At 39.7% G+C, this 288,358-nt stretch overlaps 1 protein-coding gene, 4 long non-coding RNA genes and 2 other non-coding genes across 14 annotated transcripts in view; 6 read left to right on the top strand and 1 right to left on the bottom strand.

The window, feature by feature from the left end:
* LOC145521013 (uncharacterized) overlaps positions 1-6,448 on the top strand; it is a 9,975-nt gene extending 3,527 nt beyond the window's left edge. Inside the window, exons 4-6 of the long non-coding RNA XR_014064983.1 lie at positions 2,055-2,144; positions 3,031-3,178; positions 3,781-6,448. This is a non-coding gene — a long non-coding RNA (uncharacterized LOC145521013). The remainder of the gene's footprint in view (positions 1-2,054; positions 2,145-3,030; positions 3,179-3,780) is intronic.
* Positions 6,449-18,861: 12,413 nt separating this feature from the next.
* On the top strand, positions 18,862-43,385 carry LOC145521014 (uncharacterized). The gene is made up of 4 exons (XR_014064984.1): positions 18,862-18,973; positions 24,221-24,333; positions 26,574-26,647; positions 43,203-43,385. It is a non-coding gene; the product is annotated as an uncharacterized LOC145521014 (long non-coding RNA).
* LOC145521012 (uncharacterized) lies at positions 43,184-205,447 on the bottom strand. Its single transcript, XR_014064982.1, has 5 exons — positions 205,172-205,447; positions 150,989-151,060; positions 148,410-148,535; positions 51,371-51,427; positions 43,184-43,508 (listed from the first exon to the last, which is right to left on the bottom strand). It is a non-coding gene; the product is annotated as an uncharacterized LOC145521012 (long non-coding RNA).
* A 49,261-nt stretch (positions 205,448-254,708) lies between these two features.
* LOC145521023 (uncharacterized) lies at positions 254,709-255,600 on the top strand. Its single transcript, XR_014064987.1, has 3 exons — positions 254,709-254,773; positions 255,011-255,079; positions 255,296-255,600. It is a non-coding gene; the product is annotated as an uncharacterized LOC145521023 (long non-coding RNA).
* LOC145522119 (small nucleolar RNA SNORD50) lies at positions 254,879-254,943 on the top strand. The gene has a single exon (XR_014065931.1). It is a non-coding gene; the product is annotated as a small nucleolar RNA SNORD50 (small nucleolar RNA).
* On the top strand, positions 255,132-255,201 carry LOC145522118 (small nucleolar RNA SNORD50). The gene has a single exon (XR_014065930.1). It is a non-coding gene; the product is annotated as a small nucleolar RNA SNORD50 (small nucleolar RNA).
* Positions 255,601-287,784: 32,184 nt separating the features above from the next.
* The window catches only part of SYNCRIP (synaptotagmin binding cytoplasmic RNA interacting protein), a 30,810-nt gene continuing 30,236 nt past the window's right edge, over positions 287,785-288,358 (top strand). For all 8 annotated transcript variants that reach the window (XR_014064999.1, XR_014065003.1, XR_014065002.1 and 5 more), the window contains exon 1: positions 287,785-287,880. The gene's annotated coding sequence lies outside the window, so the exon portion shown is untranslated. The remainder of the gene's footprint in view (positions 287,881-288,358) is intronic.

Below are 288,358 nucleotides of genomic sequence, written 5' to 3' on the forward strand. Positions count from 1 at the left end.
GCACTCATCTCACACACTAGCAAAGTAATGCTCAAAATTCTCCAAGCCAGGCTTCAACAATACGTGAACCGTGAACTTCCAGATGCTCAAGATGGATTTAGAAAAGGCAAAGGAACCAGAGATATGCTGAATTATCAGAAAAGCAAGAGAGTTCCAGAAAAACATCTATTTCTGCTTTATTGACTATGCCAAAGCCTTTGACTGTGTGGATCACAATAAACTGTGAAAAATTCTGAAAGAGATGGGAATACCAGACCACCTGACATGCCTCATGAGAAATCTGTATGCAGATCAGGAGGCAACAGTTAGAACTGGACATGGAACAACAGACTGGTTCCAAATCAGGAAAGGAGTAAATCAAGGCTGTATATTGTCACCCTGCTTATTTAACTTATATGCAGAGTACATCATGAGAAATGCTCGGCTGGATGAAGCACAAGCTGGAATCAAGATTGCCTGGAGAAATATCAATAACCTCAGATATGCAGGTGACACCACCCTTATGGCAGAAAGCAAAGAACTAAAGAGCCTCTTGATGAAAGTGAAAGAGGAGAGTGAAAAACTTGGCTTAAAACTCAACATTCAGAAAACTAAGATCATGGCATCCGGTCCCATCACTTCATAACAAATAGATGGGGAAACAATGGAAACAGTGATAGACTTTATTTTGGGGGGACTCCAAAATCACTGCAGATGGTGACTGCAGCCTTGAAATTAAAAAACACTTGCTCCTTGGAAGGAAAGCTATGACCAACCTAGACAGCATATTAAAAAGCAGAGACATTACTTTGCTAGCAAAGGTCTGTCTAGTCAAGGCTATGGTTTTTCCAGTAGTCATGTATGCATGTGAGAGTTGGACTATAAAGAAAGCTGACCACCAAAGAATTGATGCTTTTGAACTGTGGTGTTGGGGAAGACTCTTGAGAGTCCCTTGAACAGCAAGGAGATCCAACCAGTCCAACCTAAAAGAGATCAGTCCTGAATATTCATTGGAAGGACTGATGCTGAAGCTGAAGCTCCAATACTTTGATCACCTGATGTGAAGAACTGACTCATTTGAAAGAACTGACTCACTGAAAAGACCCTGATGCTGGGAAAGATTGAAGGTGAGAGGAGAAGGGGACAACAGAGGATGAGATGGTTGGATGGCATCACTGACTCAATGGACATGAGTTTGAGTAAGTTACAGGAGATGGTGATGGACAGGGAGGCCTGGCTTGCTGCAGTCCATGGGGTTGCAAAGAGTCAGACACGACTGAGCAACTGAACTGAAGTGATCCACACTTAGACACTAACGCTTGGCCATTTGAAAAGCTCATCCTTGGTGTCCTGGCTACTTGGTCAGGCTCTCATCTCCTGAAATGTAGCTTAGATTAATCACTGTGATAGACATAATCATATGGGTGTTACTGAGAGCTGCTTTACATGGTCATTAGAAGAGATACATCTCACTCATAACAATAAAGCTATGTGGCTGCAAAAAGATGAACAACTAATCAGAAGCCTCTGGAATGAATTAAACACACTGATGACTCAGGAATGAGACATAAGCGATCCTGTTGGGGGGGGGGAAGTACTTTGAAATTGTTTAAATATGCTTGTCTAACATGTCACTGAAAGCTGTAATCTTCCATTTTCCATTAACAACTCTATCAATTTTCCCTTTATGTTTTAAATTACTGTCTTTTCTCAAACATGGTGCTGTTCAACAGTTGAAGAAAATAGCCCCTGTTTTAAAAAAAAATTCTGGATTTAGAAAACTGAATTCATTTTTCATTTGCATTTTTATCAAAGTTTATTCTTGTTAGAAGTTGGCATGTTTCCTATTATTTGAAATTTCAGAGCAACTGCCCCCGAAATAAATGTACCTGTCCTTTTATAAATTCTTTGATATCTGTGATGCTTGAATTACAACTATGCCAAGCAGGAGGAAATTATATTGTTTTTATAAAGATACATAATATTTATAAAGTTCCATAAGTTGACCATGTTTTCATTTAACTGATCTCATGCTTATAGCATTGTTCTCATACTGAACATTCTCCTTCTTACAGCAGCATTCCTGGTAGGATAAGCACAAGGGGAAAATGTGATCCATCTCAAGCATTCTGTATTGAAGGGAATACATGTACATCTTTTGAAAGGTTTGTAGATCCCTTCACCTCATCCCAGTTAGTTGATGTAACACATTGGCTAATGGATAGGGAACATATTGGAGAAGGAAATGGCAACCCTCTCCAGTATTCTTGCCTAGAGAATTCCATGGACAGACTCTGGGGTCACGAAGAGTTGGACACAACTAAGTGACTAACATATACACACAAGGAACAGGTAGTGTTCACAGATCAGAGAATTTCCACATCAATCAACCAACCAACTACCTGTGTGCACGCTTAGTCACTCAGTCACATCTGACTCCTTGTGACCCCATGGACTGTAGCCCACCAGGCTCCTCTGTCCATGGGATTCTCCAAGCAAAAATACTGGAGCAGGTTGTCATTTCCTACTCCAGCGAATCTTCCCTATCCAAGAATTGAAACTGCATCTCCTGTGTCTCTTGCATTGGCAGGCAGATTCTTTACCACTGTGCCACCTGGGAAGCCCAAGAAACTGTGTACCAGTGGTCATATTGGGAAAGATTTCAGAGATGACCTATAAGCCCTATTGTGGCTATTTTGTTCTGTTTTTCACTTTAGATGCTTATGAGTTCATTACAACTTAAGGGCTATTTACGGAGTATCAATTCATGCAAGCACAAAGCTAGGGACTGTGATGCAAAACTAACTAAACATGGAACATACTTTCAAGGAGTTCAAAATGGTGTGAGGAAGATAAAAATCATATTCAAATTACTATACTGTGATGACATTAGACATTAGGTTGTCTTAATTTTTCACATGATGGAAGCATGGCAGAGTGATTAATTCTGCCTGATCTGGATAGGGAGAGGGGTACAAATTCCACAAACTAACTCTATTTTCATCTAACTGATTTCATCTTTATACCCTTTTTCTGTTACTGAATTTGAAGGGAAAACTTCAAGAAAGAGGTGGTGACATTTGAACTGAGTATTAGACAACTAGAAAAGGTCTACATCACTCCAAGCCTTTCCTCAGGCTTAAATTAAGGATAAAGATATGGACCTAAAGATATGGATATGGATGCTTTACTGACAAAGGTTTGTATAGTCAAAGCTATGGTTTTCCCAGCAGTCATGTATAGGCATGAGAGTTGGACTACAAAGAAAGCTACGCTTCAAAGAATTGATGTCTTTGAATTGTGGTGCTGGAGAAAACTCTTGAGAGTCCCTTGGACTGCAAGGAGATCAAACCAGTCCATCCTAAAGGAAATCAGTCCTGAACATTCATTGGAAGGACTGATGCTGAAGCTGAAACTTCAAACCAGTCAATCCTAAAGGAAATCAATCCTAACTATTCATTGGTAGGCTTCCTTGATATCTCAGTTGGTAAAGAATCCGCCTGCAATGCAGGAGAACCCGGTTTGATTCCTGGGTCGGGAAGATCCCCTGGAGAAGAGATGGGCTACCCACTCGAGTATGCTTGTGCTTCCCTTGTGGCTCAGCTGGTAAAGAATCTGCCTGCAATGTGGGAGACATGGGTTCAATCCCTGGGTTGGGAAGATCCTCTGGAGAAGGGAAAGGGTACCCACTCCAGTATTCTGGCCTGGAGAATTCCATGTGCTGTATAGTCCACGGGGTCACAAAGAGTAGGACATGACTGAACAACTTTCACTTTCACTTTTTCCACTATTCATTGGAAGGACTGATGCTGAAGCTGAAACTCCAATCCCTCGGCCACTTGATGCGAAGAGCTGATTCGCATCAAGAGAAGACCCTGATGCTGGGAAAGATTGAAGGCAGGAAGAGAAGGGGATGACAAAGGACACGATGTTGGATGGCATCATCAATTCAATGGCCATGAGTTTGAACAAGCTCCGGGAGATGGCAAAGGACAGGGAAGCCTAGCATACTACAGTTTATGGGGTATCAAAGAATTGGACATGACAGAGCAACTGAACAACAACAACAACAAAGATATGGACATGAACAAGATATTCAGGGAAATATTGGACAAATAACTTGTCTTCTGTAATAACCTCAGTTTTCTGTGTTTAACAGGTAGTGAGAAACATGGGGAAGACACCTGGATTCAGATTGTAGATGATCTGATACACCCTTCCCAAGATCATAGACTCTGACCCCTTGTAATGGGAAATAGTTGAAAAACTTTCGCAAGGGTTTCATAATCAATTTTAAATGTTTGGAGGCTTATTTTGGCAAGATGCCCTCATGGAACATTGTTCCACTCTCTTCAAGCAAACACAATTGCAAATTCCAATCTCATATGATTCCCAACCCGTTGATGGTGATCTAGGTTTCTCTCTTTGGGGCACCTGATGGATCTTTTCTTCATCCTTGGTATTCTGAAATTTCATGATAGACATCTCAGTGTCTTTTTTACTCTAGATGCTAGACTTGGGCTTTCCATTATTGGAAATGCCTTATATCACTTTTTAGATAATTTCCTATCAATAGTTTTACCTGCTCTTTCTTTCCAAAATTCCAATTAGTCAGATACTCAAACATCTGATCATCTTTCATTTAATTTTTCATTTTATTTTCTGGATAATTTCCTTATTATTACCTGCTGCTCCTCCTTTTGATTTTTTTATTTGTTGTTTTGAAGGTGGAAGATCATATTATTAAATCTCAAAGGCTTTCTCTTATGTTCTGATTATTCTTTTTCTGTATCATCTTGTTCTTGTTTCACAGAAGCAATATGTTCTCTTTTATAAACTCTCTTTTACTCTCTTATTTCTCGGTTTCCTATGAATTCTTCTGTTTAGTTATATAATTAGTTGCCTTTGTCTTTGCTTTTCATGTAGGAAGCTTTCCCAAAATGTTGAGTGGTCCTTGTCTGTCAAGTCTTATGTCCAATTAAGGAATGAAAAAGTGGGTCAGAAACTCTAGGTACATGGACAGAGCTTCTGAATGTCTTTGGAGTGAAGGGCATCAAATCAGACTTCAGTTGAATAACCTTAAAATATCAGTATCCTTCCAGGACTAAGAGAATTCTCTAGCTTTATCTAGTCTGCAGGATAATGCTTGGCTGGTGGTCTGGGAGCAAAGCAAAGAGGAGGCTGGATGTCTCACCACTCAGTGTACACCCTCCCTCCACAACCTTGAGTTCATCGCTTTACCCCTACCCTCCACTGTACCTGGGAGTTCCTGTGGCCAGAGACTCTGGGGTATTATTTCCTTGAATTTGAAGTTCAGTCTTGCCTTCCACTCACCCCTGAGTCTCAATCTTTCTTGGAGTCTGTGCAAAGTGGCAACTTGCTTGTCTTCATGAACCCTATCTGTAGACATTTAGGAGGAAATGCCCTCCTATTGCCCTGGTCTACCCAGTCAATTGACATCTCACTGTCCACTTTGCATCTTTAAGTATTTTTTTTACATTCCTTCTCCACGCTTTCTTTCTTTCAAATTCTCTTTATGACAAATATCAACCCATTCTTTGATAATTGAGTCTACAAAGCACAAAATTAACAGTTTAATTTGGTACAGTGCTTGAAAATGAAGAAGCCAAATTCAAGAACATACCTGTGAGATGAAGCAGAGACAGAGCTGGAAATGGGGGGCAGAGTCATTGAACTGCAATGGAGGGGAAGGGGGGATGGCTGGAAAGAAGGTCGGTTGGAAACATCTTACAGGGCAGTGCAATTTAAGGAAGTTCAGCTGGGCTGTCAGAGAAGTTCTTAGTTCACCAGTCAACAGAGTCCTATATTTCCAGGGTATGAGCTTGCCCTGCTACCTCTGCTGTGCTCAGTCTCTGTCTGGGATCAACCCATTGGAAACAACGTGGGAGTGGATATCAGAAGGTGGCATCTAGGGCCGTTAGTTGATAACACTCTCTATAGCTGGAGATCTAAGAGGCACATTCCCATGACCAGACAAATATTGCAAAAGATACAGGGAAAATAAATTCTACCACTGCACATAGGATTGGGGAAGTAGTTAAACCATGTGCCTATTGGAGGTATAAACACCTCAAGTATCATTCATGCCTGAATGTTAAGGTTCACCCATGGTTCCTCTGGTTTGGGGGTCAGTAAACTACAGACTGTGGGCCAGATTCAACATGCTGCTTGTTTTACAAATAAGGTTTTATTTGAACACAGCCACACCCATTCCTTCATTTCTGTATCATCTCTGACTGCCCATACACTATAACAGCAGAGTTGCAGAGTTGTGACAGAGACTGCAGGAGCAAGAAACTGAAACTATTTATTCTCCACCCCTTTACAGACAGTTTGCAGATTGCTGCTCTAATTGAAAGCTCAATGCTGTTTAATTAGAGAACTTTGTAAAATACACTCAGACTTTTCACACTTTATGTTTCCAATTAAAGTTTCCAAAAAAAAAAAATTCTAATTCAATGACAAAAGGAGAGAAAAAGAGTCCTAGAGTGCACCATCAAAATCCCATCTTCTCCAAGATAAGGAGTGTCCATGTTTCAATTTATTAAGTTGCAGAATAACTGCCAAGGTCTATGCTAGTCACTGGGAATACAAAGATAAAGACCCTGTGTCACCCTTCACAAGCCCAGAGCCCAGTAAACATGTAAATCACAGTAATGTAATGTGACATATACTCTACACAGAGTGTGACGAGCACTTAAAGAGCAGAGTTAAAGAATTACAGATTGAAACAAGATATGTCAAATAACATATGCATTTATTCACAGCCACCTCCCAAAATGCCACTAAAGTGATAGTAAAAGAGCTATATAAACACAGATATGTATACACTCATAGATATGCATATACACTAATATTAAGAAACATATACACACAGACACATATATAGGTATGGCAAGTCACAGAGTGGGAGAAAATGTTCAGAATGTGCATATCTGACAAAGGTCTTACATTCAGAAAATATAAAAAACCCTTGCAACTTAATGAAACCTAATGAAAATGAACAAAAGATTTGAACAGATACTTCACAAATGAAAGTATATGAATGGCTAATGCTCAACATCAGAGGAACCCAGAAAAAGTGCTAATGAAAACCCAAAGAGGTGGTAGCACATACCCACTGGAATGGCTAAAAGTAAAACTATTGATATTGCCAAGTGTTAGAGTAAAGCAGCTGGAACTCTCAAATATTGTTGATACTAGATGTGATGATTGATTTTATGTGTCAGTGTGACCAGGCCACAGGGTGCCCAGAGATTTGGTCCAAACAAATCTGAGTGTGTCTGTGATGCAGGAGTTTTGGATGAGCTAACATTGGAATTGGTAGACTGTATAAGATTGCCCTCCCTAATATGGGTGGCCCTCATTCAATCAGTGGAAGGCATGAATCCAACAAAAAGAGCTAATCCTCCTTTGAATAAGGGGTGCTTGACTGATCTGAGACACTGGGCTTTTCTTGCCCTTGGATTCAAACAGAAACATCAGCTCTTCTGGGGTTTCAAGTTTCTTTGTTTTTGAACTGGGACTGACACATTTGATTCTCCTGGTTCCCAGGCCTTCAGTGTTGGACTGGAACCTTACACAGATCTCCTGGGTCTCCAGCTTGCCCACAGCACATCTCAGGATTTCTCAGCCTTCATAAGCATGAGAGCCAATATCTTATGATGAATCTCTAAACATAAACACACACACACACACACACATACACATACACACATATCCTATCTATTTTGGTGCTGTGGACAACCTAAACTAATTCACTAAGTAAAATGTGAAATGGTACAATCATATTGGAAAAGTTTAGAAGTTTCTTGAGAGAAGTTTAAATTTGGAGGGTTTTTTATTATTATTATTAAAAGAAAACAACTATAGTCTCTCAAAAACAGGAAGAAGAGATTAGGGAAATTTAGTTAAAGCTTATAAAATGCCCAAAGCCAGCCAAAAACTGCAGTTGTGAATATATTTTCAACGGTCATCTTAAAAAGTAACATTATTCTATGTGCTCCAACAATCAGTTGTTGTTCAGCTACTCAGTCGTGTCCGACTCTTTGCAACCCCATGGACTGCAGCACACCATGCTTCCCTGTCCATCACCAACTCCCAGAGCTTGCTCAGACTCATGTCCATCAAGTCAGTGATGCCACCCAAAAATCTCATCTCTGTTGCCCCCTTCTCCTTCTGCCTTCAACCTTTCCCAGCATCAGGATCTTTTCTAAGGAATCAGTTCTTCACATCAGGTGGCCAAAGTATTGGAGCTTCAGCTTCAGCATCAGTCCTTCCAATGAATATTCAGGACTGATTTCCTTTAGGATTGACTGCTTTGATCTCCTTGCAGTCCAAAGGACTCTCAAGAGTCTTCTCCAACACCACAGTTCAAAAGCATCAATTCTCCCGCACTCAGCTTTTTTCCAGGCCTAATAAAACATAAAATGCCCTACAACAGCAATTATCCCGATATTCCTGAGACCAGTCCCAGCAGCTGCAGCACAGAGTTCCCAGCCTCACATTGCTTGGAGCTCAGAACGTGTTCCTCCTTTTATAAGTTTTTCTAAGTATAGTTGATTTAAAAGTTTTTAAATGTTGCTTCAATTTTTTTAATTATTTTTTTTGGTTCCATTGGATCTTCATTTCTGTGAGGGCATTCTCTAGTTGCAGGGAGCAGGGGCTACTCTTCATTGTGGTGTGTGGGCTTCTCATTGTGGTGGCTTCTCTTGTTGCAGAGCACAGGCTCTAGGGCACATGGGCTTCAGTAGTTACATCACAGAGGCTCAGTATTTGCAAATTCCAGGCTCTAGAGCATGGAATCAGTAGTTGTGGCACACAATCTTAGTTGCTCTGGGGCATACGGAATCTTCTAAGACCAAGGATTGACCTCTGTCCCCTGCGTTAGCAAATAGAGTCCCACTCACTGCACCACCAAGGAAGTCGTGATTTACAAATTTGTGCTAATTTCTGCTGTATAGCAAAGTGACTCAGTTATTCATATATATGTGTGTGTGTGTGTATATATATATATATATATTCTTTTTCATATTCTTTTCCATTATGGTTTATTTATCACAGGGTAGTTTTTTCTTTTTCGGAGTATAATTTCTTTACAATGTTTTATAAGTCTCTGCTATATAGTAAGTGAATCTCTACTGCTCACTGCCTTATTTTCTCTATCCCTGAGTCACTTATAGTCTTATTTTTTCCTGAAGCTACTCTCCACTTTCTACCTGGAAACAGAATTCTCCTATAATCTGTGATTTATCAAATTTCACTTGAAAGTATCAAGGTGTAGATTTTTCCCTTCCCTTTTCATTAGACACATTCAATCTGAATTTTTTTTTAATTTTGAGAAGTTTATTGTTATTCTTTTCTCAAATATTTCCGCTCCTTCATATTTTCTTTTCTTCTGGGACTCCTATGTTCCACACGTTGGCATTTCTACTTCTTTCCTTCTTGTTCTTTGTTATTATTACTTATTTTTTTATCTCTTTATCCTTTCCTATTCTCTTCAGAATAAATTTCTCAATCACACCTTGAACTGTGAACTTCCAGATGTTCAAGCTGGTTTTAGAAAAGGCAGAGGAACTGGTGATCAAATTGCCAACATCCTCTGGATCACTGAAAAAGCAAGAGAGTTCCAGAAAAACATCTACCTCTGCTTTATTGACTATGCCAAAGCCTTTGACTGTGTGGATCACAATAAACTGTGGAAAATTCTGAAAGAGATGGGCATACCAGACCACTTGACCTGCCTCTTGAGAAACCTGTATGCAGATCAGGAAGCAACGGTTAGAACTGGACATGGAACAACAAACTGGTTCCAAATAGGAAAAGGAGTACGTCAAGGCTGTATATTGTCACCCTGCTTATTTAACTTATATGCAGAGTACATCATCAGAAATGCTGGGCTGGAGGAAGCACAAGCTGGAATCAAGATTGCTGGGAGAAATATCAATAACCTCAGATATGCAGATGACACCACCCTTATGGCAGAAAGTAAAGAAGAACTAAAGAGCCTCTTGATGAAAGTGAAAGAGGAGAGTGAAAAAGTTGGCTTAAAGCTCAACATTCAGAATACTAAGATCATGGCATCTGGTCTCATCACTTCATGGCAGACAGATGGGCAAACAGTGGAAACAGTGGCTGACTTTATTTTTCTGGGCTCCAAAATGACTGCAGATAGTGATTGCAGCCATGAAATCAAAAGACATTTACTCCTTGGAAGGAAAGTTATGAGCAACTGAGACAGCATATTAAAAAGCAGAGACATTACTTTGTCAACAAAGGTCCATCTAGTCAAGGCTATGGTTTTTCCAGTGGTCGTGTATGGATGTGAGAGGTCGACGGTGAAGAAAGCTGACCACCGCAGAATTGATGCTTTTGAACTGTGGTGTTGGAGAAGACTCTTGAGAGTCCCCTGGACTGCAAGGAGATCCAACCAGTTCATCCTAAAGGAGATCAGTCCTGGGTGTTCATTGGAAGGACTAATGTTGAAGCTGAAACTCCAATACTTTGGCCACCTGATGCAAAGAACTGACTCATTTGAAAAGACCCTGATCCTGGGAAAGATTGAGGGCAGGAAGAGAAGGGGATGACAGAGGATGAGATGGTTGGATGGCATTGTCAACTCGATGGACATGGGTTTGGGTGGACTCCGGGAGTTGGTGATGGGCAGGGAGGCCTGGCATGCTGCAGTTCATGGGGTTGCAAAGAGTCGGACACGACTGAGCGACTGAACTGAACTGAACTGAACACACCTTCCGGGTTGCTAATTTCTTCCTTAGTTGTATCTATCCTGCTACTTACTCTTGTGTTCTTCATTTCAACTCTTCCATTTTTCACTCTTACTGAAGAGGAAAAGTTAAAATTTTACATAATCTCCTCTTCCTTCTGCCTCTGTAACTCAGCTTGCCTCTTGCAAAGTCTAGATCACGTAGGTCACGTAGTCCCAGAAAGTGGGGACTTGCAATACTAGGAACTGGAGTTTATCTCACTCACCCTTGTCCTGCTCTTTGCAATTGCCCAGCCCCTGCAAACCTGCTTAATCATGCCTGTCCAGGCCAGGCATCCCCCTCCCCATCTTGACTGCTCTTCCTGCACGTGCAAAACCCCTTAGTTTAAACCATCCTATTAACAGCTAGTGCTGCCCACTACAGTCTGTCTATAAAAACTCTGTAATCCCTTCGTTCAGGGCTCAGAGCTTGGAGTGTTAACTCCTCTGGGCCCGCCAGCGTAATAAACTTGAGTTCTCCAACTCCCCGAGTGTGGTGCTTGGTTTCTCGAGTACTGGTTTCTGCAACATTCAGTTCAGTTCAGTTCAGTTCAGTCGCTCAGTCGTGTCCGACTCTTTGTGACTTTTTAATGACTTCTTCTTCCTGATCTTGCTTCTCATTATTGATATTTCTCCATATCTCTCTGAGGATATTAGGTTTGTTTTCATTGTTTAGACCCCTGTGGGTATCTGGTTACTAGGGCTGGGGAGATTGCAGTTCTTAAAAGGTATCGATTTCTCTATCTGATCATATTCTACAGGGAAGGCAAAGATGAGATGTTTGTTTAGGCCCCTTCTCGTAAGTATAAAGACAGAGGAAGAATGAACCCTCTTATTTGCATCACTCCCCATCAGACTGCTCTATTCAGGAATTCACTTTAATTCTTTGAAAGAAGTCCCACTTGGAGGAAACAGGCTTCTTCATCTGTTACTCCCCAGCCCTGCGGATTTGGAGGCGAAGTGAGTGGGTAAAAGACTGATGCCCAAGGATACCCAGGCACTCACATCATTTCTATCAGCTTCTTGCCATTAGCAGGACTTTTTCATGCCTTGGGTTATTCATCAGTAGCCCCTGGGCAGTCTGTGTTGTTGCTGTCAATTCTGACTGCAGTGGCCCTGGGGAGATAAAGACTCTCCCAGGGCAGAAGCATGAAGTCATCTATCTCCCACCTGGCTCTGGCTGCTATTGCAGCTGCCCTTAACCCCAGACTGGCCCCACTCTTATTCCACCACAGGGTTTCTCTGCCTTTCTGCTTAGTTCCTCAGATCTCTGCTTCCGTCTCACTCCTCTAGTTTCTCTGGTGCACATTTTGAAGAGAAAGCCAGAAACTCAACTTATCAAATTCTGAAAGCCCTCTTTTCCTAATTTTTCTACCATAAATATATATTACTTGCTATTTTTCAAGATTATGCAAAAAGACAGTCTGTGCCTTTTTAGTTTTCATTAAGAGGGAAGGAGAAAGAAAAGGAGGAAATGGTGATTAAACTCGTATCATGTGTCAGACGGGTTGTTTAGTCGATAAAGTCTGGAACCATGAGGCATAATCACAGGTAAAATATACTGTTTCCAGTTGGATCTGCAACATTTGTATCTAGGCAGACATCAACATTACTTAGTGTCACCATGTCAAAGAGAAGCCATCCATATGGATATTAGTGATTAGAGCATATGCATTAGCAAAGCAGTGAATAAATTCATTTACATTGATCTCCTATCTGTAAACTCCAAAGATAAAATCTGAGTGGAATAAATCAGAACTTCCAGCGTTTGCATTTTGCTCTTTCTTGTAATTATTTCTCTTCATCGATATGTTCTATTTGATTGCCTTCATACCTTTCTTTACTTTTTAAATCATGGTTTCCTTTCATTCTTTGAATATATTTATAGTGGTCACTTTGCAGTCTTCTCTTAAATCAACATCTGGTAGTTCTTACAGGTAGTTTTGGTTGCCTGCTTTTTTCTAGTATATGAGTCAAATTTCCAGTTTTCTTGCATGTCTCATAATTTTTATTGGAAACTGGTCATTTTAGATAATGTGTTGTACCAACTCTGAGTACTTTTCTTACCTTCCAGGACTTGTTGTTATTTTCTTGTTTACTTGCTTAGTGACTGGCTGGATTACTTTAGTGAAGTACATTTCCTTTCACAGAATGAAGACTCTGATATTGATTCTCACAGGGTACAGCCTTGGGTATGCTCACAGTCCCCTCGGATGACAATGGTTTTATGGGATTCCCTTTGACGCTCTCTTCCCAGTCATTGCTGGCTGATTGCTCTATTGTTTTCAACAGTGCTCTGGGGCATAAATTATTCCAAGGACTGTTCAATCAAATTTGGGACAATGGAGTCAAACTCCCACCTTTTTCAGCAGTGTCTTGCTCAAGGTAGACCCTCCATTTCACCAGTGCAGTGGGGAAAAGGGAGTCAGCAATTCTTGGCAATACAGTAAGTCAAAAGAATCTTCAAGTTTTGAAATTTCAAAGATGCAAATGTGCCCTATATGCCAGCTGTTGTGCTGTACTACTGCATTTTTCAAGGTGAAAGTGTTAGTTGCTCAGTCATGTCTGGTTGTTTGTGACTTCACGGACTGTAGCCCACCAGGCTCCTCTGTCCATGTAATTCTCCAGGCAGGAATACTGAAGGGTGTTGCCATTCCCTTCTCCATGGGATCTTTCCAACCCAAGCATGGAACATGAGTCTCTGGGATTGCAGGCACTTTCTCTACCGTCTGAACCACCAGATGGTTAAAAATGTTTTCTTTATTTTTTGTGTTTGTTTTTAATGTATTATTTGTGTGAAAAGTATTATAAACCTATTACAGCACAGTGCTATATAGCTGATTGTGTTAGTTGGGTGCTTAGGCTAATTTTGTTGAACTTACGAACAAACTAGACTTATGAACTTGAACTCAGAATGGAACTCATATGTAGGGGACTTACTGTAGTCACCCAGAACTTATTCGAAATAGGTAGATAGGGACAAGATGGCAAATGCGGAAGTCCTGTCCCTCCAAAGAGAAGCCAGAGCTTTAAGGCAGGAGCTCTGCATTCTCAGGGGCACCAGCTTGGAATGTAGTTTCTATCTCCCTGAGCAAGAGAGGGGAGATGGGTGAGAGTCTTGACTTAAGTACTACAGATTTTCACTACTCTTATCAAGTCTAACAGATTTTCTTTAATATTTTTTTTTCACTTGCTGCATGCAATTAAGGATATTTTGCCAGGACTTAAATGAGTAGGGTTTTAAAAATTATTTTCACCTGTCTTACATTGGAGAGTGGGTCAGTGAAACTCCTCACACTGTCATGCCAAACTATTCAGACTTCTTAATTTTTCATTAGGCTGAATTATTTGGTGAGTTTTCAATAATCTTAATTTATTCTACTCACATAGATTCTATGCACGGAATATGCAGTCAGAAAACTAGAAACTGGATCAAGAGGCAAAGATAAAAGAAACAGAAATAAACTCATAGGTACTATCTTCCTGCTACTGTTTTCAACTTCAAGATTAAGAATGAGTGATGGGTACATTAGTTAACATGAGCTGCCTGTATATTTTTCTAAACTGTATGATGGTTTCTTCTTGAAGAGATAAATTTCAGGACTTCCCTGGAGGGCCAGTGGTTAAGACTTCACCTTCCAATGCAGGAGGTGCAGATTCGATCCCTAGTTGGGGAGCTAAGATCACTCATGCCATGTTGCCAGAAAAATCAAAATGTAAAACAGAAGCAATATGTAACAAATTCAATAAAAATTTAAAAAATGGCTCACATCAAAAAAAAATTCTTAGAGATAAATTTCAAACAGACAAGATCAAGGGTAAGGTGTAACAGTTGGTTTCACTGTTTAGATCTTTAAAATGTTTCTGTATTTGTGTGCGTGTGTGTGTGTGTGCTCAGTCATGTCGAATGCTTCTGTGACCCCATGAGCTATAGCCCGCCAGGCTCCTCTATCCACAGGATTTTTCCAGGCAAGTGTACTGGAGTGGGTTGCTATTTCCTCCTCCAGGCGATCTTCCCAAGCCAAGGATTGAACTCATATCTTCTGTGTCTCTTGCATTAGCAGGCAGAGTCTTTACCTCTGAGCCACCTGAGTCCATCCCTCCATTTGTTTCTGTGAGCCAGGAAAAGTTAAAGAGTTCAGAGTTCCCAAATATACTGTCTAATTTCTGTCTCAGCTGTATTCATTAACCACTCTGGAGAATGAGTGGTTAATCTGAAGCCTGACTTCTTAAAGAATGCAATTTCTTCCTTTTTTTGGAGTCAGGTTGCCTGGGGCAGTCTCCAATCAAAACTTTCATCTCACCACTGAGGTCCTGTGTGCCCTTAAGTAGCAATATTTAACTGCTTCATTTCTCTCATTTTAGATAATCTCAAATGTCTGACAGGAAGGATTTGTGTCTTTGCTGTCAGCTGTCATATGTTTTATAAAGAAAAATAATATCTCCTAAACTTTGTTAATTTATGCAGCTTTTCATTTCATTATTCTTTTGTAACTAGGTAATAATAATGAACATTCTTTTTTCTCAAAATCTTAAATTTCTGTCAGTGAAGATTCATAAATCCCCTTGAACAGCATATGAACAGCTCCTTAATTTGTCATTTTACCTTTGCAATTCCACAAAAAGCTTTACCCACAGATTTCCCTTCTAGTACATGCAAGGTGTAGTTAGAAGTGTTTGAGAAATAAGCAGTAAGCATTTGACCATGTATTAAGTTAGTATTTGAAAATAAGAAATACTTGGCTTACGAGGAGATGGACGAGGAAGATAAGGCATTCAAGCAGAAACAGAAGGAGAAGCAGAAGAAACTCAAGGAATAAAAAGCAAAGACCCCCTGGCCACAGGTGGAATTAAGAAATCTGGCAAAATGTAAGTTATTCCTTGTGCCTGAGGCAAAAATGACCCATCATTCCATTCTTGTTTAAACACCTGGATTCCCTGCTATAACATCTGTTGCCACTATAGCTAGAATGAAGTGTTGTCTTGGAATCTACTGTACATTTATGAATAAACTTTTGTTAAAAAAAATAATAATACACTGCCTCATCTTAGGTTCTTTTTAGCCATCTCTACCATAGCTATGAGATCTCCATAAACCCAGTCCAGAATCCTGTCAAAGTGTGTCCTTAAGTCTTTGCTCTATCCTGAGTTCTGTGCCACCTGGAATTAAATCAACTCATTTGAAATGGCAAAAAAAAAAAAGAGAGAGAGAGATGCTTAGTTTAGAAGCAAAAAAAAGAACATGAAACATGAATAACATAGATTGATTTGAAACACAATTTATCTTAACCACATCATTAATATCCAAAGCTTCTGATATTGTTGTGGCACTTGGGGTGTTTCTCCAAAAATTAAAAATGCCTTCACCACAAGCTCATTATTTCCACCCAGTCCATCTCCTGGCACTGATATGGATTTCTCAAATGATTGTTAACATTTGTCGGGTGCTTACTATGTTCCAAGTATTGGTCTAAGTACTTTATGTGCATTAAGTCACTCGTTCCAATCCTTTGAGACAACCACTATTATCTTTCCCTTTTTACAGATCATTGGAAACATAAACTGGCTCCAGAGCCCATGCTCTTAAACACTGAAATACAACACTTTCTAAAATAATTTCTAACTGTGGTTGAGAACACCTATCAACACAAGAGAGCAAAGCTCAGGGAACTTCCCTCCTTGATATCTAACCTAAGTATGGGAATTTGAAAGTTTCCAATAAATATCAACTCCAGTTCCTAAGTTATTCACCAATTGAGATATAAAATGAAAGTATAAGGCAGATGGGAATAGAGATAAGATATTACCTTTATTACTGGTATAGTGATATCGAAGAACGTGGCTTCCACCTGTAGGGCAAGGAGATGGACACAGCACAATTTGTCTTTTCATATTGTTGTTCAGTAGCTAAGTAATGCAACCCCATGGACTGTAGCATGCCAGGCTTTCCTATACTTTACTATCTCTTTTCATATACTCAAGTTTATTTGGTCTAAGAGGTAGTCTCTCCTTATATTTTAAAGGAAAGAGCAAAAAGAGGAGATTTTTGTCTGTCACTCATAATATTTATTTTTACCAGATTACGGTCTTATTTGGTAGAGAATGCCATGCATAAAGAGCCAAATGTTGAACGATTAATTGCTCCATTCCTGTAGGATCATTGTACTTCCATAGTTAGCACAGCAGTTCTTCTGAGATCACCCTAATTGACATTTAATTCTAGGCTGAAAGTGCAAAATGTTCACTCAAGCCATCCCTCCTTATTGTGAGTCTCATTTTTGAAAGCCAAAATGAAAGATCCTAATGCCCAATTTTTATGGCATACCGAGAGGAAGGAACTATCAGATGCCCAACTTGTCATTATACCAGAGGGAAATATAACTTGTTCTAGTGAGCAATCAAAATGGAAATCTGAGTATTATATAGCAGTTTATCACATAGAAACCCAACTGCTCCACAGTAAATACAAACCATATGGTCTGCAATTTACTAGTCTGGAAACAAGGTGGAACACTACTATCAAGCTATTCTCTTCAATATACTCTCCAAAAGTGCTAGGAAAACATGGCTTCCTGTGGTTTGTATTTCTTCTCCCCATACAAGTCTGAAGAGAAGGGATTTGGCCACCACAGGTCCTTATCCTGTTCAATAGACACTGGCCCTTGGCTGCCCAATAACCTACTCCTTCTCCATGGAGAATCAGACAGTCGTTCAGAGCAAATCTACTTTGTCCTCCAGCCTTTCACATATTTGAAAATCACCATCGTGTAGCCTGCGGAGATCTCTTCTCCTGTATGAACCTGCCAGTTTCTTTTTGTTGAATGCTCTAGACTTCTTTCACCACTTTTTTTTCTGTCTTCAGGACCTTGTTAAATGTGTCAGCGTTAAAGTGTGTTACAAAAGAAGTTAAGACAATGCTTCAGGCATGATCTGGTCATCGAGGGCTATAATGACAATAAAATCTCCTTTGCTTGAGGCATCATATTTCTGTTATTCTAATTAGAGTATTTTAGCATCTTTATGCCATCTCCTACTATTGACTTGTGTAAAGCTTAATGTCAACTAAAACTCCTATTCCAATTCTTATTCTTATAGCTTTTAAGTTAAACATCCACCATTAAGCTTTCGTGCTATTGGAGGCAGGTAAGGCATGGATTTGTTCTGCTTTATTCTTTCTTGTGAGTGTGTTAAGTAGCTCAAGTCATGTCCAACTCTTTGCAACCCCATGGACTATAACCCCCCTCGAGGCTCCTCTCTCCTTGGGATTCTCCAGGCAAGAATACTGGAGTGGGTTACCATGCCCTCCTCTAGGGAATCTTCCCAACCCAGGGATTGTACTCGTGTCTCTTTTGTCTCCTGCATTGGCAGGCGGGTTTTTTACTACTAGCACCACCTGGGAAGACTTATTCTTTCTTAGACCTAAATAAAAGCTTTTAAGTTTATTCTTATTAACTTTCGTCTTTTCTGAAATACCCATAAATCCGTAAAGTTAGAGTCCCTGTCTGCCTAACTGACTACTGAATTCCCCTTTAATTCTTGGCATATAATAAACACCTAATACATTTTTTAAAGAAAACAAATGCTTGAATAAATAGATCTGTTCCATTGTCCCATGCTACTAAGATCTTTTGGGATTCTAGTTTTAGTAGCCAATATGTTGATATTACCTTTTATTCCAAGTTGGACGGTGAAGAAAGCTGAGTGCCGAAGAACTGATGCTTTTGAACTGTGGTGTTGGAGAAGACTCTTGAGAGTCCCTTGGACTGCAAGGAGATCCAATCAATCCATCCTAAAGGAGATCAATCCTGGGTGTTCATTGGAAGGACTGATGTTGAAGCTGAAACTCCAATTCTTTGGCCACCTCATGCGAAGGGTTGACTCATTGGAAAAGACCCTAATGCTGGGTAGGATTGGGGGCAGGAGGAGAAGGGGATGACAGAAGATGAGATGGTTGGATGGCATCACCGACTCAATGGACATGGGTTTGGGTAGACTCCGGGAGTTGGTGATGGACAGAGAGGCCTGGCGTGCTGCAATTCATGGGGTCGCAAAGAGTCGGACACGACTGAGCTACTAAACTGAACTAATGTCATCCACAGATCTGATCAATATTCTCTCTACATTCTCAATGAAGTCATTCATTCGAAAACTCCACCTACTGTTTGGTCAAGAACAGAGCCCTCTGATGCATTTTTAGAGACTTCCCTCCAGGTCAGCGTAGGCCTGTTAATTAAGAGACTAAAATGAGAGAAATGAGATTGCTCTTTGACAGCTAAGCCATTAATCAATACCTACATGCAGAGCAAGGATAGCAAAACCACCTTAAAAAACAAGCCATGCACCCAGGCCTGTATGATTTGTCCAAAACCAGATCGGAGGTACTAGCTTGTCTTAAGAACATGTCAGTCACAAGTGACTGGGGGAAAGGGCAACAGTATTGAAAGTCCAATCCAATCTTGGTCTAGAGAGCAAGGCCTAGTCGGGTCAACTACAGGATGTCTGCTTTGCAGATGGACAATACAAGGCTTTGAGACCCTGAAGCCATTAAACGTTGGAACCATTTAACTAACTCCACCTGCTCTGATTTCATTATCACCAAGCTGTCTGCCAGCTACCTGGTCACTGTGTGACTTTGGGTAACTCATACAAAGGTTGTGTTACTTTGCTTCCCATCTGTAAAACCGAGATACTCATCATACCTACTTCGTGGGGGGTTTTGAGGACTGAATGGAGTAAATACTCATAAGTCTGGTTGTAAGTGCCTGTGTGTGTGTTCTCAGTCGTATACAGTTTGTTGTGACCCCATGCCCACCAGTTCCTCTGTCCAAGGGATTTCCCAGGCAAGAATACGGGAGTGGGTTGTCACTTTCTTCTCCAGAGGATCTTCTTGACCCAGGGATCAAACCCACATCTCCGGCATTGCAAGCAGATTATTTACCACTGTGCCATCTGGGAATTCCCTAGCTACAAGTACCCCTCAGTAAATGTTAGCTATGGAAGGGAGAAAGGGTATGGGTTAAACTAGAAGAGCTTTGTTCACATGAAGCAGACTCTTCTGGTTAGAAGTGAGATGCAAGAAATAGCACATTTAGAAGTTTCTTAGGCTGCATCCTTGAGGTCTTCCGAGAACCCAGAGAACAGGGTCTTCTTGGCAGCCCCTACCCATAATGGGCACCTTTCTTTTCAAATTTCTACAGAGTATAGTTTGATTTTGTGTTCTGCCCCAATTTGAGAGTTTTTGTATTTCTGATGGGGGTTTTAACTCATTCACATCAATTATCAAAATTAATCATCTGATATTAATTATATGAGCTTATTTTATTTTTCTTATTATATTTTAGCTTTATCTTTTGCCATAAGAATCACGATTTCCTTATTTATGTTCATCTTCAACTGATATAAAATATAAATGATATCTTTTTAACTCCCATTTGGGTTTCTTTGGGGATAACTGTGGGATAAAGGGGAGAGATCAAGTTTTTTCAGCCTTAAACAAGGAGAGACCTCCTGGAGCCAAGTGTTTGCTAACAAACAGGTGGGAAGCTTCCCCTTGGTGCCCACCGACACCTGCTTGCTGGTAGAACCCCAGAAGCGGCTCTCATTTTGTACAAGCAGTGCAAGACAAAGCATTCTGTACAAGCAGTGCAAGACAAAGAACCCCCAGAGTGCTTTCAACCCTCATCTCTGCCTAGTGCTGGCCTTCATCCCAACTGCAATGTTTTCTGCTTCCCTGTTGACCAAATTGCAGTATTAGGCTGAGGTTTCCAAAGATATGTAGTACAAGCAGAGGAAAGCAAGGAGGGGGCAGTGCAGAATGGTTCTGGAATTTAAAAAGCAACTCATTTGTAGGAAGGGGTAACTTCCTTCCTTTAGCTTATGGAGACACTGTATCTTTGAGGCAGGAATACCAAGAAGACCCTACCATCTCCCTGACTTCTACCGCAGCACCCCAGATCTGCTTCAGGTGCTGGAAGTACTGCTCAAGGCCCAGTAGATGATCAGTCACACACTCAGTCTCCATCACAGCTAGATTTTCTCATCTTTCTTTCATTGAAGTAGGGAGATAAGGAAGGAAGTCAGGCACATCTAGTCAGTGGTCAAATTCCTTTCTGATTTCTGCAATTTCTGAGGCTACTGTATTGTGAACATAGAGTAGTTTCTGTGTTGTTCCATAAGCCCATGAAAGCAGCATGACATAGTGGTAAAAAGCATAGATTTTGGAATCAGACTGGAACTGGCTCAAATTCCAGGCATTAAGATGTGTAACCTCTAACACCTCAGGCCCCTTCTATAAGGCTCAGTTCTCCCATCTGTAAGTTGGGCCTAGTAATGCCTAACTCAGTATTTCTGCAAGCAGTAAAGAGAACATGCATATATAACGAGTTATACTTTAAAGTCACTCAAAGAGTATATTTATTAAGGTTTCTTCAACATACTCTGAGTAGTTTAGGGGTTCCCCAGCATCCTCTCTCTAGTCAGCAAGAGATCTGGGAAGGATGTGAGGTAAACAGAGCCCAGCCCTCATGCCCGCCTCCCCAGCTAAAGCAACTCTGTTTCTCTATGACATTTCTTCTAAAGAAAAAGTCGCTAGTTAAACAAATTTTAACATCACAATTGAACAACCCAAAGACTGAAAACTGAGAAATATTTGTGTGCTGTATTATTTGCAAAACAACCTGTTTATTCACGCTGGTGATCTCTCCTGACAGTCCTTCACCCACAAGGAAAGGACGACTCCCTTCTTCCTCAATTTCTATGCAGCGGCTAAGCTCAAAGCCCATAAATCTGTTACTCTATCACTTTACTTATTTATATTCAATCTTTTAAATCTATCTTTTCCTAGAAAATTTAAAAATATATATAAAGAAAACATTTTAAGGTTATTTTTGATCTTACCATCTGGACATAAACAATACAATGTTTTTTACAGGGATTTATGCATAGCTTTTGGTTTTACTTTTTAACCAAGCTGTGCTTGCACAACTTATACAATTGTTTTATTCATCTGTTTTCACATAATGTCATAAACATTTTTCTGTGTTTCTGTATTCTTTTTTAAATGGCGGTATAATATTTCATCCACTGGGTGTCCTATAGTTTACTCAGTTCCTCCCATATAGATGCACATCAAGTTTGCTTCTGGGAGTTCCCTGATGGTCTAATGTTTAGAACTCAGTGCTTTCACTGTGATGACCGGGGTTCAGTCCCTGCTTAGGAAACTGAGATCCCACAAGCCTCACAGCACAGCCAAAAAGAACAGAAAGAAAGATTGCTTGTAACTTTCTTACATTTATCATGATGAGAATCCCCGGGTTGATTTCTGGACCTGGTTCGATTCTTGAGTCCGGACAATCCTCTGGAAAAGGGATAGGCTACCAACTCCAGTATTCTTGGGCACCCCTGGAGTCCCAGTTGGTAAAGAATCCACCTGCAATGTGGAAAGTGGCTTCAGTCCTGGGGTTGGGAAGATCCCCTGGAAGAGGGCATGGTAACCCACTCCAGTATTCTTACCTGGAGAATTCCATGGACAGAGGAGCCAGGCGGACTGCAGTTTATGGGGTCGCAAAGGGTCCAACAGGACCTAGGGACTAAGCACAGCACAGCAGATGATGAGAATGCATGTAGGACATTCTTTTAAATTATTACTTCGGATAATTTCTTTTTTATAAATTCTTAAAAGTAGAATCACTGCATCAAATAGCATAAGCAATTTAAAACTATCAATATCCATTGCTTTCTAAAAGATATACATTGTAAATTTACACTGGTGCACTCCTAGTATGCCTGTGAATACTTCTTGCCCTCATTGCTTTGGTAGCCCATAATATTATATTTTCTTATGACTAGAAGTAAAACCCAAAGAATAGAGAAAAAGCAAGCTACCTTCAGACTTTGTTTTCGTTTATAAGAACACCAACCTTTATACGCCAAAATTAGATAAAGCAAACAAGAGTAAATCTGAATGTGGAACTTCCCTGGTGGTTCAGTGGTACAGAATAATCTGCCTGCCAATGCAGGAAACATGGGTTCAATCCCCAGTCCAGGAAGATCCCACATGCCACAGAGCAACTAAGCCCATGTACCACAACTATCGAGCCTGTGTCCTAGAGCCCGTGCTCCACAGCAAGAGAGCTTGCTCACTGAAACTAAAGAAAAGCCCACATAGCAACAGAGATCCAGCACAGCCGAAAATAAATAAATAAAATTATTTTTCAAAAAGTGTAAATCTGAATGGGATTACATTGGTGGGAATTTAATTCTAACTCCCCTAGGTAGAAAGCTAATAAAGATACATCTGCAACTTAAAGTAACGTAAGTGGTTCAAGAAAAATGACCACATTACCCTCCTTACAAACTAGTTCTTTATACTCTCTTAACACTCTCTTGCATGGGAGCCTGGTGAAAAATTGGATACTTATAAGATTATGTGCAAACATTTACCCGTATCCAAAGGTTATGTTTTCAAGGTTCCATCTGTAAAGTCATGAAGATGTTCCACTGGTCTACAGAATAACATATGAGCTACCTGAAATAACAACTGAAAAGTAAATGGTAAAGAACATTGCCACGTTATTCTTTATTTCTAATGGAATGTAGATAATCTCTAATTTTTCTCCAGAACAAAGACTCGTGCCTAGTTGGCAGTTAACTGTCATAAAAGAGTAATAGAATGCCTTTCACTCTAAATACACCTTCCCACAGTAAGAATATGGAAACATCAAAACCTTTTTCACTCAAAGTAGTCAGGTAGACAAAAGTTGCACATTAAGAGAAAATGTACAAGAGCAAAAGCCAAGCTTTCTGCCCAAATAGTGAGGAAGATGGTACCAGACATGAACAATAGCAAATATGTCAGTCACTGGTGCCAACAGTGTTCAGTAACCTCTCCAGGAGAGTTCCTCTTATGTTATTTAACTTTCATTAAATCTGTGCCACATCACAACATTGAGGCCACAGTAGTGGGACAGACAAGTAATGATATTACACAAATATCTGTTGGTTTCTTTTTAACTCTAAAATGGTATGAGTTGCCACATTTTGTCTTCAATTTTAAATTAAATGAAAAATGTAGAAATTAAAAAAGCATAAAAAAGCTTTCATATCCCTCATGTTTGTTCATAGTATGCTGTGCTATGCTTAGTCAGTCAGACTCTTTTGTGACCCCATGGACTGTAGCCCACCAGGCTCCTCTGTCCATGGGGATTCTCCAGGCAAGAATACTGGAGTGGGTTACCATGCCCTTCTCTAGGGGATCTTCCCAACCCAGGGATCGAACCCAGGTCTCCTGCATTGCAGGCAGATTCTTTACCATCTGAGCCACCAGGGAAATCCATAGTATAGATTATACAATTTATTCTCTGTCACCTAATCTTAAATTGGTAGTTTTCAATTTTGTTCACCAAAACTTTTTAATCAAACAAGCAACAAAATAGACTCTTTATCCATCTTCTTTTAAAGGAACTGAAGAAAATGAAACATCCTGAAGGCAGACCACCAAGGGGAAAACAAACAAGACAGAAAGCGAATGGGTTATTCATGAGCTGAATGATCAGGCTTAGACAGACTGACAGGTAAGACCAACATTACTTTTCTTTAACATCCCCTCCTTTCTCTTCCTTTGATTATTGATGACTTGGGAATCTTGTTCAACAGATTCTGTCCCATTTAAAGGGACATAGATAGTTTCCTAAAAACCACAAGATAAATAATCTAAATTCATCATTGTAGTAGTTCATAGCCTTGGTCATGCATTAGAACCACTGGGGAGCTTTTGAAGACAATGTCTCCTGCCAACTAAATCAGCTGTCTGCTCAGGCAGAATACTATGCCGAAGCCTCAGTATTTTTTAAGCTCCCTCAGCTGTGAGCTGTGTAGCCAGACTTGGAGTCCATGTTTCTGTGGCATAAAAAGCAATAACCTCATAAGACTCCGATTGGTCACAGTTGTTTATTGCTCATATTGAAACAAAAAATGACAGGGAGAGACTAAAACGAGCATTTTAGGAAAGGGGACTTGGAGAAATCCTAATTTTATTCTCTTATTTTAAGTGTTAGCAGGGAGTCTCCTTTCCTTTAATGGGAAAATTCTAATGACTTTTGAATCACCCATGCTTGAGATTTAATTTACCAGACCTGGTTTATCAAGAAATCTCTTTCTCCAGGTACTTCTGGGAATTCTCAGACAATGTGCATACCTTCCCTGGGCCCACCATCTGCACTCTCCCCAAGTCCCTTTCCACTTGGGTCAGGCATTTGGCTCCAGATTGCTCGTCCTGCCCCTCTGCCAGTTCCTCCACTCTCTGCTCAGCCTTCTCCAAATAACCCCTTATGTATGTATTTTTAAATCTCCCCGCCCCAATACAACTCAGTCTTCATTTTCTCCATTTGCAACCTGCGACACAATCTCAGTGCTGATTTGGTCTTAGATGAGAACAACAATAAAAAAGCATTCCATAACTGCTACTTGAGGGGCCGCCCTCAGGGGTACAGCCTCTCCCTACCCCACCCCTTCCTCTCCTCCCTTCTCCTGGCTCCCTTGTGTCATCACGTGGCATCAAGAGAAGCACCCGGTTCTTAGCCACCATCCCCATCATTCCTTGTCATCCAGGTCCTCTAACCTGGACTGCCAAGTCCCTCTAGTTCTGCCAGACCTTGTTCATGCACTTCTGTGTCCCTTAGATGCTTTCCAGTTACTTGGGAGCTATGGCAGACTGCGGGCTGCCTCCAACCTTCTGTGTCTAGACATTCCAGGGGGCATCTCATACTGCTGATACTGTGCAGGGGTCTCTGGGCCTTGTTTGTTTTTAGCTCTTTACCTAGAAATCAAGCTCTGGTCTGCCAGCTTCAGATCACTAAACTTACATAGAGTTGCCCAGGGTTGGAGGTGGAGAGGGAGGGCACAGGATAGTCACTGGCACTTGATTTTTCTTGATCTCCTCTTTCTTTCTCTCCTCTCATCAGCCCGTGACTCTTAGAGCAAGAGACTGACTTGGGAATCCTCATACATCTTCCCAAATACATTGTTTAAAACATAAACTTTGATTTTTGCAGCTTAAAAGGATTTTCCTTCTACTTAATGGCTTGGTTTGTTCAAAAGTCTACTTAGAAACTCCAAAGTCTGAATTCCTTTTCTTCTTGGACACCCGCTATACCAATCCTACCCTGAGGAAAGTGTGCCAAACCCCAAGCTTCCTGTAAATGATGGGGATGAGGAAGAGAAATCACTAGGAAAAAAGTCTCATTGGTTAGTGCCAACACATCTTTCCACACTTTGGATAAAGCAAGTATAGTCCTCCACGTAAGAAAGGAGCAAGAAGGTTGAAAGGCACACAGGGAGATGTGAGAGATGCAGGAAAGATGTGGAGACAAGTGAGACTCGGTAGATGGCCCCTGAAAAAGAAACTTGGGAGAGGAGATTACCCCATAAAGATGTTCAACTGAAATATAGCCATGTACCTCCCCTTCTATCCCCTAGGAAGTCACCATTGCTAAATTTTTTTTATGGTGAATGCAAACTCTGTGTTTTGCATGAGGCTGGTGTTAGGAGGGAAATGAAATAGAGATAAGTCATACTTAGAAAACAAATTACCCTGAAGGAAAGCAATCTGCAACCATGCCAATCTGTGTGAACACTTGGTTTCATTTATTAAGGGAGCAGATTAGCTCATGGGAACAAAAACACCTCCAAAGCTCCCTCCATGAAAAAACCACATAGCTCAGATCTCCTTGATCTTAAAGAATAAGTCCATTCAAATTAACCCAACCTCAAAGGAAATTTTATTGGAAGAATAACAGGTGGTTTTATTTCACAGAAGTCAAGAATCAGCAGGACAAAGATGGGTCTCATGAGGACTGGAATCAGGAATCTGGAAAATCAAGATCTCAAGTAATTTTATCTGTTGGTTCAAGTTCAGGTGGCCTCTTTCCTCCTTTCTATGCCTGGAGACATTAGGGAGCATGATGGATTTGGGGGACTCTAGTGCTGTTTGACTATAAGGCAAGGTGCCAGCTGAGGAATAGACTGAACGTGAGGTTGGAGAAATAGACAAGGCTTGGCACATCTCAGGCATCCAATCAATATATATGAAGCAAAAATAAACTAGCAAGCATATATATATATATTTTATATATATATATAAGTGTGTGTATATATATATGGAATTAGATGTATGATGACGGCTTTGATTTGGGAGATGCTGTGGATTATTTAAGTGCTCAGTCATGTTTGACTCTTTGCAACCTCATGGACTGTAGCCTGCCAGGCTTCTGTGTCCATGAAATTCTCCAGTCAAGAATACCGGAGTGGGTCGTCGTTTCCTACTCCAGGAGATCTTTCCAACCCAGGGTTCAACCAGCATCCCTTGTGTCTCCTGCATTGGCAGGCAGATTCTTTACCACTGCTCCACCTGGGAGGCCAGATTATTTAAGAGCAGGAGACCAATAGAAAATTGACTGATACATTTGAAGCTCAGAAAGAAATACTTGGCTGGCAATAGAGATATGTATTACCAGCCTTGCACAGTAGTTTAAAAACTGAGCCAGTAAATCCCTCAAGAAGACTATGTATAGAAAAAAATGAGGCTAAGGATAGATGCCTGGGGAGACACTGGCATTTAAGGGATAAGCAAGAAAAGAAGAACCTGAGAAGGAGAATGGGCAAGACTAATCAGAACAGTAGAAGGAAAATGGGGAGCAAGTAGCATTGCACAAACAGTGGATGAGTCTTCAAGACGGGCAAGCAGAGGGACTTCCCTTGTGGTCCAGTGGCTAAGACACCTATCACCCTAATGCAAGGGTCCCAGGTTCAATCCCAGGTCAGGGAACTAGAACCCACATGCCACAACTAAGAGGTCACATGCCACAATCCCGCACGACACAACAGATGTTGACAATCCTGCATGCTACAACTAAGAACTACTGCAGCCAAATAAATAGTAAAATGGATTTTTTTTAAGAAATGAAGAGCGAGCGGAGAAAAGAGACAAAGACTGCTCTGAAATCAGTGACTGCCCAAGAGGCTCTGTCGGTACTCTTGATGACCTTTGGTTCAGAGATGAGCTAGGCAGAGGCCAGGGTGTGACCGGAGGCATGAATGGGCTGCGGGAATACAGACAGTGGGTGAGACCACCTTGCTCTCCTTTTCACACAGTCAACTCTTCTCATCATCACAGAAGTTCTGTGAATCAGAGATCATTATCCCTGTTTTATAGATTAGAAAAAAGACTTGGGGAAGTGTTTTTAATAACCCAATTTCCATTCCTGATAGTATAGCAGACAGATATTCTGTCTGCATACAACTCTTCCTATAGCAGAACTAAAAATGTTCGTTTTATTGCTGTTTCATGCCATCATATATGTTAGCTATAAATATTTTAATATAATTCATATCATCTTTTTTTTTAATTTCTAAGTTCACACAGCTAAAAGAGACATTGCCTATATTCAAACTGCAATCTGTCAGACCAAAAATTCACGCTCTTTGTTGCTGAGTTGATTTGGGGGGAATTTTTTTTAACTAAAATAGTACAAGTAACAACTTTAAAATGCCAGAAAATGTCAGGATTTTCTTCTCTGGCCCTATTCCACATCATTTTCAAGTGTTAAAATCAAAACTGAACACAGTTCTCTAAGCATAATTTGAGCGACGCCAATTACAGCTGCGCCGAATGATTGCAGATCTACTCTGAGTGGTTTTTCCTAGCATCTTCTCTGGAATTGAAGTTAACCAATTCCTTAATGTTCAAGGCCTCTGTAACTATAAGATTGTGCCTTCAGTTACATTGAAAGTTGATCCAAAGTTCAGCTAACTTCACTTTCTGATAATGCATGCTCTCAAATCTTCTTTGTATATTTCCAATGTCTATACACATTAGGACAGTCTAAAGCTGACATTGGAATCCCTGAAAAATTCATTTTGAGTCAAGCTCAAGGTTTGAGGGGTCTTATGCTGATGAAAACCTTTTCCAATGAGTATGAAGAAGGAGACAGTGATCCCTGACAGTAACCTCTGATCACTCACACCCTGCCAAGGAAGATGCTGATCAAGGTACAAAAGCCACCCAGAGTCTTGGCCATGGCTACCTGCAAAATACACCCACTGTAGTTAATCTAGAGCCTGCCTGGTCGTGCACTGGCCAGGGAAAGGAGTCCTGGGATTTGTCAGAAATAGGTTATTGTGAGAGAGAAAAATAAATGGAAATTTTCTTTGCTGTGCTTAGGAATAATCACCTCTTACTGTTTGCCTCTCCATTCAAGCATGAAAAATGGCTGTCAAGAATTCCACGCCTGCTTCAGGAGGAGAATAGAACAGGGTTTTACTCTGAGTCAGACTAACATTCAGCAGACCTCTATAGCAAAATCACTCTTCAAATTCCCCACTATGTGTTTTAAGAGGGAATACAATACTGGGCATGATCATGAAATTCTAGCATCCCAATGTAGGTAGTAATCACTAACATAAGTAAGGTGTGGAATAGGTGTTTTCTAATTTTTTCAGTGAAGAGACTGAATTTATAAATGAATTTTATATATAGAAAACAAGACTTAAAATCATGTATATAATATCAAACTGTTGGAAAACACACACAGAAGTGAAAGTCTATCAAATGAAAATGAATAGTATAATGATTATATAATAATAATAATAATAGGTTATTTAATTTATTTTTTGTAGACTACATTCCATTATAGGTGATTACAAGATAATGAGTATAATTCCTTGTGCTGTACAGTATATCCTTGTTGCTTATCTATTTTATATATAGTAGTTTATATCTGTTAATGGTAAATCACTTCAGTTATGACCTACTATTTGTGACCGCATGGACTGTAGCCTGCCAGGCTCCTCTGTCCATAGGATTTTCCAGGCAAGAATACTGGACTGAGTTGCCATTTCCTTCTCCAAATTTCTCCAAATTTCTCCTTCCCCCTGTCCTTCTCCCTTTTGGTAAACACAAATTTGTTTTCTATGCCTGTGAGTCCATTTCTGTTTTGTATATATATTCACTTGTGGGCATTTTTCAGATTCCACATATAAGTCATATCACAGGGTACTTGTCTTTCTCTGTCAGGCTTCTTTCACTAAGCATAATATTCTCTAGGTCCATCTACATTGCTGCAAATGGCAGTACTTTGTTCTTTTTATGGCTGAGTAAAATTTCATTATATATAACTGGCACAAAAAATGAAACTACACTCCAGTGAAAAAAATGACAGACTCTCCCCTTGATCCTTCAGTTCTATCTGGTGACTCCTTGTAGCCTAGCAGCTATGACATTAAAAAAAAGAACGACAACACAAAAGTGATGCTTATGACACCATTGGTGCTTGTTAGGCACTAAAAGTTACCACAATTGCTATAACAATATTGTGATTTTGTAAAAATTAGTAACTTCTGAGCCATAAATTGTGATTGAACCTTTGGGAAATGGGGTACAGTTTTATAATCCTTTGCCACTTGAAGAGTTCAGTCCCTGTATGCCGAGTCTTCAGTTGTATGCCATCAATTTTTCAAAATCTGGTCATATTTTAATTGATTTGATATTCAACTTATACTTTCTTTTATGACATTTTGTGTTTCTTAGACTATTTAATAATATTTTATCATAAAAATATTTAGGATATTTTGTAAATAAAGTTAAACATTTTTCTTTAAAAAGAAAACTGTGACTTAAGAACTAAATATCAAATTGCCTACCCACTCCTGCACCAACATCCTAATACAACGGTCAAGTGAGGACAGGATAATTGTAATAAAATGTCCCATTCAAAATAGATAAGGATTTAAAGTACATAGCATTTCCTAGTCAATAAAAAAAGAATAAATCTTGCTGGGCTGCCATAGTGAAAGCCCTGAACTCTGGGAGTATGTAAAAATCATTTACACACTGATTTTGCTCTTGGAAGGTACTCTTCTGTCCATTAGTTTCTGTGGCCACAGACACTACCCTCTGAGATTTTTCTTTGTTCATTAACCTCCAAGGCCACATCTGAAATGGACATTTGTAGGCTGTGAATCTTTCACAGCCTTCTTTCTGCCCAAGGTTGTTTTAAGGTCTCTGAACTGAAAAGTGAAACTGTAAGTCGCTCAGTCATGTCCGACTCTTTGCAACCCCATGCACTGTAGCCCACCAGGCTCCTCTGTCCATGGTATTCTCCAGGTCAGAATACTGGAGTGGGTATCCATTCGTTTCTCCAGGGGATCTTCCCAACGCAGGGATTGAACCCTAATCAGTCCCAAACTTAGAACAAGTTTGTGCTTTTTTGGCAGTAGATTACCTCAAAATTTTTTGTAGGCTGTGAGCTGCTTCTAGTCAGTTTTAAGTGTCAACATGACACCCCAAATTATTTCTCATAATTCTCAAAACTGTCTTGTTTCTTAGCTTCCCCTGAACCCATGTCTATCTGCCTGTCTCTCCCTCTTAATTTGATGATGATTACATTGAGACTATCTGAAATAATTCAATTTACTGGGAATATAATACTGTTGATCTGAGTTATTTTGTTGAACAGAAAAGTCTTACTGATCTTTTTCAGTAAAGCCCGTTTCCTCTTAAAGCTTACTATTCAAAGTCTAGAAGTAGTTGCCTTTTGCAACCTGTAAACACCTAAATATTTAGAATTTCTTCATTCGCTTAATTCTCTGCTTGAGTACTAGCCAAATCTTGCATCTCTTTATTATAATATTTTTCTCAAAACAGCCAATGACTTCCACTTATGCCAGAGTCACAGGGTGCTAGGCCCTTAGGAGTTGTCACACAACTCCATGGCACAACTCCATGCCTTCCAAATTGTCACAGGTGACATTTTTGCCAAACATTTTGCCACAGCACCATAGACCTCTCCAGCCTTCCGGGTGATTATACCACCACCTGACCATCAAACCAATGATACATATTGTAATGGTTTGTATTATGTCAGTATCCAACTCTGGTCCTAGCTCCTGTAAAAGAAAATCTCAGTGTACTCACAGAAGTTTATTTCTCACTCACATGTATTCTTAATCATGTGTTGAACCAGCATCCTTCCCTGCAGAGATTCAAGGACTCAGATTTCCTTTATCTTATGTCTCTACCCTTCACCTGAAATCAGAAAAGTCCCAAGCTTCTGGTCAGAGGTGAGAGGTAGAGAAAGATGGCTGAGTCTTGTAATAAGACTTGGCAGTACTCACATTCCAGAGGCCAGAACTTAGTCACCTACTGTGTACCAGGAGCTAGAGGAAATGGGTTTTGGCAGACACATGGCAGTCTCTGTCATCAACAACTCTAATGTTGCTCCCACCATATAACTAGAGGAATATAGATCTCACTACTCTAGAAGACATGCTGGAAGATCCAGACTATTCAGAAAGCAACAATTTTCCACTCAGGAACTTTGGAATCTTAGATTTAGCAGTGGTTACTGCAGAGATCAACATTTTGAAAACTAAGATCATGGCATTTGGTCCCATCACTTCATGGCAAATAGATGGGGAAACAGTGGAAACAGTATCAGACTTTATTTTTGGGGGCTCCAAGATCACTGCTGATGGTGATTGCAGCCATGAAATTAAAAGACGCTTACTCCTTGGAAGGAAGGTTATGGCCAACCTAGATAGCATATTGAAAAGCAGAGACATTACTTTGCCAACAAAAGTCCGTCTAGTCAAGGCTATGGTTTTTCCAGTGGTCATGTGTGGATGTGAGAGTTGGACGGTGAAGAAAGCTGAGCGCCGAAGAATTGATGTTTTTGAACTGTGGTGTTGGAGAAGACTCTTGAGAGTCCCTTGGACTGCAAGGAGATCCAATCAGTCCATCCTAAAGGAGATCAATCCTGGGTGTTCATTGGAAGGACTGATGTTGAAGCTGAAACTCCAATACTTTGGCCACCTCATGTGACGAGTTGACTCATTGGAAAAGACCCTAATGCTGGGTAGGATTGGGGGCAGGAGGAGAAGGGGACAACAGAGGATGAGATGGTTGGATGGCATCACTGACTCGATGGACATGGGTTTGGGTAAACTCCGGGAGTTTGTGATGGACAGGGAGGCCTGGCATGCTGCAATTCATGGGGTCACAAAGAGTTGGACACAACTGAGCGACTGAACTGAACTGAACTGAAGTGCAGAGATCAGCAAATCTAACTCTCTCATGTTATATATTGATAAAATGGTGCCCAGATGGGCATAAGGAAGCAGTGGTAGGTGTTGGACTAGGGCACTGGTCTCCCACTCAGGTCAGGCCTATCTACAATATGCCTTCCTGTCTTAACTATTCCAATATCATAAACTTACTATAGGTTAATGAACAAAAGAGGGAATTTTGAAACTTCTTTTACATATAATTCTTAGTAGATATAGGAAATTAAATAGCATCTTAGAAGACAAATGAAGTCCCTTAGTGAGAATTTCAGCGGGAATCAGATTCTAAAAGAGATTTTTTTTTTTTTTTTTTACTCCAATGATGAGATAAATTTGGTCTGAATGTTGTTTCTCAGAATTTTTCAAACTGTTTGGACCTAAAGGATCATCCCGATTAAAGTCAAGAAAAACTATTGTTTTTGTAAAACTAAGCAAAAAATGAAATAGACAAGTGTTGCAAAAACTCACAAAAGCAGCAGGGGGTGATGAGTGGGACATAAGCTAATTGTTGAGAGAAACAAGAACCAGCAGCACTCTTCCACTCTGAGCTCTTGTCCTTGGACTAAGTAACTATCCTCTCCAAGTCTGCAAATAACAGTTCCTTCTTGGCCTGTTTCTGGGGTTTTGATCAGGGTAAAATGAGATTATGTATAAAAAAGAGACTTGTAAGTTGAAAATCAATAACAAAGAGAATGTCATCATCTTCAAATGATCAGTAATAAATCTTCTGCTTTTGTCTTTACATCTCCATTAAAATCTATTGTAGTCTGTGCTCCTCAGAGAGCACATATGAACCTAGGTAATTTGCTACATTAACTGTTACTCTGTTTCCATAATTACTGTTTGCTATGAAATGTTCCTAGATTAAATTTCAATGCTTTCTCTACTTATGCAATTACAAGGGCAACACTATCATCAGGAGTTAGAAATACAAAACACACTTTTGGAAAGGCATTTGCAAAATACAAACTGTAGTCAGCTATCATAATTTTATTTTTTAAAATACATCAGAGCTGATTAAAGTGCAGTGAACTGACACAGGAGAAATATTTAAGAAAGAAATCTTGGTAAAATGAGTAACAGGACTGAGGAAAGATATATTTGACTATAAATGTGTAAAAGTAAAAGAAGGTAGTAATAAATAACCTGGCAGAAAGATCAAGCACAGAAATGGATGGAATCAAGAATCTTAAGTTGACCAAGAAACTTACACTTAATCAAGAAGCTTGTTTTATTGGGAAGTCAATGAGAAAATGATCCCTCTCAAGAACTGCTCTACATCAGGGGTCCCCAACCTCCAGGCCACAGCCCGGTACCTCCTGTCAGATCAATAGTGCATTAGATTAGAAACAAAGCGTACAATAAATGTAATGTGCTTGAATCATATCATCCCGAAACCACCCCTGCCACCCCCAGTCATGGAAAAATTATCTTTCATAAAGACATCAGGCATCAGTCCCTGGTGCCAAAAAGGCTGGGGACCACTGCTCTATATGCAAGTGTGGTTTGGGTTTCTTATTTTCAAAGGTTGGTACAAAATCCCAAAGAAAGTATTACAGACAACTAGCCTTCACCATCAGAAGGACAGAATGCATGGTTTTAAAAGTCTTCACCTTCAACTGTAGATTTTACAGCAAAGCATAATTTATAAAGTAGAAAGATGGATTCCATCTAGAGTCTGACTCAGAAGAGTTGATTCAGAAGAAACCTGATACTGACAAAGTTTCCTTATCATTACCCAGTAAGGCAACTCCAATATGTACCCCTATTCTTACCTCTAATCCAAAACCCCATCCAACCTGGAAGCAGGCAGGACTCTGATATCTGTCTGGATAAGACCCAGCCTTCTGCAGAACTGCTGGTTCTGGTCATGCTGGTTCTCTGTAGAAACCCCTTCTCAACTGGGCCTCCTAAGTCAGGCTTTCTATTTAATTTCAGAGACAAAGTCAGTAAAAGCAACTCAAAATGATCTTCAAGGTCTATGGAAAAGGGCCTCAACACAATGGGAACACCAGAAGGAAGTCAAGATGAATGGATTGTCCTTTTAAAAAAAAGTGATGAAAGGCCAATCAGTATTATGACTACTTTTTCCTACTTCCCTGATGGCAGGTAGGCCTCCAGTTGTCCCCTTGTCAGCCCCATGTGTGCCCATATAAGAGTGAGTCTTTTTGATAATATTGCTTGGAACTCTGTACAGAATTTTCAGTATTATGGTTGTCAAAGCTAGAAAATAACAAGATATTCTCATGGTTTTTGCACCAAAAACATAAAGGAAAACCAGAGATGAAAATAAACACATGGAGAGACCATTTCCTTTTCATCAGAGATTCAAATCAAATGGAAGAGTTTGGCTCAAATTTTGTTCAGAGGACATTCTGACAGTTCAGCTTTCTTCCAGTTCAATTATTTGGGGGAATATATATATATATATATACAGGCTCAGTTCTGGTTCAAACCAGTTCACTTCCTTGGAATAAAACTCAAGCATTTCTGATTGAATACAAAAGTAATATACAGGTTCAGTTCAAGATTTGGCAAGTGAGGATAGTTCATTCCAGTTTAATGTTTGATTCAAGTCTCTGTTTTTCAACTGTTCATTTTATCCGTTATGGCCCAAAGGAGGAAAAATATATATATAAACAATTGCCAGAGGAGAAATAGGGACATGCCATTAATGGTTTTGAAAGGAGCCAAGAATCTCCTCAGATTCTTGGTTGTCATAGCATTTAGAGTTCATCAACCCATCTTTTCCAAGAAAACTCTTAGAATAATCCTCAACTAAACATCTGCATCATCCCTCTTCTTGCAAAGCAACCAAAAATTTCTCTAACTAGTCTTTTCTATAAAAATTACAAATTAGAAATTCAACTCTTCATTCTTTTTATGGACAAAGATTATGCATACTAATTTTATATACAGTGATATACATATAGTAATTTGACATATATACAGTCACATAGATACACACACATCTGCATCCATATATAAAGGGTAGCAGAGAAGAAGTTTAAGATTCACTAAGAGCAAGAATTCTTGTGCAACATGCAAAATGGAAGAAAAACACAATAATAACTAAGATGTAGACTGAATCAAAATGATGTTGAGATTAAGAATTAGAAATGTGATATTTCTTGTTTGTCATTTTTGCACCCACAACATAAAGTTTTGTTTTTCTTCTCTAATTGCATTATCTCTCAGATATCATCACTGAGACTCATCTACTATAATCACACTGAAAATTAACAAATATCTACTAAGCACTTCTTATCTGTAGACCACTATACCAGGAAAGGCAAATCAAACAAAAGACTGAGAAAGTAGACTCTCTCCTCAGGAAGTAATATGTGTGAAACTCACAGGTGGGAAGAAGATAGAAAAGCTATGTAGCATACTAAAAGCATATTTTGCAAGTAGTAATTGTTCTTCAGAAATTGTTCTTGATCTTCCCTACATTTTATCCTCACTGAACTGATGAACTAATAAAATATGTTTGGGTGTAAGAAGGAGTCTATTGAAAAACCGTATCTAAGAAACAGACAAGCTAAGAGTAGGACTAGAAGGAAACAAACATTACAAACTTCTGCCAGGAAATGAACGGCCCAGCAAGACCATGGGTGAAACTGGACAAAGGAATCTAGAAGAAAGGATTATTTATAAACCATTCTCTCTCTAGATTTGGTGCCTGTCACTGTGGCTGGCAAAGTATTACCCAGAACTACTCCTTGTCCCAATTCTAAGACAGCTGACTTTGGACTTCCCTGATGGTCTAGTGGCTAAGCCTCTGCACTTTTTGCAGTGGGCCTGGGTTTGATCCCTCATCAGGGAACTAGATCCCACATGTAGTTCCTAAGGGTTCATAAGCTGCAACAAATTCTAGGATCCCAAGTGCCACAACTAAGACCTGGTGCAGCCAAATAAAATAATAAAATAAAACAAGACAAGCTGACTTGAGACACTACCCAAGAGAGCCATCAGGGTGAGAATGGGAATGATGGAGGAAGTGTGAATAACATAGTAAAAAGAGTGGCTTTGAATTGAAAGAAATCTGATTTGATTCAATTCGCTGTGTCAATTTAAACCAGAAGTTACTCAGCTTCTCTGTGCCTCTGTTATTATTGTTCTTTCTATAAACAGCAATAATAACACTGCAAATAACTTGAGGATTAAATACAATATTATGCCTCCCAACACGCAAACAAGACAAAAACCTTATGTTCTGTCTCTACTACTCCACACGCACAAAGGATCCTAGCTCCTAGCAGAGTGTCCCTAAAATTGTAGCCACTTAATACATGTTGGTTTCCTTTTCTCTTTTTTGCAACCATTATTGATAAAGGCCTCCCTGGTGGCTCAGATGTTAAAGAATCCGCCTGCAATACAGGACACCCGGGTTTGATCTCTGGGTTGGGAAGTTCCCCTGGAGAAGGGAATGGCAACCCACTCCAGCATTCTTGCCTGGAGAATTCCATGGACAGAGGAGCCTGGCAGACTACAGTCCAAAGGGCCACAAAGAATCAGACATGGCTCAGTGACTAACACTTTCACTTCACTTTCGTTTATAAGGAAGATTAGAACTATTAACCTCTCTCATTTCTGATACCCTGAGCAAACTTCACAAGATTTGTTCCACAGGTTGTCGACCCTTGATCCCTGTTTCTCATTCTCACTCTCACCTTCTCCCTCCTAACACACCTCCAGCTCAGGCCTTGTGATCCTAGAGGCAAAGTTAGCATTCACAGTAAGATCAAAGGGCACTGAGGACCCGATTCTGGAACCTGAATCTCAGCCATCAAAGAGGTCTGCTAGTGACAGCTAAACATGAAAGTGAAAAATTTTAATATAAGACCCTTGAAAAGACAGGTTATTTCTTTTTTCACTTCTTCAGTGTCTCCAACCTTTATTTAAAATAAAAAAAAAAAAAGAATAAAAATGTTTGGAGACAAGATATATTGAGCCAAACATTTGTCAATTTGCAGGTTTCTACCTATAAACAAATTAGAATTTAGCAAGACTGTGTGTCATAAAGGCTACTTTCAGCCACAAATACCAAAATTCCAGTACAAAGTTGCTTAGACTAAAGGGAAATGTACTGGCTATCAGTTCAGGTCTAGACACAAGAGGAGCTTCAGGGCTTGCTTTATCCAGGGGCCTCTACCCTTTTTCCCTGCTATGCTCTGAGATTTGCCCTCCTCTAAGCATCCTTTATCCTCACACTTGTAGTTCTCATATCCATACACCACAATTTTGGATAAAAACGAGCCACTTTCCAAAACTTTCCCAGAAGAATCAGAAAGATGATTCACAGAAGCCCCAGGAAATCTCTCCTCTCATTCCATTGCCCTGAACTAGGTCACATGGCAATCCCTGAACCAATCACAGGTAAAGGACATGTGATATTCTTAGACCAATCAGGCCAACAGCTAGAGCTAGAGGTTGCCTCACTTTACCTGATACACAAGGACAAAAGAATGGGGTTTTTGCAATGATGGGGAACTGGATTCTTGTAGTTATCCAAAGTGAACACTTCTGCCTTTATTTTACACAAACACACCTAATTCCACTTGAATAAGAGTATTATTAAGAACCAGACATATATATTAACACAAAGTTAAACAACAGAAAAAAGAAGTTAATGAGTTCTTTTACCAAAAGTAGTAAATACCCAAATTGTTGGCATCCTCCAATAATGTCTAGTTTAGGATATCATACACCGCCTCAACTGTTTCCTTGTTTAAAACATACCTGAAACTCCTCTTTCGGAAATTTCAACTTTTATTCTCTAAACTTTATTCCTAGGTGAGCACATCAATTCCCATGGGTTTAAATACCATCTATATACTGCTGACTAGCAAAATTTCTATCTCAAATTCACCTCTAAGCTCTAAATTAGTATTCAATTTGCCTATGTGGTAGGCACCTGCTTTCAGGTATCTCAAACCTAACAAAGACACATTTTCATTTCCTTCCTAGTTAGGTCACCACAGAGCACTGAGGAGGGTTCCCTGAGCCATACAATAGGTTCTCGTTAGTTATCTATTTTATACATAGTATCAATAGTGTATATATGTTTGTTATGTTCAATACAGCACTATTTACAATAGCCAGGACATAGAAACAACCTAAATCTCCATCAACACAGGAATGGATAAAGATGATGTAGTACATATATACAATGAAATATTGCTCAGCCATAAAGAGGAAGGAAATTGGGTCATTTGTAGAGACTTGGATGAATCTAGAGAGTGTCATGCAGAGTGAAGTAACTCAGAAAGAGAAAAACAAATATTATATACCAACACATATACATGGAATCTAGAAAAATGGTATAGATGATCTTATTTGAAAAACAGAAATAGAGACACAGACATAGAAAATAAACATATGGACACCATGGGGGGAAAGGGGAGAGGTGGAATGAATTGAGAGATTGGGATTGACATACATACACTATTGATACCATGTATAGAATAGACAACCAATGAGAAGAAACTGTAGAGGTCAGAGAACCCTACTCAGTGCTCTGTGATGACCTAAATAGGAAGGAAATCCAAAAAAAGAGGGGATATATGTATAAGTATGGCTGACTCACTTTGTTGTACAGTAGCAACTAACAACATTGTAAAGCAACTATACTCCAATAAAAATTAATATAAATAAATAAAATCATGGTATTCCTCATAGCAGACCTCCCCATCTCAGCATCTAGTCCACCATTTAAGATAGAAACCTAGGACCAGTTTTCCTTATAGGGTGTGTGTGTATTCATATGTGTGTGTGCACTCATATATACACACACACACGCATGCACATACTAAAAGAGGTCATTTTCCAGAGTGTTGGTACTGAAGGGGATCTTGGCAATCATCTGTTCTAGTCTTTAAAATGTGCGTTACTCACTCAGTCGTATCCAACTTTTTGCGACTCCATGGACTTTAGCCTCTGTGCACAGAATTCTCCAAGAAAGAATACTGGAGTGGGTAGCCATTCCCTTCTCCAGGGGATCTTCCCGACCCAGGGAAGATCAAACCTGGCCCTCCCCAATTTTCCAGAATAAGACGCTGGAGGGAGAAATGGTTGGTCCAAGTTAGATGGCCACATTTCAGTTGAATAATGACTTTGAACCCAAGTTTTAGAACCTGGCTCCAAATCTAAAAACCTCTTTCCTTTTCATCAGTTGGACTCTTGGGGTGATTTCATACTTCCTATCAGTTACCAGCCTTTTATTCTATGGGTTTTTCTATCTCTTTCAAGGCAAACTTTGTTATCCCTAGCTTACTTTTAATTATGTGACCTACAGAAGCAATTCCAAAGTTTCAGACAAGCTTGCAACTTTACCTGAAGAAAAGGGACACCAGGACAAGTGCTGTGTTCGCTCTCTAAGTTTCCAGCAGCCTTCAGATACCGCTTAATCCATCCCACTGCCTGCATTTCCCAGCGCAGAACCTGCAGATATTTTAGCCAGGAGAGATCGGTTCTGCAATTCTGAGTGCAAGCTCCTAGGAAGGTCCAGTGGCATATTACAGTGAGTTCACATCAGAGGAATGATGACTCATTAATTTGAAGTGTTGCCATTAAATTTAACAGGATCGGTTTTCTCTGGCTATAGAAAAAAGAGAAGCTGATATTTACTTAAATGGACTCTTAAATAAAATTGTCAGAGAGCAGACTTAAAAGGCTGTGCTTGTCACAGGCCCACATACGCAAACCTAGAGCTTATCAGAGTAGCACCAGCCTCATCCATCAAGTCCAGAGGAGCATGTGGCTGGAGGGTCAGCACAGGAGACTATTGTGGAGAGGAGAGCCTTCTGATCTGGGATAAGCTGACTGCTGGGCTTACTCCTGGAGGCAGAAATGAAAGGCTTCCTGTTCCCTCCCTCTGCTTAAAGGGGTCTCAGAACAGAGCTGTCTCTTGGTTCTTCTTCTGTACTTCTGGACCTCTCAGTTATCCAGCATTTTGAGCCTGTCCTTCTTGTGTGGGACTCCCTGGCTTCTCGTGAGCTCTCACAGCTACAAGATTCTGTGGCTTCTGCCACTTCTGGTTTGAGCCCTAGATCAAGGGTGAAATTGAAGATACTCTACTATGAACAAGCAGAGATCTAACTGCTCATTAGATTCATTCTGTGAGTGCACAAATCACAAGGCTCGCTTCTCCAGCTAGTTCTACCCTGCCTTTCTGACCCACTGGCTTCCCAAGTGGCACTAGTGGTAAAGAACATGACTGCCAAGGCAGTAGACAAAAGAGTCTTGGGTTAGATCCCCGTATCGGGAAGATCCCCGGGAGGAGGAAATGGCAGCCTACTCCAGTGTTCTTGTCTGGAGAATCCCATGGCCAGAGGAGCCTGGCAAGCTATTGTCCATGAGATCACAAAGAGTCAGACATGACTGAAGTGACTGAGCACACACAGCTGGTTTATGAAGAAGAACTAACATTTGTTTATTTTTGCTTTTATTACCTTTACTTTGGGAGATCATCCAAAAAAAAAAAAAAACATTGCTGCGATTTATGTCAAAGAGCTGCTACTGCTGCTGCTGCTGGGTCGCTTCAGTCGTGTCCGACTCTGTGCGACCCCATAGACGGCAGCCCATCAGGCTCCGCTGTCCCTGGGATCCTCCAGGCAAGAACACTGGAGTGGGTTGCATTTCCTTCTCCAATGCATGAAAGTGAAAAGTGAAAGTGAAGTCGCTCAGTCGTGTCCGACTCTTCGCGACCCCATGGACTGCACCCTACCAGGCTCCTCCATCCATGGGATTTTCCAGGCAAGAGTACTGGAGTGGGTTGCCATTGCTTTCTCCGTGTCAAAGAGCGTTCTGCCTAAAACTCCTTTAAGAGTTTTATAGTATCCTGCTTTACATTTAGGTCTTTAATCCATTTTGAGTTTATTTTTGTATACAGTGTTACAGAATGTTCACATTTTTGCCATTTGCAGCAACAGGGGACTTGGAGGGCATTAGGCTAAGTGAAATTGGTCAGAAAGGGAAAAACAAATACTGTATGCTATCATTATATGTGGAATCTAAAACATACAACAAACTAGTGAGCAATGCAAAAGAGAAGCACATTCACAAATATAAAGAACAAACTAGTGTTATCAGTGAGGAGAGAGTGGTGATATAAGGGTTAGGGGATGGGAAGAACAAACTATTGGGTATAAGATGGGCTCAAAGATGGTGAATTTAACCAATATTTTATAATAACTGTCAATGGAAAGTAACCTTTAAAATTCTATTTTTTTAAAAAAAAAAAGAATATTCATTGTATATTCCATGTGCAAGATTTCATTTCCTAAGGCTTCACAATAAGACTTTGTGGGTACTGTTATTAAACTTATTTGACAGATACGCAAACCCAAGACTCCTTAGGCACACTGAGTGACTTGGCCAAGTTCACACAGTCCAGGTGGTGCTAGATTCAATTCCTGCTCAGAAACTTACACTCACAAGCACTGTAATCTACATGAACCTGCTCTCTGGTTTCTGAATGCTCCTTTGGCTTCACGATCCACGTCTTATCCTGACTTCCTAGCCTGTCAGCCTCCCATCCAGATGAGCTCCAAATCTTGCCTGTCCTAGCTCTCCTCTTGGAAGTTTATAAGAAACTGCTCGGAGAACCAGCCACTCATCTTTACCTCAGGCCTCATGTTGGCTCTACACACCAGTCTAAAGACCCTTGACCACTTACCTACACATCAAAAAACAGGAAAGAAGAGTACACAGCAGCATTCACTTAATGATTTCCTGGTTGAACCTTGCCAACATCTTGATCTTGGGCTTCCAGATTCCAGAATTGTGAGAAAATTAATTTCTATTATTGAAGCCACCCAGTCTATGGTACGCTGTTATGTAAACCCTGGCAAACTAAAAAACACATTATAGGATAGACCTGCAAGTAGTTGGAGGTTTATGGCTTAGCCATTAGCAAGCCTAAACCCTATAGGCAGGTCAAATCCTGAGTCAAAGACTTGATTTGTAAGCAGGGTCCATTATGCTAATAAAAAGTTCTCTACTCTTGCTAACAGGATTGCTACCAGTAATTGCAGAACTGTCAAAATAAGTAATTTCAAGGAAGGTCTCTACTATGTCACTAGAAGCCCAGCTAAAACTGTCCTTATATGCTGAGGAATGAGCATAAATGTCTCTAACAGTGACATTGCAGGATAAATTTAATTAACTTTAGAACATAAAATGGGCATTTGTTAATGGTTGTCAGTCAAGTTTGTCTCTAAAATTCAGGAAAGTGTCTTGTAATGCAAAGATAATAGCATCTTAGAGGAAAACATATGCTTTTACTGTACGGATGTTTCATGAATTTTTTTTTTTTTTCCAGTGGTTATGTGACATCTCCTGAGACTATCAGAATATGATGGACTATTTATCAATCAAATTGAATCCAGCTTGGTTGTTGATAGTTTCTAACTTACCTGCCTTAAAAACAATGTGTGATACAATACAGCTTGCAAAAGAGGCATGGTGTGACTAAAAATACATAAGATTGAGATTTTACCACCAACTTGTAGCTTCAACTGTGTCCTCTTGGCAACACTCAGGTGAGAACAGGAGGGCACTACAGCCTTCTTGGATTTTCGGGTTTTTCTGTTCAGAGCTGCCCTAAGAGGATGTCCTTCAGCCTTACCTGTGTGAGAAGTGAGGACACAGACACAGGACTGGAGAGTCAGCAAAAGCCAAGCTTGACCTAGTCCATGTTCCTGGTGGTCTAGTGGGTAATAATTCATCTGCCAATTCAGGAGATACGAGTTAAACCCCTGGATCAGAAAGACCCTTTGGAAGAGGAAATGGCAACCCACTCCAGTATTCTCACCTGGGAGATCCCATGGACAGAGGAGCCTGGCTGGCTAGAGTCCATCAGATCACAAAGAGTTCGACATGACTGAGCACACACACACGTCACTGTGGGGTCAGCAACCATTCTCATTTCTAAATATCTGTGTTTCCTTGGTCTCAAGTTTCCTTCCTCACTTCCACCCCAAAGTCAGACATTCGCTGGTAATGGCAGACACCACATGGCATTTGTATCCCCAGCTCAAAGATCTGCTGAACAGAAGAATACTGAAGGAATATGTAACCCAAGGATGTTTACTGAACTGAATGGAATGGAACTTGCATGCCTGGGACCATTCACATACCACCATGAATCCTTTGCCACACTTTCTCTCCAAAAAGAGAAAAGAAATAAGAAAATTTAAGGCAAGAGGAGAGAGAAAGTGAGGAAGGATAGACAGGAAATATCGAGAAAGCATTTATAGCCCAAACATTTTTAGATCTGAAATCTCTTTTCAAATGAAATCCTTGTGGAATCCTGGTACCTAAAATGAATCCAGGCAGTATTGCTCTGATCTGAAAGTGGTGGGGAGCTCATCTTCTCAACCCCTACTTCAAACACTCCCTTTTCTTTTTCCTGTCACCACACAACACACAGCCTCTCATGACTGCCTGAGGCACCCCTGTGGAATACGGTGTGACAATCACAGGTAGCACCAGAAAGAGCCCTAGGTCAAAGTCAGAAGATCTGCTCTTCAGTGATGTGACATTAGCAACTTCTGTTAACATCTCATTACTTCACCTCTCTCATCAGTACAGTAGGAAAAATCATACCATCCAGGTCACTGGCCAAAACTCAATATCAAAGTATACACCACAGTAGCTAGACCTTAGATAATCCAATCATTTCTCACGTGGCACAAAACAAAAAAAGACATTATAGTCCATCTCTTCATCTGGTGGTAGTTTAGTTGCTAAGTCATGTTCAACTCTTGCCACCCCCATGGACTGTAGCCCACCAGGTTCCTCTGTCCATGGAATTCTCCAGGCAGGAATACTGGAGTGGATTCCATTTCCTTCTCCGGGGGATCTTCCTGACCCCAGGACTGAACCCATGTCTCTTGCATAGCAGGTGGATGCTTTGCCACTGAGCCACCAGAAAAGCCCATCTCTTCATCTAGGCACCATAAAAATGACTTTTTACTCAATTTACTTAAACTTTTTAAAAAATTTCACCCATTTCTCCCACCCACACCACCACCATCATATCTGGCAACCACCAATATGTTCTCTGTATCTATGAACTTAGTTTATATTCCACATATTGGAACCATCACATGGAATTTGTCTTTCTCAGTCTAACTTAACTTGACTTAGCATGATACCCTTGAGTCTACACATACTGTGGCAAACGGCAATATTTCCTACTTCTATATGACTGAATAGTATTCCACTCTATATATTACACAATTTCTTTATCTATGTGTCCATCAGTGGATACTTAGGTTGTTTCCATATCTCAGCTATTGTAAATAATGCTGCAATAACATGAGGGTGCATACATCTTTTTGAATTCATGTTTCCCTTTTCTTCCAATAAATATCTAGGAGTGGAATTGCTAGATTATATGATAGTTCTATTTTTAATTTTTTGAGGGATCTTCTATAGTGGCTACACCAATTTACATTCCCACCAACAGTGCATAAAGGTTCTCTTTACTCTACATTCTTGTGAACACTTGTTATTTCTTGTCTTTTTGATAATAACCATTGTAACAGGTGTGAGGTGATAGTTCACTGTGGTTTTGATTTGTATTTCTCTGATGATTAATAAGGTAGAGTATCCTGTTGGCCATCTCTGTGTCTTCTATGGAACATATATCTACTCAGATCTTCTGACTATTCTTTTATTAGACTGTTTGGTTTTTGTTTGTTTTTGTTTTGAGTTGTATAAGTTCTTTATTAATTTCAGAAATTAGCACCTTATGAGATGTATGATTTGAAAATATTTTCTCTCATTAAGTAGGTTGCCCTTTCATTTTATTGAAGTGTTCTCTTAATTCTGATTTTTTTGTCCAGAGGAAAAATACCATTATGAATGAACCACCATATGAGAGTAGAAAAATATTTTAAACAAAGTTTCTCCCCAGCCCCAGTCCATATCTTTGTTAGGAAATACACAGGGCTAGTAAACACAGTAGTTTCAAAATCCAGTGATTTGATTTCATATTAGATAAAGACTTGACTGTTAGTTTAATGGGATTTTTCCTCTAGAGCCAGACACTTGTCCTGAGAAAGCAAAAAACAAAAACACACCCATGGGAGATATTAACTGGGTCAGGAGGGCTTTCATAAAATGTAATTTCTGACCAGAAATTCACTGTTAATGAGAAGAATAGACTGTTCTCTGTATTTTTGAAGAGGTTTTCTCCTGACCCCCTGAAACTCTCAACAAAAAATTTCCTTATTTACCTTGAAAAAATCACCCAGGGTTGACACAAATGCAAGATTTGTAACTTTATGAGAGCATCAAACCCTCAGGCTGAGCTGCTCAATGTTTGCGGGCAAGTAACCACCTAGTGATAGCGTGTGCTGTTGATTGAGACTCTTTTGAATGGGGTTGATAACCTTGACTTCCTCAGTCCAGGAAGAATATTAAAAATGACTTTTTGCTTACTTTACAATGCATAAGAATAGAATGCTCCAATGTTTCTCTCAGCACAGGAAACAGACCTTGGTTTATTCATATTTGAATCTGTCAAATGAGCTATAATATAAACAGAACAAAAAGAATGAGATCATTTTGTCTGAGAGGATCAGTGCCACAGTAATAAGGCAAAGCAATCTTAGGAAGCTATATACTTGGAATTCATAATGACTCTAACATGAACCATTTACAGACAAAGTCTCTATCCTGCACTTAATGCTGGGATCAGAATGAAATGGAAAATAACCCTATTAAATTATAAAGCCTTATTGAAATTACTTTGTTCTCAACTAGGTTCTATAAATGTCCACCTTTATATCAGTCAGGATTCAGTTGCAGAAAACAAAATCACTTAAGACAGTTTAAGGAGGAAGGAGTTCAGAATTGAGCACTAAATTGCTTATACATCTGTGGCATCTGTGGGAAGGCTGAAGAAACAGATTTTAGATTGAAAAGTCACACTCAAAACCACACCACAAAACAGGTGCACAAAAGAGCTGCTGCCTCTTCTATAATCAAGAAACCTCTGGCTTCAAAACCACACTCCAGCTTTGATGATCACAAAATCATTATCATCAAAAGATACACTGCAAATGCTGCCCATTCCTGAATCAACTGTGCCCACTGTGATCCATGGATGCACAAAAGCTGTCATGTCCTGCATTATGACGCCCACACAGCTGGTGACTGGACAGTGGGACCTCTGCTAGAGCCATGTCAGAAAAACAAAATCCTTCACATCTGAGCTTGGCAGTAGAAACACTCTAGAAGCATCAGAGATGGAGCCCCAATCTCACTTCTGCTGTCCAAATCTCATCTAATCAGCCAAATCCAAATCACATTCATTACAGTAGCTGCAAGGGAGCCTGTATAATGTATCTTCTGGCTTTCCAGTCTCTGCAGGTCAGGAGGCACACAAGAGTGAGGGTGAAATGGTTATTAAGTGCCAATTTTCAAAATTCACAATGGTGCTATTCTGGCTGAAACAGTCATTAGTATTCCAAGGTCTATCTAGGGTCTCACTTTCAAATGGGTCTCAGATATAGAAAGGATTTTAATAATCACCAGTCCATCTCTTTTTATTAACTGAGAACCAGAGATGATGGTATTTTGCTCGATGTCACAGCTAATTAATGGTGGAATCAAGAAGAGAAATCACATTGTCTGACTCTCAGTCTGGTCCTTTTTTTATCTCCCCCAGGAATATCTACTGGGGCTTCCCTGGTGGCTCAGATGGTAAAGAATCTGCCTGCAATGTGGGAGACCTGGGTTCAATCCCTGGGTTGGGAAGATCCCCTGGAGAGGGAACCGGTGACCCACTCCAATATTCTTTCCTGGAGAATCCCATAAACGGAGGAGCCTGATGGGCTGCTGTCCACGGGGTCACAAAGAGTTGGACACGAGCAACTAACACACACAGGGATACCTAAAGACAGAGAAAGTAGTAAAAAGTGTGGCAATATGGCTGATTCATGTCAATATATGGCAAAAACCATCACAATATTGTAATTATTCTCCAATTAAAGTAAATTATTTTTTTAAGTGTGGCAATAGCATTTCCATTTCAGATCTGGTTGTATATAAAATACATATAGATGAATTATATACAATGAAGGCAATGGAAAATATATCTTTCCCAAGGTTTATACGAAATTTTAAATACTTGTATGACATGAGAAGGAAATGGCAACCCATTCCAGTATTCTTGCCTGGAAAATCCCATGGACGGAGGAACCTGGTAGGCTACAGTCCATGGGGTCGCAAAGAGTCGGACACGACTGTGACTTCACTTTCACTTTCACTTTCATATTTGTATCTCCTATATATGAGATATTGTATTTGTTATTGGAGAACTGGTGGTGACCAAAACAGGTATGAGATGAAAAGAGCTGGTCAGTAAAAAAGGAGAGGGAATGCTACCTGCCATCTACCTGAAATAAGAGAAACTCAGCAACTGAGAGAATCTCCATACAGTTGAAGCATAACTTGCAAAAGGCAAGAAAGGTAACTAGTAAAGACATCAGGAGCAAATGCTAGAGATACTTTAAAGCCACACAGAAAACTTTGAATTTCATCCTAAGGCACAGTTTCCACAATTTCAATCACTCACCTGCCAGATTCATTATTTTGCCCTGTCCCTGTATTAGGTTCCTAGGGTTCCCTTAACAAAGGTCCACAACTTGGTGGCTTAAGATAATAGAAATTTGTTTTCTTATAGTTCTGGAGGCTAGAAGTCAGAAAGCTGTCAGCAGGGCGATGGTCCCTCTGAAGACTCTAGGAAGAATACTACCTTGCCGCTTAGGTTTTGGTGGTTGACAAGCTTTGGTGTTCCTTGGCTTATAGACAAAGCATTCCAGTTTCTGCCTCCATTATCACATGGCATTCTTTCTGTGTATCTGTTTCTGTCTCTTCTTCTCTTCTTATAAGGACATATTGGATTAAGCCCTTCTTGAGCTAAAGACTCACCCTACTCTAGTAAGACTTCATCTTAATATTATATATGCATGAATGCATTCTCAGTCGCTTAAGTCATGTCTGACTCTTTGCGACCTTATGGACTGTAGCCTCCCAGACTCCTCTGTCCATGGGATTGTCCAAGCAAGAATACCAGAATGGGTTGCCATTCCCTCCTCCAGAAGAACTTCCAGACCCAAAGATCAAACCCATGCCTCCTGTTTCTCCTGCTTTGCAGGCAGATTCTTTACCCCTGAACCACTGGGAGAGCCCAACTTATTATATACACAAAGACCTTATTTCCAAATGAGATCACTTCCTGAGATTCTGGAAAGGACGTCAATTAGGAGGAGGAGGGAAACAATATCCTACACAGTACAACCTCTGATGTCATTAATCACTTAATACTTTCTTTAAATCAACTCACTAAGTCAGCTTCTAAGTGATAATATCCATCCATATGTCTGAAAGCTAGTGGTATGTTTTCAATATACACCAAAAAAAAAAGCCTTCAAAATTATGAAAACTAAAAATCTTTACCCACATAGTAATAGCGATGCCTGTGCCAACTTAAAGAAGAAATGCCCAAAAATATAGGTTAAGAAAAGCCCTTGAGATAAAGCCATCAGCTGTTTTCACCTTTGAGCAGACATTGGAGATAACCTGAACTTACAGATTTGTCTTTCTGATGCATTGTATCACTGATTCCCAACCCTGGATGTAATTTAAAAGCACTCTCTGCCAATTAAATCATATTCTCTAAGGCTAGTTTTTAATACTATCCAGTAACTTCAATGCATAGCCAGGAGTGAGAACCAATAAATTTATGATCCTTTTAAAGAGATTTTTTACTACACTTTGTAATTGGCTTTAGCAGTGGCCTAGAGAAGGAATGAACAGGAATTAAAAGTCACTTGCTAATTGAGCGTTTGCTGAGTATAATCAAGGTAGCTGAACGTTTTGCAGATAACAGAAAGTTAGCTAAACATTTATCTGTTATATAGATAAAGTTAGATCAACCCCTCTTTTTTTTTTTTTTTTTACTCTAAGAAGAGTCCTAGAGAATAATGTAGGGTAGGCAGAGAGCAGCCTACATGAACCAGGTCCCAATATTCAGAAAAAACTGTAATATTTAGAAAAACTGTGTGTTATCACAATAAAAGAAGTTAAATTTACTATTAAATTTATCATTTACTATTATTATTCCTATTTTAAATTAATTATTCTATTTTCTTATACAGCCATCCACCTGGAGTTACACTGATTTTGTGGCACATGCAGGAATCTAGTTCCTGTATCCAGCTTTCGTATTACTGTTATATGCCTGAAAGCTATTGTGTGCATGCAAAATGCTGGGTACCCTTCAAGAGCACAGCAGGTAGCTAAGTGTTCTAATCACCTATGAGGTATTACTTTCGTTACTCATTTTACAGATAAGAAAACTGAGAGCTGCAGGATTAAATAGCTTTCTCAGGATTGCAGTCAGTGTGCACTATGCAGTCCAGAGCTGGGACTGAAAGTGAGGCAGTCTGGCTGGGAGTGAGTGTACATAACCATTCTGCTGGCTCTGCTCTATCTGCCAGCTACTGCTCCTTCTGCTTCCATTTAAGAGAAACAGCAAAGTAGATGGAATCAAAGCAGCCATTTGCTTTTGGACACACCTGTATTCCTGATGGGAGTATAATTAATCCTACATTAACTTCATGGTAAAAGCATCATTTGTTGCTGATTCTCTTCTGACAACAACGATGGATATTTCCAATTATTTCCTGCACTCATTAGCATGTTTTCCAGATGAAAAATGTCTGGGATTTCTGGTAGAAATGCTAATCATTTGAAGAGCCTAAACCATGGTCTACAAACAAAAACATAATGGGCCAAATAATATGGACATATTAAATCTGAATCAAAAATTGCATAATAGCACATTTCCTTGGTTTTTGTTACCAACCTAAATCAAAATATGATTAAGAACAATAACAACGAAACAGTAGAACACAACAATTTCCAGCAATTTTAGCCATTAAAAGAAATAATGAATAAAGCTAATTCCTTGCACATACAGCAGAGCATCAACTGACAACACAAGCATCTATCAAAACCATTCAGGCACAGCTGGGTGCTGCAGCCCACTTGCATTGAATCTGTCTCCCGATTAAAATATTTACAGCCACTGGGAAATTACAGGTCTTTCTAAATATTGGGACCTGGTTCCAGTGGGCTGTTCTCTGCGCATCCTACATTATTCTCCAGAACTGTTCCTGGGGTAAAAAATAAAATAAAAGAGGGGTGATCTTTTCTGCACTAAAATCTTTTTCTACCACTTAATTCATTCTTCTTTTTCTTCCTAATATCTCAAATGCTTCATACAGAGGGAAGCAAGTACCTACGACAATTGATAAAAGAACCATTAATATAGGATGTTCGCTCCAAAAAGCACAGAAGTGGAGACACCAGTCTGGATAAACTTTGTGAGCAATCTGAGACAGTGAAGACTTTGGGGCTTGGAAAAACCAGTCCTTGGAAACAGGCCCATGGAGTCCTTGATGTTATTACCTTTAGGTAGAAGCAGGCACCTAGAACTCAGCTGACCACATCAGTGGGAAGTAGAAGCTGGAAGGATAAGAAATGAGATGTTAAAAGCTGATTAATAGCATGAACATAGCAATTAAGATGAAGTCCTGAGCTGTTACCAAAATATTGTAGAAGCCACACCTCAGGATTAAGGACCATATCACAGAACTAAGAGCTGATAGTTTGGACTAAGGGAAAAAGAAACCAATAAACCTATCCCAGCAGAGTTTAGAGCCAGGCCTTCATAGAATCAGAGTGTCAGCTAACCCTCTTTAGAAGAAGGTAATCAAGGGTCTACTTCATATCATCCACAATATCCAATATATAAAATAAAGTCAACAGGCATGCCAAGAAGGACAATGTAACATAGTCAATTAAAAGAGATGAATAGATGATCCAGATGACAGATTAACAGACAAAGACTTTTAAATAATTTTATAAATATTTTTAAGCTGATAGAAAAGGATGCATATAATGAGGGAATAATTTCAAGAGAGATGTGGAAAATCTGAAGAAGAATCAAATTGAATTTTGAGAATTAAAAATACAATATCTAAAATTTTTAAAATATAGGATAACATCAAATTGAATACTGAGGGAAAAGCATCAATGAACTTGAAGGCATGTCAATAGAAATTACTGAAACTAAGAACAAGGAGGGAAAAAGACTAAAGGAAATTTTGAGGAGCAATTATTTTCAGCATGAAATTGTATATTCACAAAAATTATAAACTTAGTGTGAGAGTAGAACAGAACATCTTTAGACCTGCAAGATCTCAAAAGACTAACCATCCATAGACTTCAAATCTACTGAAGAAGGGAGTAAGTCAAAACAAAGGTGTACATTATAATAGAGGAAGAGAAGAGGCAGAACTCTGTCAAGGGTTTGGGGGACTGCAGCAGCTCCTAAGTCACTTTAGTCCTGTCTGACTCTTTGTGACCCCAAGGGCTGTAGCCCACCAGGCTCCTCTGTCCACGGGATTCTCCAGGCAAGAATACTGGAGTGGGTTGCCATACCCTCCCCCAAGGGATCTTCCTACCCAGGGATTGAACCCACGTCCCTTGCAACTCCTGCATTGGCAAGCAGGTTCCTTACCACTAGCCACCTGGGAAGCCCTTGAGGAACTAGGGCAGGGAAAATAACTAAATCTTCATCTTCTATGGTAGAAAGTCAATAAATAAAGCTTGAAAAGGAAAACAAGAAGGAACAGTAAAATTATGAGTTTTGGAGCTGTGAGTAGTACCAAAATAATCAGCCAAAAGTGTTTAAAGTAGCTATCTTTGGAAGAAGAATTTTGACTCAGGGAGTTGGAACATTCAGAGTTCTGCTCTTTGCCGTAAGTTGCTGTGAAATACTTGATTCCTTAAATAATAGGACTGTTTAACCTTGATTAAAATAAAGACAATTTTTTAAGAAGAGAAAAAAATTTAAGAAATATATAATACCTGAATAACCAGAAGAATAAAACTAGAACTTAACCATAAAACAAAAAATGATTCTTCAATCAGAAAAGAAAGATTGAGGGGAGTTGGAGTTAAATTTAGGGATTAGGTTAACTATTAAGACTATGGTTTCTAATTTTAATTTGAAATCTTTCATAATGAGATTAACTAATTCTAGGAAGGTTGCAAGGCTATTTTTTAAAAGTAATTTCACTCACAGGAATTTGGGGAAAGAAGACAAATTATTAGGAAATCAAATGAGCGAGAAGACCTAATAAACTCAAATTGCTGGAAATCTTGTCCTTCAAGAGAGTGAAAAATAAGAGCATTTTCCTTTAGGCTGTAATTATACAATTGTAAAAAGACAACAACAAAAAAAGAGCACAAATAAATCTCCTGAGAAAAGACATAAAATGATGCCTCTTGGCAGAGCGCTATGGGTTTCCCTTCTGGCTCAGACAGTAAAGAATCTGCCTGCAATGCAGGAGACCTGGGTTTGATCCCTCGGTTGGGAAGATCCTCTGGAGAAGGAAATGCAACCCATTCCAGTATTTTGCCTGTAGAATCCTCACAGACAGAGGAGCCTGGCAGGCTACAGTCCATGGGGTCACAAAGAGATGGACACGGCTGAGCGACTAAGCACAACATAGCACAAAGTGCTATAACCTACTGTGAAGGGAACTGTCTTTTAGATAGCCTTGGGCTGACAGATGTGTTAGCAAACTGAGTGCTTTTGCACACAGTAATTGGAGGAAATGAAGTGTATTATCTTCTCTGCAAGCATTTTACTAATCCAAATCAACCCTCTGATGTATTTCAGAGATTTAACTGCGGTCATATAATTATCCCAAGAAAATACAGAACTCTCTGTGCATTATCTATTTGTAAAAATGCTTACACTTATTCTCTTACATTAAAATTTTTAGTTAAGGGCTTCCCTTGTGGCTCAGAGATAAAGAATCCACCTGCCAATGCAGGGGACATGGGTTTGATCCTTAGTCCGGAGAGATCCCACATGATGTGGAGCAACTAAGACCATGTGCCACAACTATCAAGCCTGTGGTCTAGAGTCTGGGGGCTGCAACTACTGAGCCCACATGCTGCAACTACTGAAGTCCTCACACTCTAGAGCCTGTGCTCTGCAACAAGGGAAGTCACCACAATGAGAAGCCCGTGCATCTCAACTAGAGAGTAGCCCCTGCTCATCACAATTAGAGAAAAGCCTATGCAGCAATGAAGACCCAGCACAGCCAAAAATAAAGAAATATATAAAATTATTTTTAAAAAGAAATTTAGTTAAGAGATTATAGCCACTGTATAAATCATGCTGTAGTTTACTAATAGGAGGATAATGCAAAAGACAGAAAAATGCATTTTTTTTGTTAGGTAAAAGAAGAAAGCAAAATGAGGAAAGAGAACTAGCATTTATTAAGTGTTGATCACATGTATAGACATTATCTCTTTGATCTTTAAAACAAATAGATATTTGTTCTATTTCAGGTTCCCTAGAAAACAGAGACAAAGGCAAACAATGAGAATTAATGGTTTTTGGAGAAAAGAAATTCTAGGGCAGCAAGGACAAGAAAAAGAAAAATGACACAGGAAGATAGAAAGCAACGCAAGGCATTACTGATGCGTAAATTTTGCCTTTTGCAATTTTTGCATATTGACTTTGGAATATAACCTCATGCAAATGACTAGTGCTGGGTGTGCTGGCTTCCATGCTATCCCTCAGAGGGATACAAAAGCTGACTCCTTATCCTGTGGCTTCTTTCATGAACTTTATGGAAGCCCCTGGAAATCTGCCACCACTGTTTCTGGTATGTGGGCAATGACCCTTCTCAAGCTTGCCACCCTGCACCACCCCCCTTGCCCCCTGTTTTCTGCCAGCCCACTGGGCTGACATGTTCTCACTGGTAGAGTCTCTCTCTCATATGGGTGGTTCTCTTAGACAGGGTCAGAATGTCTCAAGACCAGCAGAACTCTGTGGCTCACACCCAGGCCTCTGAAAGCACTCACAAACCCTGTAAGGGTAGACATACTCTAACACAATAGCAAATCTCTGGGATCTACCACCAGTGTGAGTAGAAGGACTGACTCCTGTGTCTTCCAGCTGGGAACTGACTACTTCCCCAAGCAGCAAGGATAACATACCAAGCTCTCTGGGTATGTGGTAGCCTTATGGAAGCCTACTTCTTTAGGCTTGAGATGAGGGGTACCACCATACCCCACTCCTGGGGGATGGGGCAGGGGACACAAGGAGAAGAGACTCATAGCATAACTTTATCACAGTAAAAGTAATTCATAAATACTCTATCTTCCCCACACTCTGATCCTTTTTTATATATGCTGAGGAGGGCTACAGTCCTAAAACTGGTTTTCACCCATTTTCTTGAAAAATTCTTTTTCTTGGTCCATTACCTTAAATTAGTATGCAACATTTACTGTGTTTCAGTGTCTTGGTGAAAACTTCAATTGTAATATCCAAATACAAATTTAATATTAAACTGTTGAATGTGATGTTGGGATGTACCTGTTTTAGATATTCTTTATTAAATTAAGAACTTTCCCCCTTCTTTTATTGTTTGCTTAAAAAAATTGTTATGAATTTGGTTGAATTTATCCAATTGTTTCTGCATCTACTGAGATAATCAAATGATTTTTCTTTTTCAGTCTGCTTAGGCAATGAATTATATCAGTAGATTTTTCTCATATTTGACCAACCTTGCATTCCTGGAATAAACTGAAGTTGGACAGAATGAATAATATATACAGTCAGCCCTCCATATCCACAGATTGCACATCCTCAGATTCAACCAACCATGAGTGAAAATACTCAAAAAAAATTCCAGAAAGTTCCAAAAATCAAAATTTGAATTTCCATACATTGGCAACTAATTGTGTAGCATTTATATTGCATTAGGTATTACAAGTATTGTAAAGATGATTTAAAGTGTATAGGAGGGTGTGCACAGGTTGCATGCAAATGACGCAGCATTTTATAAAAGAACTTGAGCATCTGAGGACTTTGGTATCTGAGAGGGGTCCTAGAACCAAGCCCCTGAGGATATCAAAGGACAACTGTATTTCTATATACACTGCTTGATTCAATTTGGTAAATTTTTTAAGGATTTTTGGCATATATTTAATCCTCTGTGTCCCTGTTGGTTTTGGTGTCAAGGTAACATTCACTGTATAAAATTATCTGTAACACGTGACAGAGAGAGCCATTTTTGTTCTCCCCTTCTTCTGTAGTAGTAAAACCTCTATTCATAGCTGGACCCCGAGATGCCCGAAATAAAGGCTATATTTTCCAACCTCCTTTGCAACTTTGTGTGACCACGTGACTAAGCTCTGATTGATGGGATAAAAGGCAATTTCTGGTATGTGAACTTTTTATTTTTCACTTTATTTATTTTGGCTGCACTGGATCTTCATTGCTTTGAGTAGGCTTTCTCTAGTTGTGGCCAGAGGAGGCTACTCTTTGTTGTGGTTTGTGGGCTTCTCTTTGCAGTGGCTTCTCTTGTTGCAGAGCACAGGCTCTAGGGCACAAGGTTTTCAGTAGTTGCACCTTGTGGCCTCCGTAGCACAGGTTCAGCAGTTATGGTGCATGAGCTTAGTTGCCCCATGACATGTGGAATCTTCCTGGACCAGGGATGGAACCCATATCCCCTGAATTGGCAAGCAGATTCTTAACGACTGGACCACCAAGGAAGTCCTGGTAACAGCCTCTGTCCTCTCATTCAATCTATCTTCTCTCTGACTAGCTGGAATGAGAATTTGGTTGTGAATCTTCTTGGACTGTGTGTTCAAAGGTACTGCTCTAAAAATGGTCACACAGCAAGGTAAAAGGAGCCCGAGGTCCTGACCTAGGAAGCATTATATCAGCCAAGTATAACGTTGAAGAGCATATCGGCCAGACCTAACCTGACCACCTACCCTAGGGCGATCATGTGAGAAAGAAATAAAACTCTGTATTTTTTAAGCCAATGTTATTTTGTTCCCTATACACACAGATAAACTTATATACTGATATAGGAAGTGTTCTTCTTTCTCAGTATTCTCTGAAAGAGATTGTGAAGGTTAGGACTGTCTGCTCCTTCAGTTTTGATAGTTCGGCCTGTAAAACAATCTAAGCCAAGTACTTTCTTTGGGGGAGAATTTTTAAATGATTATAGTTTAGTGGTTACAGGACCATTAAGATGTTTTATTTCTTCTTGAGCCCCTTTTAGCAACTTATATTTAAGGAATTTGTTTCTGTATGTTTTCACATGTGTTATCTGAGACTGTTATTATGGTTGTGTGTGTTAAACTTACATTACCTTATGTAAAACAGATAGCCAATAGGAATGTGCTGTATGTCTCAAGAAACTCAAACAGGGGTTCTGCATCAACCTAGAAGGGTGGGATGGGGAGGAAGATGAAAGGCAGGTTCAAGAGGGAGGGGATAATATGTATCCAGCACAAGCTGGAATCAAGATTGCTGGGAGAAATATCAATAACCTCAGATATGCAGATGACACCACCCTTATGGCAGAAAGTTAAGAAGAACTAAAGAGCCTCTTGATGAAAGTGAAAGAGGAGAGTGAAAAAGTTGGCTTAAAACTGAACATTCAGAAAACTAAGATCATGGCATCTGGTCCCATCACTTCATGGCAAATAGATGAGGAAACAGTGGAAACAGTGAGAGACTTTATTTTGGGGGGCTCCAAAATCACTACAGATGGTGACTGCAGCCATGAAATTAAAAGATGCTTGCTCCTTGAAAGGAAAGCTATGATCAACCTAGAAAGTATATTAAAAAACAGAGACATTACTTTGGCAACAAAGATCCATCTAGTCAAAGCTATGGTTTTTCCAGTAGTCATGTATGGATGTGAGAGTTGGACTATAAAGAAAGCTGAGCACCAAAGAATTGATGCTTTTGTACTGTAGTGTTGGAGAAGACTCTTGAGAGTCCCTTGGACTGCAAGGAGATCAAACCAGTCAATCCTAAAAGAAATCAGTCCTGAATATTCGTTGGAAGGACTGATGTTGAAGCTGAAACTCCAATACTTTGGCCACCTGATGCGAAGAACTGACTCACTAATAAAGACCCTGATGCTGGGAAAGATCGCAGGTGGGAGAAGAAGGGGACGATAGAGAATAAGATGGTTGGATGGCATCACTGACTCAATGGACATGAGTTTGAGTAAGCTCCTGGAGTTGGTGATGGACAGGGAAGCCTGGCGTGCTGCAGTCCACAGGGTTGTAAAGAGTCAGACACAACTGAGTGACTGCACTGAACTGATGGCTGATTCACATTGAAGTTTGACAGAAAACAACAAAATTCTGTAAAGCAATTATCCTTCAATTAAAAAATAAATAAATTTTTTAAAAGAGTAAGCAAAAAACAAACAAAAAAAGAAATTGCCAATTTTAGATATCTTGTAGAAGAGATTCTAAATAAAGAAAATATTTTTCCTCATGTCAGAATACCTACTGCTGTTCTCAGTCTTGTTAATATACTGGGTTTGTAAAGTGGAAAATTAATTGTCTTTGATCCAGTGTTCCTATGGCCACTTGCTTTTGAAGTGAAACTGCTGAGTACTAAGATGGGCCAGTGGTGAGAGCCTCAGTGTTTGGCTCCCTTAATTGAGTTGGTCTTTAGAGGTGAGATTCCTCTCTCACATCACTCATGAGGATCCACTGCTGCCTGGGAGGAAGCTGGATGAGCCCAGCATCACCACCGCAGTGTTAGCCAGCCTACTAGACCGCACAGGGCCCCTCCTTGTGGTGCAGTGGCAGCAAGGAACAGCTCACATCTCTCTCAGTTTTGTCTATGAAATCTGGATTTACCCTGGAGATTGAGATGCATTTAATCTTTCTGATATTTAAGGCCAGTTGATCAAGATTACACATGGAATAGGAGGCATCTTTGCGGCTACTAGCCTCTATGCCTACCAAAACAAATTTAGAGGCTTAACAATACAGGAATCTAATCGTTTTTGACTGTCTCACTATTGGTTAAATTATCAAAAGAGTGAGATAATTTGACCACTGTGTGACCTGTGTGTTAGTTGCTCAGTCATGTCTGACTCTTTGTGACCCCTTGAACTCCAGCCTGCCAAACGGCTCTGTCCATGGGGTTCTCCCAGCAAGAATACCGGAGTGGGTAGATATCCCCTTCTCCAGGGGATCTTCCCAATCCAGGGATCAAAGGAGGGTCCCCTGCATTGCAAGCAGATACTTTACCATCTGAGCCACCAAGGACACAGCTAATCCATGGTAACTAACCAGAAATATATTTTTCATGACTCTAAGTCTAGCAGATTTTCTACTTTACCACTTAATCTCCTTGCAAAGAGTGTACACAGTAATATACTGGCACTTATTCTCGCAAAATGAATTCTATAGGCTAATGTCAATAATTGATAGCCTATTTCAGTTCCCAAGGCTTTCACTTGACTCAGCTGGCTCCAAAACGTTTTAATGCCATACATTTGAAAAATAAAGACACATTCGTCAGGTGCAGATCCAAAGGTAAAAAGACAATCGTTCCCAGGTCCATTCTACTCCTTCCACCTTAGTAGACAATTGTGACAGATCTGGGCATGTTTCCACTTGGGGCATGACATTAATGTTTCCTTCTGGACCAAGGATAAACTGAAAAATTCCCCATTTTTCTCATCTTGGAGATCATGTAAATGGTGGGACTGAGTCTCAGAGTATAGTTACATCAGGCTGTATACAAATAACCACAGCGTAGCCCAGTCTCTGTTGAGTCCTAACTTGGAAGTAAATCTAACTTCTGTTCATTGGAACTGAGCTGGTTTTCACATGCCCCCAAACCCAAAAGCTCCTAAACAAATTGATGGGGAGTAATGATGAGAGAAGAGAGGAGTCCTTCTCATTGATTTGCCTCCTAAAATTAATGCAGAGAAAAGGGAGTTCTAAGGACTGTTGCTCAACTATAAAGGCAAACAACTTTACTAATTCATGATATTTTTCTCTTGGGTCTCATCGAACAATGCAAAGATTGATATTTGAACATACTTACACTCTAAATTCCTAACATTAATATTGCCTTGTTTTTGCTTTTGAACAATTGGAAAAGCATCCACAGAGGAAAATTCTCCAACATGAGCTGAAATCTGTCTTACCATTTTTCATCCCAACCCTAAGGAAACATTATAACAAACAGAACTTTAAGAACTGTCCACCACCATCAACTGCTAAAGGAAAGAAAAAATCAATAGTAACCTCAAAACTACATTATAGCTATTTTCTCAGTGAATGTTTTGTGGCTTTGTGGTTTATGTTTGGGTTTTTGTTGTTTTGGGGTTTTTTGCTTCATATATTTCTTTAATATTGCATCTCCATTCTGCTAAATGGCAGTAACTGGTTACTAGTTCAATTGTTCTGGTTCTCTAAACTATATATTGACCACTCTTTACTGCATTTGGTCATATGAGACATAGCCTTGTCTTCAGTTCAGTTCAGTTTCTCAGTCATGTCCGACTCTTTGCGACCCCATGGACTACAGCACGCCAGGTCTCCCTGTCCATCACCAGCTCCCGGAGTTTACCCAAACTCATGTCCATTGGGTCGGTGATGCCATCCAACCATCTCATCCTCTGTTGTCCCCTTCTCCTCCCACCTTGTCTTATGTTGATTTTATTTGATTATTTCTATAGACTTATAAGATTTTTTCAAACCTGAATTTCACTTCACTTGAAAATAAGATCACTAAAATCTTGTTCATTTATTGGGCTTGTATAGGCTTGTTGAGGCTTCCCAGGTGGTGCTGATGGTAAAGAACCCAGCTGCCAATGCAGGAGACCTAAGAGATGTAGGTTTTATCACTGGGTCAGAAAGATCCCCTGGAGGAGGGCATGGCAACCCCTGCCAGTATTCTTGTCTGGAGAATCCCATGAACAAGGGAGTCTATGGGGTCACAAAGAGTCAGACACAGCTGAAGAGACCTAACACAGCAGGCTTGTTTAGCAGAGATGGCCTATGAAGATTGAGAGGAGTTCAGCACAATCTGACTGCACTTACTGGTTCTACAGTCTTGCCAGAAGGCTGAACCTAAAAGCCCAGGGAAACAACAGCTTGTGGAATGGCTCCTGGACAAACTTGAAGAGTCAGGAAATAGCCTGTATTCATCTTTCCTAGCCCTTCAACATGGTTCAACTAGGAACTGAATGCCATGGGTTATCAAAGAAAATAAATGGCAATGGTCATCCTCCTCCTTATTTCCCTTCCCCTTGTTCCATGAGAAACGTAACAGTTGCATTTTCTAGAGATGATCTGCCAGAATAATTGGAACTGATGACAAAGTGGTATTAATGACTCACCCTGTTTATATCATGACGTGACTACACCGGATCTGCTCCACAATCTTATTTTTTCACTATTCTATTAGAAGTCAGTCCCAAGGAATCAAAAAAGAAGGGTGCCCAGCAAAACTCTTTCCTACAACGGGCACTCTGCCCTTTTAAAATGCCACTTCCACTCCCTTCCTATTCATTGAGGGAGAACTTGCCCCCCAAATTCAGACTGTTTCATCAGAAACAAAGGTTTAATCTTTTGTTGGTTTATTTCTCCCTAAGTACTAGTCCAGGAGTGAGGATTATAAGTGACTCAAATTCTCTATCTTATTTAGGAATTCAGAATATAATAACACTTAGGAATCAATTTATTCTTACAGACAGGTTTCAGTGACTGTAGCATACTCAATGTTTAACCCTAAACACAAACTTCATTTCTTCCCTTAGAGGACTTGACTGTGAGATCATATGAGCATAATTCTGTGAATTATCACTACTCAAACTGTGGCTCAGCTGGTAAAGAATCCACTTGCCAATGCAGGAGACACAAGAGATGTGGGTTTGATCCCTGGGTTGGGAAGATCCCCTGAAGAAGGAAATGGCAACTCACTGCAATATTCTTGCCTGGAAATTTCCATGGACAGAAGAGCCTGGCAGCCTAAAGTTATGTAGGCCTACACGTAACCCTACATGGGGTTGTAAAGAGTCAGACACGACTGGGCACACATGCATACACAAACTGCTTTAAGCTTTCCTCTTTTCTCATTCTCCAAAATAATTCTTGTAAAGAGAAATTTATAAATTTCTTGTTCATTTTATGTTATCTACTATTGACTAGGCTAATAGTGTTGGGGTAACATAAAAATAACTTCTTTATGAATATAGAACACATCTTATCATTTTCAGTGAAATAAATTTCTATTGCTATTTATTTAGTCATTCTTAGTTTACATAGCAACTTGTAGGGAATAATGTGGCTTGGATTTTTTTCACGTATCTATTGGACAAATAATTAGCTCTTTAGCAACCAGGAAATTCTGATATAAACTATTTTGCTCTTCAGAGAGATCAACAGAAAAGGCTTTTTTTAATTTATTTTTAATTGGAGGATAACTCCAATTGACTACATAGCAACTAGTAGGGAATAATGTGGCTTGGATTTTTTTCACGTATCTATTGGACAAATAATTAGCTCTTTAGCAACCAGGAAATTCTGATATAAACTATTTTGCTCTTCAGAGAGATCAACAGAAAAGGCTTTTTTAAATTTATTTTTAATTGGAGGATAACTGCTTTACAATGTTGTGTTGCTTTCTACTGTACAACAACGTGAATCAGATCTAAGTATACATATATCTCCTCCCTCTTGAACATCCTTCCCATCCCAGCCATCTAAGTCATCACAGAGCACCAAGCTATGCTCCCTGTGCTATACAGCTCTTTCCTGCTAGCTAGCTATTTTACACAAAGTAGTACACATTAGTGTCTATGACAGTCTCTAATTCATCCCACTCTCTCTTTCCCCTTCTGTGTCCGCAAGTCCATTCTCTATGACTGAGTCTCTATTCCTGCCCTGAAAATAGGTCCATCTGTACCATTCAGAAAAGGATTTTTTAAAAGGAGAGAATAGTTACCAGAGTGAATCTCCTGCCCTAATGGAAGTTTGGGATCAATATGCAGAGGGCATTTTTGCTAACTATCCAAATCTCAAATAAACATGGCCAGAATATTTTCTGTGGACTGTCTTCTTATTGTGGAATAATTCGTCATCCATCTGAAGTGACTGAGTGACTAATACTTTCCCTTTCCCTTTGGAAATAAAAGCTTCCTCATCTATAAACACATGGCAACATTGATAAGCATGATATAGATTGGAATTTTAATGAATTGTTGTTGTTCAGTTGCTAAGTTATGTCCACCTCTTTGTGATCCCATGAACTGCAGCACACCAGGCTTCCCTGTCCTTCACCATTTCCCAGAGTTTGCTCGAACTCAAATCCATTGAGTCAGTGATGCCATCCAACCATCTCATCCTCTGTCACTCCCTTCTCCTCTTGCCCACAGTATTTCCTAGCATCAGGGTCTTTTTCCAGTGAGTTGGCTCTTCACATCAGGTAGCCAAAGGATTGGAGCTTCAGCTTCAGCATCAGTCCTTCCAATGAGTATTCAAAGTTGATTTCTTTTAGGATTGACTGGTTTGATCTCCTTGCAGTCCAAGAGACTCAGCTGGGAGCATTAATAATAGCCTTTGCCCCAGGAAATCTTCACTAGACTCTGACACTAGATGTGAAATATCCAGAGAACCTCAGGAAGAAGTGGACTTAGAGCTAGAATGGAACTTGGATCCCACAAAAGAAACAAGTGGAGTCTTGGATACCATTATTATTTCTAGCCAGTGGTATTTTATACTAACATATATTTAAATACAATGAGCATTGAATGAAAGAAAAGGTAAGCAGAGACTTTCATACTTTGATAAATCAGTCTCTTACCCTCATCTCCCTCTTCCTGGCACGTGTCTATTCTATGCCGAGGTTCAGCTAAGTGGACATCATGACTTTGTTAATTAAATGATATTACACTAAGTACATTGATATTAAAAAGATGACATTGATATTAGATGTAAATCTCATGAGGTACTGGATAAATAAAATACATTATACAACACAAAAGAGAGCATAAAAAAAGAAACAAGAGACCCTAAGAAACAGAAAGTATGTGATATTAGAAATAAGGTCAAATGTGTAAATTAGAAATAAAAATTTAATTTTTACTATAAATATAAACTCTAAAGTTCGTGATAAAACTTGAAAACATACATAAAAGCAGGTAAAATGCCTTTAAAACTCATATAGCCACACCTAGAGCTTGTAATTGCTAATACTTTGCCATATTTGCTTCTTATATATAGTTTTGGTTGAGTCACTGAAAAACAAATGACAGTAATTCATTTTACTCCTAAATACTTCAACATATGTAGTAGTTTTGCATATTTTCTTGTTATACATATATTTATTTATATGTAATAACTACTTTCCTCTTTCTCCTTCTTCCCTTTATTAAACTTGTGTGTTTGTTGGAAATAAATATTTTTTAATTTATTTTACTTGTTTATCTATTTTTGATTGTTGAAGCTGAAACTCCAACACTTTGGCCACCTCATGCAAAGAGTTGACGCATTGGAAAAGACCCTGATACTGGGAAGAATTAGGGGCAGGAGGAGCAGCAGACGACAGAGGAGGAGATGGCTGGATGGCATCACCGACTCAATGGACATGGGTTTGGGTAAACTCCGGGAGTCGGTGATGGACAGGGAGGCCTGGTGTGCTGCAATTCATGGGGTTGCAAAGAGTCTGACACGACTGAGCGACTGAACTGAACTGAACTGAACTGATTTTTGATTGTGCTTGGTCTTTGTTGTGCCTGGGCTTTCTCTAGTTGGGGTGAGCATGGGCTGTCTTCATTGCAGTGCTCAGCTTCTCATTGCAGTGGCTTCTCTTGTTTCAGGGCGAAGTTTCTAGGGGCACGGACTTCAGTAGTTGTGGCACATGGGCTCCTGAGCACAGATTCAGTAGCTGTGGTACATGGGCTTAGTTGTTCCTCAGCATGTGGAATCTTACTGTACCAGGGACTGAACCCATGTCCCCTGGATTCACAGGTGGATTCGTATCCACTGTACCACCAGGGAAGTCCAGAAATACATTTTATAAGTAAGTCTTTATGTAACAAAATATTTGGTGAGACCGGGATTAAAAATATGGGATAATTGATATAGCCAGTGATTAATAAAATAACTGTTGGGGTGATGTGACTTTTTGTTCTGGGAAGAGGGGAAAATATCTTTGCTTACAGATGGATGGCTACATCTTGTAAGGTGGAAAAACAGAGCATATTATTGTAAACGGAAGTTCAAATACACATGGAAATATGTACATGGTGCTAAGAAGTCAAAGGGGTGGACTGTACCAGCTATTAACTTTTTGCCTCTTATCTGCAATTCCACACTTCTTTGTTCTGCTTCATAATACTTCATCCAGACCCTGTAAACATTTCTCACTTGACAGATGATTTTATGTTAGGCTTTGCTAAATATAATCCAACTCCATTTTTCTGAAAAGGCATTATGTAATATTTTCAAAGCTAATTACTAATCAAATCAAAAGCTTAAGAAACCTTGAATTCAATATTTTCCTGAAGTAATAAAAAAATCTATCTTAAACTAACATGCTGATATTATATTTGATGGTAATATAAAACAGCTATTGCCATTAAAACCAGGAAAATCATAATTCATCACCATTTTCCTGGGAATTCTGTTCAATAAAATGAGAAGTGAAAAGAAATAAGTATAACAACATTTTATGCCTAAGTTTAAAGACAATGTCAAATGCTCAGGGCTGGGGCAATGGGATGACCCAGAGGGATGGGATGGGGAGGGAAGAGGGAGGGTGGTTCAGGATGGGGAACACATGTAAACCCATGGCTGACTCATGTCAATGTATGGCAAAAACCACTACAATATTGTAAAGTAATAAGCCCCCAACTAAAATAAATAAATTAATAAAAAAAAAAGAAAATTAAATAAATAAATAAAGACAATGTCAACATTTACTGAGGAAACCTAAGAGAACTGACTGAAACCTTTTAAGACATTGAGTTTAAGTAAAATCTCAACAAACTGAACAAATATAGAAAAAAGGCAAAAATCTTTTCCATATTGTATGAGAGCAAGTTGTATTGGAAAAAAGTTAATTCACAATATCCATTTTTAAATATGTAGAGATACAAGTTGAGAACTATGAAATATATAATCATGTTCTAGGAGAGTAAGATGTCAATTCTTATTAAATTAATATTCTGTAAAGTTTAAAGCAATCTCAGTCACTATCTCATTAGCATATCTAACATGCAAAGTAATTCTCAAGTCCATCTGAAAGATAAACAAGTGAAATTAGCTAAAACATAGGGAGAAAAAGTAACGGGGCAAACAGCTTGCCTCATCATATGTTAAGGTGTACCTAGAACTCATTATAACATGTTAGGGCAATTCAGGGATCAATCAATAATGAAGCAGAGTAAGTAGCTCTGGAACACACTTCTTTACTGAAAGAAGAAAACTTCATATATGATAAAGCCTCCCAAGCCAGTGAGGAAAAAAAGATGAATCAATAAATGGTATTAGGAAATCAATAATTTTGGGTGGGAGTGAGAGAAGTAAATTTAAATTTTTCACTTTATTCCAAAATAATGCAAAAGAAATTAAATCAAGAACAAATTTAATCAATTAGATTAAAACAAGAAGGTAATATATACATGAATATTTAATTAATGTCTAGATGGAAAATTATTTTCTCAACATAAAAGCAAAGGAAAATATCACAAATTAAATTACAAGTCAAGTGGCATTTGAGGAACAAATTAAACACAAAAGATTTGACATCTTTAATACATAAAGAATTCAAAAATCAGTTAGAAAAATCTTAAGACAAATGAACAAAGGACATGAGCAGACTAGTCACACCCAAAAGAAACACAAATGGCAAAAAAAAATGCATCCTAAGATTCAAACAAACGGATATCAAAATAGAGGAAAGACTTTTTCATCTATTAAATTGGAAAAATATACTATCTGCGTGTGTGTTCAGTCGCTTGGTCATGTCTGACTCTTACCCTATATACTGTAGCCCACCAGTCTCCTCTGTCCATGGAATTCCCCAAGCAAGAATACTGGAGTGGGTTGCCATTTCCTCCTCCAGAAGATGTTCCCAACCCAGAAATCAAACCAGAAATCTCCTGCATTGATAGGTGGATTCTTTACCACAGAGCCACATGGGAAGCCCTGATTCTGCATCAGTTCAGTTCAGTTCTGTCACTCAGTCATATCTGACTCTTTACAACCCCATGAACTGCACCACGCCAGGCTTCCCTGTCCATCACCAACTCCAGGAGCTTACTCAAACTCATGTCCATTGAGATGGGGATGCCATCCAGCTATCTCATACTCTGTTGTCCGCTTCTCCTCCCACCTTCAATCTTTCCCAGCATCAAGATCTTTTCCAGTGAGTCAGTTCTTCACATCAGGTGGCCAAAGTATTGGAGTTTCAGCTTCAGCATCAGTACTTCCAATAACTATTCAGGACTGATCTCCTTTAGGATGGACTGGTTGGGTCTCCTTGCAGTCTAAGCGACTCTCAAGAGTCTTCTCCAACACCACAGTTCAAAAGCATCAATTCTTTGGTGCTCAGCTTTCTTCACCGTCCAACTCTCACAACCATACATGACTACTGGGAAAACCATAGCTTTGACTAGATGGATCTTTGTTGGGAAAGTAATGTCTCTCCTTTTTAATCTGCTGTCTAGGTTGGTCATAACTTTCCTTCCAAGGAGCAAGCATCTTTTAATTTCATGGCTGCAGTCACCATCTGAAGTCATTTTGGAGTCCCGAAAAATAAAGTCTGTCACTGTTTACATTGTTTCTCCATCTATTTGCCATGAAGTGATGGGACCAGATGCCATGATCTTAGTTTTCTGAATGTTCAGTTTTAAGCCAACTTTTTCACTCTCCTCTTTCACTTTCATCAAGAGGCTTTTTAGTTCTTTGCTTTCTGCCATAAGAATGGTGTCATATGCATATCTAAGCTTATTGATATTACTCCAAGCAATCTTGATTCCAGCTTGTGCTTCATCCAGCCCAGAATTTCTCATGATGTACTCTGCATATAAGTTAAATAAGCAGGGTGACAATATACAGCCTTGATGTACTCCTTTTCCTATTCGGAATCAGTCTGTTGTTCCATGTCCACTTCTAACTGTTGCTTCCTGACCTGCATACAGATTTCTCAAGAGACAGGTCAGGTGGTCTGGTATTCCCATCTCTTTCAGAATTTTCCACAGTTTATTTTGATCCACACAGTCAATGGCTTTGGCATAGTCAATAAAGCAGAAGTAGATATTTTCCTGGAACTCTCTTGCTTTTTCGATGATCCAACAGGTGTTGACAATTTGATCTCTGGTTCCTCAGCCTTTTCTAAATCCAGCTTGAATATCTGGAAGTTCACCATTCACGTAGTGTTGAAGCCTGGCTTGGAGAATTTTGAGCATTACTTTGCTAGCGTGTGAGATGAGTGCCATTGGGTGGTAGTTTGAGCATTCTTTGGCATTGCCTTTCTTTGGGATTGGAATGAAAACTGACCTTTCCAGTCCTGTGGCCACGGCTGAGTTTTCCAAATTTGCTGGCATATTGAGTGCAGTATTTTCACAGCATCATCTTTCAGATTTGAAATAGCTCAACTGGAATTCCATCACCTCCACTAGCTTTGTTCGTAGTGATCCTTCCTAAGGCCCACTTGACTTCACATGATACTGTATGCTACTGCTAAGTCGCTTCAGTCGTGTCCGACTCTGTGCGACCCCATAGACGGCAGCCCACCAGGCTCCCTTGCCCCTGGGATTCTCCAGGCAAGAACACTGGAGTGTGTTGCCATTTCCTTCTCCAATGCATGAAAGTGAAAAGTGAAAGTGAAGTCGCTCAGTCGCATCTGACTCCTAGCGACCCCATGGACTGCAGCCTACCAGGCTCCTCCATCCATGGGATTTTCCAGGCAAGAGTATTGGAGTGGGGTGCCATTGCCTTCTCCTATGATACTGTATGGTACTGGGTAAAATACTGGTGCTATTAAAGAAGAAATGTTAAAATCTGTGAATACAAATATAAATTGGTACAACTTTTTGAAGGATAGATTAGACTCAGATCAGTCTTTAAAATGTTTATATTCTTTCAACCAACTAGCCCACTTCTTGAAACCTTGAACAAATACTAAAGATGTTTTCATGTGGAAGATATAAATGTAGAAAATAGGAAATAGACTAAATTTCCAAAAATATGAGAATAGCTAAATAAATTATGGACTCACATAAAATGGAATAGAATTCAGTCATTAAAATCTTAATTTTGAAGAATATTTAAGACAGACATTTTTGAAGCATAATGTTAAACCAAAGAGGAGAATGAAAAACTGTGGTAAAACTAATCCAGTTTTTAGAGGATGTAGAGAAAAGGGAACCCTCTTGCCCTGTTTGTGGGAATGTAAATTGGTCTGGGAACTGTGGAAAACAGTATGAAGTTTCCTTAAAAAGCTAAAAATAAAGTTGCCATATGTTCCATCAATCCTACTTCTGGGCATATATAACTAGAGAAAAGTTTACTTTGAAAATATATATGCACTCCAATGTTCATTGCAGAACTATTTACAATAGCCAAGACATGGAAACAGGAAGATTATGCTGGCACTCATTTTCAGAAAGATAATTTGGCTGCAGAATACACTATAATAGCCACCAAAATTAACTGTAATCAAAGAGATCATTAGACGTTCTGGTTGCCTTTCATTCCTCAGGGGTGAGACTTCGGCAGCTCACAGCCTGACTGGAGTCAGACTTGCCTCAGTGATAAAATCAGTGATAAAAACGACACATCAAAGTTAGAAAAGAGGTTGCGCTTTATTTCCCAGACTCAGTACAGTTTGTGAAAGAACAAGGGCCAATCCCACTTGATTTTTCGAAATTATAAACTGGGTAATTGCAGTTGAATGATTTTGAAATTGCTTGGTTTCTTCTCTTCTTGCTTTACTGTTAATTCTGTTTATACCCAAATAAGCGTAAAACTGCTTTCTCATCCAATGAAAATTTGCTAAGAGATAATGGTTCTGAAAATGTGGAATTTGCATCACTTATTTAAATTTCAAATACTAACTAAATGATGAAAATCAAACTTTGCATTTGCCTCTGCTGCTGCTGCTACTGCTGCTGCTGCTGCTAAGTTGCTTCAGTCATGTCCGACTCTGTGCAACCCCATAGGCGGCAGCCCACCAGGCTCCACCGTCCCTGGGATTCTCCAGGCAAGAACACTGGAGTAGGTTGCCATTTCCTTCTCCAGTGCCTGAAAGTGAAAAGTGAAAGTGAAGTTGCTCAGTCGTGTCCAACTCTTCACGACCCCACGGACTGCCGCTTACCAGCCTCCTCCGTTCCATGGAATTTTCCAGGCAAGAGTACAGGAGTAGGGTGCCATTGCCTTCTCTGTGTATTTGCCTCAATGTTGGTAATTTAGAATAATTAGTCTTGAATTATCTAATAATGCACTTACTGCTAATGTGAAGTCAAGAATGCATTATTCCAGTTCAGTTCAGTCGCTCAGTTATGTCCGACTCTTTGCGACCCCATGAATAGCAGCACGCCAGGCCTCCCTGTCCATCACCAACTCCCGGAGTTCACCCAAACCCACGGCCATCGAGTTGGTGATGCCATCCAACCATGTCATCCTCTGTCATCCCCTTCTCCTCCTGCCCCCAATCCTTCCCAGCATCAGGGTCTTTTCCAATGAGTCAACTCGTCGCATGAGGTGGCCAAAGTATTGGAGTTTCAGCTTCAACATCAGTCCTTCCAATGAACACCCAGGACTGATTTCCTTTAGGATGGACTGGTTGGATCTTCTTGCAGTCCAAGGGACTCTCAAGAGTCTTCTCCAACACCACAGTTCAAAAGCATCAATTCTGCGGCGCTCAGCTTTCTTCACTGTCCAACTCTCACATCCATACATGACTACTGGAAAAACCATAGCCTTGACTAGACAGACCTTTGCTGGCAAAGTAATGTCTCTGCTTTTAAATATGCTATATAGGTTGGCCATAACTTTCCTTCCAAGGAGTAAGCGTCTTTTAATTTCATGGCTGCAATCACCAACAGCAGTGATTTTGGAGCCCCAAAAAATAAAGTCTGACACTGTTTCCACTATTTCCCCATCTATTTCCCATGAAGTGATGGGACCAGATGCCATGATCTTAGTTTTCTGAATGTTGAGCTTTAAGCCAACTTTTCACTCTCCTGTTTCACTTTCATCAAGAGGCTCTTTAGTTCTTCTTCACTTTCCGCCATAAGGGTGGTGTCATCTGCATATCTGAGGTTATTGATATTTCTCCTGGCAATCTTGATTCCAGCTTGTGTTTCTTCCAGCCCAGCGTTTCTCATGATGTACTCTGCATATAAGTTAAATAAGCAGGGTGACAATACACAGCCTTGACGAACTCCTTTTCCTATTTGGAACCAGTCTGTTGTTGCATGTCCAGTTCTAACTGTTGCTTCCTGACCTGCATACAGGTTTCTCAAGAGACAGGTCAGGTGGTCTGGTATTCCCATCTCTTTCAGAATTTTCCACAGTTTATTGTGATCCACACAGTCAAAGGCTTTGAAATAGTCAGTAAAGCAGAAACAGATGTTTTTGTGGAACTCTCTTGCTTTTTCGATGATCCAACAGATGTCGGCAATTTGATCTCTGGTTCCTCTGCCTTTTCTAAAACCAGCTTGAACATCTGAAAGTTCATGTTTCACGTATTGCTGAAGCCTGGCTTGGAGAATTTTGAGCATCACTACTAGCATGTGAAATGAGTGCAATTGTGTGATAGTTTTAGCATTCTTTGGCATTGCCTTTCTTTGGGATTGGAATGAAAACTGACATTTTCCAGTCCTGTGGCCACTGCTGAGTTTTCCAGATTTGCTGGCATATTGTGTGCAGCACCTTCACAGCATCACCTTTGAGGATTTGAAATAGCTCAACTGGAATTCCATCACCTCCACTAGCTTTGTTCGTAGTGATGCTTTCTAAGGCCCACTTGACTTCACATTCCAGGATGTCTGGCTCTAAGTGAGTGATCACACCATCGTGATTATCTGGGTCGTGAAGATCTTTTTTGTACAGTTCTTCTGTGTATTCTTGCCACCTCTTTTTAATATCTTTTGCTTCTGTTAGGTCCATACCATTTCTGTCCTTTATCGAGACCATCTTTGCATGAAATGTTCCCTTGGTATCTCTAATTTTCTTGAAGAGATCTCTAGTCTTTCCCATTCTGTTGTTTTCTTCTATTTCCTTGCATTGATTGCTGAGGAAGGCTTTCTATCTCTCCTTGCTATTCTTTGGAACTCTGCATTCAGATGGGAATATCTTCCCTTTTCTCCTTTGCTTTTCACTTCTCTTCTTTTCCCAGCTATTTGTAAGGCCTCCTCAGACAGCCATTTTGCTTTTTTGCATTTCTTTTCCATGGGGATGGTCTTGATCCCTGTCTCCTGTACAGTGTCACAAACCTCTGTCCATAGTTCATCAGGCACTCTGTCTATCAGATCTAGTCCTTGAGAACCCCATGAACAGTATGAAAAAGCAAAAAGATAGGACACTGAAAGATGAACTCCCCAGATCAGTAGGTGCCCAATATGCTACTGGAGATCAGTGGAGAAATCACTCCAGAAAGAATGATGGGATGGAGCCAAAGCAAAAACAATACCCAGCTGTGGATGTGACTGGTGATAGAAGCAAGGTCCAATGCTGTAAAGAGCAATATTGCATAGGAACCTGGAATGTTAGGTCCATGAATCAAGGCAAATTGGAAGTGGTCAAACAGGAGATGGCAAGAGTGAACGTCGACATTCTAGGAATCAGCAAACTAAAATGGACTGGCATGGGTGAATTTAACTCAGATGACCATTGTATCTACTACTGTGGGCAGGAATCCCTTAGAAGTAATGGAGTAGCCATCATGGTCAACAAAAGAGTCTGAAATGCAGTACTTGGATGCAATCTCAAAAACGACAGGATGATCTCTGTTCGTTTCCAAGGCAAACCATTCAATATCACGGTAATGCAAGTCTATGCCCCGACCAGTAATGCTGAAGAAGCTGAACTTGAACGGTTCTATGAAGACCTACAAGACCTTTTAGAGCTAACACCCAAAAAAGATGTCCTTTTCATTATAGGGGACTGGAATGCAAAAGTAGGAAGTCAAGAAACACCTGGCAGAACAAGCAAGTTTGGCCTTGGAGTAGAGAATGAAGCAGGGCAAAGGCTAATAGAGTTTTGCCAAGAGAACACACTGGTCATAGCAAACACCCTCTTCCAACAACACAAGAGAAGACTCTACACATGGACATCACCAGATGGTCAACACCGAAATCAGATTGATTATATTCTTTGCAGCCAAAGATGGAGAAGCTCTATACAGTTAGCAAAAACAAGACCAGGAGCTGACTGTGGCTCAGATCATGAACTCCTTATTGCCAAATTCAGACTTAAATTGAAGAAAGTAGGGAAAACCACTAGACCATTCAGGTATGACCTAAATCAAATCCCTTATGATTATACAGTGGAAGTGAGAAATAGATTTAAGGGACTAGATCTGATAAGCATTATTCCAGAGCCCTTAGCAAATGAAAACATGATAGGTTATAATATCTTTTTATGTTGATAAAAAATAAGCGTTTTCCATAGAAAATCTGTAAAATACCGAAGTGGGTAAGAAGAAACTGAAAGCTACCAAAATAAACACCCAGAGTGATATCTCAACTTTTCAACAATTTTTTCCAACTTTGGGGGTGTATTCATGTTCAGTCACTTCAGTGGTGTCCAACTGATTGTGAGCTTATGGACTTAGCCCACCAGTCTCCTCTGTCCAAGGGATTTTCCCTGCAAGAATACTGGATTGGGTTGCCACTCTCTCCTCTGGGGGATATTATCCACCCACGGATTGAACTCATGTCTCCTGCATTGCAGACTGATTCTTTACCACTGAGCTACCAGGGAAGACCAGTTTGCGGGGAGGTGGCATGAAGGCCAGTAGGAGGTATGGAACTTTTTCTCAGGGACTCAATTTGTAGGTAATGACTTGATTCTGTAACATATATTTGACACAAAATTCTCTGTCACTGGAAAAATTTAAGTAGAAGCTAGAGAGCTTGGTTTGGGGGATGAAGGTCAGGACAATGACCCCTAACAGCCCTTAACCCTTCCTCTTCCATTTGTAGGAGAAGCTTGACTAGGAAGTCAGGTGTGTGTGAGTGTGTCTCTCTGTGTGCAGGTGTGTGTTATCTGATAGAGGAGAGAACTTTAGCCAGCTTCAGTCAATGAGGCATTTGCTGTGTAACATGGAAGCAAAAGATGATTTAGAGCCAAACCTTGTGGAATATTCCCATGTAGCGGACAGGAAGGTACAACAGCTGTGGTGAAAGGAACATGGAAGTAATCAGAGTAGCAGAGGAAGTGACAATATTTATGGATAAACAACCCACAAAGAAGCATGAGTAACTGAACATGGGTGGAAATATTAGACATCCGTATTAACTAACTTATGAAATCTTACCATATCATTATGTAATTAAGTCATATCAGTCTAAATTTTAAATGAAAGGCTTTCAGTGTGTAGAATTAGGAAATCATAAATCAGAATGGCTCAGATTCTGTTCTTTTTAAGGCTTGGAACTTTTAGGAAGAAATTGCACTGGGGGGTTTTAAATTCTTTTTTTTCTCATTTTCTTTCTTTCACATAAGAATCCTGAACTTGCATGGCATTAGCAACCCATCCTTTGCATTTGATTGTCTTTATTCTACAGTTGTTTTGAGGCTAAGATTTAGTGTTGTGTATTTTTTGAAGAAACTTGTTGGTCTACCTCTGAAGCCTATGTTCCCTTTTGAATATCTTTATAACCTATAATCATATTTTAAATCCTTATTCACTTTCAACTTCTATAATTTCCTCAAGTTATGTGTTTTTGCTTATGAAAGTGAATAACTAGAACTCTAGAAGTAGCTATCCAATTTCTCCAAATCTAAAATGTAGGGCTTAGGGGATTATTAGGCTCCTGGGATATTAAGGATTAGTGATAGCCCCCAAAGAAAACCAAAAGAAATGGCATAATGTCAGTATGAGTTTGAGCTTAGCATCCACATACTGAAAGGGCAAATGTCAGAAAGTTTCTTCATAAATCTAAACATCTCTAGGAGAGCATTCTCACAACTATATATTAAAGCCTCCCAGGGGTCATCAGCTGCTGAATACCTTCTCAAGGCCTTGAGGCTGACTGATTACAATTTCTGAATCATAAAAGGATAGAAATTCAAATGTCATAATGCTCTTTTGAGGAAAGAGAAGCCAGAAAGTTGTGATTTTTCTCAAGATAACACCATGACCTGATTCTGTTTCAGTGTATGGAATAGCGATGGCTCATGGATCCAGAACAGCTGAGGAAAAACGTACTGCATCAAAGCAGAGTGTCTAGTCACTCTTTTAGTGATAGTGAAAGTGCAGCTTACTCTTTTAGTGATAGTCGCTCAGTCATGTCCAACTCTTTGCAATCCCATGGACTGGGGCTTGCCAGGTTCTTCTGTCCATGGGATTTCCCAGCAAGAATACTGGAGTGGGTTGCCATTTCCTTCTCCAGGGGATCTTCCTGACTCAGGGGTTGAAATGGGGTCTCTGGCATTACAGGCAGTCTCCTGCATTGCAGGCAGATTTCTTTACAGACTGAGCCACCAGGGAAGCCCTTGTACTGGCAACCAATTCAGCAGACAATTGCTAAGCACCTACTATGCCCAGTGCTAGCCCAACACCTGCAAAAGTAGAGAAGAGCAAAGCTATCATCTCAACAGCCAGCTCTTTTGATTTCCCTGGAGTCTTCCCTCCAGCTGACCCAGCAACATAAAACCTCTGCCAAGGCTGGCATAAGGGATGCAAGAACTGGCCTCGAATGTTTTGTTTGAGCTCCAACTCATTTATTATTGTGTTTTTATTCAGCAGCTGCTGCTATAGTGTGCCTTATTTTTAGAAGCTGAAAAATACAAGGGGAAAGAAAAGGTGCTTTTCCCTATGGAATTTTTTAACATTTAAAGAACAACCAAATTTAAAATTCAGGGGGATGTTCAGAGAAAGTGGTAAAGATGAAAAAGATAGCTTTGTGCTTCCAATGCACTTTGGAAATAATTCTGGAAAAAAATTAAAACATGTAATGTATAGACCTGGAGGGAATTAAAAGCTAAAACAGGAAGGAAATCCGTAACAGAGGAGATATATGGATACGGTATAGCTGATTCACTTTTCTGTACAGCAGAAACTAGCAACATTGTAAAGCAATTATGCTACAATAAAAATTAATTTTAAAAAAGTAAATAAAAATAAATAAAAGCTAAAACATCATGGGTATCTGGTGTCTCTAAAATTCCTACAGAGCCAGGATACTTGGTTAAGAGTTGATGGAATTTGTTTGTGACAATGAGCCAAGTCTGTTCAGATATTTATTAGAGATGAGACATGCTTTTTCATTACATGTGGGGACCTAATTGGTTGCAGAAAAAACCTGCTTTCTGACTAAATGAAACCTTATACAAATCCAGATTTTGAATATTTGTTAAAACATGGGAAATATAGACAATCTCAATAACTAAAGGGAAGGGGAAATTAGGAAATCACAATCCGTATTTAAACTTTGTAGTCTGATTATAAATCCACAGTATTTTTTAAAATTTTTGAGAATGGAGAAAAGCTTTGGTAGACTAGTGACACGTAAAATGAGGTCAGGAAACTCAAGCAAAGCAGACACTGAGAGAGTCCAGATTTCAAAGAATGCAAAGGTAGTGAGTAAATATACAGAACTGAGACAAAGTTAGAGTCTGGAGGAAGAGAAGCAATGCATCTAGGTTTTTGTGGGGCATGAGGTTCATACACCTGAGGATGGGGAGATCCCCTTTAAAAGAAAAAAATTAAAATTAAAAAATTAAAAAAATTAAAACTAAAAATACAAAATTAGGTCCAGGCCTTTGGAAGGGGCCTATGCAAGGGAGAGGTCTGAAACTTATGTTTCTTAGCTTCACAGTAAATCTACCACAAATTAAGACAGAGAGAAAAAAGTTTCATGGACCAGAATTCAGAGGCTAAGAATTCTCAACTCGCCCCTCTCATGGATACTTTATGGAGTGAGTTCTTGATTCTCACTGATCTTCCATTTCTAACCTGGGAAGTGGTACTTGCAATCTATGAAACAATATAAAACAGAAAAACCTTAGAATGATAATGGAAATGACTTGAAGGGGCTTATAGTTTGAGATACACCTATGAATCAATAAGGATAATTGGGCCCCCAACATCCTTTTTTCTATATAATTTATATTGTGTTATTAAATAATTTATATATCTCTGCATTCAATTATTTACTTAATCGTCCAACAACATTTATTGAACTCTTACTATAGGTCAGCTATTATGCTAAGTGCTGGGAATACTGAAGTCAAAAGGTAAGGTTCCTGCTCCTTGTGGGTTTTCATTTACATTGAGAGTAAGAGAATGAGAAGTGAATAAGAAACAACTACAGCATAATGCTAATGATAACACCCATGAGGAAAACAAAGCAGGAAAATGGAACAAGGAGGCATTTGTTTGTTACTTTAATTTATATAATATCTTCATTGTAAGAGATAAAAAGGTGAAGGAAATGAATTGTGACCCTCAGGGTGCTTATCTTGTAGAATAAAACAAACTGCAATGTGAGAAGGGCAGGAAGGGTCAAATATTTTAAGAGAAATAGACGATAAGTGAAAGTGAAATTTGCTCAGTCACATCCGACACTTGGTTACCCCATGGACTTAGTCCATGGAATTCTCCAGGCCAGAATACTGGAGTGGGTAGCCTTTCCCTTCTCCAGGAGATCTTCCCAACCCAGGGATCGAACCCAGGTCTCCCACATTGCAGGTGGATTCTTTACCAGCTGAGCCACAAGGGAAGCTCAAGAATACTAGAGTGGGTAGCCTATCCGTTCTCCAGTGGATCTTCCTGACCCAGGAATCGAACTGGGGTCTCCTGCATAGCAGGAGGATTCTTTACCAACTGAGCTATGAGGGAGAGATAGAAGATAGGGGACTTAAATATTCAAAGGAAAGGGGAAGAATAAGAAAGTTTACCTGACAGAGCTGACATCTGAGCTAGGGTTCAAAGGATAGACAGGATTTCTGTTTAATAATTTTATTTATTTATTTATTTGTTGTGCTGAGTCTTTGTAACTGTGTGGGCTTTTTTCTAGTTGCAGTGAGCTGGGGCTATCTCTAGTTGCAGAGCACAGGTTTCTCATTGTCGTGGCTTCTCTTGTTGCTGAGTATGGGCTTGAGGTGCTCGGGCTTCAGTAGTTGCAGTTCCCGGGCTCCAGAGCAGCACAGGCTCAACAGTTGTGGCACATAGGCCTAGTTGCTCCAAGGAATGTGAAATCTTCCCAGACCAGGGATCAAATCCATGTCTCCAACATTGGCAGGCAGATTCCTTACCATTGAGCCACCAGAAAAGCCCCAGGATGGACAGGTTTTACCCAGACAATTACAGGTGTGGGAGGAATAACATACGCCATATGAATATCTAAGACAGTGAAGTTTAAATATTCAAAACTCAGTGGGATGACATCACTACTCAGAATCAACATCTTTAAATGCCCACTCAGAATATTTTAGTATTTTGGTTTCTTAGAATGTCATCTATATATTTCACATAGCTACAGAATCTTCAGGAGAAAACTTATTACCGTTCATTTTTAACAGATGTATAAGCAAGAGCCACTCAAGTATATATCAGCATTATTTTTCATTAAATGTGACTTAGTTACACAGTTTGCTAATTAAGTTGCAGTTTATCAACATGCTGAAACTGTTTCCAGTGTCAAAAGCTCATTTGCATCGCTGAATAACCTTAATGTTATTTATTTTTGAGAGCATCTTAAAGGTTGGCGTTGCAATGATATTTGCCTGCAAGCCAAAATAATTTGAAGATAAGGTTGACATGATATTTTAAATTGAACTGAAACATATTGGGGGGAAATGAAATTATCTTTCTCCTCAAGATAGAAGGTCCCTTCCATGACCCACCATCCACAACTTTAATAAACCTTTTTTTTTTCTATTGACTATTCTTTGAAATTGAAGATGTAAATCTAATAAGTGCTCCATCATTCAAAAGGTGTGGGGGGGGGGTTCTAATTCTGAAACATCTCCCCTTCTCCATATAAAGTATGAAAAGAGAATCCATGAATAGAGTACTTTGGGGTGTTGTTACTTTTTTATTGTGATGTTGGTCATTATTGCTGTTGCTGTTGTTGTTTGGTTTGTTTTCATGACAACACAGACAAAGACGTTATCAAACATTCCTCTCCAGATTAAGACTGCTACTCTAATCTATGTTTTAGTTCCAGGAAGAAATAAAGAAAGAAAGGAAAGGAGGGAAGGAAGGGAGAGGGTAGGAAGGAAGAGGAAAGGAAGGAAAAGAAGGAAGGAAGGAAGAAAGAAAGATTAGGCAGCCTATAAACCTGCTCTAGAAACAGGTAGCAAATTAAGTTCCTATTCAAAGAAAGAAATTTTCCTCCTTTTATTTCTTCACAAACCCAACCCTTCTCAGTTCAGTTCAGTCACTCAGTCTTTTCCGGCTCAGGGACCCCATGGACTGCAGCATGCCAGGCTTCCCTGTCTATTACCAACTCCTGGAGCCTGCTCAAACTCATGTCCATCGAGTCGGTGATGCCATCCAACCATCTCATCTAATGTTGCCCCCTTCTCCTCCTGCCTTCAATCTTTCCCAGCATCAGGGTCTTTTCCAATGAGTCAGTTCTTCACATCAGGTGGCCAAAATATTGGAGTTTCAGCCTCAGAATCAGTCCTTTCAAAGAATATTCAGGACTGATTTCCTTTAGGATGGACTGGTTGGATCTCCTTGCAGTCCAAGGGACTCTCACGAGTCTTCTCCAACACCACTGTTCAAAAGCATCAATTCTTCGGCACTCAGCTTTCTTTATAATACAACTCTCACATCCATACATGACTACTGGAAAAACCATAGTTTTGACTAGACCGATCTTTGTCACAAATACCCTTCTCAGTTACTTTCTTATGTTGCTATGATGATGGTGGGGGTGCTAGTCATGGTGTCTGTTGTTCCAGCCACATTCAGCTCTTGTCATAATGAGTATGACAAAATCTAAAAATGAGGCATGCCTGACTTTAGCAATACCACCAGGGGAAAGACTATTCTACCAGATCCATGTTACATGGCATTAGGAAAACAACCAGAGCTGACCTCAGCAGTGCAGTCAAAATACCCAGAGATCCAGTGAAGCAAGGGACTCATCGGAGGGTGAGACTTTAGGGTCTCTCATTTGTTGCCGAGAGACAACCTTACAGTTTATCACTGTGCCGGCAAGTCCTGCTATCATGGCCACCCAGTGTCTACTCTTTAGCAAGCACAGTTAAGACAAAAATCCTACTTTTTATTTATGATTAGCAATCCAACTGCTAATATACTTCCTGCTTAGAAACTGTAGTGTCCTTGTCTCACAGTGGGGACAGGGAGATATCACTACATCAATATGGGAAGAAAGCTGGAAGGTGATGTCCAGAAATTTAGAAACTGATGTAGTGATATTTCACTTGTTTTCCATTTGAGAGGCAGAAGTTAGTTTAAATCAGTTCTCATCATAAAAGAGTTCACAAGCTTGAAATACTTTCTTCTCCTAAAATATTTTCTAACCAACGAAATTTCTTCTCTGGGTTAATCAACAAAGACAAAATGCTTTCCCAAGAATGAAAATGGCAAAAAGTGCTTTAGTTCTCAAGAGAAAAGAAAGGGAGTTAGGTTAGAGTTCCATTTAATCTTTTCTTGCAGTCATGGAGAATCAGTTGCAAGCAAATTTCTAGAACAGAACGCAAGTTTCCAAAAAAGTCCAACCACGAATCTCCATGTCCCAGGAGTGATAACTGGCCTCACTTCTAAACCTCCTCTCCCCACCAGTGCTCACAGCCTGCCCTGATATGGGCAGGTGGATTCTTTACCACTCATTTGCAGGATTACAGGCCCCAGAATTCCCACTCTGTCCATATCTGGGGACATTGAGGTACTTCATCTTTTTAATATTTATTTATTTGGCTGCATCTAGTCTTAGTTGTGGCATGCGCGATCTATTTCCCCGATCAGGGATAGAACCGGCGCTCCCTGCATTGAGAGCATAAAATCTTAGCCACTGGACCACCAGGGAAGTCTCCTCGATACTTCATCTTGAGAGATGTGATAAGAGGTCATTTCAGGGAACACGGAATATGGATTCAAGAGAGACACTCGGGTTTCCAGAGAATGATGGGTGGTAACTTTAGCATGTCTGCAAGGGCCAAGATGTTAGAGAAGATGGGCCTGAAGAAGGGCTGGACCAAGAAGAACTGTGTCCAGGCTAAAGAACTTACATTTTTAAAATTAATTTTTATTGGAGTATAGTTGAATTACAATGTTGTGTTAGTTTCTATTGTACAGCAAAGTGATTCAGCTATACATATACATATGTGACGTGAAAGTCACTCAGTCATGTCATAGTCTTTGCAACCTCATTGACTATACAGTCCATGGAATTCTCCAGGCCAGAATACTGGAGCGGGTAGCCTTTCCTTTATCCAAGGGATCTTCCCAACCCAGGGATTGAACCCAGGTTTCCCACATGGCAGGCGAATTCTTTACCAGCTGAGCCACAAGGGAAGCCCACATACACATATATCCTCCCCTTTTTGGATTTCCTTCCTATTCAGGTCACCACAGAGCATTAAGTAGAGTTCCCTGTGCTATACAGGATGTTCTCATTAGCTATCTATTTTATAATACATAGTATCAATAGTGTATTTATGCCAATCCCACTCTCTCAATTCTTCCCACTCTCTTCCCCTTTCCCCTTTGGTATCCATATATTTGTTCTCTATGTCTGTGTCTCTATTTCTGTTTTGCAAATAAGATCATCTATACCATTTTTCTAGATTCCACACATATGCGTTAATATACAGTATTTGTTCTCTCTTTCTGACTTACTTTACATTGTATGACACTCCCTAGGTCCAATCACATCTCTACCAATGGCACAATTTCATTCCTTTTTATGGCTGAGTAGTATTCCATTGTATGTATGTACCACATCTTTATCCATTCATCTGTTGATGGATATTTAGGTTGCTTCCATGTCCTGGCTATTGTAAACAGCACTGCTATGAACACTGGGGTACATGTGTCTCTTTGAATTATGAATTTATCTGGGTATATGTCCAGGCGTGGGATGGCTGGGTCATATGGTAGTTTTATTTTTAGTTTTTTAAGGAACCTCCATATTGTTCTCCATAGTGGCTGAATCAGTTTACATTCCCACCAAAAGGACATGAAGGTTCCCTAAAGAACTTACATTGTAACCTGGGGTGAGCTATACTAAAGTTTGACTTCTTATCGTCCCCCTCTTTCAAAGGATCAGCAAGGATGGGAGCCACCTCACTGCACATGGTCACGTATTTTTTTCACCATAGAGTGAATTTAACATGGACAGAGACCAGAGAATGGATCGGCAGGACACTGCTTATTTCAGAGAATTTTTGCCACCAAATCAACAATGTTCTGTTGATAACAGACTTTACATCCCTTAAGCCATAGAAACAGCTTTATTAGATGAAAGCTTTAGTCACTTAGATGATCAGATAACCCTAAAGCCTGCAATGATCAATGGTCAAAAATCTCAGATAAAGCTTCAGTTCTGTTTACCAAGACCCTATTAATTCAATATTCAGGTTTAAAGATCTTCTTCTAAAATCATAGACAGTGATGCCCAGGCTTTTGAATTAGTGATCCTTCTTCCCAAATTAAAAATGCTTTTGTGCAAACAAGTTTCACATAGCAAACACTGAGTGAAGATTTTTGCATATAATGTCCCTTTTAATTCTCCTGAAGACATGGTTTCAACTTTCAATTAAATATCATAAAAATCAATGATATCTTGAAAACATCAAAATATCCTTTGAGATCATCAGTACAACCCTAGAAGTTTTTCCCCTCAATACAAGAGTCATTAGTTTAGAGGAAGAGCAGTGTTCTCAGTGGTTCAAGCAATATAGAACCTTCTATATCCCTAATCTTTATTTTATTTTCTTTTTTAAAGGTTTTGTTTATGTGGACCATTTTTAAATCTTTATTGAATTTGCTACAATACTGCTTCTGTTGTATGTTTTAGTTTTTTGGTCATGAGGCATGCAGGATCTTAGCTCCCAGACCAAGGATAGAACCTACACCCCCTGCATTGGAAGGCAAAGTCTTAACCAGTGGGCCACCAGGGAAGTTGGTAAGTCCCCTACGTTTAATCCTTGAACTCCTGTTTTGAAAATGTTCCCAAATCCTCATTCATGCTGATACTGCTGTTTTCTTTCCTTCTTTTCATTAAATTCCAACAGAAATGGTTAGTCAACCCACTCAATATATAAATGCATCTTTTTTTAAATTGTATAAGTAGTCAATAGCAAAACTCGTTCTCCCATAAGTTCTGAGTTGCACTTCTTTTCACTAAATTCTGGCACCCAATAATGCCAGAGAGAAATGAATAATCCACAAATATCACTGAAATAGATCAGGGCGGACAGATGACTCAACAATAACCATAACTCTTAGGTGCGAGCTGAGAGTAATAAATGACTTTTCTTTCACTTTTTCTTGTCACCGACTTGGTAATGTGACAAGATACTCTCTGAGAATGTATAGACTTCAAAGCTTTTGTCTCTTCCATGATAAGTACATTTTTCCTCCTTCAGACACCTCCAAGTAAGGAGGTATAAAATACCAAATAAAAGGTGACATTAAAATTATCAGCCAAGTTTTCAGAAGTCAGATAAACTAAACAAGAAGTTTCCAAAATTGCTGACAGCTGACCCTGAAAACATTTCAGTAAAGGTAGCTTCTGGGGATGGTATGGTTTATAGTTTCACACTTATTGACCCTTCATAGCTTGATATATGTCTAGAGCTTTTTATTCATGTCAAATTCTCTCCATGAAGCTTTGATTACTTTCAGAAATACCTTCCTTTGGACATAACTCATTTCTATAAGCAGTTCTTTGGCCTAACTTTTTGTGTTTGTTGTAGTCAAAGTTAGCTTAGGAACAAGAAATAAACAGTTCAAGCTAATTCAAATAAAGGAGGCCTCACAGGACATGGAGCTAGAAATAAACAAGCCATCAAAAATCAAAGCAAATACTGTCAGCCTCTTGGTCTGTTTCTTTATCTAAATTTCTCTCCCCACCAATCTCCACAGTCCCTCACCTAACACTGGCTCCCATCTCTATTTCTCTTTATCGGCTATATTCTCTGGGCTGCAGATAGACCATTCACAGTTTCTCTAACTGCCTCCCCAACTTTAGCTCATGGGTGGTTTTGGCTTTAAAGACATAGACACAACCCCAACATTACATGACTTCAAGATTCAGCACCCACTACAAGTTGAGTCTTTTGATTCAAGTTCTTGAGAGAAAGAACCTTTGGGGATACTTGCCAGACAACGGGCTAAGTCCACTGGGACAGGTGGACACTACCATCCAAACCGCTTGGCCAGGGGACAAGGTCACACGAGCACTTAGGCACATCCTTATAGCAAAGTTGTGTATGATGTAGTTGCAGAGAAAATAATATAGCCAGGCAGCCCCCAAGTGTTGTATCAAAAGTATGATTAGGTCCCCTTGGGAAGCTGATGATCCATGTAATTCCCCCGCTAAAGCTTCAAAGTGGCAGGAGCTAGATGAAAATGAGTGTTTTGGTAGCACTGGGCACACTGGACCCAGCATTCCCACCTCTGACATGCTGTTGGTCCCAAAGAAAAAATAAAAACCCCAGAGTCAGGCAGTATTTTCACACACAAAAAACCTCCCCGCTTACACTAATTATGACATTGGATTTAGAAGAAATTTCTCCTGAAAAGCAAAACATTTTTTAGAAATATTGTGAAGTATTTCAGACCATTATCCAGTCATTGGATTTTTTTTCTTTTAAAAAAAAAAGTACTCACCTAGTGCTTACCTGAACTACCTAAATTACCTGAACTTTTTAAACATTTGAATTTAATGTTAAATGAATTAATCAAATCCACTAATACTTCAGGTGTAGGCTTTTGCTTTTGTTACAAGCAAGGCTGACCCCTCCCAGGCTCTTGACACACACTTGCCAGACTAGTGTTCTCAAAGTGAGCAGAAAGCCCGGAACAAGGATGGCAAGCAGCCTCTACCTGTGGGACCCTTGCATCTTCCACTAGTCTCCCTTCTCCTTCCCTGTCTGGGAACCTCATCAGGCTTCCTGAAGCCCAGCCTGAACAATAGGCTCCCAGATCCAGTAGCCCAGCAGTAGTCTGTTCCCTTTTGTTGAGGGCACCTTACTTGCATCTCAGTGCCTGGGTCTCCCTGCCCACCTTCTGAGGCTCCTGGTTTGAGGACCCGGAGGACCTTCCATGAACTACAAGTTCTTACACTTGTCACGTTCAACTCTGCGACACTATGGACTGTAGCCCACCAGGCTCCTCAGTCCATGGGATTCTCCAGGCAAGAATACTGGAGTGATTGCCATGCCCTCGTCCAGGGGATCTTCCCAAGCTAGGGACCGAATATGTGTCTCTTATGTCTCCTGCATTGGCAGGTGGATTCTTTACCTCCAGTACCACCTAGGAAGCCCGCTCTAACACCCGTCCTTGTCCAAATGCCCTGTCCCTCCACATCCACAGCATCGTCTCCTCATACTAGGTTCCCAGTTCTGGCACCTCCTGCCTTTTCATTCTGGGACTAAGTGTTGTTAATTGAGTTAATGCCTCAGAGAAATTAGTTCCTTTGCCTAAAATGAGAACTCAAAGGGCTCATTGAAAGCACTAGATGTGACTCAGCACATTTATTTACTGGGCAGAACAAAGCATGCACACCTGAACAAGGAAAACCGAACTCATGAAGAGACAGCTGAGGAAGGTTTCTATCTGCTTCTAAACCGCCAGTGTGACCCATGCTTCCTCTACAATTCCATAGGCTGTTGACAGAAATTAATAACATAGTTCACCAAATAAAAAGACCAGAGACTGAAAAGCAGAGATAAGGGATGACTTACTTTTTTAAATTCAGATTTTATACTGTATTATAAGCAACTATATTTAAAAATTGAATATCTGAATAAATATTAAAGTATGTATTTAAAACTTGGATCCCTGAACTAGTAGTTTGTACCTCTTAATCCCCTCCACCTACCTCACCCTCCTCACTCCCCTTTCTCCCTTGGCAACCACAAGTTTGGGAATACAGTCAATATTTTATAGTAACTTCATATAGTGTGTAATATATAAAAATATCACACCACTAAAGTGAAAGAGGAGAGTGAAAAAGTTGGCTTAAAGTTCAACATTCAGAAAACTAAGATCATGGCATCTAGTCCCATCACTTCATGGCAAATAGATGGGGAAACAGTGGAAACAGTGTCAGACTTTATTTTTGGGGGCTCCAAAATCACTGCTGATGGTGATTGCAGCCATGAAATTAAAAGACACTTACTCCTTGGAAGGAAGGTTATGGCCAACTTAGATAGCATATTGAAAAGCAGAGACATTACTTTGCCAACAAAAGTCCGTCTAGTCAAGGCTATGGTTTTTCCAGTAGTCATGTATGGATGTGAGAGTTTGACGGTGAAGAAAGCTGAGCACCACAGAATTGATGCTTTTGAACTGTGGTGTTGGAGAAGACTCTTGAGAGTCCCTTGGACTGCAAGGAGATCCAATCAATCCATCCTAAAGGAGATCGATCCTGGGTGTTCTTTGGAAGGACTGATGTTGAAGCTGAAACTCCAATACTCTGGCCACCTCATGCGAAGAGTTGACTCATTGGAAAAGACCCTAATGCTGGGTAGGATTGGGGGCAGGAGGAGAAGAGGACGACAGAGGATGAGATGGTTGGATGGCATCACTGACTCGATGGACATGGGTTTGGGTAGACTCAGGGAGTTGGCGATGGACAGAGAGGCCTGGCGTGCTGCAATTCATGGGGTCGCAAACAGTCGGACACGACTGAGTGACTGAACTGAATTGATGTTGTATACCTGAAACTAATATAATACTGTAAATCAACTATACTTCAATAAAAATAAACAGCAAAATTAAGATTACAATAATTACCTATATCTAGAGTAGAATGCACTCCAATGTTTATTAATCTTTAAAGTATTTGAATACTTTAATTAAAAAAGTAAAATAAAACTTAGTCCATCAAGTAAATTCACTTGGTAAAACTGAGTACATGCTTTAATGATAATAATGCTCACATCATAGAACAGAAAAAAAATGTTATGAGTTGTGAATTGAATATTGAACTTGGCAAAAGTGAACTTCTGTTAATTGTCTGAGAGAGAAAAAACTTTGGAGTATTAAGTCTTCTTACTAGGATAAATCCCATTTCCCATATTCCATTTTTTTAAGCCCTCCATGGAATAATACAGAAAATATTTGACATCGTTTGGAAAATACTGTTCCCACTTCATATAGTGAGCGAATTTTTAATATACTTTCTAGCCTTGTCTTATCTAAATGAGAATAAAGTAGTAACACTGGCTAAGGGGATGACAGAATGTAGATTAAGATAAAGAATATTAATAGCCCAAACATTTTAAAAGTCTATCTTCATCTTCTGCTTTAGGTATATAAACAAATTTAGGAATGAGAACATTTTTCAACAACCATTAAAACTGAAAAAAAATCTCTTTGTCAAACAAAGAGAATTATTCAGAGACTTGCTGCATTAGTCAATGAGGGCTGCCATAAAGAAGTAACACAGACTGGGTGGCTTAAACAACAGAAATTTATTTCCTCCCAGTGTGGAGGCTGGAGGTCCAAGTTCAAGGTTTGATTTCTTCTAAGGCCTCTGTCCTCGGCTTCCAGAGGGCCACCTCCTTGCTGTGTCCTCACATGGCCTTTTCTCTGTGTGCACACATCCCCCGTGTCTGCCTGGCCAGATTTCCTCTTCTTAAGAAGACATCAGACATGGACTAGGGTCCACCTCAATGGCCTCCTTTTAACTTAACCACCTCTTTGAAAGTCTTACCTCCAGATAAAGTCACATTCAGACTTCAACACATGAAGGGACACATTTCAGCCCACAATACATGTCAAAAGATGCTTTTTAATTAACAGTTCTCAGATGACACTAGTGGTAAAGAACACTCCTGCCAGTGTAGGAGACATAAGAGACACGGGTTCAATCCCTGAGTTAGGAAGATCCCCTGGAGGAGGACACAGCAACCCACTCCAGTATTCTTTCCTAGAGAATCCCATGAACAGAAGAGCCTGGTGGACTACTGTCCATAGCGTCGCCAGAGTTGGACACGGCTGAAGCAACTTAGCAAGCCAGCATGTAGCATGAATATCTATTAACCAAGCTGAGTTTCTAAAATACAAGAAAAACAGTGCTTCAGCTGCCCAACAGTATTACCCTGCTGGATCCTCTAAACAAACATGAGTGGTCCATGTAGTACCCACTGAAGTCATAAAGCAAATCCAAGTTGTGACTTTGACAAAGAGGCTGTCAAAAAATACCCTAATTCAGAATGCCATATTGAACTCTTTTTCTCCAAAATGGATGATGGGCATGAAATCTTTTGTCATTACAAAAGATCTGATTTTTAATTTAGAATAAATATTAGAATGATTTAACAGGTACAGATTCTCATCATAAATTCTTTTTAAATAACTTTGGATGAGTTCCTCATGAATTTTAAGCCAAATGAAGCATAATCTGAAAGAAATTAAACAGGGTACTAAAACTTCTTGCATTATACAAAAATAAAAATATACCATCAAAAAAAGAAAAAGACTTAATTAAAAAAACAAATGGGATAAAATAATATTAGTAATGCAGAGAAATAATAACAAAAATATACTAATAATTTATTGTAAGTCAGAATTAGTAATGATCACATACAGATGAGGGTAAGACATTACATTTATAAACAAGATAACATATAAAATATAGATAACAATCTTAAGTCTTAAGTATACCCAGAGAAACCTAGATTCACGAATACATTTAAAATGACTTGCACTCTGGAACAAAAAGTGAAATTACTCTAAAATATTGAAAGGATATGCCAAGAGGAAATTTAAATCACAATTAATGAATATATGAAAGAGTGAAAATAAAGAAATGATGTGAATATGATCAACAGAAGTAAATGATACTTTCCTTTCTCCTTAAAAGGAGTTCTTATGGAGATTTTAGTGGGAAAAAATTAAACAAAAGAAGTGAAGGAAAAAATAGCACTAAAGATAGTGTCAACCAAGCTATGTACATATTTGTTGCAATTCACTGGAAAACAAAGGATAATGCCATTCGTAAATGCACAGTTTAAACTATGCTTTTAAATCACTGTAGAAAAGAATCTATTGTAATCAGAACAATACACAGAACACAAAAATCTAAAGTTTAGATCCTTTCAAACAATATCATAAGATAAATTCTTTTTAAAAAGTTTTAAAAATTTAACTCATAAGTATATAGACTGCTTCAATGTTTGACTTTTTGTTTCTCTGCTACCAAAAGATAGCAACCAGATGCCACTTTCAAAATTAGGAAGCATTTTCCAAAGTAAAAAACAAAAAAACATAAGAATGGTGTTCTTGACAGGAACAAGATGGCAGAGGAGGAAGTGGATGTGGAGTACATCTCTCTCCGTGGATACACCAGGAATACACCTTCAGACACAAAAGTGCATGCAGAGCACCAGCTGAGAGTGGACAGGAGTACCTGACCAGTGGAAAAGAATATATAGAACCACGCAAAATTTGGTAGGACGAAGGAACTAGGGGGAAAAACAGGACTGTTAGTAGGACTGGACCTGCCCTCCACCGGTGGGGGAACTGAAGCAGGGGTCCAATCCCCACATCCGGGCAATTGTCTGAGTCAGAGGAGAAACATTTAAAGTTGAGAGTGAAACAGCTGACCTGTGGCAGCCTAAATGGAGTGAGAAGCAGACAGTCCTTGCCGCAGCCATACATACCCCAGACAGGAAGGCAGGTCCCCTGGAGGACGCAGTGGCTGGGAGCTGGAGTTTAGGGATTGTGGAGCAATCCCAGGGCGAGGGCTGCTGCTGACTGCGGAGAGATGGATCGAGGGGATGTGAGGGAGGTGATTGTGGTGGGAAATGCCTGTGGAGGAAAGCCAGGCAGTCATGGAAGCAAGGCGATACTGCTGAGTCATGCGTAGGGAGTGGAGCCATCACCACAGCCTCTCTCCCCCCACATGCCTGCATCGGCAGCTGAACAATACAGACATGTCCCATCAAACACCTGACACACTGAACTACAGAGTAGGGCCCCACCCAGGGTGCTCCTAAGTGACTGATGCGCCAATCTACAGAGTAGGGCCCCAGCGGGGGGTTGGGGGAGCCCTATGTGTGCCTGATGTGCTGAACAACAGAGAAGGGCCCCAGGCAAGGGAGCCTTCTAAGACCTGAACAGGCAGAGCTATAGAGAAAGACTGGCCAAAGAGGCCTTCTGATCACCAGCTACAAGAGGCTGGAAAAAAGACTCTGATAGGGCCATAACTCCTGTGGCAGAGACAGTCCGTGTCCCTGCACACTTGGCACCACTGGGGCCCCCGCAAACCAAGCAGCTGCGCCACCTTCATGCTCAACTCTCACTGGGGCAGAGCTGCCACAGGCAAAAAAGAGTCTTGCGCACAGGGTCGCTTCAGTCGTGTCAGACTCTTCGCGACCCTGTAGACTGTAGCCTGCCAGGCTTCTCTGTCAGGGAGGTGGGGTTCTCCAGGCAAGAATACTGGAGCGTATTGGCCAACCCTGGTTGCCACACAATTCTAGAGCACTATATTTCCTGCTGCCCTAGCCGCCAACTCCCCTGAGTACCTGGTGCTTCCAGAACCCCTGCAACCCAAGCAGCTGCATCACCTTCACACCTGGCCCTCACAGCGGCAAACCCAAGTCCTCCAGGGCAGCCTCATTAGCAAACCTCAGTGGACGACCCATATATAGAGGTGGAAATAAAACCACAGTTGAATCCCAGGGGCAGTGTGGCTAAGGAAGAAGACCCAAAACCTTCCCATCAGCTGAACAAGCTGATGATTAAATCCACATGATTAACTAGGCAGACTCTGGGTCTATGGAATATATATAAGGTCATTGAGAGCTCCCACAAAAGAAAATATACTAGTTCTGATAGCTGTGGACATTGGAGGCAAGAACACATAGGAGTAGGACCAGATTAGAATCTGAGCTGCCCCCACAGCAGGTCCAGAGATCAGCACAGTTGGAGGGCATCCTAGGGAGGAGAGGTGGACTGTGACTCCCAGTGAGGGAAAAGACTCTGACAGCAGTGACTCAAGAAAAACACTTATTATTCTTATGTTTTGACTTGTTCTGTAAATTCTTTTGGATTTTTTTTTCTTTTTTTATCCTTTCCTCCCGTCTGTTGTTGTTGTTGATTTTATTGGCACTATGAAATCTAACTAAGCTTTTGTACTTTTTTTCCACAGTCACATTTTTTATTGTCGTTATAAACCTCTGCCTCTCCGTTGGGTTTTTGCAGTTCTGTGGAGTTTTCCTTTTTTTCTCTCTTTAATTTTTAATTTTTTAAACCTATTATTATTATTTCTATATTTATTTCTTTGTTTCCTTCTCCTACTGTTCTTTTCCCCTTGCAGTTAATCTTTAATGTATATAAATCTTCTTCATCTACCTCTATTTAACTTTGCATATCTATACTTTCTTTCTTTTCTTTCCCTCCTTTCCTCTCAACGTATTTGTTCCTTTTATTTTCATTGCTTTATACCCCAATTGGCACCTTGCTTTAGTTTTGTTTTCTAGTTTGTCCTTTAGTTAGTTTTGATCTGGTAGATATAATTTTAGGTTTCCTTTGTTCACCAGATAAATCTATTGTACTTTATTTCCATTGGACTGTTTTGATTTTGCTTATTGGTGTATATGTGTATGTGTATATTCAGTCACATTTTTTATTGTTGTTATAAACCTCTGCCTCTACATTGGGCTTTGGCAGTTCTGTGGAGTTTTCCTTTTTTTTTCCTCTCTTTTTTCCTTTCTTCTTCCATTTTTTTCTTTTTATAATTTTAATTTTTAATTTTTTTCCTATTATATTGTTTCTACATTTATTCCTTTGTTTGCCTTTCCAACTGTTCTTTATCCCTTGCAGTTAATCTTTAATGTATATAAATCTTCTTCATCTACCGCTATTTAACTTTGCATATCTAGTCTTTCTTTCTTTTCTTTCTTTCCTTTCCTCTCAACATATCTGTCAGTTTCATCACTTTGTTCCGCACTTGGCACCTTGCTTTAGTTTTGATCTCCAGTTTGGCCTTTAGTTAGCTATGTTCTTAACTGGGAAATACAATTTTTGATTTCCTTTGTTTGCCAGGTCAGTCTACTGTACTTTATTTTTGTTGGACTGTTTTGACTTTTGACCTATATGTATATGTGTATATTCCATTATTTTAATTATTATTTGCCTGATTTTGTAACTGCCATTTGTCTGGGGTTCATCTTTGGTTTCTCGTTTTTGGGTATTTGTTTTAATCTCACTTAACGCCATAACAAACAACTTGTGGAATCTTCGTTCCTGACCAGAGATCAAACCCTGAACCTTTGGAGTGGAAGCACTGACTCCAAGACCCTAGACGACCAGAGAACTAACCCCAGGGAGAATCAAATAGTGAGAACTCACACAACCAAAACCACTTGAACACAAGACCCAGAATCATCCAACCACCACAGGCACCCTTTGCAGGACCCATCATCTAAACAACAAACAAAACAAAACTACAAGCCAAATCACCAGCAGACAGGTTTACCACCTCACTCAGCCTTGCCCATCAGAGGAAAGACAAACAAACAAACAAAATCCAGCACAAGTCTCACCCTAAATGAAGCTTACACAAACCACTAGACCAACCTTAGGAGGGCAGAAACCAAAAGGAAGAAATAATTCAACCTTCTTCAAGGAAAGAATTCAACTTTCCTTCAAGCCTGGGAAAAGGAGACCTCAAACACAATAAGGTTAAAAAAAAAAAATTGAAAAGGCAGAGAAATACTACACAAATGAAGAAACAAACTAGAAACACAGAAGTCCACATGAATGAAGAAGAAATAGGAAAACTACCTGAAAAAGAATTCAGAATAATGATAGTAAAGATGATTAAAAAAAAAACAAAAAAACCTTGAAAACAAAATGGAGAAAAATGCACGAGTCAATTAGCAAAGACCTAGAAGAATTAAAGAATAAACATACAGAGACAAACAACACAATTACTGAAATTAAAAATACTCTAGAAAGAATATCTGAAGCAGAACAAATCAGTGAGCTGCAAGATAAAATGGTGGAGATAACTTCTGAAGAGCAGAATAAAGTAAAAGGAATGAAAAGAACTGAGGATAGTTTCAAAGACCTCTGGGACAATATCAACCACACCAACATTCGAATTATAGGGATCCCAGAAGAAGAGAAAAAGAAAGGGTATGAGAAAATTTTTGAAGAGATTATAGTTGAAAATTTCCCCAGCATGGAAAAGGAAATAGTCAATCAAGTCCAAGATCCACAAAGAGTCCCAAACAGGATAAGCCCAAGGAAAAACATGCCAAGACACATACTAATCAAACTAACACAAAGAAAGAATATTAAAAGCAGCAAGGGAGAAGCAACAAATAACATACAAGCATACATACAACATAACATTCCCTATGCTTAACAGCTGATCTTTCAACAGAAACTCTGCAGGCCAGAAGGGAATGGCAGAATATACTTAAAGTATATAACTTAGTCCCCACTCAGAAGGCAGGACCTAGCAAGCAGGCTTTGGCTTTTGCCACAGAAGACTGGAGAATTCCACTCTGGAGAAACTGATCAACCCCAGAGAAAAGATTTGAAGATGCTGAAAGATGGTGGTCAGCCAATAAACAGGCCAGCTACAACTTCCCAGATCAAAATTTACCAGTTAACCTCTTCCACCCAAATATATGCTTCCCAGTCTTTTTTTTTTTACCTCTTCTATCTCGAAGAATCACTCCCTATCATGAAAGATGGCAATCAAAATGAATATATAGGGGAAAAAAATTTAAGAAAGGAAAAAAATTTCACGGAACAGAGCAGGTAGCCAAGAAAACTTCCTAATATACTAATTAATTCTCCTTAGAAGACAAGAGAAGATGCTACATTTTAAATATACATTGGAAGCTGAAAAAATAAAGCACCATCAGAGAAAAAAAAAAAAAGAAAAAGAGATCCTAGAAATTAAAAATTCAATAGCAGCAATGAGGAATCAAGAGAAGCATTGGAAAATAAAGTTGGGAAAGTCTCCTAGAGAACAGAACAAGAAAATAAGAAAGAAAAAAGTAAGAAAATTGGGGGATCACTAATGTGGGGGAGGGCATCTATCAGGTAAATAAATGTCAAGAGAACAGAGAAAACATTCTGTGTTGTATAGCTTCAGTGTATTTTTATAAAACATCTCATGTTTTAAGAGCATAGAAAGAAGACAATTTAAATTCATAATCCTTTAAGTTTGTCTGCTGAGAAGAAATTTCCTGACAAGCCAGAAAGGATCATTCATATTTTACCTGCATTTTCTTCCAATACACATTTAGGCTCATTATCCAAACCAGGAAACGACTAACAAATTAGTTTTCTCTTTTCCAAGCCATGCAGAACAGTTTCAATAACCTAATATAATTCATATGTATCAATATATTTCCTACTGTTTTTAATCAAAAGGTTTCATCCAGGTTTGTCACCCTACCTTCATCTGTGCCTGAGCATCACTAGAATTCAGTCTCTCCAAACAGAATTCTTCAGTCTTCTGGCAGATGTGGGGAGGGCTTCACCTGGCTCTAGGGAGTGGAACCAGGGTCCAGGGTCCCAGCTGTCTCTTTTAGACACTTCTAACCAATCATCCTTATTCAGATCCTCTGCTCACCACTTTCAGAATTATCTGGTGCCTGCCTTTCACCCCTGCACCTTTCTGACATGCTGCTTATTGGAATGAGGCATTAGACTCTTTATACATTTGTGTATAAACAACAAATTCCTGTGACCAATTTATGTCCAACAGACCCCCCTCAAAATTTCTAGACACAGATGCAAAAGGGTTCTAGTTACCAACAGACACTTAATAAAAGACTCATTTCTTTGTACAAAGGGATAAAGGGTTTATTGTCTCTCTTACAGACACACAGAGATGTGGTAGCCTTGGTTTTACAACTTTAGCCAACAGTGCTAAATAATTTCAGTCATGTCTGACTCTTTGCAATGCTATGGGCTGCAAACAGCCAGGATTCTCTGTCCATTGAATTCTCCAGGCAAGAATACTGGAGTGAATTGCCATTTCCTCCTCCAGGGGAATCTTTCTGACTCAGGAATCAAACCGACATCTCTTACATCTCCTGCCTTGGCAGGAAGGTTCTTTACCATTAGCGTCACCTGGGAAGCCCATCAAGAGCAAATATAGATCCATGAAAGTCCGTTATTCTATTTTACTTTTGAAATTGTCACAAACCTTTAGATACACACACTTTTCAAACTCTCCCAAACTAACCTTGGCTTTCAGTCTCTAAAGTTGAAAACAGCTGGCCAACTGGGTCCCCCAAGCTCTCACCCTACAGACAACTTCTGGCATCCAGACCAGGTTATTTAGAATGCAGGACTTTGTTAAAAAACAAAACAAACAAACAAAACTCAGCTTTTTAATCATTTAGTCAATTTTCATTCAGAATTCATGAATTATAGGAAAAGATTCTTTTAGTTTCTACTTTTAAAATGATAAAGGCAAGGAATTCTCTGGCTGTCCAATGGTTAGGATACTAAGCTTCCACTGCAGGAGGCATGGGTTTGATCCCTGATCACAGAACTAAAATCTTGCAGGCTGCACAGCCAATAAAAAAAAACGAAGATAAAGATGCTTTAACCAGAGCAGGTCGGTAGCCATCAGATTTTGGCACATGTACTCTGAAACGGAGCCCATTTGCCACTCTCTCATTAAACTCGAGGGTAGTAGTAACATCATCAGAACAACACCAGAAAACTCCTGACTCCAGGGAACATTAATCAACAAGAGCTCATCCAAAAGCCTAAATACCTACACTGAAACCAAGCTCCACCCAAGAGCTAACAAGTTCCAGAGCAAGACATACCACACTAATTCTCCAGCAATGCAGGAACACAGCCTTGAGCATTAAAAGACAGGCTGCCCACATCAAACCCATAGACACCCCAAAACTCACTATTGGACACTTCATTGGACTCCAGAGAGAAGAGATCCAGCTTAACCCACCAGAACACAGATGCAAGCTTCCCTAACCAGGAAACTTTGACAAGCCATTAATCCAACCCCACCCACAGGGACCAACCTCCACAATAAAGAGAAACCACAAACTTCCAGCCTACAAAAAGGCCACCCCAAACACAGCAATCTAAACAAAATGAAAAGGCAGAGAAACATTCAGCAGGTGAAGAAGCATGATGACTGCCCACCAAACCAAACAAAAGAGGAGATAGGGAGTCTACCTGAAAAAGAATTCGAAATAATGATAGTAAAGATGATCCTTCAGAATGGGAGAAAATAATAGCAAATGAAGCAACAGACAAACAATTAATCTCAAAAATACACAAGCAACTTCTGCAGCTGAATTCCAGAAAAATAAACGATCCAATCAAAAAATGGGCCAAAGAACTAAACAGACATTTCTCCAAAGAAGACATACAGATGGCTAACAAACACATGAAAAGATGCTCAACATCACTCATTATTAGAGAAATGCAAATCAAAACCACAATGAGGTATCATTTCACACCAGTCAGAATGGCTGCTATCCAAAAGTCTACAAGCAATAAATGCTGGAGAGGGTGTGGAGAAAAGGGAACCCTCTTACACTGTTGGTGGGAATGCAAACTAGTACAGCCACTATGGAGAACAGTGTGGAGTTTCCTTAAAAAACTGGGAATAGAACTGCCATATGACCCAGCAATCCCACTGCTGGGCATACACACCGAGGAAACCAGAATTGAAAGAGACGCGTGTACCCCAATGTTCATCGCAGCACTGTTTACAATAGCCAGGACATGGAAGCAACCTAGATGTCCATCAGCAGACGAATGGATAAGGAAGCTGTGGTACATATACACAATGGAATATTACTCAGCCATTAAAAAAAAATACATTTGAATCGGTTCTACTGAGATGGATGAAACTGGAGCCCATTATACAGAGTGAAGTAAGCCAGAAAGAAAAACAACAATACAGTATACTAATGCATATATATGGAATTTGAAAGATGGTAACAATAACCCTATATGCGAGACAGAATAAGAGACAGATGCATAGAACAATTTTATGCACTCTGAGGGAGAAGGTGAGGGTGGGACGTTCTGGGAGAATAGCATTGAAACATGTATATTATCATATGTGAAACAGAACACCATTCCAGATTCGATGCATGAGACAAGGGCTCAGGGCCGGGGCAATGGGATGACCCAGAGGGATGGGATGGGGAGGGAGGTGGGTGGGGGGTCCAGGAAGGGGAACACATGTAAACCCATGGCTTATTCATGTCAATGTATGGCAAAAGCTATTACAATATTGTAAAGTAATTAGCCCCCAACTAAAATAAATAAATTTATAAAAATAAAATAAAATAAAATAAAGATGATCCAAAATCTTGAAAACAAAATGGAGTTACAGATAAATAGACTGGAGACAAGGATTGAGAAGATGCAAGAAATGTTTAACAAGGACCTAGAAGAAACAAAAAAGAGTCAATCAATAATGAATAATGCAATAAGTGAGATCAAAAGCACTCTGGAGGGAACCAACAGTAGAATAACTGAGGCAGAAGGTAGGATAAGTGAAGTGGAAGATAGAATGGTGGAAATAAATGAAGCAGAGAGGAAAAAAGAAAAAAGAATTAAAAGAAATCAGGACAACCTCAGAGACCACTGGGACAATGCTAAATGCCCCAACATTCGAATCATAGGAGTCCCAGAAGAAGAAGACAAAAAGAAAGGCCATGAGAAAACACTTGAGGAGATACTAGTTGAAAACTTCCCTAATATGGGGAAGGAAATAGCCACCCAAATCCAAGAAACCCAGAGAGTCCCAAACAGGATAAACCCAAGGCAAAACACCCCAAGACACATATTAATCAAATTAACAAAAATCAAACACAAAGAGCAAATATTAAAAGTAGCAAGGGAAAAGCAACAAATAACACACAAGGGGAGTCCCATAAGGATAACAGCTGATCTTTCAATAGAAACTCTTCAGACCAGAAGGGAATGGCAGGACATATTTAGAGTGATGGAAGAGAAAAACCTACAACCCAGATTACTCTACTCAGAAGGATCTCATTCAAATATGAAGGAGAAATCAAAAGCTTTACAGACAAGCAAAATCTGAGAGAATTCAGCACCACCACACCAGCTCTTCAACAAATGCTAAAGGATCTTCTCCAGTCAGGAAACACAGAAAAGGTTTAAACTTGAACCCAAAATAACAAAGTAAATGGCAATGGGATCATCCGTATCCATAATTAACTTAAATGTAAATGGGTTGAATGTCCCAATCAAAAGACAAAGACTGACTGAATGGATACAAAAACAAGACCCCTATATATGCTGTCTACAACAGACCCACCTCAGAACAAGGGACACATACAGACTGAAAGTGAAGGGCTGGAAAAAGATATTTCATGCAAATGGAGAACAAAAGAAAGCAGGAGTAGCAATACTCATATGAGATAAAATAGACTTTGAAATAAAGGCTGTGAAAAGAGACAAAGAAGGACACTACATAATGATCAAAGGATCAATCCAAGAAGATATAACAATTATAAATATATATGCGCCCAACATAGGAGCACAGCAAAATGTAAGGCAAATGCTAATAAGTATGAAAGGGGAAATGAACAATAACACAATAATAGTGGAAGACTTTAATACCCCACTCACACCTATGGATAGATCAACCAAACAGAAAATTAGTAAGGAAACACAAACTTTAAATGATACAATGGACCAGTTAGACCTAATTGATATCTATAGGACATTTCACCCCAAAACAATGAATTCCACCTTTTTCTCAAGTGCACACTGAAAAATAAATGACCCAATCAAAAAATGGGCCAAAGAACTAAACAGACATTTCTCCAGAGAAGACATACAGATGGCTAACAAACACATGAAATGATGCTCAATATCACTCACTATGAAAGAAATGCAAATTAAAACCACAATGAGGTACCATCTCACACCAGTCAGAATGGCTGCTATCAAAATGTCTACAAACAATAAATGCTGGAGAGGGTGCAGAGAAAAGGGAACCCTCTTACACTGTTGGTGGGAATGCAAACTAGTACAGCCACTATGGAGAACAGTGTGGAGATTCCTTAAAAAACGGGAAATAGAACTGCCATATGACCCAGCAATCCCACTGCTGGGCATACACACCAAGGAAGCCAGAATTGAAAGAGACATGTGTACCCCAATGTTCATTGCAGCACTGTTTACAATAGCTAGAACATGGAAGCAACCTAGATGTCCATTGGCTGACAAATGGATAAGAAAGCTGTGGTACATATACACAATGGAATATTACTCAGCTATTAAAAAGAATGCATTTGAATCAGTTCTAATGAGGTGGATGAAACTGGAGCCTATTACACAGAGTGAAGTAAGTCAGAAAGAAAAACACCAATACAGTATATTAACGCATATATATGGAATTTAGAAAGATGGTAACAATGACCCTGTATGCGAGACAGCAAAAGAGACACAGAGATGAAGAACAGATTTTTGGACTCTGTGGGAGAAGGCGAGAGTGGGATGATTTAAGAGAAGAGCATTGAAACATGTATATTACCATATGTGAAATAGATCACCAGTCCAGGTTCAATGCATGAGACAGGGCACTCAGGGTCGGTACACTGGGACAACCCTAAGGGATGGGATGGGAATGGAGGTGGGATGGGGGTTCAGGATGTACACATGTACACAGGGGGTTCACATGTACACGCATGGCTGATTCATGTCAATGTACAGCAAAAACCGCTACAATATTGTAAAGTAATTAGCCTCAAATTAAAATAAATTAATTTTTTTAAAAACAGCCTTTTAATCATTTAGTCAATTTTCATTCATCATTCATGAATTATAGGAACAGATTCTTTTAGTTCCTAATTTTGAAATGATAAAGACAAGGAATTCCCTGGCTGTCAAATGGTTAGGATTCTGAGCTTCCACTGCAGGAGGCACAGGTTCGATCCCTGATCAGGGAACTAAAATCTCGCAGGCTGCACACCAAAAAAAAAAAAAAAAGATAAAGATGCTTTAACTAGGGCAGGTCAGTAACCATCAGATTTTGGCACATGCACTCTGAAATGGAGCCCACTTGCCACTCTCTCATTAAACTCAAGGGTAGTAGTAGCAGCAGCAGAACAGGAAAGTCAAAGAGACACAAAAGATCTTAATGTTATACCGATTATGACATTCCTTGACCCAGTGGCTATTCTGCATTATCTCACCTTATCTTGTACCCACCTGCATTATCAAGGTGGGTACACTTTTTTTAAACTTCAGATCAAAGAAAATAGCAAAGATGATTTTATCAGCAGTCAGAAAGGCAAATATTCAATGGCACAGGAAATAACATGAATACCTTGTTAACCCCACAGTTGAAACAGACTATTGATCTGACTAAATCAAGATTAGTGACCCTGTGACAAAGACATGGGTGTCCTAAATGCCAGGAAATAAGAGAATATTTGTTCTTATATTTAGTTTTTATTTGTTTTTATTGAAAAATAAAAACAGACCAAAAGGTCATACATAAAGAGTCATCTAGATTTCTTTTATCACCTACTCAAAGAGAAGAGATGCCCTGTCTTTGAAAAAACAAAGATAAACAGATTTCAGTGTTTCCTCCAAGAATGTGGGTAATAGGAAAGCTGCCTTTAAAGCAAAACAAGATTTAATCTATAATCAGAGGAAGGGAGGGTAATATCTTTATTGCCAGATAGTAAGATTCATCCTGACAGCTGAAAAAGGCAAATCTGGGTTCTTGGGGCCCATGAGATATGCACCTCAGACAACAGTATAACTCTCTCCTATAGTTGAACAGAGTTGGGCAATTTTATTAGGACGTGTAGCTCTCCCATAGATCTGTGGAACATCTATAGTAACTGTGCAGAGAAGACTCAGAAACAAAGGTCAGCATTTTAGAAAATAATTTTATTTAAAAATTTACATGTTATATTTCAAAAGAACTGGACTGTCAATAATAGATATAGCAAATATTAAAAAAAAAATCCTCAAGGTTTCATTTGTCTATTTAAAATTCTCAGTGGTGGAAAATAAGGTACACCACACAACTGACACAACTGTTATATCTGCAAGGATCTTACTTATCTGTCAATATTAGCATTTAGTTAAGGACGGATCAGCTTACAGGAAAGGGCTCAAGTCTTCGTCTATCTTGCAGATTACAGGAAACACAGCGTTTGTGGTTGTGTGGGTGTGGGTGTGTGGTACTCACATGCGTGCACTTCACCTTTGAGTGGGTTTGTGTGCTTAGATAAAATGGTAGCAGGGTAAGATACCTGTCTTGGTGCTTCATGCTTCTATGACCTACTTGTAATTCCTGTTGAAAGTACTTCACATGTAAGGCCTCACATCGTAGCTAATACTTTACAGAGCTTTATCTGAAAGCCAATTATGTATTAAGAACTATCATAAGTGTTGAAAATAGAGTTGTTAAGAAGATTTAAAAAATCCCTGCTCTCAACTTTGAAAGCTGAGGCCATGCTTTACTCATTCTAACATCCCCAGAGCATCTCACTTAGTACTTCACATGTACATAATATTTGCCAACAAAATTATTTTTAAATTGAACTGATTTTTTAGTTAAAACTTGACTTCTAAATGAAGTTATACTGTTTGTTGTTGTTGCTCAGTCGCTAAGTAGTGTCTCTTTGCAACCCCATGGACTGCAGCACACCAGGCTTCCCTGTCCCTCAATATCTCCCAGAGTTTGCTCAAGCTCATGTCCATTGAGTCGGTGATGCCATCCAACCATCTCATTCTCTGTCGCCCCCTTCTCCTCCTGCTTTCAATCTTTCCCAGCATCAGGGTCTTTTCCAATGAGTCAGCTCTTCCCATCCAGTGGACAAATTACTGGAGCTTCAGCTTCAGCATCAGTCCTTCCAATGAATATTCAGGGTTGATTTCCTTTAGTATTGACTGGTTTGATCTCCTTGTTGTTCAAGGGGCTCTCAAGAGTCTTCTAATAATGCTATCTGTAAATGGGTATTTGGGCGCAGTTATTGTATCAATCAAGTATGAATTGATTCAAACATTATTTTTCATGAACACACAATACACCAGTACTGCAACTACTGTTGTTTAGAAGGAATCAATCAAATTATTAGATACAAAAACACTAACACCTCATGATAGCTGTTTTTATCACAAGCTCAACTATTTCCATTTCTCAGTCATTACAATTAAAAATCCTCTTTATTTATGCTTAGATTTTTTATTCTTCCTTTTAAATTAAAGATAAATTGTTGAAGGGCTCCCATACAGTATGTGTCAGTAAAGCTTTTTTTCATCCAAAACTGGTTCACAATGAGTGCATAGGTTTTTTTCCCAATCATTAATATTGATAGATCCCTTCCAAAATCAGCAAAAACTTGCCAAGCTGTGGGCAGCTCCAAAGCACAGCCACTCTTCAAAATATTCAGCACAACACCTGACATAGGGCTAAATCTCACCCAGTGATTATTAGATTTGACCACATTTATCACTTTTGACTAGGAATCCTGTCATCGCACAACACTGCAACTGATTTCCTTTGAGATTTTTTTTCTCTAGAACCTAACTTCATACTGTCTAACTTTCAAAATGATTTGGGAACTCAAAAACATAGTATATTTTATGCTAGCCAGGTAGACTAAAAATTAAACATTTCCTCAGAATAGGAAAAATTCTTGAACACTTATGACTTTTAAAAGTAAATCTACTATTGGTTTTGTTATTTCTGTCTCCTAGATTATTTTAGATGCTTTAGGTTGTCCCTTTTCTTTTTTTAATTGAGGGACAAACTCTGAATCTTCATAATGATTCCTTTGTTCTGTTTTATATTGCAAGCAACAGAATATCATTTCTGTCCCTCATGAACATAAAAGCATATTTTTAGGCAGGAAAAAAAAAAAAGCTCCTGCCTAAAAATGTCTCATACCAGCACTTCCTTGTAAAGGAGAGACACTCTAAACATATACAGTGGAATAAACATCCATGTGTTCAGATGTACAAAAGCAATATTTCTATATTCTTCTATAGCATTATAATTTCCTCAAGCCCCCCTCAGTTTCATCTGATGAGAGATAATACAGTCTTAGTCAACTCCGCTGAAGTTAGACGTTTCAGTTAAAATTGAATAAAATTTAGTTAAAAAGTCAATGTAGGACTGTTCCATCACCATTTTTCTCCCCCATTTTGTATCTTCTAAGTTCCTGGGGCAGTGATTACCTAGTGTCATGGTGTGAAGATAAGACACTTGTTCATCCTTGACTCTGTGTCCAGGCTCGATCCTCTGCACATGCTGAATTCACTGTCTTGGGAACATCAATCACCATTCAGGCAGGATTACCTGTGCCAACTGGATTCACTTTTCAAGCCAGCTTCCTGTTGCCCTTGGATATGGTCATTTCTCCTTTACTCTGGCATCTACACATGTCCATAATCTCAAGAAGACTCTTGAGAGTTACATCTTCTACTTTACTTCCACCAAAAGCATCATTCACCACAACCTTAAATGACTGTGGATAAGCCGGCTTTCTTTCTCAGCCTGGAGTAGCAGGAACCCTGATGGACTGGACTTGGGCCCCCTCTATTCCTTATCCTGAGATTCTCTGTATCTGCTGTCCACACTGATTGTCTCTACTCGCAGCCCCCACACCAGGGTAGAGACAGGAAGTAGTGCTTTCCAGGTGAGCAGACAGACTTCTCTCTGCTCTCAGATACTCATATCTACAGATGACTGTATTGCTAATCTGAGAGGGGAGGGACAAGAGACAAAGCCCCCTTTCAGAAACCATCAATATGTTTGAAAACATACAAACATCTGTGTATCTTGCTTACTTTCCAAACGTTTTTGCCTCCTCCCCATCTTTCAGAATATTCATATAGTCTGAGAGAGAGAGAAAGAATAATTTTCATTTATGCAAAAAAAAATGATAACCTGAGAGCTCTGCTTTTGAGAAACCAAAATGCAAGCTCTTAAACCTCAAAATTATTGTCTCTATCTTGGCCTTCAAAAAGAACATTTTTAAAAACCCACAAATCTCAACTTTTCTACCTTCTGGACCTCCACAATATCAATCTACTCTGAGGAAAATAATCCTAGAATATTCCAGCTATGTAAGCTGTGAGAAATTTTAAATAGGTGCATATTTCAGTGTCCAGGTTACAGGAAGTTTAATACTGGCAACTGGTTTGAAAGGTATTGGAAAACTAATAGAACAAAAATTGGACTTTGCGTTAACCTTGGAGGCAGCCACCACTCATAGGGCTTGGAGAACAAAAAGGAAAAGATGTATGTTACCAGATCCTGGAACCTCAGAAGAGGTGCTGCTGTGCAGCTTGAGTCATGACCAGTGAAGGGGTACATGGACCTCTGGGCTGTGGTGGGCCCCACATGGCTGATACTCGGACCCCTGCAGGGACACTGCAGTCTGGTGCCTGGGCTCCCTGAGAAGGTACTGCAAACAATGGCTGGCCCTCAAACCTCTGAGGAAGGGACTGCTTGTCTGATCTTGGATTTCTGAGAGCTTCTTGGGGCTTCTTGAATAACCGATGCTCAGATCTCTGAGAGGGCACTGCCCATCTAATTCCAGACTTTCAAGGAGCTAGGCATGCTTCCCAGTGGCGCTCAGAGCTCTGAATGGAGGCTTCCAGAGGGTCATTTGCCAGTCCTCAGAAGAGGTACCACACAATTGCAGACCCCAGAGAAGGATGCCTTGCAGTTGATGTTTGGCAAACCAAAAAACACAGGAGCTGGAGGTGTCTGCTGCCCCTTTAGCTTCTTCTGCTGAAAGGATGCTTGCAGGACCTGATGACTTTCTTTAGTGTTATGCTTGGATTCCTGTCTCCTCATATTTTGTGCATCTATTATAAGCTTTTAGTGACTGGTTACCATGAAATTCATGTGTAACAATCTATAACTATAACAATGTGCTAAGTATCTTCAGCCGGGTCCTACACTTTGCAACCCTATGGACTGCGGCCCACCAGGCTCCTCTGTTCATGGGATTCTCCAGGCAAGTATACTGGAGTGGGTTGCCACGCCCTCCTCTGGGAATGACTATAACAATAGAGGTCTATTTTAAGTTGAGGGTCACTTGATTTTGAACTCTTTCTAAAATAGTCCATTTTTACTGCCCTTCCACATTTTACATTTTTGACATTATATTTTACTTTTTTTGTGTTCTTTAACTAATTATTGTGGTTTTAGTTGATTTTATTACTTTTGCCTTTTAACCTTCATACTAGTTTTATAACTGGTTGATCATTACCTTTACTATATGTTTGCTTTATCAGTGATAATTTTCATTTCTATATATTTACTTATTCCTAGTTATGGCCTTTCCATTTAAAGAAGTCCCTTTAACATCTCTTATATGGCTGGTTTAGGAGTTGTAAACTCCTTCAGCTTTTGTTTGTCTGGGAAATTCTTAATCACTTCTTCAATTCTATATGATAACCTTGCCAAGTAGAGTATTCTTGGTTGTTAAGTTTTTCTTGTTTGTTTCAGCACTTTATATAATGCCACTTTCTCTGGCCTCTAAAATTTCTACTGAAAAATAAGCCAATAGTCTGATGGTGGCTTTCTTGCACCTAACTAATTGTTTTCTCTCATGACTTTAAAGTTCTCTCTTTTAACTTTTGACATTTTATTTATAATGCATCTTGGTGTGGGTCTCTTTGGGTTTATCATTTTGGGGACTCTGCTTCCTGGACTTGAATTCCTGTTTTCTTCACCCAGTTAGAGAAATTCTCAGTTATTATTTCTTCAAATAAGCTTTCTATCCCTTTTGCTCTCTCTTTTCCTTTTTGGGGTGCCTATGGTACAGATATTAGTATGCTTGATGTTGTCCCCAAAATCTCTAAACTACTTTTTTTCGGGGGTGGGGGATTGCTGTTCTGATTGGGTAATTTTCACTACCTTGTCTTACAGATCACTGATGCATTCTTTCTTCTGCATCATCTAATCTGCTCTAAATTCCATCTAGTGTATTTTTTATTTCTGTTATTGTAGTTTTCAGCTCTGCTTGTTTCTTTTCATATTTTCTATTTGTTGAAGTTCTTCCTGTGTTTATTTTTCTCCTACATTCAGGGATCATCATTATGACCATTACTTTTAACTCTTTATCAGGTAGATTACTTCTTTCCTTTTCTGAGGTTTTGTCTTGTCCTTTCATTTGGAATATAGTTCTCTGTCTCTTTATTTTTAATAATTCTCTGTGTCTGTATCATGTAATAGGCAAATAAGCTATGTCTCCTGGCTTTACTTAGAAAGTTTCTTATGGGACCCAGAAAAGCAATCCCTGCTGGTGACCTGAGCCAGGTGCTCTGGGGGTGTCCCCTGTGTGGTCTACAGGTGCCCTCCTTTGGTGGTGGTGCCAGAGCTGTTATGGGCACACTGGTGGGAGGGGTTGACAGCTAGACTGTCTGTCTTCAAAGCCCAGCAGGAACTGCTGTGGGCATGCTAGTAGGCAGGGCTGGCCCTCCAGAGTGTGATTCACATTGGGGGTGGGGAGTACTTGTCAGTGCCAAGACTGTTTTCCAGGTGTTGTGGGGGCAGGAGCTGCTTTAGGGGGCACCAGTCTCAGCTGAGGCCACCCACTGGATGTGGCAGGGTGGGAGTCACATGGGGGGTTAAAAGCCAGATATTATGGGGGCTCATCCTCCCAGTACAATTCCCCAGGGCTGGGATGCCTAACATGGGATTCAAGCTCCTCACTCCTTAGGGAGGACCTCTGTGTCTTTTGTTTTCCCTCCTAATTGTGGGTCGCCACACTGGGGTTGTGGGTCCTGACTAGACCACATCTCTGCCCCTCCTACCGATCTCGATAGGTGACTTTTTCCTTTATATCCTTAGTCTTCAAAGAACTGTTCTGCTAGTCTTCAGATTGTTCTTAGAGAGAGTTGTTCTGGATGTATTTGCAGTTTCTGTGTGTCCACGGGAGGAGGGGAGCACAGAGTCTTTCTACTCTGCCATCTTGATCCTGCCTCCTGAGAGTATGTTTTAGATACAATTGACACTTGTAATTTGTAGACCTTAAGTAAAGCAGATTATCCTCCCATAGTGTAGGTGAACCTCACACAATCAACTGAAAGCAAAAACTGAGGTTTCTTGAAGAAGGTATTCTTCCTCAAGGTGGCAACATAAGAATCCTGCTTGAGTTGCCAGCCTGCTGCCTTGTGGAATTTAAACTCAAAATTAAAGCATTAATTTTTCCCTAAGTCTCCAAACTGCCAGCCTGCCTTACAAATTTCAGGTTTGCCAGCCCCACAGTTGTATAGCCCAATCCCTTCAAACAAATCTCTCTCTGCGTTTATACGTGTGTGTGTGTGTGTATCCTATTGGTTCCATATCTCTAGTGGATCCCAATCCATAGACTCCTCACACCCACCTACTGCCCCAAATACCCCAATATTAATTTAAGTCACCTACTGCTATTTTGAGTCCAAGTCTAGTTGTGAGCAGTTTCTGAAATACCCTTGCTGGGTTCTGTGTAAGTACATTCCTGATGTGCTCCCCCAAACACTTGCCGGGTCTCCGGCAGCCCTAACCAGCCTCCTGTTCTTCTGAGTGACTGGGAATGAAAGTCATCTATTATTATCTCCTGCCTCCTCATCACCATGGGATAGCCTGCCCAGGGTTTTCACTTTCTGGCTGAAATTGTTTATTTGGTTACTGACAGCTTGTTATGTGATCCACACTGAGCAGCTGGGGCCCCAAAGGTCTGTAAGAAAAGTAAGTGAGGAGGTTAAAAGAAGGAGGCTATGGGCTTACATAGAAACAAAGCAGAATGAAGGCCATTGCCATGATCTTCACCTGCAACCCCACTGTGTCCAGGGATAAATCTCAGGATACCTGTCATGAAGGAAATAATGGTGATTTTATATGCACATTTTAACATGACTCAAAAAATGAAAGATTAAGCATTGTTCAAATGATGAAACATCCAACTGCTAAATTGTTTTTTGCTTTTCTCTAGAAAGGAAAACAAGTCTTGGGTATTTTCAAACTGATTACAAAGGTTTTTGCTCTGGATTTTATTGAAGCGTTATGTGTCTGGCTGTTTTTCTGTGGCTAAAAGCCATGCTCATCCAAATCACAGGTATCTTTCCATCACTCTAATTGCTCCACAACCCACTTTAAGAAGCTCTTAACAGCTTTTCTTTCTATTTTGATGTATAGTAGAGAGTTAAGGCTAGTGTTCAAGCAGGTAGCCTTCCTTACAAGCATTTCAGGGCCCAGACTGTGAAATCAAAATATTTACTGAACATCCTCTCTCCAAGACCAGTAGAGACCCTTGGCTAACCAATCTCAATAACCTTTTTATTAAGTTTGTTTTTTATTTGCCTGTGCTGGGTCTTAGTTGCCACATGTAGGGTCTTTAGTTGCGGCATGGGAGATCTAGTTTCCTCACCAAGGATCAAACCCAGACACCCTGCACTGGGAGCATGGAGTCTTAATTGCTGGACCACCAGGGAAATACAGAATGCAATAACCTATCATCTGTCCATATTCTATTGACCTCCACCATTCATTCCCTGGTAGCTCAGTTGGTAAAGAATCCACTTGCAATGCAGGAAACCCTGGTTGGATTCCTGGGTCAGAAACATATGTTGGAGCAGGGATAGGCTGTGCAATCCAGTATTCTTGGGCTTCCCTGGTGGTTCAGATGGTAAAGAATCTGCCTGCAATGCAGGAGTCCTGGGTTCGATCCCTGGGTTGAGAAGATCCCTTGGAGAATGGATTGGCTACCCACTCCAGTATTCTGTCCTGGAGAATTCCATAGACTGTATAGCCCATGGGATTGCTAAGAGTTAGACATGACTGAGCAACTTTCACTTTCATTCCTTTTAAAAGGACTTTCCTGGTTGGCTCAGCAGTAAAGAACCAGCCTGCCAGTTCAGGAGACACAAGTTTGATCCTTGGGTCAGAAAGATCCTCTGGAGAAGGAAATAGTAACCAATGCCAGTACTCTTGCCTGGAAAATCCCATGTACAGAGGCTCATGGAGGGCTACAGTCCATGAAGTTGCAAAGAGTTGGACACAACTTAGCAACCGAGCACACATGCACATGAATTCATTTAAAAGACATGTACTAAGCTTTACTGGGGCTTCCCTGGTGGCTCAGACAGTAAAGAAATCCGCCTGCAATGCGGGAGACCTGGGTTTGATACCTGGGTTGGGAAGATCCTCTGGAGAAGGGCATAGCAACCCACTCCAGTATCTTGCCTGGAGAATTCCATGGACAGAGGAGCCTGGAGGGCTACAGTCCATAGGGTCCCAGAGAGTTGGACACACCTGAGTGACTAAGCACACAAGTCTTACTGAGTATCCAGTGCTACCTAGGTACTAGGACAAAGAAATCAAAAAGACATGGTTTCTGCTCCCAAATGAAGTGAAAGAAAAAGGGAGGGATAATATTAAAATATTTGTGATAGCTCCACAAACACATGTGAATTAAATAGAAAAGCGAGTGGGGATGCTGAAGTATGTATGAAGGAGCACAGATAAAAGACTACATTACCTGGGTTGGGATTTCAAGGGCTGGCTCCCTGGAGGAAGTAGCAGGAACTAACTCATACAGCATCAGTAGGAATTAACTCACTGTATGGGGGAGAGGAGGTAGCCCAGAAGAAGAAATCACTAGTGTAAAAGTAGCAGAGCATGAGAGAACAAGAAGCATTCTGAGAACTGCCGGAAGATTAACCAGGGGAAAACGAGTATGTGCAGGTGGCCAGATGTGAGGCAGGAAAAATGGAGGCGGGGCCTCAAAAGAGTTTAAAGGTGCATTCTAAGAGCAATACAGGGACTTCCCTGGTGGCCCAGTGGCTAAGACTCTGTGCTCCCAATGCAGGAGGTCCGGGTTCAATTCCAGGTCAGGGAAGTAGATCCTGCATGCTGCAACTAAGACCCAGTGCAGCCAAATAAACAAATAAGAGCAATATGGAGATGGACTGCTGTGAAATGAGGGGGAAAAGCAGAGAGATTCTTTGAAAAGTTATTGGAATAGCCCACCTGAGGAATGATGAGAACCTGAACTAAGGAAATGGCTGAATACTCCTGCCATTAAGTGACATGGCAAGTGCAAGAGACGAAAACGTCAGCTGGTAGATGGATTCACTGTGTGGACTTTGAGGAGCCTGCAGAGCAATCAGACACAAGATTCTGGCTAGAATATACATGTGGGAAATGAGTGTGTTTAAAAGGATGAGTGTGGTTAAAATCACCCAATGTAAAGAAAAAGAGGAAGAGTGACCTCATGATAGAACTTTTAGGAGTGACACTTCATAGAAGACAAAAGGTGATGAGCCTGAAAAATAGTGGATCAGCCAAGAGGAAGAAATCCAAGAGACAGCAGCATCAAAGAAGCTTTAAAACTGAGGGCTGGGACTTCCCTGGTGGTACCGTGGTTGGTACTTCGCCTTGCAAGGCAGGGGGTGACATTCGAGCCCTTGTCGGAAAGCTAAGATTCCACATACCTCAGGGCCAGAAGACCAAAACATAAAACAGAAACAATATTCTCATAAGTTCAATAAAGACTTTTTAAATGGTACACATCAAAAAAAACTTTAAAAAAAGAAAAAAAAAACTGGACTACCTACTGGAGGATCAGTGTAAAAGCTTATACAAAATGAGAAATAGAATTACAATTGGGCTTTGTTCTTTGTCTTCCTGAGTACCATATTTTACATTGGGCATCTGTCTATGGGAGGATTAAATTTGTTACATAGGAAATATAAAGTAAGGACAAAATATTAATATAACTTTGCAAATCAACTATACTTTAATAAAAATTTTAAAAAAGGAAAAAACATAGACATTCAGTTTTTTACTTCCTATGTACAAATTGGATGGGCTTCCCAGGTGGCACTAGTAGTAAAGAACCCACTTGCCAATGCAGGAGACGTAAGAGACATAGGTTCCATCACTGGGTCCGGAGGATCCCCTGGAGGAGGGCATGGCAACCCACTCCAGTATTCTTGTCTGGAGAACCCCATGGACAGAGGAGCCTGGAGAGCTATAGTTCGCAGGGTCACAAAGAGTCAGATGTGACTGAAGTGACTTAGCACGCATGAACAAATTGGATAGGTAGCAACACAATAAACCTTGCTCACCAGGATGTTGTCTCAGGAAAAAATAGACTGAAGGACTTAGAATATGGGGTTTACTAATGTGGAGGGCTGTTTCGTAGCCCTACCAACAACCACGATAGAGAAGAAAAGATAGTAAAGAAGAAATAAAAGAGACATCTGGCTGCTTCTGGCTTAGCGGGAGAAAAGAGAGTAGAGATTGGAAGCTGTAAATCTTGTGTGTCCCCATTTCCCCTCCCTAGACTTCAGGGGGGAAGGGCAGGTGTGTTACACAAGTGAAGATAAAAGTCAATGATAAATAGAGATACAGATGTAGAGAATGGACTTGGGGAGGCGGTGGGCTAGGCAAGGGTGGGATGAATTGGGAGAGTAGCACTGAAACATATACATTGCCATATGAAAAACAGAGAGCAAACAGGAAGCTGCTGTATAACACAGGGAGCTCAACCCTGTGCTCTGTGACAGCCTAGAGGAGTGGGAGCAAGGTTCAAGAGGAAGGGGACATATGTATACCTGTGGCTGATTCACGTTGTTGCATAGCAGAAATCAACACTACATTGTAAAGCAATTATCCTCCAATGAAAAATAAATTTTAAGGAATCTCCATACTGTTCACTTCTCTATAGTGGCTGTATCAACTTACATTTTCACCAACAGTGCAAGAGGGTTCCCTTTTCTCCACATCCTCTCCAGCATTTATTGTTTGTAGATTTTTTGATGAAGGCTATTACATAGGGAGCTCAAGGTGGTACTCTGTGACCTTCTGGAGGGGTGAGGAAGGGGTGGTGTGAGAGTGCAGTTTGTCATACAGAATGAAGTAAGTCAGAAAGAGAAAAACAAATATGGTATATTAACCCATATATATATGGAATCTAGGGGGCTTCCCAGTGGCACTAGTAAAGAATCTGCCTACAAATACAGGAGACGTAAGAGACGTAGGTTTGATCTCTGGGTGTGGAAGATCCCCTGAAGGAGGGGATGTCAATCCACTCCAGTATTCTTGCCTGAAAAATCCCGTGGTCAGAGGAGCCTGGTGGGCTACTGTCCACGGGGTCTCAAAGAGTCTGACATAACAGAGTGACTGAGCACGCATGAGGGTTAAGTCAGTCCGGACATGGATAGATCCCAGCAAAGAGAGCAAGTCAAGTGACACAAGCTGTAGACTGTCTACAAGAAAAGGCCAGGAGCACCCATTCAGCCAAGAGAAACTGACCTTGAGACCAGCAGATGGCTGCAAGCATACCTCCCAGGACCAGCACAAGCCCCGACCCATGGGGGTACCTTCTCAGAGAAAGAAGCAGGAGCTGGAGACGACTGTCTGAGATACTGAGTAAATATCGTCCCAGAAACAAAATCAAATTGATGATGTATTGTTTATCCATATGATACACTCAATCTGTTTTCCCGCTAGTCCATGGATAATAGCTCAGGAAAGAAGATGAGATTCATTGTAGGGAACATAAAGAACTTTTTTTTCTTCAGATTAGAGTGTAAAGCAACCTTGCTATACAGGAGGAAAATGGGAATTAACATTCTCCAGAGTAGATTCTGTGCATGCTGCATGCTACGTCACTTCAGTTGTGTCCAACTCTTTGTGACCCCATGGATTGTAGCCCATGAGGCTCCTCTGTCCATGGGATCCTCCAGGCAAGAAAACTGGAGTGGGTTGCCGTGTCTTTCTCCAGGGAATCTTCCCAACCCAGGGATCAAAAGAATACTAATTCTTCAGAGTTGTCAGATATTATACAGGCACAAAAATAAATAAAAATTAAAACTCTACAGTCCTTTAAACTGGACTAAAAAATAAACAAAAATTATTTAACGCAGTCTTCTGAGAGTATTTGCCTTGCTTACAAAACTTCTAAATCTGCAGGAGAAAAATATGATACACCCCATTTCCCACTTAGCTGTCTGAGAAATCAGTTTTCACAGACCATCTCTATCTGAAAGACTTGGAAACACTTCTAGCTTTTAAAGATAGAGCTACCGCCACATCTTAGAACTACAATTTAGACCATTGGGATCGTGAGCCCTGTAGTCCACTGCCTTTCCCTCTACTGCGGTTCATCCGTTGACAACTTGAAACATTGCTCAATGGGAAAAAAAGCAAGGCTAGCCCAGAGCAAAACTCTGAAGCAGAAGAAACTAACATTTGGTGAGCACAGAATTCCACATTTGCAATTTCTCCACTCCAGATTTATTTCTTCTCCCTCCTTTTCTCCTAATAAAATTGTTCAGGCTTTTTTGTTTATCCTAAACTACATTTACAGACAACGACAGTGGACCAGTCACACTAGTTCACTCCTCTTTCTCACAAGTGGCAGAATGGGTAAGAGTCTGGAACCAGACTGCCTAGGTTTGTTTGAATCCTGCCTCAGCACTTTCTAACTGGATGATGATCTTTTTTTTCTTTCTTTCTTTTGGTTCTTCCAAGTCTTAGTTGTGGCATGTAGGACATAGTTAATTCCCTGACCAGAGATCAAACCCAGGCCCTCTGCACTGGCAGCCTGGAGTCTTAACTACCTGACTGACAGGGAAGTCCCCTGCATGATGATCTTAGGAAAGTTATTAATACTTAACCTCCCTGACATCAGAGTCATTATCTGCAAAGTAGATTGAATAAGAGTACTTGCCTATTGTACTGAAAGTAGTTATTATATATATATATATATATATATATATATATATATATATATAAAATGTCCTAGTCAGTTCAGTTCAGTCGCTCAGTCGTGTCCGACTCTCTGCGACCCCATGAATTGCAGCACACCAGGCCTCTCTGTCCATCACCAACTCCCGGAGGCTACCCAAACCCATGTTCATTGAGTCGGTGATGCCATCCAACCATCTCATCCTCTGTCGTCCCCTTCTCCTCCCGCCCCCAATCCTAACCAGCATTAGGGTCTTTTCCAATGAGTCAACCCTTCGCATGAGGTGGCCAAAGTATTGGAGTTTCAGCTTCAACATCAGACCTTCCAATGAACACCCAGGATTGATCTCTTTTAGGATGGATTGATTGGATCTCCTTGCAGTCCAAGGGACTCTCAAGAGTCTTCTCCAACACCACAGTTCAAAAGCATCAATTCTTCGGCGCTCAGCTTTCTTCACCGTCGAACTCTCACATCCATACGTGACCACTGGAAAAACCACAGCCTTCACTAAACGGACTTTTGCTGGCAAAGTAATGTCTCTGCTTTTAAACATGCTATCTAGGTTGGCCAAAACCTTCCTTCCAAGGAGTAAGCGTCTTTTAATTTCATGGCTGCAGTCACCATCAGCAGTGATTCTGGAGCCAAAAAAAGTAAAGTCTGACACTGTTTCCACTGTTTCCCCATCTATTTCCCATGGAGTGATGGGACCAGATGCCATAATCTTAGTTTTCTGAACGTTGAGCTTTAAGCCAACTTTTTCACTCTCCTCCTTCACCTTCATCAAGAGGCTCTTTAGTTCTTCTTCACTTTCTGCCATAAGGGTGGTGTCATCTGCATATCTGAGGTTATTGATATTTCTCCTGGCAATCTTGATTCCAGCTTGTGTTTCTTCCAGCCCAGCGTTTCTCATGATGTACTCTGCATATAAGTTAAATAAGCAGGGTGACAATATACAGCCTTGACGTACTCCTTTCCCTATTTGGAACCAGTCTGTTGTTCCATGTCCAGTTCTAACTGTTGCTTCCTGACCTGCATACAGGTTTCTCAAGAGACAGGTCAGATGGTCTGGTACTCCCGTCTCTTTCAGAATTTTCCACAGTTTATTGTGATCCACACAGTCAAAGGCTTTGGCATAGTCAATAAAGCAGAAATAGATGTTTTTCTGGAACTCTCTTGCTTTTTCGATGATCCAGCGGATATTGGCAATTTGATCTCTGGTTCCTCTGCCTTTTCTAAAACCAGCTTGAACATCTGGAAGTTCACGGTTCACGTATTGCTGAAGCCTGGCTTGGAGAATTTTGAGCATTACTTTACTAGCATGTGAGATGAGTGCAATTGTGCGGTAGTTTGAGCATTCTTTGGCATTGCCTTTCTTTGGGATTGGAACGAAAACTGACCTTTTCCAGTCCTGTGGCCACTGCTGAGTTTTCCAGATTTGCTGGCATATCGAGTGCAGCACTTTCACAGCATCACCTTTGAGGATTTGAAATAGCTCAACTGGAATTCCATCACCTCCACTAGCTTTGTTCGTAGTGATGCTTTCCAAGGCCCACTTGACTTCACATTCCAGGATGTCTGGCTCTAGGTGAGTGATCACACCATTGTGATTATCTGGGTCGTGAAGATCTTTTTTGTACAGTTCTTCTGTGTATTCTTGCCACCTCTTCTTAATAGCTTCTGCTTCTGTTAGGTCCATACCATTTCTGTCCTTTATCCAGCCTATCTTTGCATGAAATGTTCCTTTGGTATCTCTAATTTTCTTGAAGAGGTCTCTAGTCTTTCCCAATCTGTTGTTTTCCTCTATTTCTTTGCACTGATCGCTGAGGAAGGCTTTGTTATCTCTCCTTGCTATTCTTTGGAACTCTGCATTCAGATGAGAATATCTTTCCTTTTCTCCTTTGCTTTTCGCTTCTCTTCTCTTCCCAGCTATCTGTAAGGCCCCGAGACAGCCATTTTGCTTTTTTGCATTTCTTTTCCATGGGGATTTTCTTGATCCCTGTCTGCTGTACAATGTCACGAACCTCTGTCCATAGTTCATCAGGCACTCTGTCTATCAGGTCTAGTCCCTTAAATCTATTTGTCACTTCCACTGTATACTCATAAGGGATTTGATCTAGGTCATATCTGAATGGTCTAGTGGTTTTCCCTACTTTCTTCAATTTAATTCTGAATTTGGCAATAAGCAGTTCATGATCTGAGCCACAGTCTGCTCCTGGTCTTGTTTTTGCTGACTGTATAGAGCTTCTCCATCTTTGGCTGCAAAGAATATAATCAATCTGATTTCGGTGTTGACCATCTGGTGATGTCCACGTGTAGAGTCTTCTCTTGTGTTGTTGGAATAGGGTGTTTGCTATTACCAGTGCGTTCTCGTGGCAAAACTCTATTAGCCTTTGCCCTAATAGTTTAGGACATAGTACATCAGACTTCCCAGGTGGTGCTAGTGGTGAAGAATGCACCTGCCAATGCAAGAAACGTAAGAGATTCAGGTTTGATCCCTGGGTTTGAAAGATCCCCTGGAGGAAGGCATAGCAACCCACTCCTGTACTCTTGCCTGGAGAATCCCCATGGACAGAGGAACCTGGAGGGCTACAGTCCCTGGGGTCGCAAAGAGTCGGACATGACTAAAGTGGCTTAGCATGCACACACACCCACTACATAGTTATTTTTCAGCTTGGCAAAGTATTAGCAAAGAAATAAAAATGGGATGAACTTACAATGACAAAGAAAAGAAGAATAGCCATCAAAAAGGTGATTTCAACAAATGTATGTAAGACACAAAGCAGATAAAGGAAAACTACAGAGAAAGCAGGGGAGAGGAACCCACAATCCAGCATCATGATTGGTGAACCTTTTCTGTAAAGGCAAGATAGTAAGTATTTTAGATTTTGTGAGCCAAGAAACAACACTGAAGATGCTATGCATCTCTTTTGCAAATACTCAATTCTCTTTCTGCAGCCATAGGCAACTCATGTGTGTGACTAGGTTCCAATCAAATTTTATTTACAGACACTGAAATTTTAATTTGGTATCATTTTCACATTTCATAAAATATTATTATCTTATTTTGTTGTGGTAAGAATACTTAACATACAATCAACCTTCCGCAAATTTTTAAATGTACATTATCGCTTATAGGTACAAAATTTTACTGCAGATCTCTAGAGCTTATTTATCCAGCTAACTGAAACTCTAAGCCCATTGATTAATAACTCCCAATTTCCCCTCTCTCCCAGAGCCTAGCAACCACAATTCCACTCTTTGATTCTATGAATTTAACTATTTTAGATTCTATTGTAAGTACAATATTTGTCATTCCATGACTGGCTTACATCACTTAACATAATGTCCTCAAAGTTCATCCATCTTGTCACATATTGTAGTATTTGTCTTTTTTTTTTTTTTTTTTTTCCATTAAGTAGATGTACTCTTATGATTTTTTTTTTTTTTTTTTTTTTTTTTTTAATAAATTTATTTATTTTACTTGGGGGCTAATTACTTTACAATATTGTAATAGTTTTTGCCATACATTGACAAGAATCAGCCATGGGTTTACATGTGTTCCCCTTCCCGAACCCCCCACCCACCTCCCTCCCCCTCCCATCCCTCTGGATCATCCCACTGCCCCGGCCCCGAGCCCTTGTCACATGCATCGAACATGGAATGGTGCTCTGTTTCACATATGACAATACACATGTCTCAATGCCATTCTCCCAGAACGTCCCACCCTCACCTTCTCCCTCAGAGTCCATAAAATTGTTCCATGCATCTGTGTCTCTCATTCTGTCCCGCATATAGGGTTATCGTTACCATCTTTCAGATTCCATATATATGCATTAGTATACTGTATTGTTGTTTTTCTTTCTGGCTTACTTCACTCTGTATAATGGGCTCCAGTTTCATCCATCTCAGTAGAACCGGTTCAAATGTATTTTTTTTAATGGCTGAGTAATATTCCATTGTGTATATGTACCACAGCTTCCTTATCCATTCATCTGCTGATGGACATCTAGGTTGCTTCCATGTCCTGGCTATTGTAAACAGTGCTGCGATGAACATTGGGGTACACGCGTCTCTTTCAATTCTGGTTTCCTCGGTGTATATGCCCAGCAGTGGGATTGCTGGGTCATATGGCAGTTCTATTCCCAGTTTTTTAAGGAATCTCCACACTGTTCTCCATAGTGGCTGTACTAGTTTGCATTCCCACCAACAGTGTAAGAGGGTTCCCTTTTCTCCACACCCTCTCCAGCATTTATTGCTTGTAGACTTTTGGATAGCAGCCATTCTGACTGGTGTGAAATGATACCTCATTGTGGTTTTGATTTGCATTTCTCTAATAATGAGTGATGTTGAGCATCTTTTCATGTGTTTGTTAGCCATCTGTATGTCTTCTTTGGAGAAATGTCTGTTTAGTTCTTTGGCCCATTTTTTGATTGGGTCATTTATTTTTCGGGAATTCAGCTGCAGAAGTTGCTTGTATATTTTTGAGATTAATTGTTTGTCTGTTGCTTCATTTGCTATTATTTTCTCCCATTCTGAAGGCTGTCTTTTCACCTTGTTTATAGTTTCCTTTGTTGTGCAAAAGCTTTTAATTTTAATTAGGTCCCATTTGTTTATTTTTGCTTTTATTTCCAATATTCTGGGAGGTGGGTCATCCTCAATGGTGAAAAATTGAAAGCATTTCCCCTAAAGTCAGGAACAAGGCAAGGATGCCCACTTTCACCACTACTATTCAACATAGTTTTGGAAGTTTTGGCCACAGCAATCAGAGCTGAAAAAGAAATAAAAGGAATACAGATAGGAAAAGAAGAAGTAAAACTCTCACTGTTTGCAGATGACATGATCCTCTACATAGAAAACCCTAAAGACTCTACTAGAAAATTACTAGAGTTGATCAATGAATATAGTAAAGTTGCAGGATATAAAATTAACACACAGAAATCCCTTGCATTCCTATACTCCAATAATGAGAAAACAGAAAGAGAAATTAAGGAAACAATACCATTCACCATTGCATCAAAAAGAATAAAATACTTAGGAATATATCTACCTAAAGAAACAAAAGACTTATATATAGAAAACTATAAAACACTGATGAAAGAAATCAAAGAGGACACAAACAGATGGAGAAATATACCGTGTTCATGGATTGGAAGAATTAATATAGTGAAAATGAGTATTCTACCCAAAGCAATCTACAGATTCAATGCAATCCCTATCAAGCTACCAATGGTATTTTTCACAGAACTAGAACAAATCATCTCACAATTTGTATGGAAATATAAGAAACCTCGAATAGCCAAAGCAATCTTGAGGAAGAAGAATGGAACTGGAGGAATCAACCTGCCTGACTTCAGACTCTACTACAAAGCCACAGTCATCAAGACAGTATGGTACTGGCACAAAGATAGAAATATAGATCAATGGAACAAAATAGAAAGCCCAGAGATAAACCCACGCACATATGGACACCTTATCTTCGACAAAGGAGGCAAGAATATACAATGGAGAAAAGACAACCTCTTTAACAAGTGGTGCTGGGAAAACTGGTCAACCACTTGTAAAAGAATGAAACTAGAACACTTCCTAACACCGTACACAAAAATAAACTCAAAATGGATTAAAGATCTAAACGTATTTGTCTTTTTTAAGGCTAAATAGTATCCTGTTGGAGATTCCCAAGTGGCTCAGTAGTAAAGAATCTTCTTCCCAATCAGGAGATGTGGGTTTGATCCTTGAATCAGGAAGATCTCCTGAGGAAGGAAATGGCAACCCACTCCAATATTCTTGTTGGGAAAATCCCATGAACAGATGAAACTGGTGGGCTACACTTCATGGGGTCATAAGGAGTCAGACACAACTTAGCAACTAAGCGACAACAACAGTATCTTCTGTTTATTTAATCTCTCACTTTTCTTTATTTAATCTGTCAACAGATATTTAGGTTGTTTCCATATCTTAGCTACAGTGATTGGTGATGCCATGAACATGGGAGTACTAAGTATTATCCATTTGATATTTAGCAAAATTCCATTTAAAGTATCGATACTAAAATGCAACTTAAAATATAAAAACTTTTACATTTAGGGGAATTGGATGAAGGTGGTCAAAAGGTACAAACTTCTAGTTATAAAACAAATAAATACTATGGATGTAATATACACCATAATCATTGTATTAATAGTTAACACCACCATAGGGTGTATTTTATTTTCTTTTTTTTTTTTAATAAATGTATTTACTTTAGTTGGGGGCTAATTACTTTACAATATTGTAATAGTTTTTGCCATACATTGACATGAATCAGCCATGGGTTTACATGTGTTCCCCTTCCTGGACCCCCCACCCACCTCCCTCCCCATCCCATCCCTCTGGGTCATCCCATTGCCCCGGCCCTGAGCCCTTGTCTCATGCATCGAACGTGGAATGGTGTTCTGTTTCACATATGATAATATACATGTTTCAATGCTATTCTCCCAGAACGTCCCACCCTCACCTTCTCCCTCAGAGTCCATAAAATTGTTCTATGCATCTGTGTCTCTTATTCTGTCTCTACAGCATAACCCTATAGCATATAGGGTTATCGCTACCATCTTTCAAATTCCATATATATGCATTAGTATACTGTATTGGTGTTTTTCTTTCTGGCTTACTTCACTCTGTATAATGGGCTCCAGTTTCATCCATCTCAGTAGAACCGATTCAAATGTATTTTTTTAATGGCTGAGTAATAGTCCATTGTGTATATGTACCACAGCTTCCTTATCCATTCGTCTGCTGATGGACATCTAGGTTGCTTCCATGTCCTGGCTATTGTAAACAGTGCTGCGATGAACATTGGGGTACACGCGTCTCTTTCAATTCTGGTTTCCTCGGTGTGTATGCCCAGCAGTGGGATTGCTGGGTCATATGGCAGTTCTATTCCATAGGGTGTATTTTAAAGTTGCTAAAAGAATAAATCCTTAAAGTTCTCATCACAAGAAAATAAAAACATTTTTTGTAACTATGTGAGGTGATGGATGTTAACTAAACTTATTGTGGTAATCATTTCACAGTAGGTGTAAGTTAAGTTACCAGCTTTTTCTACTGTAGAGATGTTTGTTTATTAAGTATAAGTGACAAACATTCATCTAAGAATTGCCTTCTGTAGCAGAACTTTTGTTTAATTTAGCCTGGCACTCTCTCTCTCACTGAGACAGTGAGGGTAGTTCAAGAGGAGAAAAGACAGCTGGCATAGATTTTTTCTGAAATCCTTATCTCCAGCCATTACTTCTCTCCTAGACCCAGTTCTACATTTCTTATGACTGCTGGGCACTTCTACCCAGAAGTCTCACTAACACCTTGACTCCATATGACTAAAACTACAACTTCTTTCCCAACCACTCATTCTACTGACTTCAAACATCCACTCAAAATCCCATCAAGCACTTCATTCAATTTGCTACTGTATTTCTTACGTTGGTAACAAACTGATGGAAAAAGCTAGACCCTTCCAAACAAACAGAAGCACCTTCGTGTTAAGCCAGCTCTATGGAAAATCGTTTTCCATCTCCAGGTGAGATCACAAGCAGGTTTCTTGATTTTACAACCTCTTGGTATCAAAAAGTCATCTGAGGACTCCAAGAAGATGGCAGGAGTGTGAAGCACCAGGAATCTGTCTCCCTATCTAGAAGATAATTGCATGGGAGCATCTGATACAGCTATTTTAGAACTTTGGAGTCTATTGAAGACTTAAAGCTTCCAGGCAAAGGCTTGGACAGTACACTGAGGTCAATTCCAGATCTTATAAACAGCTACCCAGCCCCATGGCAGGCAGCTGTGTTCCTTGAGTAACTTACAGAGAGCTTGTTGGAGTCAGAGTGCACAAAAAGGACCCTGTCCTCCAAATATTTAAGGGTCTATTCTCTGATCACTGATTTCTATCTCAGATTATAAAGCTGCAGATGAAGAGGTAGACAGTCATTGTTGTTGAAACTCCATCCATTATTTCAAGACGGTCCAGCTGAACTGACTTCCAAGGGATTTAAAGGGCCAGCATCCTTTTTTCCCTTCATTGCCTGCCCCACTTTTGGAGCCACATATTAAAGACTAGGACATTCAAAACAACTGCATATACGTGGAAAGTTAGCAGATAACCACGCATGTCCAAGGAAAGACTCAGAAACTATCTGAGACGACCCTAAGTTTATACCTCAGACTGATCCTTGACATATAGACAACCTACAAGAAACAAACAAAAAAACCCCCAGCAAACCCTTGGGAATGGGGAAAATCTGCTTTCCAGTGTTACCACATTATTAGGTTAAAATGTCCAGCTTTCAACTACCACAAAAAAAAAAAAAAATCATAAGCCAAACAAAGACACAGAAAACTATGGCCCACTCAAATAAATCAACAGATATTGTCCCTGAGAAAGACTTACTGGCAGATCCAGTATATAGAGACAAGAAAACATTGTCTTAAAGAAGCTCAAAGAACTAAAGAAAAGGTGGGGGGAAAATTCAATAAAACAACATATGAACAAAATATAAATATCAGTAAGGAGATAGAAAACCTAAAGATAACCTAAAAGAAACTCTGGAGCTGAAAATTACAATAAGTGAAATGAAAAATTCACTATAGGGATTCAAAGGTAGATTCGAGCAGGCAGAATGGAGAATCAGCAAACCTGAAGTCAAGACAATGAAAATTATCAAACCTAAGGAGCAGAAAGAAAAAGATTGAAAAGTAAGGAGCCAAGAAAAACTTTGGCACACAATCAAACAGATCAAGCACACACATTTTGGCAGTCCTAGTAGGAGAAGAGAGAAAGAAGGAAAAGGGAAGAAAGAATATTTGAAGAAGCAGTGGTTTTAAACTTCCAAAATCTGATGAAAAGTGTGAACATAAACATCTAAGACATTCAACCAACTCCAAATAAGATGAACTCAAAGAGACCTACACATTAAAATCAAGCTTTCAAAAAAACAAAGACAAATGAGATATGGGTGAAAGTGGCAAACATCACTTTTTATTAGAAGTCGTAGAGCAATTAAACTCAAGACGGTGGATTTTAGGTTTGGAAAAGTAGAGCTTTAAAGTCTTGTACAAGCCTGGATATTAATTTCCAAATTTTCCTTAGACTCCTGAACTACTTTGTGCTTTGAAGAAAAAAATATATAAATCTGTAGAGAGAAAGGAGGCTAAGCATTAATGTGGAATTGCGTTATCTCATATGCCTACTTTTGAGATTGAATTTAAAAAAAAACACCAAATAAAGACAAAGTCTAGAGATCTCCAGGTCATTTAATGGAATGAGATTTGGAGCAACATATCATCATTAGGGTATCTGAAACATTACTCTTACTTGTCTTTGAAGATTTGGGTGGAACTGGTTTCATGTAGATCTGCATCATTTTCAGCCTGTACTTTTACCTAGGGCATTTAGCTTTCACTATGTTTCACATTCAAACTCCTCAGAGACTAGCTCTTTGTCTCATTGATGACCATCATCTTGGTTGGGCAGAACTTGGAGCTTAACCACTTCCAGAACTACTCCTGCCATACATGAAAGTGAAAGTCATTCAGTCGTGTCCAGCTTTTTGAGACCCCATGGACTATACAGTCCATGGAATTCTCCAGGCCAAAATACTGGAGTGGGTAGCCAATCCCTTCTCCAGGGGATCTTCCCAACCCAGGGATCAAACTCAGGTCTCCAGCATTGCAGGATGCTTCTTTATCATCTGAGCCACCAGGGAAGCCCAAGAATACTGGAGTGAATAGCCTATCCCTTCTCTAGTGGAATTTTCTGACCCAGGAAGCAAACTGGGGTCTCCTGCATCGCAGGCAGATTCTTCACCAGCTGAACTACCAGGAAAGCCCCTGAACTTTCCTTGAATCAGTTGCTGGATCTTCCTGCAACCTGAACTGACAGTGTGTTTGGGTTATGTTTTGTAGATCGTGGCCACTTGTTCATCTTAGAAGGTGATTTACAGGTAAAGAGTTGTTCTACTAAGCAAAAATGATTCTATCAGAGTGTGCCCCTGCAAGTCTTTATGCCCCAAAACTTTCTACATGTAGTTGAAGAAAGGGGGAAATGCCCCTTACCTAAACTTGAAAATAATTAAAGCTCACTATTTGGAAATTCACTCACACTAACACACTAAAAGTAAGACTAACACAAATTCATAAACTTATTAGGCTTCTGTAAAGTTCTTTCAATATTATTTTAACAGCCTCATTGTTTTTCATGTGTGTTTGTTTTTACAAGCTCCCCAGCTGAAAAATCCTTTAAGACAACAACCACATCTATTACATTTTATCCCTGACAACATTTAAGATTCTGTGCTCACCAAGGGTGTTAAATAAATGCTGCTGAGTGACTGAACCCAAGGATCTCAGGGAGTTATTAAATAGTTGACTTTAACTGCTTCATTAACTGTCTGTATCCACAGAGAGTTGAGATCAGCTATTTAAACTCATACACAAGAAAGATTTCTGTTCTATGATAGCAATAAAAGATACTGAAATTAGAGTGGTGAGGTCCTAAATGTGAGCCATAAAGGAAGTTATTTCTATTCTATTCAAAATGATCTGAATATTCCTTCTCTCTTTACAATCTAATAAAATATTTGTTAATAGGCTAATAGCCTGAATTGAACTTTTCTGGGCCCTAAATAAATTTTGCTTAAAGTAACCCATTCTTGGGGCTTCCCAGGTGGCACAGTGGTAAAGAATCCACCTGCCAATACAGGAGACCTAAGTTCAATCCCCAGGTCGGGAAGACCCCCTGAAGGAAGAAATGGCAATCCATTCCAGTATTCTTGCCTGGAAAATTCCATGGACGAAGGAGCCTGACATGCTACCATCCATGTGGTCGCAAAAAGCTGGACATGACTGAGGGACTAAGCACACACACAACCCATTCTTGTTTACTGAGATTCTAGAGAAAAGTGAAGCGGGCAAAGGTTTTTCTTTTCAAGCCAGAGGCTTCTTCAATTACAATGAATTAAGCTTGAGTTTGGGATTTTGTGTTTTAAAAACATGCCAGTAGAAAGTCACTTTAGGCTTCCAGCAAACTCACCAATCTAGGTGAATTTGAATCAAGGAATAAACTTGGTTAAGGGCAGTAACCAACTCTCTTGGGTTGGAGCATGTATATATACCTTGTTCTCAAGCTTTGCAGGAATCGGTTTTCTGAGTTTACTGTTTTCTGAGTAAAAACAGAAAATTTTTGTATATAACACTTCAACTGTAAGGGCACATATGTGAAAAATACTCTAGTTATTTTAGGTAAAATTTTTCTGTGATAACTACTTTCCTCTTAAAGAGCTGTACATTTTTTTGTAAACTCCTGAATGAAATAAAGTTGCAAATAAGAAGTTTAAAAACAAGAAAGAAGCTGTACAGATTTTCTTGCTGCTACTGCTAAGTCGCTTCAGTCGTGTCCGACTCTGTACGACCCCAGATGGCAGCCTACCAGGCTCCGCCATCCCTGGGATTCTCCAGGCAAGAACACTGGAGTGGGTTGCCATTTCCTTCTCCAATGCATGAAAGTGAAAGTGAAGTCGCTCAGTCATATCCAACTCCTAGCGACCCCATGGACTGCAGCCTACCAGTCTCCTCTGTCCATGGGATTTTCCAGGCAAGAGTACTGGAGTGGGGTGCCATCGCCTTCTCCAACAGATTTTCTCAGCCTAATTAAAGTAGATTTTCCCTATCATTGTAGAAGATGATGGTGAGCTTCTTTACCTATCAACTGAAAAATGTATGTGTGTGTGTTATCTTATTGATTCTATTTCTCTGGTGAATCTTAATATATTAGGTGTGCTGCATGCTAAGTCACTTCAGTTGAGTCCAACTTTATGCTACCCTATGGACTGTATTCCAGGCTCCTCTGTCCATGGGATTCTCCAGGCAAGAATACTGGAATGGGTTTCCATGCCCTCCTCCAGGGGATCTTCCTGACCCAGGGATGGAACACGAATATCTTATGTCTCCTGTTTTGGCAGGCGGGTTCTTTACCACTACCACTTGGGAAACCCCAGTATATAGACATATTTGACATAGAGTCCTTTGTGGAGGATATCTACTAACATTTAGAAGGACAGCAGTGTCCTATGGAGCAAAATCTGAGAAATCTTCAGTTGTCTGGTTCAAGCCAATTTGCAGAGTTGAGAAGAAATGGCACAGGAACCAGAGACAATAATTCTGCCATCATTTGATTCACGTGACCTTGTAAAAGCTTATTGTCTCTGAGCCTGTTTCCCCATATGCAAACTAGGCAATAAGGCAGCTTTCATAGATTGCTTTTAACTCTTAAGATAATATACTATACTGCCAGTCATTGAAAAAAAGGTTTTCTGTTCTTCTCCAAAGAAAGGCCTTTCCATTTACCCTTAGGAAGAAGAAAAAGGAAAGTGGCATTCCCATTAGGATAGCAGTTGCTTAGAGATGAGGGAAAATTAGGATAAGAGTCAGTTCTCTTTTTCTAATGTTAACCCCCCAAATATAAAATGCACTGAAAAATAAAATGTCAGTCATGCTGAAAGAAGTACAATAGTAAAAGCAAAAAAAAAAAAAAAAAAGGGAAAGATGTGAAGAAACCCTTTCCTCCCAAGAAAACCTCAGAAGATTGTGTTTGGAATTTGCACATGCATGGAACATCACTGGTCCCTGACTTAAATTCTCTGAATATCTTGCACACTTCAGAGCGAGACAAACTGAACATCAGGCTTTTGTGATTTAACATTAGGGATTTAGGCCTAACTCTAATTTTTCAATTGCTGAAATCCAGTCTAACCTAGATTTTCAATTTCTTTTTTGATGGCGTTGATGTGTGATAACCTCTCAGGCCTTGACAAAGAACAGCCAGCTTGCACCGCAGAGAGGGAAAACTCAAAAATACTAACAACGGAGTGCTAGGTTAGAAAAATATAGTCACTCAACTTTCAACTCCTGCAACAGACTTGTCAGCATGTTTCACTGGGGTTTAATTTAGTAGCTTTTCAACATATGGGCAACAATATGGTCTCCGTAGTTCCCTACTACTAGTGTGGCTGAGGAGGAGGGAAAGATAATTAGACATCTGACAGGCAAGTGGCTGCTCTCACAACTCAGCCAAGGCTTTTGCAGAGGACACTAGGTATTTTAAAACCACAGTTCCATCGCGGCTAAAAGAAACTACATTTTTCTTTTGCTGACAAATAAGCATTCATTTGTTCAGAATCTGATGGTAAAGAAGTAATGGAAATCATAAATCCTCTGCTCCTAAGTCTTCCTTCCAGGTTCCTATGGAAAATTATATATGCAGCCTCTGATATGTGCCATGGAATATAAGAAGCTCAAAGCCATGGAATATAAGGAGCTCAAAGCATTAGTATTATTCTTATTCTCCTCTCCTTGAGAATGTACACATTCAAACAATTCAGTTTGTTGTTGTTACAACAATGTATTTTTATTTTAGCAGATAGATTTTTCCCTGCAATTTAAGCAATTTGTTTTTGATTGTCCAAATCTCCATCCTGCATATTAAATGAAGAGGGACCCAAAGATTCTGTATAAAGCCAGCAAAATAGACCACAAACACACACATGGGAAAAGGCTGGGAGAACAAATGATTTCCCCAACCAGAGTGTAAGTTGCTCAAAGTTAATGAACTCTCTTGATGCTCAACACTATTAGTGCTATGCAACATGATCATCATCCCAATCAGCCAGCACAGTTCTTAGTATACAGCAGAAATTCATAAATATAGACCGATAATAATAATTTCCCAATATGCAGACTCTGTGTGCGTGGCCTCTAGAAAAAAACTGTAATAAAATCAAGCAGGAGAAAAGCATGATGCTTCCTTTTTGCTGTCTTTGTGACACACAAAAGTGTCTGGCAGGAATTCAGTCCACAGGAAGGTTTGATTTGTCTGAGATCAGACACTTTTTTGGAAACAAACATCATTTTCTCCAAAGAAACCACATATAAATTTCAACCAAGTTTTACTTCTTTTGCTTGTTTTTGAATAACCAAGCATGTGTATGCTCATTTTCAAAGAAGAAAATTTCTTACTTAAAGCTGAACTTTTGTTCATATCCAGTGTTACAGACAATGTTTCTGCTTCTTATAGGTTGAAGCCCTACCCCTCAATGTAATGTTATTTGGAGGTGGGGCCTTTGTAGCTAATTAGGTTTAGATGAGGCCATGGGGGTGGAGCCCCATGGCAGGACCAGTGACTTGATAAGAAGAGGAAGAGGGACTTCCCTGGTGGTCCAGTGGTTAAGACTCACTTCCAATGCAGGGGGCACAAGTTCAATCCTTGGCTGGGGAACTAAGATCCCACATGCCACATGGCCCAAATAAATAAACAAATAAAATATAACTTGACCTTAAAAAAAAGAAGAGGAAAAGACACCAGATATCATCATTCCTCATATGCACACACCAAGGAAATGCCACATGAGGACGCAGGGAGAGGACAGCCATCTATAAGCCCAGAGGAGAGTCTTCACCAGAACACAACCATGCTGGCACCTTGATCTCTGACTTCCAGTCTCCATAACTGAGAAAATAAATCTCAGAAAAATCATCTAAGCTACCCAGTCTTTGGTAATTTCTTATAGCATAGCCCAAGAAGACTAAGATGTCCAATAAAACAATAGGGATAAATGTGATTAAAAATAGACATAAAACGTAACTTGACTGAAAGAAGTCAAACACAACAGACAAAACTAATTGATGCCATTTGAAATCATGAAAGAAAGGAGAGTGATTGAAACTGGACAAGGACATGAGGCGCTTCTCCAGTCCAACATTTCTTAACCCCAGTGGATATTATATACGTGTATTCACTGTGTGAAAAATCCATCCATAAGTATACAGATGATTGGTGTATTTTTATGCACATAGACATAATTCAGTTTTTTAAAGTTTCTTTTTAGAGAATGTGTCGCTATCACAGTCTATTACTTTGGGGAAGACACTCCACATTTTGGAGCCCCAGTTTCTCTGTTGTAAAATGCTGCATGGATTTAAAAAGATGGTCCATGGTAAAGCTATTCATAAAGTATAAATTAATTATTATGATGTACACTTCATGGGATATGTACTCAATAAATGTGAACTGAATGTTAAGTCTAACAAAAAAAAAAAGGAGCTAGTGATCATATGGGCAAGGACAGCAGTGATACGAGCACACACACTTATAAAACCAGAACGTGTTTTCCTTTTTCTTTTAAAACATGGGAGGCTGTGAAATCATCCGAGTCAGACAGGCTGTGTCTACCCTTGTGAGGAGTCTAGGCTCTACTGCCATGAAAGTTAAAGGACAGCTCCCCCAGTGGCTCAGCAGGTAAAGAATCTACCTGCAATGCAGGAGACACAGGAGAGGCAAATTCAATCCCTGGGTCAGAAAGATCCCCCAGAGGAGGAAATGGAAACCCACTCCAATATCCTTGCCTGAAAAATTCCATGGACAGAGGAGCCTGGTGGGCTATGGTCCAAAGGGTAGCAAAGAGTTGGACACAGCTTAACAACTAAACGTGCACTGTGACAAGACACGAAGCACAGCCATCGAGGTTGAAGGTGAACAAGCAGTTTGCCAGCAGCAGCCCCATGAGACAGATACACACTGACAGCATTTGCAAAGTCAGATCTTAATTTTCAGACTTCTTGGAATTTAGTGCTATGAAGGCCAAAGCCCACTCGACTTTGAATAGGATACAAACTTACTCTAGCTCTAGTCCCTAAGTTAGTAAAAGATTCCTTAGGTATTTTGGTGCTCTTCACTTTCATCCCATGTGGCAGCTTGCAGAATTATGAAGTATTTACAAGCTCTGTAACTTCAGTTCAGTTCAGTTGCTCAGTCGTGTTCGACTCTTTGTGACCCCATGAACCGCAGCATGCCAGGCCTCCCTGTCCATCACCAACTCCCGGAGTCCACCCAAGCCCATATCCATCGAGTTGGTGATGCCATCTAACCATCTCATCCTCTGTCGTCCCCTTCTCCTCCTGCCCTCAATCTTTCCCAGCATCAAGGTCTTTTCAAATGAGTCAGCTCCTCGCATGAGGTGGCCAAAGTATTGGAGTTTCAGCTTCAACATCAGTCCTTCCAGTGAACACTCAGGACTGATATGCTTTAGGATGGACTGGTTGGATCTCCTTGCAGTCCAAGGGACTCTCAAGAGTCTTCTCCAACACCACAGTTCAAAAGCATCAATTCTTCGGCGCTCAGCTTTCTTTACAGTCTAGCTCTCACATCCATACATGACCACTGGAAAAACCATAGCCTTGACTAGACAGACCTTTGTTGGCAAAGTAATGTCTCTGCTTTTTAATATGGTGTCTAGGTTGGTCACAACTTTCCTTCCAAGGAGTAAGTGTCTTTTAATTTCATGGCTGCAATCACCATCTGCAGTGATTTTGGAGCCCAAAAACATAAAGTCAGCCATTGTTTCCATTGTTTCCCCATCTATTTGCCGTGAAGTGATGGGACCAGATGCCATGATCTTAGTTTTCTGAATGTTGAACTTTAAGCCAACTTTTTCACTCTCTTCTTTCACTTTCATCAAGAGGCTCTTTAGTTCTTCTTCACTTTCTGCCATAAGGGTGTGTCATCTGCATATCTGAGGTTATTGATATTTCTCCCAGCAATCTTGATTCCAGCTTGTGCTTCCTCCAGCCCAGCGTTTCTCATGATGTGTTCTGCATATAAGTTAAATAAGCAGGGTGATAATATACAGCCTTGATGTACTCCTTTTCCTATTTGGAACCAGTCTGTTGTTCCATGTCTAATTCTCACTGTTGCTTCCTGACCTGAATACAGGTTTTGTCTTTTGGTTGGGGCATTCAACCCATTTATATTTAAAGTATAAAGTGATTCCATATTTTTATACATGACAAAATAATCACCACAATGTCTAGTTACCGTCTTTGTGACCCCATGGACTATAGCTTGCCAAGCTCCTCTGTTCATGGAAATCTCCAGGCAAGAACACTGTAGTGGATTGCCATTCCCTTCTCCAGGGGATCTTCCTGACCCAGGGATTGAACCTGGGTCTCCTGCATTGCAGGCAAATTCTTCACCATCTGAGCCACCAGGGATGCCCCAGTTGCCATCCATCATCATACAAAGTTTTTACAATATTATTGACTATAAACTCTATGCTGTATGTTACATCCCCATGACTTGTTTTATAACTGGAGGTTTGCACATCTTAATCTTCCTTGCCTATTCATCTCATCCCTCACTTCTACCAACCACCAGTTTGTTCTCTGTATCTATGAATCTGTTTCAGTTTTATGTTTGTTCATTTCTTTCATTTTTTAGATTCCACATGTAAGTGAAATCATGAGGTAGTTGACTTTCTCTGACTTCACTTAGTATGATAATTTCTAGGCCCATCCATGTTGCTGCAAATGACATAATTTCATTTTTGATGGCTGAGTAATATTTTGTTGTATGTATATAAGACATCTTCTTTATCCATTTACCTGTTGATGGACATCTAAGTTGCTTCCATGTCTTGTCTACTGTAAACAGTGCTGCAATAAACTTTATGGACCCTTCTGTTGTGACAGGGCTTACTACTGTGGGAATGCTGGTAGACAGGGCCCCTGGTCCAACTGGCTGCCAGACTCTACCTTGAAAGGCCTCTGCTGGCCTGCAGATAGAGGGCTGGTTCCTGGTACATCTCATTTCTGGGCATAGGAGGTCTTGGGACTGGTTTTATTCTACTGCTTATGGAGTTGGTCCTAGAGTGGCTAGTTGCAGGGCCTTTGGGGGTTGCCCAGGGCTGATACAACTGGGCCAGGTACTGGTGAACCTGGCTGGGGAGGTAGGGAGAGTCTGTGCAATTCTTTTACTTAACCTATACAACACCCTTCTGGGGACAATATCAGTGTTTTCATTTCTGGAGTTATGAACAGAGCTATTAAACAACTTTTTGAAAGTCATGTAAGAGGTCATAAAAATTTGCAAAGCAATGTCATTTATGATATGTAGAACTTCATTAATCTCTCTTGCTCTCTCTCTCTTCCCTCCCCCACTCTATTTCTTTTTTTGTCCCAGGAAGTTAAGAGATTTGATATACTAAGAAAACCTTTTCTGAGTACTGTCATGCAGATATTTCAAAGTACCCCTAGTTTTGTGTATTCTTAAACAGCACCATGGGCTTCCCAGGTACTCAGACCGCGAAGAATCCACCTGCAACACCGGAGACCCTGGTTCGACCCCTGGCTCAGGAAGATCCCCTGGAGAAGGCAATGGATACCTATTCCAGTATTCTTGCCTGGAGAATTTCTTGGACAGAGAAGCCTGGCGGGCTACAGTCCATGGGGTCACAAAGAGCAGGACACAACTGAGCGACTAACCCTTTCACATTCAAACAGCCCCAAAACAAGGAAAAAATATCAAACTATCCAAGGAAAAAAACTAGTGAGGACTTTATTCCATGACACGGTGTGGCCAATATATTGATTCTAGGAAATTTCTGTCTGCAGAAAGGTCTGCTGTTGAATTCAGCACTGCTAGGTGGCATGCTAAGGTTAAAAGCAACTGGAACAAAAGGAGAAAAAATGTCATTCTGCTACAATCCAATATCAAATTATACATAATTTCCCAGCAGCATAAAACCTAAAGAAATTCTGACTCACAAATACTGACTTCTTTTTTTGTTTACTAAAAAACAAAAATCAAGTTTAAAGAGATACTGCAGCTTCAGAGATGTCTGTCTTTTTATCTTTTTTGTATTTAGTAAGCAAAGAGATTAAAGATTTCATTAAAAGTGAAGACAGTCAACAATACTTGAAACAAACTATTTTCTAAACAATTCATCTTGGAAAGTATGTTGCTCCTTATGTAATTTAAACACAAACTAAAGACAACCCCATAGAAAAGAAAGCAGATTTTATTTTATTTTTAAATGTCAAGCAGTTCAATATCTTGCTTTATCTTGTAACATAAAAATAAATAAACAAATAAACTGCCAGTGGCCAGAATCACCTCATAGGTAATTTTCTTTTTCATCCATGATCATCAATTATATATATACATAGTCATGTATTGCATCATGATTCTTTTGTCTCCAAGAGGGTTTTAAATTCCCTTAAACTCAAGAACAGTTTCCTTTCATATTCCCCACTGCATAAAGAACAGTTCCAAACAAATGATAATCAATTTCTCTTAATCTAAAATTTACACAAAGGAACACGTTCTATGATATAGTGCATTTTCTTTCAAGCTTTATGCAAGATTTTTAGAAAGTTGATAAAGAATTATTTTCACAATTGTTTGCAAATTTTCAACCTTGTTAATTAATAAGAAATTTATAAAAATGTGATTAATATTTTTATCCTAGAATATAAATGTTTCATAAAGAACAATTAGTGAGTGTTCCTAATTTCCAGAACAGAGATCAAAGCTTTGTTTTAAACTCTATATTATTAGAAATATACTACTTAAAATATCAGTAGAGAAAATGTAGGTGAGATATTTATACTCTAATCATTAATGAAAAAATAAGAAGTAAATTAGAGTCTAGTAAGTTTCCAAAGAGATTTTTGGGAAAAAAAAAAAGGGATACCTATATATCATTTTGTATTTGAAAGCATTTGAAATTACTGTATTTTGACTTCTAAGAAAATATGGCAAGAGATGATGACAAACATCAAATAAGCTTTTTATTAATTTTCTACCCTGAAGACACACAAAATTGTAAAAGCTGACTTTGGGACAAAATGATAAAAAAAAAGAACTTGGAAAATCCTGGTGGAATTCTCATTAAATGCATCAATCAGTCAAGATAGACTGAGATATACATTGCTGAATGAGGTATCCACCTCTACCTTCTGAAACAGAAGAAAAAGCCACCCACCCCCAGAAAATCAGTATTGCAGATAAAAATGAGGAGAAGAAAACAATGAGGAAAGATAATACACGTGGAGGGTAGAGGACAAAGAGTCAGTTAGGAGTATAAATGTTCCAATAAAAGAAAAACTGACAATCAAGAACACAACTGACAATCAAGTAGGAAAAAAAAAAATCTCACTTGAAAAAAATACATGAGCCTAAGTATTTGTGGGATCCTAGAAAAAGAATAAGATAAAATGCAGACATACACACACATATACACACACACACACACCATTCTATAATTTCAAAGATAAAGAAAAATAGACTCTACAAGTATCTGGGGAAAATATCTGCCTTTTATTTTTCTCCAACCTAAAACATGCCAGAAGACAGTAGAATAATCAAACTCTACTGAACAATGAGTACCAGGTCAGAGCTGTGACCCAGGAATTTTATAGCCATTCAAGTAATTATTCATTTGTGACAGCAACAAAAAGACTTTCTCAAATAACACTAAAAAATGTACTACTGAAGTATACCCTTGCTAAATTTAAATAAGACAAGATTCCCAAGATCTTTGTTTAAATAAGAAATTTGCAGAATAATTTTATTTTACCTCCAGCATGTGAAATAAGAGGGAAATAACAATGATCTCCTTCAGAATTCACAGAGTTCACAAGTTTTATACCTTGTAGAAAAAAAGTGATGCCTACATCAAAATTATAACCAAGGCAGCACATTATTAACAAAAACAACCAATCATAATTACTGACCTTTCAGAGATTAAAGGCTATTATCAACAGTAGTTAGCAACAATCCCGGAAATCCAGGTATCTTATAAAAATCCTTATCCAGAATTTATATAAGCAAGAATAGTTCCTGTTTTTCTCTGCATGTGCAAAGAAAGAGGAAAGAAACATTTCCTTCTTATATGGCACTGTCTTCTTTTCTTCATGATTAGGAGGATCTGTGTTTCAAAACAAAGTACTGGGATTCCTTTGGTTACCACTGATAGAAAAAAAATAAATAAATAAAGCCTAGGAAGCTCAAAACATATTTTATGGAAAAGAAAGAACAAAACAGCATTATTAGCACTGGAATGTGGAATGTATAATGCTTGATATCTCACTCTGCCAAGAACATCAATAAGAGATTTACTCTAACTGTCTGAAGGATGAGTCAATGTAGTATGAACTTCTGCATTGCAATCCAAGAGTAAGGCTTCTCACTTAACTTAAGCAGGTTACATAAGTTCTCCAAGACTCCATTTCCTCCTGTGCAAAATAAGGGTATATAATTGAACCGATACCATTAGATCCCAATAAGAATCAAAGAAGATAGTACAGGCAAAATATTTAATCAGTGTCTGAAACACAATAATAACATATTATACATTTTAATATAATAAATATTACCTAATAAGGTTATTCATATAGAGAAATATGTTTATATTTGTTATCTACTGCTTCATTATGAATTACTCCCAAATCTCAGTGGCTTAAAACAAGAAGCATGTATTATCTCACAGGAGTTTCTGAAGGTCAGGAAGCCAGGAGCAGCTTAGCTGGATTTTTCTGACTCCACATCATCTGTGGGGTTGCAGTCAAAGTCAGTTGGGGATGCAGACATCTGAAGGTTGTCAGGACAGGAGGATTCACTTCCAGGAGGACTTACTCACATGGCTGTTGGCTGGAGGCCTTGGTTAGTCACTGGATAGTGGCAGGAGGACTCAGTTTCTCACCCACATGACCTCTGTTCAGGAAGTGTCCATGAACTTCACCCAGAGTGAGCAATTCAAGAGGAAGAAAGGAGTGACAGTGCCTTGCATGACCTAGTCTCTGAAGTCCAACATCACCACTTCTGCTTTTCTCTATTCATTACCGGCACATCACTAAGTCAACTCAAACTCAAGGGAAGTTGAATTAGGCTTCACACCTCTTGAAGAGTATTAAACTTGTGCGGAAAATGTTCAAAACCACCACAATTTTATTTGTGTATTATGTGCATAAATCTCTGAGAAATAGAAAGCTATAATATAAAACTTTCTTCATATAGGAGAAACCAACACAACATTGTAAAACAATTACCCTCCAATTTAAAATAAATCTTTAAAAAGTTTTCTTTTTTACTGATATAATTGACATAAAACAATGTGTGAGTTTAAGACATACTACACATTTATTTGGTATATTTATGTATTGCAAATCATAACAGCAATGAGATACCATCTCACCTATCAGAATAACTCTCATCTAAAAGTCTACAAATAACAAATGCTTGTGAGGATGTGAAGGAAAGAGAACCCTTGTGCTGCTGATGGGAACATAAGTTGGTACAGCCACTATAGAAACAGTATCAAGTTTTCTCAAAAAACTAAAAATAGATTACCATATGACTCAGCAATTCCACTTCTGGATATATATCTGAAGAAAATGCAAACACTAATTCAAACAGACACTTGCACACTAATGTTCACAGAAGCACTATTTACAATATCAAAGATGTGGAAGCATGCCTAGTGCCCAGCAGCAGAGGAATGGATAAAAAAGACGCGGTACATACAATGGAATATTGTTCAGCCATAAAGATAAAAAGAAAGAAATTCTGTCATTTGCAGCAACATGGATAGAACTAGATAATATAATGCTTAGTGAAATAAATCAGAAAAAGACAAAAACTGTAAGATATCGCTTATATCTGGAATCTAAAAAATAATACAAATGAATGTATTTAGCAAAACAGGGACAGACTCACAGATACAGAAAGCAAACTGGTAGTTACCAGAGGGGAGAAAGAAGAGGAAAGGGGCAAGTTGGGGGGTATGGGATTAAAACACAAACTACTATGTATAAAATAAATAAGCAACAAAGATACATGGCATAGCATAGAGAAGTATAGCCATTATTTTATAATAATTTTTTATAATAATGGAGTATAATCTGTAAAAATACTGAATCAGTCTCCTGCACACCTGAAACTAATACAACATTATAAATCAACTACAATTTTTTAATAAATTAAAAATTAAATTTTTTTAAAGAAAGGGAGAGAATAAAAATAAAGAAGAGAAAGAGGAAGACAAAGAAAGTCTGTTAAATTTAGCATGTTATGGGAGATCTGAGACATATATAGAATAGATATAACTGACTAAGCCTGAGCTGCAGATAACAGCTAGCAGACATCAAGCATTTGCTCAGGGAATACCAAGAACTGTGTTGTTTTATTTAACCCTCATAATATTTCTAGAAGTTAGTTATTATTATTTTCATTTTAGTGGGAAAACTAGGACTCAAAGGAAATAAATAATTTACCTTTAAGGTAAACAGTGATATGCATCAGCCAGATAGTGATAGACTCAAAATTTGAACCCAGGACTCTGACTCCAAAGTCTCTGCATTGCTTCTCACTGATGACTTGGGACCATGCCAAGGCCAAAATGGGAAGTCCAGATCAGTGGCTCAGCAGAAAAGAATCCTCCTGCAATGCAGAAGGCTTGCAGGTAGTGTGGGTTTGGTATCTGGATCGGAAACATCCCCTGGATAAGGAAATGGCAATCTACGTCAGTATTCTTGCCTGGGAAATCTCATGGACACAAGAGCCTGGCATCCTGCAGTCCATGGAGTCTCTGAGAGTTGGACAGGATTAAATGACTGAACAACAACAAAAAAAACAAATCTAGGTTTTGACCACTGTATGCAAGAAGCTATGGGACCAGTTTCAGATGGTGTTACATTTTGATCATCCTAGTGCAGAACTGAAAAGAGTAATTTTCCCACTTATCCCAAAATAATATTGACATGAACTGAATTAGTTATGTCTCTAGACAATAAAAGAGAATAAGCTGATTTTAAAAAGGAAAAAAATCTATTTTAAAGCAGCTTTTCAGACAAGTACACATTGTCTTTATTCCAAGGACAAGAACCAGACCTGCCTAATAATCTCTGCCTCATAATTTTGATACCTGATATGATCCTTGAAAGGAAAACTGTTACAAACCTAAACAGTGTATTGAAAAACAAAGACATCACTTTGCTGACTAAGGTCCGTATAGTCAAAACTATGGTTTTTCCAGTAGTCATGTATGGATGTGAGAGTTGAACCATAAAGAAGGCTGAGTGCAAAAGAATTGGTGCTTTTGAATTGTGGTGTTGGAGAAGACTCTGGAGAGTCCTTGAACTACAAGGAGATCAAACCAGTCAATCCTAAAAGAAATCAATATTGGAAGGACTGATGCTGAAGCTGAAGCTCCAATACTTTGCCCACCTGATGTGAAGAGCTGATTCACTGGAAAAGATCCAATGCTAGGAAAGACTGATGGCAAAAGGAGAAGGGGGTGGCAGAGGATGAGATGGTCAGATAGCATCACTGATTCAATGAACATGAATCCGAGCAAACTCTGGGAGATAATAGAGGACAGAGGAACCTGGTGTACAGAAGTCCATGGGGTCGCAGAAATACACTTGACTTAGTGACTGAACAACAATAACAAATACTTCTAAACACGCAAGTGATATCCCACACTGTCCTGATAAGGCAAGGAATAGTGAATAACATTAATTGTATTACAGTATTTTTCCTATTGTAAAGTTAATTCATAATAATGGTTATTCTGATTAGAGTTACCATTATTATTACCTTACAGCATTTGATTGCCATTTGGGAGCCAGAGAAATATGTGTATGGCATTGTGCTACATAATCACCTAGTTACCTATGAATACGTGGTGGGCTTCCAAAAAAAACATGAAAAGATAGTATTCTTTACTCAATTATTATGCCATAACTGAATAATAATGCACTTTCTCTCTGGATGATCCCATCATACTCCTGGGTTTTATATATCACTTCCATGAGGATAATTTCCAAATTCACATCTTCAGCACTGAACTCTCCCTTGAGATCTAATTATTATATCTTATTGACTAGATGTCAAATATGATTCTCAAATTTGATAATTGCAAGATAGAACTATTGATCTGTTTTCCCCAGTCTTTTGGGGCTCTTCTGCTTAGTTGCTCAAATCAGAAACTTAGGAGTCTTCTTTTCTTCCCTTTATCATCTACATCTAGTTCATTAGCTAGTCACCTCTGAAATATATTGAGAGTTTATTTCCAGCTACACTGTTACCTTTCTAGTCCAAGTAACCATCTCACCTACACTATTACAACAGAACTGCTCAGCTTGCTTATACCCATGACTCTCCTAAATTAAGTCTCATCAGAGCAAGCTGTTTAAAACTATCCAAAAGATTCTCAATGCATTTAAAATAAAATCAATACTCCTTATCTTAGCCGGTTAATTCTACTTTGAACTGTTTCTGTATATCAGTTGGGGCTTAATCAAAGAGATCTGTTATAAATGATACAGAATAAGATTTATCATGGATGCTTGACACTGAGCAATGTGAGCGCTAGTACAAGAGTCTAAGGATGTGGTTCCTATATCTGATGCTGGGCCTGAAAGGAAGGATGAATGTGAAGTGAGGGAGGGCTGGAAGCCATGAGAATGAATGAGAACTTTATCTGTCTCAATTTCAGTGATGTGAGTGACCCGAAGAAGAAGCTGACACTCTTCATCGTGGCTTTGCATGTATACCTGGCCCACGATTAGGAGGGACTGAAAGAGGCCCAGCAGCAGCTGGAATACCAGAAACTTCTGTCCCATGACATCACCATGAGCCAGCAGGTCAGAGACAATGTATGTGAACTGTAGGAGGACATGATCCTACACATGGATTCCTGAACACAGAGGTGGCTGCTGCTTTACTTACACCTTCCTAACCTCACGTCAATGTCTTCCCTAAGCAAGGGGCTGATCATCTTCACCAAGCACTTCCTGCATGCCTCTCAGTGCCATCCTCTGCAATAGCTCTTCTCTCTTAGCAGAGTCAATATAGAATTAAATCATGTAAACCTATGTGGTGCTAGTGGTAAAGGACCTGCCTGCCAATGCAGGAGACATAAGAGACATGGATTTGATCCCTGGGTCAGGAAGATCCCCTGGAGGAGGGCATGGCAATCTATTCCAGTCTTCTTGCCTGGAGAATCCCATGGACAGAGGTGCCTGGTGGGCTACAGTCCATAGCGTCACAAAGAATCAGACACAACTGAAGTGACTTAGCACAAACTTGTATTATATAAACTTACACTGTGTTTATATATTGTATAATATACCCTTACAAGTTAAATACCTGAGGAAAGGTGAATTATGAATTATGAAAGTCGCTCAGTCATGTCAGACTCTTGCGACCCCATGGACTGTACAGTCCATGGAATTCTCCAGACCAGAATACTGGAGTGGGTAGCCTATCCCTTCTCCAGCGGACCTTTTCAACCCAGGAATCGAACTGGGGTCTCCTGCATTGCAGGCGGATTCTTTACCAACTGAGTTATCAGGGAAACCCTGAAGAGAGGTGAGGGGAGCCTAATATTCTCTTGAAGAATAGCTGCTTCTCCAAGTGAGGGGAAACACAACATAATTTAGAGCTTAAAGGTCCCCAGCTTCATGAGAATTTTCCCATGTATCTTTCTCTCAATTTTCAGGGTCCCATTCTTTCCCAATCAAAGTCCCAAATTGACACAAAAGACTTTGAGAGATTAAGCATTCAATTTATCCTGTTATTCAGCCATATACAAGCTTAGACTTTGTGAATGTCTATTTTCAGAAATCTCAGTGCTGCAGCTACAGGAGATAAGTGGATTTTTTTGTAACAACAATAAAATTTTTCTGGAAATTTGAAGTCCTAAACTCATCATTTTCTTTCTATTTCTATTCCCATACATATATAAGCAACCACTCAATCCCATTTCACTCTCTATTTTCATTCGATGTTTTATGGCAGCAAATACTTGATCCCCTAGGGACTTGCCTTCTACAGACATTGGATCACAGGTAACTACAGGTAGTCGTTTTATTAACTGTTTTCCTCTGCATGCTGTGAACTACCATTGTTTCCTTCATCACTGGAAACAGGATTATTATGTCTCTATATCTAATCAGATCAGAGAAACAATTCCTGAGAATCCAGAACTAATTCAGAGAACTGATTCAGAAACCTTTCCTTAGGGTCTTATTTTTCTGGAACCACTTCCTGTACCAAATTCCATGTGAGTTAGACTTTTATCCAAAGCTACTGTACTAGTTTGACATTAAGCAAGTGTTAAACAATATGTATAAGGCTACTGCCCCCATATTTGGTACCTGGCCTGAAGTTACCAAGGCAGGTAGTCAGGGGGGAAAAAAAGACAAGCAGAAGAGAGCAAGGACTAACAGGAACCTGAAAAAACAAGCTAGACACCACAGGTATGAACTTGGAGTCCCCTTCTGTCTCTCACTACCTCCAGGCCTCCAGCTTGGATGATGTGGGTGATCTGCCGGAGATCCTCGCACCCTGACCACACATACACATGGTCCAAGGTTCAGAGATGTTTAGGGAACAGTCTTGCCAGAGCTAGAGGCACTTGCAAGCATGCCAAGCACCCCATACTATCCAGGTGAGTCATTAGACCAGTCACAGGAACATGGGAAATGCAACAGTGCCTTGGTACACCAGCCCTCTGGATATAAACATGGATTGTTGTTCAGTCGCTAAGCTGTGTCCAACTCTTTGCAACCCCACGGACTGTAGCCCACCAGGCTCCTCTGTCCATGGAATTCTCCAGGCAGGTACACTGGAATGGGTTGCCATTCCCTTCTCCAGGTGATCTTCCCAAACTAGGGATCGAACCCGGGTCTCCTGCATTGTAGGCAGATTCTGGCTAAGCCACCAGGGAAACCCCATAAACATAGATACCACTTTTCAAAGATTGTTATGGCCAACTCTAATCTAAAACTGTACAGGGAAGGGAATTCTGGCAAAAGTAGCTACAGCTTAGCTAAACTGACAAGTACTAAATCACCACATTGCTCCACCTCTGTGACATCACACTCTGCTACATATTTGCTCATAAAATATATAACAATTCATTTCTACCTCAGGGCCTTTATACTTGGTGCTTCTTCTGCCTGAAGTGCTCTTTTCCCAGGTACCAGCACACCTAGCTTCTTCTTGTCATTCATTTCTCCACTCACTTCTTCCACTATAAAGTGTCTCTTGGTCCTGGTTGCTTTCTGTAGTGAACATTTTTAGGTACTCGGCCAGCATCAATCCCTCCTTGTTTTTTGCTAATAGCAGATGTATCTTTTCCAGTATCTACCCGCTCCCATGCAGCCCCTCTCTCCCAACTCTAGGAATGGGACTTGACTGGCTTACAGTAACCAGATTTTATTTCCATCCTCAGTCACTGATACAATGATGGGAAAGAGCCCTAAGTTAATGAATCTCAGCACCTATTACTAGAATGAAGAAGCCCAGCTGCCTATGAACAAGGACACATGGTACCTGACTCCAGCTAGTAGACCTTCTCCTCCCCTGAGGGTACCCAGCTCTAAAATGAAGCCTCTTCTGTGGACTACAGAACAGAAGGGTGAGAAAACTGGGTCAGTGTCGACACTGCTTATCTCCTGGATCAACTAAACCCCAAATCATCCATACCTCTATATTTTCAGCTACCTGAACCAATAAATTCCCATGTTGTTTAAACCATTTTGATTGTTTTTTGTTTTTTGTTTGGAGGTTTTTTTTCAACAGAGGTATAATTGACACATAACTTTTTAAACAAAAATTGTTGTAAATGATGCAACCTTATCATACTGTACTGTTTTATTGGCTTCAAAGCAAGTGTTGCTATCTGTAATTATCTTGTTTGTTTACTTTTTGTCTTTTTTTAATGTCTGCTTCCTCCTCTAGAATATAAGCCTAGTGCAAGTACAGGCAGACTATTTTATTCCAAACCCTTAGAGCAATGTCCAGAAAACATAAGAACTCAAAAACACCAACAGGGGGATGTACCTGGAGGTCCAATGGTTAAGACTCTTTGCTTCCAATTCAGGGGACCCAGGTTTGATTCCCTGGTCAGGAAACTAGATCAACATGCTGCAACTAAGACCTGATGCAGTCAAATAAATAAGTAAATGAATATTAAATAAAATAATTACCTAAAAATAAAAAAAAAAACCTATGGAATTAATGAGTAAAATGGATCTAAATAGTCTTCTCTGTCTATAGAAGGTAAAATACAGGACTAGTATTAATGCTGCCATCTAGCAATTCATTGTGTATTTTAATTCAGTTGGGCCACCAATCCGAAATTTGCCTTTCTTTTGTTCTGCCTTGATCATTTTGTTTAGAGCAGAGCTCTAGATGGAATGGTTATGAGTATAACATAATTCCTAAATGACTAGCATATCTGACATTGTAAAGCACCTTGGGTGTTCAACTGAAAATTTATAGCTGAGCATTGAGATTGCTGAGTTTGAGTGAGCTCCAGGAGTTGGTGATGGACAGGGAAGCCTGGTGTGCTGCAGTCCATGGGGTCACAAAGAGTCGGACATGACTGAGCAACTGAACTGACTAACTGAGATTACTATGTAATGCAACAGCTAACTGCTTAATATTTCTCATTTCCCTAAGCAGGAGGTACTGATTTTCCACTTAAGCATACCAGAAACACAGCCACTGTTTTTCCATTGAAGAGTCTTTAAAGAGCAGTCTAAAAATTTATCAGTGGGCTGTGAGGGTTATAGTTTTGAAAAGGAAAACAACAACAGAGCTAATCCATAAGATGATAAAGAAATAAACCTGCTCACCCATCCTGAGGATTTATTTTCTAATTTTCCTTCTGCTTTTCCTCACTTGGTTTTTCACAGCTTAAAAAAGTGTGTAGTACAGAGGGTCATAGTTTCTGAAAGGCATGGTTTCTCATGCAATCTGTAATGTGCCGAAGATATGGCAACTAGAAGCGGAAAGTCCAGAAAACTGGAGGTATCCAGCTGGGTGTCTCTGCTACAGGACTCTGTGCAGAAGAGCGTTGCTTAGCTGGGTTTTTCTCTCATGTTTGTGGAGTTTTAAAGCATGAAAGAGGCACTGTGGCTCAGATGGTAAAGAATGTGCCTGCAATGCAGGGAACCTGTGTTCAAACCCTGGATCAGGAAGAACGCCTGGAGAAGGGAATGGCTACCCACTCCGGCATTCTGGCCTGCAGAATTCCATGGACAGAGGAGCCTGGTGGGCTACAGTCTATAGGGTCGCAAACAGTCAGACACGACTGAGTTGCAACTAACACAAAGCACAAAGAGATTGTTATGGAACCCCTAAAAACTACGTAACATTTGGTAATCGTTGGCAATCCTTACCAATTGGCTTCCCAGGTGGCTCAGTGATAAAGAATCCACCTGTTAATGCAGGAGATGTAGAAGATGTGGGTGCAATCCCTAGGTCGGGAAGATCCCCCAGAGGAAGAAATAGCAACCCATTGCAGTATTCTTGCCTGAAAAATTCCATGGACAGGAGAGCCTGGTGGGCCACAGTCCATGGGGTCACAAAAGAGTCAGATGCACCTGAGTGACTGAGCACACACACACACAACAACAATGCTAATCACACTTAACTGAAGGTTCAGCTAGCCCAAGAAGAATGCAGACTTTCAGGTTGCTGCATTTTAACAAATTTCCTCTTGAAACCATCTCTTTAAGGAAGTAAGATTCTGTACCCAAAATCTGAGATATAACAATGTATTTGGAGTTTTATTGAAACTATCAACCCCCTGATTTCAGACAAGGCTACATTAAAGCATTCCACACCCATGCATTTCAGACTATTTCCAAAGATTTCTGAGAATGGTCTGGTTTTAATGTCTTATTTTCCTCCCTAATCAAAAAACTTCCTAAATAACTTATAATTCTGTCCAGGAGGGTAGTTTTTAGAATTAAATTAGATGAGGTGCAAAGAAAGAGCCCTACTCATTGCCTGTGCCTGGATGACCCTTTTAAAAGAAAAACACCGTTGTCTTTGGCCATTTCTTCTCCTTTCATACTTGTGGAATTCCCTGGTGACTCAGATGGTAAATAATCTGCCTGCAATGTGAAAGAGCCTGGTTTAATTCTGGAGTCAGGAAGATCCCCTGGAGAAGGAAATGGCTGCCCACTCCAGTCAGTATGCTTGCCTGGAGAATCCCATGGACAGGGGAGCCTAGAGGGCTGTGGTCCATGGGGTCTCTAAGAGTTGAACATGATTGAGAAACCAATGCTTTTTGCTTATAGAGAAGATGAGGTACCATTTGTGTTTAAAAATATTTTCCTAAGTAACTGTTATGGAATGAAACTTTGTGTTCCCCCCAAAATTTATGTGCCCAGTATGGTCATATTTGGAGATGAATCTCCTAGTGAAGTAATTAGGATTGAATGAGACCTTAAGAGTGGGGTCTGATCAGATAAGATCAGTGTCTTAGTGAAAAGAGACATCAGAAGCTTGCCGACTCTCTTTCTCTTCAGCAGTGTGAGGACACAATCAGAAGGCTGCTGTCTGCAAGCCAGGAACAGAGCCCTCTCAAAAACCAGTCCTACCAGATCTTAATCAGGGACTTCAAGCTTCCAGAACTGTGAAAAAGTTAATTTCTCATATCTAAGCCACCCAATCTGTGGGTTTTTTTAATAGTAGCCCAAGTTAATAAATACAGTAATCATTATCACTTTCATTTTCCTATTAGGAATTGCAGCCCTGCAACTGAGTTAATATATTTGAAAGCATCTTGAATAAAGAACCAATATAAAAATGGAAAGTGACTTAATATTACTTGAAAAGTATAAACTTGTTGACTTTTCCTTTTCTCTGTTAAAGCACTGTATTTTAAGATCCAGATCCTTTAAAATGTTTTCATTAGTAAATAGTGGTTGCAGTTTCTTTCAGGTGAGCCTTGGTTCCTCTTCCTATGTGATTTGTGCTTTTATCTTGGCCCTGCAGAAAATCATTTGTGTAATCTAAAATTATCCTTCCAGGGGAAACAATAGTATTCAGATCTACCACATCTCAGCTGAAGGACTTGAGATTGCCTGAATGAAGTCATATAATGAAGGCTTTAAAGCTCAGAACACACACTTCACCAGCTTTAGACACATTGAAGACATACTAAAGAGACTTGACAAGAGTTACAGTATTCAACAATGTTCTGAAAACAGCCCATGATTTTCTGTCTGAGAGGCATTTTCAGAATTCAAAGTACCAGGTTCTTCATATGAATTGTGGTGAGGAATAAATCAGATAATGTGTGTGAGATAAAGTAGAAATCACTCAGCAGTGAAGCTACTGACATTGTGGAGATACTATTAACAGATGCAAAAATAGGCTTCACCATCAATGGTAGTGGTAGTGGTACATTACTACTCCGCCATTATTCATGGCAATAATGGTTAACATTTATCAAGCATTTACCACGGACTTCACACTTTGTTAAGGGCATTACAATTTTTAATGCATTTAATCCTCATCACAACTCTTTTGCAAATAGTATTAGTATTATCCCAATTTTAGAGACAAAGCACTAACACATAGAGAGATTAAATAACTCACTAAGTGTCATTGTGCTAGAAAATAAATATACCATAAGAAATTAGACTTCGGCATAGGGGGAGGTCAGGGAATTACTGTCCTGAAATTACATGTAGCAGATTTCACTGGTACTGCGTCACATCACCTCTACATGGGCTTAGACTCAACTACCTCCAGCATCCTGCTTCAAGCCTGAGATTCTCATCTTTTCACATTCGCGCATGGCCCTCTCCTAGGAGGCCAGAGGTCACTTGGCTCTCTTTCTAGGTCAGCTGAGAAACAAAGACATTCAAGAGGCAACCCTCAACCAATGGGGGACAGAAGTAGTGGATAAATGCCCTGGACTCCATCTTTCAGAGGGGCAGTTCTACTTCCCCACCTCATGCTGCCAACTACTCCTCCCCTGATCTGCTTGCTTAATCACCTTCCAAATAAACCACCTCTCCCCCAGGTCCTTTTCTTAGGCTTTGCCTTGGGGAAAGCCAACTGTAATACATTTGATCCTTCCAACTGAATAACTGATGTAATAAACATAGGTTTAACCTCATCACATTTATCAAAATTTAGCAACATGCTCATTACACAGTTCTGATTGTTTTTAAAATTTGTTTTAAAAATCTTAGGAACTAGCAGATTTGGGGACAGAGATTGCGGGGCTTTGAGAAAACTATTTTTAACACATGCTGAAATGTTTCACACTGAAGAGAAAATCCTTTCATTCAACAAGACACTGATTAGATCTTTAGGTAACTGTTCCTATAGTAACACTCAACTCTGCAATATTCTACTATTTTTCAAGCCCATCGCCTCAACCAGAGACTAGAGTTCATCATATATAGCCATCCTTTCCCACTCTGCCATTCAACGAAATGCTTCCTATTTGTCAGCTTATGTCTACAATTTTCCTTTATTTCTTTCACTTTATTTCAATAGTGAATTTAGTTAATTGAAAACATTTCACTAAAGCTATTCTGCATATTTAGTATAGGAGGTTTAATGATACAAGAGTAATAGGAAATTCCCAGGCAGTTCAGTTGTTAGGACTCTGTGCTTCAACTACAGGAGGCATGAGTTTGATCTCTGGTCAAGGAATTAAGATCCTGCAGCTAAAAAATAATAATTACAGCAATTTCTTATTAACCAAATTTTCAAGACTTTCCACAGATGTACTCTAAACCTACTCTTTAATAGCAGTTGCTCTTCTTGGAGGCAGGAGACGTGAGCTGTAATATATGCTAGGGTGCTGTCAGCAGCCGTATTTTCATTTTTCCATTTGGACCATAGCAGCAGAGAAAGTCAATCAGCAATGAGGAGGCAGTTGGGCAGAGGGGAGCAGAGAAAGAAGGCTCTAGGGTGTTCAATTTTGGATTCCAGTTCTATCCTAAGATTTGAGTGCAGCTCTGCTCTTGTGATCCATGAAATTCTTTGTGTCCTTTCTTCCTCGTGTTCTTTCTTACAGTATTTGAAAGAGTTCATTGCTTCAACTAAAAGAATCTTAACCTAACACAGGAGCCTCTAGGAAGTCATTAAATCTGCAGCAAAGAAAAGCATTTCCAGTGAAATTTGCCTTGGTAAATCCTGTATCTGATATGAGAGAGTATCCTATTTCACAGAAACCAAGTGCTGGAGACCATCTTTGAAGACATGGAGCTTGCAGACACCCAGAGCTCTTTAGTTTGTCATGAAATATGAGATCTTTATTAGCATTTTGTTTAAAGGAAGGAGAATTAGAAGTGAAGTGAGGAATTTAGGTGAGGGTATCACAGAAAAAGGGAGGAAATACTGTCCCAACTTCTTTCCTCCCACCTTATGCTTCTCTCAAGATTCCAAGGTATACATCTTAAATACAACTGTTCTAAAATCAGCTCTTCAGACTGCCTTACACCACTTCTTGGGAAATCAGTCATTTGGTGATTTTCAGAGAAACATTCATTAAACAAACGAAAACCCAGAGGTTTCTTCTCAATCTCCTCTGCTATGAATTTTGAAAACAAAAATACTTCATGAAGATACAGTCATATTACCCTGTTTACAGCACAAATACAGCTGAATGTAGGGCAATTCACAAAAGGCATTTGGAACTCCGTATCTGCAACTCTCTAACAATGCCATTTTATGCAAAGAATTTAAATTCTACAGAACAGACTTCCTCATATTCAAAATGAAAGCATTGGATTATATGATTTTTAAGGCATCTCCTAGCAATAAAAATCACATTCTACCTAAATTGGCCAAACACCAATCTCAGACATGATGATGCTGGAGGAGCCAATATAACAGAGAACTGACCTGTGGAGTGGGCTTCATCCTGAGAACCACACAACATTAATTGCAACACCGTAAGCGGCCACTCAGCCTGCTTTGCAGCTACTTCCGTCTACAGGTAAGACCATGCTTTAGCAACTTTGCCTGCACCTGAAAATAGAGCATTGATTAGTGTGAACTACCCAGGTCTAGAAACTTCCCTGGTGGCTCAGACAATAAAGAATGTGCCTGCAATGCAGGAGACCCAGGTTCGATCCCTGGATGGGGAAGATCCCCTGGAAAAGGGAATAGGCACCCATTCCAGTTTTCTTGCCTAAAGAATCCCATGGACAGAGGACCCTGGCAGACTACAGTCCTGGTCATGGAGCAAAGGGCATTTTGTTTGGAGAGAATCAGAGGAAGGGATCTATCTGCCTGCAGTAACAAACACAACCACAACCACAGCATTCCTCAGAAGTTTTAGTCTATAAACTGCTTTTCCAAACTCTATCTAATTTGAGCCTCACTGGACTATTATTTTTATTTTACAATGGACATACCTGAGGATTGGAAATTAAATTCATTTCCCATGATCTCACTGTTAATTCATGCTTCTCGCTTTAGCTAAACTATTCTTTCCTCTATCATCTTCCCTCATATTATCCAGCTGAATCTCAAACCCAAATTCATCTGTGCATCTACTTTCCTTCCAGAGGGCAAAAGAAGAGGAATATGGTATTTTTATTTCTTAAGTCACTTTCCTGGATGCTTTGTTTTACATGTAAATCATACCCTTAAAAAATGACATGAGTAGGGAAATATATATATATTTAAGTCACCTTTTTTCATGCTTGTGGATTTGATCCCTGTTGGCTCAGATGGTAAAGAATCTGCTTGGAATTCGGGAGGCCCAGGTTCTATCCCTAGATCAGGAAAATGCTCTGGAGAAGGGAAAGGCTACCCACTCCAGTATTCTTGCCTGGAGAAACCATGGACAGAGGAGTCTGGTGAGCTATACAGTCCATGGGATCACAAAGAGTCAGACACAACTGAACATCTAACACCTCACTTCACTTTCTCATATTTAAACAAATCTGGAATGAGGATGTGTTTTGGAATTGCTATTGACCACCCACAGTTCTTGCACAATCTTGTTTAGAGAAAGGGTATCAGTGGCTTAAGAAAGCATCCTTTTAAGAAATGTTGGGTCACTAGTGCTGTGGCATAGAGGAAAATAATACTTGCAAATATTAGACACTGACAACCCAATCAAAATACAACTCAGAATCTAACTTTTAATGTGAATAAAATTTAAGAATATCTTAATTTGTTTTCCTTATGTTTTTCTTTTATGAATACACAGTGAGTCATTGCAAGAATTGTTGTTATTGTTGTTTAGTCACTAAGTTGTGTCTGATTATTTGCAACCCCATGGACTGTAGCCCACCAGACTCCTCTGTCCATGGGATTTCATAGGCAAGAATGCTGGAGTGGGTTGCCATTTCCTTCTCCAGGGTATCTCCTGGCCCAGAGATGGAACCCACGTCTCTTACATTAGCTGCTGCTGCTGCTGCTGCTAAGTCATTTCAGTTGTGTCTGACTCTGTGCGACCCCATAGACAGCAGTCCACCAGGCTCCGCCATCCCTGGGATTCTCCAGGCAAGAACACTGGAGTGGGTAGCCAATCCCTTCTCCAGGGGATCTTCCCAACCCAGGGATCGAACCCAAGTCTCCCACATTGCAGGTGAATTCTTTACCATCTGAGCCACCAGGGAAGCCCACTTATTAGATTTATGTGGGATATCTGTAGAGTATGTGGCACATAATAGGCTTAATTCAAAAAGATACATATACACCAGTGTTCATTGCATCACTATTTACAATAGACAGGACATGGAAGCAACCTAGATGTCCACTGATAGATGAATGGATAGAACAGTTGTGGTACTTATATACAATAGAATATTACTCAGCCATAAAAAGGAGCAAAATTGGGTAATTTGTAGTGATGTGGATAAACCTAGAGTCTGTCATACAGGGTAAAGTAAGTTAGAAAGAGAAAAACAAATCTAGTATGTATATGGAATCCATATATCTGGAAATCCATATATATGGAATCTAGGGGGCTTCCCAGGTGGCACTAGTGGTAAGGAACCTGCCTGCCAATGCAGGAGACATAAGAGATACGGGTTCAATCCCTGGATCAGGAAGATCCCCTGGAGGAGGGCATGGCAACCCACTCCAGTATTCTTGCCTGGAAAACCCCATGGACAGAGGAGCCTGGTGGGCTATAGTCCGTGGGGTCACACAGAGTCAGATACAACTGAAGCAACTTAGCGCACACACACACATATGGAACCTAGAAAAACAGTATTGATGAACCTATTTGCAGGGCAGGAATAGAGTGCAGACATAGAGGACAGACATGTGGACACCAATGGGGAAGCTGGAACGAGTTGAGAGGGTAGCATTGACATGTATACACAACCATGTGTAAAACAGATGACTAATGGGAAGCTGCTATATAGCACAGGGAGCTCAACTTGGTGCTCTGTGATGACCTAGAAGGGTGGGATGAGGGGTGGGAGGGAGACGCAGGAGAGGGGGGATATATGTATACTTACAGCTGATTCTCAGAGTTGTACAGCAGAAACTAACACAACATTGTGAAGCAATTCTCCAATTTAAAAAATATCCTATAATAAAACATAATGGAAAAGGATATTTTAAAAAGAATCTACACTTTGCTGGAATCACCTTGCTATAAAACAGGAATTAACAACATTGTAAATGTTAATAATGGAATCACTTTGCTGTAAAACAGGAATTAAAAACATTGTAAATTATATATCGATAAAAATAAATTAATTAAAATTTAAAATTTTAATTTAAAAAATAAAAATTCTACCTTGTTTATGAGATCTATGTGGGATGTTTGTAGAGTATGTGGCACAAATAGGCTTAATAAATGGTCATTATTGTTGTCAGTATTGTTTACTAATTCAACAAATATGCATCTTGTATTTAGTACGCATACATTCTAGGTACTTGGATGAGATAACTGAAGGAAATACGAGACCCTTTTCATGGGGTTTACATTCAGACAGAGGAGAGAGAAACAATAAACAAAAAATGAGTAAATTAAGTAGCAAGTCAGAAAGTGATAAGAAGTGAAGGGGGGGAAAAGGCAGAAAAAAAAGAAAATCCTGTCATCTTATGCTCTTAAGCAAAAATTTTGAGAGAGAATGAAAAAAAACACACCACTACAAAAATCACACTAGACTTAAGAGTTCCCAAGTGAGGAACACTGATAAAATTCATGAGCACCTAAGACACATAAATCAAATATGAAGCATTATATCAGAAGTTGGGGCTTCCCAGGTGGCTCAGTGTTAAAGAATCCACCTCCCAATGCAGGAGACACATTTCAATCCCAGGGTCAAGAATATCCCCTGGAGGAGGAAACGGCAACCCTCTCCAGTATTCTTGCCTGGGAAATTCCATGGACAGAGGAACCTGGCGGGCTACAGTCTATGGGGTCACAAAACTAGTCTGACACAACTTAGCAACTAAACAACCAAAACAACAATCAGAAGTTGACAGCCAAAATGTTTAGGTAACCCTTAAATGTGATTTTCAGAGCTGTTAATATAATTTTACTGAAATGACTCTTACTGAAGATAATGGCCACTTTAGTTTTGTTTTGTTTTGTTTTTTAATAAACTCCCAAGTGTTGCTAACTCAAGAGTCTGAAACTTTCCTCCTTTGCTTTCTCCAGTTAACGTCTCCTGGTTCTTCTTCTATTCACAAGTACCACTTAGTGTTATCATTGGCCAGTTTTCTCTTTTACTCCACAAGCTTTTCCTGAACTACTTTATTTCATTGATGGTTTCAATTCTCTCCTATGTGTCAACGATGCCTAAAGATGAACCACTGCTGAATGTCCTACATACAGGTTCACACGGCCAAATCACCACATCTGCTGCCCCTCTGCTCCTTTCCCCACATATGTCTCACACTGGTTCTTCTTCCTGTTCTAGTTCTTTCCATCAAGCAAAGCTAATGACTTTTTTTTTCTTCTGTTTTACTCCATAAAAATCAAAGTTCTTATTCTCTAAATTCAAGAAAGGAGAAGATAGGTTACATTTTGGCTAAAGGAAGAAGTAACCATCAGAACCAGTTTTAAACATATCCCACTCAATCAATGACAACTTCGCTTCAGAAACCACACTTCTAAACGTTGAGCATTCAGTGACAGCTTCTTAAGGTCCAATCAATAACAGTCAACAACTGCCTCACTCCAGAAACTGTGCTTCCATTGCTAAGAGGCAACCAATCGCTAAAACTCCGGTCAATGGATGTTCACAAATTCATAACCTCCATGCTTCCTAAAAGCAATTTACTTTCAGGGAGACTGCATAGCATAAGCAGAGCAAACTCTTCTTTAACAAGCAATAAATTCAGCTTTTTGTTTTAGATATTAAGTGATGCATTCTTCCTTTGAACCCCAAATAGGTTTCTTAATTCTATTAAATCTACCTACAATCTATTTCTCAATTACCTCCCCATTCCTCTCCCTTGTTGTGACTCTTCTTCAGTTCAGTTCAGTTCAGTTCAATTGCTCAGTCATGTTCGACTCTGAGACCCCACAGACTGCAGCATGCCAGGCTTTCCTGTCCATCACCAACTTCCGGAGCTTACTCAAACTCATGTCCATTGAGTGTGTGATGCCACCCAACCATCTCATCCGTTGTTGTTCCCTTCTCCTCTCGCCTTCAATCTTTCCCAGCATCAAGGTCTTTTCCAATGAGTCAGTTCTCCACTTGAGGTGGCCAAACTATTGGAGTTTCAGCTTCAGTATCAGTCCTTCCAATGAACAGTCAGGACTGATCTCCTTTAGGGTGGACTGGTTAGATCTCCTTGCAGTCCAAGGGACTCTCAAGAGTCTTCTCCAACACCACAGTTCAAAAGTATCAATTCTTCAGCACTCAGTTTTCTTATAGTCCAACTCTCACATCCATACCTGACTATTGGAAAAACCATAACCTTGACTAGATGGACCTTTGTTGGCAAAGTAACATCTCTGCTTTTTAATATGCTGTTTAGGTTGGTCATAACTTTCCTTCCAAGGAGCAAGCGTCTTTTAATTTCATGGCTGCAGTCACCATCTGCAGTGATTTTGGAGCCCAAGAAAATTAAGTCTGTCACTGTTTCCACTGTTTCCCCATCTATTTGCCATGAAGTGATGGGACCGGATGCCATGATCTTAGTTTTCTGAATGTTGAGTTTTAAGACTCTTCTTCACCTCTCCTAATTATTGTTCAGTCTACACAGCATCCAATTCCTCTCCCAGTATTTAACTTTCTTCAGTGTAATCTGTTAATGGGGTTTCCCTGCTGAAAGTATTGTGTTCTCTTATTGTCTATATAAAATCCTCACCTCCTTTCTAACCTCAACGTTTTAAAAATTTTCTAATGCCCTTTATAGTTTTAGTTGCACTCATTCCACATGCTAACAAAGTGAAAGTGAAGTCTATCAGTCATGTCCGACTCTTTGTGACCCCATGGATTGTAGCCCATGGAATTTTCTAGGCAAGAGTACTAGCAAAGTAATGCTTAAAATTCTCCAAGCAAAGCTTCAACAGTATGTGAACCATGAGATTCCAGATGTTCAAGCTAATTTAGAAAATGCAGAGGAACCAGAGATCAAATTGCCAACATCTGTTGGGTCATAGAAAAAGCAAGGAAATTACATAAAAACATCTATTTCTGCTTTATTGACTAGGCCAAAGCCTTTGACTGTGTGGAACACAATAAACTGTGGAAAATTCTGAAAGAGATGGGAATACCAGACCACCTGACCTGCCTCCTGAGAAATCTGCATGCAGGTCAAGAAACAACAGTTAGAACTGGACATGGATGGACTGGTTCAAAATTGGGAAAGGAGTACATCAAGGCTGTGTATTGTCACCCTGCTTATTTAACTTATATGCAGAGGACATCATGCAAAATGCCAGGCTGGATGAAGCACAAGCTGGAATCAAGATTGCTAGGAGAAATATCAATAACCTCAGATATGCAGATGACACCACCCTTATGGCAGAAAGTGAAGAAGAACTTTCTGAAGAGCCTCTTGATGAAAGTGAAAGAGGACAGTGAAAAAGATGGCTTAAAACTCAACATTCAGAAAACTAAGATCATGGCATCCAGTCCCATCTCTTCAAGGCAAATAGTTGGGGAAACCATGGAAACAGTTACAGACTTATTTTCTTGGGCTACAAAATCACTGCAGATGGTGACTGCAGCCATGAAATTAAAAAACACTTCCTCCTTGGAAGAAAATCTATGACAAACCTAGACAGCATATTAAAAAGCAGAAACATTACTTTGCTGACAAAGGTCCATCTAGTCAAAGCTATGGTTTTTCCAGTAGTCATGTATGGATATGAGAGTTGGACCATAAAGAAGGTTGAGTGCTGAAGAACTGATGTTTTTGAACTGTGGTATTGAAGAAGACTTTTGAGAGTCCCCTGGACTGCAGGGAGAGCAAAGCAGTCAATACTAAAGGAAATCAGTCCTGAATGTTCACTGGAAAGACTGATGCTGAAGCTGAAACTCCAGTGTACTTGGTCACCTGATGCAAAGAGACAACTCATTAGAAAAGATCCTGATGCTGGGAAAGACTGGAGGAAGGAGAAGAAGAGGATGACAGAGGATGAGATTGTTGGATGGTGTCCCTGATTCAATGGACATGTGTTTGAGCAAGCTCGGAGATGGCAAAGAACAAGGAAGCCTGACGTGCTTCAGTTCATGGGGTTGCAAAGAGTTGGACATGATTGAACGACTGAACAACAAATAGTTTTAGTCCTTCCTGTCTCTCTGAAATGCCCTTCTCCATATAGATAATTCATTTTCAACCTTCAGGATCTCTTTCTATGAATAGTACTTATCTGTCTTCTACAAGGAGAAGGCAATGGCAACCCACTCCAGTACTCTTGCCTGGAAAATCCCATGGACGGAGGAGCCTGGTAGGCTGCAGTCCTTGGGGTCGCACAGAGTCGGACACGACTGAGTGACTTCACTTTCACTTTTCACTTTCATGCATTGGAGAAGGAAATGGCAACCCACTCCAGTGCTCTTGCCTGGAGAATCCCAGGGATGGCGGAGCCTGGTGGGCTGCCGTCTATGGGGTCGCACAGAGTCGGACATGACTGAAGCGACTTAGCAGCAGCAGCAGCAGTCTTCTACAAAATTTTCCCAACTCCATAAACAAACAAGTTGCCCCCTTGTCTATGCTCCAACTCCTCTATATTTCTATCTCTATTACCTATTATATTGGTTTCAAACAGTTTGTTTACAGAATTGTCTACTCTGCCTTCTCTATTTCTTCAGAGTCTGGTCTATAGTAGCATCTAAATAAATGAATGCTCAAACTTGGGCTGGAAAATTGATTTTTGTAAGTGTATCTTCTTGATTTCCATCTTTCATAAGATTAAAAAAAAACTTCTGAAAGTATGGAACTACTGAAGGAAGACTATTTGAGAATATTAAATTAAAATCGTGAAGTTTCCTCTAAATCTTAGAATTTTTAACTATAACTTTGAAGAGTAGAATGATGGAATTTGGCCACTTGGGGAAAAAATAATTTTATTGATACTATAACATGCATTTTTAATTAGTGAAAATGTTTACCTCATTCAAAAGTCTGAGTCACCTAAAATGCAGGTAAAGAAGCTATTTGAAACATGAGAATGCTATATTTAAAGTTATTTTGTGTCAGTCCTTACTTTGAGAAAAATTTTTAATATATTCTGAGAGTAAATGTTAAAAATCTCCTGAAATTTCCAAGAAAATATGCTTCAGTTTTAACCTTTGTTTTTTAAAATAAGTCAGATTCTTCAGAAATTTGTATTTCCCCAGAGTAGCCTTAAAACTTCAATGTAGCCATCTGATTGTCTATTCTCATTTTAAAGCCAACACCATCTTCTGAAGATTTGGAAAGAGGACTGTTGAAGAAATAACTTTGCACTGATTCTTCATAAAAATAAAGGGTGACATTGTCATCATGCACCTGCCAGCCTGGAGAAGCTCAGTTGCTGGAACAGAGATCATCTGTGCAAGTGTGCAAATGGGGTTAGACAGCTCAACAGCAAAGCTCAAAACAACTGAGGAGAAATCAATCAAGTTACAAGTATTGCGCTTTTCTCATGGGCCAGAGAAAAATAACATTATAAAAGAAATGAGGACAATTCAGGGCTGAAGACATCACTGTAGTCATAGACCATTGTTGGTCTATATCAGTCAATACACTCAGATTAAAAACAAAAAGAACTAACACCAAAAAAGAACATAGAAAGTAAGCCAAAGATACTATATAGTTTATACTGATCAATATTGTATCAAAATAACAATAGTTGAGGGCAAGGGAAAACAAGAAGGTGTGGGATGGAGAAAGAAGTTTTCTCTTCAATTGTTGTTATGAAGCTAGTATTTAATTTTTAACAATAAGAATTTGAGATATTCCAGCACTTAAATGTTGGCCCCAATGGCATGAAGCTAAATTCTGGGTCCTAATCAATGATTTCGTATAGATACTGTATGGCAGTTTGTGTTTTTAAAAATGGCCACAGCAATATTTCTAGTCCTACCTGCTCTCCAAGAACCTTGCACTCTCTTTGGATCTGGGCAGGACTTTGTTCCTGTACCAGTGAATGCTGTGCAACAAAAGTGATGCGGCATGACTTCTGGAGTCTACCTAACAGTCTAGCTAACATAGTATGATGAAACCCAAACTAGTCCACACAGAGAGTTCATACAGGGAGCAGCTAACAGCTTGGGACTTCAACATTAGATGAGAAAACATAAGAATCAAGCAACGTCATAGTAGTTATCCACTGCAGCATAACAAACTAGACCAGAACAAACTATGCCAGCTTAAACCTATAAATGTTTATTATTTCATGCAGCTTCTATGGTTTAGCAATCCAGGGGAGGTTTAGCAGAGTGACTCTAGCTCAAGGTCTCATGAAGTTGCAGTCATGATATCATCTGAGGTTCAATCATCTGAAGGCTTGACTAGGGTGAAAAAATCTGCTTCCAGTGTGGCTCATTCCCATTCTGAGCAAGTTAATGCTGGATATTAGTAGGGACTTCAGTTCCTTACCTGGCTGTTCCTCCACAGGGCTACTTGAATATCCTCCCAACATGACAATTGACTTCCGCTGGGCAAATGATTCCAGATGGGGCAAGATGGAAGCTATGATGTCTTTTATGACTTAACCTAACAACTCACACTTCATCATTTTCACACTATCCGGTTTGTTACACAGATCAGCCTGATTTAGTGTGGGAGGGGAATGCACAAAGGCATGAATATCAAGACTCAAGAATCATTGAGAGCCATTTTAGAGGCTGCCGATTATGAAAGAGGTTTAACATTCAAATAATAAGAATGCCTAAAAAAAGAAGTGATGGAACAAATCATCAAAGAAACATTATAAGAAAAACTGTCAAAATTGAAAACTGTGAATGTCCAGATTGAAATGATGCACCATCCACCCAACACAACAGATGAAAATAGAACCCCATCAGTAAAAACCATCATTAAATCTCAGGATACTAAGAATAAAAGCAAGCCTCCAGGTAGGGGATTGGAAGAAGGAAGCCCATCTACAGAGGACCAGGAAAAAACAGCTTCATATGATCAGCAGCTAGAAGCTAGAAGCTGGAATCCAGAAGTCAATGCCTTTAAAATTCTCAAAGAGGATTTCCTTGGTAGTCCAGTGGTTATGACTCCATGCTTCCACTGCAAGGGGAACAGGTTCAATCCTTGGTCAGGGAAGATCCCACATGTCACATGGCATGACCAAAAAAAAAAATTCTCAAAGAATTTCCAGCCTGAAATTCTATACCTAATCAAACTGCCACTTAAGTATAAAGTAAAGGGACCTTTTGAAGCAGGTCGCCATAATCTTCATTACCTCCACCATAGTGGGCCACCATTTGGCCTCAGGTCAAATAACAGGGAGGGAACACAGCCCTGCCCTCAACAGAAAATTGGATTAAAGATTTACTGAGCATGTCCCTGCCCATCAGAACAAGACCCAGTTTCCACCTCGGTCAGTCTCTCCCATCAGGAAGCTTCCATAAGCCTCTTATCCTTCTCCATCAGAGGGCAGACAGAATGAAAATCACAATCACAGAAAACTAACCAATCTGGTCACACGGACCACAGCCTTGTCTAATTCAATGAAACTATGAGCCATGCCGTGTAGGGCCACCCAAGACGGATGGGTCATGGTGGACAGTACTGACAAAAAGTGGTCCACTGTAAAAGGGCATGGCAAACCGCTTCAGTATTCTTGCCTTGAGAACCCCATGAACAGTATGAAAAGGCAAAAAGATAGGACACTGAAAGATGAACTCCCCAGGTTGGTAGGTGCCCAATATGCTACTGGAGATCAGTGGAGAAATAACTCCAGAAAGAATGAAGAGATGGAGCCAAAGCAAAAACATCATCCAGTTGTGGATGTGACTGGTGATGGAAGCAAGGTCCAACGCTGTAAAGAGCAATATTGCATAGGAACCTGGATGTTAGGTCCGTGAATCAAGGCAAATTGGAAGTGGTCAACAGGAGATGGCAAGAGTGAACATTGACATTTTAGAAATCATTTTCAAATCCTAAAAGATGATGCTAAGATGAACTAAAATGGACTGGAATGGGTGAATTTAACTCAGATGACCATTATATATACTACTGTGGGCAAGAATCCCTTAGAAGAAACGAAGTAACCATTATAGTCAATAAAAATAGTCTGAAATGCAGTACTTGGATGCAATCTGAAAAATAACAGAATTATCTCTGTTCGTTTCTGAGGTAAACCATTCAATATCATAGTAATCCAAGTCTATGCACCAACCAGTAATGCTGAAGAAGTTGAAGTGCTATGAAGACCTATAAGACTTTCTAGAACTAACATCTAAAAGAGATGTCCTTTTCATTACAGGGGACTGGAATGCAAAAGCAGGAAGTCAAGAAATATCTGGAGTAACAGACAAATTTGGCCTTTGAGTACAGAATGAAGCAGGGCAAAGGCTAATAGAGTTTTGCCAAGAGAACGCACTGGTCATAGCAAACACCCTCTTCCAACAACACAAGAGAAGACTCTACAAATGGACATCACCAGATGGTCAATACTGAAATCAGATTGATTATATTCTTTGCAGCCAAAGATGGAGAAGACCTATACAGTCAGCAAAAACAAGACTGGGAGCTGACTGTGGCTCAGATCATGAATTCTTTACTGTCAAATTCAGAATTAAATTGAAGAAAGTAGGGAAAACCACTAGACCATTTAGGTATGACCTAAATTAAACCCCTTAGGATTATACAGTGGAAGTCACAAATAGATTCAAGGGATTAGATCTGATAGACAGAGTGCCTGAAGAACTATGAATGGAGGTGATATTGTATAGGAGGCAGTGAACAAGACCATCCTCAAGAAAAAGGAATATAAAAAAGGCAAAATGGTTGTCTGATGAGGCCTTAAAAATAGCTGTGAAGAGAAGAGAAGTGAAAGGCAAAGAAGAAAAGGAAAGATATACCCATTTGTATGTGGAGTTCCAAAGAATAGCAAGGAGAGATAAGAAAGCCTTCCTCAGTGATCAATGCAAAGAAATAGAGGAAAACAACAGAATGGGAAAGACTAGAGATCTCTTCAAGAAAATTAGAGATACCAAGGGAACATTTCATGCAAAGATGGGCACAATAAAGAACAGAAATGGTATGGACCTAACAGAAGCAGAAGATATTAAGAAGAGGTGGCAAGAATACACAGAAGAACTATACAAAAAAGATCTTCACAACCCAGATAATCACGATGGTGTGATCACTCACCTAGACCAGACATCCTGGAATGTGAAGTCAAGTGAGCCTTAGGAAGCATCACTATGAACAAATCTAGTGGAGGTGATGGAATTCCAGTTGGGCTATTTCAAATCCTAAAAGATGATGCTATGAAAATGCTGTACTCAATATGCCAGCAAATTTGGAAAACTCAGCAGTGGCCACAGGACTGGAAAATGTCAGTTTTCATTACAATTCCAAAGAAAGGCAATGTCAAAGAATGCTCAAACTATTGCACAATTGCACTCATCTCACACGCTAACAAAGTAATGCTCAAAATTCTCCAAGCAAGGCTTCTGCAGCACATGAACCATGAACTTCCAGATGTTCAAGCTGGATTTAGAAAAAGCTGAGGAACCAGAGATCAAATTGCCAACATCTGTTGGATCATTGAAAAAGCAAGAGAGTTCCAGGAAAATATCTACTTCTGCTTTATTGACTAGGCCAAAGCCTTTGACTGTGTGGATCACAACAAACTGTGGAAAATTCTTAAAGGGATGGGAATACCAGACCACCTGACCTGCCTCCTGAGAAATCTGTATGCAGGTGAAGAAACAACAGTTAGAACTCGACATGGAACCACAGACTGGTTCCAAATCGGGAAAGGAATACATCAAAGCTGTATATTGTCACCCTGCTTATTTAACTTATATACAGAGTAGATCATGTGAAATGTCAGGCTGGATGAAGCACAAGCTGGAATCAAGATTGCTGGGAGAAATATCAATAACCTCAAATATGCAGATGACACCACCGTTATGGCAGAAAGTGAAGAAGAACTTTCTGAAGAGCCTCTTGATGAAAGTGAACGAGGACAGTGAAAAAGTTGGCTTAAAACTAACATTCAGAAAACTAAGATCATGGCATTTGGTCCCATCACTTCGTGGCAAATAGATGGGGAAACAATGGAAACAGTGACAGACGTTAATTTTGGGGGCTCCAAAATCACTGTGGATGGTGACTGCAGCCATGAAATTAAAAGACGCTTGCTGCTTGGAAGTAAAATTACAACCAACCTAGACAGCATATTAAAAAGCAGAGACGTTACTTGCCAACAAAGTTCCATCTAGTCAAAGCTTTGATTTTTCCAGTAGTCATGTATGGATGTGAAAGTTGGACCATAAAGAAAGCTGAGTGTCGAAGAATTGATGCTTTTGAACTGTGGCGTTGGAGAAGTCCCTTGAGAGTCCCTTGGACTGCAAGGAGATCCAACCAGTCCATCCTAAAGGAAATCAGTCCTGAATATTCATTGGAAGGACTGATGCTGTAGCTGAAACTCCAATACTTTGGCCACCTCAAGTGAAGAACTGACTTATTGGAAAAGACCTTGATGCTGGGAATGATTGAAGGTGGGAGGAGAAGGGGTCGACAGAGGATGAGATGGTTGGATGGCATCACGGACTCAATGGACATGAGTCTGAGTAAGCTCTGGAAGTTGGTGATGGACAGGGAAGCCTGGCGTGCTGCAATCCAGGGGTCACAAAGAGTTGGACATGACTGAGCGACTGAACTGAACTGAAAGTAGAATAAAGATATTCAGAGTTTCAAAAGTGTACCTCCTTGGTACCCTTTCTCAGGAAACTACATAAATAAGTTTCTCCATAAAATGAGAGATTAAAATACAAAAGAATATTCCAAGAGTTACAGTAAATAGTAAATAGCAAAAGAGGAGCAAAAGGGTTCCCCAGGATAATAGCAGAGGAAGATCAAATGAAACTTCATGCCAGAGAGAGAAGAGGGAAATGAGTCTGGAGAAAAAGAGAGATAAAACTTCATTTTCCACTTTGAGAAATCAATATATAAGGTCTAAAGACTAAAAAATCAAGAAGCATGTAACACAAGCTTGTTATTTAGAGACATGGTTAGAGACAAGATTAAAATAACAATCAGCTAAAAGAAATCAAAGTAGGTAGCCTTTGGGGAGAGGGGAACAATGGAAAGGAGATGAGCTTGCTTTTTTTTAAAAAAAAATATTTTCTTGGCTGTGCTAAACAGCATGTGGGATTGTGGAATCTTAGTTCCCTGACCAGGGATCAAAACTGCAACCCCTTGCATTGGAAGTGTGGAGTCTTAACCACTGGACTACCAGGGAAGTCCCAAGCTTGCTATTATTTAAAAAGCAAATTTTGTCAAACTATTTGACTCTTTAAACTATGAACATATGTAAGTTTGGATATCTTTTAAAAGAGAAAAATATCCTAGGAAGAGACAGTAGTTCACTTCTAGACACATTGATGCTCTGGACATGAAGTCTTGGAACTACTACAGCTGTTCCCTTGAGGGATGCAAGTCCACACACTGAGGGCTGCAAAGCAGAATTCTGGAAAGACCCAAGTCCTGGATGGCATCAGTGAACTACTGAACTAATCAACCTTGAAGAACACTGTGCTTGAAATTCTTACTTTGTGAGATGATACTTTTTATGGATGAACTTAAACTTTCACCCAAGCATCCTTATTAATAATGTATAGTAAGATTAGTAGAACAAAAGAGTGATTAGGCAACAGTGGCTATACTAGCCAAAATGCAGTAACTTTCTAAAACACAGGGGAAAAGCATACTTCAAGACTTTGCAGAAGTTCAAAACATATGTTCAAGGACTGAGAGGTAGTGTCAGATATACGATAAGTCAAAATTTATTTCCTTAATAGATACCTTTTCTGTGTTCATTCATTTTTCCTGCTTGTTTTCAGCCAACATCAGGGCACTGATCTAAGCTTGGAATCTGCATGGATGAAAGATATGAGTTCTTGTTTGTTTTTTTTTCAAGTAGTTTCCAGCCTGTGAAAAGACAACCAAGCCAAAAAAAAACGAAGTAATGAATGTGACCTCTAGCCTGGAGCATCTGGAAATGGCCTCGGGTAACCTGGAGGTCACTCCTAAGGAATCAGGAAGAGTGAGTTATGCTTGGGCTACTTTTGAAGAGGAGAAGGAGTGTCTAGTTGAAGTAGCTCAGGAATAACTCAAATGAATTGTCCTTTTCAACATGACCTAAGAAAAGAAATAAAAAGTTTATAGGTTCCAAAAAAATAAAAAAGAGTTTATGGGTTGGAGTTTAAGAATAAGTAAGAAAATGTTATAGCACACAGTGTTATATTATTCCTCTTCCAAAAAAAAATGTTACCGGGATCAAGACTCGAAAACTAGTAGTAAAAAAAAAAAGTCAAGAAACTTCAAAAATTCTAACTCTGAATGGCTTGTAATTCACCAGATAAATGTATTTCAAGCTATTTAGAAGGGAAGAAAAATCAATTCATATTTGCAGCTATAGCTAAAACTCAGCTATTGTATTAGTCAAAGAAAATCAAGAATTGGTATATTATTAACTAAGTATTACTTTAAAAATCTCCTCATGAATAATTTGGCAAATCTAAGGGTATAGTCTAAATATTTTTCAGTGCACAGTCTTGTTTTTCTTTGACTTTGAAATTATTTAAATACAACTCATTTTTCTACTGCTACAATAGTTGCAGAGAAGAACATGCAGGCTAAAGTCAGAAGACCATTTATCAAAGCTGGTAATTAATGCTTTGCTGTCTAATTTGCTTGAACCACATTAACTGTTTTACATATCATAATATTCCATTATTACTTTATGTACTCATTAGTTGCCTGGGTCTCTAATCAGTGGAATGTCAGCCAGCTTTTCACTTTGCCATCAAAATGAGTTTGCCTGTTTAGTTCTTAATTTTGTTACCTTGCAAACAAAGTCAACAAATTGGTGTAACTTATATTTTTCTCCAAAATTTCTGTAAAAAACATGTGCTTTGTTTAGAATGGCTAGAAAAGCAACTATTCTTCTGGTTGATATGATGCTTTCAACTGTTTAATAATGAAATCAGTCTTCTCAGAGGGAATAACAGGATAAATCTGAAGAAATTTAATGGAAATAATTGATTCAATGTTTCATTATCTTTATCACATCATGCATACAAAAGGTATCTGTTAAGTTACATTCCGTATATAATACTGGCATAAGCAATAATAATCATTAACTATCTTACATATAGATTGTCCCAGATTTGGTGCAACACTTCAGCAATGTCATCAAAGACCTCTAACTCTGGTATCCTCGATGATGTTAATTTTTAGGCCTTTAGACTTTTAAGATCTTGTCAACTGATAGTCACAAGATGGCTGCAGCTTCAGGCATCATATTCTCATACCAACATTCCAAGAAGAAGGGAAAGGATGGATGGATCAGAAAGCAAAAAGCTTGCCAGCAATCGGAAACTGACTTTTCTTTATGGCATATCACAAGCGATAATCGGCAAAAATCACTGGAATTTCCATAGTTGATATAGACAAACTGTGGTTCATCTTATAGGGCTGTGTATTAGTTTCCTGTTGCTGATGTAGCAAAGTACCACAAACTTAGAGCTTAAAACAACACAAATTTATTTTCTCACAGTTCTGAAAGTCAGAAGTCCACAAGGGGTCTCACAGGGCTATAATCAAGGTGTTATGAGAGCTCAGTTCCTTCCGGACACTTAGGAGAATTTCCTTGTATTTTCCAGATTCTAAAGACTTTCTGCATTTCTTATTTTATGGTCCCTTCTTCACATCACTCCAACCTCGGCCGCCATCATACTTCCTTCTCTGACTCCCCTGCCTCTCTTTTTCCCTTATAATAACTTTTATGATTACATTAGACCCACCCAGATACCAGATACTCTGCAATATTCTCTCCATGTCAAGATCCTTAACTTAACCCCATCAGCAAAGTCCCTTTTGTAACAAAGGGTAACATATTCACAAGTCCTGAGGATTGGATAGTGGATGACTTGAGGGTGGGGAAACATGATTCTGCCTACCACAGCAGAAAGGGAGGAATGGCTATGGGGTCAGCAACTATCAGTGTTTGCCACCTTCCTTCTATATAACCCCACTGCTCATCAGGTTCATCCCCTCCCCTCTACAAGTGTCAGAAAGGAAAGGAAAGTAAGTGCTTTGCATGTATTTAATTATAAATAAATATTGTCTCTAAAAGCTATTGGTGATTATAATTTCACTGCAGCAGAATGAGTCAGAAGTCAGACTTTCAAATGTATCTATTTTTTTCTATATGCTAGCATAAGAGTGTTAAAATGCATAGAAATTAAAAGTGGAACAGAAGGAAGGGGTAAGAGTTCTTTAGATAGTTCTAATTGCATTGTTCTGCATACAGACTAGTACAATCCATTCCAAATGATTGTAGATTTTTCCAGCCTCCTTTTATTTTTTGCTTTCTTTGAAGAGTACTAGTAACTTGACAGCTCCAACCAGTAGCTTAAAGGTCAAATATTGACTTTGCATCAAATCTTCTATTTTAAGAAATAAAATAATAAAATCTCTTTCATAACCAAAATAATTAGCACAGGCCAAACTTATTCTCCTTGATATATAATGAAGCCTTGAAAAGGAGATTCTGAATGTTGCTGCTAGCATGAAATCACTCTAGAAGACAAAAATATAATTTCCCACAGGGTTTGTTTATAATCATGATGAGGTATTGCCTAACCAAGATGTTCTTAGATAAACGATGCTTTAGAAGTGGGCATGCAAACAAGGTAGTAGTTTGCCACCAACTCACAATGTAGCCATGACCATAGAGATGCAGAATGCGAAGTGTATCAGGAAATAAATAAGGAAAATGTACTGACACAGCCCAATTTTTCAAAAGCAAGTGGAAAAGCTTTACTCATGGCAGGAGGCTTTTTCAACACCCTCCCTGGTATGCAGTGTTAAAAGTTGTAAATCCCTTGGGGAAAATTCTTAGAGTCCAGCAAAACTGAACAGGACATACTGATCTGGGTCTCATTTCTAAACTCACTCACTCACTCAGGTGGTCACATTTCCACACTCACTCACTCAGATGGTAATAAGCCCATTCCAAGGCCTTCCTCTCTTTGTCTCTCTTTCTCCCAAGGCGTACTGCAAAAACATTATTTTTGTCTTGTCATCATTTCACTCCCTCCATTTCACCTCAACCCACAGATCTTCTTTTCTCAAAGACTAATAGCCATCAGTTCTCCCACCTTTTTCAAGCAATTTAGTTTGATCTTCATACTGCTGGCTTAGAAGTCCCCTGGGCCACAGGATCTGAAGTGTTCCTAGAAGCTTTGAAGCAATGCTACTCTTTAAAGAGTCTTCATTTATTTTACCTGTCAGTCCTGGGTCTTCTTATAGTCCTCTCTCCCACCTCCATCTGACCCTCCTTACAGGCAGACAATTCTCTCCTTAGCAAACTCAGCAACATAACACTCAGAAGAGTGACTCATCATCACTGTCTGAAGTCACTTTCTTAAGAAGGCAAGAGTTAAGCAACATGTAATATTATATATGGGCTTCAGTGGTGGTTCAGCAGTAAAGAATCTCCCCGCAATGCAGGGAGGGCAGGAGATATGGGTTTGATCCCTGGGTCAGGAGGAACCCCTCCCTGCAGGATGACACAACAAACCATTCCAGTATTCTTGCCTGGAGAATCCCATGAACAGAGGAGCCTACAGTCCATAGGGTTGCAAAGAGTCAGACATGACTAAAGTGACTTATCACAGCACATACACAGTATAATATATATTTGCAGTCAAACTATCTATTGACAATAAGACCATGAAAAACTCATCCCTACGTACAACGTTCTAAGTTGTTTACATAGAAAGAATCTCCAAATGGCTTCAGATGGCCTTTGTGCCAAAGTACACATTCTATTCCTCAAAACTCTTAACTTTGGTTTGAATGTTTAAACAAAATTGATTTTAAAACAATTCTTCAGTGGGATGACCCAGAGGGATGGGATGGGGAGGGAGGTAGGTGGGGGGTCCAGGAAGGGGAACACATGTAAACCCATGGCTGATTCATGTCAATGTATGGCAATATTGACAATATTGACAATATTGTAAAGTAATTAGCCCCCAACTAAAATAAATAAATTTATTTTAAAAAAAATAAAAAAAAACAAAACAAACAAAAAAAAACAATTCTTAGTCCTTTGAAGATAAAGTCGCAACATGCTGAATCTGAGAAGTCGATTTCGAATATCTTCTTTAAATAAGAAATGGATATATTGCCCCAAGGGTCTTCCCAGGTGACTTAGTGGTAAAGAATCCACCTGCCAATGCAATCCCTGAGTCAGGAAGATCCCCTGGAGGAGAAAATGGCAACCCACTCCAGTATTCTTGCCTGGGAAATTCCTCAGACAGAGAAGCCTGGTGAGCTATAGCCCATGGGATCGCAAAAGAGTTGGGACACAACTTAGCAACTAAGCAACAATAAAACATATTGCACTGAAAATAATACTGGGAAGTCCAGTATTAGAGAACTGATTTCAGGTGTTGAATGAATTCAAGATAAATTTACACTTGATCATTTGAATGTACAACAAATGATCCTGATATCATCTAACTAGTCATTGGATATATGTTTAGCTTGCTATAGATTGCTTTATAGGAAGTCACTTATTGTATTCTTTGATTTTTTTCCATAGTCCTCAAAGTAGTTTGTCTAATATAGGGGTAATTCCTTAACTATCCACAGGCAGTGCTGTTTCATTAAACATGTAATGTGGAATTTGGAATCAGAATTTAGCCAGATTTTCTTTCCTGTTCTTATAACCAATTAGTCCTTCCAATATCCAAATGCTTAAATAACTTACCAACTTTTTCTTAGATTTTAGCAACTTAGAAATTTGTTATGAAATAAAAAGTGAAACATGTTGATTTTACAGTATTAACTTACATAGAAATGTTATCAAAAAACAGCTTAAAATGTAACTCTTTGCAGATGATGATATTATATACAGGAAACCCTAAAGACTCTACCAAGAAACTGTTAGAACTAATAAAAGAATTTAATAAAGTTTCAGGATACAAAGTCAATATACAAAAATCTGTTGCATGTCTATACACTAACAATGAATTATCAAAAAAGAGGAATTAAGAAAATAATCCCATTTCCAATTACATGAAGAATAAAATATTAGGAATTAATATAACCAAGGAAGTGAAAGATCTATGCATTTAAAACTATAATACATTGATGAAATAAACTGAAGACACAAAGAAATGGGAAGATATTTGGTGTTCATGGATTGCAAGAATTAACATTGTTAAAACAGCCATGCTATCTAGAACAATCTACAGATTCAATGCAATCTGTATCAAAATTCCAAAGGTGTTTTTCACAAAAACAGGGAAAAAAAACCCTAAAATTTATATGAAACCAAATAACCAAAGCAATCTTGAGAAAGATGAACAAAACAAGAAGCATCACACGCCCTGATTTCAAACTATATTACAAAGCTATAGTAATCAAAATAGTATTAGCATTAAAACACACAAGTCAAAGGAACAGAATATAGAGCCCAGAAATAAATCCCCACGTATATGGTCAATTACTTTGTGACAAAGAGCCAAGAATATGCAATGGCATATCTTCAATAAATGATAGATGGAAAACTGGATAGCTAATACAAAAGAGTGAAACTGGACCCCTATATTATACAATACACAAAAATCAACTCTAAATTGATTAAAAATTGAACATAAGACCTGAAACCATAAAACTCCTAGAAGAAAGCATAGATAGTAAATTCCTTGACATTGGTTTTGGTGGTATTTTCTTGGATTTGACCCCAAAAGCAAAAATAACAAATGTGACCACATCAAACTAAAAAGCATCTACACAGCAAAGGAAAGCATCAGCAAAATGAAAAAACAATTATTATGAAAAAAACACAAAAATAGCAAGTATTACTGAGAATATAAAGAAAAGAGAACCTTTACATAATCTTGGTAGGAATGCAAACTGGCACAGCCACTATGAAAAACAATATGGAGATTTTTCCAAAAATTAAAAGTAGAACTACTGCATGATTCAGCAATTCTATTTCTGGGATATATCTGAAGGAAATGATTGAATACTACAGGGGGAAAGGAAGGGTGGAAGGATAGGGGCAAGGGATATTTAGGGAGTCTGGGACTGACATGAACACACTGTTGTATTTTAAAATGATAACCAACAAGATCTACTGTACAGCACAGGGAACTCTGCTCAATGTTATATGGCAGCCTTGATGGGAGGGGAGTTTAGAGGAGAAAGGATATATATATATGTATGGCTGAGTCCCTTTTCTGTCTACTTGCAATGACAACAATGTTGTTAATTAGCTATACTCCAATAAAAAGTAAAAAGTTAAAAAAAAAAAACAGTCAAAAAATGCTTTGCTGAAAACTATTGGAGAGTTTGGGGTTTTGAGGGGGAGGAGTATGAGCCACTGTCTCCTTGAATGCCTCTGCAATAAGCCTTTCTCTACTCCAAAAAATAATACTATAGAGACATTAAAAGAAAACATGAAGAGTTTTTTAAACTATTCTTGAGATTGAGAAAGACTTCCAAGTATGCCACAAAATACAGAAACTGTAAAAAGAAAGAAAAAGATGATAAACATGACTACATGTCATAAAAAGTGTTCCACCCAGGAAAAAAGCATAAAGTCAAAAGTCAAATAACTGAGAAAAATATTTGCAACATATATATTACAGACAAAAGCTGCCTTCATTAGCATGCGTGTGTGTGCTCAGACGCTTAGTTGTGTCTGACTCTTTTGCGACACCATGGACTATAGCCCACCAGGCTCCTCTTGTCCATGGAATTCTCCCAGCAAGAATACTGGAGTGGGATACCATTTCCTCCTCCAGGGGATCTTCCCAACTCAGGGATCAAACCTGCATCTCTTAGATCTCCTTCTTTGATAGACAGATTCTTTACCATTAGTGCCATCTGCATTAGCTTATGTCTCTACAAATCAATAAGGGAAAAACCAACAGCTTCAAAGAAAAATGGGGGAGAGAAAAAAAAGAAAAATGGGGGAGAACATCATTCACAATAAAAGAAACAAATGGCTTTCAAAGACCTGGATTGAGGTTCAGCATTATACATTATAGACATTTAAATTTAAAAGTACAATGAGACATCATTTTTCACCTATCATATGGGTAATGATCCAAAAGTGTGGTAACACTGTGTTACCATCCTATCTCAGAGGAAACAAACATGCCAAACTGTGGTTGGTCAGTTGCATACAGTACAACCTCTGGAGCAAACATTTTGGCAATATATGTCAGAATCTCAGACTCACATACCCTGAGATCCAGCCCCAGAGAAACAAAACCAATAGGAGATATATAGATATACATATAGATACAGATATAGATATAAAAGGAGACATTATAAGAATTGGCTCACACAATCTGTAATCTGCAAGCTAAAGAACCAAGAAAGCCAATGGCATAATTCAGTCCAAGTCCAAAGGCCTGCGGACCACGGAGCTGCTGATGTAAGTCCTGGAGACCAAAACCCAAGAACCAGAAGCTCCAAAGTCCAAGTGTGGGAGATGATGGACATCCTAGCTCAAAAAGAAGAGAAGGAATCCACCCCCTTTCTTCACCTTCTAGTTCCACTTGGGCCCCAGGGAATGGATGATACCCACATTGGTGAGGGTTGATTTCTTTACTCTTCACTGAATCTAATGCTAATCTCTTCCAGAAACACCCTCACAGATATACCCAGAAGTAATGTTTTACCAGCTATCTGGTCAACCCTTAGAACAGTCAAGTTGATATATAACATTAACCATCATGTCTGCCTTTCCAAGGTCATGAGAATGTCATCATATACACAGGCACCAAATTAGCAGTGAAGAAGAGGGAAAGGAAATAATTCTGGAAGTCTTGACACTTTATCTAAGAGAGACTGGGGTTTTGACTTGCAAGCTCTCAGTTCCCCAACCAGGAAGGAATTAGACCCAGGCCCCAGCAGTGAAAGCATCAAGTCCTAATCACTGGACTACCAGGGGATTTCCTAAAAGAGATTGTTTTAAAAGAAAAAAAGAAAATTTTAACCAGAAAAAAACCTAAGTCACTCTTAATCAGGAAGTTTAAGCTATAGTTTTCATACTAGTGTGATAGAGGCTTAAAAGCAATAAAAAACCTTCATGATTTGGGATCTGTTGAACTGAAAAGATGGCAGTGAGAATGGACAGAAAATATCCAGGAATCCAGCTGAATGTAGGCAGTATAGGAAAAAAGAAATCTAGGTTTCAAGGTTTCGTGTTTGGATGCCTTACCTGATCATGGTATTAGTTCTTGATATGTGTCCTGGCCTCTTCCGAGCTCATTTTGAAGGGTGGAGCTGTTAACTGTGAATCTTCTAACTATGTGACAGGGAAGATGTAGGAAAGACAAATAGCATCTCTTTCCCCACCAAATTTACCATCCTTTCAGGACTGAATTCTGGTCTCACGGAGATGTTACTTTCTCCAGAAAATGCTGGCCTAAGCTTGAGTCTGTAGTTCATCTGTGAAAAATCTGGGGTAAGATTTTAATAATGACAAGAAACTGGAAAACTTAATCTATAAGAGCTGAATCCTTCTCTAAAGCTTGCAGAACCCAGTGTATTCTGGGTCTTGTAGTGGGTACCAAATTAGAGATCCTTCTCACTCCCTGCTAAAAAAAAAAAAAAAAAAAGTCAGGAATTCCCTGGTGGTCTAGTGGTTAGGACTCTGAGCTTCCACAGCTGCCGGCCGGGTTCAATCCCTGGCCAGCAAACTAAGATCCTCCAAGCCACACAGTATAGACAAAAAAATAAATTTTTTTAAATAAAACATTTTTAAAAGTTCATGCCTAGGTATCTACTTTTTTGTATATTGAAAAATCCCCTTCTTTTCTGCTACAGGTTTGCGGTCCATGTACTGACTTCCATTGAGAACGCACTACTTGCCTTTATAACAATAATGAGATGATCTTACCCACAAGGATGTCTCTCACTTCATGGTCTCAACCAACAAATTATATCAGAATATATCACAAGCCCCCTTACATCTATACAAGACATAAATGCACATAACACTGATGAACAGGAATAGTTTCCTTGTAGTTTGCTGATTCAAAGCAAAGAAGAGGGGAGATAACTTTGACATGTTGAGAAGAATGACACAGTACAAAGACCTGAGATAATAATTTAGGTAAGAAACAAAACAGGTCCATGAAAGAAAAGTGGATCGAATTTGGAAATGGAACCTCACGTTTACTAAGAGTGTCAAGTTGAATGTGTTAATCAGGTTTCTTGTTTAAGATCAAGTAAACTGGAGTCCTTATATACTAAGCAAGGAAAATAGGAGTAGATATGTGGGGTGGCGCACCTCTGAATTTTGCTTCCACATATTCCCAAGTGTCCAGTTTTGGTCTGAGAACAGATATGAACTTCACAGTGAAGTTATACAACACAGACGTGCACCCTCTTCATTTTTTCTGCCTCCACCCAAGTATCACAGTTTTATGCCCCCACAGACTTTGAATGCCTGAAATTACAGACAATGACTTCATTCAAGCTGATTCCATGAACAGAAACAAATTCTACCAAGTTTGCACTAGAAAACAATCATCTTAACTGTGGAATGTGATTTGACATAATTTTTCCAGTGTAGCAGTCTGATTTAACCAAGAGATAATTTAGGTTAAGTTGCCCCCTAGAGGCAGCCGGAAAAAAAAAAAAAAACTATAACAGTCAAGAAATAATAAGAGAAAGTCCAAATAAAAATGTTAGTAAACAGAAAATGCAAAAATGGATAACAGAATTCTTCCTTTTTACATATTTCCATTTTTCAGAACAAAGAATGGAGGTAGGATCTCTAATCATCTGTTGTATATAAATATTTACTCCAACTGCTGAGATACAATTTTTTTCAAATTCTGTTCTCCCAAAAAATGACCTTCTGGTAAATTTGTATCACTCAGTAATTAAACTACAAATGAAATGGGTAGAGGATAAAAGACAACAGACAATCAGAATAGATGACTTTCTCAGAAATAAATATCAATTTCCGCATCCACGTTTGATTTAACAAATGGTGTGACTTTTTTATACTGCTAAAATTTTTAAAGTTTTGTTTTTATGTCATTAAGAAACCTTTTGAGTATCACTTCACTATACCCAGTGATCCAATTTAAAAATGGCTTTTAGCCTTGGAGTACAGAATAAAGCAGGGCAGAGGCTAATAGAGTTTTGCCACGAGAACGCACTGGTAATAGCAAACACCCTATTCCAACAACACAAGAGAAGACTCTACACGTGGGCATCACCAGATGGTCAACACCAAAATCAGATTGATTATATTCTTTGCAGCCAAAGATGGAGAAGCTCTATACAGTCAGCAAAAACAAGACCAGGAGCAGACTGTGGCTCAGATCATGAACTGCTTATTGCCAAATTCAGACTTAAATTGAAGAAAGTAGGGAAAACCACTAGACCATTCAGGTATGACCTAGATCAAATCTCTTATGAGTATACAGTAGAAGTGACAAATAGATTAAGGGACTAGATCTGATAGACAGTGCCTGACGAACTATGGACAGAGGTTCGTGACATTGTACAGGAGACAGGGATCAAGAAAATCCCCATGGAAAAGAAATGCAAAAAAGCAAAATGGCTGTCTGAGGAGGCCTTACAGATAGCTGGGAAGAGAAGAGAAGCAAAAAGCAAAGGAGAAAAGGAAAGATATTCCCATCTCAATGCAGAGTTCCAAAGAATAGCAAGGAGAGATAAGAAAGCCTTCCTCAGCGATCAGTGCAAAGAAATAGAGGAAAACAACAGATTGGGAAAGACTAGAGATCTCTTCAAGAAAATTAGAGATACCAAAGGAACATTTCATGCAAAGAAAGGCTGGATAAAGGACAGAAATGGTATGGACCTAACAGAAGCAGAAGATATTAAGAAGAGGTGGCAAGAATACACAGAAGAACTGTACAAAAAAGATCTTCACGACCCAGATAATCACAATGGCGTGATCACTCACCTAGAGCCAGACATCCTGGAATGTGAAGTCAAGTGGGCCTTGGAAAGCATCACTACGAACAAAGCTAGTGGAGGTGATGGAATTCCAGTTGAGCTATTTCAAATCCTCAAAGGTGATGCTGTGAAAGTGCTGCACTCAATATGCCAGCAAATCTGGAAAACTCAGCAGTGGCCACAGGACTGGAAAAGGTCAGTTTTCGTTCCAATCCCAAAGAAAGGCAATGCCAAAGAATGCTCAAACTACCGCACAATTGCACTCATCTCACATGCTAGTAAAGTAATGCTCAAAATTCTCCAAGCCAGGCTTCAGCAATACGTGAACCGTGAACTTCCAGATGTTCAAGCTGGTTTTAGAAAAGGCAGAGGAACCAGAGATCAAATTGCCAATATCCGCTGGATCATCGAAAAAGCAAGAGAGTTCCAGAAAAACATCTATTTCTGCTTTATTGACTATGCCAAAGCCTTTGACTGTGTGGATCACAATAAACTATGGAAAATTCTGAAAGAGATGGAATACCAGACCATCTGACCTGTCTCTTGAGAAACCTGTATGCAGGTCAGGAAGCAACAGTTAGAACTGGACATGGAACAACAGACTGGTTCCAAATAGGAAAAGGAGTACGTCAAGGCTGTATATTGTCACCCTGCTTATTTAACTTATATGCAGAGTACATCATGAGAAACGCTGGGCTGGAAGAAACACAAACTGGAATCAAGATTGCCAGGAGAAATATCAATAACCTCAGATATGCGGATGACACCACCCTTATGGCAGAGAGTGAAGAACTAAAGAGCCTCTTGATGAAGGTGAAGGAGGAGAGTGAAAAAGTTGGCTTAAAGCTCAACGTTCAGAAAACTAAGATTATGGCATCTGGTCCCATCACTCCATGGGAAATAGATGGGGAAACAGTGGAAACAGTGTCAGACTTTATTTTTTTTGGCTCCAGAATCACTGCTGATGGTGACTGCAGCCATGAAATTAAAAGACGCTTACTCCTTGGAAGGAAGGTTATGGCCAACCTAGATAGCATATTTAAAAGCAGAGACATTACTTTGCCAACAAAAGTCCGTCTAGTCAAGGCTATGGTTTTTCCAGTGGTCACGTATGGATGTGAGAGTTGGACAGTGAAAAAAGCTGAGCACCGCAGAATTGATGCTTTTGAGCTGTGGTGTTGGAGAAGACTCTTGAGAGTCCCTTGGACTGCAAGGAGATCCAATCAATCCATCCTAAAAGAGATCAATCCTGGGTGTTCATTGGAAGGTCTGATGTTGAAGCTGAAACTCCAATACTTTGGCCACCTCATGCGAAGAGTTGACTCATTGGAAAAGACGCTAATGCTGGGTAGGATTGGGGGCGGGAGGAGAAGGGGACGACAGAGGATGAGATGGTTGGATGGCATCACCGACTCGATGAACATGGGTTTGGGTAGCCTCCGGGAGTTGGTGATGGACAGAGAGGCCTGGCGTGCTGCAATTCATGGGGTCGCAAAGAGTCGGACACGACTGAGCGACTGAACCGAACTGAAAATTTTTAAAGTTTTGTTTTTATGTCATTAAGAAACCTTTTGAGTATCACTTCACTGTACCCAGTGATCCAATTTAAAAATGGCTTTTAGGGATTTCCCTGGTGGTCCAGTGGCTAAGACTGCACTCTCAATGCAGGGAGCCTGGGTTTGATGCTTGGTCAGGGAACTATTAATAAATCCCACGTTCCGCAAATAAGAGTTCACCTAAGGCAACTAAAGATCCTGCATGCTGCAACAAAGATCAAAGACCCCATGTGCTACAACTAAGACCTGGCATAACCACATATATAAATAATTTTTAAAGGCTTTCAATCAAGGCCAACAGGGAGGTGTTGATGCTTTGCTTTATTTGGCATGCATAATGTAGCTGGAATTTTCCGACTCCAAGTAAGAATCTAGTGCAATCCTCATTTCCTGATAAGAGTTCTAAAGGAAAGAAAAGGACAAGTTTAATGATCACTGAAGGCAGTCGGCCTGCAATACTGTTGACTACAATTTAGATCAGGAAGCAGCCTGCAAAGGAAAGCGGGTCTGGTTCCATCACGATTGTTGATATTTTCAATCAACAGCATTTTCGTTTGTGGAAAAAAATTAATGCCGGGTATAAAAGAGGAGTTCAAAAGCTCAAGCTGAAATTAAGAAATGATTTAGAGAAAGCAGAATAAGGTTGATTTGAAGATGATGAATATTTAGAATGTAGAAAAAATAAGCCTCAGAGTTCATGAGCTGGGAGAAGGGACAGAGCTGGTAATTGACCATTTCTTGGGTAATGATTAATGTATATTAAATGTAATTTACTAACTGGTAAATATTCATTCCTTTCATAGTATAATGGTTTCCATATTCTAAAAGAGATCTCTAAAATTAAATCATCTAATGAACATTTCTTAAAAAACAAAAAGTCACTGCACATTAAAGTTCATATTCTATTGTGTTTCTATACATTTCAATAAATTTTTGAGATCATTGTTTACCTGCACAGTTTGTATCTGTCAGTTGGGATTACATATATATCACACATCACTTAGTGTGTTAAGTGATCAACAACTTGCATGCAAAGCAGCAATAAATATTTAAAAATGAAAAATACATTTCTGTAATTGTTAAAATTAGATAACTTCAAATTACAAAGAACAAAAATTAATACAATTTGTTCTATGCTTTTAAAATTTCTAAATGTAGCTCAAACTGAGATTTGACAGGGAATTCCCTGGCTGTACAGTGGTTAAGATTCCACATTTCACTGGCATGGCAAAAAAAATTTAAATTAACAAATTTTTAAAAAGTAAGATTTGGTGGATGGCAAAACTTCTAGGCCTCACATTTTATCTAAGACTTTGTTAGTAGCCTAATTGTGAATTGTTTAAGTGGTACCTGGAAAGCCCATTTCATCTAAAGTTTTCTTTTAATTTTCTGACATAATCCTTGCAACCTCCCTATTCAGACGCTGCTACTCTGATTTCACAAGGGTTTTAAGTAGTTTTCACTCATGCTAGATGTCAATTGCAGTTTAGCCAGATGTTCTGCTCTATATCTTCTCATATCTGACCCAGGCTGATGGTGGACTTTGCACTTCAAACATTGCCAGTTGTTATAGTGGAGAGGAAAAAGCTACGGAGGGTCTCACATTGGCTGTTAAATGTCTTGATCGTAAAGTGATACATATCATTTCTGATTACAACTAACTCATCCCATGGGTTGGTTGGGTGAGGGTCCTCTTCTGGGTCACAGACTTCTCCTTGTGTCCTTACAGAATGGAAAGACCTAGGGATCTTTCTGGAGACTCTTTTATAAGGGCACTAATCCCATTCATGAAGGCTCTGTCCTCGTGACCCATTTCCTCTTAAAGTCCCCACCTCCTAACACCATCACTTTGGACATTAGGATTTTAAGAGGATACAAACATTCAGACCATAGTAATCATCTCACAGTGTTTGTGAAATCTGGGAGTGGCTTAGCTGGGTGGTTCTGGTTCAGAACCTTTCATGAGGTTTGCTGTTGTTGCTGTTGTTCAGTAACACAGTTGTGTCCGACTCTTTGTGACCCCATGGACTGCAGCACACCAGGCCTCTCTGTCCCTCACCATCTCCCAAGGTTTGCCCAAGTTCATGTCCATTGCATTGGTGATACCATCCAGCCATCTCATCCTCTGATGCCCTCTTCTCCTTCTGAGAAGAAAGTTTGTTACTTTTGGTAAACTCGTTTGAGGAAAAACAAACCCACGGTCTAGAAGGAGACAATGGTCAATGCTTGTTGCCTAGTTCCTTAAGAGCTGGGCCATACACAGGACCAGCCTTCTCATGCCCAAGTTCCCCTTATGTGACCACCCTGCTCTTGAAGAAGAATAGTTTCAGTTCAGTTCAGTCACTCAGTTGTGTCTGACTCTTTGCCGCCCCATGAACCACAGCATGCCAGGCCTCCCTGTCCATCACCAGCTCCCGGAGTTTACCCAAACTCATGTGCATTGAGTCGGTGATGCCATACAACCATCTCATCCTCTCTCATCCCCTTCCCCTCCTGCCCTCAATCTTTCCCAGCATCAAGGTCTTTTCAAATGAGTCAGCTCTTCGCATCAGGTGGCCAAAGTATTGGAGTTTCAGCTCCAACATCAGTGCTTCCAATTAACACCTAGGTTGCTTGTTAGAATAATGAGGGTATGAGGGTCCTGGGGAAGGCGAAGCACTGCTCCTCAAGGAGCAGGCCCATCCAAGTGCTTCACCTTCCCCAGGACCCTCATACCCTCATTATTCTAACAAGCAAATGTTTGTCCACAAAAGAAAGAATTCTAAAAAAAAAGCCTTCAGATGAATGTGTAAGGAAGTTGTGATACATATACACAATGGAATATTACTCAGCTATAAAAAGGAATGCATTTGAATCAGTTCTAATGAGTGCATGACCTTAGAGCCTATTATACAAAGTGAAATAAGTCAGAAAGAGAAAGACAAATACCATATATTAATGCATATATATATGGAATCTAGAAAGATAGCACTGATGATCCTACATGCAGGGCAGCAAAGAAGACCCTGACATAAAGAACAGACTTTTGGACACAGTGGGAGAAGAAGAGGGTGGGGTGATTTGAAAGAATAGCATTGAAACATATATATTATCATATGCAAAATAGATAGCCAGTGGGGATTTGCTATATGATACAGGGAACACAAAGCCAGTGCTCTGTGACAATCTAGAGAGGTGGAATGGGAAGGGCAGTGGGAGAGGGGTTCAAGAGGGAGGGAACATACATATACCTATGGCTGCTTCGTGTTGATACATGGCAGAAACCATCACAATATTGTAAAGTAATTATCCTCTAATTGAAAATTTAAAAAAAGAAAAAGAAAGAAAGAATTCTGAGAAAGGGAAGACACCAGCTGAAATAAACAACATTTTTTTCACTCCTGAAGTTACTACCATAAAGCAAGATAAAATCTTAACAGCCATGTGGAGGATTTAAGTGCACAAATGGTTAATTATCACAAACTTATAGCAAGACGCCTATTGATTTACTATTTAGGTTAAAATATTATTTAAATAGATTAAACAATATAGTTTCACACTGCTTGTGAAAAATGCTAGGGGTCTCAATGAATGTCTGAATAAAACAGAGAGGGGAACTTCTCATCCAGGATTTTCAGGCAGAAGGGATCCTATCTTTAAAGCCAGAGCAAATTTGCACAGTATTAGGGCAGGACCGAAGAGAAGGCCACACTGGTGAAATCATAAGCTAAACCAACTGAAGAGGGTAAATTACATATGGAAAGTTATTTCTGTTAACAAAAGTAGAGTTTTTTTGAAGGGAAAAAAGTGCTCTTGAGAAAGGACTTTGTCAAAGTAAAAACAGCTATGCCAGAGGGTCATTCACAGGGTCACTCTTCTGTCTGGTATCAATGTTACAGATGATTTAGGATGAAAAATATTTTCTGCAGTTATATGAAAATTCAGCCCTAATATGGAGGAAAAAACTATTTTTGAAGATTGGTTCAGTCACCATTTTGTGCCAGTTTTTGAGGATTAGCTAAAACAAGCATCATCAATCCTCAGTGGTGTTCTGGCCATCAAACATCCTTGAAGATATGGATTCTAGATCAGAATGGTGTTTATATGCATCCATCCATTCATTCACTCATTCTTTCAATGACAAAAATTTGTTGAGAGCCTCCTATATGCTATAACAGGATTGGAGGATATGTCGGTGAACAAGGCACTGCCTCTGACTCCAATGTGAGTATAGCTTAGTGCAGGAAACAGACAGGCAACCAGCTAATTACAATGCATTGTGGTTGTGTTGGGCTCGGATAGCAATCATCAACCTTACCTAGCCCAACATCCCTTACTCCATGTATACATATATGGCCATGCTGAACAGCGTTTAAGATCTCAGTTCCCCAACCAGGGACTGAACTCAGGCCCCAGCAGTGAAAGCACTGAGTCCTAACCACTGGACTGCCAGGGAATTCTCCCACTATCCTTTTTTATAATAATTTGTAATAGTTCCTTTTCGTATACTGAAATAAAATTTGCAGATAATATAAACTATCTGAACACATATTTTTTAACGTACCCTTTCTTTTTTGGTGTATAGATGCTGTACAATGTTGTATTCCTTTCTGCTGTAAAACAAAGTGAATCAGCTGTTACATACATATGTCCCCTCACTCTTGGACCTCCCTCCCACCCACCTCCCATCCCACCCCTCTAGGTCCCACCAAGCTGAGCTCCCTGCCCTATACAGCAGGTTCCCATCAGCTATCTGTTTTATACAAGGCAGTGCACGTATGTCGATCCCAATCTCCCAGTTCATGCCACCTTCCTTCCTGCCCCCTAGTGTCCATACATCCTGAACACATATTTTTGAAACATTAATATATGCCCTAAATACAATTATCATAAAGGAGAAGTAAAACAGATTAAAAATAGGCATATTTAAATATACAAGTGTTCAAGCAAGAACACATTAGAAGATATTATTAGTAAGTTAGATGCTTACATATTTCTATCTATACTTAGTGCTATGGACTGAATTGTCAGTCCTAAAATTCATTATGTTGAAGCTCTAACACCAAGGTAACTATATTGCAGTAAGGAAACAATTAAGATTGAATGAGGCCGTAAGAGTGGGATTAATGTCCCTGTAAGTGGTGACACCAAAGAGCTGGCTCTTTCTACCTCTCTGCCCTGTGAGGACACCACAAGACAGGAAGTTCTCACCAGAAACCAAATCAGTTGGCTCCTTGATCTTGGACTTCCTAGCCTCCAGAACTGTAGAAAATAAATATCTACTGTTTAAACCACCCAGTCTATGGCATTCTGTTATGGCATTCAGAACTCACACTTAAAATCACCGTGAAGGAGACAGCTACATACACAGACAGATTCCAGCATGTTGTATTGGCCTCAAAAACCACAAACATCATTGCAGTCAGTAATATGATTTTCTGAAATGGTTTCCCTTTCTCTGAGGAAAGTTCCAAATGAAAAACACTATCATCTTCACTAGATTTACTTAGTAATTGTATTCCTGGAAAATTCAGAGTTTATATCAATGATGCAAAAAGCACATAGAGTTCATATGTAAAGTGAGTTTTGTTCTAGATTAGGTATGTATAAACATCTTTTAACTGTGCAAATGTTCAGCATGACATTCAAAAGTCATACAAATGCAGGACACTTCTTCATTGTGTGAGACTGTCACTTGTGCCAGCATACTAGTTCCCTTCACACAAAATTCTAGTAACACCTCATTGTGAAACAATCAAAAAAAGTCTCCATTAGTTTCATACTAACCCCCTGGAAGCAATACCATCCCCACTGAAAATCACCATTCCAGGGTTTAGAAAGAGGGTAATCTGAAACAACTCTAGGGCCACAGGAAATATCAACAGAGAAAGTCACACCAGATAACTGAGCCAGTGGGAATTGAAGGTGAGTGCACAGAGCCAATGGTGAGAAGGGTCAAAGGTGAAAGAGGGCACAGCGTATTCAGGACACTGAAAACATATCAACATGGCTGGGACATTAAGTCACTTTAATATACACTTGCCAAACAGACTCGTGGACATAAAGAACAGATTTGTGGCTGCCAAGGGAAAGGTGGAGTGAGGAAGGGATGGACTGGGAGGTTGAGGTTAGCAGATGCAAACTATTACACCCATAAGATTCTCCAGGCAAGAATACTGGAGTGGGTTGCCATTTCCTTCTCCAGGGGATCTTCCCAAACCAGGGGTCAAACCTGCATCTCTTGTGTCCCCTGTATTGGCAGGCAGATTCTTTACCACTGCTGCTGCTGCTGCTGCTAAGTCGCTTCATTCATGTCCAACTCTGTGCGACCCCATAGACGGAAGCCCACCAGGCTCCCCCGTCCTTGGGGTTCCCCAGGCAAGAACACCGGAGTGGGTTGCCATTTCCTTCTCCAATGCATGAAAGTGAAAAGTGAAAGTGAAGTCACTCAGTCGTGTCTGACTCTTAGCGACCCCATGGACTGCAACCTACCAGGCTCTGTCCCTGGGATTCCCCAGGCAAGAACATTGGAGTGGGTTGCCATTTCCTTCTCCAATGCATGAAAGTGAAAAGTGAAAGTGAAGTCGCTCAGTCATGTCCAACTCTTAGCAACCCCATGGATGGCAGCCCACCAGGCTCTGTCCATGGGATTTTCCAGGCAAGAGTAGCAAATCAAAGGTAAGATTAGCATCTTTCTTCCTATCTCAGTTGACATTAGATTCAGCACCTCTGTCATCTCTGGGGTGAGGGTTCTCTGCCTTTCTCATCAGAGCCGCTCTCTGAGCATCAGACTGGAACAAAAGGTCACAAGTGACAGCTTTGCTAGATCTGACCCACAGGCAGATTTGTTTTCCCCACACTGTTACCTACTAAGCATGTTTTTAAAGTTTTAATTAGTTACCGACACATAAAAATCCGTATTTTCAGCTTCTCTGGAGTTACCAGAAGAATTGGCAATAGTGGGTCTGCATGACCTCGTGTCAACAGTAGCCAGACCGACCAAGGGCGGGCCGCTTCAGTAAGGACTTGTGTGCTTGGTCTTCTACTCCCTCATCTCTTCTGCTATCCGACACCTAGGGCTGGTTTCCGTTGTTATTTGTCATTGGACTATGGAGTATTTTTCTTACAGCTGGTGTGGTTGCTTGAATGACAGTCCTCAGGAAGAAATGTCCACATCCTGATTCCCGGGACCTGTGAATCACCTTCTTTGGAAAAAAGAGACTTTATGCATGTCATTTAAGTATCTCGAGATTAAGCAACATCCTGGACTATCCAAGTGGGCCCTAAATCCAATGACAGAGGTCTTTTTAAGAGAGAGACACACAAAGGAGACAGAAGAGGAGAACACAGACACACAGAGAAGAAGGCAATGTGAGACAGAGGCAGAGACTGGAATGATGAGCCACAAACCAAGGAAGCCAAGAGAAGCCATGCTGGAAGAGACAAGGAAGGAGTCTCCTCCGGAACTTTGGAGGGAGTGAAGCTCCACTGACATCTTGATTTCAGACTTGTGGCCTCCAGATTTGTGAGAGAGGACACTTCTCTTGTTTTAAACCACCCAACTTGTGGTATTTTGTTATGGCAGCCCTAAGATATTTCAGAGGTAATGGAAAAGTCAGAGCTAATGGCAAAGAATGTGGCTTGCAACCACATAATTGAAGTAAAAAAATACAGCTAAGGTCTCGAAAAGAATAATGTAGTAAGAAAAAATAAAATAAATGAAGAGGTGAGACCCAAATGCTAGCATAAGGAATACCCATAAGTATTAAGAAGAATTAGGAGGAGAATGAGGATAGAGCTAAGGATTTGAGAAGCAAGAGAACACGGTCATTCTCATTGAGTGCTGACCCAGCATAGCAGTGAAAACGGATAAAAACATGGTGTAAAGGAGTTCCAGTATGTTTAAAGTGTTCAAGATACACAAGCCACTCACTTAAGAAATTTCTACTCAAGGGGAAAAAAAAGCTAAAAGTGTCTGGAAATGGCAAATAGTTTCACTGGATGAGCAATGTGCTTGCTTGTCTTCTTGTTTCTGTTTTGGGTTTTCTTTTTCTTTTTTTAAATATAAGGAAGATATAATTGAAGGGAAAAGGGGAATTTTTCTTTCCTCTGTATTGTACTTTTTATTCTCAGAGGTTAAGGCAAATATTGAAAAATTTAGGACTGATCATTGAGTTGTGGTCATTAAAACAATGGATTTTATTAAATCTTTCAAATCATTGAGATACAGTTGATGTAATTGCTTATAGTAGTTAGCTACAAAGTAAATATTACAAACAAAAATTGAATGTATCATTATTCACCAATCCAGCATTACATATTATTTACCTATTACATTTACAATAGATATTCAGACCAAGTTAATGAGCTGCATAATTGTTTACTTACTATTTAAAATAAGTGGGATACTCACATAGTTTAAAGAAAGACATGATGTCTTGTGTTCCTCAAGGCAGAAAATACTATGGGCGGATTTGGAAAAGAACTGTCACCACTATCTGGTACTGCAGTTACACAAGTACATGAATTTCTGAATCATAATTTAGTAATTACATGTATTAAATTTAACTTTGATAGCAATACATAATGTATATCTGATATCAATAATAATAGCTAACATCTGTTAAGTGTTTGCTGTGTGTTAGGCCTTACACAAATGAATTCATTTCATTCTTCATGATTCTGATAGATAGGTACAATTATCATTCCCATTTTACAGATGAGGAAATTAAAGCACAAACAAGTTGAGTGTATTACTTAAATCACACAGCAAGAGAGAGTGTTGGCGTCTGGATTAAACCCATGTATTCTGGCTTGAGTCCGCACTGGCAACCAGAAAGATCTAAAATGCAAATCTCAGAAGAAAGTATAATAATTTTCATTTACTCAAATAGAACAGCTATGTATTGATCCAAGTACTGGAATTTTCATATTAGCTTCTATATTAACTAACTAGGTGATCAGAATAAACATATGCATCAAATTTAGGATACACTAAATAAAGCCACAATTGCTTTAATGTATTTATGATTCATTACTCTCTTTTCAAAATTTTAACAACTCACTGGACTTTTATTTATAAAGAAGCCAAGAAGAGTTTAAAAGGAATAGAGCCTCTTTCATAATATGGTTTATTAAGGCTTGCTTGTATAGACTATATCTCTCAATATCTAGCAATGACACATTATCAGAAGTTACTATACATCCGTTGCTGACAATAAACAAATCAGTACTTATGTCCATCCAAACAGACACACCCAAACACAGATCTATGCTCTTGTGCAGTTAGTATAATATATATAAATGTATTTCTTATGGAAAAAATAGAGAATGGATGCAAATGCTTCTGCCAATTAACAGGTGTTCACAGTTCAAAAGACTCATGGTTTCAGCTAAGGGTGGAATTTGGCTGCACATATTTTAAATAGCATCCTGAGGGAGTACTGTCCTTGTAAATGTACAGTATGAGAGCAATTCTAAGTTCATAATTAGATCTGGCATATGGTGATCCATTATCATCTTCTGAAAGCAGGCATCTGCTACTTAGCTTTTAAGAGCTATGACAAAACTGATTACAAAATTGTGATCATTAATACAATAGCTTTTATCAAATATTCGAATAATTGCCATCAGTAAAATTAATGTGGCAGTTAACAGCAATTAGCAGTGAAATAAATGCTCAAACAAAAAACTTGAAAGAAACATCACAGTTTGTCAGAACAATTAGTTGCCAAGTCCTGTGGATTCTGCCACAACTGAAAGATTCCATTTGCTACAACTAAGACCTGGGGCAGGCTAAATAAATAAATAAATATTTTAAAAAACAACTTCCTCTTCTGCATTCTAAGCTTTCTATCTCTAGAACTCTGCATACAATACCCTTCTACTTAGAATGTCTTTTCATCTCCATCTCTAACATTCCCCCTCTGTATAAACCCAACTCGGATTTCACCCCCTCCTTGCAGATTTTGATCTCACCACATACTACTAATCTCTGCCTTTGGACACTGAGTATCACATCCACCTTCCCTGTGAAAGTTTGCTACTTTCTGCCCTGAATTCTAGTTAGAGTGGGCCCTCTCTATCGGCTAGTTCAGTATTCAGGGATTCAACCAACTGCAGATGCACAGTTGATTGAATCTGGGGACAGAGAACATGCCAATATAGAGGGCCCACTGAACAAGAAAATCTGGGGATATCTGAGTAAGATCAGTGGACTCTATCAATGTCTGTACCCTGACTGTGATATTATACTGTAGTTTTGCAAGAAGTTACATTGGGGAAAACTAGGGAAAAGTACAAAGGATCTCCCTCTACTATATATTTCAACTATATGTTCAATATGAATCACAATTATCTCAAAATAAAACATTAAATTAAAACACTAACACCCAGGGTAGATTCTCAGAGAGTAAAAATGAAAATAGCATTTTCAGCTTCTCCACAGAGCAGCAGCTTGAAACTGCTCTTGTTATTGCACCTGTGATACAGTGGAACCTCAGAGAGAAATCACTCTGTCAGGTGCCTGAAAGGAATGAGTACCGAAAGATGTGGTGCCCACTCATTGCATGAACCCCCTACGATACAGAGATTCACTTGGTCTGCCTGGTTTCAAGAAGTGTCCACTTCAGATTAAAAGCTGATTTGCAAATAAGTTCATCTGTATTGTTTTTCTAGATTCCACACACATGCTTTAATATACGATATTTGCTATTCTCTCTGACTTACTTCACTCTGTATGACAACCTCTAAGTCCATCCACTTCTCTGCGAACGGCACAATTTCATTCCTTTTGGGCTGAGTAATATTCAACTGCGTAATATGTGCCACATCCTCTTTATCCATTCCTCTGTCGATGGACATTGAGGTTGCTCCCATGTCCTAGCTATTGTAAATAGTGCTGCAATAAACATTGGAATGCATGTATCTTTTGGAATTATGATGTTCTCTGGGTATATGCCCTGGAAGAAAAATTAAAAAAAAAATAGAAAAGCTGATGTGACTGTCAAAGGTATACAGGAACTCCCTACACCATCTTTGCAACAGTAGTGGGTTGAATAGTATTCCACCAAGAACTCAGGTCCACCAAGAACCTCAGAATATGACCCTATTTGGAAGTAGAGTCTTCACAGATGTAATTAAAGACCTTAAGGTGAGATCATTCCAGGTTTAGAGTAGGCCCTAAATCCTATGACTGGTGTTTTTACAAGAAGAGAAAAGGGAACATGGAGAATAAAGAGGAAATACATGTGAGGTCAGAGACAGAGATTATATTAATAGTCATGCTGCCACAGACCAAGGAATGTCAGGAGCTGCTAGAAGCTGAAAGAAGCAAAGAAGGGTTTTCCTCAGAGCCTTCAAGCCTTCAAGGGAGCATGGCTCCTTGACTTTGGACTTCTGGCTCCTAAAATTGTGAAAGAATAAACTTCTGTTGTTGTAACCCACTAGGTTTGTTGTAATTTGTTCCAGCAGCCTGAAAACTAAAGCAGCAACTTTTCTGTAAATCTAAAATTATTCTGAAATTAAAAGTTTATTTTAAAATAGTTGATGTGAGGTCTGAAAGGCCATCAGCAACCTAGGTCTAACCCTGCAGAGAAGAGTCAGAACCAGAATCTTAGACTACAGTGGTGAGAAGAAAAGTAGGCAGAGACAGGTCCTGATCTGGCTGTACAAGTGGGCTCTGGAAAGAACGCCTGGAGTGGTACAAGTAGTGGAACTGGATGATCCAAGCCAACAGCATTGGAATCCAAGAGAAAGATTAGAGTCAGGAGTTAGAAGAGGCTTCAGCAGCAGGAAATGCTAATGTTTCTGTTATGCCCGTCCCATGTCAGACTCTTACAATTTCCCTGTGATATATAAATACTCTGGAAGGTGTACAAGAATAGAGTCCAGCCTGATGAGGAGTTAATTAGAACTAAGGTCTTCTTAACAGTCAAACTGAGAAGGGGTTCAGAACAGAACCCCAGGGAGACCAAAGGAAAGGAAACGATTGACTTGGTAAAATCAGCAGAAAGGCCGTCTTAGGATCTGGATCAATGGAGCGGGGAAGGGAGATGGGAGTAGAGAGGAGAACTGGAAGTACTGACCTCTGAGATGACACATGTCTTTAACAAATATTTGTTGAGTACCTTTTCTGCATGTACAGAGCTAAATAAGATACAGGTCTTGCCTCCACGGAGATTTCAGACTTTCAGGGCTTGACCTCAAATCCCAGGACCGTGGGAAAAGACATATGACTTTCAATCTCTCCGTAGTTTGGTCACCTCAAATGCAAATGCTCTGATGGTTTTTTTTTTCTTCAGCCCCATGGCTTGTGGCATGTCAGTTCCCCAACCAAGGACTAAACCTGAAATCCTAACCACCAGGCCTCCAGGGAAGTGAAATTCTGTGATGATTTTAACACAATTTTCTGTCATAAGAAAATAATTCCCTCACCTTATTCAGATTCTGTTTCAAGTGATTGAATGAGACACTTTGTAAATGGGAAGAAAGGAACAATCCTGTTTCATTTGAAAGGAGTACTGTGTGAATTGCACATTTTGCAACTCTCTCTCTCTCCCTCTTTAATTCCCAATCTCTTTGTCAGAAATAATGTGTTACCAGGACTTCCCTCCCTGTCCCTGCTCCCAATGCAGGGGGCCCAGTTTCGATCCCTGGCTGGGGAACTAGATCCCATATGCTGCAACTAAAACTTGGCACAGACCAACGAATAAATAAAAGTAAATACAAAAAAGAAGAAAAAAGAAATAATATGTTATTTCCAAAAATTGATAATAAATTTATTTAATCTTTAAAATATTCAGAAGGAAAAGAATGCTCTTCCAGGGTTAACCTTACCCTGGTCATAACTCAGGTTCTATATTTTTCACTTGCCTATCATTTCTATTTAAAGAAATATGTCATTTACTCCCTTGTGCTGATCCTGAACTCCTTAAGAGCAAGAGTGTATCTTACTCTTAATGATTAGATCGAAACTCTTAATCAAAAAGGTCTGTGAACCTCTGAAACTGTGTGAATTTTTAAGTGAATGTGCACTTTCCCAGTAAGAAAGTCGGTAACTTTCATCATATTCTCAAAAATTTTAAACCAAAATACTCAAGCAGTTTGGAAGCATGTACTATAAGTTTAATTAATGTTTGCTGAACAAACTAATTTATTTGTATATTCTGTCAATGTCCTACAGCCAAAGAACCCTTGGGAACACAGTTGTAGTTGCACAAGTTGGGTTTATTCTTGGTGCAGAAAGGAAGAATATGCATCCTGAGGAATCATTAAGGTGTCTTAGTAGGAGAGTGGTAGAAAGAACCAGTTACAGAATTTGGACTTTGATTCCGTGACTTGGGGAGAGAGTCTATGATTAAGCCTCTCCATCAATCTTATTTTTGGGAAAAGAGAGTAGCACAAGGATAAAGCTGTAATTAGTAAAGAAGTAGCAGTCATTCATTTTGGCTGAGAGAGGGGTGTTTCGTGGGTGGCACAGTGACCTTAGGTCTGTAGTCAGACAAAGCTGTGAAGCACCCTTGCTCTGTCTCATTTTATCACGGTCTCAGAGTGATCTCGTCCGAAGTTGGTGTTCTGTGAGATCATTTATGTCTCACAAGAGAATAATACAGCCTAGCTATGAGTGACAAACCAGCTTCTGAATGTCAGGGGCTGTTCTTTCTCCCTTTCTCAGTTGCTAATAACGTAAAGATTTCTACAATGTAAAACAAGTCATGAGGGTGTTGGTAAAGGTTCAGAATTTACTCAGCAAATATTACAACTGGAATCTAAGATAGAGAATTGTATTTATGATAAAATGTACAGATTTTCTATCCACATGATGAACTTATACCCACACAATTAGGCATTTTAGTCAGTATTTCCTTTTGTACACTTCACAAATACTTTCCTTTGGAAGGTCCATCAGGAAGTGGTTTTACTAACCACTACATAAAGTTTTACTACACAAAGCTGGACATTTTATGGGTGTGAAATTTTTTTTAAAAATTAAGGCCAAAATAGACATCTAATTGAACGTATCTCTTAAAGGTTCTTTTTTCAAACTAATAGCGAAGAGTATATTGTAATGTCTATAAATTTATGTTTATATTTTCAGTTTGTGATAATCTAAAGAACAATAGTAAAAGAAGCTTGGATGACTATCTCATTACTAAGTATTACCAGGTGATATCCATTTTCTTGTGTATTTCTAAAAGTAGAATCTCTTTTGTTCCAAGGAAAACAAGATGACAGTACAAGGTACTGTGAAACTGAACCACTACTAGCTGAACCAGAAGAAAATGGTTGGGAGAACTGAGTTCATCCCACAACACACAAGCACCAAATGATACAGGTGCAAGAAACTCCAAACAACCTGCATCTAGCTTGAGGAATAACAGATTGTAGACACTTTACAAAATCTAAACAGGAGGAGGAAGGGAGGGAGGAGGGAAGGAGATATTTACTAGAAAGTGAACAGAGATGGTTTTTCCAGTAGTCATGTAGGGATGTGAGAGTTGGACTATAAAGAAAGCTGAGAGCTGAAGAATTGATGCTTTGGAATTGTGGTGTTGGGGAAGACTCTTGAGAGTCCCTTGGATTGCAAGGGGATTAAATCAGTCAATCCTAAAAGAAATCAGTCCTGAATATTTATTGGAAGGACTGATGCTGAGGCTGAAATTCCAATACTTTGGCCACCTGGTGTGAAGAACTGACATACTGGGAAAGGACCTGATGCTGGGAAAGATTGAAGGCAAGAGGAGAAGGTGATGACAGAGGATGAGATGGTTGGATGGCATCATTGATTCAACGGACATGAGTTTGAGCAAGCTCTGAGAGTTAGTGATGGACACGGAAGCCTGGCGTGCTGCAGTCCATGGGGTCGCAGAGTCGGACACGACTGAACAACTGAACTGAAATGAACAGGAATGGTGTTGGGTGACAGGACTAACTAAAGGCTTTTTTTTAATCACTTTTATCTTTCTAACAGCACTGAATTTTCTTTAATAATCACATATAATAAAATGATATATTCAAAACTCTCTGTATTGTTCAATATAATGCTACTAATTGCTGGAAGAAATATCAATAACCTCAGATATGCAGATGACACCACCCTTATGGCAGAAAGTGAAGAACTAAAGAGCCTCTTGATGAAAGTGGAAGAGGAGAGTGAAAAAGTTGGCTTAAAGCTCAATGTTCAGAAAACTAAGATCATGGCATCTGGTCCCTTCACTTCATGGCAAATAGATGGGGAAACAATGGAAACAGTGCCAGACTTTATTTTTCTGGGCTCCAAAATCACTGCGGATGGTGATTGCAGCCATGAAATTAAAAGACGCTTACTCCTTGGAAGGAAAGTTGTGACCAACCTAGACAGCATATTAAAAAGCAGAGACATTACTTTGCCAACAAAGGTCTGTCTAGTCAAGGTTATGGTTTTTCCAGTGGTCATGTATGGATGTGAGAGTTGGACTATAAAGAAAGCGGAGCACAGAAGAATTGATGCTTTTCAACCGTGGTGTTGGAGAAGACCCTTAAGGGTCCCTTGGACTGCAAGGAGATCCAACCAGTCCATCCTAAAGGAGATCAGTCCTGGGTGTTCATTGGAAGGACTGATGTTGAAGCTGAAACTCCAATATTTTGGCCACCTCATGCAAAGAGCTGACTCATTTGAAAAGACCCTGATGCTGGGAAAGATTGAGGGCAGGAGGAGAAGGGGACGACAGAGGATGAGATGGTTAGATGGCATCACCAACTCGATGGACATGGGCTTGGGTGGACTCCGGGAGTTGGTGATGGACAGGGAGGCCTGGCATGCTGCGGTTCATGGGGTCGCAAAGAGTCGGACACGACTGAGCAACTGAACTGAACTGAAGTTACAGAGCTTGTAAATACTTCATAATTCTGCAAGCTGCCACATGGGATGAAAGTGAAGAGCACCAAAATACCTAAGGAATCTTTTACTAACTTAGGGACTAGAGCTAGAGTAAGTTTGCATCCTATTCAAAGTCAAGTGGACTTTGGCCTTCATAGCACTAAATTCCAAGAAGTCTGAAAATTAAGATCTGACTTTGCAAATGCTGTCAGTGTGTATCTGTCTCATGGGGCTGCTGCTGGCAAACTGCTTGTTCACCTTCAACCTCGATGGCTGCGCTTAGTGTCTTGTCACAGTGCACGTTTAGTTGTTAAGCTGTGTCCAACTCTTTGCTACCCTTTGGACCATAGCCCACCAGGCTCCTCTGTCCATGGAATTTTTCAGGCAAGGATATTGGAGTGGGTTTCCATTTCCTCCTCTGGGGGATCTTCCTGATCCAGGGATTGAACCTGCCTCTCCTGTCTCCTGCATTGCAGGTAGATTCTTTACCTGCTGAGCCATTGGGGGAGCTGTCCTTTAACTTTCATGGCAGTAGAGCCTAGACCCCTCACAAGGGTAGACACAGCCTGTCTGACTCGGATAATTTCACAGCCTCCCATGTTTTAAAAGAAAAAGGAAAACACATTCTGGTTTTATAAGTGTGTGTCCTCATATCACTGCTGTCCTTGCCCATATGATCACTAGCTCCTTTTTTTTTTTAGACTTAACATTAAGTTCACATTTATTGAGTACATATCCCATGAAGTGTACATCATAATAATTAATTTATACTTTATGAATAGCTTTACCATGGATCATCTTTTTAAATCCATGCAGCATTTTACAACAGAGAAACTGGGGCTCCAAAATGTGGAGTGTCTTCCCCAAAGTAATAGACAGTGATAGTGACACATTCTCTAAAAAGAAACTTTAAAAAAACTGAATTATGTCTATGTGCATAAAAATACACCAATCATCTGTATACATATGGATAGATTTTTCACATAGTGATATATCACCAGAGATTGATAGTTGTGCGTGTTCATAAAGTTTTCACCTTTTTGGGAATTCCCTGGTGGTCCAGCAGTTAGGATTCAGCACTCTCTCTCACTCCTGGGGCCCTGGTTCAATCTCTGGTCAGAAAACTAAGATTCTCTCAAGTCACACACTGCGGCCAAAAAAGTTTTCATCTTTTTTGGCCTTCAATGAAAATGTCATTTTGCTGATAAGAAGGAAACTGCTAAAATATTTTTTACATGTTAGTCAGGGGACTTCCCTGGTGGTCCACTGATCCCACTCCAAGCTCCCAATTCAGGGGGCATAGATCCAGTCCCTGGTCAGGGAACTAGATCCCATGTGCTGCAACTAAGACCCAGAGCAGCCAAATAAATAATTTTTTTAATTTTTAAATTGAAAAAAAAAATAAAAATTAAAATGTTAGTCAAGGTTCAATCTGAGAAGCAGAAATCCACAGCCCCTTCACCTTCTACCTCATAACAAAGAATTATCTAGTCCAAACCCTAGATTTTTCAACCTCCAAAATTAATATTTGGGACCAGATAATTCTATGTGTGTGTGTTAGGTGGAGGGGAGGGGGTCCACGGGGTGCTGCCATGCACATAGTGGGATATTTAGCCAAGTACTTGAACTCTGCCAACTAGCACCCCTCACACCTGCCTCTCTGCCCCTCTTACCTCCTCCCTTCTGTCATGATAATCAGAAACATCAGCAAAGATCCCCAAATTCCCATGGGGATCAAAATTGCCCTCAGTTGAGGACAACTTGAATGAAGGGATTTGATACTGCGATCGTAGAAGCTGTGGCATGTAAGGTCAGGATCTCAAACTCTGCTGAGGAGCTTGAAGTCCTCAGGGTAGTCAGGAAGGGAAGATGGACATAGAGTGGGGAAGAACAGGAACAAACTAGAACTCACCAGGATAAGTTGGATTCCCACAAAGATGGACTGACACCCATGTTTTTTCTTGCTGCCTCTGATGTTGATGACAGAGGTATCCTCCAGAAACTGGGGCTCTTGGTTTCAGAATTAAACACACACCTGGCTCAAGAGTAGAGAAACTGAAAGAAGACCTAGGGAAAGGTGGAGCAGTTGAAGTTTCAACAGTGTGAACTAGCGAATATGCAGCATGTGTGTGAGTTACAAAATGATTAGGGCTTCACTTCCACCCTACCAGTCTTCCACAAGAATCTCTTCTGTGGCTTACCCTAATCAGAAATACCTAGGAAACAGCATTGTACAAAATGGTTCAGCCTCATCACTGCATTACAAAACCACTGCAGATGCGCTCTCTTTAATGTTGTAAGGTGAAAGTGTTCAAAACGGGTTGAATAAGCTCATCATAGATTTTCTTTCTTATTTTCAAATGAGCCTCAAAATATATACAGAAACACCCTGGTGAATCTGCAGGAAACTACAACTAACTATTCATTTTCCCAAAAATATTTATTCCATTCAGTTTATAATCATATTCTGCCTCAGATATTACTTGCGCGGGCTTTTAAAATCAATTGGAAACTTGATGTAACACCTGTGGAATATTTATAATTTATAGCTGCAGAAGACAGATGCTAATGATAAGAACTAATAACAAAATATTATCTAAATGAAACTCCAATCTGCTCCCAGCCTCCCCTTTCTCTGCTAAGTATCTAATTTTATCTTTTCAAGACAGGGTAATCTTAAATGGCCTGTATTTACCTAATGTATTTGCTATAGATTTTTTCATTCCCAACTAATCAGTTTAGAATCCATCTGCTGGAGTCTGAAGGTGTTCTTACTGGGCTGGTTACAGACCCCTCCTTGTAAATGACCATGTAGATTAAGAAAGATGATGTCCTCTCTTTGATATAGAAAATCTAGATAATTTAGAATGGTTTCTCACAATAGCCTATTTATAACATTAAAAGATAAGACGTGTGTGTGCTAAGTCGCTTCAGTCGTGTCTGATTCTTTGTGACCCTATCGACTGTAGCCCACCAGGCTCTTTCATCCATGGGATTCTCCTACAAATAACAGCATAATCTCTCCTGTTGCCCCTTTGTTAGGTATAACGCGGGGGGTGGGGGGGTGCTTAACTGGGAAACATCTTAGAAGATACTATCATATTATCGTATTGGTTCAATAAAAACTTTGTGAAGACATACCTTTCTGCAACAGGATTGAACTGGGCTCTGCCCTTCTCTGACTGGCTGGACAACCATGGAGTAAACCATACCTCCTCTGAGATCCTATGAGGCAAACATCCTTGTTGTTGTGCTACCCCCAGAGCCTTAAAGGGTCTTGCCCCTCAGATGATGCATGTTCTGAGATCAGCAACATCTTTTAGAGTGATACAGATATTTCTCTCTATTAAGGAGATCATATTGTTTATCTACCTCCCAGTGAGATTGTAAACTTCCACATAAAAGTATAAAAAGAATTCCAAATTCACGTCTCGTTTCTTCAACTGCAGGAAGTCATTTCTTCTCAGAAACTTTCAGAAAGAATCAGAGATATTTTTACTAACCAGTGGGTCAGCTACTACAAATAACCAGGCCAAACCCCCACAGCTTCAAGCCTCAAAAGTCTCTCAGAAACATCAGTCTGAGATGAAACTCTTCTCCCAACGTGTGCTCCAAAATGGGTAATAAGTCTACTATGAGGATCCTGAGAGGCGGCACTGACGCTTGTGCAACATATAGAGACTATTCTTTCTGTATTACACTCAGAGAATGTGTCCCACAATAAAATTGCTTGAGTTAGCAATCTGTTACAATTAGTAACACAGACACTTTATCCAGGGATGACAATTAGTAACATAGACGCCTTCTCCTGAGATGCACAAACAAAAGTTTGACCTCTAGACTGTTGCTGAAACCTCTTCAAGGTGGACTGCCCTTCCTGAATATGACCTAACCTAGACATCCTATCTTCTGAAGAATTCTCTCTCAAGGTACTGGTCATGCTCTCAGTAGCCTAAGACCCCCATTGAGGTCCTCGCCCTCTTTTGGCCCACAATGTATATCTGAACCCTTATTGAATGGTGGGGTTTCCATCTTTTCCCCCAGAAAGAACTCAGCTTATGTAAATAGTTCAGGGGTAAAGAGGTATGTCTCCTAATTCCACCCAACAAGAGTCTGTTTGAAACCAAAATAACACAACTGCAGGGCCATGTCTAGAGATGTGCCTGAAGGTAGCTGTATGCTCGAGAAGACTTTAAGCAGCCTATTTACTGATAGGTAGGGCTCTCTCCCCACCCAGTTAGTTGTTTGGCCTGAGGTTTCCCAGCACTGGAGCCTATAGGTCTTGGTGTTAATGAGCTAGAAGAAGGATCTCACAATGGCACCCACCAATATCAGTATCCATGCAAGAAAAGGCCCTCCCAAGTATGACTGACTCCAGTGTCTATGTCCCCAGGGTGAGCCTCAGCTCACTCTCGTCTCTATTTTTCTTTGGGACTCCCAAAATTAAGCCCCATTGGGCCTCAAAGACACATGTCCTGGGGGCTTGTCTTCCCAATGCAGGACCCCCAAGCTGGGAGCCTGATGTGGGGCTCAGACCTCTCACTCCAGTGGGAGAACCTCTGCAATATTATTGTCCGATGTGTGGATCTCCCACCCAGGAATATGGAACTTAATTATATCACAAGTATGCCCCCTCCCACCCATCATGCTGTGATATTTCCTTTAAGTCTTCAGTAGTAGAAGATCTTTTCTTGTAGGTTCCAGTCTTTTTCATCGATGGCTATTTTGCAAATAGATGTGATTTTGGTGTGCTCATGATAGGAGGTGAGCTCAAGTTCTTTCTACTCTTGGGTCTTTGGCCATCTCAGCCAAACTCCCCCAATACATTCTTTAAATTGTCCAAAACACAAGAACACAGCAAAGAGTAGATGCTTAATGATGTTGGTTCCTTGTGTGATAGATGACTGGAAATTTCAATAATTTAGTAATCAATAAAATGATAATTGGGGCTTCCCTGGTGGCTCAGAAGGTAAAGAATTCACCTGCAATGTGGGAGACCTGGGTTTGATCCCTGGGTTGGGAAGATACCCTGGAGGAGGGCATGGCAACCCACTCCAGTATACTTGCCTGGAGAATCCCCATGGACAGAGGAGCCTGGAGGGCTACAGTCCATGGGGTCGCAAAGAGTTAGACACGACTGAGTGACTAAGCACAGCACAGCACAAAATGATAACTATATTTCAAAATAATGAAGACTATGCAATGACTCATCAAAAAAGAAATATTTATAGCATAGAAAGTTTGCATATTTTTATATTCTATGTATGAACATCATTTTTTATATTAATATATCAAGAATCTCTGTATTTGCATAAACAGAATCACCAATCCCAGGTCTGCCAGATAATGAACAGTTTAGTGAACCTAAAATTCCAATTTGTAGGTCTAAATTTTATTTTAGTGATAATTCCTCTCAAATCAATACCTGAAACACCACTGCTTTAAAGAATGGGGTATGAGTGCCCTCTTGTGATAGAATAAGCATTTAAATGCATTTGTAAATATTTTTCAGTTGCATATGAAGTAATTTGCACTAAGTCATTTCACAAACACAAAATGCCATCTATCGTTAGGCCAATCTAACCAGTGTTCTTAAGTGTGGAAACAATAAATATCTGAAAAACTTGGTTAATGTTAATAGACAATATGAATAAGTCACATAAAAATACTATTCCTCAATTATTCGGGTAGCTCCAATAAAAGCCAGATATGACAGAGCCTCTTTCAACTGATCATCACTTAACTGTCTCACAAATGCTCTCCATTCTTCCTTAGTAGCTAGATATGCTCCCAGAGCAAGAGGAAGTCTCAGGACCATGCAGGTAGGCTTCTGTATGCTTTCACTCTTTAGCTCTCCAATGAGTGAGGTACCTACTTTCCACAGGTCAGTTGTTTGATTCTAAATCTACTTATATCAATTGTATTTGTACTCAAATTACATAAATAAATTAAATAATATGGAAAAGAATGATTTATTAAAAGAAAAGAAAGTTTTTAGGTAAAACAAAACTAAGTTGGATGCTTTGAAGTGACTTCAGAAAATGTAATCAGGAAAAACTTTTTGAGATTGTACATGGGCAAGAAAACTAGAAAAATCAAGAATAGAAGTCATACAAATCTAGAAGAATTATAAATTCAGAATATCAGCAGGCTACTCTAAAAATAATTTTTAATAAAAGCTTTAGTCTAAAAATCAAAAGGCTGGTAAAAACGCCTATTTTTATATTTTATACTAAAATAAAACATTTTAGGTACATATGATCTTTCTGAATGATGCCCTAATTAACTCTGCTGGTTCACTGAGTCTGAAGGGTACTTTCCCCCCAACTGCTAATATTTTTTTCCAGTGGTTTTATTTATTTATTTATTTATTTATTTATTTATTTTTGGTTGCACTGGGTCTTCATTGTTGTGTGGGCTTTTCTCTAGTTACAGTGCGAGGCTGTCTCACTGTGTTGGCTTCTCTTGTTGTGGAGCATGGACTCTAGGGTGAGCGGGCTTCAGTAGTCGTGGCATGAGGACTCAGTAGTTGTGGCTCGTGGGCTCAGGTGCTCTGCTACATGTGGGATCTTTCCAGACCAGGGATCAAACTTGTGTCTTCTGAATTGGCAGGTGAATTCTTTACCACTGAACCACCAGGGAAGCCCCTGCTTATATTTTATATATATTAACTTAAAAATTGTATGGAATGTGAATTTGGCCAGATTCTACAATGAATTTGGGTGTGTGTGACCTGAAATACAGGAAATTTGTCTCTGGTTAAAAATCAAACCATAGCATTTGGCAGAAACATCTGGGAATATTTGTATAAGCTTTTGACCCCTAAAATTACACTTCCTTTACATTGCTAAAATCAATGTTTTGTATAAAGGTTTATGTACATGACAGTCATCTGGAATCTTCACCAAAGAAGGGCATTCCACACTCATTTTAAGTAAAGTAAAATGACTTGTTATCTTCAAGTCAGAGCATAACTTTTCATGGTGACATGATCAACTCATCAGCATCAGATCAGAGGGCTTCCATCTCATTTTTTATTTTTTTTTTATTTTTTTTTTATTTTTTTTTTTCATCTCATTTTTTAAATTATTTTTTTTTAATTTCCTAGGAAATTGTGAATATAAGTAGCTCAAAAAATGTAAATAGCCAATGTTTTTCTGAATTATAATTACTTTAAATTTTTAAGCACCTACTGTGTATTCCTTCTGTTTTTTCTTTGAACTTACACAGCAATCTCAGTAACTGTCTCACTGATAAGCAGATTTTGAAGCATAATTGTCTTTTTTTGGATTCCATGATAGAATGTAATGGTAATGTACCAGAATGTAATGTACCAGAATACATGTATTCACATATTATGTACTCAATTATTATTTAGCATGTACTATGTGCCAGGCTCTGTTCTTAGCCAAACTGAGAACAAAACAGATAAGAATTCCTGGCCTTGTTGAGCTTACATGTGGTGGAGGAGAATATAAAAATCAATAAACACAAAACTTAGTGTGTTAGGAGCCAATATGTATTTTAGAAAAAAAATAAAGGAGAGAGAGAGATGGGTGTGGAGTGTTGGGCAAGGGTTGCAATTCTAAATAGACTGGCCTGGAAATTCAAAGAAAAACCAAAGTGGGATATCACCTCACACCTGTCAGAATGGCTATCATCCAAAAGAACACAAATACTACTATATTTAAAATAGATAACAAGGATCTACTGTATAGCACAGGGAACTCTGCTCAATATTCTGTAAAATTAAATGGGAAAAGAATTTGAAAAAGGATAGATGTATATGCATAACTGAATCATTTTTCTGTACACCTGAAACTAACACAATATTGTAAACCAACTATAGTCCAATATAAAATAAAAATGTAAAAAATAAATATATTTTAAAATCAAAACAGGAAAAATTTTTTAAAACTTCAAAAAATAGAGTTGAAATTTTGGTAGTATATAGTAAGAGTCTAATAAATCTTCTTTCTTTCCAGAAATAAATTATTTATTAATATTAACAATTGTTTTACTTTTAGCAAAGTATACCTTCTAGTTTTAAATACTGAAAATCTTAGATTATGAATTAGGAATAATTTATGATGATCAATTTTTTCCTCTCCTTATTTTGGAATTTCATTTAAAATTTTTTAAATTTAATAAACAAATAAGCTGACCTGGAAAAACTACACTGGGAAGGTGACATTTTGGTCAGGACCTGTAGAAGGTGAGGGAACAAGCCAGGAAGAAACTGCGGGGAGAGCAAACCATGCCAGGAGGGGCACAGCCTTGACAAGCCCTAGTCAAAAAGCAGTTTCACTTACAAGCAGAGTAACAATATAACTTATGCCCAAAGCAGGACATATGTATTAGGCAGCCTGTGACATGAGTTTCAGCAGCAATAAAACTATAGGTATCTAAAATGTAATAATGCTCTCTTCTATGCTTCTTGTTATTTAAAAAAATCTACTACCCTAAAGTCATAAAAACAATGTCTTTTCATGAATTATGACAGCATGATATACATTCCATACATGAAACTCCTACTGTAATTTCTGCTCAACCCAAAGTGCTGCTTTAGAGGTAACAACAAGCTATCTAACAAGCATGAACATGGAGAAATTCAGGAGCTCTAGGTATCTGTCCATTTTCCTCCAAGTCAGGTTGTTAAAGAAATGAGTACCTACATTTTTGTCAAAGTCAGATTCATTTAGGAAAAACATGAATCATCCTTTAACCTCATTCCCTAGAGTTCTCTCTGCCTGGGAAGTTATCTGCCCAGGGTACTACTCCCTTGCATAGGTACATGCTTACCACAGCACAGCTGTTAAAGCCACAACTTTAGAAGAATGCATAAAACATATGACAAACTCTTTAAAAATATAGTAAGTTTTTGTCGAGAGAGCAGGGACCAGCCAGATCTTTGAGAAACTCTTCTGTAGGTGTGGGAAGGCAGCTCAAACATTGATTTGAATAACCTCAGATTAATTGCTTTTTCTGCATCTATTCTCCCATTTTTAAAATGTGGAAATAATAAAATATGTTTTACCCATTACACAATATTAATGTTAGATAACCTATGTTAAAAGGCTTTGACTAATATAAAATACTATACACTGTCAACATGATTTATAATTTGTTGATGAGCTACTATAATTAAAGCAATATGTGTTTGTGTGTGTGTGTGTTAGTTGCTCAGCCGTGTCTGACTCTTTGCAACCCCATGGACTGTAGCCCACCAGACTCCACTATCCATGGAATTCTCCAGGCAATAACACTGAAGTGGGTTGCCATTCCCTCTTCCAGGGCTCTTCCTTACCCAGGGATCAAACGCAGGTCTCCTGCATTGCAGGCAGATTCTTTACTGTCTAAGCCATAGGGAAGTTTGTTGGAGACAGAGAGCCAGGACACATAAAAAAAAGCAAAACCAGCGTAATACTGTCCCTACTCATGGAATAAGATTAGAATTGTACGAATAACATGTGCTTTATAGAAATGCATGCAAGTACGCACATTGTTTTAAATAAAGCCAAGCACTTTACAACTGGAATAAATTACTAAATAGTGCTGAGGTTTTGAAGACTATCTAAAGATGATGTAAGTTTTCCAGGAATAGTCACTGAAATGATTGAGAGTTTTATGATAGAAAGGTGAGTTAGAACATAATGAGAAAAAACAGAATAAACAGGGAAAAAAATAAGAAAAAATTACTTTACAGGTTCACTAGAGATAGAACCAAAACAAAATTTGAAATAATGAGGATTTTGTCACTTAAAAGGGAGAAATTCAGTCTTGTGCACGTTTAATTTAGCTTGACAAAGTGGTCACAGGACTGTAATCCAGGTCCCAGGTGGTGTTAGATCATTGAATTGGAAGAGCAAGATCAGATCTAGGTTGTAAAAGTGTTAACCTAATAAAAATTTCTCCTGGTGTTCCTGGGTAAAATGAAGTGAGATTAAAATAACCGTTTTAGGCCTGCCCTGATGGTCCAGTGGTTAAGAATTCACCTGCCAGTGCAGGGAATATGGGTTCGATCCCTGGTCCCAGAAGATTCCACATGCTATAGAGTAACTAAGCCTATGCACCACAACTACTGAGCCCGCATGCTGCAACTACTGAAGCCCACAGTTCCTTTAGCCCATGCTCTGAAAAAAGAGAAGCCACAGCAATGAGAAGCCGGTACACTGCAACGAAGAGTAGACCCCACTCACCACAACTAGAGAAGGCCCATGCGCAACGTGGAAGACCCAGCACAACCAAAAGTAAATAGAGTAGAAAAAATAATTTTAAATAACTGTTTTAGCTGTAACTGCCTAACAGTGAATAGTAAGGTCGATAGGTAAAGCATTTACAGAGACATCCCTTTCATTCCATCCATTTTATAAACACCAAGCCTCTGTTCATCTCCTGGTGCTGGAAGAATTTGGTTACTCACAGCTCCCTGTTGTCCCTTCCACCCATTGTCCACACTTCCTTCTGGACTCCATCCCATCTGTCTATGGTCTTGCCTTCCAGATGTCTGTTTTAGCTTTTAGCTCATAATTTTTTTTGGAATGTACATATTATCTCTTACTTTTCAAAATCAGCTGCCAACTGTAAAAGAAAAACTGTCCCAAACCTGGTCTGGGACAGCACTTTTTACTTGGTGTAATGGCCAGTCTCTCTCTGGGAAGATGTAAACTCATGATAAAATGCTTAAGCAATTTTCAGATAAACTTTAATAAAATTAAGATTTGCTCTAGGAAAGTCAAATTGGTTAACAGCTGATATGAATCAAGCCAGGAAGTTGTTGGTGATGAACACAGTTTCTATAGTGACATAAAGCAGGCACCAGACTACACTGGGTTGAGGAATAAAGAAGAAGTAAAGAATTGTAGACTGTAAATGTAGGTGACTGTTTCAAGAAGCTTGGCTGGGAAATGGAAAAATGAGGTGGCAGCTTGTTTTGAAGGACAAGGGACATGATTATGTTTATTGTGTTGAAGGAAAGGAGGAAAAGAAAACTAGGAAAGGAAACTAGATGTTGACTTTTTGTTCCTGAATAAAAACTTTTGCCTCTTGTAATAAATAAGGTAATGTCCTCTGATTTGGTTTCATTTACTTAGAATAGGTAAGCACTAGGAATTTAGAGCCAGAGGAAAGCTTATTTTTAGTACCTAGTATATTAGAGAGGCAGTGTAATATAGGATAGGGTCTCCTCAGTTTTTCTGCACAGTAAGCTCAGCTGGTAAAGAATCCAACTGCAATGCAGGAGACCTGGACTCGATCCCGGGTTGGGAAGATCCCCTGGAGAAAGGAATGGCTACCCACTCCAGTATTCTGGCCTGGAGAATTCCATGGACTGTATAGTCCATGGGGTTGCAAAGAGTCAGACACGACTGAGCGACTTTCACTTTCAATTTCAAACTCACATAAAGTTCTTAATAAACATAAAGATTCCTGGGCTCTATGCCAGACCCACTGAACCAGAATATCTAAAAAGAAAGACCTGGAAATCTGTGACTTTAACAAGTATCTTGTGAGCAAGCAAGGTTGAAGGAAAAAATGGTATAATAGTGTAAAGCACAGGCTTGGGAATCAGAAAATACCTGGGTTCAAACTGTTCTTCATCATGATATGGGCTTACCTTCCTCAGTGGTTATGGTATGGCCAAAGTGAAATAATACACGTAAAGTGCCTGGTATACACAAATGTTCAACCTATATTTGATATCTATTTTTAAAAATAAAACTTGTTTTAGAAAACTCCACTCCCCAAACCCAAATGACTGCTAGTGAAAACTCTAGTGACCTCTAAGGAACCAGATTTTGTTTAAAATAAAGCTGGTCTGAGGATTACATAACCAGTCTCTTTTCCTATCAAGTAGTCTTAATGAGAGTGAATCTTTGAATTAGCCTGCAAGGAGCCTTATGCCCTTGCAGCAAAATTATAATATAACTTCAACATCTCTCCTAACTAAAATTTTTAATGAGATTTCTCTATCACAACCCTTCAAGTCTGATGAATTTTCCCAAACACTGGACTGTGTTTATTTCCTGGTACTAATGGTTTTACTTTAGCACCATTCCATATATTCTGATATTGCCATAAAATGTTCTCCCACAGTTAACCCACCTGGAAAGACAGAACTGTACAGGCTTTTATTAGAGGAGAGTAGTGAATTTGAGGAGGGCCATTTTGTCCTTTCAAGGATAGGAATTCAAGACCAGGAATTCAAGACTTTGACTTATAGGTATGTTATAGCAAAGCAACAGATATAAACCATTCAGTAATCCTGATGCTAGAAATTGGTACAAACCAGAGAGAGAATTGTAGGTAGGATCTTTCCAAAATATCACATCAAACATCAGGGACTGAGTGAAGCCCTAAACAGAGAATAGAGCATAGGATACAAAAGTTGGAATTAAAGATCAGAGCTGAGCAAGTGGAGTTGATTGGATATCTCTGGCCTGAAACCACCTTGCTGAATTTAAAGGAGACTCACTCCAGGGAGTAACGCTGGGCCTGATAAATAAATTTAAAGCTTGAGGATGTTTTTGAATATCAGTAATAGACCCAGATTTTGGCTTTGATTTTCCTGCTTCTCCTTTCGTTTATTTGTATAGTTGAAATATCTGCACTCCTTTATTTTCACTTAGTAAAGAGAGATTGATTTGGTCACTTTATTAGGCTCTGCTTCACTTTGAACAGCTTTGATCTAATTGGCTCAGCTTTGGGCTAAAGTTGTTAAAGAGATGGGATGAGGCATATGGCAGCAGCAACCAGGGACCAAGATGGAAGTGCGGCTGAGGAGACAAACTAGATGAGCAGGAGAGTAGATGTGAAGCACCTTGGGAAAGGAGATGGAAACAAAGGCCTAAAAGAGTAGGTTACTCCAGTGCAGAGGTTACTCTAGAATGCAGAGGGGGAAGATAATCAGTTAGGAGAGAGATGGTGGGTCAGTGAGATGCAGTAGAAGACAGATCCAGATAAGCAGGTACTCAAAGAGGACTCCAATAACCCAAACACTGGAATCACTGGAAAACACTTTGAACAATGATTCCTTCCCTCTGCCCAGAACGTTTTTCTCTGAGACATCCACAGGACTTACTCTCTTACTTCCTTCAGACCCTGATCAGACATGTCCTTCACGGCAAAGTCCTCTCTGGTCAACTTATCTAAACTGCTAACACCTTCACAAATACACACACAAACATATACACTCTATCTCCTTCTCCAGTTGTCTTATTTTTTCTGGGTTTGCTGGGTGTTTTTATTTTTTTGGCATTAGTATAGGTATACATTTACTTCTTAAGGTTTCAATTCGCTAAGAAGATAAAACAATTCTGTATTGAGGCGGTCCTAAGATGGCGGAGGAATAGGACGTGGAGACGACGTTCTCTCCCACAGATTCACCAAAAGAACATTTAGATGCCGAGCAAATGCCACAAAACAACTTGTGAATGCTGGCAGAGGACATCAGACACACAGAAAGGCAGATCATAGTCTTCGAAAGGAGGTAGGACAAAATATAAAAGATAAAAAGAGAAGACAAAAGAGGTAGGGACGGAGATCCATCCCGGGAAGGGAGTCTTAAAAGAGAAGTTTCCAAACTCCAGGAAACACTCTCGCCGGCGGGTCTGTGGCGAGCCTTGGAATCACAAAGGGCAAAATAACCGGGAGGAAAAATAAATAATTAAAACCCGCGGTGTACCTACCTAACAGCAAATCCCAGCAGGCGCGCAGCCCAGACGTGCGCTTCCCCAGCTAGCAAGCGGAGACCGGCTAGGGAGGGGCGGGCCTATTGTTTTGGGTTAGGACTGAGCCTGAATGCCCCGCAGGCAATCTGAGAGAACTAGATAGAGACAGCAGCCTAGACCGTGGGATAGCTTTCCCGGAAAAGCCTTAACCTAAGACACTGCCAGGCCCGCTCACAGAATAATGGACTGAGCAGAGTAAACCAGCCGCAGACCGGCCCATCCCCAGCAGGAGACAGGAAGGGGAGGGCAGAGAGAGCCGGAAGGGCGGAATCCCGGCCCCAGAGAGGCATCCTACACCAAACTGCAAACAGACCTCGCTGCTAACCAGGACTGCCTGGGACTCTGGAGGGTCGACACCTGCCGAGAGGGTCGCAGCCAGAGATCAGCTCCCTAGGGGAGAGCATGGCACACTAGGGAAACCGCGCCCGTTGTACACCCGGAAAACCGAGCGGCTGGGACGGGGGAAGGGAAAAAGGCGCAGCCCCCGACGGCGCTAGCCAAAAACCTGGTCACCGGCGCTGCTCGGACCTGGGAAGGGCATAAAACCCAGGCTCAACCAAATCTGCCCCTTTGTGAAGTACCCGGGAACCAGAACCTGAGCGGCTTTGACCTGGGAAGTACAGGCAACCCCAGGGGCCGCTGCAGACAGTTTCCGGCAGTGCAACCTAGAGCCTGAGCAGTGTAGACTGGGAAAGCACACACACCATGAGCGGGGCAAACCCAGAGTGGCTGAAACATTGTGAGCACACGCCAGTGAGATTTGTTTGCAGTGTTCCTCCCTCCCCACAGCACAACTGAACAAGTGAGACTGAAAAAAAAAAAAAAGTGACCACCACCATCCACCTTGTGTCAGGGCGGAAATTAGACACTGAAGAGACCAACAGAAGAAGCTAAAAGAAACAGAAGGAATCGCTTTGGAAGTGACAGATGCAACAGATTAAAACCCTGTAATTAGCACCGACTACATAGAAAGGGGCCTAGAGACCTTGAGAATTACAAGCTGGACCAAGGAACTATCTGAAAATGAACTGACCCCACACAGTCCATAACAGCTCCAGAGAAAGTCCGAGATATATTTTTACTAGTATCATTTTTTAAATTTTTAAAACTTTTATTATTATTTTTCTGTTAATTTTTTAAATTTTTATTTTATTTTATTTTATTTTTATTTTTAAGTCCCCATTACTCCTTCAGTTTTCATTTTTATAACCTACTATTACCTTGCAAAAAAAAAAGACCCTATTTTTATTTTTAATTTGTGTTTTTTTCTTTAAGACATTTTTTTTTAATAAATTTATTTATTTTAGTTGGGGGCTAATTACTTTACAATACTGTAGTGCTTTTTGTCATACATTGACATGAATCAGCCAGGGGTTTACATGTGTTCCCCATCCTGAACCCCCCTCCCACCTCCCTCCCCATCCCACCCCTCTGGGTCATCCCATTGCCCCAGCCCTGAGCATGTCTCATGCATCGAACCTGGAATGGTGTTCTGTTTCACATATGATAATATACATGTTTCAATGCTATTCTCTCAGAACGTCCCACCCTCACCTTCTCCCTCAGAGTCCATGAGACTGTTCTATGCATCTGTGTCTCTTATTCTGTCTCGCATATAGGATTATCGTTACCATCTTTCAAATTCCATATATATGCATTAGTATACTGTATTGGTGTTTTTCTTTCTGGCTTACTTCACTCTATATAATGGGCTCCAGTTTCATCCATCTTAATAGAACGGATTCAAATGTATTATTTTTATTGGCTGAGTAATATTCCATTGTGTATATGTACCACAGCTTCCTTATCCATTCATCTGCTGATGGGCATCTAGGCTGCTTCCATGTCCTGGCTATTACAAACAGTGCTGCAATGAACATTGGGGTACACGTGTCTCTTTCAAGTCTGGTTTCCTTGGTGTATATGCCCAGCAGTGGGATTGCTGGGTCGTATAGCAGTTCTATTTCCAGTTTTTTAAGGAATCTCCACACTGTTCTTAATAGTGGCTGTACTAGTTTGCATTCCCACCAACAGTGTAAGAGGGTTCCCTTTTCTCCACACCCTCTCCAGCATTTATTTCTTGTAGACTTGTGGATAGCAGCCATTCTGACTGGTATGACATGGTACCTCATTGTGGTTTTGATTTGCATTTCTCTAATAATGAGTGATGTTGAGCATCTTTTCATGTGTTTGTTAGCCATCTGTATGTCTTCTTTGGAGAAGTGTCTGTTTAGTTCTTTGGCCCACTTTTTGATTGGGTCGTTTATTTTTCTGGAATTCAGCTACAGGAGTTGCTTATATATTTTTGAGATAAATTGTTTGTCTGTTGCTTCATTTGCTATTATTTTCTCCCATTCTGAAGGCTGTCTTTTCACCTTGCTTATAGTTTCCTTTGTTGTGCAAAAGCTTTTAATTTTAATTAGGTCCCATTTGTTTATTTTTGCTTTTATTTCCAATATTCTGGGAGGTGGGTCATGGAGGATCCTGCTGTGATTTATGTCGGAGAGTGTTTTGCCTATGTTTTCCTCTAGGAGTTTTATAGTTTCTGGTCTTCTGTTTAGATCTTTAATCCATTTTGAGTTTCTTTTTGTGTATGGTGTTAGAAAGTGTTCTAATTTCATTCTTTTACACTTGGTTGACCAGTTTTCCCAGCACCACTTGTTAAAGAGATTGTCTTTTCTCCTTTGTATATTCTTGCCTCCTTTGTCAAAGATAAGGTGTCCATAGGTGCGTGGATTTATCTCTGGGCTTTCTATTTTGTTCCATTGATCTATATTTCTATCTTTGTCCAGTATCATACTGTAAGACATTATTTTTAAAGTAAACTTCATATATATATATATATTTTATAATTTGTGTGACTTTGGTGGGTTTTTTTCTTTTTTTTCTTTCTTTTTCTTTTCTTTTTTTTTTCCTTTTCTTTCTCCTTTTTTAATATGGTATTTTTGAGAACCTAACCTCTACTCTAGATTTTTAATCTTTGCTTTTTAGTATTTGTTTATCAACTTTGTATCTTCAAGAACCCAATCTTCAGCACCAATTTTTACTTGGGAACGGGATCACTGGCTTGATTTCTCTCTCCCCCTTTTAACTCTTCTTTTTCTCTGCCAAGTCGCCTCCATCTCCCCACTCCCCCTTTTCTTCTCTACCCAACTTTGTGAATCTCTTTGTGTGTTCCGGGCTTTGGAGAACACTTAGAGAACTGATTACTGGCTGGATCTGTTTCTCCCCTTTTGATCCCCTCTTTTCTCCTCCTGACCACCTCTGTCTCCTTCCTCCCTCTTCTCTTCCCTGTGTAACTCCGTGAACATCTCTGAGAGATCCAGATGGTGGAGAGCACATAGGGAAGTGATTACTGGCTAGCTTGCTCTCTCCCCTTTTTATTCCCCTATTCTCCTCCTGGTCACCTCTATCTCCCTCCTCCATCTTCTCTTCTCCATGTAACTCTGTGAACCTCTCCAGGTATCCCTCACAGTGGAGAAACCTTTCTTCATTAACCTAGATGTTTTATCATCGGTGCTGTATAGATGGAGAAGTCTTGAGGCTACTGTAAGAATAAGACTGAAAACCAGAGACAGGAGACTTAAGTCCAAATCCTGAGAACACCAGAGAACTCCTGAATCCAGGAAGCATTAAATGATAGGAGCTCATCAAATGCCTCCATACCTACACTGGAACCAAGCACCACCCAAGGGCCAACAAGTCTCAGAGTAAGATATACCAAACAAATTCTCCAGCAACACAAGAACATAGTCCTGAGCTTCAACATATAGGCTGCTCAAAGTCACACCAAGCTGATTGACATCTCAAAACTCATTACTGGACACTTCATTGCACTCCAGAGAGAATAAATCAAGCTCCACCCACCAGAACACCGACACAAGCTTTCCCAACCAGGAAACCTTGACAAGCCACCCGTCTAACCCCACCCACAGCGAGGAACCTCCACAATAAAGAGGAACCACAAACTGCCAGAAAACAGAAAGGCCACCCCAAACACAACAATATAAACAAGATGAAAAGGCAGAGAAATACCCAGCAGGTAAAGGAACAGGATAAATGCCCTCCAAATCAAACGAAAGAGGAAGAGATAGGGAATCTACCTGATAAAGAATTCCAAATAATGATAGTGAAAATGATCCAAAATCTGGAAAACAAATTGGAGTTACAGATAAATAACCTGGAGACAAGGATCGAGAAGACACAAGAAAGGTTTAACAAGGACTTAGAAGAAATAAAAAAGAGTCATTATATAACGAATAATGCAATAAATGAGATCAAAAAAACTCTGGAGGGAACCAACAGTAGAATAACGGAGGCAGAAGATAGGATAAGTGAGATAGAAGATAGAATGATAGAAATAAATGAAACAGAGAGGAAAAAAGAAAAAAGAATTAAAGAAATGAGGACAACCTCAGAGACCTCTGGGACAATGTTAAACGCACCAACATACGAATCATAGGAGTCCCAGAAGAAGAAGACAAAAAGAAAGACCATGAGAAAATACTCAAGGGGATAATAGTTGAAAACGTCCCTAAAGTGGGGAAGGAAATAATCACCCAAGTCCAAGAAACCCAGAGAGTCCCAAACAGGATAAACCCAAGATGAAATACCCCAAGACACATGATAATCAAATTAGCAAAGATCAAACACAAAGAACAAATATTGAAAGCAGCAAGGGAAAAACAACAAATAACACACAGGGGGATTCCCATAAGGATAACAGCTGATCTTTCAATAGAAACTCTTCAGGCCAGAAAGGAATAGCAGGACATACTTAAAGTAATGAAAGAAAATAATCTACAGCCCAGATTACTGTATCCTGCAAGAATCTCATTCAAATACGAAGGAGAAATCAAAAGCTTTACATACAAGCAAAAGCTCAGAGAATTCAGCACCACCAAACCAGCTCTCCAACAAATGCTAAAGGATTTTTTCTAGACAGGAAACACAGAAAGGGTGTATAATCTCAAACCCAAAACAATAAAGTAAATGGCAACAGGATCATACTTATCAATAATTACCTTAAATGTAAATGGGTCGAATGCCCCAACCAAAAGACAAAGACGGGCTGAATGGATACAAAAACAAGACCCCTATATATGTTGTCTACAAGAGACCCACCTTGAAACAAGGGACACATACAGACTGAAAGTGAAGGGCTGGAAAAATATATTTCATGCAAATAGAGACCAAAAGAAAGCAGGAGTAACAATACTCATATCAGATAAAGTAGACTTTGAAATACAGGCTATGAAAAGAGACAAAGAAGGACACTACATAATGATCAAAGGATCAATCCAAGAAGAAGATATAACAATTATAAATATATATGCACCCAACATAGGAGCACTGCAATATGTAAGGCAAATGCTAACAAGTATGAAAGGGGAAATCAACAATAACACAATAATAGTGGGAGACTTTAATACACCACTCACACCTATGGACAGATCAACTAAACAGAAAATTAACAAGGAAACACAAACTTTAAATGATACAACAGACCAGTTTGACCTAATTGATATCTATAGGTCATTTCACCCCAAAACAATGAATTTCACCTTTTTCTCTAGCGAACTCAGAACCTTCTCCAGAATAGATCACATCCTGGGCCATAAATCTAGTCTTGGTAAATTCAAAAAAATTGAAATCATTCCAAGCATTTTTTTCTGACCACAGTGCAGTAAGTTCAGTTCAGTTCAGTCGCTCAGTCGTGTCCAACACTTTGCGACCCCATGAATTGCAGCATGCCACGCCTCCCTGTCCATCACCAACTCCCGAAGTCTACCCAAACCCATGTCCATCGAGTTGGTGATGCCATCCAACCATCTCATCCTCTGTCGTCCCCTTCTCCTCCTGCCCCCAATCCTACCCAGCATTAGGGTCTTTTCCAAAGAGTCAACTCTTCGCATGAGGTGGCCAAAGTATTGGAGTTTCGGCTCCAACATCAGTCCTTCCAATGAACACCCTGGATTGATCTCCTTTAGGATGGACTGGTTGGATCTCCTTGCAGTCCAAGGGACTCTCAAGAGTCTTCTCCAACACCACAGTTCAAAAGCATCAATTCTGTGGCACTCAGCTTTCTTCACCATCCAACTCTCACATCCATACATGACTACTGGAAAAACCATAGCCTTGACTAGACGGACTTTTGTTGGCAAAGTAATGTCTCTGCTTTTCAATATGCTATCTAGGTTGGCCATAACCTTCCTTCCAAGGAGTAAGCGTCTTATAATTTCATGGCTGCAATCACCATCAGCAGTGATTTTGGAGCCCAAAAAAATAAAGTCTGACACTGTTTCCACTGTTTCCCCATCTATTTCCCATGAAGTGATGGGACCAGAAGCCATGATCTTGGTTTTCTGAATGTTGAGCTTTAAGCCAACTTTTTCACTCTCCTCTTTCACTTTTATCAAGAGGCTCTTGTCAATTACAGGAGAAAACCATTTAAAAACTCCAACATATGGAGGCTGAACAATACACTGCTGAATGACCAACAAATCACAAAAGAAATCAAAATATGCGTAGAAACGAACGAAAATGAAAACACAACAACCCAAAATCTATGGGACATGGTAAAAGCAGTGCTAAGGGGGAAGATTCGTACCAATACAGGCTCACCTCAAGAAACAAGAAAAAAGTCAAATAAATAACCTAACTCTACACCTAAAGCAACTAGAAAAGGAAGAAATGAAGAACCCCAGGGTTAGTGAAAGGAAAGAAATCTTAAAAATTAGGGCAGAAATAAATGCAAAAGAAACAAAGGAGACCATAGCAAAAATCAACAAAGCCAAAAGCTGGTTCTTTGAGAAGATAAATAAAGTTGACAAGCCATTAGCCAGAGCCATCAAGAAACAAAGGGAGAAGAATCAAATCAACAAAGTTAGGAATGAAAACGGAGAGATCACAACAGACAACACAGAAATACAAAGGATCATAACAGACTATTATCAGCAACTATATAAATAGTCTAATAAATTGGACAACTTGGAAGAAATGGATAAATTCTTAGAAAAGTACAACTTCCTAAAACTGAACCAGGAAGAAATAGAAAATCTCAACAGACCCATCACAAGCACGGAAATTGAAACTGTAATCAGAAATCTTCCAGCAAGCATAAGCCCAGGACCAGATGGCTTCACAGCTGAATTCTACCAAAAATTTGGAGAAGAACTAGCACCTATCCTACTCAAACTCTTCCAGAAAATTGCAGAGGAAGGTAAACTTCCAAACTCATTCCATGAGGCCACCATCACCCTAATACCAAAACCTGACAAAGATGCTACAAAAAAAGAAAACTACAGGCCAATATCACTGATGAACATAGATGCAAAAATCCTTAACAAAATCCTAGCAAACAGAATCCAACAACATGTTAAAAAGATCATACATCATGACCAAGTGGGCTTTATCCCAGGGATGAAAGGATTCTTCAATGTCTGCAAATCAATCAATGTAATACACCACATAAATAAATTGAAAAATAAAAACCATATGATTATTTCAACAGATGCAGAGAAAGCCTTTGACAAAATTCAACATCCATTTATGATAAAAACCCTCCAGAAAGCAGGCATAGAAGGAACATACCTCAACATAATAAAAGCTATATATGACAAACTCACAGCAAACATTATCCTCAATGGTGAAAAACTGAAAGCATTTCCCCTAAAATCAGGAACAAGACAAGGGTGCCCACTCTCACCACTACTATTCAACATAGTTTTGGAAGTTTTGGCCACAGCAATCAGAGCAGAAAAATAAATAAAAGGAATCCAGATTGGAAAAGAAGAAGTAAAACTCTCACTGTTGGCAGATGACATGATCCTCTACACAGAAAACCCTAAAGACTCCACCAGAAAATTACTAGAGCTAATCAACGAATTTAGTAAAGTTGCAGGATATAAAATTAACACACAGAAATCCCTTGCATTCCTATACACTAACAACGAGAAAACAGAAAGAGAAATTAAGGAAACAATTCCATTCACTATCGCAACGAAAAGAATAAAGTACTTAGGAATATATCTACCTAAAGAAACAAAAGACCTTATGTAGAAAACTATAAAACACTGGTGAAAGAAATCAAGGAGGACACAAATAGATGGAGAAATATACCATGTTTCTTCATGGATCGGAAGAATCAATATAGCGAAAATGAGTATACTACCCAAAGCAATCTATAGACTCAATGCAATCCCTATCAAGCTTCCAACGGTATTCTTCAGAGAACTAGGACAAATAATTTCACAATTTGTATGGAAATGCAAAAGACCTTGAATAGCCAAAGCAATCTTGAGAAAGAAGAATGGAACTGGAGGAGTCAACCTGCCTGACTTCAGGCTCTACTACAAACCACAGTCATCAAGACAGTATGGTACTGGCACAAGGACAGAAATATAGACAATGGAACAAAATAGAAAGCCTAGAGATAAATCCATGCACCTATGGACACCTTATCTTTGACAAAGGAGGCAAGAATATACAAAGGAGAAAAGACAATCTCTTTAACAAGTGGTGCTGGGAAAACTGGTCAACCAAGTGTAAAAGAATGAAACTAGAACACTTTCTAACACCATACACAAAAAGAAACTCAAAATGGATTAAAGATCTAAACAGAAGACCAGAAACTATAAAACTCCTGAGGAAAGGATAGGCAAAACACTCTCCGACATAAATCACAGCAGAATCCTCTATGATCCACCTCCCATAATATTGGAAATAAAAGCAAAAATAAACAAATGGGACCTAATTAAAATTAAAAGCTTTTGCACAACAAAGGAAACTATAAGCAAGGTGAAAAGACAGCCTTCGGAATGGGAGAAAATAACAGTAAATGAAGCAACAGACAGACAATTAATCTCAAAAATATACAAGCAACTCCTGCAACTCAATTCCAGAAAAATAAACGACCCAATCAAATAATTGGCCAAAGAACTAAACAGACACTTCTCCAAAGAAGACATACAGATGGCTAACAAACACATGAAAAGATGCTCAACATCACTCATTATCAGAGAAATGCAAATCAAAACCACAATGAGGTACCATTTCACGCCCGTCATAATGACTGCTATCCAAAAGACTACAAGAAATAAATGCTGGAGAGGGTGTGGAGAAAAGGAAACCCTCTTACACTGTTGGTGGGAATGCAAACTAGTACAGCCACTATGGAGAACAGTGGGGAGAGTCCTCAAAAAACTGGGACTAGAACTGCCATAAGACCTAGCAATCCCACTGCTGGGCATATACACTGAGGAAACCAGACTTGAAAGAGACACATGTACCCCAATGTTCATTGCAGCACTGTTTGTAATAGCCAGGACATGGAAGCAGCCTAGATGCCCATCAGCAGATGAATGGATAAGGAAGCTGTGGTACATATACACAATGGAATATTACTCAGCCATTAAAAAGAATACATTCGAATCAGTTCTAATGAGGTGGATGAAACTGGAGCCTATTATACAGAGTGAAGTAAGCCAGAAAGAAAAACACCAATACAGTATACTAACTCATATATATGGTATTTAGTAAATTGGTAAAGATAACCCTGTATGCGAGACATCAAAAGAGACACAGATAAATAGAACAGTATTATGGACTCTATGGGAGAGGGCGAGGGCGGGATGATATGGGAGAATGGCATGGAAGCATGTAAATTATCATATATGAAATGAATCCCCAGTCCAGTTTCAATGCATGATACAGGGTGCTCGGGGCTGGTGCACTGGGATGACCCAGAGGGATGGGATGGGGAGGGAGGTGGAAGGGGGGTTCTGGAAGGGGAAAACATGTACACCCATGGTGGATTCATGTCAATGTATGGCAAAACAAATACAATATTGTAAAGTTAATAATTAGAAAATAAACTAATTAAAAAAAAAGAAACAATTCTGTATTTGCATGCACCAAATAACATGGCCTCAATTGTATATAGCAAAATTCACAGAACTATAAATAGAAATGGATAATTCAACAATTATTGACAGAACAAGCAGCCAAAAATTCATTAAGAGCAAGGTTTTTTGTGATATATTAAAAACTTAATCTAATAGCTTCATCTAGATGATGCAGAATATGTTCTCCAGTGCAGAACATGTTCTTCTCCTACCCTCACTAAGGTCAGACATACACTGGGCCACAAGCAAATCTCAACAAACTTCAAAGGACAGCAATTACATAGAATATGTTTCCTTACCACAATGTGATAGCAAAAATATGTCTAAGAAATTCCTACATGTGTAGAAACTAGAAATACACTTCTAAATAACCTATGGGGTCTATTATAATTGTTTACACTTTCTGTTCTTTCTTGTTTAGCACACCAGAGGTCTAAATTAACACTCAACAAATACTTCTTACAATAAATATTGAAGAGATTGTTAGCAAATCATGAGGATAACTTGATAAAAATAATTAGAAGTACTAGAACACAATTTATGCACTCTGTTGTGAGGAGGTGGGAGGGAAAGACAGTACTGAGAAAATAATTTAATAAAGAGCATCATGAATCTTAGAATTGAAAATGTATCTTGGAAAAAATTCTAGTTGGAAACTATCCTTGTTATGGACTGACTGTGCCCCCACCAGCAAGAATTCATAGTTCGAAGTTCTATCCTCCAGTGTGATGGTGTTAGGAGTTGGGGCCTTCAAGAGGTACTCAGCTTTAGAGATTATGAAGATAGAGAGCACGTGATGGAACTAGTGTCCCTAAAAGAAAGGAATTAGTGTCCCTAACAGTGTCCTCTCTCTATAATGTGAAGACACGTAGAGAAGCAAGGCAGGAAGTGAGACCTCACCAGGAAGTGAATCTGTTGGCCCCTGGATCTTGAACTTCCCGGACTGTAGAACTGTGTGAAATAAATATCTTTTGTTTCAGCCATCCAGGCTGTGATATTTTGTTCTAGCAGTCCAAGCTAAGACAATCCTAATGAACTTTAATAAAATATTGGTTAAATAAGTTATGGTATAGGCATTTGAATGAATACCATGCAATTGTTGAAGAATAAGGAAGCTATATGATATTATAGAAAGATCTCAAAATACATCGTATTAAAAGAAAAAAATCAATGTGAAAACAATATAGATGGATACTGGATAGATAGAAACAGTATATAGATGGAAACAGTATAGATGGATAATCAGGGAGTAAAACCAAAAATGTGTCTTTTTATATGTTAATATAAACATAAAGAAACGTTTGAGGATATGTAAAAGGGAGAAAAATAGGACAGGAAGTAGAGATGGTGGACAAGCATGGAAGAAACACTTTGCAGTTCATAATATTTTTATTTTTGAACTGCAGTAAGTCCCTCTACAAACAAACAAGTGTATATTCCAAGAGCATGTTCATTAAGTCCAATTTGTTCCTAAGACCAGCAAACTTAGCCTAGGTACCCAACTAACACAATTGGCTATATAGTATTGAACTATAATTGATTTATAATAATTTTTCACAAGACACAAATAATACATAAAAAACAAAACAAAATAGAAGGAAGGACTTCTGTGGTGATCCAGTGGTTAAGAATCTGCCTGCCAATGCAGGAGGCGTAGGGTTGATCCCTGGTGCAGGAAGATTTCACAGGCCGTGAAGCAACTAAGCCCCTGCACCACAACTACTGAGCTTACGCTCTAGAGCCTGTTCTCTGCAACAAGGGAAGCCACCACAATGAGAAGCCCTTGTATCACGACTCACCACAACTAGAGAAAGCCCTGCACAGCAACGAAGACACAGCACAACTAAAAATAAACAGATAAATTGTGCTCTGTCACTTAGTCATATCCAACTCTTTGTGACCTCATGGACTGTAGACCACCAGGCTCCCCTGTCTAAGGGATTTCCCAGGCAAGAATACTGCAGCAAGTTTCCATTCCTACTCCAGGGAATCTTCCCAACCCAGGGATCAAATCCCCATCTCTTGCGTCTCCTGCACTGCAGGAGGATTCTTTACCACTAGATAATGGCTGAGATGGAGAATCTGCCTGCAATGCGGGAGACCTGGGTTCAAGCCTTAGGTTGGGAAGATCCCCTGGAGGAGAGGATGGCAACCCACTCCAGTATTCTTGCCTGGAGAAACCCCATGAACAGAGGAGCCTGGCGGGCTATAATCATAGGGTCTCAAAGAGTCGGACACGACTGAGCGACTGCTGCTGCTACTGCTGCTAAGTCGCTTCAGTCGTGTCCGACTCTGTGCGACTCCATAGACGGCAGCCCACCAGGCTCCGCTGACCCTGGGATTCTCCAGACAAGAATACTGGAGTGGGTTGCCATTTCCTTCTCTAGTGCATGAAAGGGAAAAGTGAAAGTGAAGTCGCTCAGTCGTGTCCAACTCTTAGCGACCCCATGGACTGCAGCCTACCAGGCTCCTCCATCCATGGGATTTCCCAGGCAAGAGTACTGGAGTGGGATGCCATTGCCTTCTCCGGACTGAGCGACTAAGCACACGCAAATAAATATTTTAAAAAGTAATGAAAACATTTTTAATCTTACAGTACAGTACCTTGAAAAGTACAGTAGTTCAGTACAAGAGCTGGCATGCAGGGGCACATTTGCATCTTTGAAAGTTTGCAACTTGAAGGTTCGTATGTAGAGGACTTACGTATGTGAAAAAATATGCCTTTTCAAAAGAATAATTTAAAAAATATGAATCCCTGACCTCTCTCTTGAATTCAAGACTGTTTGCCCAACATCTCCCCTGAAATTCTAATAGGCTTCTCGAATATGACATGTCCAAAACAGAACATTTGATTTCCGTCCTCGCAAACCTCCTTCTCTCCCACTCTTTTCTAACTGAGTAAAGAACACCACCATCCACAGTCTTATTCAAGTTCCAAATCTGAGAGCTACCCTTAATTTCTCTTTCTCCTATTCCAGTGAATTTGTGAACATGTCCCATCAACTTCTGCCACCATGGCAGAACCCTAATTTGCCCACTTCTTACTATTTCTACCATTATCATCCCAGTTCTAACCACTGTCATCTGTCACCTTGTCCTCTGCAATAGTCTCACAGGTGTTAATTCAAATGACACCCACAGACAAGAACTGCTTGTTTCTAGTCCATGACAACATAAGAACTTCGTACTAAAATGAAATACAACTACTTCGCTAAGCATGATATTAACATTTAGTTCAACTAACAATTTTTTCATAGCAAAACTTTCTGATGAAAGAGGGGACACATTGGTTTGTATTCTGGAGGAAGCTCTGTATTTCTTTGCAGAGCAGCCCTCCAAGTGGTACTGCTGCTGATGTCTCTCTTGCCCACTTAATCATATACCCATTCTATGTATAGTAGCCCAAAGTTGTTTTTAAAATATTTATCACAGCAGGACTTCCCCAATGGTCCAGTGGCTAAGACTTCTCATTCCCATTGCAGGGGGCCTGGGTTCGATCCCTGGTCAGGGAACTAGATCCCACATGCCACAACTAAAAAAAAAAATCAGAGTGCCACAACTGAGAACTGGAACAGCCAAATAAGTACATGAATATTTAAGGAAAAAAAAAAAAACACTGGACTTCCCTCATGGCGCAGGGGATAAGAATTCACCTTGCAATGCAGAGGACACAGGTTCCGTCTTTGATCGGAGAAGTTTCCACATACCTCGAGGTGACCAAGCCTGTATGTCACAACTATTGAGCCATGCTCTGGATCATATAAGCTGCAACTACTGAAGCCCCACATACTGAAGCCTCTGTTCCGCAACAAGAGAAGCCAACATAATGAGAAGCCTGCACACTGCACCAAAAATGAGCCTTTCTCATCACAACTAGAGAAAACACTCTAGCAGCAACAAAGACTCAGCACAGCCAAAAATAAAACAAAACATTTATCACATCATGTTGCCCCCAGCTTAAAACTCCCCAGAGCCTTCCCATGGCAACTAAACTAAAATCTAAGCCCCTTACCAAACTCTAAACAGACTTACATGACCTGGCCCATCTCTCCTTCATTACACACCAGTTGTTTTCCATCTCTGGGCCTTTGGTCCTTCTATCCAGAATTATCCGCTCCTATATCTTCTTGTGGCTGATAGAGTGTCATCATTTAGGTCTTAGCTCAGATTAATGGTGATATGGTGAAGGTTATAAGTGATCTTATCCACCCAGCTTTTTATTTATTTTTGTTTTTAGGAAATATAGAACAAAATGTATGACTCTTCTTGAAATTGGACAATATCTTATGCTATAGCTCATTGTGTGTTATGAGCTGAATTGTGTCTCCCAAAAATTCCTACAGTGAAGGTAACCCACAGTACCTTCGAATATTAATGTACTTGAGATACGATCTTTTAAGAGATAATTAACTTAAAATGAGGCCGTGAGGGTGGGCTTTAATCTAATATGCGTGCTATCCCTGAAAGAAGAGGAGATTAAGACACAGATACATAGATGGGGAAAATGTGTGAAGACAACCAGCTACAAGCCAAGGAGTGACCTCAGAAGACACTGACCCTGCCAACACTTGATCTCAGATTTCCAGCCTCCAAAATTGTGAGAAAATACATTTGTGTTGCTTAAACCACCTAGTCTGTGGTACTTTGTTATGTTAACCATTGTAAACTAATACATTGTATATTAACACCTCCCTGCACTTGCTTTGAGTATTACATCCTAATTTTTCTTTCCCTCTGATATTTTATTTGTTTTAGTTTTATTTTCTATCTGTGTTTACCTAACCACCTCAAATCCTATTTGGAATCTATCAATCCCTGAGGTATGAGTCTAATGATCCTCTCTTAAAAAGTGGAAAGTGAAAGTCAAGTAGTCATGTGTGCCTCTTTGCGATCCCATGGACTATACAGTCCATGAAATTCTCTAGGCCAGAATACTGGAGTGGGTAGCCTTTCCCTTCTCCAGGGGATCTTCCCAACCCAGGGATCGAACCCAGGTCTCCCACATTGTGGGCAGATTCTTTACCAGCTGAGCCACAAGGGAAGCTTAAAAAGTGGGATTAAGATTAATTTGCCATCACTATTTCTTAATAAATCCCCCTGGACCCTGATCTACACTGCTTCCTTTTATAAGTGGTCATGTGTCAAATGTCTAAGGATATTTTCAGGAATGTTGCCAAGGATCCACACCAGAGTGGGGTCAAGGGAAGCATCAAAAGAGTCTGGAGCAGAGAATCTGGAGTTGGTGCTAGTACCAAGTACCAAGGACCTGAGGAGTGACTTTTGAAATCTGGGCACTGCTTTTAACAAAACTGATCAAAGAAATTGTTTTCTGCAACCAGCTGTATGCTTAAAAGTGTATGTACAATTGCTGGACACACTGCTAACCATGGGTGCATGTATACTCAGTCGCTTCAGTTGTGTCCGACTCTTTGCAACCCTATGGGCTGTAGCCCACCAGGTTCCTCTGTCCATGGTATTCTCCAGGCAAGAATACTGGAATGGATTGCTATGCCCTCTTCCAAGAGATCTTCCCCGGTCAGGGATCGAACCCACATCTCCTGCATCTCCTGCATTGCAGGCGGGTTCTTTTCTGCTGAGCCACCAGGGGAAGCCATTGGGTTATTTAATCCTCACCACAGATACTAATATCTCCATTTTAGAGATGAAGAAATTGAGGCACTAAAGAGTTCAGGAATTTTCCCAAGGTCACACTGCTGGGAAGAGACAGAGCCTGTTTGGATAATTAGGCTGCTAGATTACACTACAGACAACAAATAGACACATAGTCAGTTCAGCTGAGCAAACATTCATTGAGCAGCTACTATATCCAACCACTGTGTTTGAACAGTAGATCACAGAAAACTGTGGAAAATTCTTAAAGAGATGGGAATACCTGACCACCTTACCTGTCTCCTGAGAAACCTGAATGCAGGTCAAGAAGCGACAGTTAAAACCAGGCATGGAACAACTGCTGCTGCTGCTAAATCGCTTCAGTCGTGTCCGACTCTGTGCGACCCCATAGACAGCAGCCCGCCGGGCTCCACCGTCCCTGGGATTCTCCAGGCAAGAATACTGGAGTGGATTGCCATTTCCTTCTCCAGTGCATGAAAGGGAAAAGTGAAAGTGAAGTCACTCAGTCGTGTCCAACTGTTAGCGACCCCATGGACTGTAGCCTACCAGGCTCCTCCATCCATGGGATTCTCCAGGCAAGAGTACTGGAGTGGGGTGCCATTGCCTTCTCCCATGGAACAACAGACTGGTTCAAAATTGGGAACGAGTATGTAAAGGCTGTATATTGTCACGCTGCTTATTTAACTTATGCGCAGAGTACATTATGTGAAATGCCAGGCTGGATGAATCACAAGCTGGAATCAAGACTGCTGGGAGAAATATCAGCAACCTCAGATATGTAGATGATACCACACTAATGGCAGAAAGCAAAGAGGAACTAAAGAGTCTCTTGATGAGGGTGAAAGAGGAGAGTGAAAAAGCTGGCTTAAAACTCAACATTCAAAAAACTAAGATTATGGCATCTGGTCTCACCACTTCATGGCAAATAGATGGGGATAAAATGGAAACTGTGGTAGATTTTATTTTCTTGGGCTCCAAAATCACTGCAGATAGTGACTGCAGTCATGAAGTTAATAGATACTTGCTCCTTAGAAGAAAAGCTATGACAAACCTAGACAGCAAAAACACAGAGAAATTACTTTGCTAACCAAAGTTTGTATAGTCAAAGCTATGGTTTTTCCAATAGTTCATATACAGATGTGAGAATTGGACCACAAAGAAGGCTGAGCACTGAAGAACAGATGTTTTCAAATTGTGGTACTGGTGAAGACTCTTGAGAGTCTCTTGGACTGCAAAGAAATCAATTGACTGATCAAACCAGTCAATCCTAAAGGAAATCAACCCTGACTATTAATTGAAAGGACTGATGCTGAAGTTGAAGCTCCAATACTTCAAACACCTGATGCAAAGAGCCAACTCATTTGGAAAGACCCTGATGTTGGGAAAGACTGAGGGCAGGAGGGGAAGGGGGTAACAGAGGATGAGATGGTTGAATGGCATCACCAACTCTATGGACATGAGTTTGAGCAAACTCCGGGAAACAGTGAAGGACAGGGAAGCCTGGCGTGCTGCAGTCCGTGGGGTCCCAAAGAGTTGAACACGACTTAGGTACTGAACAACAACGACTATGTCCAAAACATTGTTCTGGAGATACTAAAGATACAAAGATGAATAATACATAATTCTGCCCTCAAAAAGCTCTTGGTCTTTCTGGGCAAAACCAAGAGCCATGCAAATAAATAAATTACAGTATTGTGTGATAGAGCATCAAAAAAAAAGAAGTTCAGGCTTCAGAAGTGTTAGAGGGGGAGGAAATTTTCCTCAGCTCTAGGGATAGTTTTCCAAGGAAGTTAACCTTTGATCTGGGTTTTGAAAAAAGAGCTGGCATTCACCATGCAGCTAAAATAGAGAAGGGAATGTCAAGCAGAGAGCCCAACATGGTAAGTCTGAGGAAGTCATATTGCTGGAGATAAAGTGAGAGGGGAGAGACAGTAAAGGAGACTAGACACATTGACATTACACTTACCCTGGGTGTCTTTCTCATTTCATGTTTACCCAGTATTCATCATAACTTCTCTTGATTTTTTTTACCATCTCATTTGGTATACTTTACCCCATTTGGATGATAAATTACTGGAGGATTGTATACTTTACCCCACCTGGAGCTACAGCTAATTTCCTTCACTGGTTGACTGGATTCAAAATGTCTCCTTATTACCTGACTGGATTCTGCATTCCTTTCATATCTTCTTGGTGCAACATCAATTCTATAGCTACTTAATTGGCAGGTTAGGAGAGATGGATATGAACAGGTAATTCCTATCCAGTGACAAAGGGTAATGTTAGACACATGTACCTACCACTGTGGTAGCAGGAACCAAGGCATGTTCTACTCCATTTGAGTAGGTGACCACTAAACTGAATCTTAAAGGATGAGCAGGTATTCCAACAGAGGTATTGTACAGAGGCATGAAGCCCAGATTGCATGGGATACCTGAACTAGTTTAACCAAAGTATAAAGTGTACCTGGGGAAATGGAGAGAAGTGAGACTGGCAGATAAGCAAATACCCACAAGGGAGGGTTATATATTTCATTCAAGGAGTTTGGTTTTTTCTAATAAGAAATTGAGCATCACTAATGAGTTTTAAGAAATAGAGTAACATGATTAGAGTTTCATTTTAGAGATTGCCTCTGGCAGCATCATGGAGGGTGAGATCAAAGCAAAGAAATCAGTAAAAAGGACTACAACAACAAAAAAAGAAGGGCAATTCAGCAACATCTGTCAGCACTAAAAATCTACATACCTCAGCAATTTCACTTGGAGGAATTTATCCTATGGGTACATTATTTGCACATGCATAGAAGGTCATACACAAGGTTATTCATAACACCTGAATGATCAATAGTCACCCATGTATGAAATAAAGCTATACAAAAAAAAATTTATGTATCGACATGGAATGAATTGTTATCATGTTAAGTTATTAAATTACAAAAAATTAATTTGCAGAACAACATGCAGTATATCCCACTTTTTAAGTAAAAAGGACAAACAAAAGTATTTTATGCATTTAATATGCATGCAGCACATGAAAAAAAATAACATATGCATAAAATATCTCTGGAAGGAAACACTAGAAACTGATAACATTTAGTAGCTTCCAGAGAGGTGAACTGGGTGGATGAGAAGAGTGGGTACAGGCATTTCACTAGAGCTTTTGAGTCTGGAATCATGTGAGTGTATCACCGATTCCTAAATAAATAAATTCAGTGTTAATTTAAGGGAAGGAAGAATCCTAGTAAATAGAGAGGGTTTCTAAAATAAGACAGTAGCAATCACAGGTGGAGGAAAAAAGGGATAGATATGAAAAATGTTAAGGAAATAGAAACAGAACTTCTTGAATCTTTTTAGAGAGAGGACATGTTAAAGAGCTTATGTGCATGCTCGGTTTCATCCAAATCTTTTCAACCCCAAGAACTGCAGCCTGCCGTGATCCTCAGTCTATGAGATTTCTCCAGCAAGAATACTGGAGGGGGTTGTCATTTCTTCTTCCAGGGGATCTTCCTGACCCAGGGATTGAACCTTGTCTTCTGCATTAGCAGGTGGATTCTTTACCACTGAACCACCTAGGAATCCCTAAAGAGGTTATAATAGCCTCTGATTTCCAACCTGGGAAACTAAATGACTATATTGGTACCACTTACCAAGTTAATGAATGCAAAGAGAGTAGCAAGTTTAAATAAAAGACAATGCATACAGTTGTAGACATGTTATGTTTTAAGTGTTGTGGAACTACATATCTAATTGCCTACCAGGTAACTTATTCATCCAGTGAACTATGTTAACTAAGGACTATGTTAACTATGTTAACTATAAATGGTGGGAAAGTGACCTGTCAGAGATGTACTGGGCAAGAGACACAAAAAGAAGATTTTGGAGTCATTAGAACATATGTGGTTGATATATGCTGAATTGTGTGTTCTCCATCCACCCCACCTTCTCACCCCTCCCACTACCAAATTCATCTCTTGTGGTCCTAATCCCCAGTACCTTAGAATGTGACTGTATTTGGAGATAAGATCTTCAAAGAGGTAATTAAGTTAAAGTGAGGTTATTAAAATGGGCCAAATTCATTATGACTGGTGTTCTTAAAAGAAGAGGAAATTTAGGCACAGACATGAACAGAGAGAAGATGGTATGAAGACACAGGAGGAAGGAAGACAACCAACCAAAAGTCAAGGAGACAGGCCTTGCAGCCCTAACAAACTAGTACAGATGACTGTAGGCAGTAGAAGCCATAAGCGTGGCTTTAAACTTTTTTAATACAAATCATAGAGGCTTCTAGGAAGATGGCAGCAGAACCAACATAGCTTTTGGACTTCCCCAAATCTCAGCATAAAAACAAATACAGCAATTAGGATAGCAACATAAAAAGCCCACAGACAACATCTACAACAAAACTAGGTTAAAGGTAGCTTTGCAAACCCCAGAATGTAAGTATGTAAGCATAAAAATCAACAGGTACACAAGACGCATGGTATCAATAACAGAGGAAAATAAAGAAAAGCAAAAGACAGTTGATTGACCCAAGAATCCAAAAAAAACCAACAGGTGTTCACTAAAAAGTTCAAATGGTAAATTTAAGAATAACAGCTAAAACAAGGAAGGGTTTTGCACACTCTAATATCAGGGGTCCATATTAAGGTCTAAAGGGAATGGAGCAGTCTTGACAATATGATCCTCCAAAACTAATCAGCTAAAAGGACCCCTCAAATACAACCTAACAAAGTCCTCTCAAATTCTTCAGAAAAGTAGAAGAGGAAAGAATACCTCAAACCCATTTTATGAGGCCTACATAACTAATACCATACCCAAACAAGGACGTTATAAATATCAGGCCAATATCCCTAATAAACTTGAGTGCAAGATATTTCAACAAATTATTAGCAAACCAAAGTCAGGGCTATTTGACAGGCTCATACACCATGAACAAATAAGATTACTCCAGGGATGCAGGGCTGTCTCAAAATTCACAAATCAATCAATGTGATATACCATATTAACAAAAGGAAGGATAAAAATAATATAGTTATCTCAATAGATGCAGAAAAAGAATTTGACAAAACTCAACATCTGTTCACTATTAAAAAAAATTCTCTTAACAAACTGGGTGTAGAGAGAACAAATGTCAACCTAATAAAGGCCATATGTAACAGAGCTAACATTATACTCAACAGTGGAAAGCTGAAAGCTTTTCCTCTAGGATCAGGAGTAAGATAAGAATGCCCACCCTCATCATTGCTATTTAATATTGGTAGTCCTAGCCAGAACAATTAGATAGGAAAAAGAAATAAAAGGCATCTAAATCAGAAAGGAAGAAGTAAAATTGTATCTGCTGCAGATGATATGACATTATATATACTCTACCAAAGATCTATTTAAATTAATAAAAGAATTCAGTAAAGTTGCAAGATCTAAAACCAATATTCTGAAGTCAGCTGCATTTCTATACATGAACAATGAACATCTGAAAAAGAAGAAGGCAATCTCATTTACAATTGCATAGCCATGGTAAAGAATCTGCCTGCAGTGCAGAAGACCTAGGTTCAAAACCTGGGTTGGAGGGTGGGACGTTCTGGGAGAATAGCATTGAAACATGTATATTATCATATGTGAAACAGAACACCATTCCATGTTCGATGCATGAGACAAGGGCTCAGGGCCGGGGCAATGGGATGATTCAGAAGGATGGGATGGGGAGGGAGGTGGGTGGGGGGTCCAGGAGGGGGAACACATGTAAACCCATGGCTGATTCATGTCAATGTATGGCAAAAACTATTGCAATGTTGTGAAGTGATTGGCCCCCAACTAAAATAAATAAATTTATAAAAAAAAAAAAAAAAAAAACCTGGGTTGGGAAGATTCCCTGGAGAAAAGAATGCAACCCACTACAGTATTCTTGCTTGGAGAATCCCACGGACCAAGGAGCCTGGTGAGCTATAGTCCATGAGGTCACAAAGAGTGGGACACTTTCACTGTCACTAAAAAAGAATAAAATATTTAGGAATAAATTTAACCAGAAAGATGAAAGCTCTCTAAACTGAAAACTATGAGACATTGATGAAAGAAACAAAGAAATGGAAAGATATCCTGCACACATGGACTGGAAGAATTAATACTGTTAAAATGACCTAGTCATGACCAAGACTTTTTGGATTTCACACCAAAAACAAAGACAAACAAGTGGTACTATGGCAAACCAAAAAGCTTCTGCACAGCACAGAAAACCATCAACAAAATGAAAAGGCAACTTACCAAATGGGAGAAAATTATTCAGATCACATATCTGATAAGGGGTTAATATCCAAAATATATTAAAAAACTCAAGCAACTCAACAGGGAAAAAATCCATTTGAAAAATGGACAGAGGAACTAAATAGACATTTTCCCAAAGAAGACATATAAATGGTCAACAGATACACGAAAAGGTGCTCAACACCACTACCATCAGGAAAAGGTAAATCAAAGCCACAGTGAGATATTATTTCACATATTCTAGAATGACTATTTTTAAAAAGACAAGTTATAATGAGTGTTGATGAGGATATGGAGAAAAGGGAACACTTGTGTTCTATCGGCAGGAATAGAAAGTTAGTGCAGCCTCTATGGAAACTCCTCCAAAAATTTAAAATAGAACTACCATATGAACCGGCATTACTTACATACTTCTGGGTATATATCCAAAGGTAATGTAAACATGATCTCAAAGAGATATCTGCACTCTTGTGTTCATTGCAGAACATTATCCATAGTAATTATGTGGCCAAGATATGGAAACAACATAAGTGTTCTAAGCATCCATCAACAGATGAAGAAAATATTGTACATATATGCAGCCAGTATAAAGAAGGAAATCCTATCATTTGTGACAACATGGATGGACTTTGAGGGCATTAGGTTAAGTGAAATAAGTCGAACATAGAACAATACTTTATGCCACCTCTTACATGTGGAATAAAATGATGGTTACCAGGAGCTGAGGTTGGGGGAAATGAAAAATGTTGATCAAATAGGATGTTTCCAATTAAAAGGTGAATAACTTCTTCGGTTCTAATGGGAAGCATGGTGACTATAGTAATAATAAATAAAACATACTTGGGCTTCCTAGGTGGCGCTAGTGGGAAAGAACCCACCTGCCAATGCAGGAGACCTAAGAGACACTGGTTCGATCCCTGGGTTGGGAAGATCCCCTGGAGGAGGGCATGGCAACCCACTCCAGTCTTCTTGCCTCGAGAATCCCATAGACAGAGGAGACTGGCAGCCTACAGTCTATAGGGTCACAAAGAGTCAGACATGACTGAAGCAACTTAGCACACATAACATACTTGAAAGTTACTAGGAGGATAAATTCTAAATGTTTTCATCACACACACAAAAAATGGTAATTGTGTGAATAACGGAGGTATTAGCTAAATGGTATAGCGGTAATCATTTTGTAAACATAAATGTATCAAATCAATACCATATATACCTTAAACTTACACAATGTTATATGTCAACTATATCTCAATAATACTGAGGGGGAGAGAAATATATGAATAAAATTACTGGACTTTGAAGAAATGGGAGAAAAAATAATTTTTTGGCATTTAGACAAAGGGCAAAGTCACTTAAATAGGGAAGAAATTCAAATTGTCGTTAGACTTTTCAGTAGTAATGTTTTATGCCAAAAGAAAATGAAATAACATATTTAAGGTACTCAAGGAAAGAAAATATGACCAAGGTTTATATTCAGCCAAACTGATTTTCAAAATTACATGCTGCAAGTAAACTGCTTTCGACATGCAAGAACTCACAGAATATTGTTCAGAACATTGAGTCTTTCCTGTCAAATCTACTAGGGAATGAGCTTCAGATATCATAATGACTAGAAAAATATTGATGGAGGAGCTATTGATTGGACTTCCGTGGTGGTAAAGTGGATGGAAGTCTGCCTGCCAATGCAGGGGACACATGTTCCATCCCTGATCTGGGAAGACCCCACATGCCGTGGGGCAACTAAACCCATGTGCCACAACTACTGAGTGCTATGCTATAACTACTGGAGCCCACATGCCCTAGAACCCATGTTCCACAGCAAGAGAAGCCATTGCAATAAGACCATGCACCACAATGGAGAGTAGCCCCTCTGACCACAACTATAAAAAGCCCAAGAGCAGCAATAAAGATCCAACACAGCCAAAAATAAATAAATAAAGAATTATTGATTAACATCAAATATTAACTTACATGTAGAACTAAGATTAGAGGAGGAATACAAGAGAGTATATCATACGTAACAGTTATATGTACTTACAATGTTAATCCCCAAAATCATTATGTACTACTATGCCATGTACCTATTTATTATAGGAGGGGACGTGAGCAGAGCATACACAAAATTTAATTTTTTTCAGCAACATGAGTGGTGGTAGTGTTGGTGTTGTTGTTCTGAGATTATTCTGTGTATATAGGAAATAAAATAAATAAGTATTTATGTGATATTATGTCATCCCCAGTAATCTTGAGAATTAGGATTATTCCTTGTGTGAAAAGGAGATTCAGAGATCACAGTTTTATAATCCTTAAAATGTTCATGGATTTAGGCATTGTTTCAATATCTGCTTCATGAAAGAGAAAACCAGATATCAGATATGCAGATGACACCACTCTTATGGCAAAAAGTGAAGAACTAACAAGCCTCTTGATGAAAGTGAAAGAGGAGAGTGAAAAAGTTGGCTTAAAGCTCAACATTCAGAAAACTAAGATCATGGCATCTGCTCCCATCACTTCATGGCAGATAGATGGGGAAACAGTGGAAACAGTGGCTGACTTTATTTTTCTGGGCTCCAAAATCACTACAGATGGTGACTGCAGCCATGAAATTAAAAGACACTTACTCCTTGGAAGGAAAGTTATGACCAACTTTGATAACATATTAAAAAGCAGACACATTACTTTGCCAACAAAGGTCCGTCTAGTCAAGGCTATGGTTCTTCCAGTGGTCATGTATGGATGTGAGAGTTGGACTATAAAGAAAGCTGAGCGCCGAAGAATTGATGCTTTTGAACTGTGGTGTTGGAGAAGACTCTTGAGAGTCCCTTGGACTGTAAGGAGATCCAACCAGTCCATCCTAAAGGAGATCAGTCTTGGGTATTCATTGGAAGGACTGATGTTGAAGCTGAAACTCCAGTACTTTGGCCACCTCATGTGAAGAGCTGACTCATTGGAAAAGACCCTGATGCTGGGAAGAATTGAGGGCAGGAGGAGAAGGGGACGACAGAGGATGAGATGGCTGGATGGTGTCATCGACTCAATGGACATGGGTTTGAGTGGACTCAGGGAGTTGGTGATGGACAGGGAGACCTGGCATGCTGCGATTCATGGGGTCGCAAAGAGTCAGACACGACTGAGCGACTGAACTGAACTGAATTCATGTACCTATTGAATCTGTACCAAATTCTAGATTCAATGAATTAAAAATACAGAAGTTCAAGGAACATGTTAACATATACTATGAGGATATAATCCACAGAATCAAGACTGTAAGAAACTATATAGGTCAAATATCTCAATTTCCTCAACAAAAAATATGTGGGAAAAGATACAGAGAGACAGATTTTAAAAAGACTTGAAAGAACTAAACAACAGTGTTTAGGGATGCACACACAGAGATAACATTATAATTCAAAAAATAAAGAATTGGTCACAGTAAAAATTAATGATGGTTGTTATGTCTAGAGCGGTAGAAAGGGGTTTGTGATTAACATACAGCACATATAAGGCATCTGAGCAGGCAAAACTCTATGTCTTAACCTCAGTGGGAGCAACCAGGATGTTCAGGTTTAATAATTCATTAATGTACATAATGGTTTTATACAGTTTTCTGTCTGTAATATGTTGGACATAAAAATGTTTAAAATGAGAAAAAGGAATCCCCCTACATTGTTGTGGGAATGTAGATTGGTGCAGACACTATGGAGAACAGTATGGCAATTCCTCACAAAATTAGAGCTACTGCATGATCCTGCAGTCCCACATTTGGGCACAGATACAGATAAACCTCCAATTTGAAAAGATACATACACTCCAGCATTCGTTGCAGCACTGTTTACAATAGCCAGGACATGGAAGCAACCTAAGTGTGCATCAGCAGATGAATGGATAAAAATATATGTGGTATATTTAAACAATAGAATGGGCTTCCCTTGTGGCTCAGCTGGTAAAGAATCCGCTGGCAATGAGGGAGACCTGGGTTCAATTCCTGGGTTGGGAAGATCCCCTGGAAAAGGAAAAGGCTACCCATTCCAGTATTCTGGCCTGGAGAATGCCATGGACTGCGTGACTGAGTGACTTTCACTTCACTTCACTTCAAACAATAGAATACTACTCAGCCATAAAAAAAGAATGAAATAATGCCATTTGCAGCACCTAGAGATTATCGCATTAAGAGAAGTAAACCAGACAAATACAAATATCATATGCTATTGCTTATATGTGGAATCTAAAAAAAAGAATGATACAAATGAACTTATTCACAAAACAGAAATAGACTCCCAGACATAGAAAACAAATTTATGGCTTCGAAAGGCAATAGCAGCAGGGGATAGCAGAGCATGGCGGAGTAGATAAATAAGGAGTTTGAGATTAACATACTATGGAAAAGAATCTGAAAAAGAATATATATATATACATATATAACTGAATCACTGTTCTGTATCCTTGAAACTAACAAAACATAGTACATTAACTGTACTTCAATTTTTAAAAAAATTTTAAAAAAACAAATTTGGATGTAAATTTTCTTTTGTTGCTCTTCCGCTGGAAATCCTCCAATGGCTTTCCCTCATATTCAGAACAAAATCAAAATTCTTTCCTTCCAACCTTATCTCCTCCCATTCTCTGCCTTTTTAAAAGCACTCCAGGCGCATTGGCCTTCTCTCTGCTTCTTGACTATGCCAACTTTATTTTGCACTGGCTCTTCCAACTGTCTGGGGACTTCACACCAACTATTTCTCCTTTGTTTTTTAGAGAAATCTCACCCCACATTTTGTAGGAAGGGTCCCTCTGCTCTCTAGAATCTTTTCTCTGTTACTTACATCATCCTGCTTTATATTCTTCCTCATATTTACAGTTATCTGAAATTACCCTACTTCACTACTTACTTTTTCTGACTGTAACTTCCAACAATAAATCTTAATGAGCATGAAGACTTGCTTGACGTATTCACTGCCAAATTGCCAACATCCGCTGGATCATCGAAGAAGCAAGAGAGTTCCAGAAAAACATCTATTTCTGCTTTATTGACAATGCCAAAGCCTTTGACTGTGTGGATCACAATAAACTGTGGAAAATTCTGAAAGAGATGGGAATACCAGACCATCTGACCTGCTTCTTGAGAAACCTGTATGCAGGTCAGGAAGCAACAGTTAGAACTGGACATGGAACAACAGACTGGTTCCAAATAGGACAAGGAGTACGTCAAGGCTGTATATTGTCACCATGCTTATTTAACTTATATGCAGAGTACATCATGAGAAATGCTGGGCTCGAAGAAGCACAAGCTGGAATCAAGATTGCAGGGAGAAATATCAATAACCTCAGATATGTAGATGACACCACCCTTATGGCAGAAAGTGAAGAAGAACTAAAAAGCCTCTTGATGAAAGTGAGAGAGGAGAGTGAAAAAGTTGGCTTAAAGCTCAACATTCAGAAAACTAAGATCATGGCATCCAGTCCCATCACTTCATGGCAAAAAGAAGGGGAAACCGTGGAAACAGTGTCAGACTTTATTTTTGGGGGCTCCAAAATCACTGCAGATGGTGACTGCAGCCATGAAATTAAAAGACACTTACTCCTTGGAAGGAAAGTTATGACCAACCTAGATAGCATATTGAAAAGCAGAGACATTACTCTGCCAACAAAGGTCCGTCTAGTCAAGGCTATGGTTTTTCCAATAGTCATGTATGGATGTGAGAGTTGGACGGTGAAGAAAGCTGAGCGCTGAAGAATTGATGCTTTTAAACTGTGGTGTTGGAGAAGACTCTTGAGAGTCCCTTGGACTGCAAGGAGATCCAACCAGTCCATCCTAAAGGAGATCAGTTTTGGGTGTTCATTGGAAGGACTGATGTTGCAGCTGAAACTCCAGTACTTTGGCCACCTCATGTGAAGAGTTGACTCATTGGAAAAGACCCTGATGCTGGGAAGGATTGGGGGCAGGAGAAGGGGACGACAGAGGATGAGATGGCTGGATGGCATCACCAACTCGATGGACATGAGTTTGCATAAACTCCGGGAGCTGGTGATGGGCAGTGAAGCCTGGCATGATGTGATTCATGGGGTCGCAAAGAGTTGGACACGACTGAGCAACTGAACTGTATTGACCGCTGCTTCTGATATTCTTGGGATTAAATCACTCAGAAAAAGTAAATAGTATGAGAAGAGATCCCAGTACATAGCCCCAGGTAACACCTACACTTAAGAGACAGGTAAAGGAAGAGAAGGCAGTAAAGAAATAATGTGAACCAGAGAAAAGAGGTGTCCAAGGAGCCAGAGAGCAAAATGTCTTGGTCAGTTTGGTTCTTAAATCCTTACATCAGCTACTGCTTAGAGCTTAGAACTTGCTCCTTGGACCTGATGCTTGATATTCTTCTGCTTCTGGACGCCCCTTGCCCCAGTTACCCCTTGAATTGAGAAGTTTCCAACCTACTCCAGTAAAAGCTGATCAAGCTCATATCCCTGAAGCCCCCACTATTAGGATAGCCCTGTGCAGCTGAAATTCCTAGCAGAGTCACCACAGGAATCTGGCCTAAATAGAACCAGACCGACTGTATGGTAAATGACATAAAAAATAACTTCTCAAATGTCTCCATGATCATTATCACTGAAACAAACCACCAAGGATAAAGATCAAAGTTAGGAGTTGAAAACACAATCCCACACACAGAAAGAGGAGCTCAACGAAGAAATCAGAAGTGACAATTTAACAAAGAAATATTTGCTGAAGAATTAGAAATGTTAAGTATCCAACAAGAAATGGGGAATAGATAAGATCTGAAGTATCATATATTCAAACTGTCAGAGTTGTCAGATTGCATACTTCACAAAAGCATATATTTCATTAGGGAAGAATTAGGATCCTAAGGAAGAAATAATGAAAAATAATGACAAGCAGAATCTATACAGAAGCAAAGGAACAAATGATGAGGGAACATAACATTGTGCAAAGACATGACAGGATAATCCATTGATTTATTAATTTGCTGTCTCAACTGAAGGTATTTTTGCCTCCTCCACTCTAGGCAGGGAGAAAAACTTTATTTTCACTTGCCATAAAGACTTTTGAATTTGCTTCTAGGAAATGACCTCAATCAGACTTTTCTAAAAAGCTAAGTCTTCTGTAAGAGGGAGACATGGAGACTAATACCTTGAGTGTGTGAAGCAGTATCAGGCGAACCAGAGGCCTGGAGGGGATTCTCTAAGACAAAGGGAAGGGACAACGTTTGGAAGTGAGATCAAATATGGAAGAGAGCTGTCCCTACATGGAAGAGCTGCACGTGAAATAATTCCAGTGTCACAGCTACAGAAGAAGACAGACACCAAGCACCACACAGTTGAGAGTGACAGTACAGTTCCTTTCAAGATAATCTATGGTCACTGTGAGAGGCACCTAAGTCATCTCAAAGAAGAACGTTTGACTTAAACCAGAGGACTAGGGAATCCCCTGATGGTCTAGTGGTTAGAACTCAGCACGCTCACAGTCTTGAGCCTGGGTTCAACTCCTGGTTAGGAAACTAAGATCCAGCAAGCCCGTGGTGAGCCAAAAAAGAAATAAAAATAGAGGACCAGCAGCAGAAAGTTGCATCAGGGCTTCCCTGGTGTTCCAGTGGTTAAGAATCTGCCTGCCAAAAGACTGAAACAGACATTTCTCCAAAGAAGACATACAGACGGCCAAAAACACATGGAAAGATGCTCAACATTGCTCATTATTAGAGAAATGCAAATCAAAACAGCAATGAGATATCACCTCACACCAGTCAGAATGGCCATCATCAAAAAAAACCTACAAGCAATAAATGCTGGTGAGGATGTAGAGAAAAGGGAATCCTCTTGCCCTGTTGGTAGGAAAGTAAATTGGTGCAGTCACTATAGAGAAGAGTATATGTTAAGTCACTTCAGTCATGTCTGACTCTTTGCGACTCTATGGACTATAGCCCACTAGGCTCCTCTGTCCAAGAGATTCTCCAGGCAAGAATACTGGAGTCAGTTGCCATGCCCTCCCTCCAGGGGATCTTCCTGATCCAGAGATCAAACCCTCGCCTCTTTACATCTCCTGCATCATAAGGCAGATTCTTTACCATTAGCACCACCTGGAAACCCCAGAGAACAGTATAGAGAGTCCTTAAAAACACTAGGAATAAAACTACCATGTGACCCAGCAATCCCACTACTGGACATACACTCTGAGAAAACCACAATTCAAAAAGACACATGTACCCCAATATTCATTGTAGCACTATTTACAACAGTCAAGACATGGAAGCAACCTAGATGACCATCAACAGATGAATGGGTAAAGAAGTTGTGGTACATATACACAACGGAATATTGCTCAGCCATAAAAAGGAACAAATTTGAGTCAGTTGTATTGAGGTGGATGAACCTAGAGCCTGTTATACGGAGTGAAGTAAGTCAGAAAGAGAAAAACAAATATCGTATATTAATGCATATATGTGGAATCTAGAAACATGGTATTGAAGAATCTATTTGCAGGGAAGGAATGGAGATGCAGATGTAGAAAATGGATTTGTGGACACAGTGGGGGAAGGAGCAGGTGGGATGAATTGCGAAAGTGGCATTGACATATATACACTACCATGTGTAAAATAGGTAACTAATGGGAAGCTGCTATACAACACAGAGAGTCCAGCGTGGTGCTCTGTGATGACCTAGAGGGGTGGAGTGGGGAGTGCGGTGTGAGGAGGCTCAAGAGAAAGGGGATATATACATATACACACATATATCTATGTGTGTGTGTGTGTGTGTGTGTATATATATATATAAAATTGGGCTTCCTTGGCAGCTCAACTGTTAAGAATCTGCCTGCAATGCGGGAAACCTGGGTTCAATCCCTGGGTGGGGAAGATCCGCTGAAGGAGGGCATGGCAACCCACTCCAGTATTTCTGCCTGAAGAATCCCCATAGACAGAGGAGCCTGGTGGGCTACAGTCCATGGAGTCACAAAGAGTCACACACGACTGAGCAACTAAGCACAGCACAGCACAGCATATGTATAATTATGACTGATTGGTGGTGTTGTGCAGCAGAAACCAACACAACATCGTAAAGCAATTATCCTCCAATTAAAAAAGAAAAGAATCCCCCAGCCAATGCAGGGAACATGGGTTCAATCCCTGGTCTGGGAAGATCCTACATGCTGGGAGGCAACTAAGACAGTACACCACAACTACTGAGCCTGCACTCTAGAGCCCACAAGCCACAACAAGAGAAGCCACTGCAATGATAATTCCGGAGGCTGGCAAACCCAAACTCTGAGGGTAGGGCAGCAGACTCAGAGACTCAGAGGAGTTGCAATTTGAGTTTGAAGGCAGTTGGCTGGCAGAATTCATTCTCGCTCTACAGAGGTCAGTCTTAAGCCTTCCACTGATTGTATGAGACCTACTCACATTATGGAGTCCCACACCAAGTCCACCATTTTGAATGTAAATCTCGTCTAAAACACAGTTTCACAGAAACATTCAGAATAATGTTTGACCAAATATCTGGGCACCATGGCCCAGCCAAGTTGACACGTACAATGAACCATCACATCACATCTTATACCCCTTGAATGCCAGGGCAACTTCCATTTATCTATATAAGGGACCTTCAGCTGTGAATACCTGAGAATCCACTTTAGAGATGTAAAACTTTAAAGAGATATAAAACAGAGGAAAAGATGTGGTTGAAAATATTTCTAAGAGATACATTTATACTTAAGGTTCTAGTACAAAAATTTAAAGGAGGTAAATGAAAAACCCTTTCAAATACTGGAAAAATCTAAAGTTGGTTTTAAAATAATGTATCTTATAAGCAGTTACTTTGTGTGAAGTCATTCTGTCTTTTCTAAAACTGAAGGCAGAGGGCAAGAAAGCAGCCAAGGGATCACAGACTGGAAAACAGACTGGAAGACTAGTAGAATTCTCTCCCACCTTACTCTTCACCAGACACTAACTCGATTCTCTCTTCTCCTCAGCATTGAGAAGCTGAGTCAGAGGAGATGAAACAAACCCACTGTACTTCACCAAGGTGGCCCCCAACTAACATTTGACAAGGGCCAAGAAAGATTTTCTGCTGGGTATAACGAACCAGCCAGAGTAGTCTCAACTATGTTCCCAACAAGTTTGGGCCTTGAAACCTGGCAAAACTCAGAATATTAAAAAATACCTTGAAATAACCCCATCTCTTCTTTCTAATGGAATAAGGGTCAGTAGATTGGCTCTTAATATATAAAATGCTCTAATAAATCAAATGGTTTCCCTGAACTGCCAAGAAGTTAGAGCCTATACTATTGTTCTTTAGTTTTTCAATCCAGATTTTGGATTTGCTCAAGCACATTTCCTAATTCTCATCAGAATGATATGTATGTGTTGAAGATCTTTGTGTGTGTGCTCAGTCATGTCTGATTCTTTGCGACTCCAAGGACTGTAGCCTGCCAGGCTTCTCTGTCCATGGGAATTTTCCAGGCAAGAATACTGGAGTGGGTTGCCATTTCCTTCTCCAGGGGATTTTCCTGACCCAGGGATTGAACCTGTGTCTCTTGCCTCTCCTGCATTGGCAGACGGATTCTTTACCATTGCCCCACCTGGGAAGCCATTGAAGATCTTTATCTTGTTAGTATTGTTTCCTATTTTTTCTGTTAGGATTAGCCTTAGTGGAATATGGGAAACCTCTAATTAAGAGTGTCTTAAACAAATAGAGCCTATTTCTCTCACACATAGCAGAAACCCAGAGTTGGACAGTTAAGGGTTGGTAAAGCTGACCCACAGTTGCTATCTGAATGTTTGTATCTCTCAAAAAGTCTTTTTTTTAAAGATATGTATATTATATATAATGTTAGTCATTTAGTCCTGTCCAGCGCTTTGTGGCCCCATGGACTGTGGTTTGCCAGGCTCCTCTGTCCATGGAATTCTCCAAGCAAGAATGCTAGAGTGGGTTGCCATTCCCTTTCTCTAGGGGCTCTTCCGGACCCAGGTATTGAACCCAGGTCTCCTGCAGTGCAGGCAGATTCGTCACCATCTGAACCACCAGGGAAGCCCCATGGTTGATTTCAATTTATTATTGTTTAATCACATTTATTTTTCTTATTTATTTATTTGGCTGAGTCAGGTCTTAATTGCATCATGCAGGATCTTTAATTGTGGCACACAGACTCTAGTTATGGCCTGTGGACTCAGTAGTTGCTTTGTAGTATGTGGGATCTTAGATCCCCAACCAGGGTTTGAATCCCTGTCCCCTGCATTGCAAGGCGGATTCTTACCCACCGAACCACCACAGAAGTCCCTCCAAAATTCTTATGTTGAAACCTAATGTTCGATGAAATGGTGCAATATTAAGAGATGGGGACTTTGAAAGGAGGTTAAGTCATGAGGGCAGAGTCTTCACAAATGGGATTAATGCCCCTAAAAGAGGTCCAAAGGGGCTCCCCTTGCTCTTTCTAACATGTGAGGACATAGTGGAAAGGTGCTGCTACGAACCAGGATGTGGGCTCTCTCGAGACACTGAATCTGTCAACACATTGTTCTTGGGCTTCCCAGCCTCCAGAACAGTAAGATATAAGTGTTTTATTGTTTATAAGCCACGCAGTCTCTGATATTTTGTTGTAGCAGCCTAAACAGACTAAAAGTCCCACATTTCTATCTTTCTGCTGCTTGATCTTGGTATATGCTTCAACGTTATCTCATGGCCTTAGATGTTTCCTGTAGCCCAAGTCATTGTGTCCACATTCCAGGCAGTAGGAAGAAGGACAAGAAAGATTGAAGGATGAAAAGTGTGCACTCTGCATTTTAAGATGTCTTTCCCAAAATCCTTCCCCCAAAATCTCCACTTAAACCTCACTGGCTAGAACATAATCACATGGCCACACTCAGATTCAAAGGAAAGTAGGAAGGCATCTTGCCACTCCAAATAAATTCAGAACTCTGTTACTAAGGAAGAAGATGAAGGAAGAAGGATAAAATAGATATTGGAAGAAAAATAACTATTTTTACACATCCTACCGCAGGGATTCCCCACCTTCTAGGGTTTCCTCCTCACCCCCTTCTTTTAAACATATAGAAAAACTGAAAGGATAATTCAATGAATAACCTTATATGCACCGAATACAGTCCATAATTGTTAATAATATATTGTGTGTGCATGTTTGTGAGTGAAAGGGGAAGAGAGAATGTGGTAAAAAAAAAAATACATATATGTCAGCGTGTACACACACATACATATATATCTCACATACACATTGCTGAACCATTTGCCATGCAGTATCCATTGAAACAAAGCAAACACATGAAATATACATGTGTGAATATTTGTCCAAACCATACGAAAGTGAGGTGTAGACATCATGAACCTTTGCCTTTTAATATTTCAATATGTATATTCTAAGAATTAGGAGACTCTCCTCTATAAATAATAGCATTAACAAATTTAAGAAAATCACAAGACTCTAATACCATGTAATGTTCTGTCAAAATTCAAATTTCTTAGTTGTGAAAAATAATGTCCTTTGATGTTTTTCAACAAGAATTTATCAAGTTTCACTCACTTTATTTGGTTGCTATGTCTAAGTCAATTTTAACTCATGAGGGTTTTCTAGTGACCATGAAAGTATAAATTATACCTGATGTCTGATGTCTGTGTTCAGAGCATGCAGTGTGTTTGTAAGTTCTATCCATGATGTATATCATGGTTCATGAATTTTGAATTTAATGAAACCGTTTCCAAATAAGTTGCTTTCCAACGTGTCTTTATTAAAAGCTTATCTTTTATTTTCTATTCTTACAAGTAAGTAACTCCCAGAAATAAACTTTTTCCTTCCATTTCAAAACCCTCATTGTATAATCATTTCACAAAGTTGACAAGGCCTAATTATCTGTACAATATGAGTTGGGAAAATTCTATGACCAACTATTAAATAACATTTCTGAGCTAAAGCCTCTTGATTCATGGTCTTGGAATGCAATGGCATTGAAAGACAGTACCTACACTTCAGTTTCCTCCATACACCTGAAATAAACCATTCCAGACATCACAGGAAAGTTCCACCGTGACAAGAGCAAAGTAAAATGTACATCTAGGAAGTCACACACTATAGTCCATTCCCAAATCCACTTTAATTTTTTTTAAGAAATTTAATTTTTTTAAAGAAATTACTCAGCAACTCATGACATTTGATACTTAATGGGTGAAACATTTCCCCATGTTGGGAAGATCCCCTGGAGGAGGGAACAGCTGGCTATCCACTCCAGTTTTCTGGTCTGGAGAATTCTATGGACAGAGGAGCCTTCCAGGCTACAGTCCACGGGGTTGCAAAGAGTCAGATACAACTGAGCAACTTTCACTTTCTTAAGCTGAAATATTTTTACAAAATACAGTCAGCCATCATATTGCTTGTATGATCAAAATAACTGGCAACACTTTGTACTATGTTGTATATTTACTTTAGTAACATGCAGAACTTTAGTCATGATTTCATCCTCTTAAAATACCTTTAAGAAATTTATAATAGCTGTCTGTCATTTAATTTTTTGTCATTTAGAGAATTATAAAATTCTCTTAAAATCAAGAGTTTTTAAATGACATATGGTTGTGTATTGTAAAGCTAAAGTGTGAAAGGGTTGTAAACCTTACTTTGAGGATTTAGGATTCTAGGATTATGTCCCTGAAGCCATTATAAAATGAAAACTAACCTATAGCAAGTGTATAAAATTTACTGAGAAGGTATGGAATTCAGTTATTATAAGCATTCCCAGCCAGTTTCTAGGCAATTATTTGCTTGCCTGCTATTCTAAACAGTGCTTAAAAATGATCCATTTAAAACTGTCTATAATTTACTTGTGAGATGCTGAAGTAAATGGGGCAGTTGTAAGGTGCTATTCACAGATGCACTGTAAGTTTTCCTTTAGACAAGACTGCATAACCGTGCAGGATGGGGTAAAAAATTATACTAGCCATTAGGGCAGGCTGGTATATAGAATCAAAAGCTTAATTCAGTCTGGCAAAATTGACAAAATAAGGATATTCTTTATCATATATATGAGTACATGTGTACTTTCAAATGTACTTAAATCCTAGTTCATTAAAGCAGGATTGTATAGGTAAATATTATTGACAGTCCCAACAGGAAACGTATGGATAATTAACAAAAAGTTCAAAAAAAAGTTATTTACCAGATGGACAACATATAGGAAAACCAAAAGGATAAAATAATATCCTGGGCCTAGCTGGGCTTTACTACCCTTAGTTCTGAAGGGGCAAAGGAAGAAAGAGAAGGGTGGAGAGAGCCATCTTAACAGAAACTATCCCTTCAGTGGAGGCCAACAGCCACTCCCTACTCCCTGTGATCTCCTTTTGGGCCAAACCAGTTCACTGATGCTGTCCATTTAGGGCAGTCCCCCAGAGCACAGAGCAGGATGGTTAAAGAGTAGATTTAGAGTGGGAAATATAAGATATTTAGCATAGCATATTTTTCTTAATGAGATAAACTGAAGTTGATATATCACTTCAGTCCATGGATGAGCTTCAGTGGTCTTAAGAATTAGTAGAAGCAGGTGGTTGTATATAAGTAGAGTAATAGCCCTGATGAATCACACCTCTCAGTACCCACACTCTTGTATATCCCCCTACATACTGACTCTAGGCTTGGCCATCTGACCTGATATGAACAATGGAACATCACCATACATCATATAAGCAAAGGCTTAATAGGTAACCTTTTGGAATATGGCCCTGATACTTCTATGTTGTGAATAAGCCTGGGATGAAACACCATGTGAAAAGAGAGGCCCAGCTAGCCCAGTCGTCCCAACTGAGCCCCACCACCAGCATATCTGTGAGCCAAATGCTTCAGCAAAAATAAGCCCTGTTAAAAACACTGTCCAGGGACTTCCCTGGTAGTTCAGTCCAAGACTCCATGCTCCCAATGCAGGGGGCCCAGGTTTAATCCCAGGTCAGGGCACTAGATCCCACATGCCACAAGTAAGAGTTCTCATACTGCAACTAAACAGGTCCTGCATGCTGCAATGGAGATGCACCATCCTATGTGCCGCACTTAAGACCCAGCACAGTCAATAAATGAATAAATAAGTTTCTTTCTTTTTAATGTTTTCAAAAAACAGTTTCCAGTCAACCTATAGAATCACAGAAATAAGAATTAATTCTGTTTTAAGGCCCTAAGTCTGGGTGGTATTATGCAGCAACAGATAACTGAACACAACCTGATTTCTCCTTAAGGAATGGCTAAACTCCAATGCTATAGGAATCAATTTGTTCAAATGATATTCTTACAACCCAATTCTCTCTGCCTCTCAACTCAGCTCTTCTTTCTTGCCTTCTGTGTGTTGACTTAATTCTCAGATTGGTTCTCCTCTTGTGGTCAAAAGGTGTTTGCAGCAGTCTCAGGTTTCGCATCCTCTATGCTCAATATGCAGAAGAAAAGAGAAAGCTTTCTCCCAACAGTTGGACAAAGAGTCAAGTCTCACTCTCATCGGCTCCAATTGGGTCATTTGCACCTGCAGACCAGTCACAATAGCTAGTGGTAGGACTTGTTGGGTGGTTAAGCCAATCAGGCCTTCCTCTAGAGCTGAGAGTACTAACTGCATCCAAATAACATGAGCTGAGACTAAAGGATGGACAGATCCACAAAAAGAAAGAGAAATGGAAGAAGGGGGATCATTGTGGATGGTAGGTGGCCAAAAGCTGATACATTTCTATTAGAAATCTTAAACACATATCTCCATTCTTCACCTTTCTCCCAAATTCTAGGCTTTGATATTCAATTGCATACTTGGAATCTTCTATTGGATGTCTGCAGACATCTTAAACTTTGTCCCAAACTGAACTACCCATGGAACTCAGACTTGGAGGTGGAGGGGCATTCCCTTTGCTCTTAATTGTAGCTCCCAAACCCTATCTCTTCTTTCCTCCTTCAAAAGCCCTATAATCTTTGAAGCAGGACAACATATTTTAACACTAGCTCTTTCTCCTTGTTACTGTCATCTTTCAAACCCTTGGGTCACACCTCGTTCATTCACTAATGACTCTAGCACGTTTCATAGTCTGTATTCCCACCACTTCTCTGTCAACTATAGCATCAACATCCACAGTGACAACCCACTAGCCACCTTAGACTCTCAGTTCCCCAACCTCCTTCCCTACAGTGATCACTTCATCCTTCCACATCAACTGCCCACTCTCACAGTAACACTGCTAACTCTGTCTTTACCAACAATTACAACATTTCCAAAATCTCAAATTCCAGAACCCTATTTTCTAATCCTCCCCTCAGTTTCACATCTCATCTTTTCTAGGCTTCCCACTGCAGCTCCTCTTTCACTTTAAAGAAATCTCCAGTCCATGGACACCATCACTTTCTCACTACAGATGATCCCCTTACCCAGTTTATAGTTCCTTATTCATTGCTCAAATCATTTCTTTGCAAACATCCTTAACTTTCTCAGCCAATCCTTTCTTCTTTTATTATCTTGCCCAGCAAAGCTTTAAACCTAATTAATCCCAGTCAGTTCCACCTACTCCATGCCTGCATCCAAGCGTCTGAATATCTCTAGATATAGAAAGGTTACAGCTTTACTCACTATAAATGTACAGCCATAAATTTCATGGGCACTCCACACTGCCCACCAATCCTACTTCACTTCCCTGATCTGCTTGCTTTTCTATTCTGCATACTGACAATTTTGTATACCTTTTTTCTTTAAACCTCTTATACTTCCCAATTTTCCATTCTCAGTTGATGACCTTGCTCATAGTTATTTGAGAAAATACAAAAAAAGAGAGAGAGAGTCAGGATCTCCATTATCTATATACATACTTCCTGCTATTGAGCAAGCGACATCTGTTGCTCACCCCAGGAACAGCCATCTCAAGATGTCACCCTACATGGTTTGCAGGTGTCGGGGTCACCAAGAAAGAGACAATTCACACAGGCACCGGATTAAACAACATATTACCCTCAGAGAGAATAGATAGAGCAAGATCAGCTTCAAGAATGAGTGTTGGTCCCCCATGGCCAGCACATCTTACCCCATAGCCAAAGATGGTCTACATACACCACATCTGTGCTGCAGGTAAAGGAGCTCCTTCTCGCCCTGACAGGTTCAGATATAGCAGTTTGGTTGGCCAGGTGCCATGTTATGCGCACATATTATTGTTGCTGTTTAGTCTCTCAGTCAAGTCTGGCTCTTTGTGACCCCATGGAGTGTAGCCTGCCAGGTTCCTCTGTCCATGGGATTCTCCAGGCAAGAACACTAGAGTGGGTTGCCATGTCCTTCTCCAGGGGATCTTCCTGACCTAAGGATCGAACCTATGTTTCCGGCCTTGGCAGGGAGATTCTTCACCACTGAGCCACCAGGGAAGCCCTGCACACACTTTAGGCAAAGAATTACGTATTAAACCCAGAACAGGGAAAGATACTCCCAGATAAGACCACATTCCCAACGACATGCAGCCATACAAGGGTCAACAGGCTATGCATGACTGTCTTTCCCAAGAGTCCAACCCCCACCCCTTGCTTGGCCACTAAAATAGCAGCTAAAACACATCAAATATGATAGGACCACCGTCTGTCACCAAACTTGGAGATGGAACTAGGTCCACTGGGGGCCCTGAACAATTCACATGGATGTTAAGGCTCCATATGGAGCTGCAGAGACTCCCTGTCATTTTGAGACAGCAATTCATCCAGGTCAAAAGGAGAACCAGACCCAGGAGGATGATCAGGCCTCCTTCAAGGGTGGTCCCTAATCAAGGACAACAAGTGCCTGGAATAAGCTAACTCAAGAGTTTTTTGTAAAAGGGTCTGGGGATCCTACAGGTGTACAGCTAATAACCATCCTGCCTGAGCATGGATCCTCTCTAGCTCAATTTTTCCTTCCCTTAATTATTGATATATACGCAACAAGAGGTACTGGCAATAAACACAAATGCCACACTGTTCCATCAGCAGGTAACTGAGGCTATTTTGTTGTTCACTACCACCACCAGCTTAGCTAGTGAGTTCAGTGAAGTCTTGTTTGTTTTGGATTGCTTGGAGAGTGTCTGAGTCATTTTGTACCAGCTAATCCAACCCAAAGGGAATATGGGATTTGAGCTTAACTTCTAATTTAGAGGGACCTCTGCCCATCCAACAGCATTAGTAGAAGTCTTCTGTAGGAATATCATCAATCTTTGCATTGTCTATCCAGTTTTTAAAATATTTTATTTATTTGGCTGCATCAGTCTTTGTTGTGTCGTGTGGGCTCTTCACTGCCCCATGCAGGCTTCTCTAGTTGTGGCATGGGGGCTTAGTTGCTCCACGTCTTGTGGGATCATAGGTCCCCAACCAAGGATTGAACCCACGTCCCTTGCATTGGAAGATAGATTCTTAACCACCAGGCCACCAGGGAAGTCCCTGTCTATCTGGTGTTAACTACCAAAGCCATATTGCTCTGTGGGTCGACCCTGTTCTCTTCTGTATTCCTCGCTTGTCAGTCTCTTGAGTTCCCTTTTGGACCTTGGACACGGCTTCCCATTGTTGGTTTCTCTGTTCAGCCCAAGTTGATGGAAACCACTGAAACCATCCTTTTGTTTTTATCTCAAACAGGACATTCAGTGGAACTTTTCTACTTCTTTCCCATAGTTCTTTTCTTTCAGAGGACAAGAGTAAGGATAATAGAGTCTTCTCCTGGAGAGGCCCTTGTCACATGAAGGCCTCCACTGCATTGTCTGACATTCCCAGGGTCAGGGCTATATAGTCAGTATAGTCAGGCTTTTACCTGAAATGCATCTATGGCTTTATGAATGTTTTTCCAGGAGCTCCTAGTCTTAGGGACGTTGCCACTGTTGGGAACACTATGCTCATACTCTGCAATCCAGATCTAGAGCAACACTGGGGAGTTCCCTGGTGGCATCAGGATTCTGAGCTTTCACTGCCATGGCCCAGGTTCAATCCCTGGTCAGGAGACTGAGATCCCACAAGTTGTGTGGCATAGTCAAAAAAAAGAAGGAGCTACATTGGCTTACCTCTGTCTCTGCCCTGTTGGTTGCCATGTTCCAAACCACACTGCAACAAGAGGTCAGTGGTTAGTTTTCCTGGACTGCAGCACTCAGTCTGAGATATGTAGGGCTGCAAGGCCTCCTTATCAAACAGGTGCCCTGTCTAAGTCACATGAGCCTCCCCTGGCCTCTTCCCTTATCTGTTTTTCAGTTTTCATATTTCATTCTCAGAGAAGGACCTCATTTCATGAGTTACATTTTTCAGCAACACCATGAGTGGCTTTGTGTTGAGTAAAAACTAGCTTTACTTGGGGCTTTTAAGAGATCTAGATTAAAAAAAAGAGAGAGAGAGAGAGACCTAGATCAAGCAGAGCTTCCTGAACAGGGCCCTTTGACTCCCCTTGGGTATCATCTACAACCCCTTGCATGTGGAAGTTAGAGGCTGGTGTGGGAGTATGAAGGTGGCTAGAAGCTAGGTTAGTTTTCCAAAGAACTTTTAGGGCCCACCTCTTGCATTCGGCCCTCATCCATCACCCAGTTTATCCTTGTTGACTGGGAGACTGTCAACATCTTATTTATCCCCAGTCAACTAGAAGGAGTCCATCTCCTGCAGGGGGCTGGCACCAGCCTGAATGGCAGCACCGATGAAATTTGTGCCATGTTGTATTTTGTGGGTAACTTTGCTCACTACACCAGACTGTCAAGCAAGTGTTGTTACCTGTTGCCTACCACCAGAAGCAGTAGCAAGATGTCAACTCACTGCAGAGTTTGCAGGCATAGAGCTGCCAAGAAAGACACAACTCACAGGCACTGGATGAAACACTTCACTCATACAGAGAACAGAGCAAGGTCAGCCTCAGGAGTGAGTGTGGCTCTCCCACAGCCAGCGCCTCTTGTCCCTTAGCCAATGGAGGCAAGATGGTCTACAAGCACCCCTCCTGTGGTGGTGAAGGACCCCCTCCTCTCCCCACGAAGAATAGATGTAGCAGTGGGGTTGCCTGGGAGTCACACAATGCACATGCTTAAAGTAGAATGAAGAAAGTACAAATCATAGCCGGCACAGGCTGTGAGGACTTCCTATTTCCATGTAAGAAAACATTCCAGGCCCAAGGCATGCTCTTATGCAGTTATGCAAGTTTCAACAGGCTACCTGTGACTGCTTTTTCCAATATCTACCTTAACTCTTCTAACATTCAAAGGCTACAAAGACCTCCATTTGTACTCTGGAAAAGATCTCCTCATCTTCTCAAAGATTTTGCTCCTGTAACTTTCGCCTCATTTTCCAGCATCATAATCCTCCACCCTCTACTAAATCAATCCCATGAACATATAAAGATGCTCAACCGTTTCCAATTTAAAAAGCAGTTCCTCCATTTAATTTCCAAATACATGGAGTTTGTAAAATATCTTTGATATTAATTTCCCATGCTGATATTAATTTCTCATTTAAATACTTTCTTCTCTGCAATCACTGTCTGTGTTTTTTCAGTCCTCTAAGCCTCTAACTTTATTGAGGCTTTCATTGGCTAAGTCAAAGATCTCTCGTGGTAGATGTCACATTGCACATGAAAATATGTGGGTTGTTTTCATATATCTTTTGATATTGATATCTAACATAATTCCACAGTGATAAGAGAACAGACTCTGTATGATCTCAACACCTTTAGACTATGACATTTTTGCACCTTGCTTTATGTTCCTGGATATGTTCCAGTGTCTCCTGGTTTATAGTCTACGGGAACTTGAATAGAATTTGTATCCTACTGAAAAGTGAAAATTGTATAAATCTGAATTATGTTGAATAGGTTCATGATGCTTTTCAGGTCTACTATATCCTTCTACTTTTCTGTATACTCACTCTATTAATTTTTGAGAGTTTGATATTGAAACTCCAAGTAAAAATCTTATTAGCTACTTAAAAAATAATTGTAATATATAATGGAACTATATGTAACTTTGTTCTGTATTTTCTAAGTCTTCTGTAAATGTGTTATCAAACTTTCATAATTTAAAAAAGAAAAAAGACAAAGAAAATAAAAACCATCCCCTCAACTTTACAATTCTCTCTCTCCGGGTACACAGCCATTTTTGCTTTATCACCTCACTTACTCCTCAGTCCTTTTCAACTGTGCTTCCATAACCGCTATTCCTCTTGAAACTATTTACTGGTGATCCTCACACTTCCAAACCCAAGGGTCATTTCTGTTATCTTACTTGACCTTTCAGAAGCATTCACGCTAACTGACCTCTCTCTCCCTGAATCTCCTCACTTTCTTTCTGAGATATCACACTCTCCAGCTTTCCCCACAAGGTGTTTCCTTTTCCAGCACTTTCATGTCTGCTGGAACTCTCAAGTGCTCCAAGACTCTGTCTTGGGCTTTCTCTTTGTTTATACTCTTTCCCTGATGATTTCACTGTCATTTTTTAAATACCTTATTCAAGCCAATGACACTCAAGCCCTAACCTCTCCTGTGGATTTCCAGCTAAGGTATCAAACTGCCTTCTTGATTTTTTCACATATATGTAATTTCCTCCCCTAATTTAGCCCTTTAGCTTTACTATTTCATGTACTTAACACTCTACTATTTCATGAAGTATTCACAAGATTTTCTTCAATTTACAGTGGTCTGTCCTACAATTAAACCTAGGGTTTACTAGTTCAGTTTTAGACACTGGAAAAAAGAATATTATACTAAGAGATAGATTCTCTAATTCTCATATTTTAAAATTTTTTACTGAGGTACAATTGACAAACAACATTGTATCAATTGCAGCTGTACAACGTAAAAATTCTATGTTTGTATGTGCTGCAAACTGATCACCACAATGAGTCTAGTTGACATCTGTCACCACATAGTTACAGAATTGTTTTTCTTATAATAAGAACTTTTAATATCTACTCTCTTAGCAACTTTCAAATATGCAATACAACATTATTAACTATAGTCACTATACTGTATGTGACATCCCCATTATTTATTTATAACTGGAAGTTTGTATCTTTTGAGCTCCTCCAACCTTTTCACCCACCCTCCATCCCCCACCTCTGGCAACCACTAATCTGTTCTCTGTCTTTTTGAGTTTGAATTTTTTTTCTTTTTCTTTTTTTTAGATTCCAGATATAAGTAAAATCATATAGTATTGGTCATTGGTCTTCCAGTATGGCCCTTCAAGGTCCACTCAGGTTGTCACAAATTGTTAAGATTTCATTCTTTTTGTGGCTGAATAATATTCCATTGTGTACATATACTACATTTTCTTTAACCATTCATCCATTGATGGACACTTGAATTGCTTCTAGATTTTGGCTGCTGTATGTAATGCTATTCTGAACATTGGGGTGCATGTATTTTTTCAAATAAGTGCTTTTGTTTTCTTCAGGTAAATATCCAGAAGTGGAATTATTGGATTATATGGCAGTTCTAATTTGAATTTTTTGAGGAACCTCCATACTGTTTTCCATAGTGGCTGTATCAATTTACCTTCCACCAACAGTGCACAAAACTTCCTTTTTCTCCACATCATCACTAGCATTTTTTACCTCTTGTCTTTTTGAGAACAACCATTCTAACAGGTGTGAGGTGATTTCTCACTGTGGTTTCGATTTACATTTCCCTGATGATTAAGTAAAGTTGTTAAGTTGTGTCGACTCTTTGCGACTCCATGGACTATACAGTCCATGGAATTTTCTAGGCCAGAGTACTGGAGTGGGTAGCCAGCCGTTCCCTTCTCCAGGGGACCTTCCCAACCCAGGGATCGAACCCAGGCAGGTCACCCACATTGCAGGCGGATTTTTTAGCGATGTTGAATAAGTTTTCATGTACATGTTACCAATCTGTAGATCTTCGGAAAAATCTATTAGATCCTCTAACCAGTTTTAAATTGGATTGTTAGGGGGTTTTGCTATTGAGTTGCATGAGTTCTTCATATTTTTTGGACATTATCCCTTATCAGATGGTTCTTGTTTCTTAAAGCGGACTTTTTTTTTCCACCCAAGAACAAGTTAATTATGTTTATACTACTTAACATAGCCAGGTGGCGCTAGTGGTAAAGAACCCACCTGCTGATGCTGGGGACTTAAGAGATGTGTGTGGATCCCCGGGTTGGGAAACCCCCTGGAGGAGGGCATGGCAATCCACGTCAGTATCTTTGCCTAGAGAATCCCATGGACAGAGGAGCCTAGCATACTACAGTCCATGGGGTCACAAAGAGTCAGACACAACTGAAGCAACCTAGCATGCACGCAAGCACTTAACATAGCATACATATATTTCCCATGACTTAACCAAAAACTGTAAAAGTGAACTTTTTTCTCATCCATTCATGATCTAACCAGATCTTTATGTGTATTGACTATGTGTTCAAATGTTATCTACTGCAGGATATCTGCACACAGTACGGTGCTGATTTTAGGCCCCTTTTTTTTCCTCCCTACACTCATTTGTGCATGACTTCACTCATCATCAACCGTTAGTTTGCCAAATGATCCTTCTCTAGCCCTGAGTCTTCTCTTGGGCTTCAGTTCTACATTTCTGATGGTCCACTGGACAAATGTAACCAGGTGTTCCCTCTAAAATCTAACACAACCAAAACTGAATCTTCTTTTTTCCTGCTCCCAAATCAGTAATATCTGATTTGCTTCTTTCTGTCAGTGAAGCTGCCATTCTCTTGGCTACCTAGGTTGCACTCCACTTCCTCTCTTTCCCCACAGATCACCACATCCTATCATTTCCTCCTTCAACACTGCCATATCATATTCCAGGGACAGTATTATATGTCTGGAGTCAGAAAGACCTGGGAATTAATTAACTGAGATTTATATGCCTCCTTTTCCTCATCTTTAAAGTACAAACCAGGACTGTCTTGAAGTTTACGGGATCCAATGCATATAAGAACCTAATGGCACTTTAGTTCTCACTTTATGACGTTTTCTTCCCTGCCTTCCATTTCTGTGGTCAATATTACAGTGGTGTCCTTCATAATACCTCAGTTAAAGGATCGCACTACATTCTTAAATTGTTTTTTTAATCTTTCCCTCCCTCCAAACACTTCATAAAACTCTATTAGGTTCCTACTAGATCCAACCAGTCCATCCTAAAGGAGATCAGCCCTGGGTGTTCATTGGAAGGACTGATGTTGAAGCTGAAACTCCAATACTTTGGCCACCTGATGCAAAGAGCTGACTCATTGGAAAAGACCCTGTTGCTGGGAAAGATTGAGGGCAGGAGGAGAAGGGGATGACAGAGGATGAGATGGGTGGATGGCATCATCGACTCAGTGGACATGGGTTTGGGTGGACTCTGGGAGTTGGTGATGGACAGGGAGGCCTGGCATGCTGCAGTTCATGGGGTCACAAAGAGTCGGACACGACTGAGTGACTGAACTGAACTGAGTGAGAATTTGGTGCATGGGAGCTCAACCCAGTGGTCTGTGACATGGGTGGAAGGTGGGAGGGAGGTACAAGAGAGAGGAGGTATATGGATACCTATCTACCACTGATTCATGCTGAGGTACGGCAGAAAGCAAGACAATACTGGAAAGCAATTATCCTTCAATTAAAAATAAATAAAATCAAAAATTAATTAATTAAAACATAAAATCACAATACACCATTTTACTGGAGAAGGAAATGGCGATCCACTCCAGTTTTCTTTCCTGGAGAATCCCATGGACAGAGGAGCCTGGTGAGCTACAGTCCGTGGGGTTGCAAAGAGTCGGACAGGACTGAGCAACAAACACATACACCATTTTATGGGACTAGAAGTAAGATGAGGACAATTAAGTTATACATATCACAAATTTAAGGGTACATAACCTTTGATTCACTTCTAGAAATGGATCCCGCAAATCTTCTCACAATTTCTTTAGGATACATCTATAATTCACTTTGGCACTATCTGAAATAGTGAAAAGCTATAAAGTTATGAAATTATGACACAACCAACTGAACACTCTGCAGGCTATAAGCAAGGTCATCTATATGTACTGACATGGAAAGAGGTCTATGATATTTACGACAGGCAAAGCAAGTTGCAAAAAAGGACACAGATCCTATTTGTATGTGAAAAAATGTGTACATATATTTATATATACTTAGAAATGTTCAAAAACCATTAATATTAATTACCGTAATAGCAAAGATTCCAAGTGATATGAAAAGGAGCTTTTATTTTGCTTTTTATATCCTTTTGTACTGGTTTAGCTTTTAAATATGAGCAATATGCAAAATTTACATTGCACATTACAGAAACCACTATTTTCAAATCTACACAATGCCCAACCACATAAACACTTCATCACTTCAGTTCCTGTTACAGAAATTTGCTTTTCACTGTTGTCTTTTAATCTGGAGTCTTTAAATTTTTTTCACTTTAATTTTCTAAAAAGCCACCTCATATATTCATTCATTGATTCAACCAGTTGTTACTGACGACCTACGTTATGCCAGGCACTATGGTAAGGCAGAAAAATGAAGAGCGGAGCACTAGGGGAGGACTATAACCAAATGCACATGTACATAATAATTAGTAGTGAGTGCTGAGAATTTTCAGATGCTGAAACGTCCAAATGTCGTGTACTCCCACGTGTGCATAGTACATATATTTATTTACTCATGTGTGCTCAGTCGCCTCCAGCTCTTTGGGACCCCATGGACTGAAGCCAGTCAGGCTCCTCTGTCCATGGCAAGAATACTGCAGTGGGTAGCCATTTCCTCCTCCAGATCTTCCTCACCCAGCCATAGAACCTCCTGCTCCTCCATTTCCAGCATGGGCAGGCGAATTCTTTACCACTGAGCCATCTGGGAAGCCCCTTATTTACCCATACATACGTGCGCGTGTGCTAAGTGGTTTCAGTCTTCACCCGTGCATATATAAATGCTAATGAATTAAAGTGTCGTTTGGATAAAATATTCTGGGAAAGTTCCCAAATTAATCTTTCTCCTGCATTCACTATAATAAATTTACTGCAAATTATTTTTTAATAGCAAAGGTTTTTTTTCTTTCTTTCTTTTTTTGGTTGTGTCAATTTAGGAAGATTGCTTAGCTACTGCAGGCCTTAGTTTTCTCCTCCGCCAAGTGGAGGATGTACTTCTCGGGTCTGCTGTCTCGGGGAGAATTTTCTGCGCTGATCAGAGTGTTCACAGCAGCGCCGGGCACCCAGCCGCGTGGGGGTGGGGCGGGTCCGGCAAAGCGCAGCTGGGCGCGGGCTGCGCAGCGGGCAGGCTCTCCGGAGAGGCGCCGCATTCTCACTGTGGATCAGGTGAGAATCGCGGCGCACTTTTCATCCAAGCATTTCTGCCCGGCGATTTCTCTTTCAGGGCGCGCAGCGGCTGCCGGGCGTCATCTCCTCCAGGATCAGCCAACCATCCAGAGCGACTTCTTCAGTGGATCACAGGCTAAGGCCGCCCTGCGCTACTAAATTCAAGTCCACAGACGCCCCCCAGCCGCCCTGCGCGTCGGGAGCGGACTTGGCTCTGGGTAGGCGGTAGCCTCGCCGCTAAAGGCGGCTGTTCGTTTAAATTCTGGCGCCACTCCCGCGCCACGTAGAGCCAGTCTCGGAAGGGACGGACAGCGGCGCGGCAGCGGGCGTGCGCCCGGGGCTGGACGTGCGCGCCGCGGAGGGGCGGTGCGCGCACCACGCCGCGGAACGAGCCCCCGAAAGAAAAGAGCCGCCTGGCGCGCTCTCGCTCCTCCCGTCAGGAATCGGCCACGCCCCCGTGCTCTCCAGGGTCCAATAGAGGCGAGAGGGAGGGGCGGCCGCCCCCTGGCTCGGGAGAGACTATATAAGGAACTGCAGGGGGCGGGGCTCGGTCTTTTACGTCGGAACTTGGGAGCAAGTCGCAGCTGCAGGGTAAGTACGTGTTGCTGGCGGTCGTGCGCGCGAACCTGGGTGGCGCAGCTTGGGTTGGGGAATGCAATACGGTGAAAAGATTTCAGAAATGGAGGGTTAGAGTGCGGCGTTGAATATTTACGCATGAAAAACACGCCGCAGGACCGCCACGTGTCCCCAGTCGCGGTGGCGACTGGCTTCGAGCTTAGGCGTGCGTAGGCTGCTGCTGGTGATCATGGCGCTGCGCGCGGCCGGGTTACTAAGCCGGCTGGATAATCCTGAGCGGCGCACGGGGATCCCGCACATTCCTGGGATTTGGGGCGGGAGTTACGCTTAACGTTGACTTCCAGGCCTTAGGTACGTCGTCATATCAACAGTTCTTTCAAAATGGGCAGCTCCTGACTCTGCGTGAGACTGAGCTGTATTGTGCCCAGGTGGCGCTATGTGCAAATCAAATTGTTGGAGGGGAATATTTTAGTGCTGATAAATCTTGAACTATGAAAACCTTGAACCTTATATGACAGTACTTAATTTTTTAATATATTTATTCTTCCGCGGGTTAATATATTGATTCTCCCGCAGGAACAATGGATTTCGGTGTAGAGGAACTGTTAAGTGGAGATGCTAAGGTAAGTGTTGAGAGCTTAGTTTTAAGCTGAAGGAATAAAACTGTTGATTTACAGGAAAGGATGCATCATTTGAAATTGTCTTCTTTTTTTTAGATGCAAAGGTACATTTCAAAACAGGCCGGACAATATTGGCTGGAAAATGACTTGGTTAAAATCTGATGATCTTACCAGGTATGTGTTCAACTAGTACTGTGAATCTCCATATGCTTAGTCCACGTGTAGATTAAGTGAGAAAAATATTTTTGTTTTTCAACAGCATTCTGCAGCTTGATGAATACTAATGAAGCTGTGGATGTCACTGAGCAGCTTCATTTTAAAGTAAGTTACCCTGACTTACAACATCTGCTGCAGTAATTCTACTGTAATACTTGGCCTTTAAATATCTGGTTTGTGGTAATGGTGTAGCTTAATGGATTTTGGTCTGATCAATGATGAAACCTATCCCGAAGCTGATAACCTGAAGAAAAGGGTGTACGGATTTAACAGATTTCTGTTATGTTATGCCTCATAGAGGAAAAACTTAATTCACAGTCTTGGGGTTCTCTGTGCCAACAGTGAGGGGTTATTGTCTGCCTGTTGAAAGAAGTCGGTGTGCTGTGACATTTCGAACGTGGAAACATTTCTGTAAGTAAAGATGTTTTGCTTCAGAATCAGTAAACATTTGTGTCCTTGGTCTTACCTGTGATGATCCTATCCCGAACCTGAATTTCTGTTGAAAAAACTTATACGGATCTGGCTTCTGAGGTGGATCATTATAAGGACAACATTTTTGAAAATTGTTTTAAGTAAGTTTTTTGATGTTGATGGTTTTGTAAACCGCAAATATTTTTTCTTTCCTAGGGCTAGTGCTGCGAGATTTACTTGTCTGTCTTATGAAAATCTGGTGATTGGGAAAACCTCCATTTTATGGATGTGGGAAGAAACTTCGAGCTGGATTATATTTTTACATTGGTTTGTAAATAGATTCTGAACCAGTGTCGAGTCTAGATAATGCATCCATAAGAGTCAAGGCATTTGTTTAGCCGTGACACTGCTGTAGAGTCATAACCTGTTAACCAGTGTATTATTTTCTAGCTATGAAACTGTTTTTAATGGAAAATTCTTTTGTAGTTATCCAGCCTTGTAATTAAATAATTTTGAATACCTTTTGGTTGCCTGTCTGTCTGAATTGAGTTTAAAACTGCATGATTGTAATTACACTAAGTTAACGTTTATACTCTTGCAGTGGAATCTTTAGTTAGGTTTCTAGGGAGAAATGATTTGGTTTGGGAAGAATAGATAATGTGGAAAACGTTAGCTTCAATCAGTATTATTGAATTAATGGGGTGAGAGCAAAGTGGGAGAGATAGGACCTGTTAACAGTGAGGGAAGGTCACTGATAAAATCTGTTAAAACTGGTCAAGCATTGTGTGGAATGGGTTAGTGTAAACAATAATAGCATCTAATCTAACCAAGGTGGTTGGGCCCTAACCCTAATCATTTTCCCTAAATAGATGCATGAATAACCTGTTCCCATATTTAAATGTTAAAGTCAGAGTGCCAATATTATCTGAATGAACTCTTGAAATGTTAGTTTGCCTGCTGAAGTGAAGAGATGATTTCGGGGCCTATGTACCTTAAGTATCTAGACACCTTAATAGCAACCTGGCACTTCGTTATCAATAAATGTTAAATGCTTAACAATGAATGCTTAATGACCCATCGAGGGGGACTTTCCTGGTTGTCCAGTGGTTAAGACTGCTTCCAGGGTAGGGGCTGCTGGTTAGGGTAGGTGAGCCCACATGCAGAGTGGCACAGCCAAAAACATATGACATTCAGGGAGAACTGTGCTTGTCAAAGTTGGCAAACATGACATCAAAACAAGGCAAGACTTGGTTTTAGAGCACTTAAGGTTTCCCATATAGCTCAGTTGGTAAAGAATCTGCCTGTAATGCAGGAGACCCTTTCCCTCCCAGTCAGTCTTAAGATTCAAGTGATGTACAACAATGAGAGTTGGATCCAAATAATAAAATGAGTAAGTTCATTTAAGAATATAAATATTCAATAAAAATGGATCCAAAACGTAACAGTTGTGGAAGTTGGGAAAGCTCATTGTACCACTCAATGCTGGGGAGTCCTAGCATGCTGCAGTTCATGGGGTCACAGAGTCAGACACTGCTTAGCAACAAAGCTAATACCAGGAACCTTGAAGCTCTGTGTGAGAGACTTAAGCCAGTAAGAATTTTCTTAACTTTATACCATGCTTCCAGGTTATCTCAAAATACAGTAGGTTCAATTCTACTGCTAGGTATTTTCTAGGAAAGTGAAGGTTGCTTAGTCTTGGCCAACTCTTTGCAACCCCTTTGACTGTATAGTGAATGATATTCACCACGTCAGAATACATTCCTTTCTCCAGGGGATCTTCCCAACCCAGGGATCTTACCAGTGTCTCCTGTACTGCAAGCAGATTCTTTCACTGAGTCACCAGGGATGCCCAAATTAGATTGCCAGAAATCCAATATCCATTGCACTTGGCTTCCTTATCAAGTGCCCTCTGAACTGCTTATACAGTTCATAATCCTTGCTGTTTGCCCAGCCTCTGCAAACTTTTGGCTGTATTTTTAAACCAGTTTCCCTATTAAATTTAGAGCCTTTAAATGCCAACCTATGTACAGATACCAGGTCAAAATACAAGCATGCTAGTTTTTGTGGATCGTTTTGAGGTGTGGAGGAAGGGTAGCTTTCCAATATGAAAACCAGACTTGGTCTCATTCTCACAAATCCTGGCCTCATCCTCTGACTGCAAGTCAATCTAAGGTCCTGACATGCTACACAGCTGAGTTATAACAGGGTATAGATTTAATCTCACAGAATCCCACACTGAGTACAGTATAATCATCCATCCTATTTGGAAACTCTAGTTATGCTTAGTTGATTTAGTTCTCTTCAAAAGAGTTAACAATGGAAAGAGCATTTCAGAATACTCAGAATTCACCATTTGAAGACAATGTTTGCAAACTGATTACTGAGGTCAGGAAACTTGAGGCACCCTTGCCTCCTAACTACTGAATATAATTAAAAGTCAATGAATGGTTCATTTTAAGTGTACAGTTTGATGAGTCTCTAAACCATTACTGCAATCAAGATAATAAAGTCCATTTCCCCAAAAGTGCATTTTTACAGAGGTTTGATTTTGAACATAGTAAGTTTGAGATGGCATGTGATACCCAAATGAAATTTTGAGTTAGATATGAAAGTTCAGAGGAGAGATCTAAGCTGGAGAAATAAACTTGGGAGTTACCAGCACGTGAATGGCCATAAAGTGAGATCACCAAAGGAGTGAATACAAGAGAAGTGATCCAAGAGTTGAGTCCCGGGACATTCCAGGAGTAAGGCATTGCAAGTTTAGTTCAAATCATAGAATTATTTTGTATCAGCAAACAAAAACTGGGAAGCAGATACCTGTTTTCAAATTCAACTACCATATCTGAAACAAACTAGGTGGAAAATTGAGGAGTTGCAAAAAGCAAGGGTGAGAACTAAGCAAATATTTGCTTGGGCTAATGGGGCTGGAGTTTGCCTTGTATTTAATACAGAGCACTGGTCAGTGTGAAAATTGAGGGAATTAATATATAAGGACAACTTTGCAAAGTATTAGGAGAGAATTAGATGAGGAATTTAGAAAGTGTGATAAAAGAGTTGTCATCAGACACTGTGGACTTAGAGAAATGGAGTTGACTACAGACAAGTTAAAGAGATTTGCCTTTTGGTGCTAAAGTGCCCAATGAGGCTGAAAATTACCAAGTATAATAGTTAATCAGCATAATTCTTTCCTGTTGTCCTATGGGGCTTATCCACATGGGAGCAGAAAGCAGATCAGTGGATTAATGCAAAATTACAGATAAACTGGCCAGAAGGAGCAGAGCCATGATGGGCCAATTGAGAGTGTAGGTGAAAGTGATGTTAAAATTGACCTTGAAATCCAGGCTGATGAGGAAAAGAAATTAGTGCTGGAAAACAGTCCCAGGTAATGACTAAGAGCAGGTGTACCACAGAGAAATGATGAAAATGAGGTAAAATAAGATACTTTACAGTTACACTACAAAATGCCCCACAGCATGTTGTGTTTCTAATTAGCGGTTTATTTCTCTCTGGTCCTAGAGTGAGTGCTTTTCAAGTAGAAACTGCCCTTTCACCTCTTATACTCTGTGCCTAGTACAATGTAAAGGCTCCCATTACAAATTTGTCTAATTATATGGAATTCAGTATGTACATTTAAGGTGGGCAATGATGATATGATCTAAATTCTCCAAAAGAGATAAAAGAAATGAGAAAAGTTGGAAACTGATGGATTCAGTATGTGTGCCCTCTCAAAATTCTTACGTTGAAGCCCTAACTCCGATGTGGCAATATTTGGTGATGGAGCTTCAGGGGAAGTGGTTAAGGTTAAAGAATGTCATAAAGGTAGGGCGCTGGTCGGATCAGATGAGTGTCCTTACAAGAAGAAACAGCAGAGAACTCACTCTCTCCCTCTTTATATGCACCCATAAGAAAGAAGTCATATGGGGACAGTATGATGATGGCTGTCTACAAGTCCAGACAAGAGGACTCAGAATGAAACCTACCTAGCTGGCACTTTGATCTTGGACTTTTCTAGCCTCCAGAGCTATGAGAAAATTTGTATCATTTCAGCCATCCAGTCTGGTATTTTGTTATGGCAGCTCTTACAGACTGAGACAGAAGCAATGGATAAATGGCCACTGTTATAATTTGAGGGCTTTATATTTGGCAGAAGATTTATGAGTAATAACTATTTTAAAAAGTCCACGCAGTGTAATCTCTCTGGTTTTATACATTTTCCCTTTAGGTTTTTATTTATTACATTGAAACGATCTATAATGCACTTTTTTTTTTTAGTGCGTTTTATTATTGACTAATAACAAACAACTGACAAACCTTTCCACCTGTTTCAACACCAATAGATAATTTTTCAATGAAATCTCAGTAAAAGAAATTAGAGATTGAAATTAAACTATTTTAGAAGGTGATTGTTGTCTTCAGTCTTGTGCTTCACAAGGAAAACTTTTTAACGTAAATGAAATTAGTTCTTTTAAAATTAACTTATAACAAAAAATGATTTAGGCTTACTGGATATCTCATAGTATAAAATTTCTTTGTTCTATATGAACATTAAGATTGTAAAAGGGGGACTTCTCTGGTGGTCCAGTGGCTGAGACTGTGCACCCCCAATTCAGGGAGGGGGGCCAGGTTTGATCCCTGGTCAAGGAACTAGATTCCACATGCTGCAAGTAACAGTTCACAGTCCAAAACTAAAAAAGATTCTTCATGCCACGACTAAAGGTGCTGCAACTAAAGACCCCACATGCTGCAACTAAGACCCAGTACAATAAAAGAGAAAGGAAGGAAAGAAAGGCAAGTGACGAATTTAAAAAATTTTTTAACTTAACATTTTTGGTAACTGATAGCTCATATCTATCATGGTTTTTTCACTGTTTAATGGAAAATTCTTAGTATAAATAATGACTGACACTTCTATAGTTCTTTTAACTTTACATCTTGGTTTCTTCTACAGTAACCTGTGAGTAGGCATTATTAGTATTTATACATTTTATATGTGAGTAAACTGAGAGATTTAAAATACAATCTGCTCAAAGTTTAGATCACTGAAAGGATGATTTCATCATCATGTGTATTTTGCACATTGTAATATAGTTTTCTTAGTTTGGGTGCCACATTTAAGAAGAAGAGTGGTGGAGTTCCCTGATGGTCCAGTGGGTAAGAATCCTTGCTCCCAATGCAGGGGCCCAGGTTCGATCCTTGGTTACGGAACTAGCTTCCGCATGCCGAAACTAAGGAGTCTACATGCCACAATGAAGATTCCAAGAACAGTGACTAAGACCCAGCCCAACCAAAATAAAGAAATAAATATTTTTTAAAAAGAAGGTGAGTGGCAAACTAGGAGGTAACCTAAGGATGAAGACAAGGCTTCTGGAAACCATGTCATTTTAGACAATATTTTAAGGACTTGGAAATAGTTAACCTGAAGAAGTAAAAATCATGGGAAAGCATAATGACTATTCTTAATTTAAAAGTATTTCATGTGGGATAATAGTAATATTACTAATAATCCCATCTGGGGACTTCCTGGTGGTCCAGGGGTTAAGAATCCACCTTGCAATACAGGAGATGCAGGTTCGATCCCTGGTTAGGAAACTAAAATCCTACGTGCTGCAACTAGAGTCTGTGCCCCACAATTAAAGATCCTGCACAATGCAGTGAAGACCCAGCAGTACTGCAGCTAAGACCCCACGCAGCCAATTAAATGATTTTTTAAAGTAGTAATAATTTTCCCATCTGGTAGGTACTATGGTTATGCCCATTTTACTGAAGAGGAAACTGAAAGTTAGAAAAGTAACCTAATGAAAGTTTCATAGGAAGTGAGGGAATTAAATTGAAAATCTGGAAGTCTAAGTCAAACGATGGTGTTCTTACCCTGCTAAATACCTTCCACAGAGGAGTAGCTAACTGAAGTGTTTTCTTTGGAAGACACAAAGGAGATCAATGAAATAAAAAGAGGCAAACTGCAATTCAACCTAAAGATGAACTTTTCAATAACAGACTGTACTGTCTCCATATCACTATCTCCCGTCAGTGTGAGCCAGAGGGAAAAGGTTAGCCATACTCAAAGACCCCTTTTAAGTCTTAAGTTCAGATTCTTGGCTTGCCCAAGGTAACCCAGCTAGTTAATGACCAAGTTGACAACCAACATCTTCTACACTCTTTCAGTCCAGTGCTCAATCCAGTAACACTGTGGTGCCCGAATTTTTCTCCAGCATAAATTTGAATTTCTTCAGAATTCATTAATCTATGGGAATTGGAAAGATCATGCAAACAAAATAATTTTAATCACTATTTTTATACAAAAGTAGAGTTTGAGGCCTGTTACTAATAGTTGATCAATTTAATTATATTAGGAGAACATGGGCCTTGAGCAGACTAAACTTCTCTGGGGCAATAGTAGGGTTTACTGATTGGGGTACATCTAATTCTGATATTTGTTTTCCTTACTGATGGAGACTCAGTTTAAATTATATTTATTTTTCAAAACTGAATGCAGAAACATTGTTCAGAATCTGACCACACACCCAGAAATGTCAAAATAGTTTTGAAATTCATGGACTTGTATCCATATATTGGAGTATAACTTATTTTCTTAATGAGTTTTGTTTGCTTGAAATTCAATCTGTTCCTGTGAAGATTAAGGCATACTGACAAGCTAGGTAGGTGTGCATCGTGATTCAGAAATATCCTAAGATTTCACTCTTTTATTCACTGGACAGATAGGTCCTGAATACCTACCCTGTGCAGGTACTGTCCTAAGCACAGCAGAGACCAAAATCTTTGCCTTTGTGGAGCTTACATTTTAGGAGGAGGAAAATAAATAGATAAATTGTAAAGTATGTGAGAGAATGAGAAGTGATATTAGAAAAGAACGTAGGACATTGGGAGTGAATTTGGGGAGGGAGCCAAATAGTGTTGTGATTTTTAAATAAATTTGACAGGATCGGCTTCGATGAGAAGGTAAGATTAAGCAAAGACTCAGAGATTGAGGTACGGACATATCTAAGCAAAGGGCATTTCCAGCAAAGGACAGCCCAAAGACCCATGTATGGTAAAGATGAAGAAAGACGACATGCGAATCATGTCGAGCCTTATGGGTCATTGAAAGAATTTTGCTCTGAGTAAAATGGGAACACTTGTAAAAAGAAATATAGAAACTGAAAGGATGATTCAAGTGTATCAAAGCCTGTGAATCCTACCCATATGGTCCAGATTGTAGTCTCTACCATTTACCATTACAAGAAAACAGGGTGGGCTTGCCTGGTAGCACAGTGGATAAGAATCCACCTGCCAATATAGAAGTCACGGGCTCAATCCCTGGTCGGGAAAGATCCTATATACCACGGGGCAACTAAGCCTGTGGGCCACAACTACTGAGCCCATGTGCTGCAGCAACTGAGGCTGACGTGCTGGAGCCTGTGCTCTGCAACAAGAGAAGCCACTGCAATAAGAAGCCCAGCACTGCAACGGAGAGTAACCCTCCCTGGCCGCAACCAGAGAAAGCCCACACGAAGCAACGAAGACCCAGAGCAGCCAAAGTAAATAATTATTTTTTTTAAAAGAAAGAAAACGGGGTTCATAGGAGAAATAATTGATTACAGAGCTGAGGCAAGAAAGGTACAAGAGGAGCCTTCTGCATTTTGCTGTATGTAGGAGAGCAAAAGGGGCTTCCCTGGTGGCTCAGATGGTAAAGAATCAGCCTGCAATGCAGGAGACCTGGGTTCGATCCCTGGGTTGGGAAGATCCCCTGGAGGAGGACATGGCAACCCACTCCAGTATTCTTGCCTGGAGAATCTCCATGGACAGGGCAGCCTGGCAGGCTACAGTTCATGGGGTCACAAAGAGTCGGACACAACTGAGCAACTAAGCATAGCACAGAAGAGCAAAAAAGCTATCAGGAGTTTGGGATTGTGTGAAAAGAACTCGGGAGCCCATTTGGAGCATCTCCTGCAGTCCATATATGGAAATGCTGAGTATATCAAGGATAATAACGACAATAGATTAAGCTACATAAAATATGTTCAGATCTGGGAATTCATAATGATACCTACAAGAAAAACAGCTGCATTTTGATGCTGTTAGAAGATGCTAGTGAACCAACTTAATTTCAGAACTGGCTAATGAGGGACTTTCCAACACCCAACTGCAGTAACAGATAATCAGATTGAAACTGAGAAAGTTTTTCTTTGTTGATTATCCCAGTTAGTAACTGAAAAAAAAAAAAAAATATCACTATTTTGTAACATCTCTTGATGTACCAGCAATGATCATCCATGGCTAAAAGAGAAAAAAGAAAGAGAAGGAACAGTGTCTAAGTGGCTGATTGGATGTTTTGGGGTTGTATCAACAACATGCTACTTGAAAATCTACTTCCACAGGAAATATTCTTTAAATAATTTTTTTCCTACGTAGATGATGTATTTATCCCAAGATATTGGCACTCTTCATTGTTTACTATAATGTCAATTATCTGCAAGATATCTGCTCAAGTTTCCCTGAAAGAGTTCCTTGGTTGAATCTAACAAACAAAACTCTAGAAGCTAATTATTGACATGAATTAAATAACATAAGATTTATCACTTCAGCTTCAGTGGCATCTTGGGGAGGTGAGCTTGTTATATACACTTTAAACACTTCTATCAGCTAGTGATATCAATCCTGTTCATAGCATTGTTGTTTATCTTACTAAATAGCCATATCTTAGGAAGTACAAAACACTCAATCCATGTTAATGTTTATTCTAGATTTATGGTTAATAGATGATTCATATAATAGTATCTCAAATTTCTTTGAACATTTTTCTTAACTTAGAATAAGTACATCTACTAAACTTAGATTCCATGAAATCCAACTGTAAGAAACTATCTCCTATGCAGTTTTCGATTTGCCATTTACTTGGTGTTTAAGTTATTCATCAATTTTTAACTTGAGTAAAGAACAAATCTCGGAAAAAAAAAAAAAAGAACAAATCTGCAGAACACAAACTTCCAGAGTAAGTAAACCACATTTTTTTTTATAGTTTTAGGCATGGGGTTCTGGGGTATTTAAATGTACCTAATTTCCTAAAGTCTATAATTTTGTTTTTCTTTTTTTACTTACTAAAATGCTTTTTTTTAATTAAAAAGATATCTTATAAAATGTAAAAATAAGGAAAATATTAAGAATAAAATTAAAATAACACAATTCCACCATTTAGTGATAAATTTACTGTAAAGAAATTAATATCTTTTTCCATGCAGATAGAACTTTTAATAAAATTTAAATTTTACTGTATATGGTTTGTTTTCCTGATTTTGTATTTAATATTCTATAATGACAATTTTTCAATGCCATTAGAAATTCTTCTACTCAATGGCAACATGGAGAACATTTCTTTTTTCTTTCCTTTTTTTTATTTTGGCCACGACAACGCAGGATCTTTGTTTCCCTACCAGGGATTGAGCCCCAGCCCCAGCACTGAAAGCGCTGAGTCTTAATCACTGGATTGCCAGGGAATTCCCAAAAACATTTCACTTTTATGGGTATTTAATTCCATAAGACTGGAAATTCCTATCACTTTGAATTTTATCATGATAATAAATTTTACAGCAATAAAAATTCGAAACAGTGACACTGCATTGGTTATCTCTGGATAGTGGGTTCATATTACCATCCAAGAATTAAATGCCTCAGATAACATATCTTCTTACATTCATGTGTAGCCATTCTAGTCCAAACTGCACTCCCCACCCAACAGGTATCCTCTCTCCTAATCTTTTCTTTCTTTCTTTATTGTTTTAATTGAAGTATAGTTGATTTACAGCGTTGTGTTAATTACTGCTGTGATTAGCAGATGCAAACTGGGATATATAGAATGGATAAACAAGGTCCTACCGGAGAGCACAAGGAACGATATTCAACACCTTGTGAAAAGGCCATAATGGAAAAGAATATGAAAAAGAATGTATATCTATGCATAACTGCATCTCCTTATTTTTTCCACTGTCCAGTCTACAGGGTAAAAAACTATCTCACGTCCTTAACCATGTTTCTGTGCTTTCTTTCCACCTCCTTGCACTAATTACAATTTGGTTCTCAGGGCACTGCTTCGCTTTGCAGGTTTCTTAAGTTCTCCTTCAGATGTGGAAGTCAAGGTCAATATTTTCCTTGATTCTTATTGCCACTTCTTGACAATTATTCCTCCATTTTTATGTACAACCCCTTGATTTTTTCAGACTCATCTTACTTGACTTGCCATCCTTTGTCCTAAGGTTATTTTCCAACTTTCTAATTGCTACCCTTTATTGATTTTGAAGAGTTTGAGACGAGGTTTGCTGTCCTATTTTATGTCATCTGTCTCTAATGTCTATATGTCAGTGTCCAATCTGGCTTCTGAGTTGTTTGACTTCCTCTGCTCTCTCCCTCCACACCCAGCGTTCTTACCTGGGATCCACTGGCCTCTGAGAGGCCATGGGTAGAATTTGAGGGGTCTATGAATGTAGATAGGGAAAATTTATGTCTTTATTTTTACCAAGCACTAATTGAAATTTAGCATTGCCTTCAATGATAAATGTAGGCAATATATGACAGATTTATTAGCAGTATCAGTGGTGTAGATAGATAGCATCACTGACTCAGTGGACATGAATCTGAGCAAACTCCGGGCGATAGTGAAGAACAGGGAAGCCTGGCATGCTGCAGTCTATGGGGTCACAAAGAGCTGAACATGACTTAGCAACTGAACAACAACATGGTGGTGTCAACAATAGAAAGCATAGTTATTTTCATATAGAATATATTATGGTTTGTATCACATAGTTTTTCTGTGTAATAGAAATTTTCCTTTATGCTTATTTCTACCTAGAAATCATGGTCCTTTTTAAGTCTGCTGCTTGATCTTGTTGTTTAATGTAAAGAAACACGTTACTTTAGCCCATTCAGGGTGCTACAACAAAATTCTACATATTAAGTAGCTTATAAATAACAGAAATTTATTTCTCACAGTTCTTTCAGCCCTTAACTTCTGTCTAAGATCAGGGTGCCAACAAGGTTAGGGGAAGGCTCTCTTCTGGATCACAGACCTCTCCTTGTACCTTCACATAGTGAAAGAGGGTAAAGAGAACTCTGAGTGATTCTAACCCCATTTTAAGCGCTAATCCCATTCATGGGAGCTCCACCCTCATGACCTAGTGACCTCTGGAAGACTTCTCCTCCTAACACCATCACATTGGTGTTAGGATTCCAGTATTTGAGTTTTGAGGAGACACAAACATTCAGATCACAGCTATATTACTGTAGCACACATTTGGTTTGTTTAAATATTTTGGTAAATATATTTTAATGTAAATGGTTTCAGATATAATCCCATATATTTTGTTTTATGTATTTAAAAATATATTTGAGACAGAGTCCCTAAGCTTCCCCAGAGTGGCAAAGTAGTCCATGCATGAATAGTTAAGAACCTTTCATTATAGGTTAACAGCATATAAAAGCATGAAAGGAGAATATTCTCATGAGTTCCCTGGTGGCCTAGTTGCTAGAATTTCAGGCTTTCACTGGTGTTGTCCAGGTTTTGTCCCTGGTTGGGGAACTGAGATCCCATAAGCCCTGTGCAGCACAGCCAAAAACAAAACAAACAAATAAGCAAAAATAAATAAATAAATAATAATGTATATATATATTCTCTAGCACCATATATAAAAATAAACTCAAAATGAATTAAAGACCTAAGTGTAAGGCTGGAAACCATAAAACCATGTTTTCCTAGAGGAAAACATAGACAGAACACTCTGACATAAACCATAGCAATATTTTTTTGAATCTGTCTTCCAAAGTAAAGAAAATAAAAGCAAAAATAGGCAAATGGGACCTGCTGCTGCTAAGTCGCTTCAGTCGTGTCTGACTCTATGTGCCCCCGAAGCCGGCAGCCTACCAGGCTCCCTCGTCCCTAGGATTCTCCATGCAGGAACACTGGAGTGGGTTGCCATTTCCTTCTCCAATTCATGAACGGGAAAAGGGAAAATGAAGTCGCTCAGTCGTGTTCGACTCTTAGCGACCCCATGGACTGCAACCTACCAGACTCCTCCATCCATGGGATTTTTCAGGCAAGAGTACTGGAGTGGGTTGCCAGTGCCTTCTCCAAAATGGGACCTAATTAAGCTTAAAAACTTTTGCAGAGAAAAGGAAACCATCAAAAAGACAGCCTACTGAATGAGAGAAAATATTTGCATATGATATAACTGATAAGAGGTTAATATCTAAAATATATCAACAGCTCATACAACTTACATCAAAAAACAAACGACCTGGTTAAAAACGGGCAGAAGACCTAAATAGACATTTTTCCAAATAGGACATGCAGATGGCCAATAGGAACATGTAAAAATGGTCAACATTGCTAATCATCAGGGAAATACAAATCAAAACTACAGTCAGATATCACCTCACATCTGTCAGAATGGCTGTCATCAAAAAGAACACAAATAACAAATGTTGGTGAGGATATGCAGAAAAGGGAACCTTCGTACACTGTCAGTGGTAATATAAATTGGTGCAACTATTGTGAAAAACAGTATGGAGTTTTCTCAAAAAACTAAAAATAGAGCTACCATATATTCCACTCCTAGGTATATATCCGCTCAAAAACAAAACAGTTATTTGAAAAGATACATGCACCCCAATGTTCATAGCAGCATTATTTAGTTACCAGAATATGAAAGTAGGGCAACTTCCCTGGTGGCTCAGATGGTAAAGCGTCTGCCTACAATACGGAAGACCCGGGTTCGATTCCTGGGTTGGGAAGATCCCCTGGAGAAGGGAATGGCAACCCACTCCAGTATTCGGGCCTGGAGAATTCCATGGACGGAGGAGCCTGGTAGGCTACAGTCCATGGGGTCACAAAGAATCAGACATGACTGAACGAATTCACTTCACTTCACTTCACTTCACTTCACTATGGAAGTAACCTAAGTGTCCATTAACAGATGAATGGATAAAAAAGATGTGATACTCTCTCTCACACACACACACACATATATACACAGAAGAATACTACTGTGTCAGCCAGAAAAAAAGAATGAAATTTTGCAGACTTGGCGGGTATTATGCCAAGTGAAATAAGTCAAAGACAAATTCTCTATGCTATGACTTTATATTTGAAACCGGAAAAGTACAACAAACTAGTGAATATAACAAAAAAGAAACAAGAGTCACAGATACAGAGAAGAAACTGGTGGTTACAAGTGGGGAGAGAGAAGGTGGGAAGAGGCAATACACAGGTGAGGGATTAAGAGGCATAAATAAAGTGAAAGTGAAAGTCGCTCAGTCGTATCTGACTCTTTGCGACCCCATAGACTATACAGTCCATGGAATTCTCCAGGCCAGAATACTAGAGTGGGTAGCCTTTCCCTTCTCCAAGGGATCTTCCCAACCCAGGGATCGAACCCATGTGTCCCACATTGCAGGCGGATTCTTTACCAACTGAGCTCTCAGGGAAGCCCTTTAAGAGGTATAAAGCACTATGTATAAAATAAATGAGCTACAAGGATATATTGTACAGCACAGGAAATATAGCCAATATTTTATAATAACTATAAAGGGAGTATAACCTTTAAAAGTTGTGAATCACTATATTGTACACCTGTCATATATTATACAGCAACAATTCAATTGCAAAGAAAAGAACCTATGATTACATATCAAGTGTGTCTTTAACTTTCCTTCCTATATAGCCTAATTCTGAAGCTTAACAGTGGACTTCTCACTACAATATTTCCAATCCTTTATCCTTGTTTTCTTCCCTTAGTTATTGCTTGGCAGTATCCCAACTATAATGAATCCAACCATTTGCCTTGCTGCAGAAATCACACAGCAGGGCAGATTTGTGCTACCATACAGTCATGGTCTCCAATCCCAACCAGCCCTCAATGCAACCAAGCAGTCTTCTTTTCTCTTGTCAGCTGTCCTTCCTATTTCTGACTTCCTTTCTCCTCCACACCTTTTAACTTTTCCCTCCTCCACCTCAACTTTCCCCTTATCTCAGCAGAGATTTCACCCTCCTCCTCATGGAGAACTTTGAGGACTTTGGATGACAATTTCTTTACACCAACCATTGTATATATCCCACTGTTTTTTTTTTTCTTCCTTCTCACTAAAATGGTATAGTGTCCCTCCTCTGATCTAAGATAAATTCCTCCTCCAGTTCTCCAAATCACATTCATTCATTCAACAGATATTGAATCAGGGTTTGTTCCCCACCCCTCCAAAAAAAAAAAAAGCTATGTTAAAGTCCTAAACCCTAGTATCTCAAAATGTGATTTCATTTGGAAATAGAGTGGTTGCAGGTATAATTAGTTAAGATGAGGTCATATTGGAGGAGGGTGGAACCCTAATACAATAGGACAGGTGTCCTTGTAAGAAGATGGTTGTGTAAAGACAGAGACACAGAGAGAATGTCATGGGGCAATGAAGGCAGAGATTATACAGTTGCAAGCCAAGGAAAGCCCAAGACTGCCCATGTATTAATACTATCAGAAGCTAGGAAGAGGCACGGAAGGTTTCAGAGGGAGCGTGACCATGACAGAACATTGATTTCAGACTTCTGCCTCCAGAACTGTGAGATAATAAATTTCTATTGTGTCCGCCCAATTTGTGGTACTTTGTAAACTTTCTTGGCCCCCAAATCTAGGTGAGTCATTCTTCTGAAGGGCTCTAATATCATCCTTTCCCTTATCATTGAACTCAGCTGACTTTTGATCTTGTGAAGGAAGATGTAATGACTGTTTTGTTCATCTAGATCTCTGCTGTCAAGCACAGAATCTGGCATTCGGGGACTTACCTGGTGGTCCAGTGGTTAATACTCCCCACTTCCATCACAGAGGTGCAGGTTCGAACCCTGGTCAGGGAAATGGGATCCCACATGCTGTGCAGCATGGACCAAAATAAAAAAGCAAAAAACAAGAATCTGGCATTCAGCAAGTGCTCACTGTTGAATTTCAAATATATTAGTTCTGTTTTCTATGTAGAGTATATGACACTATTGCTAAACATCCCCTTATCCTTAAATCTTTTCAAGGTTTATGATTATTTTCTTAGGATTAAAGCCCTGGAAGTAAAATTATTACTGGATCAAAAAATTTAACCATTTTAAAGTCCTTGACATCTATTGCTAACTTCATTTCCAGATGTCTATTGTCCTAAATTTATCTAGGAAGTATTGACAAGTTTTATAATATTCAGTCATTCTCATCCAGAGTTACACTATCTCTCTACATTTATATTTCTCATTTTTTATATTACTCAAGGCAAATGTTATAATTTTTCTGATACATGAACTTCATATTCTTTTTAAAGGTAACTATTTTATTTGTGTATGCATATGTGTATAAATATACACATATGTAAAATCATTTCCTATTGCAAATCAGAAGTCTTTTCCACCATATTTTTATTACCAGCTATTGCTGATAAGTAGGAAATCTAATGTGTTGGTGATTGCTATCTTATCTGGCTATTCATTGATTTCTCTTCCTAATTATAAATGTATACAGCTTTATCATCTGTAAATAATGATACATTTATCTTCTCTTTTCCACAGTTATGCCTCTTCTTCTTTTTTTTTAAGTGCAAAGCAAAGTTTATCAAAGCATAGATACACTCTTGGAGGGAAGGCAGGCTGTTTCTTCAAAGTGAAACCAGTCTCCATAGTTATGCTTCTTATTTGCTTCATATCGCATTTTAATTGCTAGAATTTCCAGAACTTGTTAAAAAATGATAATCAGGACAAGTTTCCTTTTGTATTCCTTACTTTAATGGAAACACTAGTATTTCAGTGTTCAGTGTAATATGACTGGACTTCACAAAAGTATTCTTTGTTTTTGTAAGACAGTTTTACTCAATTTCTAGGTTACTATTATTAAAATTCAAAAGCTGATATTATTTTTATCAGATATCATTTTAGCATCTATCTGATGAATATATAGCTTCCTTCCTTTGGCTTTTTGATGTGATATAGTAGAGGAGATGTTTGGAGATAAATTTTACTGGTTTTTTTTAAATAAATAAATCATAGAATATAATTGGTAGGTACTTATTTTATTCAGGATTTTTACATTTCTTTTCATAATGAAAATTGGTCTGATTGTGGGTATGTGGGTGTGTGTGGGTGTGTAAGCTCTGTTAGGTTTTATATCATGCTACTTTTATAAAATGAGCTAAGTTTCCTTCTTTTTCTATTCTTTGTAACAGTTTATATAACATCGTAATTATGTATTCTGTGAAAGAATTTACTCTCCAAACTATTTTGGCCAAAAACCCTTTAAAGCATCATTAATTCTTTTTCAATTTCTCTCATAGTTTTCAGCCTCTATTTTCTACTTCACTTATAACATATTTTTCCAAAAACATTTCAATTTTGTCAGTATTTCCAAATTTATGTCCAGGTATTATGAAGTAGTACATAAATATTCACCATTAAAAATAATCTTTGTCTTTGTACTATTATTCTTTATTTGCTGAACTGTGTTTTCATCCTCTTTGCCCAAGAAGACTGCCTGACATAGAATTCTTTAAAATAAAAAGATAGTTTGGGGGTATATAAATCAATTACATTTTTCTATTATTTTTCAATTAATGGTTTCTTGTTTTCCTTTTTAAAATTTGTCTTATGCTATTTCATTTTTTTTTTAAATTTCTGATAGGGATGTTATGTTTAGTTCATTTATTTTCATTCTATATTTTCCCAAAGTAGAAACATGTAAGACTATATACATTTTCCCCTAAGTGCAGCTTTGGCTGTAGTCTATACATTTTGCTGTAAACATTACACTGTAAACTGGCTTTGGCTTTGAAATCAGGCTAAAATATGCTGTTACACTATTATTACATTTTATGCTTAGCTTGTGAATGACTGAACTGTCAAATACAGACTTCAAAAGAATTCAAGGTATCTCTGAACTTGTGTGCAACAAATGACCATGTGATCAAAATTTTACCACCATCTTTAAACAGAGTAAGTAAATTAGTAAAGTGAACAAGGAGTGCCATTTGGACACAGTTTTTAACATCTGAATGTAAGAAAAGCACTCTAGATGTTTCTTGTAGTAAAAAACTATTTGATATGCTTTATATGTTTCAATTCTGTCAGTTGAAAGATATGAATATATTTATTATTGTAAAAGTATAATACTGCAATAATTAATAATGATTGTGAAAAATAAAGATGTCCAAAATATACATATTAAGTGAAAAAATAGTTATATTAATAATACTTTATATATAATAGGAAACCATTATTGTCAAATATATGAATATAATATTAGTATCTGGAAAAATACTAATATTATCAGAAGAAGTATATACCATTTGTATTTTTATACAGTAATCATCTCTGGCAATGAAGTTATAGGACATTTTAACTTCTATCTTATATACTTACATAATGTTTGAATTTTTATCAGGAGCATATGTTATCTTTCATAATAAAGGACAATAAAATATATTTAAAATAAAAACAGGACTGAAATATACAGTTTAGCAGTCTGATAAGCTATATGATTTTCTTTCAGAAAATTCTGTGATTCAGTTAGCTAGGATATTTATCTCCTCACACTTTTCTTGCTGACCTTTCAATCACTTGACTTACCACTATGCATATATAAGGAGAGAAGAACTAGTCAATTATGTCATGTTTTATTAGCTATGATAAAAAAAGATACAATAATGCAATTGATTCATATAAATTGTTAAATCTTAAATGGGTATGTGCTAATTGGCCATTTTGTGCTAGATCAAGCAACTCAATTTAGCCAAAGAGAGTATTACTTAAAGGACACTGAGGATGTGGTGGGCATTAACAGGAGGGGCCTGAGGAATCTGAGACTCAGTGATGGAATGATTGTCCAGTCAGCACTCACAAGATCTGGTCCTAGGGAGAACACAGACAAACAAGCCTCAGAGGTCTGACAGGTTTGTGCCTCCTCTCTTTCTGTCTGTGATCCTTCTCAGACTATCTTTGCCCATTTCTGAATATTTGCTTTATATTCCTCCTGCTTTCCATTGGTCTATTCCCTCCTTCTCTACTCTTTACATCTATTCTCTTCTCTCTTGTCTTCTGAAAAACCTTTCTCCTTTTTCAATTCCTCTCTCTCTTGCATCCTCAATCTTTTTCTTTCTATTGGACTTTATCCACAGGGGTGTGTGTGTATACACACACACACACACACACACATATACATATGACTATGCATCTTCCATTTTTAAAAACCAAAACAAACAAAGCAGGACATGACAAAAAAAAAAACAAAACCCTGTCTTGAACCCACATTTCCCCTTAAGCAATCAACCATCTCTCTGGGCTCTTTCCCAAATGTGCTGAAAGAGTGGTCCACATAGGCTGCCTCCACCTCCCCTCTCTCTAGCCCCTTACACCATTCTAATCAGGTCACTCCTGAAACTGCTCTTCTGGAGAACTTCTATTCCATTCTTACCCCAAATTCTTAACCGCATTCATTCAACACAGTTGACCACTTCCTCTTTACACACTCTCCTTTCGTTTCTGAATCATCAGTCTCTCTTGGTTTTTCTCCTACCTTTCTGGCCATTTCATCTCACTCTTCTTACAGGCATCTAGCTTACTCATTCTCTATAAATTGATTTTGCTGGGGCTCTATCCTTGGACTTCCTGCCCTTGCTCTTTTCCTACTCTTCTGGCTCCGTGATTGTGTCCATTCACATGGCTTTAAATTCATTTATTACAAGACAATTGAAAATGCAAGTGGATTATTCTAAATTAGTGCTGTCCAATATAACTTTGTGTGATGATGGAAATATTCTGTATCTCTTCTGTCCAGTACCATGGTCACTAGCTACACGTGGCTAGTGAGTGAGCTCTTGACAGGTGGCTAGTGTGACTGAGGAACTGCATTTTAGATTTTATTCAATTTCAATTAATTTAAGTTGTCACATGTGATTGGTGACTATGGTATTGGACAATTTGGTTCCAGGTTAAAAGAAACTGAAGGATGGACTTCCCTGGGGGTCCAATGGCTAAGACTCTGTGCTCCAAATGCTGGGGTTCCAGGTTTGATCCCTGGTCAGGGAACAAGATCCCACATGCTGCAACTGAGAGTTTGCATGCCACAACTAAAGATACCAATTACTGAAAAGAAGATTGAAGATTCTGCATGCTACAACTAAGACCCAGTGCAGCGAAAGAAAGAAAGAAGCTGAAGAAACAACTGAAAAAAAAAAAAACTACTGAAGAACTTGGTTAAATGTAGTGAAAAACAGATGCAGAAGTAGGTTTCAACTTGCTCTCTCTCTTGCCTGGTATTTACCTAACTCCTTTTGCCAAGTGTGAACCCTCCTAACCAACAAAGCCTGCCACCAACCACAGAACAGACTTCTATATGGCTCTCCACTAGTCCTCTTTTGTGGTCAAACCCAGCAACTGGACATGCCAGGCTTCCCAGATTCCCCTGCAAGCTCTTCTTATTCAACCCAGCCTTTGGAAGGGCTGATTAGTGACTTAGCTCTCAATTCTTCAACTCTCCTTTTGGACCATAGCTTCTCCCAACACATAAATTCTTATTCCTATAAGAAAGTGCTTATTCTATAATACTCATAATGGTTCTGTTTCTCTAACTGAATCGTAACTGATGTGTTTTTTTTTTTGCTGGGATGGCTGCAAGGGGGGTTTTGTTGCTGCTGTCGACTTTCTCTAGTTGTGGCCAGCAGGGGCTACTCTCCATTGCGGTGCAAGGTGTTCTCATTGTGGTGGCTACTCTTGTTGCGGAGCACAGGCTCTAGGTGCTCAGGCTTCAATAGTTGCAGCAGGCAGGCTCAGTAGTTGCAGTACACGGGATCTCGAACATGGGCTCAGTACTTGCGGTACACTGGCTTAGTTGCCCCATGGAATGTGGGATCTTCTGGGACCAGGGATCAAACTAGCGTCCCCTGCTTTGGCAGGTGGATTCTCATCCTCTGAACCACCAGGGAAGTCTCGTAACTGATCCATTTCTTGGCAACAGTTACTCTTTCAATCTTCCCCAAAGCAGTGGCACCAATGTCCATCAATTGCCTCCTAAACTCTACCTTCAGTCCATCACTAAGTCCTTGGCCAACTAGGTTCAAAATACACATAGAATATGTTCACTTCTCTCCATCTCCTCTGCAATACCCTCATCCAAGTAACTTCTATCCGTTACCTGCTTCCATGTCCATCATTAAACCCCAATATCTACTCTAAATACAAATTTTAAACATGTGAAACATTTCAATGACTTGCTATGTCACTTACTTATATCAGTTCAGTTCAGTTCAGTTGCTCAGTCATGTCCAACTCTTTGCAACTCCATGAATCCCAGCACGCCAGGCCTCCCTGTCCATCACCAACTCCCAGAGTCCACCCAAACCCATGTCTATCGAATCGACGATGCCATCCAGCCATCTCATCCTCTGTCGTCCCCTTCTGCTCCTGCCCTCAATCTTTCCCAGCATCAGGGTATTTTCCAATGAGTCAGCTCTTCACATCAGGTGGCCAAAGTATTGGAGTTTCAGCTTCAACATCAGTCCTTCCAATGAACACCCAGGATTGATATGATTTAGGATGGACTGGTTGGATCTCCTTGCAGTCCAAGAGACTCTCAAGAGTCTTCTCCAACACCACAGTTCCAAAGCATCAATTATTCAGCGCTCAGCCATCTTTATAGTCCATCTCTCACAGCCATACATAACCACTGGAAAAACAATGTCCTTGACTAGATGGACCTTTATTGGCAAAGTAATGTCTCTGCTTTTTAATATGCTGTCTAGGTTGGTCATAACTTTCCTTCCAAGGAGTAAGTGTCTTGTAATTTAATGGTTGCAATCACCATCAGCAGTGATTTTGGAGCCCCAAAAAATAAAGTCTGACACTGTTTCCACTGTTTCCCCATCTATTTGCCATGAAGTGATGGGACCAGATGCCGTGATCTTAGTTTTCTGAACGTTGAGCTTTAAGCCAACTTCTTCACTCTCCTCTCTCACTTTCATCAAGAGGCTCTTTAGTTCTTCTTCACTTTCTGCCATAAGGGTGGTGTCATCTGCATATCTGAGGTTATTGACATTTCTCCCTGCAATCTTGATTCCAGCTTGTGTTTCTTCCAGCCCAGCATTTCTCATGATGTACTCTGCATATAAGTTAAATAAGCAGGGTGACAATAAACAGCCTTGATGTACTCCTTTTCCTAGTTGGAGTAAGTCTGTTGTTCCCTGTCCAGTTCTAACTTTTGCTTCCTAACCTGCATACAGGTTTCTCAAGAGGCAGGTCAGGTGGTCTGGTATTCCCATCTCTTTCAGAATTTTCCACAGTTTATTGTGATCCACACAGTCAAAGGCTTTGGCATAGTCAATAAAGCAGAAATAGATGTTTTTCTGGAACTCTCTTGCTTTTTCGATGATCCAGTGGATATTCGCAATTTGATCTCTGGTTCCTCTGCCTTTTCTAAAACCAGCTTGAACATCTGGAAGTTCACGGTTCACATACTGCTGAAGCCTGGCTTGGAGAATTTTAAGCATTACTTTACTAGCGTGTGAGATGAGTGCAATTGTGCAGTAGTTTGAGCATTCTTTGACATTGCCTTTCTTTGGGATTGGAACGAAAACTGACTTTTCCAGTCCTGTGGCCACTGCTGAGTTTTCCAGATTTGCTGGCATATCGAGTGCAGCACTTTCACAGCATCATCTTTCAGGATTTGAAATAGCTCAACTGGAATTCCATCACCTCCACTAGCTTTGTTCATCATGATGCTTCCTAAGGCCCACCTGACTTCACATTCCAGGATGTCTGGCTCTAGGTGAGTGATCACACCATCGTGATTATCTGGATCATGAAGATCTTTTTTGTACAGTTCTTCTGTGTATTCTTGCCACCTCTTCTTAATATCTTCTGCTTCTGTTAGGTCCATTCCATTTCTGTCCTTTATTGAGCCCATCTTTGCATGAAATATTCCCTTGGTATCTCTAATTTTCTTGAAGAGATCTCTAGTCTTTCCCAATCTGTTGTTTTCCTCTATTTCTTTGCATTGATCACTGAGGAAGGCTTTCTTATCTCTCGTTGCTATTCTCTGGAACTCTGCATTCATATGGGTATATGTTCCCTTTTCTCCTTTGCTTTTCACTTCCCATCTTTTCATAGCTATTTGTAAGGCCTCCTCAGACAGCCATTTTGCTTTTTTGCATTTCTTTTTCTTCAGGATGGTTTTGATCCCTGTCTCCTGTACAATGTCACGAACGTCCATCCATAGACTTACTTACATAGTCCTACAAAATCAGACTCCTGCCAGCTTCTCCAGACTTCTCTTGAACCACTTTCTCCCTTACTAAACATACTTGAACCTCACTGGCATTTTTTTTTTTTTCCCCAGAAAAGGCCATGCTTTGTGCTCCTCTTTGAGTTTTAACATATGCTAGCCATTCTGCCTGGAATATTCTTCCAACTCCCCACGCATTCCTCCCTTTCCTTGGTTTATTCCTCCAGGTTTTACTTCAAACATCACTTCCTCAGAAACTCTTTCCTTGACCAACCTACATAGGTCCTCATTCTTATTCTGTAACACTATACTACATTAGTTTTTTCTTTACAATGATCACATTTTATAAATGCTTGGTGTATTTATTCCCTCTCTTTCTTTTTCTCATTTAGCTATGATCTCCAGGAAGGTAAATGACATTTCTGTTTTACTCATCTGGTTCTTAATTCAGTGCCTTGCATATTCAGTTCAGTTCAGTCATTCAGTCGTGTCCGACCCTTTGCAACCCCATGAACCGCAGCATGCCAGGCCCCCCTGTCCATCACCAACTTCCAGAGTCCACCCAAACCCATATCCATTGAGTCGATGATGTCATCCACCCATCTCATCCTCTGTCATCCCCTTCTCCTCCTGAACTAAATCTTTCCCAGCATCAGGGTCTTTTCAAATGAGTCACCTCTTTGCATCACGTGGCCAAAGTATTGGAGTTTCAGCTTCAAAATCATTCCTACCAATGAACACCCAGGACTGATCTCCTTTAGGATGGACTGGTTGGATCTCCTTGCAGTTCAAAGGACTCTCAAGAGTCTTCTCCAACACCACAGTTCAAAAGCATCAATTCTCCGGCACTCAGCTTTCTTCACAATCCAACTCTCACATCCATACATGACCACTGGAAAAACCATAGCCTTGACTAGATGGACCTTTGTCAGCAAAGTAATGTCTCTGCTTTTCAATATGTTGTCTAGGTTGGTCATAACTTTCCTTGCAAGGAGTAAGCGTCTTTTAATTTCGTGGCTGCAGTCACCATCTGCAGTGATTTTGGAGTCCAGAAAAATAAAGTCTGACACTGCTTCCACTGTTTCCCCATCTATTTGCCATGAAGTGATGGGACCAGATGCCATGATCTTAGTTTTCCGAATGTTGAGCTTTAAGCCAACTTTTTCACTCTCCTCTTTCACTTTCATCAAGAGGCTCTTTAGTTCTTCACTTTCTGCCATAAGGGTGGTGTCATCTGCATATCTGAGGTTATTGATATTTCTCCCTACAATCTTGATTCCAGCTTATGTTTCTTCCAGCCCAGCATTTCTCATGATGTACTCTGCATATAAGTAAAATAAGCATGGTGACAATATACAGCCTTTACATACTCCTTTTCCTATTTGGAATAAGTCTGTTGTTCCATGTCCAGTTCTAACTGTTGCTTCCTAACCTGCATACAGGTTTCTCAAGAGGCAGGTCAGGTGGTCTGGTATTCCCATCTCTTGAAGAATTTTCCACAGTTTATTGTGATCCACACAGTCAAAGGCTTTGGCATAGTCAATAAAGCAGAAATAGATGTTTTTCTGGAACTCTCTCGTTTTTCCCATGATCCAGCGGATGTTGGCAATTTGATCTCTGGTTCCTCTGCCTTTTCTAAAACCAGCTTGAACAACTGGAAGTTCATGGTTCACGTATTGCTGAAGCCTGGTTTGGAGAATTTTAAGCATTACTTTACTAGTGTGTGAGATGAGTGCAATTGTGCGGTAGTTTGAGCATTCTTTGGCATTGCCTTTCTTTGGGATTGGAATACTGGTGTTCAAAATGTATTTGTGGAGTGATAGAATGAATGGATTCCTCTTAGCTTCTGCCTATTTCTGGTTTCTGCTTTCTTATAATTTTAGTTTGATATGACCTCTCATAGCCCCAGCTCTAACTCCCTCCTCAAGACATTGACTCTTTCTTTTGTTCTGCTCTAGATATGGTCTGGTACCTGATTCTGGTCCAATTAGTTGGGGCAAGGCAAGAAATAAAATGTGACAGCCTCGACTGCTCCCTTAGCATGGTTTTGGGGTATGGGTACCCTTGGAAAGAGCTTTGAGACACAACATGATAGACATATTCAGTGAAATAATTATTACTAAATTTTCCTTTTTTTGTGCCATGATTTATCTTGAATGTCTGAACAACCAAAGATTGCGTATATTCTGGGACTCCATTCAAGTAGAATGGGAATACTTTGATAAAACCATCCTTTGGCTGTATGTTTACATAATCATTGTCCTTTTTGTAATTAATTGTATAAAATCTGTTCCTCCTTATAACTTAACCTATCATCTTCCATTGTAAAAGCTAAAATGCAAACAGCTAACTCCTAATTTAAAACTCCTAATTTTAAAAAAAAGCTAAAAGCAGGACTTCCCTGGTGGTCCAGTGGCTAAGACTCAGCACTGTCATTGCAGGGGGCCTGGGCTCCATCCCTGATGAGAAATCTAGGTCCCACATGCCACAACTAAAGATCCCGTGTGCTGCAAGGCACAGCCAAATAAATAAATACTATTTTTTAAAAAAAAGCTAAAAGTAATAGGAAGATTATCTAGCATTTCAAGTGTATTTAAAATGTCAAGATTTTAAAAATTAATAGGTTTTGTTTTAAAAATAAAAATAAATAAATGCCCTATTTTAATAGAGTATTTTTAGATTTAAGAAAAATGAGCAGAAAGTAGAGTTTCATATACCTCCTCCCCCAGTCCTTTCTTCTATCATTAATATTGTACATTATTGTGTATGTTTGTTACAATTGACAAGCCAATATTGATTCATTGTTACAAACTTAAGTCCACAGTTAACATTAGGGTTTATTCATTGTGTAGTACATTCTATGGGTTTTGCCAAATGTATGATATGTATCCACTATTATATAATATTAATAGACCCACACAGAATAGTTTCACTACCCTAAAAATTCCAAGTGTTCCTTCTATTTAACCCTCCCACCCTCTGTTCCTCTTCTTGAACCCTTGACAACCACTGATCTATTTACTGTCTATTGCCAAATTCAGACTTAAATTGAAGAAAGTAGGGAAAACCACTAGACCATTCAGGTATGACCTAAGTCAAATCCCTTATGATTATTCAGTGGAAGTGACAAATAGATTTAAGGGCCTAGATCTGATAGACAGAGTGCCTGATGAACTATGGACAGAGGTTCGTGACATTGTACAGGAGACAGGGATCAAGACCATCCCTATGGAAAAGAAATGCAGAAAAGCAAAATGGCTGTCTGAGGAGGCCTTACAAATAGCTGGGAAAAGAAGAGAAGCAAAAAGCAAAGGAGAAAAGGAAATATATACCCATATGAATGCAGAGTTCCAAAGAATAGCAAGGAGAGATAAGAAAGCCTTCCTCAACGATCAATGCAAAGAAATAGAGGAAAACAACAGAATGGGAAAGACTAGAGATCTCTTCAAGAAAATTAGAGATACCAAGGGAATATTTCATGCAAAGATGGGCTTGATAAAGGACAAAAATGGTATGGACCTAACAGAAGCAGAAGATATTAAGAAGAGGTGGCAAGAATACACAGAAGAACTGTACAAAAAAGGTCTTCATGACCCAGATAATTACAATAGTGTGATCACTCACCTAGAGCCAGACATCCTGGAATGTGAAGTCAAGTGGGCCTTAGAAAGCATCACTACAAACAAAGCTAGTGGAGGTGATGGAATTCCAGTTGAGCTATTTCAAATCCTGAAAGATGATGCTGTGAAAGTGCTGCACTCGATATGCCAGCAAATCTGGAAAACTCAGCAGTGGCCACAGGACTGGAAAAGTCAGTTTTCGTTCCAATCCCAAAGAAAGGCAATGCCAAACAATGCTCAAACTACCACACAATTGCACTCATTTCACACGTAAAGTAATGCTCAAAATTCTGCAAGCCAAGCTTCAGCAGTATGTGAACCATGAACTTCCAGATGTTCAAGCTGGTTTTAGAAAAAAGGCAGAGGAACCAGAGATCAAATTGCGAATATCCACTGGATCATCGAAAAAGCAAGAGAGTTCCAGAAAAACATCTATTTCTGCTTTATTGACTATGCCAAAGCCTTTGACTGTGTGGATCACAATAAACTGTGGAAAATTCTTCAAGAGATGGGAATACCAGACCATCTGACCTGTCTCTTGAGAAACCTATATGCAGGTTAGGAAGCAACAGTTAGAACTGGACATGGAACAACAGACTGGTTCCAAATAGGAAAAGAAGTACGTCAAGGCTGTATATTGTCTCCCTGCTTGTTTAACTTATATACAGGGTACATCATGAGAAACGCTGGGCTGGAAGAAACACAAGCTGGAATCAAGATTGCAGGGAGAAATATCAATAACCTCAGATATGCAGATGACACCACCCTTATGGCAGAAAGTGAAGGAGAACTAAAGAGCCTCTTGATGAAAGTGAGAGAGGAGAGTGAAAAAGTTGGCTTAAAGCTCAATGTTCAGAAAACTAAGATCATGGCATCTGGTCCCATCACTTCATGGCAAATTGATGGGGAAACAGTGGAAACAGTGTCAGAGTTTATTTTTTTGGGCTCCAAAATCACTGCTGATGGTAATTGCAGCCATGAAATTAAAAGACGCTTACTCCGTGGAAGGAAGGTTATGACCAACCTAGATAGCATATTTAAAAGCAGAGACATTACTTTGCTGACAAAGGTCCATCTAGTCAAGGCTATGGCTTTTCCAGTGGTCATGTATGGATGTGAGAGTTGGATTGTGAAGAAAGCTGAGCGCCGCAGAATTGATGCTTTTGAACTGTGGTGTTGGAGAAGACTCTTGAGAGTCCCTTGGACTGCAAGGAGATCCAACCAGTCCATCCTAAAGGAGATCAGTCCTGGGTGTTCATTGGAAGGACTGATGTTGAAGCTGAAACTCCAATACTTTGGTCACCTCATGTGAAGAGTTGACTCATTAGAAAAGACCCTAATGCTGGGAAGGATGGGGCAGGTGGAGAAGGGGAGGACAGAGGATGAGATGGCAGGATGGCATCACCGACTCGATGGACATGGGTTTGGGTAAACTCCGGGAGTTGGTGATGGGCAGTGAGGCCTGGCGTGCTGCAATTCATGGGGTCGCAAAGAGTCGGACACAACTGAGCAACTGAATTGAACTGAACTGAACTGAATGTCATATAGTTCAAATCATATAGTACATAGACCTTCCAGATTGGCTTCTCTCAGCAATATGCAGTACAGATTCCTCCATGTCTTTTCATAGCTTCATAGTCCATTTCTTTATAGCACTGAATAATATTTCAGTATATGGGTACCAAAATTTATTTATCCATTCACCTATTGAAGAATACCTTAGTTGCTTTCATGTTTTGGCAGTTATGAATAAAGTTGCTGTAAACATCTACGTGCAAGTTTTTGTGTATACTTAAGTTTTCAACATAGTTTAGTAAATACCAAGAAATACGATGCTGGATCATATGGTGTGAGTATGTTTAGTTTTGTAAGAAACTGCTAACTATCTTCCAAAGTGGCTGTACAATTTTGCATTCCCCTAGCAATGAATAAGCATTCCTGTTGCTCCACATCCTTGCCAGCATTCAGTGTCAGTGTTTAGAATTTGGCCATGATAACTGGTGTGTGGTGGTCTTTCATTTTTTAAATTTGTAATCCTCTAAATGACCTAAGTTCAATTCCTGGGTCAGGAAGATCCTCTGGAGAAGAAAATGGCAACCTACTCGAGTATTCTTGCAGGGAGAATCCCATGTACAGAGGAGCCTGGTAGGCTACAGTCCATGACGTCACAAGAGTCGGACACGACTTAGCAACCAAACCACCAACCACCACCTAATGATATATGAGGTTGAGCATTTTTTTCTATATGTTTATTTGCCATCTGAATATTTTCTTTGATAAGGTGTCTGTTTAGATCTTTTGCTCATTTTTAAATTGAGTCATTTCTTTACTTATGGCTGAGTCTTAAGAGTTATTTGTATGTTTTGGATACTAGTTCTGTAAAAGATATATATTTTGCAAAGATTTACCCTCAGTCTATAGCTTTTCTTTTCATTCTCTTGGCAGTGTCTCTGCAGAGCAGAAGTTTTTAATTTTAACATAGCAGCCATTCAGTTACCATGAAAATAAGATGTCAGAGATGTTGCAAAAACTTTCTTGATTATTAGAAAGCGTCAACTGAATGACTTCCACAGTCTCTTTTGACACTAGGTTTTTATGGTTCTGTGAAAAGAACAAAGGTGTGCTGTGAACTTTTCACATATGAATTCTAGCCCCTATTTTTGCATTATAACATTAATAGATGATAATTGCAAAAAATTAGAAAATATAGAAAAGAAAAAAAGAAAATATGATCTTTAAAAAAGCAGTTCGGCATTTACTAGTGGAAGAATATGGATGACAAGCAAAATAGCCAAACAGCCATGACTTTATGCCTGCCTTTGATTACTTGCGAATTAACAGGTCTCTATCTTCTCAGTAATTCAAAGGTTACATGAATGGGAAAACAGTAATGAGGTCCATAAATAATTAACTTAAACTATTTATTGCAACAGGTATTACCAAAGTGTACGTGGTAAAAAAGTGTATAATGGTCTCCCTCCACCCTATCCTTCTTTCTAATTGTAATTGTTCTCTAGAAACAAAAATCTTTATGTCCATGATAACTTGCTATGTACATACGCACAGACCTGCAAGCTTCACAAGTCAGGGATCAATCTGTGTCATTCGTGACATATAACACTGTGAACCTAGTGCATACCAGAGAGCTCGGTATGCAGAAGATGCTCAATTGAATGAATAAATGTCACACTGTACACTGTTCTATAGGTGGTTTTAAAAATTTTTTAAGAATATAGCCTGGATATCTTTCCATGTAAGGATATTGGTAGCTACCTCATTTTTTCCAGTGACTCCAGAATAATTGACTCAATGTATGCACACTATAATTTATTCAACCAGTTCCCTGTCACTGGATGTTTAGCTTATGTATATATTTACAAACAACACACCCACACACACATAAACATTACAAACAATACTTAAGTACATATTATAGTCTAATTATTGTGTAAAAAAAAGTCATATCAATCTACCCTCTCACTCCCTTGGGAAGACTTAAGTTACCTGGACACATCTAGCTGCCCTAGAGGCTAGAAGTGAAATTTCTAGCTAGACAGCATGTACTAGGTTATAAGGCATTCACAGTGGAAGGATGGAAGGTGGAAGGATGGAAGAACAGACTTGGAGGAGCAGGGTTTATAAATGCAACCATTATTTAGTTATTAAAAAAAACCCTCTCATCTCACCAGCACTGAACATGCGTGTCAATTTCTCCACATCTACAGTGGGGGGTGATATCCCAAATCAAATATCATCAGTCTTTGTCATTGTTGCTGTTATCTTTGTTTGGAGCAAGGGTTCAAATAAGGGGTATAGCTGGTGATTTTGCTATAAAGGAAAGTTGGGATTCAAATGAGGAAGATCTTAAGTGGCAAATATGAATGACATCTGAATATTTTTAAGCTGTGAAAAGTTGGAGAAAGAGTTTGAGAAATTTTTTAAAAATATATTGTAAAATGTTTGAGCTAGAAGAGATCTTAAAAAATCTCTCTTTCAGTGTACTTCTTTTATAGATGAGGAAATCAAAATTCTGAGAAGTGAATGGATTTATCCAAGCTCACACTACTCATTAGTAACCCATCTGGGGTTAGTATCAAGGCTGTTTGCATCTCAGCCTATCATCATGTTTTTTCTTATTAGGGACATATGACATATGCACGTTATTTTTATTTTATTTATTATTTTTGGCTGTGTTGGGTCTTCTTTGCTGTGTGCAAGCTTTTTCTATTTGTGGTTTGTGGGCTTCTCTTTGCAGTGGCTTCTCCTGTTAGGGAGCATGGACTCCAGGCGGGGGCTCAGTAGTTTGCAGCCACGGGCTTAGCTGCCAGCAGCATGTGGGATCTTGCCAGAACAGGGTTCAAGCTCAAGTCCCTCGCATTGGCAGGCAGATTCTTAACCACTGGACCACCATGGAAGTCCCTATCATCATTTGGTTTCATTCAGTAAATATTTATTGAGCATCAAAGCCTGTGTTCAGTACTAAAGAGGATTCAAGGGAAGTAAGGACACATATTTATTGAGAACTTTCTTGTGTCAGATTTTCATATACATTTCAATTTAGCCCAATGCATTGTACCAAATGAATCTATCTACTAGTTTATTTTTTAAAGAATTATTAGGAGTTCCCCATGTTTCAGTCACAGTAGTAATTCTTTGACATCAAGCCAAAAATATATTAGCTAATTTTCATGGCAAAAGCAGGAACAAGAAAAGTAATATTAATAGATAAGAGTGTCTCTGAGCCTCTTTGCCTGCATGTAAGAAATAAATTTGTTACAACAATGAAACCACCTCGAGGCTTGCAAAGGAGTTAGGACTGTGCCATGATATTACTGTAGGTACTGAAAAAATTCATATGAATAAGAAGTTCTGTAGGTCAGGAGGAAAATTATACTGTCGCTTCTCTTAACAGGATGTCAACTGGAGAGCATAGCTGATAGCTTTTTTCTCAGGCCTGCTCAGGGCATCTCTGTCGAGGTTTCTGTCTAGGTCCTCAGTGTGTGCCATCCTGAGAGATGCCAGAATTGAGAGAAGGCCAGTGGAAAGTTCGGAAGGGGGCGGAGATTTGGCTGCAGAGATGTGTGGGGCAGATCTGATAGAGGGCTTTACTGATCTAGTTAAGGATTTGGTTCTAAGTGTACTGGGAAGCTAATGAAGGGCTTTAAGCAGATGCTCCAGAGTCTTATTTGCAATTAAAAGACAGACAGACACACACACAGCAGATGCTCCTGAGTCTTATTTGCAATTAAAAGACAGACAGACAGACACACACACACACACACAAGCTTTGAATGGTTTAGGAAAGCTTCAGGGATGGACGAATCAGCAGGCTGTGTACCAGGTATTAGGCGATGGTAGCTTATATGTTTGTAACATAGAAAGAAACATGTATCAGAAGACAAAATTTACAGAACTTCACTGAGAGGTCATTGAGGGAGCAGGTACTGTCCTGAATGACTCTGGCTTTCAGCTAATGCTGCTGGATGCAAGTAGGGGACATTCACTGAGGTGGGAACTCTGGGGACCGATCATTAGGACGAAGATCTTGTGTTGATTTTTGCAAAGTTGATTTGGAGTGCCTAACGCCCACATAAAGGTCTGTGGGTGGGTGGGTTAGACAAAGGAATTCCGGGTGGAAGGACTAGAGATTTCAATTTGGGGGATCTGGTCAGCTGGTAGACGACATTACCTAGGTAAAGGCACTTCTCTTCTTTTTCTTCTTCTAAAGGAAAGTTGATCTTCAGAAAAGTCTAAAAGTGTTGGATGGTTCAGGTCGATTATTTTCATTCTTTAATGTGTACGATTGCTCAGTTTTGATTGTATTTTTGTATTAAACATCTTGGTTATTTGTTTTCATTTATAACGTTATCTACAACCTTTGAATTATGAACTAAAACCCTTATTGATGAATTAGCTGAATACAATAGCAGGTCCACGTATGACAGTAAGAAACTTTAGGTAATGAAGAGCTCAGATCTTTGCTGAACAGTGTGGCTGGTCTTGTCAAAATATTTAAAAAATGTTGTATCTTCATCCAGGCACCAATGAGAATGATTGGACATATGATATGTTAAAGCACTTTGAAGAGTAGTCACCTAACTTTTTCTTGCACCACTGATTTGTCGTCATAGAATAGATTGTTTAGGGAACCAGTAAGCTCTTAAAAATAAGCTTGCTTTTTAATTAAAAAGACACTATTCCTATTTTTCATTACAGCTGCATTAAGTAAAATTAATATCCACATCGTGTCTGAAACTCAAATGTCTGTCTTGTCTTTCTTGTACCTAGTACACGGTTACAGAAGAAATGTCACTTCAGTTTTTTGAAAAGAAACACAGATACGTGCTTCACAGTTGCCCAAACCACGCAGCTTTGTGCTGCATCAAGTTGCTCAAACTGTGCTGCGAGGAAGCCCGTAACTGCTTAAAAGGCCAGGGACTGAAAAGGAGTATTGCACAACTCTTCACCACCCAGCGGTTTCGCTTCCAAATCTGGCTTTCGTATCATCCCGAGGCGGGAGCAGCTCCTTGCTCCACTGGAGACAGCCGGTCCCCCTTCAAAAGCAGCCGGGGTTTCCTCGTCCCAGCCCCGGGCGCCCCTCCCTCCCGAGGTTCCCGTGGAAGGGAAGCCACGCGGGCTGGGACCCCGGAGTTCCCATTGTCCAGCAGGGGAGACCCAGTCTCCCCGGAGCGACTCCCGCATTCGGGTCCCTCAAGCCAGGTGGACCAAAGGTCCGCGGGTCTCCGCGCCGCTCCCCTCCCCCGCCGCTCCATTGTCTGCCTCGCCCCGCCCCGGGGGACACGTGCGCCTGCAGCCTCCCGAGCGAGGAGAGCGCGGGGCGGCGGCGGCGTGGACACCGCCTGGAACGGCTACGCGGCCGCGGCGCCGAAGGCGCTGGCCGGGCGCGCACGGACGGGTGGGTACTCTCAGGGCAGCTGCAGTCGCGTTCCGCGCCCCCCGCCCCGTTCCCGGCTGGCCCAGGACTGAACGGGGGGTGGGGCGAGCGGGAGCTCGGTGGGGGTGGCGTGCGCGTGGTGCCGCGGTGGGGGTGGGGCGGGGCGGGGTGGGGAGATGCCTGTCTCCTGACAAAGGAGAACGAGTGGGACACGCTGAGCCGGCCCGTCCCGCCCCGCCCCGCTCCGCTCCGCCCCGCCCCACCCGGAGGGGAGCGGGAGGGGGAGTGTCGGGAGGGGAAGGGGCGGGCCTTTCATTCACTCTTGGCCCCTCCGCCGCCGCCGGGGCGGAAGGGCGGGGTCTCGCGCCCTCCCGTGTGATGAGGAGCGAGGGTGGCGGGGAGTGGGGGCGGAGCCCGCGGGCGCGCGTCCCGAGGCGTAGGCTACGTCGTCACGTCAGCGCGGGAGAGAGAAAGAGAGGAGCCGACTCGGCAGGGACTG

Source organism: Giraffa tippelskirchi, chromosome 9 (genome assembly GCF_054371585.1).
Source record: "Giraffa tippelskirchi isolate mGirTip1 chromosome 9, T2T-mGirTip1v1.2.pri, whole genome shotgun sequence".
Lineage (NCBI taxonomy): Eukaryota > Metazoa > Chordata > Mammalia > Artiodactyla > Giraffidae > Giraffa > Giraffa tippelskirchi.